Below are 246,508 nucleotides of genomic sequence, written 5' to 3' on the forward strand. Positions count from 1 at the left end.
TGCCATAATGCAAGTGTTTAAAGTGACAATTTAAATGGAGAAAGCAAATATGGAAGGTCAAATGAGTGTTCAGACATGGATGGGTGGTGTGGGAAGGGGGACAGACTGGAAGGGGGTGGGAGGGCATCAGACCAGGAAGTTAGGAGTGGGGGGGGGGATCGGACCGAAAGTGGGGGGGGGGGGGGTGTTCAGAGTCATATATGGGACAGTGGGTTCACAGTCAGGTTTAGGGTGGGGTGTCCGGGGAAGGGTCAGGTCAGGACATGCCCGGAGTGGAGGGGGATTCCCTATTGTATCTTTGGGTTAACCCCTGCCCCCAACGTGCCACTGGGGAACCGAGGAGTTATGGGCCATCTTGCCCACCAAACATCTGTTGGTATGAGGAAAGAACTCATACCAATGTGCCAATGTGTATGGATTATGAAATACTGCTGAGAATGGCTATAAATTTAACAGATTCCCGAGGTCAAGAAGAAACTGTGTTGTGTAAGGCACTGGTAAGTATAAATCAGTATTTAAATATTAAAATAATGCCGTGGTAGATGATGTGGTACTGTTGAATAAATGCAACGTCATGGTCCAATATATGCAATTCAGAATGATGTTGTTAGGCAGCTATTGTCTGGCTACGCATTTGGCTACCAACCGTCTTGCCTGAGGAAGTTGTCTGGCTCATGGCAACTTGGGGGAAAATGAATGTGTGTACACATAAAACAGACTCATATTGAAACAAAACCTAATAATTTGTCCCTTAGTACCTCCTCTATTGTGACCTATTTCCTTTGTTTTGGAGAATGATGACAATTTAGCGCATATCATTAGTTTTTTAATATATTTGCTTTGAAATCAGCCCCAAGAACTGACCAGTCGGTTGGTTGTGTTAAATTGATCTAAAATAAATACACGGAACTTTGGAAAAACAATGCTGAAGCTTCACCTCTTGCACAGAGACATCTATGAATACGGAAACATATCTGTTGCATGACTGTGACTGCAGTAGTTAATATGGACAAGCTGTAACCCATTATTCAAGCTTAATTTATCACTCTAATCCTCTGGAAAAAACCTATTTGATTTAAAATTATTTGCTTGAAGTGTGGGCATGGGAGAGGGATGTTTCATTGAATTTTGTACTGAATTTAAAATGGAGCTTCTGATGGCTAACTTCTTCCAAAAATCATAAGTCTTGCAAAAATTCAGCAATGTATCCAATTACTCAAGGGGCAGCACGGTAGCATAGTGATTAGCACAATTGCTTCACAGCTCCAGGATCCCAGGTTCGATTCCCGGCTTGGGTCACTGTCTTGCGGAGTCTGCACGTTCTTCCCGTGTGTGTGTGTGGGTTTCCTCCGGGTGCTCCGGTTTCCTCCCACAGTCCAAAGATGTTCAGGTTAGGTCGATTGGCCAAAATTGCCCTTAGTGTTGGGTGGGGTTACTGGGTTTTGAGGATAGGGTGGAGGTGTGCGGTTGGGAAGGGTGCTCTTTCCAAGAGCCGGTGCGGACTCGATGGGCCGAATGGCCTCCTTCTGCACTGTAAATTCTATGAAATTCTATGAAATTCTATATGGCTGATCCGGAGTCTCTCCTGATCTTACAGCCTGCCTTTGGCGTGTTGGGAGGATTTACAGGTTGACCGTCAATCTGCCATATTCATGAATGCACCTTCCTGTTCAAGTTTTGGGGTGGGGCTTGAACCCGGAGCTGCTGGCTCAGAGGCAGGGACATTACCCACTGAGTCACAAGGCGGCCTCCTCTCTTTTGTCCACAGACAAAAATATACTCTTTCACAGTGACACTTTTTCAAGTATTTGTACTTTTTATTTTGATATATCATGGCTGAAATGAGGTTTTTCACTTCAAAGAAAATGACAGTCACAGGTTAGGTGGGGTTACTGGGTCACGGGTATAGGTTGGAAGTGTGGGCTAAAATGGGGAGCTCTTTACAAGGGCCAGTGCAGACTTGATGGGCCAAATAGCCTCCTCCTGCACTGTAAATTCTATGATTCTATGAAATATTGGGGCGGGATTCTCCGAGCCTCCGCTCTGTAATCGTGCTCGGATCGGGTCCGACGCCGCTCCCGCGATTCTCCATGACTTGCCGCAAATCGGGCGCGCGTCATCAATGCGGTGCCAGTCGGGGGCCATTGAAAAAGGCCCCCGCGGCAATTCTACAAAGTCAACTGGCCGAGTTCCCGCCAGTGTGGCTCTCTCATGGTTCCACCCGGCGGGCATTCGGCATGGCGGTTGCGGACACAGTCTGCGCCCGCCCTGGTGGGAGGCGGGGGGGGGATCCGTCACCAGGGGGGGATCCAGGATGGCCAGGGTTCCGATCGGAGGCCACCGATCAGTGGGCGCGCGTGATCTGGGGGGGGCATATGTTGTCGGTGCCGGCCCGCGGTGTGGGTCGGCCATGTCGCGCGGGGCGGCCGACATAGGCCGTTGCCGTGCGCATGCGCAGACCCCCGACCGGAAGTGCAGGGCCCCGTATCGGCAGCCGGAGCTGCGAGGATCACTCCAGGGCCCTGCGAGCCCCCTGCAAATCGCAGAATCACCCTGGACTTACTCCAGGTAAGTCCAGAATGATTTGCACGCGTTTATTCGCGGGCATGGAAACATAGCCCCATTACTGGAGAATTCCGCCCCATGTGCTAATCAGTGATTTTTTTTCCTATGTGAATCTCTTCAATTCATAGAAGTAAATATTTATTTCTCAGGTGATGAGATGTTTTTTCATGAGGAATCTAAGAATTATATAATAAATATATTTTCCCAAAGGTAGAGGAGTCTAAAACTAGAGGGCATAGGTATAAGGTGAGAGGGGAGTGATAAAAGAGACCAGAGGGGAAATCTCTTCGCACAGAGGGTGGTGAGCATCTGGAACGAGCTGCCAGAGGCAGTGGTAGAGGCTGGTACAATTTTTTCCTTTAAAAAACAGTAGGACAGTAACATGGGCAGGGTGGGGAAAGAGGGATATGGGCCAAATGCAGGCAAGTAGGACTAGCTTAGTGATAGAAACTGGGCGGAATGGACCAGCTGGATCAAAGGGCCTGTTTCCCTTAGTGTCCAAAATTGCCCTTAGTGTTGGGTGGGGTTACTGGGTTATGGGGATGGGGTGGGAGTGTGGGCTTGGGTAGGGTGCTCTTTCCAAGAGCTGGTGCAGACTCAATGGGCCGAATGGCCTACTTCTGCACTGTAAATTCTATGATATGAATGGGACCTCCCTGCTTCCCCAACAACATTGGGGCCTGAGGTAAACTGACCACCAGGTGTCAGGTGAGATGGTGTTTCAGCCTTGAAAAGATCACAAGGTCCAAAGGAAGGAAGTGACTTATTTTCTGCAATAACCTTTGATGTGGCACTTTATCAAATCCTTTCTGGAAATCTAAGTAAATTACATCCACCAGTTCCCCTTCATCTACAGCACATGTTACATCTTCAAAGATTCAAAGAACTCCAATAACTTGATTTCCCTTCAACAAAACCATGGGAGGTGCACCAAACACAATGGGAGAGGGGCGTGGGAAGGGATGGGGGTAGAATCATGCCCAATGTTTCTGTGCACTGTGATGATACCATGTAAAAATATGACACGGAGTTAGTGTGCACAGCTGCTCTGGTCTATATTTCCTTGGTCGGTTTAAACCGCAGATAATTTGGTTACAGATAAAAATAACTTGTGTGATTTACTGAGAGTATATCACTGTAGGGGGCAGTGTTTGATTTTATTCATGACAGTCAATGACTGCCAGCATAATAACATGGCAGGAAGCAGAGACTGCTCGAAATATACAACAGATCAAAGAGTAGCTAAAAAGTGAAGACCGGTTGATGTGCTGAACCTGCTGGCATACCGTCATTTAAAGAAATGTCATTGTATGCCCACTAGCAAACCTAGGGCAAGTGAGATTTCAGTTTGCCACCCACTCTGGGACACTACTTGTTAATTTCTGTGCAGTATTTTTCCCTCTGAATCACACAGCCTTCAGAAAAACACTTCAGTTCCATCAATCTGGGCAGGAATGGAATCTGGATTTCAGAATCAAAGGGTGCTAATGCAGTCTGCCACCTGATCCTCCTCAGCTGAATGGATTGTACATTAAATCAATTTACAGATTGTTTCTTAATGAAAAGAACCTGCCTGTGCAAAATATGATTCAGGTATAATGATTCATCACAAAGTAGTAATGTCCTTGTTAAGGACACAACTGCTGGTGAACATTCTTACATGTGCAAGTATTTTGAACTACTGCACGGTACGCTCGTGTAACACAAAACAATGGCTCAGACCTAGCTGTGATAGGACCATCTGCCATGAGGTAAACTTGGCCTTGAATATTTACATAGCGTGTTGGTGCAAGTGTGAACTGATAACGACACGGTGAAGGAATCCTGATTGAACAGGCCAACCAATTCTGCATCTGCTCAAATCAATCAGATTAAAGGACGATGACACGGACAGCACAAGGACTGAGAAGGAAGTGTCAGTTAGAGTCGGTGAATTCAATGTAATTTTTAAAATATCTGTTCATGGGATGTGGGCAACAGGAGCATGGAAGCAATTATTGTCCTTCTCTAATTGTCCGTGAAGATGGTGGTGATGCTGAGCTGCCTTCTTCAACCACTGCAATCCATGTGGTGTATGAAGTGTTGGGTACTCTGACACACAGACGAACCAACATGGTTGCGTATGGGACAACGCAGTTTTATTTCATTGAGCTATAAACATAGTAAACTCTGGTATTCAGCACATGGTGAAACTAATGAGGTCTGTGCCCTGAGTTCTCTCCTGCTCGAGTGCCCAGGAAGTGTTGTGTTCCATGCTTTGTACTGTGTATGCTCTTGTCCGTGATTGGCAGTCGTGTTGTGTGTGTTGATTGGTCCGTTGATCTGTCCATCATTATGTGTGTATGTATGTGCTGTGATGTTCACATGAATATCATGACATCCCTCCTTTTTTTACAGGATTATGTGCCTACGTGGTTATAAATAGAGATGTGTACTGAGTGCAGCTGAATGTGTGTGTATGCAATATTTACAGCATGTACATGGGGTTGAACTATATACAAGGGGCGATGTTGGGTGTGATATAACAACGGGGTTGTACCATGAACAAAGAACGGGGAAACGTTGAACGATAAAGCGAATTCCTGTAACGATAAGAACATAAACATATTAACAAAGTGGTTGCATGAGTTCAATGTATAAACAGTCTCGTAAGTCCAGTCTAGTAGGTGGCCGACGAATTCGGGTTGACCGCCTCAAGGGTGGGTCTGGAACCACCGGCTGAGGAACGGGCCTGGCCACGGGCAACGACGGAAGCGGCATGGTAGCAGGCAGCTCCACAAAGTCGAATTCAGGAACATACGACATGCTTGCCTTCATTGGCCGGGGCATTGAGTATAAGAATTGGCAAGTCATGTTGCAGCTGTAGAGAACCTTAGTTAGGCCACACCAGAGTATAGTGTTCAATTCTGGTCGCCATACTACCAGAAGGATGTGGAGGCTTTAGGAAGGGTGCAGAAGAGATTTACCAGAATGTTGCCTGGTATGGAGGGCATTAGCTATGAGGAGCAGTTGAATAAACTCGGTTTGTTCTCACTGGAACGAAGGAGGTTGAGGGGCGACCTGATAGAGGTCTACAAAATTATGAGGGGCATAGACAGAGTGGATAGTCAGAGGCTTTTTCCCGGGGCAGAGGGGTCAATTACTAGGGGGCATAGGTTTAAGGTGAGAGGGGCAAGGTTTAGAGTAGATGTACAAGGCAAGTTTTTTACACAAAGAGTAGTGGGTATCTGGAACTCGCTACCAGAGGAGGTGGTGGAAGCAGGGACGATAGTAACATTTAAGGGGCATCTTGACAAATACATGAATAGGATGGGAATAGAGGGATACGGCCCCAGGAAATGTAGAAGATTGTAGTTTAGTCAGGCAGCATGGTCGGCACGGGCTTGGAGGGCCGAAGGGCCTGCTCCTGTGCTGTACATTTCTTTGTTCTTTGTCAACAGGAGGGCACGGTGTCGGTGTAAGGTCTCGTAGCGAGCGTGGAAGCAGGCGAAGAGCCCGGCGACTACGCCGACGAACGGATCCATCAGGCATGCGAACCAGGAACGGGCGGGGAGCCACGCGTCGGAGAACTTCGGCAGGTGCTGACCAGCCACCTTCTGATAGGTGGATGCAGACTTCGTCTCCAGGGGCCAGGGCGGGAAGATCAGTTGCCCGTGTATCATATGACCTCTTCTGGCGACCGCACTGCAGTTGCATCCTGTTCAGTACCGGAGCATGGTCGATCGTGGCGCCAGGATGGAAGGTACAGTAGTCCTGAGGGTGCGACCCATCAGCAGCTGGGCTGGTGAGAGACCAGTGGCTAGTGGGGCCGAGCGATAGGCCAGCAAGGCGAGGCAGAAATCCGATCCGGCAGCAGCAGCCTCACAGAGGAGCCGCTTGACAATGTGAACGCCCTTCTCCGCCTTTCCGTTGGACTGGGGGTGCAGAGGGCTAGACGTCACGTGTGTGAAGCCATATGAGGCAGCAAATGATGACCATTCCTGGCTGGCGAAACAGGGCCCACTGTCTGACATGACCGTCATCGGAATGCCGTGGTGAGCGAAAGGTGTCTCTGCAGGCCCTTATGACAGCGGACAACGTCAAACGTGGAGGCGTATGACCTCTGGGTAGTTGGAGAAGTAGTCATCGACGATGACATAGTCCCTGCCGAGCGCGTGAAAGAGGTCCATACCCACCTTCGTCCATGGGGACGTCACCAGCTCATGGGGCAGAAGCGTTTCAGGAGGTTGCGCCGGCTGAAACCTTTGCCAGGTTGGGCAGTTGAGCACCACATTGGCAATATCGTCACTGATGCCCGGCCCTCCTTCTGCACTTCTCAACCCCCAGGTGGCCTTCGTGTAGTTGGTCGAGAACCAGCTTGTGCATGCTGTGCGGAATCACAATCCGGTCCAGCTTCAGAAGGACACCATCAATGACGGCCAAGTCGTCTCGGACATTGTAGAACTGCGGGCACTGCCCTTTGAGCCACCCTCCCGTCATGTGGCGCATCACACGTTGTAGAAGGGGGTCGGCCGCAGTCTCTCGGCGGCTACGGGCCAGACTGGAGTCGTCAGCTGGCAGATTTGCCGATGTGAAGGCCACCTGTGCCTCGACCTGACATACGAACCCCTCCGAGTCTGGCGGCGTCCTCACTGCTCTCGATAGGGCATCCACAATGATAAGGTCCTTCCCTAGGGTGTAGACCAATTGGAAGTCATACCTCCTGAGTTTAAGTAGGATGCGCTGGAGGCGAGGGGTCATCTTGTTCAGGTCCTTGTTTATGATGCTGACCAGGGGGCGGTGGTCAGTTTCAACAGTGAACCGGGGAAGACCATACACATAATCATGGAACTTGTCTAAACCGGTGAGCAAGCCCAGGCACTCCTTTTCGATCTGCGCGTACCGCTGCTCTGTGGGGGTCATGGCCCGCGAGGCATAGGTGACCGGGGCCCATGACGCAGTGTCATCCCGCTGCAGGAGCACTGCCCCAATGCCGGACTGGCTGGCATCAGTCGAGATTTTAGTGGCACGAGACGTGTCGAAAAACGCCAATACCGGTGCAGTGGTGAGCTTGAGTTTGAGCTCCTCCCATTCCTGCTGGTGTATGTGCTGCCACTGGAACTCCGTGGACTTTTTGATGAGGTGGTGCAGAGCTGTCGTGTGGGAGGCAAGGTTGGGAATGAACTTCCCCAGGAAGTTGACCATGCCTAGGAAGCATAGTACTGCTTTCTTGTCTGCCGGCTGCAGCATGGCTGTGATGGCGCTCACCTTGTCTGCATCCGGACGGACCCCTGACCGGGAAATGTGGTCCCCCAGGAACTTCAGCTCGGTTTGACCGAAAGAACACTTGGCTCGGTTGAGGCGCAGGCCGTTTTCACGTCTGCGTGCAAAGACGCATTGGAGACGATAGATGTGCTCCTGTGGTGTGGTGGACCAGATGATGACGTCGTCCACGTAGACGCACACCCCTTCGATGCCTTCCATCATCTGCTCCATGATCCTATGAAAGACGTTGGATGCCGAGATGATGCCAAATGGCATTCGGTTGTAGCAGAACCTGCCGAAAGGGGTGTTGAAAGTGCACAGCTTTCGGCTGGACGGGTCTAGTTGGATCTGCCAAAAGCCTTTAGAGGCATCCAGTTTGGTAAATATTTTCGCCTGGGCCATTTCACTCGTGATCTTTTCCCGTTTGGGTATGGGGTAATGTTCCCTCATAATATTGTTATTGAGGTCTTTTGGGTCAATACAGATCCGGAGCTCGCCGGAGGGCTTCTTCACACACACCATGGAGCTGACCCACGGCGTGACCCTGGATAGGACCCCTTGGTTCTGGAGATCCTGCAGCTGCTGCTTGAGGCGGTCTTTGAGTGGTGCAGGGACTCTGCGAGGTGCGTGAATGACCGGGGTGGCATCTGGTTTGAGCCGAATTCTATAGGTGTATGGCAGTGTTCCCATGCCCTCAAATGCCTCCTGGTTGTGGGCGAGGAGCGATTGGAGCTGTGCGTTAAACTCTGCATCCGGGAAGTCAGATGTTCCGTCTGGAGAGAGAGAGTGGACTCGTTGCACGAGGTGGAGAGCCTTGCATGCCTGTGCGCCTAGCAGGGAATCTTTCGATGAGCCAACTATCTCGAATGAGAGTGTGGCCGTGTGTGTTTTGTGTGTCACCTGGAGCTGGCAGGATCCCATAGCCGGGATAACGTTCCCGTTGTAGTCGACCATCCTGCACCGGGACGGCCGAATTGGTGGTCTGACCTTCATGGCGTAGAAGGCTGACCATTCTATGAGGTTGGCGGAGGCGCCAGTGTCCAGGCGGAAAGTTATCGGCGATCGGTTGACCGTCAGGGTGGCACACCATTCATCACCCGGATTGATCGTGTTAACTCGGTTCCCATCAATGACCGCAACACGGAAGGCGTCTCGGTCATCTGTGTCACCCGTCTGGATGTCGTCTGGGCAAGATTTGTAATGGGGAGGCTGAATTGTCGGAATTGTGGAAGATTGACAGGTTGAGCTGCTCGACAGTAAGCAGCGTAGTGGCCCACCTTGCCACAGCGTAGGCATTGTCGGGTTCTTGCGGGACATTGCCGCTTTAAATGTGCAGCTCCACAGTTGCCGCACATCGTGACGTCATGACGTTCATTGCGCCACTGTGCATGCGCAGTTCGATCTTGCGTCGGGCGCGCCTGCGCATCACGTCCCTCAGTGTTGCCGTAGGTTTTGGCGCGCACAAGCGCGGGAGGCCCCGAAAAGCGTGCAAAATGGCCGACGTCGTCCGGGCCGCGGGCCGGGAGGAACTCGATAGCCTGGACCCGTTCGGCCTCGTGGGGCACCTGGCTCGCCGATCCGGCCGCGTAGGCACCCCGCCGCGCCGATTCGGTTGCCTGAAATTGTGCATAGCGGCTAGTCGCGTTTTCGTACAGGACACAGGCTTCGATTGCGGAGGCTAAGGTGAGGCCTTTTATTTTTAAGAGCTGCTGGCGTAGGGTGCCCGAGGCGACCTCAAAAACGATCTGGTCCCGAATCATGGAGTCTGAGGTGGTGTCGTAACCGCAGGACTGCGCGAGGATGCGCAGATGGGTAAGGAATGAATGAAAGAGCTCATCCTTACCTTGCAGGCGCTGCTGGAAGACATATCTCTCGAAGCTTTCGTTGACCTCGACGTTAAAGTGTTGGTCGAGCTTGAGAAGGACCATCTCGTATTTGGATTTGTCCTCGCCTCCCGCGAACACCAGGGAGTTGTAAATATGGATGGCGTGCTGCCCTGCGGTGGTGAGGAGGATGGCTATCTTTCTGGTGTCCGAGGCGCTCCCTCTTTCGTTGGCTTCCAGAAAGAGCTGAGGTTCCCAGCGACTTGCAGCGGCTGCGGTGTGTTGACGGTGTCCATGGCGCAGGATGGCAGATTTGTGGGTAGGTGTCAATTCAGCTCTGGTACCATGAAGTGTTAGGTACTCTGACACACAGATGAACCAACACGGTTGCGTATGGTACAACGCAGTTTTATTTCATTGAACTATAAACATAGTAAACTCTGGTATTCATGGTGAACTTCTGAGTGGCTGGCAATGAGGTCTGTGCCCCGAGTTCTCTCCTGCTCGAGTGCCCAGGAAGTGTTGTGTTCCCTGCTTTGTACTGTGCATGCTCTTGTCCGTGATTGGCTGTCGTGTTGTGTGTGTTGATTGGTCCGTTGATCTGTCCATCATTATGTGTGTGTATGTGCTGTGATGTTCACATGAATAGCATGACAGTGTAGGTATACCCATAATGCTGTTAGAAAGAGAGTTCCAGGTTTCCTCCCATAAGTCCCGAAAGACCTGCTATGAGGCAAATTGGATATGCCGAATTCTCCCTCCGTGCACCTGAACAGGCACCGGAATGTGGCGACTAGGGACTTTTCGCCGTAACTTCATTGCAGTGTTAATGTAAGCCTACTTGTGGCAATAAAGATTATTATTATATTATTACATGGAGGAGTTATCCAGCAGAAAGACAAAGCAGATCAGTGACCTGATGCAGAACCTTTGTCGAGTAAAAGAGGCTCTGCTATTTTGTCCAATACAGCACCTACACTTGCAGGGACATCCGTGAAAGCCAACTGATGAATTGGTGGGGCTTTCCTGTGGTGTGCTGCATATGAAAGACAATTGGGAGCAGATGGCTGTGGCTTCTTATTGCCTTTCCCTCTTACCTGGTTGCTGTGGGCAGAGAGGAAGACAGCTACCAAAGAGATTTTAGGATTGCTAGCCCTTCAGGAGAGTCCTTCAGTCCCCAGGAATTAAAGATTCATCTCGCGGCCACTTGCTGTGAGCATTCCAAGAGAAAAATCAAAATGTTTATAAGTCGCGTTTTCATTAAAAAAAAAATTTTTTGTAAATTGGTTATATTAATCTTAGAGATGGGGAAAAAAATAGTGTTCGGCAGAATGGGGTAGTTAGAAACAGAAGGTCATGGGATGAAAGCTCCATATGCCCAACCAAAGTCGACAACTCTAATTAGCAGTAATTAACAGCTGTCATGTCGTTAAGGGTATTTGCTGTTGAACTGACAAGACTTAAATTTCTGCAATGAGTTTAACTCTGACCTGTGGTGCTAATATAGTACCTTCTCGCTAATCAATGAGTCCCAATGCTGAGGCAGTTGGTACAATACTATGATTGCAAAGTTAACAATCGAGCGATGCAACTTAAGACGGCAGATTTTGATATTTGCACTTACCTACCGGATGTTGCTATGAAATTGCTGCACAATTAGCGGTGAGCGCCATCAACCTCATTGTGATTTTGACAATAAATTCTGCCCCAGTGAATGAGTTTCTGCGCTGAATGAACTTACTTCAGCAGTGAGGGCCTGAGTCTCCCTTAGCTCGAGCAGAATACAATCAGTGAGGATACTCCCTTATTGATATCCTACGGTTCTGCTGGAAACCAATAAAATGTCCATGAGGGCACACTTGGTAATAGACCACAGCATTTCTTTTGGGTGAGGAAGAGAAATGTTTGGGTGGAAAATGTAAAGAAAATAACCAATAGCCTGGTATACCAGAGAATTGTTAAATTTGCAACGGACTTTCTGTCAGAAAATACAGGTCAAGCATCCTTTATCGGTAAATATAAAAAGCGTACACATTCAAAAAGTGCACTTTTTTTTAACCTAATTAACCTATGCTGTGGGAGGTCATGTGTTTGCTTACACTTATTATTTTAATGGTGAACATGTGTTGCTATATTTATTTGGCTCTGAATATGGCGGTCAACATGGTCGCCTTCCTTAATTCTAATTACGTTTGCTCTAGAGTCGCCAGGTATCTCTTGATACCGCCACAAAGTTCAAAACCGAATACTGATCAAAGACTTGATACATCAGTTAGTTAATTCAAAGTCAATGCTTATTTATTTACACACAGTTAAATATACTCATGCACAAATACTACAGACTAAACTATCACTACTGCTAAAGTCTATACTTAGCTTCGGGTGCCCACTCAGTCAGAGGAACAATGGCCGTTGTTCTGATCTGAGGCTGCTGGGGTCAAACTGGTGAAAGGGAACAGCTAAGGTCGTCTGTCTGGTAGCGAGCGTTGACCTTGGACTTACTTGCTTCTGGTGCAGCTGGTGGACAGGTCTCTCCGCTGTGAGAGCCGGGTCCAAGAGAACAATGCTCTCTTGGGGGCTTCTTCTTATACCCAAAGGGGCTTTGCGCTCTTTTGGGCGGGCCTTGAACTTGGCCCCAATTAATTAAGCCGTTTCTTGATCATTCATATTGATCTCGTCCAATAAAGGGGTGGGTGCCCTGATGGCTGGGCGTGTCCTAGGTGGCCGTTGGCCTGCTTTGTTCCGGTCTCCTCTGGCGCCGGGGTGTCTGCCTTAGTATCGGTTACTCAAATGTTACTCTTTTGTTCCCGGAGATGTCGCACAGCTGCTGCGAGCTGCCTTTATATTCTCAATAAGCTGCTGTACAGCATTTTCATGCGTGAGGGCGGTGACTGCGGGGCTGGCCAAATCCAGTCCTAGTAAATACTCTGTCCCTTTCATGGGGCATCCGGTCATGAGGGTGTGGGGGGTGTGTCCTGTGGACGTGGGTACTGTGTTTCGTAAGAATATTAAAGCAAATGGGAGACCTGAATCCCAGGTGCTGTTGTTCTGTTGCACCATTTTCTTGAGAGTGACTTTTAGAGTTCTGTTCATCCTCTCTACAATGCTGCTTGACTGGGGGTGGTATGCAATGTGAAACTTCTGCCTAATTCAGAAAATTGTGAGGACGTTTTTCATTACTCATCCTGTAAAATGGCAGCCTTGATCGGACTCTATACTGCGTGGGAGGCCCCATCTTGTAAAGATGTGCTGTGTTAGGACTTTAGTTGTTTTGGCCGTATTCGTTCTGGATGGAAAAGCTTCCACCCTTTTCGCGAAGGTGTCGATAACCACCAACACATACTTAAAACCATTTCTGCAGGGGGGTAGGGGTCCTATGTAATCTATCTGCAAATTCGTCCAGGGGCCATTAACGGGGCGGGTGTGACTAAGCTGAGCCTTTCTTGCATATCTATCCGGATTGTTCTGGGCACAGATCAAGCAATTTTCAATGTAATGGGCTACATCGGCTTTTAAATCAGGCCACCAGCAGAGAGGTCTGAGGTGGGTTAGGGTGGGTTCAATGCCTTGGTGTCCATGATTGTCATGGACTGACAAATAATCTGGTTCCTGTCCTGGCTGGGAACTACATAAATGCCTTCTTTCAAAATCACACCGGCATTTGTGGTTATTGCATTCTTAAACTTATCGTACGGGGCTGGGAAGGTTCCTTTTAAAACTTCCCTGAGTTTTTCATCTTCCTTTTGGGCCTTTGCTAGATCCTGAATGTTGGTCTGTGAGACCTGAACCGCATGTACTGGGGTGCTCTCGGGGGGTGGGGGGTTCCAAAAGTAACCATGTCTGAAACCTGCCTTCGCTAGGGCGTCTGCTTTAACGTTACCAGGGGAGAAAGAACGGTGATGACTGTGAACCTTAATTATGCCGTATTTCCGATCTTTAGCTATCTCTAGGATATGCCAGAGTAATGGGGCTGAGGGTAGGGGCTTTCCGTCTGCGGAAACGAATCCTCTAGTTTCCCACAGGGATAGGAATTCCATTAAACTATTACAGACATATAAACTGTCCGAATATATGTCCGCTGGGGTTAGAAATGAGTCAGGGTGGTCTACAATACACGCTATGGCTGCCAGTTCTGCTGCCTGCGAGCCTAGATGTCCTGGCAACTTTAATGAAAACTTATCAAGGGACATGCAGGGACGTGCAGGGACGTGCAGGGCGCGTCCCTGCACGTCCTCTACATAAATGCCACAACTGGTGATTCTGTTTCCATTCAAAACTGTGCAGTAGCCATCAACATAAATTTTCACGGGTGCACACGTGTCTGTGGGCTGGGGTCTCTGGGGTGTATTACCTGCTTTCCTGAGAGCTGACTTGGGTATAAATGGGCCTGGATTATGGGTTGCGGTGATGATCTCACACTCATGTGGAGTACCTGCATATTGCAAATTGTCGGCTAGTAAAATGTGGGTCTTGGTTCTTTTAACTGTAATGTCCCGTCCCTGTAAAAGAAGGGTCCAACGGGCTGCACGGATTTGGCTGACTATGCCATCTTTAAGTCGAACGTCTAATAGTAGCTGTGTTGGGGTGTGTTCAGTGAGAATGGTGATGGGATTGAGTCCTGTAATGTAGGCGAAGTACTGTACTGCCCAAAAAACTGCGAACGGGTGCCTTTCGCAGGCAGAAAATCCTTGCTCGACAGGATCTAACACCCGTGATGCGTATGCCATGGGGCGTAATTGGTCATGGCGTTCCTGGAGGAGCACGGCCGAAAGAGTTCGGTCGGTGCTTGCTACTTCGATTGCGTACGGGGAAAGTGGACCTGGGACCTGTAATGCGGGGGCTGTGCTGAGGGCTCTCTTTAAAGCATCCACGGAATCCGTGTGCTGTGGAAGCCATTCCCAAGGAGTCTGTTTCTTGAGAAGGTCGGATAGGGGCGCTGCTTTTGTGGCAAAACCTTCGATATGGTTTTGGCAGTAGCCAACCAGTCCTAGAAATGACTGGAGGACTGTTACGTTATGGGGAAGGGGCAATTTGACGATCGAGTCAATTCTCTTTTGCTCGATCTCGGGTTAACCATGAGGGACTACTGTACCCAAGTAAATCACTTTGTCCTGCAAAATCAGGGCCGCCTTGGGGTTGACTTTACATCCAATCTGTTTTAGGAGTCCTAGGAGTTCGGCAAGAAGCGAAATGTGCTCTCCCTTTGTGTCTGTCTGTAGTAGCAAGTCATCTACATACTGGACCAGACAATTGGGTTGGGAAAATTTTGCTAGTCAATTTGCCAGCTGTCGGTGGAAAATGGGGGGGGGAGTTGTGGAAGCCTTGTGGAAGGCACGTCCACGTATATTGTTGTCCCTGGAATGTAACGGCGAATTTGTACTGGCACACTTTATCCAATGGAATGGACCAAAAGCCGTTGCTAATGTCCAAAACTGGAAAAATGTTTGACTGGAGTCCCTGTTTGAGCATGGTCTCGGGACTCGTGGCTACGGTGGGAGCTGCTACTGTGGTTACTTTGTTCAGTTCCCGGTAATCAATGGTCAGTCGCCATGATCCATCCGGTTTCCTGACGGGCCAAATTGGTGCGTTGTTCGTGGAGGCTACTGATCTGAGCACGCCTTGATCAAGCAGAGTTTCTATTACTTTTGCAATTTCTCCCTCTGCTTCTTGGGGAAAACCGTACTGCTTTTGGGGTCTGGGGTCGGGACCTGTAATGTTCACTAAGCCAGCTATCTTGCCACAGTCGTGCTTGTGCAAATGCTGCTTTGTGTTGCTGCAGGACTTCCCTAACGTCTTTATTCTGACTAATGGCTCAGGGGTCGAACCAGACGTCTTCTACTGCGCTAATTCTGTTTTCATACTCTCCAACTGTGAACGTGGCGGGGGCTCGTGCTGCCTTTGCCATTCTCCATACACAGTTATTAACCGGATCAAAAGAGAGGTTGTGGGAGCTCATAAAATCGATTCCTAGGATGTGTTCAGCTGTCTGGGGTAGATCGACCAAAACTACGGGGTGTTTAGTCGTAATGTTCCCTATTTGTATCGCTACAGCGGCTGTGGTGGGTCCTTGTTGTAAATTACCTGTAAAGCCGCTGAGTGTGATGGTGTCTGTTGTGGGCCACATGTCTCGTTGAAACATCATGGAGGTATTGAGCGTGGTGCGGGACCCTCCTGTGTCCCAACGAAATTCTACGGGTTGTCCCCGGACTTTGCCTGCTACTACCGGTCTACCGGACGTGTCCCAAAGGGTATCGCAGACCCAAGTTGGGGAGCCCGAACACCGTCAGTCGGTGCCGTTCATGTCTGCGTTCTCTGAACGGGCGCTAATACTATGGATTGGCTTTGCCCTATTCTTATTTAGGGTGCCTGTCTGTTGGGGTTTCTGCTGCTTTTGAGGAACGTTGCACTCTCGTGCATAGTGTCCTAATTGTCCACAGTTGTAGCATTCCTGGGATTTAGGCTGCGGTGGGATGTTTCTGCCCTCATTTACCCATGCGGGGTTCTGGTGCGTCCTAACTGGATGCATATCTGCCTTACAAATGCGGTTTTGCCTTGGACTGATTGCTCCCAAGTGCGGGACAATCTTTTCAAAACCCATTTCTCGTTGTGGGCCTCTTCTGAGGGGTCGTAATTTGCGCAAACTCTCTGTCCTGTTTCTGTCGCATGAGAGACTAGGATTCGAGTCCATTTGGCCATATTATCCGCGGAAAAATGGGCACGGGCTATCTCTCCAAATACTGCTGTGAAATGTATCCACAAGCGTCCAGCAAACGCTGTGGGGTGCTCTGTTTTCTTTTGCCTACACTTGTTTAGGCCTTCTACGGGGTCTCCTCTGTTATAGCCGATCGCATCCAGGATCGCTGTGTGCATTTCTTGGAGTGTGCCTTCTCCTACATTCTGTGGGTCGGGTAGGGCTGCCACGACTGAAGGGTTGAGGCTTAAAACTGTGAGCTTCACTTGCTCCTTTTCGTCCAGGCCGTACATGGTAGCCTGCTGTTTAACTCTAGCGAAAAACTGGTGGGGGTCTGATGTGGGAAGGAACGGTGTAATTTTTCCACATGCATCCCGTAATTGGGTCATGGTTAACGGGGTTGTATATAGGACATCTGCGTTTCCTTCTGCTGCGGCCCTGCGGTGTGTGGTTACAGGGTTCATGGGGGTGTGTTCTGCCTGTTCGGTCAGGAGTTGGGGTGCTTTTCTCTTCTGGGGTTTTTCTTGCGTGCATGTCCCATATATGTATCTGTGGGCAGTTTCATTTAACTCCTGCCAATCGGGGCCGTTTTCCTGGTCCAATTGGGGACCAAACGTACTTTGAAACCCATTCTGGACAGAAAGCAAAGATTGCAACTCTGCAATTTGCTTTCGGCACTTTGCGTAATCTACAGAGCTCTGCCTTTGTTCCGTTGTGGAAGTGTGGAGTGCTCGTAGGGCTGCTTTTAAATCATTGCATTGTTTCTGCTATTTCTCTACCTGTTGCTCGGTTTCTTGTCTTACCAAGACCGCGCGTTGCGTGTCCTGGTAGGCCTTATCGTACTGGGTCTGAAAACTACTCAGATGGGCGAGACAAGACTGGTGTGCCCTCTTGGCATCATCCACCTCTCTGTCCCTCGCAGCTACTGTTCTCTTAACTCCTTATTCTCCTTTTCAAATTTGCTCACATCTCCCTCACTATTTCTGTCTCTCTCCTCAATCTCTCTACGGAGCGTCCTAACGACCTCCTTTGTGCCTCGCAATTGTGCCAAGCAGGACACGATTGCCATCAGCTTGCGAGGTTTTCCCAAGCCCCTCTTGTGGATCTCTGACAGGTTCTCCCACCAAGTATGCCCTATACTCCTGGGACCTGTTTTGTCATTGGCGCAGAATTCACTCCAAAGGGGCCATCCTTTCCCTTTGAGATATTTTCTGATCTCTTCTTCCCATACAGGATACTGTCGTACTCTACTGTTCGCTGCGACCTCGAATTCCTGGGGGTTCATAAGGCATTCCATTGCCTTCATTACCATTTTCTCTCTATCTCTGGGTTCTCTACTGAATTTGGAATGGGGGTGATAAAGTGGTGATGTAAACATGGGTACGGCTTACGCTATTTTCCGGCCTACAAAACTCCTGACAGTTTTACGCAACAGAATCTCTCAGATTTACCTTATATCTCTGTTAATATGCATTAACACACTTCCGAATCTCGGAGGTTTGATCAGTATCATTCTTACACTTGTGGTTTTTCTGTTTCCAATTTGATTCCAATTCCAATTTGGGTTCTCTCGGAGTGACTAGGCCACTTCTAGGTCGAGTCCCGCCAGAGGTCGCCAGTAAATGTTACTTTATTTATTTGGTTCTGAATATGGCGGTCAATATGGTCACCTTCCTTAATTCTAATTACGTTTTCTCTAGAGTCGCCAGGTATCTTTCGATACCGCCACAAGGTTCAAAACCGAATACTGATCAAAGACTCGATACACCAGTTAGTTAGTTCAAAGTCAATGCTTATTTATTTACACACAGTTAAATATACTCATGCACGAAACTCTACAAACTAAACTATCACTGCTGCTAAACCCTATACTTAGCTTCGGGCGCCCATTCAGTCAGAGGAACAATGTACGATGTTCGTTTCTGAGGCTGCTGGGGTTGAACAGGCAAAGGGGATCAGCTAAGGTCGTCTGTCTGGTAGCGTGCGTTGACCTTGGACTTACTTGCTTCTGGTGCCGCTGGTGGACAGGTCTCTCCTCGGTGAGAGCCGGGTCCAAGAGAAGGATTCTCTCTTGGGGGCTCCTTGAACTTGGCCCCAATTAATTAAGCCGTTTCTTGATCATTCATATTGACCTCGTCCAATAAAGGGGTGGGTGCCCTGATGGCTGGGCGTGTCCTAGGTGGCCGTTGGCCTGCTTTGTTCCGGTCTCCTCTGGTGCTGGGGTGTATGCCTTAGTATCGGTTACTCAAATGTTACTCTTTTGTTTCCGGAGATGGGCCATTAGTATGCTAATGGGCCTACAGTTGGAGGAAGGGTTCGCCAGTCTGGAGGAGCTAAGGGAGAAGGTAGAGCTGCCGAGGGGGAGTGAGTTCAGGTATCTACAGGTTAGGGACTTTGCACGAAAGATCTGGAAGGGCTTCGCTAGATTGCTGGGATACACCTGCTGGAGCGACTGCTGTTTCCGGATGTGGAAGGGGAGGGAAGAATTGGGGATATATATAAGTGACAGGGGGAGCAGGGAGGCGAGCGGATGGTGAAGATCAAGGAGAAATGGGAAGCGGAGTTGGGAATGGAGATCAATTGGGGAGTAAAGGAGAGAAGCACTGCGAAGAGTAAACGGGACCTCCTCTTGTGCAAGGATGAGCCTGATACAGTTTAAGGTGGTGCACAGGGTGCATATGACTCGGGCGAGAATGAGTGGGTTCTTTCAGGGGGTAACAGATGAGTGTGAGAGGTGTGGGCGGGGGCCAGTGAATCATGCGCACATGTTTTGGGGTTGTGAAAAATTGGGAAGATTCTGGGCGGGAGTGTTCGCGGTCTTAGCCAGGATAGTGGAGAAGGGAGTGGACCCGGACCCTTTGGTGGCGATATTTGGGGTTTCAGAGAAGCCGGAGCTCATGGAGAGGAGGAAGGCCGATGTCATGGCCTTCGCCTCTCTGATTGCACGGCGACAAATTTTGCTGGAGTGGCGGTCGGCATCGCCACCGGCGGTAGCAGCACGGTTGGGTGACCTGTACGACTTCCTGCGGTTAGAGAAGATAAATTATGAGTTCAGGGGCTCAGCAGGGGAGTTTGAGAAAAGGTGGGGGATGTTTGTGACCGTGTTTGAGGAGCTGTTTGTCGCAGGGGTTTGGGGGGTTGGTGAAAAAGGAGAAAATCTGTACAAACTGTAGTTGATTGTTGGGAAGAATGTTTCCCGGGGGGTTTATTTGCTGTAACCTACTTTGATACAAGTTTGAATAAAATGCGTTTTTAAAAATACAAATCCCTCACCTTGACCAGCCCCACTTCCCTCCACATCCTGTATACACTATCCACGCACCCCCCCCCCCCCTTCCCGGCTCAAACCCATGATTCTCGCTCAGCAGCGTTAGCACCGACATCCCTTCCAGCCTAAAATGCCTCCTCAGCTGATTCCATATCTTCACAGTGGACTGCACCACCTGTGACTCCTAGGTGCGATACTAGAAATCATAGAATCCCTACAGTGCAGAAGGAGGCCATTTGGCTCATCGAATCTTCACCGACCCTCCAAAAGAGCACTCTACACAGGTCCACTTTCCCATCCACCCTGCCCTATACTCATAACTTAACATGTACATCACTGGACACTAAGGGGCAATTTTAGCATGGCCAATCCACCTAACCTGCACATTTTTCAACTGTGGGAGGAAACCGAAGCACCCGGGGGAAACCCACGCAGACACAGGGAGAAAGTACAAACTCTACACAGACAGTCACTCAAGGCTGGAATTGACTCCAGGTCCCTGGCACTCTGTGGCAGCAGTGTTAACCACAGTCCCACCATGCCGCCCCAGGCCATCAATGTTTATGGCAGAGTAACTATTTTTTAGTGCGCAAACAGCAGCGGCGACAGCGGGCACCCCTGCCTCGTACCCCTGTGTAAGTTAAATCTTCATGAGCTCATATCATTCGTCCTCACCCTCGCTCTTGGCGCCACATATAGCAACCGCACCCATGCCACAAATCTCAGCCCAAACCCAAACCTTCCCAAAACTTCGAACGAGTACCGCCACTCCACCCGATCAAATGCTTTCTCCGCGTACATGGACACCACCGCCTCTGGTACCAGAACTCTCGACGGATTCATCACCACATTCAACAGCTGTCTTAACATAGAATTTACAGTGCAGAAGGAGGCCATTCGGCCTGTCGAGACTGCACCGGCTCTTGGAAAGAGCACCCTCCCCAAGGTCTCAACACTTCCACCCAATCCCCATAACACAGTAACCCCACCCAACACTAAGGGCAATTTAGCTTGGCCAATCCACCTAACCTGCACATCTTTGGACTGTGGGAGGAAACGGGAGCACCCGGAGGAAACCCACGCACACACGGGGAGGATGTGCAGACTCCGCACAGACAGTGACCCAAGCCGGAATCGAACCTGGGACCCTGGAGCTGTGAAGCAATTGTGCTATCCACAATGCTACCGTGCTGCCCCAAGATGTTTCTTCCTATCTACTCCCCCCATAATTTTGTAAGGTAGGTAAGGTGCCAGGAGTGCGGACTGGTGGTGAGTTAACCTGAGAATCACCACACCTCAGGCAAGGGACAACATGAGTAACAAGGGACAATTCATGAATAACCTCAGCCAGTACGGGAATTGAACCCTCGCTGCTGGCCTCGCTTTGCATCACAAACCAGCTGTCTAGCCAAGTGAGCTAAACTGACCGCCTCTTATATTACTCTTGAACTGCCTGCCCTTCACGAAGCCTGTTTGATCTTCTGCAACCAGCCCCGGGCCACAATCCTTCACCCTCCCTGCCAACAACTTAGCCAATACTTTCACATCCGTGTTCAATAGTGATATGGGTCTATACGACCCACATTCCACCGGATCCTTCCCTTTTTGGGGGATTAGTGTGATTAATGCCTGCTTCATCATCTCCGGCAACTCCCCCTTCTCTAGTGCTTCATCAAACGCCCCCAACAGATGTTGTGCCAGGTCCGCTGCAAATCCCTTATAAAATTCTGCCGCGTACCCATCCAGCCCAGGGTCCTTCCCCGACTTCATACCCCTGATCCTATCCAGCACCTCCAATGCCTGCCTCTTTGCTTCCTCCACCTGGGGAAATTCCAGCTCGTCCAGAAACCGCCCCATGTCCCCCTCCACTCCTCCTGGGTCTGCCTCATAAAGTCCCTGGTAATACTCTCTAATTGCCTCATTTATCTTCCCTGGCTCTGACACCACATCCCCAGCCCCAGTCCGGATCTTCAATATTTCCCTGGACGCAGCCTACCTCCACAGCTGGTGCACCAGCATGCGGCTCGCCTTCTCCCCATACGTGCATTGCAACTCTCTTGCCCTACGCAGTTGCCCTACCACCCTCCCGTTGTCAGCCTGTCAAATTGCCCCTGCAACTTTTTCCTCCTCGCCAATCCCTCCAAGGTGGGCACCCTAGAATATTCCCTGTCCACCTCCACTATCTCGCTCACTAGACAGTCATGTTCCACCCTCCTTTCCTTATTCGCACGAACCGTAAATGAGATAATTTCTCCCTGGATCACTGCCTTCAGTGCTTCCCAAAAAATGCCCGCCGACACCTCCCCATTCTGATTGAACTCCACATAATCCCTAATCGCCAATCGCACCTTATCACAAAAACCTCCATCCGCCAACAACCCTGAGTCAAACCTCCATCCCGGCCTCTGCTCTCGTCCCATACTGAACCAAATATCCAGCCAGTGGGGTGCATGGTCCGAGATAACTATCCCCGCAAACTCTGCCCCCTCCACCCCAACCAAAATCTCCGGACTCACTACAAAGTAATCGATCCTCGAATATACCTTATAGACGTGTGAAAAGAAGGAAATGAAATGAAATGAAAATCGCTTATTGTCACAAGTAGGCATCAAATTAAGTTACTGTGAAAAACCCCTAGTCGCCACATTCCGGCGCCTGTTCGGGGAGGCTGTTACGGGAATTGAACCGTGCTGCTGGCCTGCCTTGGTCTGCTTTCAAAGCCAGCGATTTAGCCCTGTGCTAAACAGCCCCTTCCCCCTGGGTTCTGAAAGCGCCATGGATCCCCCATATGCATCCTCTCCATAAACCCCTCCAGCTCCCTTGCCATTCGTACCCTACCCATCGACCTGGGGCTCGATCTATCCACCCTCGGCTTCAGGACACAGTTGAGGGGTGTCATTCTCCGACCCCCCGCCAGGTCGGAGAATCGCCGGGGGCTGCCGTGAATCCCGCCCCCGCCGGTTGCCGAAGTCTCCGGTACCGGATATTCGGCGGGGGCGGGAATCGGGCCATGCCGGTTTGCGGGCCCCCCCGCTCAATTCTCCGGCCCGGATGGGCCGAAGTCCTGCCGATAAATTGCCTGTCCCGCCGGCGTAAATTAAAGTACCTATTTACCGGCGGGACAAGACGGCGTGGGCGGGCTCCGGGGTCCTGGGGGGGGGGGGCGCGGGGCGATTTGACCCTGGGGGGTGCCCCCGCGGTGGCCTGGCCCGCGATCGGGGCCCATCGATCCGCGGGCGGGCCTGTGCTGTGGGGGCACTCATTCCCTTCCGCCTCCACCATGGCGGAGGCGGAAGAGACTCTCTCCACTGCGCATGCGCGGGAAACTGTCAGCGGCCGCTGACGCTCCCGAGCATGCGCCGCCCCGACATGTCATTTCCATGCCAGCTGGCGGGGCAACAAAGGCCGTTTCCGCCAGCTGGCGGGGCGGAAATCCCTCCGTCGCCGGCCTAGCCCCTCAATGTTGGGACTCGGCCCCCAAAGATGCGGAGCATTCCGCACCTTTGGGGCGGCGCGATGCCTGTCTGATTGGCGCCGTTTTGGGCGCCAGTCGGCGGACACCGCGCCGTTTGGGGAGAATTTCGCCCCAGCTCTCCTCCCATGATCAACTGGTATGTGGCCAAATCCGGGATTGCTGCCAGCAACCCCCTCATAAAACCCCCATCATCCCAATTTGAGGCATACACATTTACCAACACGACCAGTGCCCCTTCCAATACCCCACTCACAATCACATATCTCCCACCTGAATCCCTCACTTCCTTCGCACTCTCGAATCCCATTTTTTTGCTCATTAAAATCGCCGCACCCCTCGATTTCAAATAAAACCCGAATGAAAAACCTGCCCGACCCACCCCTTTCTTAACTTAACCTGGTCTTTCACATGGAGGTGTGTCTGCTGGAAAAAGACAACCCCTGCTTTCAAGCTCCTGAGGTGTGTGAACACCCGCAACCCTTTAATCGGCCCATTCAGTCCCTGAACGTTCCACATTACCAACCTTACCGGAGGCTTGAGCCTCCATTCCCCTCTACCATCCGTCATCGTCCCCACTTAACTCCTGCCCCTTTAATTCCACTCTGTACCTAGCCCATCCCGGATTGCCCCTTTCTTCGCCCTTGACCATGTCATCTCTCACTCCCTGCCGCGTCGCAGAAACCCCGCCACCGCTATTCCCCTTCCCCTTCTTCCCCCCCACTTCACCCTTTCCCCCCTCCCCCCCGGCCACCCCTCTTGGCCTTCTCCCTCACCACCTCAATTCCGTTCACCAGCATAACCTGCTAGCGCGGCTGCCCCTGCCCAAAGGCACGCCCTAATGACTTCACTGAAACATCTTACAGAACACTTTACTCTTGATCAAAATTGCAATTAAAGAAGTAAGTATTTCATTTTCCCTAAATATATAGTTCAAATAATGCCATCTCCTAATACTCACAACTATTGCCTGACAATCAAAAACAAATTTGAAATAAATTCGATGAAAACGGCGGATGGGATTCTCTGTGAATCGGTGCGATGGCCCGAGCCCGGTGCAATCACTCCGGCAATGGGCCCCCCGAAACGTCACAAATTCTACGGCTGGGAATGGGCTAGTAGCGGCGTGATGTCATTCGCGACGGTGTCACCCGTCACGGATGCGCACTCCATCACTGCACAAATGATGCCCCCCCCCCCCCACCGGACCTGGCAAAATGGCCGACCGCCGCACAATGCCAAGTGAGACCCCCCACTCCATACCCCCTTTCCCCCTTCCCCCATATCCCCCCATCCACCATATCCCCCCTTCCCCCATATCCCCCATACCGCCCCTTCCCCCATATCCCCCATACCCCCTTCCTCATATCCCCCATACCCCCTTCCTCATATCCCCATTCCCCCATATCCCCTTCCCCCATATCCCCTTTCCCCCATATCCCCCCATATGCCCCTTCCCCATATCCCCCTTCCCCCATGTCCCCCTTCCCCATAACCCCCCATATCCCCTTCCCCCATATCCACCCTTCCCCATATCCCCCCTCCCCCCCCATATCCCCCTTCCCCCCATATCCCCCTTATCCCATACCCCCTTTTCCCTATCCCTCCTTCCCCCAAATCCCCCCTACCTAGGGGGGATATGGGGGAGGGGGTGGGGTGATATGGGGAAGGGGGATATGGGGGATATGGGAGGAAGGGGGATATGGGGAGGGGGATATGGGGGAAGGGGATATGTGGAGGGGGATATGGGGGATATGGGAGGATGGGGGATATGGGGGAAGGGCTGAAGGGGTTATGGGGAAGGGGATATGGGTGCGAATATGGGGGAAGGGGGATTTGGGGGATGGGGATATGGGGGGATATGGGGAAGGGGATATGGGGAAGGGGATATGGGGGGGATATGGAGGAAGGGGGGATATGGGGGAAGGGGGATATGGGGGGAAGGGGATATGGCGGGAAGGGTGGATATGGGGGAAACATGGGAAGGGGGGATATGGGGGCAGGGGGGATATGGGGGAATGGAGGATATGGGGGACATGGGGAGGGGGACATGGGGAGGGGGATATGGGGAAAGGGGGATATAAAGGAAGGGGGGATATGGGGAAAGGGCGGATATGGGGGAAGGGGGATATGGGAGGAAGGGGATATGGGGGAAGGGCGGAAGGGGTTATGGGGAAGGGGATATGGGTGCGAATATGGGGGAAGGAGGATTTGGGGACGGGGATATGGGGGGATATGGGGAAGGGGATATGGGGGGATATGGGGGAAGGGGGGATATGGGGGAAGGGGGATATGGGGGAAGGGGATATGGCGGGAAGGGTGGATATGGGGGAAACGTGGGTAGGGGGGATATGGGGGCAGGGGGGTTATGGGGGAATGGAGGATATGGGGACATGGGGAGGGGGATATGGGGAAAGGGGGATATGCAGGAAGGGGGGATATGGGGGAAGGGGGGATATGGGGAAAGGGCGGATATGGGGGAAGGGGGATATGGGAGGAAGGGGGATATGGGGGAAGGGAACATGGGGGATATAGGTGAAGGGGATATGGGGGAAAGGGGATATGGGGAAGGGGGGATATGGGAGGAATGGGGATATGTGGGAAGGGGATATGGGGGGATATTAAGGGGGAAAATGGGGAAGGGGGAAAATGAGGGAAGGTGAAAATGGGGAAGGGGGTATATGGGGAGGGGGGTATATGGGGGAAGGGGTATATAGGGAATGGGGATATGGGGGAAAGGGGGAATATGGGGATATGGGGGAAGGGGTGATATGGGGGAAGGAGGATATGGGGGAAGGGTGAGTGGTGATTTGGGGGGAGGGGGATATGGGGGAAGGGGGGACAGACCCAGTCCATCAGGAATACAACACCCCCAGGATGTTACAGGGCGGCCATGGGCCAGGGACAGACCCGGCGCACCAGACAGACGCTGCCCAGGTACGACCTCCGCAAAGCCATCCGGAATGCCAAGAGAGAATATCAAACCAAGCTAGAGTCACAGACAGATTCTCGGCGATTGTGGCAAGGACGAAACAACATAACGGACTACAAAGCGAAGCCGAACAGTATCTCTGGCAGCAGCGCACCCCTCCCCGATGAACTCAATGCATTCTATGCTTGGTTCGAGCAGGTAACCAACAATCCGCTGGCGAGTGTCCCAGCAGCCCATAATTCACCCATACCCACCATCACAGCTTCCGAAGTCAGATTGGCCTTCCTGAAAGTGAACCCTCGGAAGGCAACGGGCCCAGACGGGATCCCTGGTCGTGCACTCAGAGCCTGCGCGGACCAGCTGGCAGAGGTATTCACGGACATCTTTAACCTGTCCCTACTCCACTCCGAGGTCCCCACCTGCTTCAAGAAGACCACCATCATACCGGTACCAAAGAAGAACCAGGCAACGTGCCTCAATGACTACCGACCAGTGGCCCTGACTTCAGTCGTAATGAAGTGCTTCAAGAGGTTGATCATGTAGCGCATCACCTCCATACTCCCAGAACGCCTTGATCCACTGCAATTCGCATACCGCTGCAACCGGTCCACATCAGACACCATTTCCCTGGCCCTACACTCATCCCTAGAGCATCTCGAAAACAAGGACTCCTACATTAAACTCCTATTTATTGACTACAGCTCCGCCTTCAACACCATAATCCCAGCCAAGCTCATATCAAAGCTCCAAAACCTAGGACCCGTGGTCACGTCAGTGGGACTTCGGCCCATCCGGCCCAGAGAATTGGGACGGCCCCAGGGCCCATAGCGTCGCGCCGGTCCTTGACATTCTCCGAGGAGGGCGGCGCGATTCCCGTAGACGGGATTTTTGGGGGGCCGGAAAATATCGCGGGGCGGCCAGGCGAGGTTTACACCGCCCCCCGACGATTCTCCGACCCGCCGGGGGGGTCAGAGAATCCTGCCCGACATGTTTACAGAAGCATTTACTTTGTCACCTGTGGTGAAATGATTTGACCTTCTTCATTTTACACCATTACTGTTCCTTGTTCCCTTGAAATCAATTGGTGAAGTTTACTTTCAATAGAGTAAATAGCACAGCAGAATAGAATGCGAAAGAATAATGCCGCTCATCCCACAAAAATGAAAAACAATTGAATGAATCCAACAAACCGTTCCATTCTCGAATCACGCTCGCCAATCGTGACTTTCCCAAATGACCTCTAATCCACAAATTAACCAATAATGAATAACCCAGATGATTTAATTTTAGGGTAGGAAATGAAGTGGTAAGATGCAAAATGCTACATTTCCAAATATTGCCTGTAAGGCTAAATGTTGTCAATGGGCTGGGTTTTGCTGTAGAAATATGGTGCTAATGGTGCTCACCATTATCAACTTGTAAATCAGAAAGCTACCTCAGTGACTGTACAAGTACAATGGGCAGCCTGAAGTTCTGTATGAGTTGCCTTACTCCTCTAGAGGCTGCACTATATCGGTATTTTGCTCAAACATTTGGCATTCAAATACATGGAATATGATACTTACGTGATAGATGCCAATTAAAGCCATTAAAAAAATGGACTAATCTATACCAGTGCAAGTAAATTTTTAACTGCACAATAAATCTCTCTTACTGCAAAGCTTACTCTCTCTGGCACTGAAAAATAACCCTTTCAGATTTTAATTAATGTTGGGGATCTAAAATAATTAAAGAGGTCAATAATTTTAAACCTTTTTCTCTCTCTTTGTTTCTCTCTCTCTTTCTGTACCCGATTTGACAATGAATTAAATATTTTACTGATTCCTGGTTCAGACATTGATGTTTCTTTAATTTGATTGATTAAGGTGATGCACAATTGCTTGTCATGTTCACATAGGTCTCAGATGTGGAGGTTGCTCTCACTTGCAGGAAAAGCCAGATTTTCCCATGGGAGGTGGGTGTCGAGAGACGGGACCTATCCTGGCTCACATTCCCATATCCATTGCCAGCTCGCCAGGAGGCAGGATTTTCACGAGGCTGGAGTCTTAATTACCTTAGAGATGGTCTGCTGCTCAATTAACGGCCAGAGGGCAGGAACGGAGGCAGGAAACCAGTGAAGCAGGCCACGTTGTGGACTGAATTGGCAGCCATTGCTGGGCTGCTATCTGTGCGTGGTCTGACAAAAATTTGAGACTTGGAATACCAGGATCCTTTGCAATAGCTATAGCTTGTAATAAAACTGGATCCTTTACTCCAAGAATCTTTGTCTGGTTTCGAATGAGTGGATGAGTGAAGTACACTCAGGTCCATTAGTTGAATTGTCCTCCCAACAGTGAGCTCTAACTGAGCTTCCTAATGACATCATCACAGCCAGATAACGAGATGGTCAACTTCACTTTCCCGCCTGTGCCCTGCTCTCTTCTCATGTTTGGGAAAGTTAGGAAAGACAGCAAAGTTGGAAATGGAAGTGGCAGTGCGGGCATGCAGGTCACCATTGACGGCCAGCATGTGCGTATAAGAGACAGGCAAGTATGTTCAGAAAAAGTGCTGAGTGGATGATCCTAATTGGCCTCCTCCCGGGGTCCCTACCCTCATGGATTCCAGTGACTCGTTCACTCCACATTACATGAAGAAGTGGCTGAGTACACTGATACATCAATGATTATTGGCTCTGACAACGCTCTGTGAACCAGAATTAGCTGATCTCTTAGCTGAGCTGTTCTATCGCAGCTATGACCCTGGAATTGACTGTAATAACCTGGAAGATTGCCCACTTACTTCCAATTGACAGAAAACAGGACCAGCCAATTTCCACTCCATCAGTCTTCTCCCAATCATTAGTAAATGGTACCATGATGCTACACCTATTTACCAGTAACCTGCTTGTCAATGTTCAGTTTGGTTCTGCCAGAACTAATCAGTTCTCGACCTTATCATAGCCTTGATCCAGACGTAGATGCAGAAGCTGAATGTCAGAGGAGAAATGGAAATAATTGCTGTCAACGTCAAGGCACTATTCAAGAGAGAATGTTAGTGAGGACCCCGAGTAAATGAATGAAATGAAAATTGCTTATTGTCACAAGTAGGCTTCAAGTGAAGTTACTGTGAAAAGCCCCAAGTCGCCACATTCCGGCGCCTGTTCGGGGAGGCTGGTACGGGAATTGAACCCGCGCTGCTGGCCTGCCTTGGTCTGCTTTAAAAGCCAGCTATTTAGCCCTGAGGTTAGTCATGAGGAACAGTGAGAATCCAGCAGTGACTCAAGTCCTCCCCAATACAATGGAATACAATAGCACTGGACAACTTGCAAGCTTGGCTAATAATATGGCTGGTATCATTTTATACCAGGCAAGTGTCAAGAAATCATCATCTTAATCAAGGGAAAGTCTAATTATTATCCTTTTGGCTTACAAATGTGCCACCCGTGCCGAGTCACCCATCATTTAAATCCTGGAGGTCATCAGGTTCTGAACTGGATTAGGTACACAAGCTGGGCAGATCCCCATTCTCTGTGTTGAGCGGCTCACTGCTCAACCTCTCACAGTCTCTCCACCATTTAATGACTAATGACTAATATCAAAAGCCTGGTGAAGTATTCGCCATTCATCTGGATGCGTGCAGCTGTTACAGCACTCAAAATGTTGCACAATCTGGGAAAGAGTATTTCAGTGATCGAACTATTAAACTCAATACACCTTCACTGTACCAGCAACATTGTGCCTGTAGAATGCATGATATACAGGACGTAGACTGGCAACTCACCAAAGTTACTTATCATCTGTCTCACCATATACCTCTACCACCAAAGTGGACAAGAGTAGTAATGTGATAAGAACAAAATCAAGCTATCTTACAAATTCCACACCATTTCCCTTTCTGTTCCATTCTTATTTCCCTTCCTTTCCTAAGCTTCCTCCTTTGCTGCTCATGTAAAAAAAATCAAGGCTAACACTCTAGTGCAGTACTGACGGGGCACTGCATTGTTGGAGGTGCTGTCTTTTGGATGAGATGTTAAACTGAGGCCCCAGCTCAGGTGGATGTAACAGATCGCAGGGAAATATTCTGAAGAAGAACAGTAAAGTTATCCCCAATGTCCTGGCCAATATTTACATCTCAAGCAACATCACAAAAAACACCTGGCCGTGACTTCTGAGCTCCAGGATGTTGTACTGGGCTGTACCCCAATGATGCACTGGGGAATCCCTTTTGGATGTTCCCAGGTAAGGTTTGTACAGCAATTGTCCAAAAGTGTAAACTTGCCCTGGATAATTGCTCTGCACTGGAAGCCATCTGAAAATTTGATTTAGATTGCAAACTTCGGACGGTTCCCACTGGGTTAAACATAGCTACCGAGAAAGTGTTAGAAGAATTAAAGCCTCTTCAAACTTTTGGGTAACTATCGTACAGGCCCATGGGTCTCCCTTGACTACCACGCAGTGAAACTCACCATAGCCGGATGGGACTTGCACACCCCTACAGGAGTTCCCTAATCCACAGGTTTCCCTCAACCCAGCGGAACTCTTCCCCATCTCCCCTCCCCCCATCCCTCTCCAAACTGGCATGCATCTCACCCACAACTCTCATTCCCACCTGACCTGACAGCCCCCCCTCCCACCACCGTGCCCCCCTCCCCCAGAGGACTGACAATCCCCCTGAGACCCGACAACCCTCCCCTGGGCTCTTCCCCTTCCCGAGACCTGACACCCCAGGTCCAAGGCACAACCTCTCCCTCGGAACTCTCTGCTGACACCCCAATCTCTGACAAGAGATCCCATTGACAAGCGGCGGGAAGAGAGAATCCCATCACCAGCGAATGGTGAACACTCAGCCTGGCCACCGGCAGCTCCGTCACCCTGTCCCACCTGTCCATACTCTCTTCCCCCCCCCCTTCCAAGTGCTGCCCACGTCCCCATAGCCACTCACATCCTCCCCTGTTCCTCCTCCCTCAGTCCATCCCAGTACCCCAACTCCCCCTTCCCTCTCCGAGGGTCCTACCAGCATCGCCACAGGACGTTGGCCCTGGGCAGGCAGTATCAGGGGGTCTTGTCCATGGGATAGAGGATGATGCCAACTCGCTGTGAGATGAGCTCTGGTGCACCTCATTGTTTGACAAAGTCTGAGTCCTGCCTTCACGATCGCATTCCACTGTCCGACCTGATGACCCCTGCATGTGTCCTGCTCATTCCATCTCATGGGCCCATATATTCTTTGGGGTAGTGGGGGTTTGGGTGCGGTGGATATGGAGATGGTGAGCGGTGATGGGTCACTTACTTGGGTAAGCAGTGCTCCAAGGCAGCCTCACACTTCAGCTTCTGAAGGTGGAGCATTTAGTTGTCCTGGGGCCCTGTCCTGTGCCATCCTCTGACACCTACGTCACCAACCTCCTCCCCCCGCCCCCCCAAAACCCAGCACAACCTCTGCACATAGCCCATCCCTCACACCCTGAAGACAGGGGATTGAGGCAGGTCAGAATGTTGGTGAAAAGCTTTTGAGTTGTGACTATTTACAATTGCTGTGCGCTGACCCCTACCTCTAACCTATGTTTTAAACCCGTGCTAACTTGACAGTTGTCTAACTTCCTTAATTTAAATGGGCTACTGCTCCTTCTAGCTGTAATCCCAGACAGCACATCAGATGTTGTTGTGCTTTCTTTTACTTTGTCTTTTCTGTGGCTCTGTTCCAATTATGGCAATCAGTGAATTTGCCCTTCTTACTGTGTTATCTATGTCTCAATGCTTAGAGTCGCCAGATATCAAATGATACCACCACAAGTTTCAACCGGTTATCGATCAAAGAGCCAAACACCAGTTAGTTAGTTCAAGGTCAAGGGTACTTTACTTTATTTACACACAATTAGTCATGCAACATAAACACTACTAGTTAACTACACCTATTGACTTAGACAACCTGTACGTAACTTCGGGCACCCGGCTTAGGTCAGAAAATGGTGGCCGCTGTTCGTTTCTGGATCCATCGGGTTCGAAGGAGTAACTGCTGCTCAGCTGGGCTCATTTGTCTGGTAACGAGCGTTGAACTTGGACTTGCTTCTGGTGTTGCTGCACTTGGCGATGGCTGTGACCGGGGTACCAGGGCCAAGAGAGAGCGAACATATGACAAACTCTTCTTCTTATACTCGGGGTTTTTTCACGCTCTTTTGGGCGGTCCTTCGATTTGGGCCTTACTAATTGGGTGATCCCTGATCACTCCATTCGATTCCTAACCAATAAGTGGGCGGGGATCTGGATGGCTGGGCGTGTCCCAAGCGGTCACTGACCCCGTTGTTTGCGTTTCCCTTGAACAGGGAGTGGCGCCGAAATGTCTGGGACTGTCCCGGTTGCTTGAGTACCAGTCCTTTGTTTTGGGAAGATGGGCCATCAAATGCTAATCGGCTCCATTACAATGCGAAGTGGATGGAGTTTCGATACCGTCTGGACTTCTTACTGATAAATATGCATTTCAGGCTCTGAGCCTACCTGAGTCTTGGCTTCTCTATTTTACCTGCTAGGCTTTGCGAGTTTCTCCGAGTTTCTCCCAGATGGCTACAATGTGGTGGCGGCCTGCTGCGTCTCTCGCTCTGTGACCTGCGATGCCTTCGGCGGCCGTACTCGGGAAGCCCTGGATCTGGATGGGCCTGGCCAATTTTGGGATGTCACAGGTGATGAGGTGCCATCTTGTTCTGCCGCTGCCCATCAGATGCGCCAGTGTCAATGGGGGGTTTAGAAATGTGGGAGGCACTGGCATGGGCTCCATACTTCCCCCTCCTTTGGAGTGCTCAATGGCCCTGGCCTACTCCATGGGACGGATGTGAGGCTGGAGTGAGCTCCAGAGACTCCACCGTCACCTGGCTCTGTCAGTACTGGAGGCCCACCCTCATCTCAACCAGGGTCTATGCCCTCAACCATGAAGCACTGAAACTGGGTCACGTTCGGGAGTTAGTCATGTGCTTCTGTGACTGGCCCGTGTCAGTCAGAACCTGGCCAATGCTCTCAACGCCCTCAGCCATGACCCTTTGTGACTGGGCCAAGCTCTGGAGCATGGCAGCAATGTCCATGTTGGCCCGGTATATGGCTGCCTGTGACTGGGCTCCCCTGTCTTCAGCCTGAGCCATCGACTGCACAGTGTGCCCCAAACTTTGGGTGTCTTGACTCATGGCTCTGACCTTTTGACCCAAGGTTTCCACTGCGGACGCCACCCGTTCAGTGTTGGTCTGGGTACGACGCATTTTTGGTACCATCTCCTGCATCTGAAGGTGGTTGGACTCCTCCAGCTACACTTGCTTGTGCTGGCAAGATGCTGAACACCCTGTCCTATAGATCCTGGCTCTGTGTCTTCACCAGTGATAGAATTGTACTTTCCAAAAGCGTAATACCCATCTGGACTACAGTGGTTTCCTGAGACCAGGCAACCCTCCAACTGTCTGCCCCCTCGGGACTGTTAACCTCCACCTGATGTCCTGCAGCATGTGTGACGTGTGCAACAGAAGCTTCTTCACTAAAATGCCCAACGAGGTGATAGTATCTGCGGTGGTGGAGGGTTCAGGTGAATGCAGTGCTTGTAGGTCGGTGTCATCCCCGGACTTGTCCTCTTGGGTATTCTGGCGCTGTGACTGGGGGAGAGGTCTGATGGTGATCCTGCAAGCCAAAAGACAAGACACACGGTGAGAATTTGGGAAGGAGTGGGCTGGGGGAGAGGGGTCACTCACTTGCTATAGGGACATAATTTTGCAATCGGGGCTCACTTGGTTTTCGTATGTCAATCTTCACCACGGAGGGAGCCCTCTCCTGAACCTCCCCAGATAATTCCATCGCCCTCTGCTTGGTGGGGTGAGAACCCTGAGGTCTAGGTCACCTCCTCCGGTCGTCGCTCGTTCTCTTCTGTTGTGGGCCGTCATCTCCTAGGGGATGGTAGCACAGTGGTTAGCACAATTGCTTCACAGCTTCAGGGTCCCAGGTTCGATTCCGGCTTGGGTCACTGTCTGCGCGGAGTCTGCACATCCTCCCCGTGTGTGCGTGGGTTTCCTCCGGGTGTTCCGGTTTCCTCCTACAGTCCAAAGATGTGCAGGTTAGGTGGATTGGCCATGATAAATTGCCCTTAGTGTCCAAAATTGCCTTTAGTGTTGGGTGGGGTTACTGGGTTATGGGGATAGGGTTGAGGTGTTGACCTTGGGCAGGGTGCTTTTTCCAAGAGCCGGTGCAGACTCGATGGGCTGAATGGCCTCCTTCTGCACTGTAAATTCTATGATAATCTATGACCTGGTGAGGCACATGGAGGCGAGTTACATAGGGGGGGGGGGGGTCTGTAGCTTATGGTATAGGTGCAAGGCACCTGGCCAAAATGGACAATACAGGTGTTGGGGTTTGGTGCAGGGTGGGATGTGAGGGAGATGCGGGCAGGTGGGTTTTGATTGGCCTCTATGGGAGTGGGGGTGTGATGCAAGGGGAACAGAGGTGGTGGTTCACCCGAGCTGCCCTAAGGAGATTGTTCATCGTCTTGCGAAACTGTGTGTCAGTCCGCCTGGTAAGGCTCATTGCACTGACTGCCTCGGCCACCTCCATCAAGGCCTGATTGGCGACCGTGGACAGGAGCCTCCTGCACCCCCGGGGGAAGGGGGTTCCTGCCTCTCCCCCACCGCATCCAACATGGTATCGAGCTCTGAGTCAGTGAAGCATGGTTCTGCTTTTCTTTGGGCCATCTTCTTGGCTGGAATGAGTGTGTGGGGAGTGAAGTGTTTATAAGGAGCTCCATCTTGTCGAGCTCACCAGTGCCAATTTGGCCCTAGTGAATCCAATGCTGGTGGGAATGAGAATTGCTCGAGATTCATGGGGGCAGTGCTGGCCCAATAGCATGTCTTGGCTTGCTCCACAAATAGCACCCCCAAAAGGAACACAAATACACACAATTCAGTCCCAATGCCAACACTTGGTCTCCCAAATGGAAAATCTCGCCCATTAGCTCACCTATTTGGGAAGTGATAAAGAGCTTTTATTAATATTCACACCCTATTCACTTCAAGGGCTATGTAGGTTTTGAAGTTTTAATGGTATATTGACTATAGTAAAGACATGTATATAGTGGAGTTCTCCAGGTGTTGGTATTGGGACCTTTGCTTTTCCATAGAATCCCATATACAGTGCAGGAGGTAATTCGACCCATCGGGTCTTCACCGACCCTCCGAAAGAGCACTCTAGCTAGGCCCACGCCCTATCCCCATACCACCTAACTTGCACATCTTTGGACTGTGGGATGAAACCGGAGCACCCAGAGGAAACCCATGCAGACACGGAGCGAACGCGTAGACAAACAGTCACCCAAGGCTGGAATTGAACCGTAGTATGTATTAATGATTTAGATCTTGGTGTATGGGGACAAATTCAAAATTTGTGGATGTACAAAACTTGGAAGCATTGAAAAATGTGAGGAGAGTGTAAAACTTCAAAAGTACATAGACAAGTGGTGGAATGGGAGGACATGTGGCAGATGAAATTCAATGCAAAGAAATGTGAGATGATACATTTTGGAAGAAGAACATGGAGAAACAATATAAAATAGAGGTTGCTACTCTAAAGCAGGTGCAGGAGCAGAGGGACCTGGGTGTATATGTGCATACATATTTGAAGGTGGCAAGAGCCGTTAATAAAACATATAGTATTCTGGGTTTTATTCATAGGGCCACAGAGTACAAAGCCAAGGAGGTTATGTTAGATCTCAGCTGGAGTATTGCATACAGTTCAGGGTGCTGATTTTATTCAGAGAGTGCAGAAGAGGTTTACAAGAATGCTTCCAGGGAGGAGGAACTTTTTTATAATGGTAATTTAATAATCATTATTGTCACAAGTAGGCTTACATTAACACTGCAATAAAGTTACTGCATAAAGCCCCTAGTCACCACATTCCAGCACCTGTTCGGGTACACAGTGGGAGAATTCAGATTGTCCAAATTACCCAACAGCATGGGTGGCGTCTCCGAGCTGTGCTGGGTTGGAGAATCGCCGGGGGCGCGGGAAATTCCCTCCATGCCGCTCCGACGCCGGCCCGCAGATTCTCTGGCGACCAGAGAATCGGCACCCACGCGGTCGCAGCGGCGCTGGTCTGGGGCCGCTGAAATATAGGCCCCCGCAGCAATTCTCCGCGGGGGACGGGTCGAACTCCCGCAGAGTTCCGCCGACGTGGTTCTAACCTGGTACCACCCGGCGGGAGCTCGGATCCACGGCCACTGTGGACGTCCTGGTTGGGGGGGGGTGGCCGGGGATTCTACTCTGGGGGGTGGCGTCCATGGGTCCAGGCCCGCGAACAGGGCCATCCGATCGGCGGGCGGCCGGGATATGGAGGGGGCCTACCTTGTTCAGCGCGGCCTGTAAAGTCCCCGACATGTTGCTCCGCGCGCAACTCTCCGGCACCGTGCTAGCTCCCTGAACAGCGGTGAATTTCTGGGCTACGAGGCCTGTTGACGTCGGCGTGCACCACTCCGGTGTTTACGCCAGCGTCAACAACTGGCTGGGATTTCGGAGAATCCCGGCCCATGTGGGAGGAAACCAGAGCACCTGGAGGAATCCCACGCAGACACAGGGAGAAGGTGCAAACTCCGCACAGACAGTGCCTCAAGCCGGGAATCTAACCCGGGATCCTGCCACTGTTAAGCAACAGTGCTAACCCCTGTGCTACTGTGCCACCTGCTTCGGTTATGAAAACTGATTGGAGAAGTTGGGACTCTTTTCCTTGGGGAAGAGGAGGCTGAGAAGAGATTTGATAGAAGTGTTCAAAATCATGAGGGGTGGACGGAGTAGACAGGGGGAAACTGTTCCTATTGACGGAATGTTCGACAACCAGAGGTCACTGATTTTAAGTAATTGTTAAAAGAAGCGAAAGCGCGATGAGAAAAAGCACCGAGTGGTTTATGTCTGGAATGCACTGGCTGCGTGTGCGGTGGGGTGGGGGGGGGGTGGGGGGGTGGGGGGTGGGGGGGGGATCCATAAGAGGAAATTAGATGGATTATTTGAAAAGCAGCAGTGTGCAGGATTATGGGGAGAGGCAGGAAAATGGCACCAGATAAAATGCTCATTCGGAAACCGGGGGGCTGAATGGCCTTTTTTGGCAGTGTAAAAGCCCTGTGTCAATGGCGGCGGAATCACAAGTGTTTCTTCTAAGCTGGGGTTTACACTTTAGCTTTACCCTTTATATGAACGTGAAACCAAAATATGAATCAATCATGTAATAAGCATTTGCAACCCTCTAATAAAGGCAGCATCTTAGCTCCGTCAAAAGGTCATCAACCCCATTCACTTTAAGGGCTCTGTAGGTTTTGGAAATGTTTGAGATGCAAAGGTTTGCTCTTTCTCTCCTTGTGTGATGCTGCTAGACCTGTGAGTATGTCCAGCATTCTTTCTCTTTATTGCTGCATCTTCGCTGATTGGGTAAAGATTAAGCAAAAGGATTAACCTCTCAAGAAAAATTGAAGGAATGGAGCTTCCTGCATACCCATCCTCCACAGGTTCCTATTCAAATTTTATGTCAGAAACATGGAATTGCTCTAACTTTATGTGCATTGCCGGCAACAAGATATTATGGCCAGGCTGGATTGTCACAACATAGCAAAATGTCTCATTAATCATGGGGCAAGCACATCTGTATTCAGTCACTCAAATCTCTCCAACTGAGTAATTCCTAATCGATCCAATTCCCTTCAAATAAATTCAGAAATCACTTCAGTGCCTGTCTTTGTATAACAATGCCTTTGGTTACAAATGTCAATGTAAATTTTAAAGAATTGTACCCTTCACCTGATTGACATTTCCACTCTAGTGGTATACTTCTGCGTCTTTAGGCCTGCAAACAGTGAGTGCTTCTAAACCAAAAATAACAAAGCGCTTGATAACTGTCATAAATCTGCATTAAGGCAATCATTGTGGGTTGATGAAGCTGATAATTATAACTGTGGTAGCGATTTCATGTGACTACTGAAGTTTGATAAGACAAATGAGATTCCATGTTAAACATCTCCACATCTCTGAGCCCTAGTGATGCTCTAGATGTTTCTGAGTTGAGACCACCTTGCAGCATAGTTGTAACTCAGCACTTTACATCTATAGCGTATGGCAGAGAATGTGCTCATATTTGTGTTTTATGATTATGTGGTGGCGCTGCAGGAACCAACATCTTATGAAAACACAGCACCCAATTAAATGAATGCCCTTTTCAATAATTTGTGCAAAATAACGAGAGAAATAGTGACAACGTTTGGGTTATTCCCTCCTCCCACCCCGGGCACTTTTCCAAAATTTCAATGAATTTAAATAATGTTGTTCATTAGAAATAATTGCTTGTCTACAGTAGCAGATCAGTAGCGATGCTTTTATACAAGAACCAAAAAAGCTGTATGATGAAAGGTCATCGACCCAAAACGTTAACTTTGTTTATCGTCACAGACGTTGCCCGATCTGAATGTTTCTGGCTATTTTGTTCTTCTAATTTCGGATTTCCAACATCCATAGTATTTTATTTTGGTTGTAGCAATGTTTTTAGTTTATTTTTCAATTTCCTAACATTTAGAATTATAGGGCGCTGATAGAAATTGACTTTTCTAATCTGCTATAGCCATGACAGGAAGGGAAGATGATAGAGGTTTAATTGAGAACTCATTAAGAATAATTTACTATAATCATATTAAGCATTCCTTCAGTGTAACAATAGCTGGGAATCCACTAAGGGTTAATCCGGATAAGTCTCTTTAATTTTTAGGTTTCACATTTTGCAAGTTGTTTGAGACTGCAAGGCCAGTGACGTCAACTATCTAAAAAGGACCCATTGTATGGTAAAAACTGGACAGCTGTCTAGTACGAGTAGTCCCGTTTCTATAGTAACAACCAGTCTAGGACTGATAATTTCTTAACAAAAACTGTGTTTTTCTAATTAAATTGGCAAGCGATGGAATGGGAAATTGGGACAAATATATTTAAATACATATATCTCTTAAATTAACTGACAGACAGTTTGGCTGAATTGAGTGGATTATAAATTAGTTAAAGCCAATCAGAATTAAAAAGGCCAGAATTTAAGGTAATAATCTCCTTAAGAATCACTTACCGCGATGGAAAAACTCATTCCGGAATCACCCTACCCATATTTCTGAAACCTATTTCTTTGCTGCTTGCTAATCGCCATCTTTTGTTTAAATCACTTAGTTATGTTATCCTGTGTATTATGATTTGAAGAATTACCATGATCTGTAATTGAATGAAAACTCAACTACTGTATTCGCCAGAGACAATCAATCTGACTAGCTAGCTGCATGGCTAGTCGGAACTTCCTAAATTTTGTATTGAAAACAAGCTTACCAGTGGCACAGCTGACAAATAAAGTACAAGTGGACTTTTCCAAAAAGCACACACTTGACCTCTGTTATTTGGGAACTGAGAAGGGATAACGGATATCCAATAGACACATCGATTCATCAGCGCGATACATCAGCCTTGGTGCGCCAGAAAAGCAGCTCACCACAGCGCTGCTTGGTCGATGAAAGACGGGAGACCCCGCTCCCAGGATATACCCGGCTCACAACGCCTCGCGAGATCCAAAGCGACCTCGCGAGACATTGCAATGTGAATCCGCCCACATTGATCCTGATCTCTTGCTACAATGGGGTATTCCAGCAAGGGGAGCTCCCCACTGTACAAAACGGGGCCATGTGCGGCAGCGGCCTCGACCGCGTGTTCCCTGTTCAGGTCCCTTATTCAACACGAGTTGCATTGGATCGCAAGGTGTTTCTTGGCACTGTAAGGTGTTGACGCTGGCGCAATATTCATAGAGTTCCACAACAGCAAAACCGGCACCACACCTCCACCAATTCCGTGACTGTTAAGGGGCTAGCACCGGCACCACGTGGAACACAATCGATTCTAATGAGAAACGGTGCCAGATTCGCTGGTTTTGTGACTGACACTCAGGAGGCTAACAAGTGGCAGCCGCATAAACACACTTCACTCCCCACACACACCATCCCAGCGAACAAGATGGCAGCAAGACGTGCGGCCCCGCACGTCGCGGTCGCCGAGCTGGAGACCCTCCTGTTGCTGTGGAGAAGAGGCGGATGACACTATGGCCCGGGAAGGAGGCTGCCAGCAGCCAATCGTCGTGCCTGGTGCATGTGGAAGGCGCCATGAGTGCCGAGGGCAACACCACCCAGACCAGCCAGCAGTGCCGGAAAAAACTGCATGACCTCCTCAGGGCAGCCTGGGTGAAGAGGCAGCACTGTTCCCCTAGCACCAACTCCCCTCCCACCAACCCGGATGGCTGTGGAACCTGCACCCTGCACCACGTGCCGGCACCCATACTGGCTGCCATGGCCAGGTGCCCTGGCCACTGAAGCCATCAGCTTCCTACCCCCTGTGCTGCATGCATCGGACAGTCTAATACTGTCGTTTTCTGTTTCCCCCCATACCTCCCTCCCCACCATGAGAAGGCCACACATAACCACCGGGAACGGGAGAAGGCAGGAGGGGGACCGCTGGACCTGCGGCCCCTCACCATGGCACAGCATAGGGCCCTGGATGCTGTCGGTGGGCCGGAGGAAAAGGAGGTTGCCGGGGTGGATATCGTCCGCGGGCAAGAAAGGAGATCCCGCTTGGTTGCGGTTCCCCATGACACGTGTCGGCCACTGCCACACCACACTCACCCCCACCCTCACTCCCACACCACCCTCACCCTACACCATCTGCACCCCCACCCACACACTGAACCCGACCAACCCTCAGACGCTGTCTAATCATGCATCTTGTCTTGCAGGACCTTCTGGAGATGGGACAGGTCCATCTGTTGTCCCTCACCCCCAGCCAGTGCCACAGCCAGAAACACCTCGTGAGCCGAACAATAACGAAGAGAGCAGCTTGAGGCAGCCGTTCACCCAAGACACAGGACACCCTGGAGCTCGAGTCCGGGGATGAAACTGACTTTCCGTCACAGCTGTCTCCAACACCCTTCCACCATTCTAGAGACACTCACCTCGGTTGTGCACTTTCGTGAAGAAGCTTCTGGGACACTATCTGGTGTGCACCACACAGCTACTCTGGTCCAGCAGGAGGAGGTAGAAACACACTCCAGGAACCAGCTGCCATCCAGATGGGTTTCGGGTTTCTGAAACGGACAGTTCCACATCGACGCTACCACCAAGAAAGCACAACAGCGCCTATACTTCTTCAGGAAACTAAGGAAATTCGGCATGTCCACATTAACTCTTACCAACTTTTACAGGTGCACCATAGAAAGCATCCTATCTGGCTGCATCACAGCCTGGTACGGCAACTGCTCGGCCCAAGACCGCAAGAAACCTCAGAGTGTCATGAACACACCCAGCCCATCACACGAACCTGCCTCCCATCCACTGACTCTATCTACATCTCCCGCTGCCTGGGGAAAGTGGGCAGCATAATCAAAGACCCCTCCCACATGGCTTACTCACTCTTCCAACTTCTCCCATTGGGCAGGAGATACAGAAGTCTGAGGAAACGCACGAACAGACTCAAAAACAGCTTCTTCCCCGCTGTTACCAGACTCCTAAATGACCCTCTTATGGACTGACCTCATTAACACTACACCCCTGTGTGCTTCACCCGTTGCTGGTGTTATGTAATTACATTGTGTACCTTATGTTGCCCTATTATGTATTTTCTTTTATTTCCTTTTCTTTTCATGTACTTAATGATCTGTTGAGCTGCTCGCAGAAAAATACTTTTCACTGTATCTTGGTACACGTGACAATAAACAAATCCAATCGTGCAGATGCAATTGCAGAGCCAGAGACTATCGAAGGGGTTGTCGGTTGTCGGCATCCAGTACCTGCAGGCGCAGTTGGAGAATTCCAACCGCATGCAGTAGCAGGAGGTGGTGCCGACCATGCATGCACACAGGCCAATACCGCAAAGATGGCATCCGTGGTGGAGGCACTGGGGGAGATGGTTTTGGCTATGCATCAGCATGCCCAAGGCCTGGGGCATTCGATGCAGTCACTGGCCGTGGCCCAAGGCAAGGTTGCAGACTAACAGGCGACGATGTGCCAGAGCCACCTGGAAATTGCAGCGGCGCTTCTGAGCGTGAGCTAGTCACAGCGGGCCATGGCTAGAACGTCGCTGGCATTGCCCAGGCACTGGCCGACGTGGCACAGATGCAGAGGGAGGTGGCCCAGTCCCAGACGGAGTTGACACAGTCACTGGCTGATGTGACACACACCCAGAAGGTTGTGGCACAGTCCCGGATGGCGATGGTCTGCTCCCTGTGCTCCATGGCCGTGAGCATGCAGACCCTGCTTGAGACCAAAGTTGGCCACCTGGAGGAGGTTGAAATCTTGAGCTTGTCTATAAAATGGAAATAAGCTACTTTGTTGCGGTACTGGGGTGGAGTAAACATTATCATTTTGTTTAAATTAGTTCTCAGATATTAGGTTAGACAGGAGCAAGAGATATTAATTTGGTCCTTTCAAGCTTTTTCTACCATTGTATTAGCTAGGGCATCTTGATCTTTTTAATCTTAACTCTGCTATTTCTGCCTGTCCACTAATATTTTACTTTTTAATTAAGTACCTCAATTGATGATGCAAAAATTACTTTTCATATTTCCACAGCTTTTTGTTTGAAGGCGACACGGTGGCACAGTGGTTAGCACTGCTGCCTAGGGACCTAGTTATAAGAGTCCCTCCTGTGTATTTCCTTTGTTCCCATTTCTTTTCTTTTTATTATTTTTGGTCCGCGGATCCATAATCGGAGTGTACCTTGACTCATGCTGGTACCTTCACTCAAGCTGAAGCAGCCTGCTTGTCAGAACTATGTGTGCCCAGGTTTTATGTTTGGAGAGGAGAGGCCCAAATGGATCTTAGGAACTAACTTTGGAGGGACTGGGTTCAATTGGTTAACTGGCAACCGATGTGTTGGCCAGGGGCAGTGTTCTGCCTGACAACAGTCAGTGATTGGTTGCTGTGTGATGCTCTCTGGGAGAATTTAGCAGAAATGGTTCGAACTTTAGACCTTGGATGTGAAAGGATCGGTCTCACGTTCTTTTCCTGTTGAAGGAAAGAATTGCTTTAACATTTTGGGTGATTGTCCGTGTGCAATTTGCACGTTCTCCCCGTGTCTACTCCAGTTTCTTTCCACAGTCCAAAGATGCGTTGGTTAGGTGGATTGGCCACACTAAATTGCCCCTTGTGTCCAAAGATGTGAAGGTTAGGTTACAGAGTTATGGGGATAGGGCAGGGGAGTGGACCTAGATAGAATGATCTTTTGGTGGGCCAATTCAGACCCGATGGGCCAAATTGCTTCCTTCTGCACTGTAGGGATTCTGGGAAGATTTGTTTTTTTCTTGGGTTTATGTTGAATGAAATTAATTTGAATTCCCTCACTGAAGAACTGTTCCCTTCTATCTTCTTGATTGCCTTCATTGTTTTGATATATCGGTTATATATCCTTTAATCTTCTTATTTACTTGTATTAGAATCCCAGTTTACTCAGTCTCTCATTGTAGCTCAATCCCTCGTTCCATGTAAATCATTGTTGATCTAGCTCCATTTTTTGTATATCTTTGTAAACAGCAATACCAAGACCTGAAAGTAATATTCCAAATGAGGATTGACCAGGAGTCTGTATCCCATGCTTCTCATGTTCCTGCATCCAATTATTTTTTCAAAGCTCACTTTGTGCCTGCAAGGTAAGCTTTAATGTCTTGCACACTTGAAACTCAAATCTGTTGGTTTGCCTATCTTTAAACCCCACTATCTCATTCCAGTGTTTCCACATTTAGACTGCCGTTTCAATTGCTGTCCTTGCATTCAAAATTCATTGCTTCACACTTTGTTAAATTGAGAATTGACTATTTTTCCTTCTGTTTCGATCTCAGTTGACGTTAAAACTGGACGGGAAGATGCCAGAATGGAACTCTGGCTCAAAAGACTGTAACTTTTATTTTTTTAATAAAATGTCGGGGAAGAGAGTCACAGGACTCCTAATTAATTTTAACAACAAGAAAAAAAATCATTTATCAAATATGAAAAGTTGGATTATGATATAATATCCCTTTACTCCCCGTAGTTTAACAATAACACATAATATTTTAAGATTAACACAGATTAGAAAGTGCATCTTAAAGCAACAATTGTCTCACTAACACACAAAGTCCCTTTTAAGCACACAAAATGGCTGTGGTAAGACACACTCCTTTCTGAACCCAAGTGGGAATGTGTGTGAATTTCTCCTCAAAATCCCCCAGATGATTCTTATTCCGTGGGCCACCTTGTTTCACTGAACTCCAGCTTCCACATGAGTGATTTCAAATTCCGCTTTCAAAAGTCACACTTTCAAATTCCTTTAAATAATGCTTTTCCTCTGCCGTTTCCATCGAGGTTTCACTTTCAAGTTTTACACCTCTCCCTTCAGGTTTCCTTTTTCTTAAAGGGTTTTACACAAACTCTGAGGTCCAGCCACCGATTTCCACAATTATTTCAAATAATGTCTCCCAAACCTCAGTAATTTCTCACGAACTTTAGCACTACTGCAAATAGTTTTCTGGCCTCTCACGGTCCAGTGCCTCTTCAAGTCTCTTTGACATGACTGAACAGTAATCTGCTCTAGTTCCCAGTTTTGTCTGTTCCATTCCTCCAGACTTCTTGGAAACCTTTATTCATTTCTCTAGTTTCCTTAATGAGCTGGACTTTAGATTTCTGTTTTCTTAACCTTTAGTCCATGGTATGTTTTTTTTAGTCCATGGTGTGGTTTTTCTTCTCGCAAGACCGAGAGAAATGTTCCATCTTTAGTTTTCTAAAACCAACTCGATCTTGCAGGGTGCCATTTGCTGAGCAACCACTGATAGTTTATTACTCTTCACACTGTAACTCTCTTTAAGCACAATTGAATCACAGTTGGAATTGGAACTAATCCCCACATATACAAATATCTTTATCCAGCATGAATCTAACTACATGTTTTACCTTTCCAGGCACAGAAACATTATATTAAACCCACTTAAAACACTACCCAATAACACGCAAGAGAAAATGCTGGAAAATCTCAGCAGGTCTGACAGCATCTGTAGGGAGAGAAGAGAGTTAACGTTTTGAGTCCAATGACTCTTTGTCAAAGCACTACCTTGTAGGCGGGAGAATACGGCGAGAAGCCCAGAAATCGGTTTCACATCAGCGTAAATCTACAGTGGGATCTTGCGCTGGTGTATGCAATGGTGGGTCCATAAATCCACCAGAGGCTAATATAAGCCTCATTAAAGGGCTCCAGATGAAGGTGCCAACCCCACATCAGATTCTCTGTGATTTCAGCAGGAAAACACGCCGGTGAGAAACATGTTCAGAACAACGAGGCGTGCAGATGGCTGGACCAACCTGAACAATGTCTGGGGCTGCCTCCAGAGTTCAGAGTAGAGGCCACCCACAATCTTGAACCCCCGCAGCAGTGGGTCAGGGGGGCATCTGCAGGTGGAACTTCCAGATTCAGAGGTCCTGAAGGGAGCCAGTCTTCCAGCCTCAGAATGTTCCAGGAGATTCATCTTCATTCTCAGGTTCATCTTCTTTGGTGGGTTAGTGATGTTGGGTGGCTTTTCAGTATAGTGACCAGACATGATGAGGGACTACACACCATCCAGGCCTGCCCCACCACTGAATACTCTGTGAAGCACCCGGGTGCCTAATTAATTAAGTCAGGGCCAGAAGATTTGGTGAGTTTTCCCGTTGGCCACTGCGCGGGAAGCACCCCCCCCCCCCCCCCACACGGCACTTAGGGATGGATTCTTCCATTCCGCCAGCCACAAGAAAGCCACGGGTGAGACACCGACAATGGAAAATTCCATTGACCTCGGGCGGAATTCTCTGGTTGCGGGTGAACGCGGCCAGGGAATCCCGCCCTTAGTCTCAAAATGGGAGAAATCCATCCACTGTTTCCTATTGTGCTTTTCTGCACTCAACCTCACAATTCACTATACTTTCTAGCTTAGGATCCCCTATCTACTGTTGCAGATGGTACTTCCTCTTAAATCTAGATTACTTATATGTGGAATACATTGCGTCTCCAGCATTGATCCCATCATTGGCCATCAATCTGAAAATGTTCCTTTTATTGTAACCTTCTGCCTCTTGTCTTTCAACTATTTTGTTTTATCCCTGCTCTAAGGTTGCCTTCAATTCCATGCATCTGTATTTTGTGTGGAACCTTATCAAAAGCCTTTGAATAATCACGCACATATTGATTTTCCTTTCTCCATCACCCTAGTCATTCTATCAAAGAACTCTACTGAGCTTGTTATTTCTGACCTACCTTTCCAAAATCATGCTGGTTCTCTTTAATTAGCTGATGATTTTCAAAGTGCTCATTTGTTCTTCCCCTGACAATGGATGTGAGCAATTGTTCCACTGTAATTACTTGGTTTGTAGTCTCCACCTTGATTGAGTTTCAGTTGCCTTCATTTTCACATCAATTTTGCTGCAGCTCAGGGCAGCACGGATTTGCAGTGGTTAGCACTGCAGTTTCACGGAGCCGAGGTCCCAGGTTCGATCCAGGCTCTGCGTCTTTGTCCGTGTGGAGTTTGCACATTCTCCCCGTGTTTGTGTGGGTTTCGCCCCACAACCCAAAGATGTGCAGGGTAGGTGGATTGAACATGCTAAATTGCCCCTTAATTGGAAAAAATTAATTGGGTACTCTAAATTTACGTTAAAAGATTTTTGCTGCTGCTCGAATCGTTTGCAGTGAAGCATCACGGGCTGGATTCCCCGTTGGCGGCAAACTCCGGTTTGCCGGCAACACACTCACGCTCGCGGAATTCCCGACAGCATTGGGGTGCCCACAATGGTAAACCACATTGGCTGACTGTCGGGACGGAGAATCCCGCTGCCGGCGGGGGTGCACCACACCAGAAAACCGGATGGCGCGGGACAGAGAATCCCGCCCCACGTAATTTGAGCACAACCAAATATAAAATCCTAATTTCGGAAATCTAAAGACGTTTTACATTTTTAAATGAAGTTACAGCAATTCACAATTTCCTTTTCTTCTTGTTCCCAGTTTCAAACACAGCAATGAATGTTTCATTTAAGTTTAAAATCCAACTGTCCTTTTTATTACTTGAAGACATAGCTACGTTCTCAAGCCTATTTTCCGAATTCAAATGTGATAAATCCTCATTTCGATTTAGCAAAGTCAAAATAGTATTCTTGTGCATTGATATTTCATTTCTTCTCTGATCAAAATATGGGGTTAGCACTGTTGCCTCACAGGGCCAGGGTCCCAGGTTTGATTCCCGGCTTGGGTCGCTCTCTGTGCGGAGTCTGCACATTCTCCCCGTGTCTGCGTGGGTTTCCTCAGGGTCCTGTGGTGTCCTCCAACAAGTCCCGAAAGACGTGCTGTTAGGTTGATTGGGCATTCTGCATTGTCCCTCTGTGTACCTGAACAGGTGCCGGAGTGTGGCGAATAGGGGCTTTTCACAGTAACTTCATTGCAGTGTTAATATAAGCCTAATTGTGACAATAATAAAGATTATTCTTTTTTTTTAACCTGTTTCAAGGCTGTCAATGAGATGTTTTGCACTTTCATTCAAAATGGTTCCATATTCTTGCTTGGTTTATTCGTTGCCTGTATTCATTCCAACTGGTCCATTTGTGCACTGTCACTGATGAGCATTTTAAAATCAGTGTCTCTAGTCATTGACCTGGAAAGATAATTTTGCAATTTCAATATTTGCTTTCCTGTTGTTCATGACTAAGGCAGTGGCGTAGTGGTATTGTCGCTTGACTAGTAATCCAAACGCCCAGAGTCATGCACTGGGGACCTGATTCGAATCCCGCCATGGCAGATGTTGGAATTTGAAATCAATAAAAAAAACGCCTGGAATCAAAAGTCTAATGAGCACTGTGAAATCATTATTGATTGTCGTTAAAACCCATCTGGTTCACTAATGACCTTAAGGGTAGGAAATCTGTCGTCCTTACCTGGTTTGGCCTACATGTGACCCAAGGTCCACAGCAATATAGTTGACTCTTAAATGTCCTGAGGGATGGGCAATAAATGCTGGGCCAGCCAGCGACACCCACAAATTAAAACAAAACTTTGATAAATCAGTAATATTACTTGGATCAGTTTGATGCTCAAATACATCACAATTTAACAAGGAGATTTTATTCACAGGAAGAACTGTGACACTCTTTAATTTTTCTCCAGTTTGCTTCCAAGTTCAAGAATCTCATTGTACTTGTCACGACAAAGTTCTAGCAGTTCATTTTTAAAAAAAAATATTTTTATTCTCTTCCGTTTTCTCATTTTCATCAAAATTTACAACAGATAATCAACAATAATAACAAGTACAATGGCAATCCCCTAGCCAATAGTCCCCTGACCCCGCACACCCTCAAACTGCTCCCAACATTTTGAATACAAAACACCAATGAAAAAGAATCATTAATAACTTATATATTCCAAGCCCCCCTTAATGTTCAATGTCATCTAATTCGCTAGAGAGGATTAAGGCAAAGTGGGAGGATATTGAGGAGGAGGGTCATGGTAAATGCATGATGAACAAGGCCCATGAGTTGTAAAATCTTTCCATCCTCCCTCCGCCCCCCCCACCCCCCCCCCCCCCCCCCCCCACCCCCCGCAACTCAAACTTTGACTTTCTCGAGCACTAAGAACTCCAGCAGATGCCCGTGCCATGCCGAGGCACAGGGTGGAGAAGCTGACCTTCACCCCAACACAATCCACCTTCGGATGGTTAGCAAGGCGAAGGCTATGACATCTGCCTCCGCACGCGCTTCCAACCCCAGCCGATCCGACACCCCGAAAATAGCTTCTAGGAGACCCGGTTCAAGTCTCAAATGCACCACCTTTGAGATTACAAAGAACAAAGAAAAGTACAGCACAGGAACAGGCCCTTCGGTCCTCCAAGCCTGCGCCGACCATGCTGCCCATCTTCCGGGGTCCGTATCCCTCTATTCCCATCCTATTCATGTATGCCCCTTAAACTACCTCCCTCCAATACCCCTCCAGTTTTGGACAGGACCCACACCGTTCACAAACATCATCCACCCTCTTAAAAAGTCAGCTCATCCTCACCCTTGTGAGGTGCGCCCTATACACCACCTTCAACTGTATCAGCCCCAACCTCGCGCACATAGTTGACGCATTCATCCTCTGGAGCACCTCATACCATGACCTCCTCCTCAATATCCTCCCACTTCGCCTTAATCCTCTCTAGCAATACCTTATCTTCCCCCAGAATCACCCCATAAATCGGCAACACCCCTTCCTCCACTATTTCCCCTGTCGTCAATATCTCTTCCAACAGTGTGGGAGCCGGCACCATCGGAAAGCTTTGTACCTGCTTCCTGGCAAAATTTCAGACTTGTATATTCCTAAACATCTCCCCCATATTTATCCCCCAGCTCCTCCATCTCCGCAAACCGGCTTCCCAGAAACAAATACTTTAGTACCCTAACTCCCACCTCCGAAAATGCTCATCTCACCTTCCTGGCCCGAATCTTTGATTTCCTTGAATTGGCATTTACCTTGACCCTGCTCACAATCATCGGAATTCCTGAATATTTCCCCGGGGCGATGGGGAGAGGTACTGTTGCCAATGCCCTTACCCCAACTCCCTGTCTAGACTCTCTTCCAATTTAACCCACTGGGAGTCCCCTCCTCAAACTCAGTCCCTCACCTTCTCAGCATTTGCCGCCCAGTAATGATCGGCGTTAGCTGGGCTAATGGTGGAAATGGGAGGAGTGGACCCTTGGAGGTTTTTGCACCACGGGGAGCGGGAGTATTCTTTTTTCTCTTCGGTTCATAAGGCCTATTCGCATAGATTTATTTGTGGTGGGGAAGTCGCTGTTGGCCAGGGTCAAAGGGTCGGAATATCCGGCAATTGCGATATGGGACCATGCGCCACACTGGGTGGATATGGTGTTGGAGAAGGGAATAGTCCAGAGGCCGGGATGGAGATTAGATGTGAGGCTGTTGGGGGACGGAGGGTTTTGTGAAAAGATTGGAAAAGTGATTGAGGAATATGTGCAGTTTAATTGTATGGGTGAGGTCTCACAGGTAGTGGTATGGGAAGCTTTGAAGGCAATGGTGAGGGGATGGTGATATTGTTTAAAACAAAGGTGGATAAGGAGGAGAGGGTGGAGCGGCAAAGGTTAATAAATGAGATGTTAGAAGTGGACACGGGGTATGCAGAGGATGTGAATCCAGCACTGTTGGGAAAGAGAAAGGAGTTGCAGGTGAGTTTTGACCGGCTATCCACAAGGAAGGCGGTGCACCAATTGAAGTGAGCGAGGGGAGCGGTCTACGAGTTTGGAGAGAAGGCTGGGCGCATGCTGGCAGGCCAACTTTGGAGGGAGGCAGCGGCGAGATAAATTGTTCAGGTTCAGGATGGGGCAGGGAAGTTGGTGATGGCTCTGGCTGAGATTAATAGGGTTTTTGAGGCGTTCTATGAGAGGTTGTACAGGTCAGAACCACTGGGGGAGGATCGGGGAATGCAGGAGTTCCTGGATAGTTTGGAATATGCGAGGTTGGAGGAGGAGGATAGGACCACATTGGAGGGGGTAATAGGGGAGCAGGAAATAAAAGGCGCGATTGGGAAGATGCAGTCAGGGAAGGCAGCAGGGCCAGATGGGTTTCCGGTGGAGTACGACAAACAATTTAGGGATACGTTGGCACCGTTGATGGTGAGGGATGTTTGAGGAGGCGATAGGGGAGGGGGTGTTGCCACAGACATTGAGGCAGACATCGATATCCTTGTTGCTCAAGAAGGATAAGGATCCGACAGAGTGTGGGTCGTATAGGCCCATATCAATCTTGAATGTGGATGCAAAGGTGCTGGCGAAGGTGTCAGCAGGTAGGTGAGAGAAGTGTCTCCTGAAAGTGATAGGGAACGATCAGACGGGGTTTGTAAGAGGGAGGTAGCTTTTTTCAAACATTAGGAGGATTCTGAATGTAGCAAGAAGGCAGAGAGGTGACTTGATAGAGGGGTACAAGATGATGAGAGGCATGGATAGAGTGGATAGCCAGAGACCTTTCCCCAGGGTGGAAATGGCTGTCACGAGGGGACATAATTTTAAGGTGATTGAAGGAAGGTATAGGGGAGATGTCAGAAGTTGGTTCTTTACACAGAGAGTGGTGTGTGTGTGGAATGCACTGCCAGCAGAGGTGGTGAAGTCAGAGTCATTAGGGATATTTAAGCAACTCTTCGACAGGCACATGGACAGCAGTAAATTGAAGGGGTGTAGGTTAGGTTGATCTTAGATTAGGATAAATGGTCGGCACAACATCGTGGGCTGAAGGGCCTGTACTGTGCTGTGCTGTTCTATGTTCTATGGCACAGGCGGAGGGGAGGGAGACAGAATTTCTAGCAGTTCATGAGTTTTGTTTTTAAATTCTAAATTTAACCAATTATTCTGATTTACCAGCAATTCCTCCTCCTGTTAAAAGCATTTCCCATGCTACTTCTATAACTATGTGAAAAGAAAAAGGATTAGTGAAGACAAATGTGGATCCCTTAATGTCCGAATTTCGGAATTGATTAAAGAGAACGAGGAAATGGCGGTGACATTAAACAACAATTTTAGTTCTGCCTTTGTGGAGGAAGGCACAAATAGCTTCCCAGAAATGATAGGGGAGCAAGGATCGAGTGAGAAAGAGGACTTGAAGGAAATTAGTATTGGTAAAAAAAATAGAGCTGGAGAAATGAATGTACTGAAAGCCGATAAATCCTCAGCACCTGATATTTTTTATCTTAGGGAACTAAAGGAGATATCCATGGAAATAGTGATTTCTTTGGTTGCCATATTTCAACATTCTGTAGATTCCGGAGAAGTCCCGGCAGATTGGAGAGTGGCAAATGTAATCCCACTATTTAAAAAAGGAGGGAGAGAGAAAACAGGGAATAACAGACCAAAAAGAAAATGCTGGAAAATCGACCAGTTAGCCCAACCTCAGTAGTAGGGGAAATGCTGAAGTCTATTTTAAAGGATGTGATAAGAGGACACTAAGAAAATATCAAAGGGATTAGACAAAGTCAACATGGATTTGTGAAAGGGAAAGCATGTTTGACAAACCTACTGGAGTTTTTTCGGGATGCAACTAACAGAATAGAGAAGGTGGAAACCACCTGTGATTGACAGGTCCTCACCACATCAAAAGAAGTTAAGTGTTTTCTGTTGAGAAAAAGAGGAAATGAAAGCACTTATCTCATAGATGTTTATAAATTTTGTGGTTAGCTTCACAGCAGGGTTCTAAGATGAATTCATGCTTGAAGGGAAATGAAAATAAACAATCCAAGCACCTAGCTGTCTTGAAGCTCGTACCATGTCAGTTACAGGCTAATAAAAGCTATTTCTCTTTGAAAGGGCAGAAGCCTCACAGATCATAGATAATAGAATCATAGATCATTGAATTTACAGCGCAGAAGGAGGCCATTCGGCCTATCGAGTCTGCATCAGCTCTTGGAAAGAGCACCCCACTTAAACCCACACCTCCATCCTATCCCCATAAACCAGTAACCCCACTTAACCAAAGGGCAATTTAGCATGGCCAATCCACCTAACCTGCACATCTTTGGACTGTGGGAGGAAACTGGAGGATACCCACTCAGACATGAGGAGAACGTGCAGACTCCGCACAGACAGTGACCCAAGCCGAGAATCGGCTCAGATCAAAGGATCTGAGGGGGTTTAAAGCCTTGTGATGTGTTTTAGCTTTCTATGAAGTAACAGCTGCTGCTTTCAACACTTCTGTCTGAGGCAGTAGCTGTAATGGGCTGGTAAGTGAAAAAGCAATGATTTTTTACTGGTTCTGCCTGGACTGCTCTTTAGTTTCCAGGCTGAGGTGACTGATGGGTGAGTCCTTGATATGGGGGGCTCTAATAGGGTATCTCGCTGATATGTGGATCTCTGATAGGGAGTATTATGGGGGAAGGTTCGCTGATGGGCGTATCTGATATGGGGGTCTCTGATATAGGGTTCCCTGCGGGGTGTGGCATTGAGATAGAGGATCAGCCATGCTGACATTGAATAGTGAAGCAGGTTCAATGGGCCAAATGGCCTCCTCCTGCCCCTATTTTCTAAGTTTTTTGTCTGTCTCCTGTAACCCTTGAGTTCCTTGCCCATCAACAATCTTCCAAACTCGGCCTTAAATAAATTCAATGACCCTGTCTCCACTGCTCTCTGTGAAGGAGAATTCCACATACTAATGAGCCTCAGAGAGAAAAAACATACTCCTCACCTCCATTTTAAAAGGAAGACCTCTTAGGCTGGATTCTCCATTTTGGAGACTAAGTCCCCGTGCCGGCGTTTAAGCGGTGGTCTGTTACGCCAGGAAAACTGGCGTCAAAAAGCCACCAATTCCCCGTTATGCTGGGGGCTAGCAGGGAGGCAGCGTTGAGCTCGTAGCTCTAGTTGCCGATACGACCCCCAGCACTTCCGGTTCAGAGGCTGCAAATGCGCACAGCGGCGGCCTGCAGCGGCCGTGCCGTGCTCCATGGCGGTCTCAGCCCACGGACCTGGACTGCCAAAGTAGTGCCCCTCATCGGCCGCTCGCGCGTTCCGTACTGCCCACCCACAGTTCCCCCAGCCCCGAAAGGAGCCCCCCTGCCCGCCAATCGGCCCTCCCCCAACTGTGGCGGCCCCGGACTGAGTCCGCAGCCGCCACGCCGCGTTCACGAATGTTGTGAGCACACGTAACCCACGCCGCCGGGAATTCAGCCAGTCGTGGATGGAGCATCATGGGGCCGGCCTCAGGCAATGGCCTGAGGCGGTGAATAATCGATGTGGTGTAATCCTAGAGTATGCCACTTTTCAGGGGCGGAGAATTCAGAAACCATCGCCGCTCCCAGTTTTGGCGCCAAAATGGATGCGCCACCCCGTCGCCGAACACGATTTTGGCGTCGGGGAGCGGAGAATCCAGCCCCTTATTTTAAAAAAGTGTCCCATTGTTCTAGTCTCCCCCACAAGAGAAACATCCTCCTTGTATCCACTCTGACAGGCCCCCTCAGGATCTTATATGTTTCAAGAAGTTCATCTCTCATTCTTCTAAACTCGAATGGATACAGGCCCAGCCTGCTCAACCTTTATAGGCTGAGCCCCTAATCCCAGGAAAAAGTCAAGTAAACCTTTTCTATACTGCTTGTAATGGAATTATATAATTTTTCAAATAAGGACAGTATTCCAGGTCTGGTCTCACCAAGGCCCTGCATAGCTGTAGTAAAACTTTCCGACTTATATTCCATTCCCATGCAATAAAAACCAATATTCCACTTACCTACCTAGTCACTTGCTGTATCTGCAGAAAAACCTTTTGTGTTTCATGCACTAGGACACTCAGATCCCTCTGTACCACTGAGTTTTACAATTTCTTTCCATGTAAATAATATGCTGCTTTCCCATTCTTCCTGCCAAAATGGTCAACCACATTTTCACATTAAATTCCATCTGCTTATCTTTTGCCCACTCACTTAACCTATCTATCTACCTTTGTAGACTCTTTACCTCCTCTTGCCAACTTACTTTCTTACCTATCCTGGTCCTATTGGTAAATTTGGCTACCATACACATTCAGTCCCTTCAGCCAAATCATTGATATAATTTGTACTTAGTTGATGCCCTAGCACTGATTCCAATGACACGCCACTAGTACCAATCCATTATCCTTGCTAATATGTTACCCTCCACATCATGAGCTCTTATTTTGTGTAAAAATATTTGACATAGCACCTTGTCAAATGCCTTCTGGAAATCCAAGTACACCACATCTACAGAGTCCCCTTTATCCACCTTGCTTATTAATTCCTGAAAGAACACTAATAAATAAACTAAACATTATTTCACTTTCATAAAACCATGTTGACACTGACTGATCCCATTATGATCTCCTAAGTATACCGCTATGCTTAGGTTTTCTTAATAATGGATTCCAGCAATTTCCCTGTGACATTTGTTAGGCTAACTGGCCTATAGTTTCCTGCTTTTCGTCTCCCTCCTATTGTTTGCTGAAATCAAAGTCTGGCCTCTCTCAAATCTGGGATCGATTGATTACCTTAGTCTCAGCATGCTCTGTGGCCTTTACCAGGACTTCAAACAGCTCACACCAGCTCCCAACTGGCAGGAGTCCAATTGAGGCCTTATACTGGTGCACTAGATGGAATTTCTTGATGGAACATCCCCAGATAGCATATTGTCATTACTGACAGAAGATTCACTCATTCTGCCCAAATACAATTTGCTGAGCACTTTTTTACAGGCTGGTATCTGAGGGACCAGAATATGTCCCAAATTCTGGGTCCCGTCAGGTCACATCCACCCCTGTACTCAACCGTTGTATTTGAAGAATGAGCTGAAACTGAGTTCCGCAGGTGTTTATAGCATAATATATCAAATGGGCTTAGTAGCATATTATGCGAGATTAATATAAACACGGGAATGTCATCTCATATGCATAAAGAAAGAATATATAATCACATTAGATTAATAATTAATCTTGTTTGATTTTTATAACTCTAAAGACTATGCACAAAGTGCACATTGCAATCGATGTAAAAGATTCAGGTTGTAAATCTCGGTCTCGATCAGAACCATTTGTTTTTGATTATTTGGAAATCTGATAAGGTATAAATGCTGGCATCCATTTCTAAGCATCTCAATGCAATGCACTGGTTGCCAAATTCAACCAACACAATTAAGTATCTTTTTGTGGTAAATGAAGGTTTGGAAAATTCAAATATACTGAGCGGAAAAGTGACGAGAAAAGCCTGTTTATTCAATGTACTTTTATGCATTCCTCATTCTATGTATTGAAGGTTTCCAGTAACGTTTAAGCATTTTCAGTTATCCATTTACATTGGAAAATTAATGACTGTTGCATTTCGCCTCCGAGATCTTGCAATTATGTTGGAAATGTCAAATTCATTTCATAATTCCCATGGAGAAGAGATGTTAGTTTTCATTTTCTGGTTAATTTAAACCGTGCTGCCCAAAATAAATAGAAAGATTTACATAGTTTTGCTTTAATTTTCCCTTTAAGGCTGGTTGCTGTTGTGCACCTCACTAATGCCATCATTACATTATACAATCAGACACACATTAATGATTCTAATGCCAATAGTTGGACAGCATCACTTTTTAGTGCCCTTGGAGTGAAATACTCTATTTCTGAATATAACATTTCAGCAACTAACTAATATAATCGTGGTAACACTTCTCCACAGTTCAGCTGACTCTAATGCAGTGTGCTAACTGGCAGACCATTACTGGTAATTAATATTATCATTCAAACTTTTCCAAGCAATGATGATTGACAGATCAAAGCATTTGCTATGACTTATATCTGGCTGCAGATCATATTCAAACTAACTTCTTCGTCCCTCCAACAAATGCCAACAGATGGATGACACTACTCATTAACGTATAAAAGTCAAAACCTACAGTATTTGCCCTGTGGAAATGACTGTGTGGATTTTCCTCTGCTGCTAATTGTAGCCTGCAGAATGAAATTTAATATATTTTGACACAGCCCAAATCCCTTGGTAACAGATGCTCTTTTAATGATAGCAAGTTGCCATCTGCAAGTTCAGTGCTTGTGATGGTTTTCTTGTCAGTCCTGACCCACTATTTGATCTCATGCTGTGAGGCAACACTGGGGAGCATCTGTCAGTGTGTGGAATCTTACGAGATATCCCTGAGACTAGCTGACTTTCTGTAACTGAAATGTTTTGCTATCTAATGTCTACTTGTGCAAACACTTAAGCTCCAATGTAGCCCTTATGAATATGATATTATGATCTATGTATAATTATATACAAAACTGATGTGAGACAGAAAGGAAAGGGGGCACGATCTCCAAATTAAAAACAAATTCCCAACTATTCCGGTTAGAAACAAGGATGGGAAAGATAAGAGTCTAACACAGCACTGACGGACCATTGTTGGGTGTTGCCGTGCATAGATTCCACAATATTGCTTGGCAAAATAGTTCAAGGCTTAAAATGATCCAATATCCCAGTGCACTTGCACTATAAGTCTGGGAGTATTGTGGTGGATGGGCCCAGAATACGAGGCCCAAACCTGAATATGCTAGGTGCCTGTGATACCCTGGGTTTCAAAGGTCTGTGTGTGGTATCTCTCTCCCTCTCGTTGTGTAGCGTTTCCATTGTCTAAAGAGTTGCTAATCATGATTTATTAAGGTGATATCACTATGAGGCAAGGCGAGGGGCCAGACCCAAAAAACCACCTCAGCCAGTACAGAAATTGAATTTGCGCTGTTTTTGTTATTCTGCACCACATTCTAGCCATCCAGCCAATTGAGCTAACAGCCTCTAGCTATCTCAAAGAAAGGCCACTCATGCAAAGACTTACTGGCCTAGGAGCAGATTTGAATGGAACATTAGGTATGACGCAACATGTAAGCCTGCTGATTTATGGAGCCATGGCTCTTCTCAGGGGAATCATGATTGGGAGTTTAGATTTTTGAAAAATATTTTGGTCACTTTGGGATAAGGCTGGCCATTGTGGTTCTATTTCTGAGGGGGGATGTCCCAGGAGCATCCCCTGGGCATTGTTCACCCCTGGGATTCCTGACTCTCTTTGGTATGTGAGCACCTGGGATGTTCCTCTAGTCGTGTAAACTCTGCCTTGGACCATTTAAATGAGATGTTTCCCAATGGCCCTGCAGGCTCTCGCAAGATCAGTGGTGGATCTGACTTTGAACTAATTGTCTTGATTGTGGCCAAACGATTTTCAGTCAAGTTGTGTTTATCAAAGTTCAAGTTGAGATGTTGTGCCAGCATAACCATTAGTATTAACTTCTATTTCACACCTGTAACTGTTGTGTAGAGCTTTTTGTTAAGCTGGAGGGGGAGGAGCTAATTCCTGGCAATGTCATTAATTAATTCTGTAGTTCCCCCTATGTGTGCGATAAATCTCAACTTCAGTAAGCATTAAGTATATTGTTTATGCAAGTGCATGCTTCATTTTGGCAAAAAGATTGATGATTGAAAAGAGCAGCTTAACGGAGAACATACAGATGCATAACTTCACACTCACCGGTGTGAATCTTTAGTAATATATTTGCTCCTGGTGAGCACCTTTACTAAGCATTTGATGTCAACAGCAATGCCAGATTGCACAGGATGGATTCTTAATATTCATTTAATTGTACTGCTGACATATTTTTCCATAGTTTTTAGTATTTTCTACTCAGTGGTTACGTTTTCAAATAATTATGGAAAAGAAGACAACTATCAAAAGGGTTAATGAGATAAAATTTACATTGTTTTTTCTTTCAAAAAGAGTAACTGGGTGTCTGTTTGGAGCAGAGAAATAAAATCAAACAATTCTGACTGTTGCAGCTTTTATTTTGTGCTCGATAAGCTGGAGAAGAAGTATTAAGTTGCTCAAGTCAGTGAGAAAAAACATCTGGAAGCACTTGGTGTGAGAACAAGAAAGTGTAGTTTTATTTAACGTTACTACAGTTTTCAAAATATAGACCCAATGAATTATGAATCCAACTAATGATCTCACCTGTGTTTTGCTAGAAGACATCAAATGTGAGAAACTGGGGGCACCTTTGTGCACAACTGGCAGGTGCCTCTTTCACTTCCTTCCGCAATGCACGCCAACCTCCGAACCTTTGGCCCATCTCTCATAGAATAATAGAATCATAGAATTTACAGTGCAGAAGCGGGCCATTCGGTCCATCGAGTCTACACTGGCCCTTGAAAGAACACCCTACTTGAGCATAGTAGCCCCACCTAACCTATGGGCACGAAGGGGCAATTTAGCCTGGCCAATCCACCTAACCTGCACATCTTTGGACTGTGGGAGGAAACCGGAGCCCGGAGGAAACCCACGCAGGAAGAAAGTGCACACTCCACACAGACAGTCACCCAAGGCCGGAATTGAACCTGGGTCTCTGGAGCTGTGAGGCAGCAGTGCTAACCACTGTGCCATCCTGCCGCCCAAGGCATCCCCCCCATTCCCCGTGGCGCTCATCCACCCTCCAGTCATGGACATGTCCCTGGGACTGTGTCCCATCCCCCGGGTGCTCGGATGTGTGGTGTTGCATCCCGCAGTGTTGAAGCACAATGTCCAGGTATCATGGTGTCATTGGGATGCTAAGCAAAGACTCCCATTTGCTACATGACCCGCCCACCCGTGGGAATCCACTTGGGTTGTGTGAAGTGCTCACTTAACCACGATTGCTAATTCTTTATTAGCAATAGCCTTCAGCCGCATGACCTGAGACCTTGGAAATTGATGGGGGTTATAGTGGTCAGTGGGGAAAATGAACAGGGATGGGAGATGGCCCCGGAGCGGGTACACACGATCCAGGGGTTGGGATGGTGGTCCTGTGCATGGTTGTTACCCGGCTGCCCCCCAGCACCATCCTACCCTCTCATGGCAGCCCACCCCTGTGGAGGGTCCCCCACCCCAGCTGAGCACTGGGGTGGCAAGCCCAGTGCCTCTGGGTTCTCTGCCTGTGAACAAAGATGGCTACTCCTCCTCGGTTCCCCACAGAAGTCCATTCGCCTGGTTCACATTTTTAAAAACGAATACTAATTGGCACCAACATGATCACTTGTTGGGGAGGTCGTTGAATCACGGGAGGCCGGTGGATACGGGGTGTCTCTCATTAATTGTATGGAAAGAGGGCTTAAGTGGTTATAATTGGTTTCTCGCCACACTATGGCGAGATCCCAATTTCGCCAACGGGAGTGGGCCGGTTGCATCGCAAACTGTTTGGCGCCTGCCTCAGTTCTCCTTTGCTGCTTTTCCCACTATTCACCGGCCTTGTTTTGCTTGAGCGAGAGCGTAACAATGCCGGAGACTCGTGCCCACAGACTTCGATGTCTAACTTCCAGGAGTTAGATTTTATGATGCTATACCAATGTGTTTGAAGGCTGGGTGGGCTCATAAAATGCAACGAATGGCCTGCCTACTGCCCTCCCGCTCACACAACATGTCTCCCATTTTTCGGAAGGGGGTAGAGGCATTGGGTGAACCTCTCACCCTTGGGCTTATTGAGGCCCTTAAGTCACCAGTTAAATGTCACTTGTCTCAACCCGCCTCACTGCTATTTTACCCAAAGCAGGAGGAGGGTTAGGCTAAGTGGATAGCACGGCAGGTTTTAACAGGGGAAGACATCCTTTGGGAGTCCCCATGTCCATCAGAGGCATCTACTCCACCAAAGTTATACCATGCCTGCTCCTTAAAGCTTTTCTCCCCTTCAACCTCTCAAACCTTGTAACCCACCTCCCTGACCCCTGTCATTGGGGTCTGAAGCCAGCCCCCCTTAATATTCTGGACTTATCTTCAGTTTGGCTTCCATAGCCTCCTTTGCTTCAGGTCCCGGCTGTAGTTCCAGCAGTGGCCATCACTCAAACCTGAGGCTGCTGGGACAATAGAGCAAGGTGTTACTTCCTCCCCACATGGAGGATGAAGTCTTGCTCTGAGCCAATTAATGCCCTCTGAGCTTAAAATGGCTGTGGGGCAGTCAGTTTTCATGTTACTATATTTCCCGATTGCCTTTTTAGTCAGAGAGGTGGGTGGAGAATATGGCATCCCATAAAATCACTCCTGGCATGTATAAAATCAAGCCCCGTGAGATAGGAAGAAACAGTGGGAAAAAATTATTTCTTATCTAATTTTGATTTCAGATCTTCAAAGAAAAATGACTAGTGAAATCAAGCAGGCACCTTTGCGGGAAAGATAGGAAGAGAAGGTTGGAAAGAGATGGAGGAGGGAAGCTGGTTGAGAGTAAGAGCGCTGTCCAAACTGAGGAAGCCAGTGGGAAGGAAGAGTGAATGCAGAATTCATGGGAAACAGCAGAGAAAGGGATAGGGGAGGATGCAGGCATTGGGTAGGTCATTCAAAAATGGAGCAATGTGTGTGGTAATCGAGGTATGTTGGTGTTAGAAAGAGGACTGGGTACTGGGGAGGCGAGGAGGTACAGGACATGACGGGAGTGAAGGGTTAGCAGCATGACTGATTTGGAACAGAATGGCAAGGAAACTGCTGAAAGCTTGTATTTTCCTGCAACATCTACCCCAAATACAATGTAAAAGCTGTTTATAGATTTGTTTCTGACCACATGCCCGAGACCACATCCCACCTGAAAAGAAAGAAGAAAAAGATGGACATAAGTGACAAAAAAAGACGACTTATATTCATAGAGTGGCTGGAATTTTCCAGCTGTTCATGCCGGCGGAATCCTCCAGTCCTACCGACAGCGCATCCCCGCTGTCGGCTTCTCGGCAGCGAGGGGGACATTCAATGGGAAATCCCGCCGAAAAAGGTGGGACCAGAAAATCCCGCTGATGGGCAATGGCGGGTTGCCTCGCTGTGGGTTAAATGCTGCCCGGTGTCTTAAATGACCTGAGGATATCTGAAATCTCTTTCCGTCTATTCAGCACATTTGAAGCATCATCACTGTTGTAACACAGGAAGTACGCAGCCAATTTGTGAATACAAGGTGTCACAAACTGCAATGTGATAAATACCAGATAATCTGCTTTTCGTGATGTTGTTGCGGGATAAATATTGTCCAGCACACGAGAGAGAAACCCCCCCCCCACTCCTCTAGATATAGGGCCATGGTATCCTTACACCCAACTGAGAGGGCAGACAACTCCACGGTTTAATGTCAACATTTCCCAAGTTTGCTTGGAAGATATGGGGATTTTTCTTTGGGAAGAGCATTTATAATTAGTTGCACTTTGGACGTTGCCTTAATTGCTTTTCCTATAGACGGCACTATTTTTGCATATTAACTTTGTGGATTAGGTACATTTCCTTTGAATATTGTTGATGGTTGATGCAAAGAACAAAGAACAAAGAACAAAGAAATGTACAGCACAGGAACAGGCCCTTCGGCCCTCCAAGCCCGCGCCGACCATACTGCCCGACTAAACTACAATCTTCTACACTTCCTGGGTCCGTATCCTTCTATTCCCATCCTATTCATATATTTGTCAAGATGCCCCTTAAATGTCCCTATCGTCCCTGCTTCCACTACCTCCTCCGGTAGCGAGTTCCAGGCACCCACTACCCTCTGCGTAAAAAACTTGCCTCGTACATCTACTCTAAACCTTGCCCCTCTCACCTTAAACCTATGCCCCCTAGTAATTGACCCCTCTACCCTGGGGAAAAGCCTCTGACTATCCACTCTGTCTATGCCCCTCATAATTTTGTAGACCTCTATCAGGTCGCCCCTCAACCTCCTTCGTTCCAGAGAGAACAAACCGAGTTTATTCAATCGCTCCTCATAGCTTATGCCCTCCATACCAGGCAACATTCTGGTAAATCTCTTCTGCACCCTCTCTAAAGCCTCCACATCCTTCTGGTAGTGTGGCGACCAGAATTGAACACTATACTCCAAGTGTGGCCGAACTAAGGTTCTATACAGCTGCAACATGACTTGCCAATTCTTATGTGCAGCAAGCCAAATGCTCAGCATGGGAGCTCCTCTGTGGTTCTTTGTTGTTCTGTGATTTACAGGAGACAAGTTCATGAAAGCACTGCAATTGCAGGTAAAATAATATCTGAGGTGTTGGGAAGATTTTCCTCGGTCTGTGCTCTGGTGATCTAAATCCACCTGGGTGTAGACCTAAGAAATCTCTATTATGTCTGTGTCCGGGCCTGCATTTAGAGACCCAGTTACTTCTATCTGCCCAACACCGAAGAGAGCTTTCTTCATCACGTTCTTTTCAATAGAGAGGCAGTCAACAATGTTATGCTTTCTGCTCCAGGCTATTACAATCAACTTACTGAACAGAGCTGTGACTTTCTCTAACTGTGAAGATTACTACAGCGTTACATTTTTAAACCAATGAAACCATACAGGCCATCAATTGCCTGATAAGACAATCTTTAAAATTGGACTGTGATAGATTCTTAAATGAAAACAGGAAATGTTTTTTTCCTAGTCACTGGAGAACGGAGTAGGAGTGGACCCGAAGGAGCGGCGCAGCAGAGATGTTGTGAGTATAAAAAACTTATCTCGTGGAATTATGGCATAGTCACCGGGGAGTGGAGCTGGAGCAGACCCGGAAAGCAGAGCATCGGAGCTGTGAGTATAAAAAACTTACCTCAGGGATTTGCGGCCTAGTCACCAGGTAGTGGATTCACAGCCAAGTCACTGGGGAGTGGAGCTGGAGCAGACCCGGAAAGCAGGGCATCGGAGCTGTGAGTATAAAAAACTTACCTCAGGGATTTGTGGCCTAGTCACCAGGTAGCGGAGCTGGAGCAGAAGCAAAGGGGTGGAGCATCGGAGCTATGAGTATAAATAACTTACCTCAGGGATTCATGGCCAAGTCACTGGGGAGTGGAGCTGGAGCCGACCCGGAGGAGCAGAGCATCAGAGCTCTGAGTATGAAAAAGTTACCTCGGGGATTTGCAGCTAGTCACCAGGGAGCGAGATGGGGCAGACCCAGAGGGATGGGGCATCAGGGCTGTGAGTATAAAAAAACGATGTCGGGGATTCGCGGTCTAGTCACCAGGGAGCGGACCCAGAGGGATGTAGCATCGGGGCTGCGAGCAAAAAGACATGCCTCGGGGATTTGCGGCCTAGTCACCAGAGAGTGGAGTTGGGGGAGGGACCCGGAGGAGCATAGCACGGGGCTGTGAGTATAAAAAAATTACCTCGGAAATTCACGGCCTAGTCACCGGGAAGCGGAGCAGGAGCGGACCTGGAGGGGCGGAGCATCGGGATGTGACTTTAAAAAACTTACCTCGGGGTTTCACGGAGGTAGAGCGGACTGTAGGGGCAGAACATCAGAACTGTGAGTTCTTACTCTGGGATTCATGAGGTAGGCCTCAGTGAAGTCAACACAGTTCCAAAAACAAGTAGCAGAGCAGATAGTAAAGAAATAGTCATGCCCCAATTTCTGGAACTACAGCTATGGCAAAACTACATGAAGTATACTGGTTAAACCAAAAGAGAAAAATAATAGCAAGCAAATAAAGCATCAGTACTGTGGGACAGGTCAGGGGATATAGCCGAATTAAGAGTTCTATATACTAATGTACGGAGTGTAAGGAATAAACTAGATGAGCTCCAGGCGCAAATGCAAATTGAAGATGATGTAGTAGTATGTACAGAGACATGGCTGCAGGGTGGACAACACGAGAAATTAAATAAAGCTGGTTATAAAGTTTACAGGTAGGACAGGGAACATGGCAGAGGGGGTGAAGTAGCCTTACTGATTAGACACACCTCAATGGTGAGGAAGGATATAATGAGGGGAAAGCATCCAGTATATGGGGTGAACTGAGGAGTAAAAAAATCCAAAACTAATGGGTGTTGTGTATAGACCCCCTGGTAGCAGTTCAGAGATGCTAAATTATATAAATGCAGAAATTAGGCAAGTGTTTGGCAGGGTAGTATGAATGGGGGATTTTAACTTACATAGATTGGGAGAGGCAGACAAGCACCTGTCAGAAAGGTAGAGAATTTCTGGTATGTGTCCAGGATAGTTTCCTGTAATAATATGTTCCAGATGTAACAAGGGGGCAGGCAGTATTAGATTTAGTTATGAGTAATGAGCCAAATTGAATTAGTAGCCTAATTGTGCGTGAACATTTATTAAATAATGATCACAACACGATTGAATTCGGTGTGGCATTTGAAACTGAAAAGCACGATTCAGATACTAGAATTTTAGACTTGGGTAAGGCTGACATTAATAAGATGTAGAGATGCCGGCGTTGGACTGGGGTGAGCACAGTAAGAAGTCTTACACCACCAGGTTAAAGTCCAACAGGATTGTTTCAAATCACTAGCATTCAGTGCGCTGCTCCTTCCTCAGGTGAATGTGACGAATGTGATATAAAATAGTTACTTTAGAGATACTAGTTAATGTAATGTAGAAATAAGCCACTTTGATTCTGGCAGTTAGGGACAAAGGGGTTTGAGACCGCATGGAAAAAGCAGGAAGAGGTGTGTCTATGAAAGTGATGCTGCATTGATAGGGGCCAGAGAAAGGGATTGGAAGTGAGCCAATCAGAATAGATCAAACAGGTCAGGAGGGACATAGGCTGACCTATGTCCGTCGAGTATGTGAAACTTGATACCATTTGAATTGATTTTACAGAGATCCCTTTGTCTCTTTGTTCAGTCGTTTTTCTGGAGCTTAAGAGGCTGGATGTCTCTTATGTTTCTGTAAGATAACTTAAGCTTGCAAGCTAAATAAATAACTTCTTTTTACGTGCGAATCCATCTCAACTTTTATTGAGGTCAGACTGACAGAGAAAGAAATTTGGGAATCAACATTTGGTGCCGAAAACCGGGATTTCTCAGGGCGATCCTGATCCAACTGCGAAATCAGAATTAGACTGATTATGAACAGGAGGATGGGGAACAAAGGGCCCTCAATGTAGAACTGGAAAATGACCGCGCATTGATTGTTCCCCTCTTCTTATCGTCTGATTAGTCTGGTCACTCGCGGTTGGCACAGAAAGACCGCCTCGACAAAATCACAGGTCAGTCTGGGGATTAGCAATTTAATTGATGGGATTTCATATTGTTGTTTAGGCTTGGGTTAGGGTTTTGGGTTGATGGGACATCTCAAATGATGATTCAATTCCAAGTATAAGGGTTCAGAGGCTGATGTGACTTCAGTAATGAAGGTTCAGTCTATTATATGGGTTCAGGGGCTGATGTGACTTCAGTAATGAAGGTTCAGTCTATTATATGGGTTCAGGGGCTGATGTGACTTCAGTAATGAAGGTTCAGTCTATTATATGGGTTCAGGGGCTGATGTGACTTCAGTAATGAAGGTTCAGTCCAGTATAACTGTTTTTAAATCTGAAGATGGTTCAACTCTATGTGTGAGTGTTTTAAATTTATAGTTGATTAAGCTAAAATTGTCTCCTTGGACTGTATTGGCGAAAAACGCAGTTCCGAGGTCACGTTGAGATTGTGAGGAATGCTGCATATTGGTTGAAGCAGAAGTCTCTCAAAGGGTTAACAGCAGCAGGCGAAGTTGAAAACAGACCATGCTTCTCACTCAGGCTTTGAGATAACAGCACCAGTCGCTAGTGTAATCGGATACCTTTCCTTTGAGTCAGTGAACACCAGCAAAGTTACGTTTTGAATTAATTAAAGGAAACCAGTGGGTTTCTCCACCTCTTTGATAAAAGTTATTATTTTCGAAAGCAATTGATTGAAATTGCCAGAATCTTAAGTTTTACTTACTTGAAATAAGGTTTATCTCATTTTATCTGGAGATTAATAGAAACTTAAAGAAGATCATGGACACCATTTTAAAAAGTGTCAATCTGGAGATGATAGTTGATTTTGCTAATACTTATGTGTATGTAAAAGAAAAAAAACTTGTTAAAAGAAAAATTGTTAAGATAAAGAAATAATTAAGTTGTAAATGTTATACAAGTTTGTGTTAAGCAAATTGTAAATTTAGTTCTGAGTTGAGATCAGAGCTAAGCTTGCAAGTTGCAGTAATTCAATTTGAATTTTCAAACATTTTTAAGTTTAAAAAAAAAAAAAAGAGCAAATAGAGAAAAGAAGGACACAGATCTTGAATGCGTTGAATAGCACATTTCAAAGGCCCATAAATCTTTCTGTTATCTTAGACCTAAAACCTAGGAAGACTGAAGAGCCAGAGGAATTTCTGGAGCGTTTTAATGAAATCTACCGGGGGCAGTCAGGCGATTTGCTGTATCAAAATGGTCAGAATTCCCCTCAATACTGTGCTATGTTAATGCATTGCCTACCACCTTCTGTGGTTACTGCTGTGAAATGTAATAACATGAATTGGACAGAGAACGACCCTTCCCAGATGGCAAGGGCAGTCAGATTTTACTGGCAGGAGGGTGTAGGCCAAGAAGGAGGCTCAGTTACAAAGGTTAAGACTGAGTATGTAATGAAAAAGGATGATCTGCGAACCCAACAAGCGGCAGAAATGGTAGTTTACCAGCAGGAGCCCCAATATAGTGACTTTGGGTGGGTGGATCAGCGAAGAGGAGGATGAGACAACAGTGCTATATTTCTATCACCCCCCAGTGGTGGACGTTCGACGTTGAACAGTCACTGCATCACGTTACCCTGGCCTATGACAGAACTGGACGAAACAGGGAGTTGGAGGACAAATACCGGCCATTACTTGAGACCGAATGGCCAGTCAAGGTTACAGCCACAGTCACGGGAAAAGAAGGTACAGCCGATTTTGTTACAATATCACCACATTTATGGCCACAGTCAGCTTCGGTAAGCCCTCATATTACACGTCAGGTCCATGAAGAGTACCATGCCAGGGATATGGGGCGAATGGTCAGCATCTTACCGCAGCTCGTCAGAATAGGTATGAGATATACCTTTTGAACAATCCACGTCGGACATTTAAATACTGTACCACTATCAATCCAGCCTGTTTTCTTAGCGGTCCCCCTGTCCATGAGGACGCGCCTGGTCAAGAATGTTTAGCCTTGATTCAGGAAACTACCACAATAAGGGGCGATTTGAGTGACATTTCATCAGAACAACCTGACATGATTATGTGTGGTCAAATATCCCACCGGGGTTTAGTTAATGGCCTACTGCAGGCCCTCCTTCTGCCAGCGCAGATTTCCGTTATTAAATGCGCTGCCCACACGAATGGTACAACCCCAGTTGACGTTGGTAATGAACGAGCAGATCGTGCAGCGCGCACAGCCGCACAAATTCAGCAAGTGATGGTGCCTAAGATGTTAAGTCAGACTAAACGATCTACTATAAATATGTCTGCTTCTGACAAGTCAATGCCAACCATCCAAGACGTCATAAGGTTACAGGAGGACGCTCCTGAGAGTGATAAACAAATGTGGAAACGGTTAGGTTGTACATATGATTCTGTTTCCTCTTTATGGACCACGCCTGCACATCAGACTTGTATGTCTGATGTGCTGGCTTTATGGGTCATTGAATGTGTACACTTTGCAACTCATTGTGGGGCTCGAGGGACTAGTGATTTGTTGCTGGACACTTGGTGGCACCCTAAAATGCAGGGGTTGGCCCAAAGTATCAGTAATCGGTGTTTGATTTGTCAGCAATATAACACCGGAAAAGGTATCCCTTGTGGGAAGGGGCAAACCCCGTTGCCCAGTGGTCCCTTTGAGACGCTCCAAATGGATTACATTGAGTTGGAAAGGTGTCAATGTTATAAATATGTTTTGGTCATTGTGGATGTGTTCAGCAGATGGGTCGAGGCGTATCCGACTATCGATAATAAAGCTGCTACTGTGGTTAAAGTCTTGATGAGGGAAATCATTCCCCGGTACGGTATACCAGCTCAGTTAAGTTCTGATAATGGGCCTCATTTTATTGGACAAATTAACAAGGAGTTTTTCTCCCAGTTGGGCATACGCCAGCAGTTACACTGTGCTTACAGACCGCAGGCGGCCGGGTTGGTTGAGAGACACAATCAGACCCTCAAAACTAAATTGGCTAAATTAAGAGCAGACACGGGACTGACATGGCTTAAGTTGCTCCCCGTTGCCCTCTTCCAGCTGCGGGTTACACCTGCGGGACCGGCCCGGCTCTCTCCCGCCGAGATTCTTTATGGCAGGCCTCTTAGAACTCCCTGGAGCCTGCAGGTTCCCAGACTGGTTCAGTTTCATCAGATGACTGAAGAAATGACCGCCTATGTTCTAGCCCTCATGCAAGGGCTCAAGGAACTCCATGGCCAGGTCCGCGCGGCTCACCAGCCATTGCCCCCAGTACCTAGCTCACTTTCAGTCCAGCCCAGTAGTTATGTCATGGTCAAAACTCGGACTAGGAAGGGGTCGGAGCCGCGATGGGACGGGCCCTTCCAAGTTCTCCTTACCACCCCCACAGCAGTTAAAGTGGAGGGGCGAAGTGCTTGGGTCCACCTACATCACTGTAAATTGAGTCCATCTCCACTACTGTAAAAGGTCGGATACTAACCTGCCTCCCTTCTCCAGTGCTATTTTACAGGTGTGGAGCATGATGGAGTGGCTACGCATCGTCTGTCTGATATTTGGCCTCACTTCGCTTGGCGTGTTATTGGCGATGGACATGGAAAAGGGGAATATTATGTATCTGTGTAGCCCCAACCAATCTACAAGGATACATCACCTATGCAAAGGTGATGTTCTTCGCTGCCCCCATATACGAGGACATGGTATCAACTCTTGGAAGGTCATCAAAGTTAAGGAGAATGCAGGAGTCATGAAGCAGTTGCACCGGTCCCGGCGATGGGAAGGGAACATTATATGGACATTGCCTTGTTTTTGGAATACATGTAAATTTGATTTTGGATGTGTTAAGAGTGGTGCAATAAAGGTAAAATCAGGCTGTCAGAAGAGTGTAGGAAGAGGCTATGAGAAAGAGAAAGGGACTAGAGAGAGGACGGGGCGTATGAGAAGGGAAGTACAGCTAGAACGTAGGTTACCGGGAGATACACTTAAGTTAATTAAAGGCCAAACTGAGGAAAACCCGGGTAGTATGAATCTCTTCTACCAGATTTACCACCGCTTGTATGGCCAGGGACGGGTTGTCTGCTACCCAAACCCCGCAGCGGTGTCTAGGTTATTTTCTGTTTCACCGCTTTGGGGCACTCCCCAAACGGTGGTTCATTGTCAGCATTCCGAACCACTGCCCGATCAGGTCACTCTTCCTTACGATCCGGGTTCAGCACCACCGGCTATTTGCCTTCCCCTTCCTCGGGATAATTCCCATTCACAGTACGATAGGCTGCGACGGTGGAGGGCGCATATACCTAGCCACTTCACTCCCAATAGGGATTCCCGGTCGTACGAGAATTGCTTCAGCAGTGAAGGATATGGCTGTTTGCTGGTAGAGGTGGACACAAATATGACATGTCTGTTTCCCACCTGTACGGACAGGAGGTGCCATATCACCCAGGCGTCTGGCCAATGCGTTTGTTACAACACCACTTGCGTTCCATTGAACGCCGGCCTCCAGCTCCTCTGTGGCTGGGCGAATGTCTCTCATATCACTTATCACTGTTGGGACTAGGGCTTTCCGCATTGCTGGGCGGCCCGAATGGGCATTTAAAAGTTGGATAAACTGGGCTACTGGGAGGTCCTTACGCAACCGATATGCTGATTGTGATGCTAGTCTCCACACGGAACAAGGATACTACTTTTTATTTAATGGTACAGCGACCAACGTTTTGTCACCCCCATTTCCCCGCCGAATTGCTATAGGGACTCTAGTCCCTACCACAGTCCCCTGCCCTTCGGCGTGGAACCTGCATAATCAGTTAGCACGCCGGGCAGTCTCTGCTGAATTTTGCGAGAACTGGAAAAAAACCTCAGGTTCTTGCACCCAACCGGGGCCACTCAGCCGGGTGGGGCATTCTGAGCGTATTGACACTGGGAGGTGTGGGGGGTTCCTTGGCTGTCAGTGATCGGAATTATTTTATTTGCGGCCTTACCATCTTGGGAAATGAAACCTTGGGAGCCCTCGGGGCAATAACTAAGGAGTTGTCTCAGCTACGGTTGTTTGCAATGCAGAACCGGTAGGCTCTTGACTATCTTCTGGCCCGTGAGGGTGGGGTATGCGCCATAGTACAGGGCAAGTGTATCATGGGAGTTCAGGACTTGACCGCTAACATCACTAAATTTATGGATCGCATACGGGATCACTTGGACGGGATGCAGGATCCTGGCTCTTGGGGTAACTGGGGATTTGGAGGATGGAAGGACTGGTTGATAAATATGGCCATGTATCTAGTGGTAGTTATCGGCTGCATCTTTGTGGGCCTGGCCATCCTTAAATGTGTGATGGGTAGAATGTGGGGTGCACTGGATCAGATCACCGCCCCAATCACCGAGAAAAAAAATTTAACTGTTAAAATCCATGAGGGTGAGGCAGATGAAGGGGGGCTAAGACAGGAATTGGAAATGCAGCGACAGATCTTTTTAGATGAGGAACCGTAGCTATGGATTGGATAGTTCGGTTATCATGGAATGATAAAAGGAGGGAATGACGAATGTGATATAAAATAGTTACTTTAGAGATACTAGTTAATGTAATGTAGAAATAAGCCACTTTGATTCTGGCAGTTAGGGACAAAGGGGTTTGAGACCGCATGGAAAAAGCAGGAAGAGGTGTGTCTATGAGAGTGATGCTGCATTGATAGGGGCCAGAGAAAGGGATTGGAAGTGAGCCAATCAGAATAGATCAAACAGGTCAGGAGGGACATAGGCTGACCTATGTCCGTCGAGTATGTGAAACTTGATACCATTTGAATTGATTTTACAGAGATCCCTTTGTCTCTTTGTTCAGTCGTTTTTCTGGAGCTTAAGAGGCTGGATGTCTCTTATGTTTCTGTAAGATGACTTAAGCTTGCAAGCTAAATAAATAACTTCTTTTTACGTGCGAATCCATCTCAACTTTTATTGAGGCCAGACTGACAGAGAAAGAAATTTGGGAATCAACAAATGAAGAGGTGGGTTCCACAAACACATATATAGACAAAGTCAATGATGCAAGATGATACTTTGAATGCAAGTCTTTGCAGGTAATTAAGTCTTTACAGGTCCAGATGGTGCGACTGGAGAGAGGGATAATCACAGGTCAAAGAGGTGTGAATTGTCTCAAGCCAGGACATTTGCATTTCGCAAGCTCAGGCCAGATGGTGGGGGGGGTGAATGTAATGAGACATGATTCCAAGGTCCCGGTTGAGGCTGTGCTCATGCGTGCGGAACTTGGCTATCAGTTTCTGCTCGGCGATTTTACGTTGTCGCGCGCCCTGAAGGCTGCCTTGGAGAACGCTTACCCGAAGATCAGAGACTGAATGCCCTTGACTGCTGAAGTGTTCACCAACTGCAAGGGACCATTCCTGCCTGGTGATTTTCATGCGATGTCCATTCATCCTTTGTCGCAGCGTCTGCATGGTCTTGGCAATGTTCCATGCCTGGGGAAGTACTCTAATTGGCAGAAGATGACTAGTGGTGTACCACAGGGATCTGTGTTGGGGCCTCAATTATTCACATTATTCATGAATGACTTGGATGATGGCATAGAAAGTCATACATCCAAATTTGCTAATGATACAAAGTTCGGCAGCATTGTAGACAGCCTAGCTGCTGCCTAAAATTGCAAGGAGATATTGACAGACTAGGTGAATGGGCAAAATTGTCGCAGATGGAATTCAATGTAAACTAGTGCGAGGTTATCCATTTTGGACCAGAAAAGGATAGAGCAGAGTACTTTCTAAATGTACAGAGGTTATGTACAGTGGATGCCCAAAGAGACATGGGGGTTCAGGTGCATAGATATTTAAAATGCCCGTAACTTGTGCAGAAAATAATCAAAAAGTCTAATGGACTGCTAGCTTTTAAATCAAGAGGTTTGGCGTATAAAGACACAGAAGTTACGCTACAGCTCTACAAAAGCTTGGTTAGACCCCACTTGGAGTACAGGACACCACACATTAGGAAGGATATTTTGGCTTTGGAGGGAGAGCAACATCGGGTTACTAAAGTAATACTTGGACTATAGGGGTTAAGTTACGAGGTGAGATTACACAAATTCGGTCTGTTTTCGCTAGAATTTAGAAGGATAATGGTTGATCTGATGGAAGTATTCAAGATATTAACAGGGAAAGACAGGGTAGATAAAGATAAACTATTTTGACTGATTGAAGATTCCAAACCTAGGGGGCTTGGTCTACAAATTAGGGCTAGACTGCTCAGGGGAGATGTTAGGAAGAAGCCCTTCTTCACTCAAGGGGTAGTAGAGGTTTGGAATTCTCTCACACAAGCAGTAGTTGAAGCTAGAACAGTTGTTAATTTTAAATCTGAGATCGATAGACTTTTGTTAAGCAAAGATATTAAGGGACATGGACCAAAGGCAGGCGTTAGGTCACAGATCAGCCATGATCTCATTAAATGGTGAGAGAGGTTCGAGGGGCTGAATGGCCTACCCGTTCTTATATAAGTATTGGAAACCGTTAGCAGGCCAGGCAACACCTATGGAGAGAGAAAAACAAAGTTGCTGACCCAGAATTTGGCTGATACTAAATTTGTTTTTCTTCCCCTTTACCCTTGAGCTCCAAATAATTTGCGTGGCAAAAGTTTGATTGCAATCCACAGGACAGCAGGGACCTTGGTGAATGTGAGGACGAGTAGGCGCTAAGCTACCTAACCAATGAAAATTTAAGGGTGGAGGAAGAAACAGTGGAAATGTCAAAGATAGAAATTAGTCAAATTAGCTACAGAAAGAGAAATAAAGAGAGGGAAAGAAATAATGAATTGAGGGAGATAAAATATAAACGAGACAGAAGGGACAGGTGAAACAAAACCGGAGCTAGGGACAAAAATAACAAAAATCACAAAAAAGATGTTTAGGGAGGGGATTCCAGATCCTCAGGTCTTGTCAGCTGAAGGTAAGGTTGCTTATGGTGGTGCGATTAAAATTAGGGTGCTCGAAAAGCCAGAATTGTAAGAGGGTAGGTTTCTTGGAGAGTTGCCAGGCTGTGGAGATTACATAGGCATGGAGGGGAAAGACCACGGAGGGATTTGAAATCAAAGATGCGAATATTAAAACAATTTACTAACTTTGTGAATGAGCCTCTGCAAGTACCAATTGTTTCAAGCCTCCAAGTTTGAGAGACATGCCTGGACTATTGACCATCCATTAACAGGGTTGTTTACACTCTGAACTAGCATTCTGAAATCTCAGTTGCATGTTTCATTTTTACTTAATGTCAATTCAGCAGTTTCTTGAAACTTGTGATGAATTTGGTGATGAGCTCCCAATTTTGCAAGGCTGTTGATGGAGCCGTGCAACGCATCCAGCAACTCATGACATACCTTTTCCTCACCAAAGTCTCTGGAAAGTTTACACACTAATAATAGCATGCACCTTGAATTAAACTTTTTTTTTGGCAAATTGTGAGACACTTTGACTTAATAATTAACAATCTTTATTAGTGTCACAAGTAGGCTTACGTTAACACTGCAATGAAGTTACTATGAAAATCCCCTCGTCGCCACACTCCAGTACCTGTTCGGGTACACAGAGGGGGAATTCAGAATGTCCAATTCACTTCACAAGCATGCCTTTCGGGACTTGTGGGAGGAAACCGGTGCACCCGGAGGAAACCCATGCAGGCACGGGGAGAACGTATAGACTCTGTGCAGACGAGGGATGAGAAAATATCAGCCATGATTGAATGGCGGAGCAGACACGATGGGCCGAGTGGCCTAATTCTACTCCTCTGTCTTATGGTCCTTTGGTCCCTGGCGCTATGAAGCAACAGTGTTAAGCACTCCCTCATTGTTGACCTGCCAAAATGGGTTTCCTCCGGGTGCTCCGGTTTCCTTCCAAAATTAGCATTAGTGCTTTACAGAGTACACTGCATCTGTACTAAATTCTCACTTGTAAAAATATGTTTCAATAGTTTCTCTGAACCAATCAAGTTAACAACTCACTATTCTCCAGCTGCTGGAGTTAAGCAGTGTGATATCAGCCTCAAATTATCTTTACAACCCAATATTGTTCTAATGTTGTAAAGCATCAGATTATTTTTCTAAAAGCGTACTTTTTTGAATTTTTATATATTTAGAGGGAGCTCCCAAGATAATTGCATAAAAATGGGAGAGATTTGTTATGTATTGATTTGAAAATTCCAATCTTTTAATTCATAAAAGGGTTTACATTGTGTTAGGAAATAGAGATTGTTTAAGTAACTGATATTTATATTGTGTGTAATAAGGATAAGATTAAGTATGCTTAATTTGTGTTTCTGTATTTGTGTGCTAAGAAAGAGTTAACACTTTTATTTAATTTCATGTTAAACAGAAGTACTTACAAGATTTTAGGCTTAGTTTCACTTTAGGTTTTGCCTGCATTGTAATGAAGATTTTACAGTGTAAAAACAATTGCAGTGTTTAAAAAAACTAAGCTGCTGCTTTGCAACCAGACACCCACGCTAATGAGAAGAAGCACTTGAGTTTCAGTTTGGAACCAGGAACTCAAAAGGCAAGAAGCATCTCACAGAAACCGCTAGAACAGGCAGGACAGTGCACAGGGACAGAAAACCAGTCCTAATCTAAAGAACAGAAAGTTATAGAAACTAGCAAATGGGACAGAGGAAAGTCCCTGTTCGACTGTGAATTCAAAGGCAGTTAAATACAGGGTCAGAGAGAGGCTCCCAGTTAAAGACAGGGCTGCAAGGTGCCAACCTGGAGACGTCGGCTAGTGAGAAGCCGGATAGCCAAAGTAATCTAAAGTTTGGTGACACCACTGTGAAGCAGTGGTGTTCTGTTGGCATGGCTGGGTACCTGAGAGATTTTGTGGAAGCTTGAAGGTACATGATGATCCAAGGCAGAAGAATACAGAAAGAAGAGATTGAAATCCTGGAAGTGAATACTTGGCGAAGACATCCAAGAAAACGCATTGCTTGGAGGAAGACCAAAAGGTGTGTTCTTCAAAACCCTCATGTGAAAATCTGGTCAGTCCAGTTGGTGCAGAGTGGGTGTAAGCATCTGGGCTGATTTTATAAGAAATCCAAAAGGTTGTTCTGCGTAATACTTGTCACTCGGTTTCAATGTGATGTGTCTGACCACATTTCACCTATAGGTTTGCATGGACTATGTGCTTACTTCGTGCATAAAATATATTTTATGGAACTTGAATTATCCTTACAAAGCTGTGTATATCTGTAAATGCACAGCTGGGGTGAAGGAGTAGTGCATTATAGTTAATCTTTCCTCATTTATAAATGTTTTGTTCTTTTGTTAAGAAACAATTGGTAGTCCTGTTAGTCTGTTCATCCACATCTCTAAATAAAAAATAAAATCTATCAAGCTGGGTTCCATTCAGGAATCTGATTTATCCAGCAGTAACATCAGCTGGGATCATAACAAAAGAGTAAATAAAAAACATTTCCAGTGGCTGAAGGGTTGATAACTAAAGGCCACAGATTTAAAGTAATTGACAAACAAATCTGAGGCGGCAAAATGATTTTGTAAAAGTTCAGTAGTCATTTTGGCTTTGAAATGCACTGCCTGATAGTGTAATAGAATCAGATTCAATAGTAGCCTTCAAAATTGAATAAAGATTTGAAGAAGAAAAAATTGTAACAACCGAGGAAAGCGTGGAGGAATGGGACGGACCGCTCTTCAAAAAGAGAGGGGAATACTCGAAGGGCCAAATGGCCTCCTCTTATGTTATAGTATTATCATATTTTGATTCTATCTTTTTGTCACGATGCGAAGAACATTTGCTGAAAGAATCAGTGCTCTATGGCTTGCCTCCCCTCTCACTAATTATCTTCCTGAGCCCTGTGGCTCAACTGCTGAATCAGGTTCAACAGTGGGTTCAATACTAATGATTGCAAATGCAAAAATTGCGTGCAGGCAATGATCATTTCCAACAAAGGAAGAGTCTAAACACCCCCTGCTTCATATTTGTCACTGAATCCTCCACCATTAGAAATCTGGAGATTGCGATTGACCCCAGAAACTGAATTGGCCCAGTCACATAAATACTGGAGCAGGAAGATCTAAAAGGCGGTAAGGACCCTTTCTGACTTGAGAGTTTCACTCACTTGAAAAGGTTGTGGAAGATCATCCCATCAATAATTTTAAAAGGGGGTTGGACAGATAATTGAGGATGAGGAACTTACAAGGTCTGTGAAATGAGGCGTGACTGCATTTCTGAAGAGCTAAGACAAGCAGTGTACTGAAAAGCCTCCTTCTGTGATGAAAGTTCCTTTGGTTTCTTTTAGACTTCTAAATATAGTTGAGTCTTGTGGGATTAGCAAACTAATTTTAGTTTGGATGAATTATTGGTTGCATTCTCAAAGACAGAAGGCGGTTATTCATGGCAGTGCATCTGTCTTGACTCTGCTGTTAGGTCCATACCAATATCGTGGTCATAAATTGAAGCAATCCAAGTCAGTAGGTTGCAGTAACTGTGACTTTATTCAGAAATGTACTTGGGAGATATAACCTTGCTCCTACAGAGTGTCTGCCTGATACCAAGGCTATGTTTATATCTTTAGGTTATAGGAAAATGGGAGGTTGCACACTGAAAGGGTTAAAAGCCAACAGGCTCACACAGGCTGCTGCTTGCTTGCTGGTAAATTCTTAAAGACAGAAAACTAGTTTTGAGAAACCAATTGTTTCAGCTCAGAAAATCTACAAATCTATGGACCCTTGATATATTAATTACACAAAAATTCAATTTATTTTGCAGTGGCAGCTTGTGCGCCTTACAGAAACACTGGACAATGGAAGGCGGGTACGGTACATCACAGCTCAGGCATATCTTTAGCTTACTCATGTTATTGTTATTTACAGCACAGAAGGAGGCCATTTAGCCCATAGTGTCTGCACCAGCTCCCAAAAGAGCTATCCAGCTAGTCCTATTCTCCAGTCCTACCTTTGTAGCCCTGCAAATGAATGACTTTCAAATGCGTATCCAGCTCCCTTTTGAAACCTCCTATGGAATCCGCCTCCACCACTCTCCCAGGCAGTGCATTCCAAATCCCAACAACTCTCTGAGTAAAGAAGTTTCTCCTCATCTCGCTCCTAGCTCTCTTGCCGAACATCTTAAAATTGTAACCCCCCGAGTCACTGACATATCAACTAGTGGAACAGAATATCCTTCTTTACCCTGTCAAAATTGTTCATAATTTTGAACACCTCTGCTCCAAGGAGAATGAGCCCAATTTCTCCAATCTTTCATTGTATCTAAAATTCTTAACTCCTGGTACCATTCTGGTAAATCTCCTCTGCACTCTTTCCAGGGCAATTAACATCCTTCCTTAAATGAGTTGCCCAGAACTGAACACAATACTCCAATGTGGTATAACCAATGATTTGTAGAGGTGTAGCATCACTTCCTTGCTTTTATACATTATGCCTCTATTTATAAACCCAAGGATAGTATAAGCCTTCTTAACAACCGTTTCAACTTGCCTGGCCACCTTCAGAGAATTATGCACTTGAACCCCGAGGTCACTCTGCTCCTGTACTCCCCTCAAAGTTGTACCATTGAGCCTATATTGCTCACCCATGTTTCTTCTACCAAAATGCATTACCTCACATTTCGCTACATTGAAATTCATCTGCCAGGTGTCTGCCCATTTGGCCAAATTGTCAATGTCGCACTGAAGTTGCTCAGCATCATCCTCACACAAGCCCCCCCCCCCCACACCCCACCTCACACAGGCAGGACACTGCTGGGCCGTGCTCAGGTGGTACTAGCAGTGCCAGGGTACCACCCTGTCTGGAGGCCAACCACCCGGGGGCCTCCGCTCACATGGGAGTTCTACCCCAAGGTACCGTTCTGCCTGGTCCTCATTTGAATGGTGCTCAGCTGGGGTCTCCTCAGCGAGGCCGATAGATCCGGCGCGAACACAGCTAAGTGGGTTTTGAAACTCAGTTAACTGTGCGAGACTGGGACCCACCCATTGTGGGCAGGACCCAAATTTCAGTATCTCACAAGACCTAGTTAGATCTCGTGACGTGTAATGCCCGTCGGAATCCCAGGGGAGGCCTCGCCCAGGATCTACCAGTTGCATCCAACCAGAACTGGGGCGCGATGTGGCTGGTAGGTCATTGCCGAAGTGTTGACTGGTCAGTTGTGGATTGAGAAACACTAGTCAAATAGACGTGAAACTCCCGCAACACACACGTACATCAATAAATTAGTTACAGAGAAAAAAATGTCATCCACAGTTGGTCTTTTATCTCTGCAGGGACTGGTTTAGCACAGTGGGCTAAACAGCTGTCTTGTAATGCAGAACAAGGCCAGCAGAACGGGTTCAATTCCCATACCGGCCTCCCCGAACAGGTGCTGGTATGTGGTGACTAGGGGCTTTTCACAGTAACTTAATTGAAGCCTACTTGTGACAATAAGCAATTATTATTATTATTAGTTATTTTATCTCTGGCCTTCTTGACATACAGCTCAATGACTCCCTCTCTGCTTTACCATCTTAATGCCTTGTTTTGGCTAGCTTTTCCATCATGCCTGAATGGCTCCCATAGCTGACTTTAAAACTGAAGTCGGTTGAATTAACTTTCAAACGAAATCCACCTATTTCTAAAGTCATACATTTTAATATGAGTTTCAATATCGAATTATTTCAATTAGCCCAATTCATCATCATAAGAAATAGGAGCAGGAACAGGTAATTCAAACTTCCAAACCTACTCTGTCATTCAATGTGATCATGACTGATCTTCTACATCAATTCCACCTTTCTACACTATTTCTGTACTGCCTTTAGGGTCCAAAACGACCCTCGCTGTTCATTGCCTTTTATTAATCACAAAATTGTTATATTGCAGAAGGGGGTCTTTGGACCCAACGTATCTGCATTGACTCTCTGAATGAGCCTTTCATCTAATGCCATTCTGTTGTCTTCTCCCTATAACCCTGGACATTGTGATTGAGCTGCCTCTGCCGCACTCTCAGGTAGTTCATTCCAGACCCTAAAAACTCGCTATGTGGAACCGTCTCTCCTCATGTCTCTGTTGCTTCTTTTACCAATTACCTTCAATCTGTGCCCTCATTCTCGATCCTTCTGCCAGTGGGAACAGCTTTGCCCTATTTACCCTGCCCAGGCACTTCACGATGTTGAATGTTTCTGTCAAATCCCTTCTCCTCCTCCTTTCCTCCAAGGAGAATAGTTCCAACTTTTCTAATCTATCGTAATGATCTGGATGAGGACGTCAGGACAACTGCTTGTGAATATATAAAGATATGGCTGGATGTAAGAATCTTAGATGGGGATAAAAACAGGTCTGGATGTGATGAGAAAAATTGAAGCACATTGGAGAGTTGTCTTTCAATGCAGATAAATATAACACGTGGATTGGGAAACTCCAATCATGTGCATATCATGTAAGGTTGTTTGCTGAAGGATGCTGAGTGAGAAGACCTGAATGTAACACTATGAATTTCGCAAGGTCGACAATTAGTGCTCTGAGGTGACTTGAAAACAATTCTGCCAGCGTGATTAAAACTGAAAAAAAGTAACCCAATGCTGTCATTATACAGGGCATTGATTAGGCCTCATTTAGAAGACTTATCTAAAATTAAAATAATAACTTTAAATTTTAGCTTATTCACTTGTGGTATAAGGGCCCTAGGAAAATTTTGGATAAAAGCCCACCAGATTGATAGCTAATTTAAAGGCCTTCTTACCATGTCAGCGTGAGAGAGCTGGAGTTTCATATTCTTGGAAAGTGTAGCCTTTGAGGAGAATTGATTGAGGTCTTTGAAATAATTAAAGGATTAAATTTGTTTTAAGTGTAAAGACTATTTCAGTCAGATGGCTTAGTGAAGGCCAAGGAGGAAAACTACAAGATACCTAATCATTGAGTTCAGTTTCATGGACAATTTTAAGGTGTTACCTTTTATTGCCACGGTCAAATGATGTGTAAATTATTTTTACTTTCGGGGTAACTTAAATAACCAAGCAGCAAGCTTTTCAATTTACAAATGAAGAAGGTTGGTTTATTTCTCAGACATTTGCCCCAAAGTTCAACAAACACATTGGGCTGGATTTTCCGCCCAGCGACACCAGAATCAGGAAACATGATCAGGCAGAGAATCGTGCGTCCGCCGAAAATCGAGGTCAGCACCCAACAGAATGCCATGCTCCCGTGCCTCAACAGTGGCGTGAATGTGTTCAATGCCGCATGCCGCCGTGGGCATGCAAATTGTACAGTAATTGCTCAGCATCATCCTCACAATTCACTATTCTCCCCAGCTTAATACCATCTGCAAATTTAGAAATTTTGCCCTCAACACCCACCTCTAAATCATTTATATAAACCAGAAAAAGCAAGGGTCCCAATACTGAGCCCTGGGGAAAACCACTTTCAACTCATCTCCAGTCTGAAAAATGCCTATCTTTCCTATGCTCTGTTTCCTATCCCTTAGCCAACTTCTAATCTATGCTGCCAAGGACCCATCAATCCCACACATTTTTAATTTGCTAAACAGCCTGCCATGTGGCACAGTGTCAAATGTTTTCTGAAAGTCCAAACACACAACAGCCAACACACCACTGTGATAAATGGTTACTGTACCCTAAACACCATGTAGGTGATGCCCCATTAAGACTGGGTTTGGAACCCTGGGGGATTCCGCCTCCGGCTCCGCCCAACAGGGAGCTGTATATAAGGTGACGCCCTGTCGGCGGCACTCAGTAAACACACGTCTCTGTAGCTGGCTAGTTCTCTGCTTATTAAAGCCTTCATTTACCATTCCACACTCTCATGTCGTTATTGAGGGTACTACAACCACCTTCATCCACTTCCTGTGTCACCTCGTCAAAGAACTCAATTAAATTTGTCCGACATGACCTGCCCTTGACAAAGCCATGTTGGCTGTCTAGTATTAACTTATTTTTCTCTGAATGTATATTTATCTCATCCCATGTTATGGCTTCCATCAGTTTTCCCACTGTTGATGTCAAGCTGACAGATCTGTAGTTTCCTGGGTTATCCTTTGCCCCTTTCTTAAACAACGGCATCACATTTGAAATCCTCCAGTCCCCCGGGACTAATCCTGTGTTCAGGGAGGCCTGGAAATTTTCTGTCAACAGCTCTGCAATATGCTCCCTTACCTCCCTCAGCAATCTAGGTTGCATCCCATCTGGCCATGGCGACTTCTCTACCTGGAATGCAGCCAGCCTTTTTAGCACCTTTTCTTTATCTATCACTATACTGTTCATTTGCTCAACGCCCATATTTTTAAATAGGCCATTGTAACCACCTTCGAATTAGGTAAAATCAGAAGCAAAGTACTCATTTAGTATCACTGCTATACCCTCCACATTAGTGAGCAGATTACCCTGCTTGTCCCTTATGGGCCCCACTCTATCCTGAATCGTATTATATTATGATCGCTATTTCTCATCTGTTTCCCTCACTCTGGCATTCTCCACCTGCCCTGCCTCATTTCCTAGGACCAGATCCAGCACAGCTTGCTCTCTGGTAGGACTGGAAATGTACTATTCCAGACAGTCCCCCTGCACACATTGCAGGAATTTCTCCCGTTCTGTACCCCACACTCCACCTTTTCCTAATGTACTTTAGGGTAATTGAAATCCCTAACTATCACAGCCCTGCTTGCCCTGCAGGTTTCCATAAACTGCCTATAAATGCTCTCTTCCACTTCCTCCCCACTATTTGGAGGTCTATAATAAATACCAAATAAGGTCACCGCTCCCTTCCTGTTTCTCACCTCCAACTATATAGATTCTAATTCAGGATTGCTACCCTCTGTCCCTTCTTGCAAATATAAGTAAAGTAAATAATCTTTATTGTCACAAGTAGGCTTACATTAACACTGCAATGAGGTTACTGTGAAAAGCCCAAAGTCTCCACATTCATGCACCTATTCGGGTACACTGAGGGAGAATTCAGAATGTCCAAATTACCTGACAGCACGTCTTTTGGGACTTGTGGGAGGAAACCGGAGCACCCGGAGCAAACGCACGCAGACAAGGGGAGAACGTGCAGACTCCACACAGACAGTGATGACTGTCCTGGGAGTCTTATAGATCCAAAACCTCCCATATTTTCCCACATTACAAGCTTTCCCATAGTCCCTGCCATATTTAGTGATTCAGATGATGCACACTGCTGAGTTGTTACTAAGCCACAAACAATTATCTAACAGCCTCTCCCTCTCTCTCTCTTTGGTTTGAGGAGGAGGGAAGGATGGAAACACTGCAGCAATGTTATGTTTGTGGCTTTACCATCCTTTGTCACTGGGCCTCGGCGATCCCCTTCTCAGTTGTGGTGAACGAGCCGACTTCTCCCTGAATCCTCCTCAGTCACTTCTCACTATCGCGCTCTGCTGAGTGGAGAAGTAGAGACAAATATGTGCTGGCCGATATAGTAATTAAACGTACATATGTTATACCTTATGTAATCCTATTATTTGTTGTGAATGGACATAGATAACTTCTAAACAAATGTATTATTTTGTTTGGTGTATGTTCGTTACTTGAAAGATAAGCAAATATATGATTATTCTGTATTTTCTATGATTGGGGATCTGGCAAGCCACCTGGTGTATGCTTAGCTCCCCTGCTACAGCTGAAATAAAATTCTTGAACTGAAGCTCTAATGACGCGACATAACTAAAAATAAACAGAATCCCTCGGGCAGAGTTCCTCTGAGCAGGAAGAGGTCGGAGTACCATTTAAAAATGTGTCCCGGACTCCCCCAGTGCCCTAATTCACCTATAAGGGGGTCATCAAGCCCCCCCCCCCCCCACACCCCACCTCACACAGGCAGGACACTGCTGGGCCGTGCTCAGGTGGTACTAGCAGTGCCAGGGTACCACCCTGTCTGGAGGCCAACCACCCGGGGGCCTCCGCTCACATGGGAGTTCTACCCCAAGGTACCGTTCTGCCTGGTCCTCATTTGAATGGTGCTCAGCTGGGGTCTCCTCAGCGAGGCCGATAGATCCGGCGCGAACACAGCTAAGTGGGTTTTGAAACTCAGTTAACTGTGCGAGACTGGGACCCACCCATTGTGGGCAGGACCCAAATTTCAGTATCTCACAAGACCTAGTTAGATCTCGTGAGGTGTAATGCCCGTCGGAATCCCAGGGGAGGCCTCGCCCAGGATCTACCAGTTGCATCCAACCAGAACTGGGGCGCGATGTGGCTGGTAGGTCATTGCCGAAGTGTTGACTGGTCAGTTGTGGATTGAGAAACACTAGTCAAATAGACGTGAAACTCCCGCAACACACACGTACATCAATAAATTAGTTACAGAGAAAAAAATGTCATCCACAGTTGGTCTTTTATCGCTGCAGGGACTGGTTTAGCACAGTGGGCTAAACAGCTGTCTTGTAATGCAGAACAAGGCCAGCAGAACGGGTTCAATTCCCATACCGGCCTCCCCGAACAGGTGCTGGTATGTGGTGACTAGGGGCTTTTCACAGTAACTTAATTGAAGCCTACTTGTGACAATAAGCAATTATTATTATTATTAGTTATTTTATCTCTGGCCTTCTTGACATACAGCTCAATGACTCCCTCTCTGCTTTACCATCTTAATGCCTTGTTTTGGCTAGCTTTTCCATCATGCCTGAATGGCTCCCATAGCTGACTTTAAAACTGAAGTCGGTTGAATTAACTTTCAAACGAAATCCACCTATTTCTAAAGTCATACATTTTAATATGAGTTTCAATATCGAATTATTTCAATTAGCCCAATTCATCATCATAAGAAATAGGAGCAGGAACAGGTAATTCAAACTTCCAAACCTACTCTGTCATTCAATGTGATCATGACTGATCTTCTACATCAATTCCACCTTTCTACACTATTTCTGTACTGCCTTTAGGGTCCAAAACGACCCTCGCTGTTCATTGCCTTTTATTAATCACAAAATTGTTATATTGCAGAAGGGGGTCTTTGGACCCAACGTATCTGCATTGACTCTCTGAATGAGCCTTTCATCTAATGCCATTCTGTTGTCTTCTCCCTATAACCCTGGACATTGTGATTGAGCTGCCTCTGCCGCACTCTCAGGTAGTTCATTCCAGACCCTAAAAACTCGCTATGTGGAACCGTCTCTCCTCATGTCTCTGTTGCTTCTTTTACCAATTACCTTCAATCTGTGCCCTCATTCTCGATCCTTCTGCCAGTGGGAACAGCTTTGCCCTATTTACCCTGCCCAGGCACTTCACGATGTTGAATGTTTCTGTCAAATCCCTTCTCCTCCTCCTTTCCTCCAAGGAGAATAGTTCCAACTTTTCTAATCTATCGTAATGATCTGGATGAGGACGTCAGGACAACTGCTTGTGAATATATAAAGATATGGCTGGATGTAAGAATCTTAGATGGGGATAAAAACAGGTCTGGATGTGATGAGAAAAATTGAAGCACATTGGAGAGTTGTCTTTCAATGCAGATAAATATAACACGTGGATTGGGAAACTCCAATCATGTGCATATCATGTAAGGTTGTTTGCTGAAGGATGCTGAGTGAGAAGACCTGAATGTAACACTATGAATTTCGCAAGGTCGACAATTAGTGCTCTGAGGTGACTTGAAAACAATTCTGCCAGCGTGATTAAAACTGAAAAAAAGTAACCCAATGCTGTCATTATACAGGGCATTGATTAGGCCTCATTTAGAAGACTTATCTAAAATTAAAATAATAACTTTAAATTTTAGCTTATTCACTTGTGGTATAAGGGCCCTAGGAAAATTTTGGATAAAAGCCCACCAGATTGATAGCTAATTTAAAGGCCTTCTTACCATGTCAGCGTGAGAGAGCTGGAGTTTCATATTCTTGGAAAGTGTAGCCTTTGAGGAGAATTGATTGAGGTCTTTGAAATAATTAAAGGATTAAATTTGTTTTAAGTGTAAAGACTATTTCAGTCAGATGGCTTAGTGAAGGCCAAGGAGGAAAACTACAAGATACCTAATCATTGAGTTCAGTTTCATGGACAATTTTAAGGTGTTACCTTTTATTGCCACGGTCAAATGATGTGTAAATTATTTTTACTTTCGGGGTAACTTAAATAACCAAGCAGCAAGCTTTTCAATTTACAAATGAAGAAGGTTGGTTTATTTCTCAGACATTTGCCCCAAAGTTCAACAAACACATTGGGCTGGATTTTCCGCCCAGCGACACCAGAATCAGGAAACATGATCAGGCAGAGAATCGTGCGTCCGCCGAAAATCGAGGTCAGCACCCAACAGAATGCCATGCTCCCGTGCCTCAACAGTGGCGTGAATGTGTTCAATGCCGCATGCCGCCGTGGGCATGCAAATTGTACAGTAATCGCCATCGGCATATCATTTCCGGGCACCCCGCAATGCTCCCCCTCGGTCAGGAGAAATTACTCATGGCGAGATTCACTTGTGGTATTTAAAATCAGGAAACAGGCGCCTTGGCTGCGAAGGGAGAGGAAAGGAGTATGAAAAATGTCCAACATCGCTATAGTGTGGTGTTAACGGTTGTGCTGTTGGCTGGGGAGTTTCTGCCAGGGCCAGGGAGAGTAGCGGGGGTTGGCCAGGAGGTGGACAGTGGGGTCGAAGTGGACGGGTATTGACTACCGTTGCCGCAGTCTGCAAAGCAGCCATGCGGCTGTGCATGCCGCTGACTGTCCACTGGGAACTTTGCACCATGGGTCATATGGGTGCCTCCCTAGGCCACCCCCTAGATACCCGCTGGCCCCAGCCGACCCATCAATCAGATCAGCATGCTCCAACGCAATCAGTGCCATCTTCTTAGCTGAGATGAGGGTGTGTGGGGAGTAGAGTTCCTATATGCAGCTCCTTCATGTCAGGCTCTCCAGTGCCGATCCTGACCCTGGCGAATCACATGCAAGCATTCGTTGGAATTGCATTAGTTCCACCTGGTGACTGTGCTAGCCCAATAGGATGTCCTGAATCATTCCGGGACCGGCGGCACTTTCGGGATCGTAGCACTCACGCGATTCAATCCCAATGTCAGCACTTGATCTCTGAAATGGAGAATCGAATAATAATAATAATCATTATTAGTGTCACAAGTAGGCTTACATTCACACTGCAATGATGTTACTGTGAAAAGCCCCTAGTCGCCACATTCCGGCGCCTTTTCGAGTACATAAAGGGAGAATTCAGAATGTCCAATTCACCTAACAAGCACGTCTTTCGGAACTTGTGGGAGGAAACCGGAGCACCCGGAGGAAACCCACGTAGACACGAGGAGAACATGCAGACTCCGCACAGACAATGACCAAAGCCGGGAATCAAATCTGGGTCCCTGGCACTGTGAGGCAGCAGTGCTACCCACTGTGCAGTCGCATGACTCACCCACACTATCAAACACACACACACAAACTTGATACAGTTGATGGCAAAACAGTAATTATAAAAATGGAATTTAACTCGATCTCTATTGTGGTGCACCACTGATGTTTTATCATCAAGTTGTTATTTAGCTGAAATGAAGGTCACGGAAATGCTGAGTAGTGGTTATGGTTCCTAGAGTTGATCTGCCCAGAAGTAATTCTCAGAGGTCTGCTTGAAGATGGAACAGATTAGTGCAGAGAGAGAGAGACTTAGCCTCGGATTTTCAGGCCATTCTCACTGGCGGGATCTTTTGAGGTGCATAAAACCAGAAACCCTGTTGTTGACAACAGTGGGACCACTGATTCTGCCACCGGCCAATAGGGGGGGGGTGCACTGCCACTGTGAAACATGCGACGGGCGGGTGACAAGAAAAATCCCACCCAAAGTTTGTCTTTTGAGATATAGTCGGTAGTTACCATGCTGCTTAACTAGCTGCGGCAGTCGATGGCTTTACCTCTTTCTCTCTCTCTCTCAAATTGAATTCTTTCTACATCTCTGAAGATGTCTCTGAAAAATAGTTTACATTTTCTGCTACATCTTTATCAGGGAACCAACATGGCCGCTGTATCATGTAACCTCACATCAGTGTCAAGTCATGGTCCCAAATAAGGGATTAAGTTGACAGTCTGAAGTTTTCTCCCATCTGTGGATTTTATTTTAGGCCTTTAGATTTGACAAGGTAAGTTTGCATTTTTACAGAGAAGGAATTGAGGTAACTTTGCTATCTCCTAGCCAAATCACAGCGAGTCAATGACAGAAAAGATATCTTTGTTCTCTGGAGAGATAAGATGCTTTGTATGGTATAAGGGCTGAACAAGAATTAATGTGTAACTCAGGAAATGGCACTGCCCCCCATGGTGATGTAGAGAGCCACGTTATAGTGGAGTGGGTGGAAGATTCTGGAAGCAGTCAACATGGAGATAGCACCAAAGCAAGACTATACCTTGGGGTTGTATTTAGTTATGAGTTGTTAGTTAACACTTAATGTTCAATCATATCAGCCTCCAGACCGCTCTGGAGACACCAAATAATTTGTACAACATGGTGACAGTGAATGATAAAATCCAGAATTTCAAAAACATGAAAAAGGGGAGAAAGTGCAGTCAGATCTGTGAGAAGTACATCTAAATGGAAGACACAGGGTGAGATTGCCTCAAAAGTTTCATTGCCAGACCCGATCAGTGACAGAGGCAGAGTCAAGGGACCTAGCCTGATCAAAAAAAAAAGCTGAACAAAATTCAAAGACAAGAAAAGGCTGACAGACAAAAGAGAAATCCACAGGACAGTTGAGGACGCCAGGGAGGTCTGTTGTGAACACTCGCAGCTTGTTGAGTCAAAGGACTTACAGGGATGAGCAAAATACAGTAGAATGGCAGAAATGACCTTTTGGAATAAGCAGTGATGAGGATCAGCTCTTGGATTTCAGAATGCAGCTGGAAGAAAGCTTCATAATGCACAATGGCCGAGCTCAAATTAATGCATTAAAAAAGTTTTAAGACTGAAGGAAGAGCTTAAAAAAATCAACTTCCTCAAATTTAAAAGTTCAATCGATGGCTCAAACAATTTTTTTTATATGTTTGTTGCAGAGAAAATAAGGTTTAAAAAATGGCTCTGTCATAGCAATGTGAGTCCACTGAAACTATCAAACATGGGAAGAAAAAAAAGAGAGGACAAAAAAGTTACAGAACAGCCATTTTTAAAAGGGCAACAGCATTTTAGCCATGCTCCCAGTGTGGAAAAACAGACAGAGGTAGCAAAATAACATTACTGGAGCAATTTAGGTTAAGGCATGAGCCAAATCACACACAAAACTTGGTGTCAGGGAGAAGAATATTTTTAGATAACAGCAGTACATCAGGATTAAGTATGAAATCAGAAGTACTAGTTAATATGTTTTCATACTTGGTGTATTTGTGGATGAGGTCACCCTAAAATAGGGATGGATGAATCCTCAACCACATTAGGTGAGATATTAATTGTGCAAGCATAGACCTTAAATAAAAGGCCCAGAACATCCCCATATAGCACCAAAAAGACAGGGAGACCCATGGATGAGGGAGACAATACCTAAGCTAACAACAAGATGGTTGCCGACAATGTCAATGCAATGAAGTAGACAAGCTGAAAGGTTTAGTGCAGAAGAAAGAAGCCAAGAAGCAGCTTTAAAAAAAAAAAAAAATTGTTCATTGGCCGTGGGTATTGCAGGCTGTGCCAGCACTTATTGCCCATCCTTATTTGCCCTTGAGGGGGCAGTAAAGAGTCAACCATGTTGCTGTTGGTCTGGAGTCACATGTAGGCCAAATCAGATAAGGATGGCAGATTTTTTTTCCATAACGGACATTAGTGAACCAGATGGGTCTTTACAAAAATCGACAATGGTTTCATGGTCATCACTAGACTTTTAATTGCAGATTTCTTTTATTGAATTCAAATTTCACCATCTGAAGTGGTGGGATTTGGACCTGGGACCCATCTGGGTCTCGAGATTATGAGTCCAATGACAATACCCCTATGCCACCGCGTCCCCTTGAAAGACTTAAAAATAAAACTTTCTGAATATACCAACACAGTACCCAAACTGCAAAGCAGGTGGGAGAGAAGAGCAAGCAGATCGATGGCTGTGGATACAAGCTATCTGATGATAGCTATCTGATGATATCCTTCTCGATTGACAGTCTCTTTGAACAAAATTTCTGCCCGATCCATCCATTCCTCTACTCCTCGGCAATTCTCTTCAGAATCAGATAATTTAGTTCAATCTGACCACAGAGACCCTTGCAATTCTCCAATACAGGAACATTGGTGATCACAGCTTTCAGGCAGTCAAATGCCTGTTGAAAGTCCGCTGTCCATTGGAATTTTTTAGGTTTCTTTAGCAAGCCCTTCAGTGAAGTAATCACGCCACAAAACTTTTGACCAAAGGTTTGATCAAATTCATTCATGTTAAGAGATCGCAATGCCTCCCTTCGTCTTGAGGATATCGGAAACTCCTCAAGGAAAGTGATTCGGGCTTCTCCAAATTCACTTTTGGCTAGGTTCATCACCAAACCCGCCACCTGAAGTCAATCGAAGAACTCCATACGATGGTTTAAATGTTCTTTCCATGTCTGGAAGTTGGAAATAAAAGCAGATTGTCCCACTTTCTCCATGCAATCCTTCAATGGTGGGACAGGATAAGAGTCGGTTCTTGTAACTGCATTAACCTTTCTATAGTCCACACACAACCGTTGGGTATCATCTGGTCTAGGTACCATCACTATGGGTGAGCTTCATTGGCTGCAACCCACTTCAATTATGCCATTCTTCAGCACATCTACATCATGTATAGCCGTTTTAGTACTTCCCAATTTATCTCCACAAACTTGACCACGTGACATCAATAACTCTTTCAGGTCAGTTCGTTTTTCCTCTGGAAGGTAACTTCGCAATTTATCCCAATTTTTAAGAACATCCTCATTTTCCAATTTAATTTGAGGTATGTCAAATTCACAGTCATCTGGATTTGGTTTGTCACTTTGAGTTAGAATCATTAAAACCTCCATTTTCTCTCCTTCCCTTTCAAAATACCTTTTAAACATATTCACATGAAACACTCGGTGAATCTTCCTTCTATCTGGTGTTTTTACCACATACTTCACCTCACTTAATTTCCTTTCAATCTGATACGGTCCACAAAACCTAGCTTTTAAAGGCTCACCTACCACTGGTAACAACGCTAAAACTTTATCCCCACTGGCAAAACTACGAACTTTGGATCTCTTGTCCGCTACCCGTTTCATCACATTTGGTGCAACTTTCAAATGTTGTCTAGCCAATTCACCTGCTCTATTTAATCGTTCCCTAAAATTTGACACGTAATCCAATAGTGTAATTTCCGATTTCTCACCCACCAATTTTTCCTTAATCAATTTAAGTGGTCCTCTTACCTCATGACCAAAAATTAGTTCAAAAGGACTAAATTTGGTAGACTCATTAGGTGCATCCCTAATTGCAAACAATATGAATGGGATTCCTTTATCCCAATCCTCTGGATAATCTTGACAATACGCCCTCAACATTGTCTTTAATGTCTGATGCCACCTTTCTAACGCTCCCTGCGATTCTGGATGGTACAAAGTTGATTTAAGTTGTTTTATTCCGAAGCTATCCATAACTTCTTTAAATAACTTTGAAGTAAAATTTGTTTCTTGATGCGATTGAATTTCTGTGGGTAGTCCATATCTAGTAAAGAATTTAAGTAACTCCTCCACAATCCTTTTAGCTGTAACTTTACGTACTGGAATGGCCTCTGGAAACCCAGTAGACACATCCATTACAGTCAAAAGATATTGATTCCCACTTTTTGTTTTCGTAAGTGGTCCTACACAATTGATTATGACCCTCGTAAAAGGTTCCTCAAATGCTGGAATGGGTATTAAGGGTGCTGGTTTTATCACTGCTTGAGGTTTCCCTATCACTTGACATGTGTGACATGATTGACAACATTTAGCGTCATCTTTACGTAGTCCAGGCCAATAAAAATGTTTCTGGATTTTAGCTTGAGTTTTCCTTATTCCCAAATGACCTCCCACTGGTACCTCATGTGCAACTCGCAACACCTCCTTTCTATACCCTACCAACAATACTACTTGATGAACTTCTGCCCACTTTTCATCCGCCTGCATATGTACAGGTCTCCATTTTCTCATCAAGACATCATTTTTACATAATTCATAATCATCTACCATTTCCGCTGCTAATCTCGCAGTTTTAACCCTCTGCTCTTCCACGAGTTCTCACTACATCAGGAATTTAATTTTTAAACTCCTCCAAAAGTATAATTTCTCTGAGAGCTTCATACGTTTGGTCGAAATGCCCTTATCCACCTATCAAACTTACTCTGTTTGAGCCTTTCAAACTCCATGTATGTTTGACCAAATTCTTTCCTTAAATTTCTAAACCTTTGTCTGTAAGATTCAGGCACTAGCTCATATGCACTTAAGATGGATTTCTTCACCTCCTCATACGTTCCAGATACCTCCTCCGGTAGTGATGCAAACACTTCACTAGCTCTACCTACCAGTTTTATTTGAATCAGTAACACCCACATGTCCTGTGGCCATTTCATTTGTTCAGCTACCTTCTCAAATGAAATGAAAAAGGCTTCCACTTCCTTCTCGTCAAACCTTGGCAATGCTTGGACATATTTAAATAGATTCCCACCAAGCCTACGACTCTCTTTCTCACTATCCTCATCACTACCATCCAACTGTACGTTTCCCTTTACGTCTGCCAATTTTAACTGATTTCATGTTTCATGGCCATTTTCTGAAGTTCAAACTCCCTCTCTTGCTAAACTGCAAAAATGGCTGACCTGACCTATGCTCCACCCATTCTCTAACATCACTGTTTTCTTAAAGGTACATTGCTTAAACATCCATGTCTTAAAGGTACTCTCACATGACACACTTAACAGCTTCTTTGGTCTGTCTTCTTCAATAACCTTTTGCAAACTGTGCTGACGAAAGTCCAAGTTCCAGTTAACATTACATTTCCCAATTTAATAAAACAGTTAAACCACAAAATGAAATGCAGCAAAAGTTTTCCTTGCAAATTGCTGAATAAACATTGCATAAAACATTTTCCTCCTACAAAGGTTTCCACGTGTTTTGGGCAGGTATGATAGCTGGCTAGTTTGAGACTTGGGATGGAATTCTCCTATTTCCCCCACTGACAGGATCAATGACAGCAGTGGTGGGGGCCTTGAATTCAATGAATGGCCGCAAAATCAGATTTATGCTGGCATTTAATGACAGCGGGATCTTCCAATGCTGCCCGCCATGTCAGATTGCGAATCCCGCTGGAGAAACAGATTTGCATCCAGCTAATGGATGCAGATGAAGACCCAACTGTAATCCTCCCCCCACTTCGGATTCTCCACGACGCCAGCAGAAAAACACGCCGGGCCAGAACACGCCTGACCCAATGTTGTATGCAAATGTTGAGGCTTATCCATAGAAGGTCTGGGACTGCCTTCGGAGTTCAGGATGGAAGCGGCCAATGACCCTAGACCATGAAGCACCATAGCAGTGAATGGGGTGGGGAAGCATCTATCAGGTGGATATTCCAGCTTCCTTGTCTTCGAGAAGATCCATCTTCCAGCCTCAGAATATTACTGGAGGTCCATCTTCTCCTGCAATGTTGGGTCAGTGATTTTGGATGCCTCTTCAATATGGAATCTGGTTAGAAGAGTTGGATGCATGCAATGAATCACGCCCCTCCACGGAAGATGGTGCAAAACACAGAGCTGCATAATTAATTACTCTGGGGAACAGAAGATATGGCATGTGTTCTTACTGACCTCCTCTGTGGGAAACATAACACTTCCTTACCCCCATCACAGATTGGAAAATTCCACCCTTGGTCAAATTGTATCAGGGAGGTCATAGCTGATCAATGACCCAAATTTGTTTCTCAATTTTCAATGGCCTAGCATATCAATTTCCAACATGAATATGGTAGGAATGTAAATAATCTCTGGTCTGTTATATTAGAAATAATTGTGGAAGCAGAATTCATAATCACTTTTAAAAGAGAAACAAATAAATATTTGAAAGAGAAATATTTGGACAGAAATGGTGAAAGTGCTTGGTTATGGTGTTGGATATTAGAAATATGGGATAGATTTAAGTGGGTTCAGTTTAGTATTTCTGTGTAAGGGTTAAATCTCGAGTTTGAGTCATGTTAAACAAAGATGTTTGCATGTATGGGGGTTTCTGGATTCAGTTCAAAATGTGTCGGCATTGTGCGGAAAGAGTTTACAACATGAAAAGTAAACATGAGCTTGGAGAAAGAATGAAATGTTGCTTCGCAACCAGGGGCCACTTTAGGAAAGACAGGCCTTGTGATTGTGTTTAACTGAACTCATTGGCGTTGGAGCGAGAAAGCCAAAGAGTGAACAGCTCTCAGCCCTGTGAGAAGCGGGAAAGCCATACAATAGAGTAATGGACAAGAATGCTGGTGGGACTGAAGGAGTATTGTATTATAGTCACACTTTCCATGTTTAATTAACTTTATTTTTGTTGGGCAAAGTTAATTGGCATTCCTGTGACTTTATTCATCCATGTTTTCTGGAAAAAAAAGGTAAAAGTTAAAGGGCAGGATTCTCTGCCCCTCTGCGCCCGTTTTCTGGTGCGGCGTGCTCCCACCGACAGCGGGATGCTCCATCCTGGCAGCTGGCCAATGGGGTTTCCCATTGTGGGCACCCTCACGCTGTCGGGAAATCTGCGGGCATGAGTGCGCTGCCGGTGAAGTGGAGAATTCCGCCGACGGAGAATCCAGTGACAGTCATTTGAGTCAAGGTTCCATTCTGGGACCTTCACGTCCCGTAGTAGCATCTACTGGGATTGTAACAAAAGGGATTAAGATAGGTAAATACATATTTAGTAAAAGTGACACGGGCAGAAGGGACTCAGAAGCTTCCTTTTGTGCTGTGTATGTGCATCACCAGTTCAACTTTGGATTGCCTTGTAAAAAGTCCTTCTTCGGATAATCAGTTAAATGGATAAAGCTACTACTCTTTATGATTTAATGTAGTATTCTATGATTTAACATAAGCCTGGATCACGATTATCAAATTCAAATCTGCCCTAAATTGTCAGAATACAATGTTAAATGGAATTTGTTTTGGACTTTTTTCCAATATAGACTATAACACCTGGATAACCAAGGGACCCAAAGCAATCTTTCTTGTGGCTGATGCGTCTCTTGATAATCCGCTTGGTTAGTACAGTGTAATATGATTCATGTTTTCAGCTGACTAGCAACCCTACTTGCCTGTCTGATTAGATTCTATGTGGAGTCCCACTGGTCAATAGAAACAAAAATTGGAAATTAGTTAGGAGCAGTGGGAGCAATTTCAGATAAGCAATTTTCTGACGGTTCATAACTCATTAGTCATCTTCTACATTGTTTGAAATTAATGGGTATATATCAAAGAATCTTTGACTGATTTCTCATTCATTTTTGATGGGTATGAAACACTATTACCCAGTACAAAAATGACCAGATATCTATCATTTACTGATTTTCAATTAATTTCTGAAGTTCCCATTGCCCTACTGAATCAGAGCAGCATCGGGATTCCTGAAAAGAAATGCTTACTGGAGAGAGAATGGTAAATTAGCCAGTAAATTATAGGAAAAGCTTTACTTAAGCAGACATTCTCGGAGCTTTTCACTGTTGAAACACAGCTGATGAGTGAAATCTGAGAAAAAAAATGTTCTATTTGCTGAGAAATTGATTTTGCTTCAGAGTCTGTTTTGATCCGTGTATATGTGTGTCTGTGTATGTTTATATATATATAACATACATATATACACACATGTAATATATTATGTAATAAATCTTATTTATATATTCTGTACTTTATAAATTATATATTCAATACAACATACTGTATATTATAGAAAATAATTTTTATTCCAATTTTGTTGTCTTAAAAAGGAAACCACACACACCATTTGAAAATGGCTGACGGCCCTCTTCGCGTTAGGTCCTGCTGCCTCTTCGGTCTTCCTCGGGTTAGGTCCTGCTGCCTCCTCGGTCTTCCTTGGGTTAGGCCACAGGTCAGCCATGATCTCATTAAATGGCGGGAAAGGCTCGAAGCGTTGATTGGCCTACTCTTGTTCCTATGTTCCAATGGCTGTGCCTCTACCTGTCCTGAAAGAGGGAGGGAATTGTAACAGAGAGTTTGGCGCAACTTGTTTGGTTGATGTGGCGCCGTGGTTGTTTTGCTGGCCATGTGCAAGCTGCGAGATGTGTTGTGCGACATGCGGCAGCGGTAACTGTGTGAGGTTTGTCATGATATTCAGGTAAACATCATAGCACATACACACATACATACTGATGGACAGATGAATGGACCAATCAACACACACAACACGACAGCCAATCACAGGCAAGAGCATACACAGTACAAAACAGGGAACACGACACTTCCTGGGCACTCGAGCAGGAGGCGGCTCAGGGCACAGAGCTCATTGCAGGCCACTCAGACATCCACCATGTGCTGAGTGCCACTACAAGACAGAATTAGGAATAGGTCCACAGAATCAAGGGTCATGATCGAACCTCAGTAAACAGTTTACCAGTGTAAATAGATGTTTGAAATAAAACTGCATTGTACCATTCACAACCGTGTTGGTTCATCTATGTGGCAGAGTACCCAACACTTCAAGGTTGAGGTGACGTTTTGGATGTTGGGTATGAAAATGAAATGAAATGAAAATGAAATTAAATGAAATGAAAATCGCTTATTATCACAAGTAGGCTTCAAATTAAGTTACTGTGAAAAGCCCCTAGTCGCCACATTCCAGCGCCTGTTCGGGGAGGCTGGTACAGGAATTGAACCGTGCTGCTGGCCTACCTTGGTCTGCTTTCAAAGCCAGCGATTTAGCCCTGTGCTAAACAGCCCCTACGAATGGGTATGAATGGGCATTGTGCAGCGTGTGAGGCTAGTGCTGCAACTGATGGGATATAACATTTGGAAATACATTTAGTGATCTTGATCCCTTATGGTAATGACCTTTTTGCAACACTGCTTCAATGCTAGGCACCAGGCACTGATCATCACAGCTGTCCCATGGCTTTCTGAACTTTTTTCTGGTGGCCCTCCTGGGACCTTGTGAATAGATCACAACGCTCCTCTTCTCCATCTTTTGCTCCAAGGCTTTCAGTGCACCATCAGAAAATCTCGAAGGCTGCTCTCTCCCATTGTCAGGCATTATTGAGTGTTCCGTCCTTTAAACTTACTTTTAAAATGTCTTCCAACATGTGCTACACTCACAGGACACCTTTCTTTAAGAAGTGCAGCTGAACTTTAAGTAGTGCAGGTTATTTTAACTCATCTGGCCTCTCACGATTTTGCACCTCTGACCATAAGACCAGAAGAAACAGGAACAGAAGTAGGCCCCTTGGCCCCTCCAGCCTGCTCCACCATTCAATAGGATCATGGCTGATCCGACATTCCTCACGTCCATTCTCCTGCCCTTGCCCTGTAACTCTTGATTCCCTTACTGTTACAGAATCTGTCTATCTCAGCCTTAAATATACATGAGAACCCTGCCTCCACAGCTCTCTGTGGCAATGAGTTCCAAAGACTCTCAGCCCCCTGAGAGAAGAAATTTCTCCTCATATGTTTTAAATTGCCATCCTTTTATTCTGAGACTAGGCCCTCTGGTCCTAGGCTGTCTCATGAGGGGCAACATTCTCTCAGCATTTACCCTGTCAAGCCCCTTAAGAATTGCATATGTTTTATTGAGATCATCTCTTAATAATAATAATCGCTTATTGTCACAAGTAGGCTTCAATGAAGTTACTGTGAAAAGTCCCTAGTCGCCACATTCCGGTGCCTGTTCGGGGAGGCCGGTACGGGAATTGAACCCGCGCTGCTGGCCTGGTTCTGTATTACAAGCCAGCTGTTTAGCCCACTGTGCTGAACCAGCACCTAAACCTTCTAAATTCCAAAGAGTCCCAACCTGTTTAAACGTTTCTCAAAAGACTCTCCCTCAATACTGGGGATCATCCTAGTGAATCTTGTCTGAACCACCTCCAATTAAATAATGTATTTCCTTAAATAAGGGGACCAAAACTGCTCATAGTTCTCCAGATGTGGCCTCGCCAGTACTTTGTACAGTTGCAGCAAGATGTCTCTACACTTAAACTCCAACCCCCTTGAAGTAAGAGCCTTCATTCCATTAGCCTTCCTCATTATCTGTTGCATCTGTGTGCCAGCTTTCTGTGTTTCATGCACAAGTACCCCCAAGTCCCTTTGTGTTGCAGCTTTCTGCAGTTTTTCTCATTTAAATGATACTCTACTCTCTTGTTCTCCCTTCCAAAAAAAGCGACTTCACATTTTACCACATTATACTCCATTTGCTAACATTTTGTCCAAATACTTAACCTATCAATATCTCTTTGCAAACTCTTTGTGTCCCTCTTGCAACTTGTCTTTCCACCTATTTTTGTGTCATCTGCAAATCTGGCTACAGTACATTCACTTAGTTCATCTAAGTGATTAATATATTTTGCAAATAGTTGCGGTCCCAGCGCTGATCCCTGTGGAACCCCACTGATTACAGTTCGCCAACCTGAAAGAACCCCTCTTCCCACTCACTGTTTCCTACCCATTAGCCAATTCTCTATCCATGCCAATATACTACCTCCAACAGCATGGGCTCTTATCTTATGACAAAACGTTTTATATGAGGTATCTTGTCAAATGCCTTCTGGAAATCGAAATACTGGTCCAGTTATTGGTTCCCCCTTTATCCACTCTGGTTGAGACTTCCTCAAAAAATCTAATAAGTTAGTCAGACGCGATTTCCCTTTCATGAAGCCATGCAGACTTTGCTTGATTACATTATGTTCTTCCAAATGTACTGCTATTACTTCCTTAACAATTGATTCCAACATTTGTCTAACAATAAATGTTAGGCTAATCAACCTATAGTTACCCTCATTTTGCCTCTTTCCCTTTTTGAATAGGGGTGTCACATTGGCAGTTTACAATCCTCCAGCACTTCTCCAGAATCCAATGTTTTTTTGAAAATTACAACCACTGCATCCACCATCTCTGTAACAACTTTTTTAAGGATCCTAGGATGCAAACCACCAGAGCCAGGTGTCCTACCTTCCTTTAGCCCTATTAGTTTGTCCAATACTACTTCAGTGGACTCATTGGTAGAAATTTTTCATAACTCACTGAATTCCTGGAGGGTACCGGTTAGTTTAACATCTATTATTGGCAAGACGCTGGAGTTAATAATCAAAGAGGAAATAGCTCATCATTCAGGAAAGCTGAATATAATCTGACCTAGTCAACATGGTTTTATGAAAGGTAAATCATGTTTGACAAATTTGATCAAATTCTTTGAGGATGTAACAGGGAGAGTAGCTAGAGGGGGACCTGTTGATGTAGTGCATTTAGATTTCCAAAAGGCATTCGACAAGGTGCCGCATAAGAGGCTGGTGCATAAAGTAAAAGCCCATGGAATTGGAGGAAGTGTGTTAGCATGGATTGAAAACTTGCTGTCACATAGAAAACAGAGTTGGAAAAAATGGGTCCTTTGCAGAGTGGAAAGATACAAATAGTGGAGTACCGCAGGGATCAGTACTTGGCCCACAATTGTTCACTACTTACATTAATGACCTGGAGGAAGAAACAGAATGTAAGGTTTCAAATTTGCCACTGATATGAAAATAGGTGGAAAAGCATGTTGTGATGAGGATATTGTGATCTTGCATGGGATTTAGATAGATCGATGACTGGGTGAAAACCTGGCACATGGAGTTTAATGTGGGGAAGTGTGAGGTCATGCACTTCGGTAGGAGGAATCAAAAGGCAGATTATTACCTAAATGGAGAGAGGCTGCAGGAGAGTGAAGTTCAGAGGGATCTCGGTGCTCTAGTACATGAATTCCAAAAAACTAACAGGCAGGTGCAACAGGTAGTTAAGGCAATTATGACCTTTATTACAATGGGGTTGAAGTTTAAAAATAGGGAGATTTTGTTGCAATTGTACAGGGTGTTGCTGAGGCCTCACCTGGAATACTGCGTACAGTTTTGGTCCCCTTGCCTAAAAAAGGATATAGTAACATTGGAGGCAGTACAAAGGAGATTCATCAGGCTACTTCCTGGGATAAGAGGGTTGTTATATCAAGAGAAACTAAATGGTCTGGGTCTGTATTCGTTGGAGTTTAGAGGAGTGAGAGGTGACCTTATTCAAACATATAAGATCCTGAGGGAGCTTGACAGGGTAGATGGTGAGATGTTTTCATTAGTGGGAGAGTCTTGAACAAGGCGACATAACTACAAGATAAAGGGACGGTTATTTATAACTGAGATGTGCAGAAATTTCCTTTCGCAGAGCATGATGAATCTCTGGAACTCTCTGCCCCCGAGGGTCGTAGTGGCTAGATTATTAGAAGTATTTGAAATGGAGGTTGATAAATATTTGATAGATCAACGAACAGAGGGATTTGGGGAAATAGCACAGAAAAAAGGTTGAGGCTGGCATAGATCAGCCATTAATAATATTGAATGGCGGGGCAGGCTGGAAAGGCCTGGTGACCTACCCCTGCTTCAATATCTTGTGTTGTGTTCTCGTGCTGTGTGATAGTATTTAATTCCACCCCTGTATTCTTAAATATTAATGGGATGTTCAAAGTATCTTCCACCGTAAAGACTATAGTAAAATATCTGTTTAACTCCTCTCCCATTTCCTTGTTCCTCAAAAACTATCTCCCCAGATTCATTTCTAAGGGGCCCATGTTCACTTTGACCTCTCTCTCTTCCTTTTTATAGATTTAAAGAAGCTCTTATGTCATTTTTAATTCCTCGCTCGTTTGCCCTCATAGTTTATTTTCTCCCACTTAATTATCTTTTTAGTCCTCCTTTGCTGGACATTGAATTTATCCCAGTCTTTGGGGCTATCACTGACTTTTGCCTCCTTAAATGCTTTCTCTTTCAACTTAATACTCTATTCATGCTCAGGCACGCTGCCACTCAGAACCCACTTAGTGTTGGCTGTTCGCTATGTTCAGAGAAATTAACAGGCAGGCTGAAGGCATGCTGGAAGTAACAGGCACAGGTTAATTCCACCTAACACTCCTTGTACCCAGTAACAAGCCCTGTCCAGATTTGACTGCTCTCATTCTAACCTCCATTGTAATCACGGGATCTAGGGATCATGAATAAAACATCAGCATGTAAAATGCAAGATTAAAGATTGGATTTACTTTCTTACAGTAAATTATGGAATAGACTCATGTCACAACAAAAAAAAGTGATGTTGATTAATTCCTCCATCAAAGCTGGGCCCATTTCTAACCACAAAAAGGATTGAAAGTTATCCAGATATATGCAGAAATTGATGATCTACACCCTTGCAACACTGGATCCTGTCATGGGATTGCCATTTATTAAAAGCAGTTGGGCAGAGAGATTGGAAAAATAGATTAATATCGTGGGGTTTTTGCTCAATTAACTACAGCATCCGAAAATAAATTTCAGAGTGTGCTCTGCTTGAAGATTTACTTGTGGTTATTCACTGACTTCAGGAGAGTAAGTCAACAAGAGTTTCTGGCATTGCGAATAGAATATGTCCCATTGAAAAATGCTTTTTTCATTGCTTATTTTTCAGCTTGGCGTGATGATATTTCTTGCTTGACTAAATGTGCCCAGGATGGCTTTTGGGCTTCAACGAGGATGCATACCTTCAATACATCTAAATGGTGCCTTTTGCAAGCCTCCAATGCAAGACCATTGACACACTGTCAATGTGTCACTGGGGCTGGTTTAGCACAGGGCTAAATCGCTGGCTTTGAAAGCAGACCAAGGCAGGCCAGCAGCACGGTTCAATTCCCGTATCAGCCTCCCCAAACAGGTGCCGGAATGTGGCGACTGGGGGCTTTTCACAGTAACTTCATTTGAAGCCTACTTGTGACAATAAGCGATTTTCATTTTCATTTTTCCTTTGGAAACTACGTGACTCTTACACATTTTGGCGTATGAATCTACCTCATTTATATCTAAAACATTCCATTATGAGCTCACTGGGGAGTACCATGTTATTTTATGGTAAGAGGTAAAAAATACAGCCTAGTGGAACTTTCAGAGTTGCAGATTAATTGTCAATGAAATTTCGAATGGAAAGTTCTGACCATAATCCCAGTGTATAATTTCTGACTGAATGACCAATGGGGAATATAGCAGAAGTTTCCAATAGCCTACAGGTAAACATATTTTGCCTCTACATATCTATTTCCTCTCCACTCAGAATCCCACAGATTTTATACTCGTGGTATTATATTCAAAATTTAGTCAGAACAGTTTGGTCGTGGGGAATGCCTGACGGGAACGGAACACATCAATCAGTTCAAGTTATAGCCATTTACCTCTCTGAATATTAACAGCTTCTATTTATGTAATGCCTTTAATGTAGCAACATGTCTGAAAGTGCGATACGCCATTAAAATACTATGCCAGGCAACAAGGTTGCGAGGAGGGTGACGAAAAGCTGGTCAAGTGAGTTGGTGTTGAGGAGGATTTTAAAGGAGGAAAATGAGGTTGGGTGTGAGATGAAGTGGAGGTTGCAGAGATAGGGAGAGGTGAGATGTTAGCATGCTGGGAGTCACGATGTAGCGAGGGAGGAGTGATGAATAAGCAGGATTTGGTGTGGGACAGAATATGGACTTACAGAGCTTTCTTATATTTATGGAAGGTAGAGGATAGAAGTATTAGAGCATTGAAATAATAGAGTCTGGTGTATGGCTAAGCGTTTCAGTGGCAGATGAATTGAGGGTACCGAGGGGAAACCAGGTGATGTTACATAGATAGGTAGTGCTATCTAGGCATTGTTTATGATACAGATGATACGGGTCAGAAGCTCTGTTTTAGGTAAGGTTGTGAACAGTCTAACTTGGTTTGGGAGTATGGCTGGGGAGGAGGATGGAATCGATGGGCGGACGTCTCCCTCCATGGCAGTGGCGGGTTGGTGGCGGGTAGGCCCGGTGAATCTGCCGGGAACCAAAAAGTCAGAAAATTACATTACAATCCTCCTAACGGCGGGTTAATTGCATCGGTCATCCCGCTGACAGGTGGCGCGAATTCCATTTGTGTTTATTTACATCCCATGAACGCTCATTAAGACAGCTGCTCACCGGTGCTCCGTCAGGCTTTCCAATCTTGCGTCACATCAATTGGAAATCACGTCTGCTCAAACCCAATTGAGACAGCCTTCAGTTCACCAGAGTATCTGATGTGAGTGCAACACTGCCATAATGATGCGCCGCTCCTGATGCACTGATCACCACACTGCCAGGGTCAACCGCTTCCTGCTCTTCATCTCCATTCCGAGCCGGTCTTCAGAGACAGCACCGTGATGCTGGGCCCGTGGACCCGCCTGTGTCATCGAGTCAGATCAGTACTGCGCCTGGGGTTGGGGAGTCTCTTTCCGCTCCAGTATCACACAAGAGTGTCTTTCTGGATAGCACTGCACTGTGGGGACTCATACAGCCACTGCAACTAAGGTCCGATGTTTGACCTGGGTGGAGTGCGAGGAGAGGAGAGTGTGGCTGGGTCCAGCTCATAAACAAGGGAGTCAAAGGGATACCACATTGTTTACTGTAAGAGGATGCACAAAGACTCCAGATGCAATGGGCAGAAGTACAAGTTGGACATGGGCGCCTCATGGGTGATAGGTACGGGAGGGGTGGGCACAGGGGGAGGTGGGTGGTTGGATTTGAATTTGGATTTGTTTATTGTCACGTGTACCGAGGTACAGTGAAAAGTATTTTTCTGCAAACAGCTCAAACTGATCATTAAGTACATGAAAATAAAATAATTTTAAAAAAAAACACAAGGTACATAATGTAAACACAGACACGGCATTGGGTGAAGCATACAGGAGTGTAGTATTAATCAGGGGTCAGTCCATAAGAGGGTCGTTTAGGAGTCTGGTAACAGCGGGGAAGAAGCTGATTTTGAATCTGTTCGTCAATTGAGGAACAGACTTTTTCTTGAGGCTGTTAGCCTTTTTCCTCTCAGTTGCTGACTTTCTGCATGATCCAGTGATGACTGGTGGGCTGGAGAGAGTGAAAAGAGTGTGCTGGACTGGTATGTAAATATGGTGCTGGGACCTTTAAAACCGTCAGCTGAGAGGAGGCGGATGAATCAGCTGCCTGCCTGCCAGCCAGCCAGGAGAGTCAGAGGGGAATGCACCTGTACTTAATTAATGAGGTCCCAAATGCTGAATCAGGTGCGGGCCCCTACCATTCTGGTCAGCGGGACAGGTGCTGTCAGAACTGCTCACCCTCGCACTTCGTCTCAAAATGGGAAAATTCCACCTGGTGAGTATGTGCAAAGCATTCCTTCTAAAACTAGTTTCTCAGCTTTGTTTCCCCATTGAATGTTAATTTGTTTGTGACTATCTTAGCTTTTTCTCTACTTTTAGTTTAACTTCCTGAAACTACTTCAAAGGTCATAAAACCTCATTAAATTGCAGGTATACAAACAGCTCCAGACATGCTGTCTCCTCAGTTAAAATGAAACTAGACCCAGGTTTCACAATTCTAACTCACAAATACAACTTAACTATCTCTATTGCCGAACATGTCCTATGTAAAAATAAATTGTTGTTGAATAAAGAGAGCAAATAGGAAGGAATAGAGAGGATGAAAGAGAAAAAAGGAAAGATAATTAAAAGCTTTCAATTTTAAAATATTAATTCAAATTATTTTGTGGTTCAGAAATAATCTGATAGTAACAATGGGCGCGATTCTCCGCTCCGGCGCCGGTTGGGAGAATCCCCTGGTGCGCCATTTTCCCCCGCGACGCCGGCCTGGCGCTCTCCCGCGATTCACCCAAGCGGCGAGAACGGCCCCGTTGAGTTCTGCGCGGCGCAGGCCGGAGAATCGCCCGGGACACCCAAAATGGCGATTCTCCGCTACACCCGCTATTCTCCGGCCCGGATGGGCCGAGCGGCCTCCCCAAAACGACGGCTTCCCACCGGCGCCATCCACACCTGGTCACTGCCGGCAGGAACAGCGCTGGAACGCTGGGGGGGGCGGCCTGTGGGGGGGAGAGGGGGGGTTTTCACCAAGGTAGGACTCAAAAGGGGTCTGGCCCGCGATCGGTGCCCACAGATTGGCGGGCCGGCCTCTCTGAAGGAGGACCTCCTTTGCTCCACGCCCCGCAAGATCCATCCGACATCTTCTTGCGGGGTGGCCTTGGGGAGGACGGCAACCACGCATGCGCGGGTGACGCCAGTTACGCCAGTTATGTGGCGCCGGCCGTGTCATTGAAGCAGCGCCGCTTTTACGCGGCGCCAATGCCCGGCGCGCGCTTACGACGATGCTTTCGCGACACGCCCCCCCCGAGATTCTCGCGGCCCCGATCCTAGCCCATTTCCGGGCCCTGAATCGGTCGAGATCGGGGCCGTTTCGCACCGTCGTGAACCTCAACGGCGTTCACGAAGGCATGGGCACTTAGTCGCGGGAGCGGAGAATCGAGCCCAAAGGCAGTTCTCGATTCATTACTGCAATGTTAGTATTTGTGACAAAATTAGGATGCGCAGGCTACAGGTTCCAATGTTGGCTGGACCGAGGAGGTTCATTTAAAGGAACTTATCAGAAAGACAAATGTTAGGCCTGCCTGTTATTTATTTCTAATATGGTTATACATTAATAACTATTTTAATTGTAGTACTTGCACTCACATTTTGATGTACTGATGAAAATAAGTAAATGATATCTCATAGGTGACAAATATTGATGGTCCTTCAAAAGCATAAAGAATAATACCTCACAAATGCCGCAGGTAAAGTTGAGTTATTAAACTCTCCCACCTAACCAAATAAATTCCTGGAGGTTACCGACTTTAGCCCTATTTGCATTACATCCAAATCACCAATATACTGAATTATTTTACCAGCGTAATATCAGCCTTCCGCTCGTAAAACTTAGCAATGGACTAGACAATTATTAGAGGTATCAGTATTGCCCCATTAAAGATTATAGAGGTAAAGACCTGCCATAAGTAACTGCTAATTTTCTATCCAATATTGTTTTACAACACGAGTGCCCAGTCTCGTTAATAATTTAGGTAATATATGAAGCAGGTTGGCGGTTCCACCACATTCCACTTTGTCATCACCATTACTCACAACATGTTTATAACTTTCTTTCCACTTCAAGAATTCCACCATGATAAACAGTCATTGCAAAAATGCAGTGTTTTTATTGAATTATTGCCGTTGGAAAAAAGTTACTAAGCTTTTATGAGGTGATTAGTTAGCTGTGTGAATATATTCTGTTTGTTCAATGGGAGTGGATGACTGTGAAATTTTAGTACTGACATTAATTTTGGGATAATGTGAACAGCTATCAACTGCTAAATGCTAATTTGCATGTGCGTATTGTCATTTTTATTTTTCATGTGGATAAATTATCTCCGCGTAATGAAAATAACATGTCCCCGTAAAATAATCTATTGTTTTTCCCGGTGAAATAAAATGCATGGTTGGCAGTTTGAATCTCAGCAGTAGTTGATGTGAAGACATGAATGCCAATTTGTTTGATGAGCTTTGTCAGTTCTGGATGGGGGCAATTAGATGAGGCATCACCGTGTACAAAAATGAAAGATCTCAAATGTTAGTATGCTCCTCATGAACAATATGCTGATGTTCAGAAATGAGGTGGATTCTGCAGATAATTTAACTGCATTCAACACGAAAAGGTGAAACACGGCGTGGCTCAAATGAAACTATTGTAACACTTGTGGGGACATATCTGATTTTTGATCCTTGGATCGAATATAAGAGTCCCAGTCAGATGCCGAACTTCTGGACAGGCTATTCCAGAGCTGATGCAGACGCTAGACACGACCGTGAGATTCAGGAGGGCATGTCAGCGGCATTCCATCGAGTGCCTAGCCAATTGGAGGAGTCCCAAAGATTATGGGTGCAGAACATGATGCTGATAATGCGTGGCACCGAGGCCAACACTGCAAGGGTGGCGATTGCAGTGGAGAGCCTGAAGCACAACGTCAGTGTCTTGCGTGGTAGTGTCCAAGGCATGGTTCAGTCTGTGGTGACTATGGATGAGGGCCTCGGCTTCATGTCCCAGTCGATGAGGGACATGTCCCAGACAGTATCTGTAGCTGGGAGGAATGGAAATATCAAATGTTCACAATTAAACATGTTCCACCTCATACATGTGAAGCTTCTTCGCGTTAATCTTCACAGCTGGCCTGCCTGCACTTGCATTTCCTGGTGCCCTCCGCTCCCCACACCGCCCGGGCACAGTGGTCCAAGATCAAACTCCCCCAATGCAGACCCCGTTCATCAGAGTATGGGCGTGAGAGTGTTAACAGCAGAAGGACAGGAGACAGACTTTGGCATAAACTGAGGAGCACCGGAGCTAACCTCATCACGAGTTATCATCATACTTCTGCCTTGCACATTGACCCGCTGACAGTGCCGACACAGGCCCATCACCCTGGGGTGAGGTTACACAGACCCTTGAAGGGTGGAACAGGCTAGTCGGGGGATGGAGGGGAGGGAATCTTGGTCTCGGGGGGTCAGGGAATGGGGGGTTTGAGGGAAATGGGTAGAAATGAGGGGAATGGGAGAGTGGGAAGGAGAATGGGGGATGGGGAATTGGGGAAAGGGAAGGAGGGATTGGAGGGGCTGCAGGGATTGGGGGTAGAGGAGATTGGGAGAGGGGAGGAATGGGGAAGGCGGCGGGTGGGGGAAGGGGTGAGCTTTAATCTTTCGTAATATTTGTTGTCACAAGTAGGCTTACATTAACACTGCAATGAAGTTACTGCAAAAAGCCCCTAGTCGCCACATTCCAGTGCCTGTTCGGGTACACAGAGGGAGAATTCAGAATGTCAAAATTACCTAACAGCACGTCTTTCGGGACTTGTGGGAGGAAACCGGAGCACCCGGAGGAAACCCAGGCAGACACTGGGAGAACGTGCAGACTCCGCACAGAGTGGCCCAAGCCAGAATCGAACCTGGGACCCTGGCGCTGTGAAGCAACAGTGCTAACCACTGTGCTACCTTGCTGCCCACGCATGGACAAGCCTCATCCTATGAGAATCAGGTGAGGGTAAAGACCTCCGTGGTCCTCCGGGCATCTGGAACTTTGCCTCTGCCTGTTCTCCATCCTCTGGCACCTCCTATGGTTCTGCCCCAGGTTCATCCTCCAGCCCTTCCAGGTCTGGCTCCTCCTCCTGCTCAGACAAGGCCGCATGTCCATTCTCCTCGTCCATCATGTCGCATCGCTGCTGTACCAGGTTGCGGAGGGCACAGCAGACCACCACAAAGTGGGAGACCCTCTGGAGGGTGTACTGCAGTGCACCACTAGAGTGATCCAAGCATTGGAACTGCATTTTGAGCAGAGTAATGCACTGCTCAATAACAGCACGGGTGGAAAGACGGGCCTCATTGTATCAGGTCTCTGGCCTCCGTACTGGCATCATCAACCAGTACCTCATCAGGTACTCCTTATTCCCCAAGAGCCAGCCCATCATTCTGGGGTGGTCCTCGAAGACAGCGGTGATCTCTGAGTGTCTGTCATGCATGCTCCCTGGGCAGTGTGCACACATGTGCAAGATCCAGAGGTGGTGGTCGCACATGAACATTCAGGGAATGGAACCATTTCCTGTTAATGAAGGACAGTTCCTGATGCCTCAATGTGCGCATGGCGGCCTGCGGCCATCTACTGCCTCGTGCAGCTGGGCATACAGCCAATGTTGAAGAATCCGGCAGCCTGTGCATATTGGCGGCCCTAGTCCAGCTCAAAGATTATATAGTCTGATGCCCTCATTGATGCACTTGAGGGCTGTAGCTTGTGAAATGCCGCTCAAGCCCTGGAATGAACCAGTTGCTTCGAAGTTCCTGGCCATCGTAACGGGTGTCAGTACACGAGGATGTTGCCCAGGTGCCACACTGTCTCTTTGTTGTCACGCAGTGTCTTGTGGCACATGCTGTCCATCATCTCCTCGAAAGACCAACGATGCCTGTGCACCTTGGGCAAAACTCTCAGCTGCAGCAGTCTCCAAGCATTTGCAAGTCACCAACAGGAACAAGCAGCCAACTTAAACTCTCACAACAAACAAGGTCAATTCATCATTAACCATAGCCTTCTGCTGTGAAGCTAGAGGTTGCTAACAGTCAATGGGAGTTAAAGTGACCTTCAGCATAGAACCAAGAGCAAGGCTCTGTCCTGAAAGTGTTTGTTAGGACAGACAGGCAGCAGCTGCAGTTGCTCCTGTTAGAGGTATCTACAATATTTAAAGATGGCTTGATGGTCTCACAGACGAAAACCCCCTCAACCCTCCTCATGGCTCAGGGGTGACCCCCAACCTCGAACGCTTCAGCCCCTGATTAAACCTAACCCCCTGAGGAGTGCCCCTCCCAAGCACTGGGGCAGCAGCTCAGTGCCCTTGAGCTGCATGCCGGACGGAACATGGAAATGGCTATTCACCTCCTCAGTTCCCATCAGCAGCCATTGCACCAACTTCACATTTTGAAAAAGGAGTAATAAATGTCTCCCGCATGATTTCTCACTAGGAAACCGGTTCATTCCTGGGAGGCCATTGCATTCGACTTCAATCTCGCTAATGAGATGGAAATGAATGTTAATGAAATGTTCGCCATATTTGGGCGGGATGCTGAACTTTCCATCGGGTACGGGCGATTAGATAGCAAACTGATTCGTGCCTGAAGCGTATCTTGATTTTGGCCTTTCTTGCTATTTAACCAGCATGCCCAGATCTGTGCCTGGTACAACACGGTGGTTAAATCGCAGACCTAGAATCCCAGAATTGTTATAGTGCAGAAGGGGGGCATTCCACCCATTGTATCGGCGCCAGAAGCCAAATTCCTACTGCCACATGGGGAGGCGGTGGATTAGGGTATTGTCACTGGACCAGTAATCCAGAGACCCAGGGTAATGCTCTGGGGCCTCGGGTTCGAATCTCACCACGACAGATGGTAATATTTGAATTCAATAAAAATCTGGAATTAAAAGTCCAGCGATGACCGTGAAACCATTCCCAATTGTCATAAAAACCCATCTGGGTCACTAATAGTATCCTTCAGGGAAGGAAATCTGCCGTCCTTATCCGGCCTGGCCTACATGTGACTCCATACCTTCGCAGCTTGACTCTTAACTGCTTCACTGAAATAGCCTAACAAGCCATTCAGCGCAAGGACAATTAGGGATGGGCAACAAATGCTGGCCCAGTCATCGATGCCGACATCCCAAGAAAAATTCCCCTGCCTTCTCCCTATAACCTTATATATTCTTCCTTTTCAGATAAAGCAAAATAAATAAATCCTTCTAAATTCCTATAATACTGTTCCGTATACGTACTCAATACGCATGTTACAACCTCTTGACATCTCTCACACCTCAAGCCCTGGAGCCCATTACCTTTCCATTATTTTGTAATCTTCACAATTTCAAAACCATATCACCTTTTTAAAAAAATTCAGAGTAACCAATTTTTTTTTTTTCCCCCAATTAAGGGGAAATTTAGCGTGGTCAATCCACCTAACCACATCTTTTGGGTTGTGGGGGTGAAACCCATGCAGACACGGGGAAAATGTGCAAACTCCACATGGTCAGTGACCCAGGGCCGGCATTCGAAACCGAGTCCTCAGCGCCATAGTCCCAGTGCTTACCACTGCGCCACATGCCGCCCAAAACCATATCACCTAATCACTGGATCCGGATTTCCTTCTCAATACTCTATTCCAATTTATCTCATCTTCGCTTTCATTCTTTCCACTCTTCCTGATGTGCTGTACGATAGGTCAGAACTTTTTGCTTTGGTTTCTCATTAAAGTGAACAAATAAATACAGACGGTCGATGAAAAAAATGAAGAAATGAAACAACAAATACAAAGTGCAATAGAATAGGGAATCCCGTTTCATGTCCAATGAGACATAACAGGGATGTTTTGACATCTTGGAGCTCTGTCAGTTCAACTGAGGTTTTAGCCAAAAACAGTGTCGCTTCTGAGCTGTAAAGTCACCCACAAAATTAAACTAATCCACAGACAGCATATTTCCTCATTAAGCCAATTAGACAGAACACAGGGGATGTTGTGATAAGCGGTACAAGTCAGGTAAAAATGCTTTAACTTAATAGAAAATTAGACTAGAATTAATATATTGCTTCTTTGGTCCTGCTTTAGTGAAGCTGAAATATCTTGCATACTAAATTGTTCAGAAAATTACTTCCTAATTCAATTAATACTTCTGCATGTTATATCTTGGCCGTCATTCTCCGATTGGGAGATGTTCTCACGCCGGAGATGAACCGCCTCTGATTTGCGCTCGCTCTGGGAGCGCAGATCAGAGGCGATTCACTACCCTTGCCATGCAAATTTATGCTTCGTGGTGACGGCACGGGATTCCATCGTGAATCTTGTTATTGGGCCTCCAATTTGTATGGGTGGCTCAATAACAACGTTCGCCGGCTGGGTCCCATCCCCCTACCACCTGTAACGGAATTCTGCCCCCCCACCATGGGATTTTCTGAGTCACCACCTCTCACAGTATGAGGGTGACCTGATGCCCACACAACCCACCACCAGAGACACCCATGACAGATACCCCCTATTATGGATGCTCCCATGAGACAAAGTCCCCCATAAGAGAGACCCCCACCAGAACCCCCCCTCTAAGAGAGACCCCCACCAGAAACCCCCTCTATAAGAGAGATCTCCACCAGAAACCCCCCTATAAGAGAGATCTCCACCAGAAACCCCCTCTATAAGAGAGATCTCCACCAGAAACCCCCCTATAAGAGAGATCTCCACCAGAAGCACCCCCTAGAAGAGAGACCTCCACCAGAAACCCCCACTTCAGTGACCCGCACCAGAAACTCCCATAAAAACGACCCACCACAGACACCCCAAAGAAGAGACGAAGGAGGGTGAAAGAGAGTGAAACGAGATGCAGGAGGGTGAAAGAGAGATGCAACTGGAGACCCCCATAAGAGAGACCCCAATTAGAGACTCCCCGATAAGATATACCCCACCAGAGACCGCCCATAAGAGAGACCCCAATCAGAGATCTCCCATAAGAGGTACCCCCACCAGAGACCCTGATAAGAGAGACCCCAATTAGAGACTCCCCCATAAGAAAAACCCTCACCAGAGACCCCCATAAAAGAGGCTCCCACCAGAAACCCCCATAAGAGAAACCCCCACCAGAATCCCCACATTACAGACACCCCCCCACCAGAAACACCCCCATAGGAGAGCCCTCCACCAGAGACCTCCATGAGAGAGACATCTGCCTCAAAGCCTGCCATGAGAGAGACACCTACCTGGGGGCTGGAGAGCTATCCAGACAGAGAAGGTGAAAGAAATCACTGCTTTAAAACTCACCTGTGCAGTGCACCTGCTGGCTCACACTCTGTAAAGTCATAAAAATGGAAAACCCCATAAGGTGGGTTTAAAGCTCAGATCTTCGATCTGCAATGCTTTCATTCATATCAATGTGAAATTGATTTTACTCGGCTGTGATTGACAGATTGCACACAGAGCCAATTGTCTGCACTGTTTAATATAATTTCCCTTCACTCTTGAGTGGATTTCAAGTAGCCAGCTGTGAAACTAGCCACAATGTTTATGAACATCTAGCTATAATTGACATCTTTTGGACCACAATAAAGGCAGTTAAGTGCTTTCTGCAGAGAGGGCACTTAACTGCCTTTGATGTGGTCCAAGTGCTGTTAATCATAGCTAGATGAAATGGGGGGCTTCCAAGTAGTGCTCTCTGTAATGGGGGTGCTTCCAGGCAGGAGTCTCTCTTCTGGGGTGGGTCTCTGGTGGGGGTCACTGGTGGGGGTCTCTCTTATGGGAGTCACTGATGGGTGTTTCTCTTATGGGGGTCACCTTCGGAGGGAATGGGGGTGGGCAGGGTGGCTCTCTGACCAGCTTTGGAGGCAACACTCTTTACCCCCTTAGGCCACCATGAGGCCTACCATGCCAGGGCCATGCTGGCAAATATCTGCACTAATTCTCACCTACATGAATCCTGGCCCAGAGGACTGGAGAATCACAAATGCACGGGGAATCTGGGGCGGGATTCTCTGACCCCACGATGGGTCGGATAATCACCGGGGGGGGAAGGCGCGATTCACACGACGCCGCTCCGACACCGGTCCGCCGATTCTCCGGTGACCCCCCGCCACGAACCCCACCCCCCTCTGTCGATTCTCCTCACACGATGGGCTGAGTGCCGCCGAGTTAAGCCGAGTCCCGCCGGCGCCGTTCTTGCATGGTCCTACCCAGCAGACCTCGGCATTCATGTTGCAGGGGGCGGCCTGGTGCGGGGAGGGGGGATCCGACCCGGGGGGGGGGCGGCCCTCCACGGTGGCCTAGCCCGCGATCAGAGCCTACCGATCGGCAGGCGGGCTTATCCTGCTGGGGGCCTATGTTCCTCCGTGCCGGGCCCCCGTAGCTCTCCGCCATGTTGCATCGGGGCCGACGCAGAGAAGGCAACCCACGCGTATGTGCGAACATGGCCCGGCGGTAGCGCGCAAGCGGAACTCGCGCTGGCCGTCGGGCTCATGCGCGAACACGCGCCGGCCATAGCGCACATGCGCAGACCCGCGGCACCCGTTCTGACGCCCGGATCAGCAGCGTGAGGCTCTCCAGTGCTGTGCTGGCCCCCTGTGCGGCGCAGGATCGCTGATCCTAGGGGCCAGATGACGCCGAGGTAAAACGTTCCGGCATTTTCGCCGGCATCAAGACTTAGCCCAGTGTCAGAGAATCCCTCCCCACCTGATGCTGGATTCTCCGCCGCATTCGGAACTCCGTTACTGGTGGCAGGTGGTGGAGAATCCAGCCTTTAATCTCTGCATAAATACAATGACCATATTACTCACTAATTAATTATCTGTTGATATCAGTTTGTATTATTAATGTTTACAACACATGGATTTCAGCAATCAAGAACTAAGTGTCTGTTAATAATGACACAAATCTGAAAAATCTCTGGCGAAGCATTCACCGTTGTAAATGATTTCTTCCATGTAGCAAAGTCAACAATTTGTTAAACACAGTGGAAAGAGAAAATACGCACCAGTGTGTAAATCAAAATAGTATGTGCTTTGGAGGGAATCTGATGCTATTGTTTCTTTGTAGAATTCAAAAATAAACTTAACAAGGTTAATTCATGATTTCATAGTACCATCTGAACCTCACCATTAAAATACTGTATTTTAGTAACTGCCAGGAATCTCTGTGTATTCAGACAACGCCACAAAATATCTATGGAAAAGTTATGTATTCAAGTAACACTATTGGCTGGTGAAAGGCCATGTGATGCATAGTGGAGTGTTTCACAGGCTTTGTGGAGTTCGCCATCTTACCCTGGAGAAGCATCATCTCTTAATAAACTCTGTTTTTACGAACTTAAAGTGTGGCGCCTCGACTTCTTTAACAAATAGAAAACAGAAAAGAAAATCATCAACGAGGATTGAGGCATTAATAAAACTATCGGCGAGGACCTGCGGCATAAATAACCATCAACGAAGATTTGAAGGTCTGAAGAAAACCACCGCTGACACTCGGGTTGAAAATCATCGAGTTTGTGACAAGTAAAAAAAGAAAACCGTTCAGATCGTAGAGAAGCTTTGACGGGTCAATTGATTGTGCGAAGTAAGGATTTTCAACATTAATCGGGGCTCAACTGTGAGTTACTGGAGCATATCTTTCAAACATAAGAATCAAAGTTCCGGAAGTCAAACAAAAATCTGATTAATTTCATAAATATCTTGTATCTTGAAAACATACCGATAACTTCATCAAATACAAAGGTAGAAAAGAACTGGTCCTGCGATGGGGAAGGCTATGGATATGATCCAAAAGGCACTTTAATAAATGTGCACCAAGAAAATCCAGACCTTAAGCCCTACATCACCAGGCATCTTGAGTTGACAGTTCAGAGTGGAGTTGTGCTGTGGGGTATTCGAGTGATAATTATCTATGAAACAGATTCCTTAAGCAGCTACATCCTGATGCTGTTACAGTGAAGAAGTTGACACAAAGCTACTTCTGGTGACTGGGATTAGGTCCCCATACTGAATAGAAGGTGGGGTCATGCCAATTCTGCTACATTAAGGAATACTCCACCCCTTCAACTTTTGCATCCATGGGAATGGCTTGCACAGCCATAGCAGAGAATTCATATTGATTCTGCTGGTCCAATTGAGAGCCATATATTCCTACTGATGGTTCACGCACACTCAAAATAGCCAGAGGTCACAATCACGAAGTCAATGACACCCGAACAGACAACAGAGTGACTACATGTGGTATTTGCAAAGGTCAGAAGGACAGAGAAACTTGTGAGGGATAATGGGATTCAGTTTATATTAACAGAGTCCAAAGATTACTTGAAGGGGATTGATATCTGTAATAGCCTACACAGGGCCTACAGGATGGAATTAATTATCTTTCCGGTGTTCCTTGCAGAGAATGAGCTCCTCCGCTAGGGGTGGGGATCTCGAATAACCTCTGAATTAAAGGGCGGCTCCGTATTAAAAGTAAGGCACTGACCAGAACAGGAACCTGATAGAGATATATCTGGCAGTGTATATATTGTGTGTAAATAAAACTATGTTTCTTTATCTTACTCGGTGTGGATTCCCATGTCCTTATTCAAGTATCCTCCATATTAAATCTGCTCTGTGTCACCCAGCAACCAGTGCGTTGGCTGAAAGCTTTGTACAAACGCTCAAACACGCAGTAAAGGCATCAAAAGATCAAGGTTCTTTATCCAGGTGCATTAACAACTTTCTAATGTAGTGTAGAAATTCCGCATATTGAACAATACAATGCTTACCAGTGATGCTACTCTTCAAGAGTAAATGGATCTCGACGCCACCTACAACTTCAGAAATTGTCCGGTAACAGCATCAAACACAAATGGTTAGAAGAGAGTAAAATTCAAAGAGTAGAGTCTATAACCGTGGAGAATATGTTCTAGCTATAAATTATACCATGAGTGAAACAAGGACTCCAGCCATCATTTTAGCCAAGACAGGACCGATATCTTATACAGTTCACACAGACGATGAACAAGTTTAGAGTCGGCACACTGCCAATTATTAGCTTCACGAAGTGAATGTACAGAGTCTTCACCAGAAATATTCACGTCAGAGTGTAAGGACAGTGATATGACAGAACCGAGATCTACTACTGCAGAAATTACTGAATCTGTCACTACAGAATTGTCAGTACCAACAGAGACAGATACTGAGTTAGCTTCACAAGAAGTGCCACTGACAAGTGAACAGAAAGACACTTCCATGATCTCAAAGTACCAAATTCCTGAATGTCAAATATTACCTAAATGAGACAGATGTCCACCGAACAGACTGTCTCACTGATGTATATAGGTATAAATTACATAATGATGTAATGTAATGAACATTGTGTTGGACCGTGGCTGACTTGGGTCACTGTCTGTGCAGAGTCTGCATGTTCTCCCTGTGTCTGCGAAGGTTTCCTCTGGGTGCTCCGGTTTCCTCTCATAAGTCCCAAAAGACGTGCTTTTAGGTAATTTGGACATTCTGAATTCTCCCTCCATGGAGCCGAACAGGCGCCGGAATGTGGCGAATTGTGGTGTGCTGCCCTTCACAGTAACTTCATTGCAGTGTTAATGTAAGCATACTTGTGACACTAAGGATTTTTATTATCATTATTATTAATTCGTCCTTCACCTGTCATGTGACGGGCAGCACGGTAGCACAGTGGTTAGCACAGTTGTTTCTCAGTGGCTTGGGTCACCGTCTGTGCAGATTCTGCATGTTCTCCCCGTGTCTGCGTGGGTTTCCTCCGGGTGCTCCGGTTTCCTCCCACAGTCCAAGGATGTGCAGGTTAGGTCGATTGGCCATGCTAAATTGCCCTCGGTGTCCTAAAAAGGTTGGATGGGGTTGCTGGGTTACGGGGATATGGTGGAGGTGTGGGCTTAAGTGGGGTGCTCTTTCCAAGGGCCGGTGCGGACTCGATGGGCTGAATGGACTCCTTCTGCACTGTAAATTCTATGGTTCCAAGTCAATAAATTGTTCCCAACTTTCTTCATAGAACATCAACTCTTGGTCTTATAATCTCACCTGTTCACCCCTTACCACAAATCTTCCCTGTGTTCTTTTCCTCACCCTTCTCCCTTTCATAAACATATTACACCTCTAATTATTTTCCAGTTCTGATGAAAGGTCATCAACCTGAAATGTCAAGTCTGTTTCTCGCTCCACTGATGCTGCCAGACCTGCTGAGCATCTCCAACTTTTTCTGTTTTCATTCTCAGGAGGCATGTGTGGGACTGAATCAGCCTCCTGTGGTTTTATGTGCTGGTTTCATCGTTTTTTTTCAAGCAGTTGATCAATTTACTTCCTCATTGTCAAAGTCATGATTCATTCTAGGTCAACCACAATCTCACATATTTGTCTGTACCGAAATGTCCCACATGCACCTTTTTTGAAATACATCTTAACAGAATTACATTATTACCCTATTCTATCCATCGCTGTTAACTTAGTGCTCTTGAATTTCTGAACTTTGTTTGACTTGTGACCATCGCTTTATTGTTCCTTTGGACATGGTAAAGATTGCATCTTTTTTTTTGTCCCAGGCCTGGTGAGATGCACTTTCTGGTTGGATAGTGACACAACCATAACAGCTTTATAAGAAGGGATATTTTCACCAGGTTCTCATTGGCTTTTTATTTTCTGATCTACTGTCCTTGATGGTCTATTTGCAATGTACATATACTCTGTGTGTATAAAACCTTCAGACCAGCCATTTGATGATGGTTTTACGAATATAGCAGTTGAGAATTTGGTCCATTTGAATATTAATGTTATGGCCACGCACAAACTGATTGAACCAAGCACACTTAATATTTCGCAGATCCTTTTCAAGTGGTGTTTATTTTGCATCTGTCAGTCAATGAATGTGAAGTATACACAAGGGGTTGAGGCTGATCCCAACACTTTTCCAGCAGTGTGGCCCCCTAATCCTCTGTGAAGCAGCTGATAAATGTTTACTGGTCTTTCGGGATCTTGGAACTGCAGAATGGATTTGCTTTGAAAAATCTTTTAAACTATTCCCATGCTTTGCTCTATTCGCGATTCCAGCTTCATACAATCATCTTTTCTAACAAGAGATGAATTTGTTTCCAAAGATGGTGGTCTGAATTTATGCACAGAATTGGTCATTCGTATACATCTCTGTGGGTTTTTTGAGTACGATGAACGTGTAGCTGAAATGTTTACATAATTAGGAGGCCTGTGATCACTGGACCTGTGGGATCCAAAGCATTAAGCAACTGTAGTGACCAGGGTGAATTCATAGAATTTAGTGTAGAAGGAGGCCATTCGGCCTATCGGGTCTGCACCGGCCCCTGGAAAGAGCACCCTACTTAAGCCCACGGCTCCACCCTGTAAGCCAGTAACCCACTTAACCTTTTTGACACTAAGGGACAATTTAGCATGGCCAATCCACCTAATCCGCACATCTTTGGACTGTGGGAGGAAACCGGAGCACCCGGAGGAAACCCACGCAGACACGTTGAGAATTGTTGCAACATTTTGGATCCCAGGGATGAAATTTCTGAACTATTGTACTTTGTGGTTTTCATTGGCAGTGGTTGGTTGAATCATCATGTGCCACATATGTGGGTTCATATGTTTCCATGTACAAAGTGGAAGCATGTTTGCATTTGGACTTGGTATCTAGTTTTGGGTATAAATTATGCTGTCCCTGCATTTGTGGGCATATAATCTGGTTGATGGGAAAGACCTCTGTTGGTAACACTGCCAATATATTCTTTGATGTACACCATGTTGAATGTCTGCTCACTTTTTATATTGACAATATCATCTGACCATATAGCTTGGCTAGGCATTTTATGGATCTTCTTTGGATAATGTCTTTTATGTGTTCTTGCTTGGTTGGAATGCTGCACCTCTCAGGCCTTTGGTTCTGGCTTCTTGTGATGTTGAACCACTTGTTCCAGTTTTTGCTTTCTGCATTGGCATTTTCAGTGTCCTCTGGTGCTACATGACTTGCACACATTGCAAATTAAGGGTACATGTATGCAACTATACTGCCCATATTGCTGACTTAACTTGTTTGTATTGGCTATCGTAATGGTGGATGAATTATGAACAGCCTGTACACTCGGTCTGCACACCTGTATGGGGTCAGACTTTGATCTGCATTGTAATGCTATTTCTATGTTTTAACGTTTGGGTTGGTCTAAGATGTCTTTTACAACTGCCAGACATAGAGTGGCATAGTGGTGCAGTGGTTAGCACTGCTGTCTTATGGCACTGAGGACCCGAATTCGATCCTAGCCCCGGGTCACTGACATGTGGAGTTTGCACATTCTTCCCATGTCTGCATGGGTCTCATCCCCACAGACCCAAAGATGTGCAGGGTAGGTAGATTGGCCATGTTACATTTCCCCTTAATTGGAAGATTGGGTACTCTAAATTAAATAAAACAAATGCCAGACTTACCTTCTTATTTCGGGTGGAGGTCGTGAAGTCCAAGTCCCAACAGACCTGAGTTCCTCCACTTGCACAGCCTGGAAGTGTAGTGATATCATGGTTACGTTGTAATTCATTGACTGAACATGAGGAGTTTCACGAGTATATAAATGAATGTTAAAGTCAGCTGACATCAGATTGGCTGGAGGAAATTGAAGAGTGAGGCTGCTTGTGCATGTTTTTACTGTTATTCGTCTGTTGTCTTGTATATAGTTTACCCACAGTTAATGTTAAATCGTTTATAGCTTTAGCTACAATTGTTCTTGTGATAAATCAGGCCAGCCGACAAGAATATTACACGGTACCAGGGTTGGATGATATCAAACACTGAGAAAGCCTACCACAGAGATTTGAAGATATTGCAGACTGCATAATTAACAACATGGTAATGTGGACACAACTGGCAAGTGCTTAAACAACAATTTAATCTGTTTCTCACTGCAGTGAATTTAGAAGATCGACCAGATTTACGTATGGTAGCGGTGCTCCTAACAGCAGCAGGGCCTGAAGCAATTGCTGTGTTTAATATGTTTAAATTTGCAAACAATGAAGATAATATAAATTTTATCAAAGTTATTCGAATATTTGATGCCCATTGTAGCCCAGAAAGAATTACATTTATGAACGCTATGTGTTTAGATCACATTTACAGAAGACAGGAGAGTCCATAAATCGGTTCAACACTGTTTTAAAGTTAAAAGTCAAAACCTGTAATTTTTCTGCGTTGGAATCTTCCATGATTTGGGAACAGATTGTGTTTGGTGTGAATGAAAATAAGGTGAGAGAAAGGTTGCTGAGGGATAGGAGCTGTCTTTGGAACAGACAATTAAGATTTGTCAGGCTCACGAGCTAGCAGCACAGCATTCTGAAATGTTTCTCAGTAATGGCGTCTTCTTGGAGGAGAAAACTCCGGTTGCCGCCCTTTTTCCAAAAAGACAGGAAACTTAAAAAAGAAGGCAGGAAAGTTCCTGCAGCTCCTTGCACACCAACAAGTTAAACATCAGGATGAAATATTTCCGTGTAAAAGATGTGGTCAAAGGGACAAATTAAGGCAGTGTCCAACGTTTGGCAAGTTTCGTTCCAGGTGCAAAGGGAAAAAAAATCGCTTTGCTCTGAATTGTTACTCTAAGCTCAACCCCAGATCAGTCAGCACAGTGGAAGACAGTCGCCAGTGAAGAAACATCATTGTTTGTTGGAGTAATAACCGAGAAGAAGAATTTTTTGTAGACATCAAAAAGTTCTCCAGCACGAAAAAAAAAATGCAAACTGATACTCCATTTAAAATAAATGCGGTTGATGAGGACAAATGGCTGGTACCACTTGAAGTAAATGGTACAGTGGTCCGATTGAAGTTAGACACTGGTGCCAAAGCCAATTTAATCAGCATGACTGATTTCAAAGAAATCTAAAAATGCAGCTGGTTAGAAGAAATCACGAAATATTCTGAAGCGATTATAATGGTTCAAACATGGGCGGCATGGTAGCACAGTGGGTAGCACTGTTGCTTCACAGCAGCAGGGACCCAACTTTGATTCCCGGCTTCAGTCACTGTCTGTGCGCAATGTGCACAGTTTTCTCCATGTCTGCATGGGTTTCCTCCGGGCAGTCCGGATTCCTCCTGCAAATGCCAAAAGACTTGCTTGTTCAGTGAATTGGATGTTCTGAATTCTCCTTCAGTGTACCTGAACACCCGAAGGGTGATGACTCGTTTTTTTTTACATAACTTCTTTGAAGTGTCAATGAAAGCCTACTTGTGACACTAATAAAGATTATTATTATAAATGTTATGGTGCTTGTGATCCGAGTGTGGTGGTGAAGAACACATTTATTCCGCCCCATTCTATATTGTATCCGAGAGCTTGGATTCATTGTTTTTTAAAAAATATATATTTTTATTCAAATTTTTCGGACAAACAGGACAATACAAAGGTTTTCCCTTTTCACAACAATAAAACAATATAAATAACAGTGACCGTTTTAACAAGTAAATAAATAATATATAAACTAAATGGCAACTGCCATAACAAAAATAATAACTCTCCAGATAATAAAATCAAACAATCCAATATACATAACCAAGTACAAATATCTATACAAAAACCGCCCCTGAGGACCCCCCCTCCCCCCTGGGTTGCTGCTGTCACCTTCCCATTTCCTTTATCGTTCTGCGAGGTAGTCAATGAACGGTTGCCACCGCCTGGTGAACCCTTGAGCCGAACCCCTTAGCGCGAACTTTATCCGTTCTAATTTTATAAACCCTGCCATGTCATTTATCCAGGTCTCCACGCCCGGGGGTTTGGCTTCCTTCCACATAAGCAATATCCTTCGCCGGGCTACTAGGGACGCAAAGGCCAAAACATCAGCCTCTCTTGCCTCCTGCACTCCCGGCTCTTCTGCAACCCCAAATATAGCCAAGCCCCAGCCTGGCTCGACCCGGACCCCCACCACCTTCGAAAGCACCTTTGCCACCCCCACCCAGAACCCCTGCAGTGCCGGGCATGACCAAAAAATGTGGGTGTGGTTTGCTGGGCTTCTCGAGCATCTCCCACACCTATCCTCTATCCCAAAAAATTTACTGAGCCTTGCTCCGGTCATATGCGCCCTGTGCAAAACCTTGAATTGTATCAGACTTAGCCTGGCACACGAGGACGATGAGTTTACCCTACGTAGGGCATCAGCCCACAGCCCCTCCTCAATCTCTTCCCCCAGCTCTTCTTCCCATTTTCCCTTCAGCTCATCCACCATGATCTCCCCCTCGTCCCTCATTTCTCTGTATATATCCGACACCCTACCATCCCCCACCCATGTCCCTGAGATCACTCTATCCTGAATCTCCTGCATCGGGAGCTGCAGAAATTCCCTCACCTGTTGCCTCGCAAAAGCCCTCAGTTGCATGTACCGAAATGCATTCCCTTGGGGCAACCCATATTTTTCCGTCAGCGCTCCCAGACTCGCAAACGTCCCGTCTAAGAACAGATCTCTCAGTTGCACAATCCCAGCTCTCTGCCATGCCCCAAATCCCCCATCTATTCTCCCCAGGACAAACCTATGATTATTTCTTATCGGGGACCGCACCGAGGCTCCCGTCCTTCCCCTATGCCGTCTCCACTGCCCCCAAATTTTCAGTGTTGCCACCACCACTGGACTTGTGGTGTATTTCTTCGGGGAGAACGGCAACGGCGCCGTCGCCAGTGCTTGTAGGCTGGTTCCTTTGCAGGACGCCATCTCCAATCTCTTCCACGCCGCTCTCTCCCCTTCTCCCATCCACTTACACACCATTGAGATATTGGCGGCCCAGTAGTATTCACTTAGGCTCGGTAGTGTCAGTCCCCCCCTATCCCTGCTACGCTGCAAGAACTCCCTCCTCACTCTCGGGGTCTTCCCAGCCCACACAAAACTCATGACACTTTTCTCGATTTTCTTGAAAAAAGCCTTCGTGACCATCACCGGAAGGCACTGAAACACAAAAATGAATCTCGGGAGGACTACCATTTTTACCATTTTGACCGCCTGCACCCTACCCACCAGTGACAGGGGCACCATGTCCCATCTCTTAAAATCCTCCTCCATCTGTTCCACCAATCGTGTTAAATTAAGCCTATGTAATGTTCCCCAACTCCTGGCTATCTGAATCCCTAAGTACCGGAAATCTCTTGTTACCTTCCTCAGCGGTAAATCAACTATTCCCCTGCTCTGCTCCCCCGGATGCACCACAAACAACTCACTCTTCCCCATATTCAATTTGTACCCCGAGAATTCCCCAAACTCCCTGAGTGTCTGCATTATCTCAGGCATCCCCTCCACTGGGTCCGCAACATACAGCAATAAATCATCTGCATACAATGATACCCGGTGTTCTTCTCCTCTCCTGAGTACTCCCCTCCACTTCCTGGAGCCCCTCAGTGCTATGGCCAGGGGCTCAATCGCCAATGCAAACAGTAACGGAGACAGGGGACACCCCTGCCCCGTCCCTCCATAAAGACGGAAGTAGTCAGACCTCTGCCTGTTCGTGACCACACACGCCACCGGGGCCCTATACAGCAGCTGTACCCATCCAATAAACCCTTCTTCAAAACCAAATCTCCTCAGCACTTCCCACAGATAGTCCCACTCCACTCTGTCGAATGCTTTCTCGGCGTCCATCGCCACCACCATCTCCGCCTCCCCCTCTGGTGGGGGCATGATCATCACCCCTAGCAGCCTCCGTATGTTCGTGTTCAGCTGTCTCCCCTTAACGAACCCAGTTTGATCCTCGTGGACCACCCCCGGGACACAGTCCTCTATCCTCGTCGCCATCACCTTGGCCAGGAGCTTAGCATCTACGTTTAAAAGGGAAATGGGCCTGTAGGACCCACACTGCAGCGGGTCTTTTTCCTTCTTCAAAAGGAGAGATATCATCGCCTCTGACATAGTCGGGGGCAACTTCCCCCTTTCCCTGGCCTCATCAAAGGTTCTCGTCAAAAGCAGGGCCAGTAGGTCCATATATTTCCTATAAAATTCCACCGGGAATCCGTCCGGTCCCGGGGCCTTCCCCGCCTGCATGCTCCCAATCCCCTTTACCACCTCCTCCATCTCAATCTGTGCTCCCAGTCCCGCTCTCTCCTGCTCCTCCACCTTCGGGAATTCCAGCTGATCCAGGAAACACATCATTCCCTCCTTCCCTTCCGAGGGCTGAGCCTTATATAACCTCTCATAGAATGCCTTGAACACACCGTTCACTCTCTCCGCTCCCCGTTCCATCTCTCCCTCCTCATCTCTCACCCCACCTATCTCCCTCGCTGCTCCCCTCTTCCTCAGTTGGTGGGCCATTAGCCGACTCGCCTTCTCTCCATATTCATACTGTACTCCCTGTGCCCTCCTCCACTGTGCCTCTGCCTTACCCGTGGTCAGCAGGTCAAATTCCACATGTAGCCTTTGTCTTTCCCTGTACAGTTCCTCCTCCGGTACTTCTGCATATTGCCTGTCCACCCTCAGAAGTTCTTTCAACAATCGCTCCCTTTCTTTACCCTCTTGCTTCCCTTTATGTGCCCTTATGGATATCAGTTCCCCTATGACCACCGCCTTCAACACCTCTCAGACCACTCCCACCTGAACCTCTCCGAACCTCTCCGTTGTCATTAAGCTCCAAGTACCTTTCGATACACCCCCTCACCCTTAGACATACCCCCTCATCCGCCAGTAAGCCCATATCCATTCTCCAGAGTGGGTACTGTTCTTTTTCCTCTCCTACCTCCAGGTCTACCCAATATGGAGCGTGGTCCGAAATGGCTATGGCCGTATACTCCGTCCCTGTCACCTTCGGAATCAGTGCCCTACCCAAGACAAAAAAGTCTATCCGTGAGTATACTTTGTGAACATGGGAGAAAAATGAGAACTCATAACTCCTAGGCCTACTAAATCTCCAGGGATCTACTCCTCCCATCTGCTCCATGAAGTCCTTGAGCACCCTGGCCGCTGCCGGCCTCCTCCCGGTCTTGGACCTCGACCGGTCCAGCCCTGGATCAAGCACTCTATTGAAGTCTCCCCCCATTACCAACTTTCCCGCCTCCAGGTCCGGGATACGTCCCAACATATGCCTCATAAAATTTGCATCATCACAATTCGGGGCGTATACGTTCACCAGAACCACCGTCTCCACTTGCAATCTGCCACTCACCATCACATATCTACCCCCACTATCCGCCACTATGGTCTTTGCCTCAAACAGTACCCGTTTCCCCACTAAGATAGCCACCCCCCTATTCTTCGCATCTAAACCCGAATGAAACACCTGCCCCACCCATCCTTTACGTAGTCTGACCTGGTCTATCAGTTTCAGGTGCGTCTCCTGCAACATAACCACATCTGCCCTTAATTTTTTCAGGTGTGCGAGTACCCGTGCCCTTTTAATCGGCCCATTCAGCCCTCTCACGTTCCACGTGATCAGCCGGGTTGGGGGGCTCTTTACCCCCCCCCCTTGTCGACTAGCCATCCCCTTTTTTAAACCCAGCTCCTCTCCCGGTTCCGACGTACCCGTATATCCCACCGACGGTGCCCTCCCGCCTCGACCACCCCATCCCATAACAGCTCCCCCTTCTCCTTAGCAGCAGCAACCCAGTTAACCCTCCCCCCTCTCTCCGCTAGGTCCCCCTCTAGCGTAGTTGCACCCAGAAGTCAGCGAACTCTGGCTGACCTCGGCTTCCCCCCCTTATCCTCGGCCCCCACTGTGCGAGGCCCCCTCCTTCCTGTGTCCCCGTTCCCGCCACAATTACCATAGCGCGGGAACAAAGCCCGCGTTTCCCACTCGGCCCCGCCCCTAATGGCACATTTCCCTTCTCCTTCCCCTTTCCGTCCCACTGACGCCCACAGTTCCTCATACTCCCCTCCCCCCCCCCCCCCCCCCCAAACATGGGGAAGAGAGAAAAGTTACAGGATCACAGAATTAACAAATTGAAAAATCCTCCACCCCCCGCCCTTTCCCCTTCCTCGCCCCACATAATCACCCCACCACTTTGTCCCAGAAGCTCTTTCTCTCGCCAGACTATCCCAGCTTCTCGTCCACAATGAATGTCCACGCCTCTTCTGCCGTCTCAAAGTAGTGGTGCTTCCCTTGGTGTGTGACCCACAGTCTCGCCGGTTGCAACATTCCGAATTGAACCTTCTTTTTGTGAAGCACCGCCTTAGCCCGATTGAAACTTGCCCTCCTTCTTGCCACCTCCGCACTCCAATCCTGGTATACGCGGATCATCGCGTTCTCCCACCTACAGCTCTGAGTTTTCTTCGCCCATCTGAGGACCGTCTCTCTGTCATTGTAGCGGAGAAACCTCACCACTATAGCTCGAGGTATTTCTCCAGCCTTTGGTCTTCGCGCCAGAACTCGATAGGCTCCCTCCACCTCCAAAGGGCCCGTCGGGGCCTCCGATCCCATTAGCGAGTGAAGCATCGTGCTCACATATGTCCCGACGTCTGCCCCTTCTACGCCTTCGGGAAGACCCAGAATTCTTAAATTCTTCCTCCTCGAGTTATTCTCCAGTGCTTCCAACCTCTCCACACACCTTTTGTGCTGCGCCTCATGCGTTTCTGCCTTCACCACCAGGCCCTGTATTTCATCCTCGTTTTCAGCAGTCTTTGCCTTCACGACCCGAAGTTCCAGCTCTTGGGTCCTCTGCTCCTCCTTTAGCCCTTCAATCACCTGTAATATCGGGGCCAACACCTCCTTCAACTCCTTCTTCAGCTCTTCCACACAGCGCCGCAGGAACTCTTGTTGCTCCGGGCCCCATAACAAACGGCCATCTTCCGACGCCATCTTGCTTTGAGCTTCCCTTCCTTGCCGCTGCTCCAGAGGATCCTCCCTAATCCGGCCGCTATCCTCTCCCTTTTCCATGCGTGTCTGGGGGGATTCCCTTCTGGTTTACCGCACAGTGTTTTTAGCCGTTTAAATTGCCGTTGGGGCTCCTATTAAGAGCCCAAAAGTCCGTTCCAACGGGAGATGCCGAAACGTGCGACTCAGCTGGTCATTGCCGCACCCGGAAGTCTGGATTCATTGTTAGGTGGTCAGTCCTGTGAAGAATTAGGTCTAGTGCAGTTGGTATATAGCATCCACAACGGATTGGGTCAACACTCCAACGATTCTGAGAACATTATCAGCAAATTCAGCGATGTGTTCACAGGTTTTGATACATTACCATTCACCTACAAGAATCACCTACAAGAATCAACTCAAAGAGGATGCAAAACCTGTGATACCAGCACCAAGAAGAGTACCTGCAGCTCTTCAGGATTACCTCAAAAAGGAGCTAGACAGAATGACAAACTTAAAAGTAATCAGAAAGATAGAAGAACCTACCGACTGGGCAAACTCCATGGTTTGTGTAAAGAAAGAGAATGGTGATATTCGCATATGCATGGATCCTAAAGATCGTAACGAGAGTATCAAAAGAGAACATTACCAAAGTCCAAAGCATAAGGAAATCACATCTGAGATGGCTGGTGCACAATTCTTTAAGAAAATCGATGCATCTCAGCGTTTCTGGCAACTAAAGCTAGAGGAACAATGTACAAAATACTGCATTTATAATATGCCATTTGGACGGTAATGCTTTCTGAGAATGCCGTTTGGCATAATTTCGGCAACAGAAATATTTCACCATGCCATGATGCACACAATCGAACGCATTAAAAGTGTACATGTATACATGAATGATGTCATCGTTTGGGGCTCAACCACAGAATAGCACAATACGAGATAGCTTAAAGTTCTAACGAGCATCAGGAGAAATGGGCTGATGCTCAACAAGCAAAAGTTCCAATTTGGAGTACCTGAGGTCACATTCCTAGGTGACAAGTTCTCATCACATGAAATTGAACCGGACAAGGACAAAAACCAAGCAATTCTCAACATGCCAAAACCACACGATAAGAAAGCCATCATTTCTTTTTATAAATTCAGAGTACCCAATTCATTTTTTCCAATTAAGGGGCAATTTAGTGTGGGCAATCCACCTACCCTGCACATTTTTGGGTTGTGGGGCAAAACCCACGTAAACATGGGGAGAATGTGCAAACTTCACACGGACAGTGACCCAGATCTGAGATCAAACCTGGGACCTCAGCGCCATGAGGCAGCAATGCTAACCACTGTGCCACCGTGCTGCCCCAGAAAGCCAACTTAAGACTGATGGGTATGATCATGATCAATTTTATAGGGAAATTCATTCCGAACTTGACAGCAAAAATAACACATCTAAGTGATCTCCTGCACAAAACGGATTGGACTGAGCAACATGAGCGAGTGGAAGAAGCTCAAGACTTCACGAACCACCACATCAGTTCTCACATTTTTTGACCCATCGAAGCAGATTAAAGTGTCAACAGACGTGTCACTTTGGGAGCAGTTCTCCTGCAACTCGAGGATAATGATTGGAAACCAGTCGCGTATGCATCACGATCCATGACAAAAAGCAGAGCAGAGGTATGCTCAAATCAAAAAGAATGCCTGAGTTTAGTTGTAGGCTTGGAGAAATTCCATGACTACATCTATGGGCTTCCAACTTTCACAGTTGAGACAGATCACCAAAGTAGTGGTGGGGAGATTGCTGAGGGTGCAGATCTGTATGTCACTCTTACTTCCACACTATTAGATATGAAACTACGTGAGGTCCAAGAAGAGATCAGGAAGGATCAAACTCTTCAAGAGGTGATGAGGAACATTGACTCACACTGTCCAGAGGTCAATGTATGGAGTACTACAATATAAGATCTGAACTTAGTATCATTAATGGAATGGTACTTCATTTCAACATTGTAGTCATACCGCAATCTCTTTGCAAGGATATACGAAAGAGGATACATGAAGGACATCTTGGGATTGAAAACTGTAAATGGGGAGCTCATGATTCTGTTTCCTGGCCAGGTATAAACCAGGAGATTGAAAGGATGGTCAGTTGTTGGGACACATGACAGACGCATTGTTGAAAGCAAACAAGAGAACCTATGCAAATATCTGATTTACTTACAACACTGTGGCAGAAAGTAGCTATTGATTTCTTTCACCTACATGGGAAAGATTATTTAATGATCATAGACTATTTTTCAAAATATCCCGAAATGGCTCTCCTGTCAAGCATAACGGCAAGCAGTGTAACATTGCTTCCAAGTCAATTTTTGCTAGACACGGAATTCCACAAGTCGTCGTGAGTGACAATGGTCCTTGTTTTAGCTGTAAAGCGTGGCAACACTTCGTAGTCATGTATGATCATGCATATTGAGTCCACTGTACCTACAAGCCAATGGAAGCACCGAAAAAGGTACATATATTAAGCAATTGTTGAAGAAAGCAATGGACAGCCAATCTGATCCATATTTCGCACTATTGAGTTACAGAACGTCACCATTGTCACATGGCAGGTCGCCAACAGAGTTACTCATGAATAGAAGGTCGTGTACCACACTTCCATACTTGCCAAAGAAGGAGGAGAATGCAGTGGTTCTGCAGGAAATGCAAAATATTAAAGAGAAACAAAAGCAGTTCTATGATAGAGTGTCTAGAACTTTACCACCCGTGAATAGTGATGACATTGAGAGAGTAGAAGAATCAGGCAATTGTTTGAAAAAAGTCATTGATCTTGAAGAAGAAGAAGCACCTCGTTCCTAAAATGTACAGACAGAGGATGGGTTGGTTTTAAGAAGAAATTGTTGCGTAATCTTGCAAACCAGAGAAGACTTTCACAACAATGTGATGGATGATGAATCTACATCAGGGGCGAGATTCTCCGATCCCCCGCCGGGTCGGAGAATCGCCGGGGGCTGGCGTGAATCCCGCCGCCGCCGGTTGCCGAAGTCTCCGGCACCAGAGATTCGGCGGGGGCGGGAATCGCGCCGCGCCGGTTGGCGGGCCCCCCCCCCGCTCGATTCTCCGGCCCGAATGGGCCGAAGTCCCGCCGCTAAAATGCCTGTCCCGCTGGCGTAAATTAAACCACCTACCTTACCGGCAGGACAAGGTGGCGCGGGCGGGGGGGGGCGCGGGGCGATCTGACCCCGGGGGGTGCCCCCACGGTGGCCTGGCCCGCGATCGGGGCCCACCGATCCGCGGGTGGGCCTGTGCCGTGGGGGCACTCTTTCCCTTCCGCCTTCGCCACGGTCTCCACCATGGCGGAGGCAGAAGAGACTCCCTCCACTGCGCATGCGTGGGAAGCTGTCAGCGGCCGCTGACGCTCCCGCGCATGCGCCGCCCGGAGATGTCATTTCCGCGCCAGCTGGCGGGCACCAAAGGCCTTTTCCGCCAGCTGGCGGGGCGGAAATTCGTCCAGCGCGACCTAGCCCCTCAATGTTGGGGCTCGGCCCCCAAAGATGCGGAGCATTCCGCACCTTTGGGGCGGCGCGATGCCCGTCTGATTTGCACCGTTTTGGGCGCGAGTCGGCGGACATCGCGCCGATTCCGGAGAATTTTGCCCCAGAATCAATGCAAGCTGCAGTGTCAGATAGTTCAGCAGTCCCTGAGCATGAGAATGCCATGGAGAACATTGAATCTATAAGTTCTGAGCAGCAACGTCAAACATTGAGAAGATCGACCAGCGTCAGAGGAAAACCTGATCGACTCAATTTGTAAAGTTGGACTATTTGTACATAATATGCTTGCTGTTCTTGTGCGTGTGTGTATATATGAAAACATTTGTTATACCAGTTTTAAAATTTTAAAAAAAGTTAATACTGTTAGACTCATAGGCTCATGATATCACATGTAAATATACTGGTGATAATGTATTAATTTATTCTTTCAAAGGAAAGGAGATGTAGTGATATCATTGTGTTGTAATTCACTGACTGAACACTAGGAGTCTCATTTTTATATAAGTGAATGTTAAAGTCAGCTGACCTCTGTTATGGACCAGGGTTTAGAGAACCCCAAAGTGTATCATGGAGTTCACCTGACCCACAACTTTTACTAGATTGTGGTATGGGGAGCACACTGCCCCACTCTACAGGTGTGGTAGAGCAGAAATGGAAAAGTATTTTTTAAAAGCAAAACAATGTTTTTCTATGAACTCGAGTTAACCTTTTTAAAACATACAGTGAACATCTTAGCAACCATTAATTCAAATACAACCCCCAAAGAATACAACACTAAGTAATCCTTTAAGCTTCCCAAACAACATCCAGAAGACAGAAGAAACACCTTTCAACAGAAGCACATTAGGTTTACATTCACTACTGAGAACATTTATAATTCTGAATTCACCAAATGATCAAGAGATAGTCTTTTGATGGCAGAGAGAACAGCAGTACACCTGCTTGGTCTGGCTTCAGCTCCAACACTGAAAACAAAACTAAAACACACCCTGCAGCCTTCTCAAAAACGAAAGTAAAAAGCTGACCGACAGCCCAGCTCCACCCACTCTGACATCACTGCAGTAGTAAACACCCATTTCTTAAAGGTACTCTCACTACAGATATTTATATACACACCCATTTATAAACACCCATTTCATCAAGGTACTCTCACATGACACCTCAGACTGTCTAAAGGAACTTGAAGAGAGAGGTTGCTTGTGCATGATTTTACTGTTATTCATCTGTTGCCTTGTATATAGTTTACCTACTGTTAATGTTAATAAATCATTTCTAGCTTTAGCTACAAGTGTTCTTGTAATAAATCAGGTCATCTGACAAGAGCATTGCAGGGAGCAGGTTGCATGTGACTGGGAATGGAATGCAATTGCAGTCAAATGACCGAGGCAGGGTGCAACAAGAGGTCCCAAAGGAAGGGTCCTGGACTGGAAGAGGTCCCAGTTAAAAAGTCGGTAAAGCGCTATGGCTAGCAGACTTTTACTTGAAGAAGGCTCAGGGGAAGCCCAGATTACATAAGAACTAAGAACTAGGAGCTGAAGTAGGCAATTTGACTTCCCAAGCCTGCTACGCAATTCAATACAAACATGGCTGATCCCATCTCGGCCTCTTCTCCACCTTCCTGCCCTTTCTCTAGAATCCGTCATCCTGCTACTAATTAAAAACCAATCTATCTCCTCAAATTTACTTTGTTTTCCTACGTTACTGTCCTCTGGGATAGATAATTCCACCATTATATGGCCCTTTGAATGAAGTAATTCCTCCTGGATTTGGATTTGGATCTGGATTTTGTTTATTGTCACGTGTACGAAGGTACAGTGAAAAGTATTTTTCAGCAAGCAGCAGTCCTCACTTCAGTTTAAAATCTGCCACTCCTTAGCCTAAAACTATGGCCTCTCATTCTAGAATGTTCAACAAGGCGAAACATCTGCTCTACGTCTACACTGTCAATCCCCTTTAGCATCTGATATACTTCAATGAGATCTCCTCCCATTCTCCTAACTCCTGTGAGTACTTGCCCTACATGTGACTGCAGATCCACAGCAATATGGTTGACTCTCTGAAATGGGGGGCAGTTAGAGATGGGTAATAAATGCCCACATCCCGTAAGTGAATAAAAGAAAAGAACGGTCGTTGGACGCAGACACCCCATTGATGCTTCGCACTGCCAAGGAGCTGAACTTATGCTTGTGACCTGTTGCTTGGGAATCCAGGGAATCGATTCTCGGCAATGAGATTGAAACCCTGCGAGGTGGGCCAACAATGATGCCAGCTGAATTTGGGGCAACTTTTGGAGAGAATTCCGAAGTGAGATCTTTGAATGTGAATATGGGAATCCCTTGTGTGAGAGAGATGCAGACAGTCTCAGTGGGGATTGGTTGACTCCCAGCGTTTGCTGACATCTTGGGGGGGGGGGGCGGTGGGGGGTTGAGAAATCTGTGCATTGGTCACATCTGCAGTGTGGTGTGTTTGACTATAGTTTTCCTGTTAATTCACATGCACTTCACATTAACTCTGAATGTCAGAGTATAAGGTCGGTAAGGAAAAGAGTGTACGATAGATCATGGAAGTTATTTTATTTCTCTGACCTTGTATCATAAAGTTTATTTTGGTTTGTTCAAAACCCATGGAATTTTGTGGCCTTATTTACTGAGTAACTGTCTTGAATTTTAAACCTTGCCTTCTTTATATAAAATATTATCGGTCCCTAACTGAATCTTACCAAAACTTGAGGGTCTAGTCCGGGGTCATACACATCTTTTTGGAATGCTTCTACTGGGGGCGATGTTATCACAAGCTCAGTTAATCTGTCAGCTAGCTCTGACACCGTAAAGTAGTAATGACATCCCTTGTCTCTGCATCTGCCTGTAAATTAATCAATGGTCTCTGTCATTTGTTGCCTAAAGGATACGAATTCTAGATGATGTATTCAGACGTTGAGATTCACCCGTAATTGATCTTCAAGTGTTTACTATATATTATTTGGATTTCAAGGTTATCATCCAATAAACCTAAAGTGTTCAGTCTATTGAGGCCTTAATTGCCTATAGTAATTTTAATATTAATGGCTTGTTTATCTGGTTCGAAAATATTGAGGTTTAGGAAACACAGCTCTATGCATTGTCGGTCACGTCAGTGATCTCATTAGAGTAGCAAGATGGATATTGCTCTTCATTTATTCCCTTGCCTGAAGAACACTAGGTACCTGTCTTTCAGCATCCCATGCCCAACAGTAGTTTCAACAATTTCCTTTCCTTCAACATGAAGGAAGGGTGGCACTGCTACCTCACAGCGCCAGACCCGGGTTCAATTCCGGCCTCGGATGACTGTGCGAAGTTTGCATCTTCTCCCCATGTCTGCTTGGGCTTTCTCCGGGTGCTCTGGTTTTCTCCCACAGTCCGAAGATCTGCAGGTTAGGTGGATTGGCCATGCTAAATTTCCCTTAGTGTCCAAAAAGGTTAGGTGGGGTTACTGGGTTATGGGCATAGGGTAGAGGTGTGGGCTTAAATAGGGTGCTCCTTCCAAGGGCTGGAGCTGAATGGTCTCCTTCTGCACGGTAAATTCTATTTGAATCACACGCCATTAACTCTTATATTCATTATAAACACTTGCTCTTTTCACACCGCAGTTGCTCACAGCATCTACAGTGTGTTAAGGCCAGGTGAGAAGTGGTACATAGAACATAGAACAATACAGCGCAGTACAGGCCCTTCGGCCCATGATGTTGCACCGAAACAAAAGCCATCTAACCTACACTATGCCATTATCATCCATATGTTTATCCAATAAACTTTTAAATGCCCTCAATGTTGGCGAGTTCACTACTGTAGCAGATAGGGCATTCCACGGCCTCACTACTCTTTGCGTAAAGAACCTACCTCTGACCTCTGTCCTATATCTATTACCCCTCAGTTTAAAGTTATGTCCCCTCGTGCCAGCCATATCCATCCGTGGGAGAAGGCTCTCACTGTCCACCCTATCCAACCCCCTGATCATTTTGTATGCCTCTATTAAGTCTCCTCTTAACCTTCTTCTCTCCAACGAAAACAACCTCAAGTCCATCAGCCTTTCCTCACAAGATTTTCCCTCCATACCAGGCAACATCCTGGTAAATCTCCTCTGCACCCGCTCCAAAGCCTCCACGTCCTTCCTATAATGCGGTGACCAGAACTGTACGCAATACTCCAAATGCGGCCGTACCAGAGTTCTGTACAGCTGCAACATGACCTCCCGACTCCGGAACTCAATCCCTCTACCAATAAAGGCCAACACTCCATAGGCCTTCTTCACAACCCTATCAACCTGGGTGGCAACTTTCAGGGATCTATGTACATGGACACCTAGATCCCTCTGCTCATCCACACTTTCAAGAACTTTACCATTAGCCAAATATTCCGCATTCCTGTTATTCCTGAACTGGTGAACTGGTTCCCCTCTATTCAGCCTCCCCTCAGTTCCTCACAACAAAGGTATAAGTTTATTTTTCAGGATAGAAACATAGAACATAGAAAATAGGAGCAGGCGGAGGCCATTTGGCCCTTCGAGCCTGCTCTGCCATTCATTATGATCATGGCTGACCATCCAACTCAGTAATTTGTTCCCACTTTCCCCCCATATCCTTCGATCCCTTTAGCTCCAAGAGTTATATCTAACTCCTTTTTGAAAACATACAATGTTTTGGCCTCAACTGCTCATCTCAGTCCAAAACGGTTCACCCCGCATCCCTAGATTGTGACCCCCCTGGTTCTGGACCTGCCCCGCCATTGGGAACATCTTTCCTGCATCTACCCTGTCTAGTCCTGTTAGTATTTTTGTAGGTTTCTATGCGATCCCCCTCATTCTTCTCAACTCCAGTGAATATAATCCTAACCATTGCAATCTCTCCTCGTACGTCAGTCCCGCCATCCCAGGAATCTATCTGGTAAACCTCCGCTGCACACCCTTCATAGCAAAAGCACCCTTCCTCAGATAAGGAGACTAAAACTGCATACAATATTAGAGGTGTGGTCTTAGCATGACCCTGTATAACATTAGCATGACATCCCTGCTCCTGTTTGCCCATTTTGTCTGGGCATTCATATGCCGATCAATGACTGCAATTTACCTTAAAACATACGAATGCTGTGCTCAGTGATATTTCTGGTATTTCCATGGCTAATGTGCCTGTGCTCTACAGGCATGGTGGGGTGACGTTATATAATCCCATATCCCCTAACAGCCATCTTCTGACCTTCATGGAATGGTAGGTTTAGAAGGGTATTAATGAATTTCTCAGAACAAAGCATCATGGCAGCTGCCAGCAAAACTGGCACAGACTTACATGATCCTCCAGCAATCAGCATGCACCAGTTGGACAGGGAAGCAATGATAGCTCTAGCTGCTGAGAAAAGCACTGGCTCAGCTTCTGGTGCTCTTATAACCATATGCTTGCAGACAAAAGCTGCTATGTTCACAAGCGAAGCCAGTCGTTGCTAAAAATTAAGGCATTCTTTCGTACTGTTTGTTGACATCCATTGAGAAACAAATGTACTGATTCCCTCTGGTTAAGGAAGCATTGGTACCTGCTCAGTACTGCTGTGCTTGGCGGGCTGGGAGATGCGAGTGATTTGTCCCAAAGCAGCCTGGAATGAGCCTGAAGAGAAAATAATTCATGGCATTGCTAACTTCGACTGTGCCATAATATCTACTCATGTATATACTGAAGTGCAGACAGGCAGTGATTGACATACAGGATGACCAATAAGCACACAACACAGTGCAGCCAATCACCAGACAGGACACTACCACCATAAAGCCAGAGGGCACTAGGTTTCCCGCTCTCTCTGGACCCAGCCATTGAGACAGTCAGAGTCCACGAGCTAGCCAGTGCAAACACCATGCGGTAGCTAGTAAGTCTGGTCAGGCTAATACAAGGTCTCCAGTCAGTTCTGTATTGTGTCGACCCACAGCTGAATATTCTATCGTTGAATAAAACAGTGTTGGATTTTCTCCAGTGTTAGACGTTTGCTTCTAGCTTCCCTGCATCAAGTGCAGTCCACATCGAACCACTCAGCCTAACACATCAGACTGGAAAAGCATAAATCCCAGGCACAACAGGCCATGCTTCAGGAGGCTGCAGAAACCAGCAATAATAATGGCCATGATAAACTGAAAAAGCCTATTCTGGATGTGTAAATCAAACAAATCGAAAATAAGCCACTTTGAAGCTCTGAAATGCCCTGGCAATCCACCAATTCGAAAACCAGAGATCACAAAATCCAAGTGACTGGAGGTGAATGCCTTTTATAATAGCTCTTCTATTTAAGTCATTTATCTGCTCATCTGAAGCCAAAGAGGTTTAACTATGCCAATTGGTCAGGGATAAGGACTTCATTCCCATCCATTGAAAATAGCAGCACAGTCCCAATGCCGTATGGGACTCTGATTTGGATATATCCAAATACTCACTGGTGTTTGGCATGTGTATTTCTAACCCTAGCTCGTGGCAATGTTAAATTCACAAATGTAGAGTTAGGATCAAGGTGTCAATGGGAAGATAAGTGGACTTGGATAATGAGCCTGATTCTGCCAAGTAGACATCAGCCCTATGGTTCCCAATAATCCCATTGAAAATAATGTTCCCCTTGACTCGTAGATAAGTATAATCAATGGTAAATAAATATAAATTAGAACATCATGTAAGTTTTTCTTTTACTTGTGAAAAATCTGGAATAGTGATTATGTCATCATTTGTAATGCAAACTGTATTGGAGCTAACATAAAACAATTCTTTCATGGATACCTTTTGACATTAAAATAACTGGGCCGGATTCTCCATTTCTGCGACTAAGTGTTGACACCAACAGAGAATCCGTGGGCTTCTACGACAGGAAAATTAGCGGTGCACCTGTGCCGATTCTGCTATCACTGAGCAACTAGCAATGGCACCGCGTGGAACACCATTGAATCCCTTGAAAAATGGTGCGGGAATCGCCGTGTCCATGATGGACGCTCGCAGGGCTGACAAGCTGCAGCCGCGCATAAACAATGCAGTCCCTACACCCACACTGATTGAGGCAGAAAAGATGGGACAGGTTGAGCTGGAGCGCCCATACAGCTGATGGGCCAGCTGGGGCCAGAGGGCACCCAGGGAGGTGCCCTGAGGGGGTCACCTATACGACCCAGGGCACCAGGTTTAAAGTAGGCTGTCAGCGGCATGGCTGCCTTGCCGGCTGTGGTAATGGTGTTGCGTACCCGTCTATCTTGACCCCACAGCCCACCTCCTGGCCACCCCCCACTACTCCCCCCTGCCCTGGCAGAAGCCCCCCAGCCAACAGCACGACTATCAGTGATGTATGGCAGTGCTGGGCACTGTCTGCATGCCCTCTTTCTGAGTATCCACCATGCCAGGTTCATGATGTTTGAGAGCACACGTGGACCACGCCTTCGGGAACTCGGCCCACTGGAGGCGGAGCATCGTGGTTGGGCCTGCTATTGATATGCAAACGGTGATTATAGGACGCGTGGTGTGCATCACATTGACGCTGCTTTCGAGGTGACGGAACACCGCGTTTTGGCGTCAAACCGCCGCCTGCCGCGATTCTGGCGTCGGAAGCTTTTCTCCACCAGATCGCACACCCTGATTTTGCTGTCGGCTAACAGAGAATCCTGACCACTATAAGAACAAATGGAAAAGTTGAGTCAGACTTAGCAGTTTTATAATGAATGTAAAATATCGTAATACAATGACAACACTGTTTTTCAGCCTATATATTCAGTCAGTCATTATGCATGCAGTGGTTTCTGTACAGTAGCTGTGAAATGCCATCATGATCAGTTGGCTCATGATCTACTAAATCCAGGAGTCAATGGTTCTGGGCATGCAATATTCCCAATTTGCATGAGGCGCAGGACAAAACTCTCAAATTGTGGATTGATGAATTAATCATGAGTCGTTTAGATGTCAGGTCTTCCACTGAATGTGTATCTTTACATATAATTGCTGAATTGCATTTGATTAAAGAGTGCAGAGCATGGGTAAAACTAATTTCTATACCTAAGTCAATTCTGAGGGATTTCAATTCATGTTTATTGGATTCGCAGGATAGTTAACTATATTTTTTACAAATGGATGACCTTTTTCAGAAGATTCTGTCTATTCATTGAAAAGAATGTAAAACCCGTGCCTTCTGTTTAAGCCTCGGCTCCATCATAACACGAAGCAAATGAGGCAGAGCATGAAATTGCTTATATTATATCCTTTCATTAATGCCAACTTCAAACTGGATGGTGGTGATTGATCTTAAAGACATCTGAGATCCAGAAGGGAAAAATCACTTGTTTCGTGGATTGGACTAACTATTACTGTTCTCAGCATTTTTGATTTAATAAGCAAGTGCTGTGTGACGAGATAAGAGGATTTACAGCATCATGTTAACACCAATTATGCCCTGACAGTGCGAATGATGTTCTCCTTCCATGCCAGCAGCACATTTTCGACACCTGGCAGAGCAATTCTTAGCATTTGTTAGTCAGTGCTGCCCAATGTCATTTGTCAGTCATTGTTGCTTTGCTTCTGAGCATGTACCAGCTCTCCAAATCCTGACAGTGCCAAAGGAGAATGAAGAAAAAACAGTTTCTTCGGAATTTCTGGCTCCTCTGTTGTGTTTGCAACCATCATCTGTATACATATATCTATCTTTGCACCCGCAATGGGTGCACATGTTAATATTCACAAGGAAATTTCTGTTTTATGGAAGTGCAGCTGGTATTCAATGTCAGAAACATCATCATGGGTGTGTGCATGCTAGATGTACTGGCAACACCTCGAGCTCACTTCAATTGCTCATTTTAAACTCAATAAAGAGAACTGATTGCCAATTAAGATGTTACCATATGGATTTTGGAGTCTTATGCATTGTTAATTGACTCATGTTCCATTCATGTCGCTATCTTTAGGGGCAGTGAGAAAGTGTTGAGTCATGCTTCATGACCTCAAAACCAAATTGCCCCAAAACATGTTTCACATTATTTCAATGGGGCTCACTCAGCCAGTATAGAGATAACCCCACAATGTAAGGTTGGGATCTTATAAAAGACAATTTTGAAATCATGTAAAGAGCTCATAGTGAAGCAGCTTTGCGACCATACCTTTGTCTTTTGCATCCTGCACAACTGGCAAAGCTATGTGTTATTACAGACAATCCAGTAGAGAGAAATGACGTTAACTATGAGTGAAACCTCATCAAGGGATGCATTAATAGAACATGCTGTTGACAAGGACACTGACGATATCACCATTCTTAATTAGTTTTCCTAAATGGAATTAGATACTAATCTCACAAGTCTACATTTTCCACATTGTGACTGTTTTAAAAAAATGTTGTTGTGCATATGTGCAGTTTTAAATTTGTAGCTTGTTTCCAGGCATTCCAGAATAGTTGAGTTATGCCACATTCACAGAATCCATAGCCATAGAATCCCTTCAGTGCATAAGGAGGTCTTTCGGCCCATCAAGTCTAAACCGATCCTTGGAACGAGCACTTTACCTAGGCCCACTTGCCCGCCCTTTCCCTGTAACCCAGCGCATAGATCACGGCCAATCCACCTAACCTACACATTTTTGGACACTAAGGGGCAATTTAGCACAGCCAATTCACCTACTCTGCACATCTTTGGACTGTTATTAGGAAACAGGAGCACTCTGAGGAAACCCTCACAGACACGGAGAGAACGTGAAACATCCACATGGGCAGTCTCCCAAGGCCGGAATTGAACCCAGGTCCCTGGCATTGTTAGGCAGCGGTGTTAACCATTGCGCCATCCATAATATTTGATTAGAGTTTCTACAAACCTGAATGGAATAATGATGAGGCATCACCCATGAAAACCAAGTGGATTAACCCTGCTGTGATTAATGGACTCAGCAGAATGTTATTTGTACAGGTAAGCTGCTGGCAGCATTACTGTCTCTGATTGGAAGCTTGCAATTCACGGATAGGGATTTGTGGTCCGCTGCAGGATATAACGTGCTGCAAAAATCTGGCTCATGGTTTATATTTTCGAACATACTTTTTAGGTTGAGGTGTGAAATGTAAAATAAATGGAAAAGCCTAATTGAGAAAATAAGAATAACCCCGATGTCATACATACTTCATACTAGCTTGAAGTTGATTACACTAAAAAAAGGTGACATATGCTCATCTTCATAGATAACCTTAATGTTGGGGGTGCCATAAATAATAGCGATCTTCTTAGCATGTAGAGCCAGAAGGCCTGCCCTTAAATCAATGGAATGTTTAAATTATGTATGAGGCTTTCAGATGAAAGGAAACTGAAAGCCGCTTTGTGAAAGTAGGGTGTCTTCATGAATCCAAGGAGTCTGGAGAAAGGGTCATAACACACCATTAGCAATACAAATTATTCATGTGGGTTAATGAATCAAAGAGTAGTATTGGATATAAAATAATTAAGTTAAATTTCTATTTGATAGCATCCAAAAGCACTCCAGGCTGATGGAGTGATGCGTTTATTGAGCAGAAGTTTCCTTTGTTTAAATTATCTGGGTATTTTATGGCAAAAACAGCTATTTGCAGAGTTCTGTGGTGTCAATGCATCTTCGATGTAGTGAGCACGCAGCAGATGATTGTCAGCCATGTCAACAGTTTAATCAGAGAATATGCGTGTTCACCATGTGGAGTATGGGTGGGATCTATTTCAGTTTGTATTTCATGAGGAAAAAGCAGCTGGAAGATTTTCCCTAGTTTTCAGCTTATGGAATAAATCTATAATGGTCCTCACAAAGTCTTGTTAACAGAGTTAACTTGGAAACCTGTGGGAAGGCAATTGGGTATCTACCATCAGCCCAAACAAAGAGCTGCAGCATCCACAATCATAAGGTATGTAAAGAAAATGTGGAAGATTGTGTAGCCAAGAAACTAAAAGAGAAACATCCCACAAACTCCTGGAGGATTACTGGAACATGAAGAAGAATTAAAGAGAATTCCAGAGGGCTGTGGCACACCTTTAGATTTATGTCCCGAGACATAAATACATTTTCAAGATTGTTGTAATGCCTAAGGTAGTTCCTGGGGTGGGGGGTGCTAAAAAGTTAAACTAAGTTCATAATATTTGTACACTGCAAATTATGGTGCTAAGTTAATAGTGCTTACATTGATATTGCTGAGGCAAGTGACATGTTACCCAATCGTTTCACCTTACATTCATCAGGACAAACACAAAACATTCAAACTTCTCTGATGGTGGGTTTGAAGGCTGAGGGTTCCTGAAATCCAGTTCATGACCTTTCACTGTCTACCTTGTACCCATAACTGGGGGGAGGGGGAGGTGTTTGAGGGAGCAATGGGTGGCCTCCTGTCCTTGGACCTATAGAGGCCCTTAAGCAAACCAATTAATGGCCACTTAAGAGTCGCATCCCACCTTCACCGCAAAGGGAGGACCTCCTGGCAATTTTAGTTGTGTAGGCTGGTGTCAGGCAAGGCTGGGAGTAAAACTCCTTTGTGGGTCGCCTGTTCCCATCAGAAGCATCCTGTATCCAAGATCACAATTTCACCTTTTCTCTCCCCTCCTGCCCTCTTAAATCCAGCCTCCCACTTCACTCACTCCCCAACCTGCTAGGGCCTGCCAGCCTGACCCTGGCAAAATCACCACCCCACTTACCTTGACACATGTCTGCAGTGATGATCTCCATTGTAATCTCAGCAGTAGTCACCACTCACGTCTGATGCTGTTGGGACTACAGAGCTACTGACCACCCAATTGGCCAGAGGATTCTGAGACAGAATCTCGTGTCCCTGAGGGGCAGATATGCCCCCTTATAGTGCCCCCCCCCCCCAGACTATGCCACCCCCTTATAGTGCCAAAGCCAGCTAGTAGGACATATCCCTATATGTCCTACTAGCTGGCTTTGGCACTATAAGGGGGGCACATGACTCAGGGTCGCATCACAATCGAGGAGTTGTTATATTATATGACCTCACATTGGAAACCATGACAACACAAAAAACATAGGGGTGGACATAACACAGCAAAGTAGTGCAAACTGTGCACTTGCACCTGCAATCATGACAAGGCCAGAGTTTAAGGGCAAGTGCATTCAGCAAGTTGTTCAACTTTTGCCACATTACCAAAGAACAGAATCACACTGCACATAGCATTGTCTATTATTGAAGCGAAAGTCAGATAGCTGAGTCAATCAAGTGGATATCGGACTTCAGCTGAGTAAGTAAAGCAAAACGTTCTTCAACACTTATGGAAATTAATTAGTTCATGCCTTTCTTCGCATGAAAGAGCAATAGGATATAGGAAATCTAGTGAAAAGGAGGGAACAATATTTAATTCAGACATTAAGAGGGTCTGTTGGGCGAGTGAATGAGTGGGGGATGGGGTTTGGGAAGAGGTGTGTGTGTGGTGAAGGAGGGGATGTGGGGAGAGAGAGGTTGATTACAACCTGTGTGTGTGTATGAGAAAATGGTTCGGAGAGGAACTTCAATCAGGGAATATGGAGAACTTGGCTACAACCCACACAAAAAAGGCGGTGGGGAATTACAACGGGGTCACATTGGGAAATAGTTATTGCAGCTCTACCTTTGCTTTACCACACATGTACTTTACTCCAGCAAGGCCATGTATTGTGGATCTCATCTCCTATGCACTAAATGCTTTGAAAGCTGAAGTACTAAGGTCACTTTGGTGATTGGAAACAAATGTATTGGTTCACAACCTTGATGGTAATAGAAGATAAACGAAGATAAAACTGGGGCTGGATTCCCCGTAGACCCGCCCCGGGCGGAGAATCCAATTTTACGCTGAAATCGGGCCCGGCACCGGTCCGGCGATTCTCCGGCCGCAGAGTATGCCGCGCGGTTGGGGGCCCATTGACAGAGGCCAGCCCAGCGATCCTCCGAACCCGACTGCCTGAGTTCACGACGGCTTGGAATTAACCAATTAAGTTGGTCAGGATGTTGGCGTGGCAGCTGCTGTCTCAGTCTGCGGCCGCCCTGATTGGGGGGGGGGGGGCGGGGGGATCGGACACCGTGGAGTGTGGGGTGGCCTTATAAGCGGGCGGGGTTAAGATCCGCGCGGTCAGATCCTCGGGTGCGCGGCCGATCGGGGGGGGGGGTTTCTAATTTTTCAGTCTGCCTCCGCGGTCCGAGTCCGCCATAGCGCTCGGCGCGGCCGCTGGACGCGGACCCAAAACCGGAAGTGCGGGTGCCCGTATCCGCAGCTAAATCTGCGTGAGTTACTCCGGATCCCTGCTAGTCCCCTTCAGGGCATTGAGTTAGCTGTACGCTTTTGCAGGAATCTCTGGAGTAAAACTCCAGCGTTTTTATGCCGGTGTGGGAACATAGTCCCATTTTGGGAGAATCCAACCCCTGGTGTTTCTATCCCAGGAAGTCTAAAGATTCCTAAAGATTTTGAAGAGGCCGAGAAGCATCGCATTTCACAACAGATTAGAAATTTGCTTCAGTTACATAATTCCTTGCCACAAAAATATTTTCAGACCTTTTTGTCAAATTCACCAGATTATTTATAAGGAAATGAGAAAAAAATCTCAGTTTAACATCAATTTCGGAAAAATAACTGCAATCTTTCATCAGGGACAGTGTGACTAAACAATTGGCTAATAAAAGTTTGTGAAAGGAGGTGATGTCTGACGAATCAAGTTGAATTTCTTGAAGACGTCTCTGGCATGGTAGAGAGGTGATGTCTAACATAGAACATACAGTGCAGAAGGAGGTCATTCGACTCATCGAGTCTGTACCGACCCACTTAAGCCCTCACTTTCACCCTGTCCCCATAAGCCAATAACCCCTCCTAACCTTTTGGTCACTAAGGGCAATTTATCATGGACAATCCACCTAACCTGCACGTCTTTGGACTGTGGGAGAAAACCGGAGCACCCGGAGGAAACCCACGCAGACACGGGAAGAACATGCAGACTCTGCACAGACAGAGACCCAGCAGGGAATCGAACCTGGGATCCTGGCGCTGTGAAGCCACAGTGCTATCCACTTGTGCTACCGTGCTGCCCCTTGTGCTATCGTGCTGCCCTTGACTCTGCATGTTACGTACAGGGACTTTCAGAAGATATTCAATAAGATTCTGTACAAAAGATGATCAAAAATGAAAGTACATGGAATTGAACATAGCCTTGTGTCAGGAGTTGGGAGGTAGGAGACATTACCAAATCATGCAGCCTTCATTGTCTGGCAGAACAGCACAATGATATTCTCCATGTTATTCGGCAGTACCCTGTGGTAGAATCTAATAATAACCGTTAGTAGTGTCACAAGTAGGCTTACATGAACACTGCAATAAAGTTGCTGTGAAAATCCCCTAGTCGCCACACTCCCGCGCCTGTTTAGGTACACAGAGGGAGAATTCAGAATGTCCGATTCACCTAACAAGCACGTCTTTTGGGACTTGTGGGAGGAAACCGGAGCACCCGGAGGAAACCCACGCAGACACGAGGAGAATGTGAAGACTCCACATAGACAGTGACCCAAGCCAGGAATCGAACCCAGGTCCCTGGTGCTGTGAAGCAACATTGCTAACCACTGTGCTACCGTGCCGCTACGGGTGATGGGTGAGTTTCAGCAAGGAAGCAAAAGGATTAAAAACAACAAAGCTTGCAGCCCCAATGATATCCAGCTTCAGGTCTTCAAAGCTGGTGGGCTAATTCAAACTCTCTCTCTTTACCTTTTTCCCTGATCTGTATCTCCCTTTCTCTTTCTTCTTTATCTCTTTCGTAGTCAAGCTGCTTTAATTCTTTCTCAGGTTCCATTTGTTGAATTTTTTAACTGAATTTTTGCCATTTCCAATGAGTCAAACTGTAACTCAGGCAACTTTAAATGCTTAGCCACCACCATATTAACCTCATCTTTTCGCATTTTGTCAGGTAATGTTAACTGCAATGCTTTTGCCAAATCTAACAGTCTGCTTTTAGTCTCTAGCAGTAAAGTACTGCGAGTGACCGTCTTCACCCGCAAAAACTTCAGAGCCTCTGAAAGAGCCATTGTCCACAACACAATCCCTACTTAAACTAAAATACCACACCTGAAAAGCAACCACAATATGCTCACCCCTCACTGTCTTTATGTTCACTTAGCCAATCCAATAGATAGACTTTTATCCCCTCGAGCCTTCAATTTGTTTATCCCCTCGAGCCTTCAATTTGTTATGGGCCAGGGTTTAGAGAACCCCAAAGTTTATCATGGAGTTCACCTGACCCATAACGTTTAATAGATTGTGGTATGGGGTGCACATGGCCCACTCAACAGGAGTGGTACAGCAGAAATGGAAAAGTATTTTTTAAAGGAAAACAATGTTTATTCTATTAATGCAAGTTAACCTTTTTAAAACATACAGTGAACATCTTAGCAACCATTAATTCAAATACAACCCCCAAAGATTACAACACTAAGTAATCCATAAGCTGTCCTTTTAACATCCAGAAAACTTTTTTATAAAACTTTAAAAGAAGCACATCAGGTTAAAGTCGCTACTGAGAGCAGTTCTTAGTTTTAAATCACCAAAGGATCGATTTACAGTTTTTAGATTACAGAGAGAGAGAGAGACTCATACACCTTTTGGCTGTGACTGTAGCTATCCAGCTCTGAAAACGAAACTAAAACACACCCTGCAACAAACAGCCTGAAACGAAAGTAAAAAGCTGACAGACAGCCCAGCTCCACACACACTCTGACATCACTGATAAACACCCATTTCTGAAAGGTACATTTCTTAAACACCCATTTTTAAAGGTACTCTCACATGACACTGGGGCGAAGGGGATCAAAGGATATGGGGTTAAGGTCGGATCAGGCTATTGAGTAGGATGATCAGCGCTGATCATGATGAATAGTGGAGCAGGCTCGAAAGGCCAAATGGCCTCCTCCTGCTTCTATTTTCTATGTTTCTATGCATAGGTTTAATCGTCGTTTTCCCTTTGATCTTCCCTTATCTGAGCTGACCTCTGCAGAAATCAAACTTAATTACCTTCATTTCTTGAGTTTAGCTTTCAGAGAGTAAATGACAAGTACACTCGCTTTATGGCTCGTTCTTTGCACCTTTTCTCTTCCTTTGAACCCCTTCATATTCTGCTCCCATTGTTGCCAAAACATCCATTTGCAGTGTTGCTAAGCTCATTAAATAACACAGAAAGTAGTCCCATTAACATAGCCAAGCTATCCCTCCCCTCCCTTAGTAACTTCCCTTTACAATAGTTTATTTTTGTAACCAGCAGAAAATATTCCAATTTCTTGGATTTCCCTGATATTTTCAGGTCACCAATGTTTTCCTGACAGCAGTAATTTCTATTTCTTTACTTTGCAGGATTTGGCCATCTCTGGCTAGGGACAAATTTATTGCCCAAACCAAATTGTCTTTTAGAAGGTGGTTATGAACTACCTTCTTGAACCACTGCAGTCTATGTGGTGTAGGTAGACCCACAGTCGTTAGAGAGAGAGTTCTAGGATTTTTAAACAACAGCAGTGAAGGAACGGCGATATTGTTCCAAGTTGGCATGGTGTTTGGCTTGGCTTGGTGGGGAACTTGCAGCTGGTGGTGTTCCCATGCATCTGCTGCCCTTGTACTTTCAGGTGGGGGCTGGTTTAGCTCAATTGGTGGGACAGCTGTGGCGGGATTCTCTCAGCATGGGGCCGGGCCAGAGAATCGCCGCGACCGGCACGAATCGTGCCTCGCCACCCCAACGCCGGTACGCGATTCTCCACAGAGCGGAGAATTGGTGCCATTGGCGCCAGCGTGGTTGGCGCGGCGGCAGTCGGGGGCCGCTCTACGCTGTCGGCCTGCCAATTCTCGGCCCCGGATGGGCCGAGCAGCCGTCGTAAAAATGCCGCGTCCCGCCTGCGGCGTCCACACTTGCTCTCAGCCGACAGGAACACGCCGTGCAAGGGTCGGGCGCGGTCTGTGGGGGGGGGGGGAGAAGAGGTGGGTTTGACCCCGGGGAGGCCTCCAATGTGGCCTGGCCCGCGATCGGGTCCACCGATCGTTGGGCCGGCCTCTCTGGCTGGCGGCCTTCTTTCTTCCGCGCCAGCCCCTGTAGTCCTGCGCCATGTTGCGGCGGGGCCGGGGTGTTGAAGGAAGCCACTGCGCATGCGCACGTTGGCACCGATGCTACTGCGCATGTGCGTGTTGGCGCCGGTGCCGCTGCGCATGCGCGGTTCCGGCGGTGCCCATTTTACGCCGGGATCAGCAGCAGGAGTGGCGTGAACCGCTCCAGTCCCGTGCTGGTCCCTTGTAGGGGCCAGAATTGCTGATCCTGAGGCCATGTTGACGCCGTCGAGAAACGCGATGACGTTTCTGGCGGTGTCAATACTTAGCCTCAGGATCACAGAATCCCGCTCTTGGTTTGTGATGCAGAACAAGGCCAACAGCATAGGTTCAATTCCCATACCGACCTAGGTTATTCATGAAGACCCACGTTCTCCCTTGCCGGAGGTGTGGTGATCCTCAGGTTAAATCACCACCATGTCAGCTTTCCCCCTAAAAGGGGAAAGTAGCCTATGATTTTGTGGCACTATGGTGACCTTTCTTTTCTTCCAGTTGGTAGAGCTTGCTGACTTTCAAGGTGCTGTCAGAAGGAGCCTTGTTGAGTTATGAGTGTTAGATATTAGCTTACAGTTTATGAGCATTACACAAGATGTTCTTGTGGATTGCTCTTCAGAAGAGTCATTGCAGACTTTGGTTAAAATGGCCTCCTGATGTGCTCTTCTATGTTGTATATGAGTGTTGAAAACTTGAGTAAAGGTCATTGGAAAACAATGGTGCAGTAAATTTCTATGTTTCTTAACCTAATATTCAAGTCAAACTCCACACAGACTGAAGAAATGAAATTATTTGCTGACTTTTAAATGCCTCAACCAACTTAAGAATAGAAATGGTAAAAGAAGGAATGGAAAAAGGTACAGTTCATTCAGGGATAGCTTTCAAAATTGGGCTCACAAGATACTCAGCATTCCACTTGACCTGCACCATGAGGGTTGCCTCTAGATGGAAAGCAGACACATGTAGAACATGGATAGTCTCATAAAAAGCTGACTGTACAGGCGAGTAGACCGCAGATGTGAACAGATGGTGCTGGTGTTGGCAACGTGTCGTTCCTGCTTTGGGAAGTTGCCAGAAAGCAACTTGCATCAATGAAATGAGATGTGAACCACTGCAGGTATGGCAGCATGTACTGACTGAATTAAAAGATGGCCAAGTATGGTGTCATGGAGAGCAGGCAATTTCTAATTAAAAATAACAGATCAAGCTGGTACAGCAGCTAAACTAGAGTAATGTTCTCCTGTGCCTTGTGAAATTCAAATACGTCAACTATAAGGTTCAGAAAACATAGGGTTGGATGGAATAAACAGCATTGCATGTAAGTCACTATGTCTTCTGATTGTTATGAAGTGACAATTGTTTCTGTAAATCACCAATTAATAGCTATTTGGCACCATTAAATATTTCATTCTTCCCAAAGAGTGGCTGGGGAAGAGGAGAAAGGTGATTAATATGTTTGCCTTGTTCTCATTGCTTTGCCTTTCATCCTTGAAGATGGAACTAATTATGTCATTGATTTAAACACATAGGTTGCATGATGCTACTGAACTCAAACGAGTGTTTCTGTTTTGGTATAGTCTAAAGCAAAGCTTTATGTTTGGGGCTGAATGGAAGTTTATTTGTATAGATTTTGATCTGTGTTCGAATCTATTGGTTTGGAGTTAATTTTAAAAAGAATCTGTAAACTGGAACTGGAGAATATTCACATTCAGCCCATGATCCCGAGGGATTAATCAGTTGTAAGGCTTGAAGTAGGATCAATCAGAGGGAATTACAGATTTACAGACCTGAATGTTCGTGTATATGTCTGACTCTTTTGCAATCTAACTCCTGTAGCCACCTAGGTTGGCCAACTCCCTATTTAAATTGGAGAACAGCAAAGGCTGAAGGGAGGTTCAGCCAACACAGGCAGAAACCAGCAGGTGCAGGTTTACTGTGTACTTAACTCTGCAAAAGCCCAGACAACATTGATACCAGCGACCATCAGCATAATAATGTAGCAGTCATCTACATACTAATGAGCAATCCCCGGGAACAATTGCAACATTTAGGACAAACAAAGCTAAGCCAGACTCCCCGGCGCCAGCAGGAGCGAACACAAGAGGTTAACGAACACCTCAGGACCACCCATCAATCAGGGAACCGCTCCAGTATTGGAGAAATCGAACCAAGCGATTGGAATGAAGTCCAATCACCTAGAACCAGGTACAGGGTCCGCCCCGAAAGGCGGGAAGCCCCTGGGGACTATAAAAGTTAAGCCCCAAGTTCAAATCGTTCTCCTTGACCGGGTCACTCAGCAACACGAAGCAACCCCTGAGAGTGAACGGTCCAAGCTGCCGCATCTCTGAAGTAAGTCTCAAGTCAACGCTCGCTACGAGATAGGCGCTCCTAGCTACCAGTCCATACCGGCTTTGAATCCCGCAGTTTCAGATTCCGAACGAAAGGCCATTTGTTCCCCTGACCTGGTGAGCCAGTCCGAAGTTTAAGTATAGGCCTGTTAGTTGTAGGAGTAGCTTAGACGTAGAATTTGTGCATGAGTAGCGATTACGGTGTATAATAAATGTGCTTTGATTTGAATCTTACTAATTGGTGTGTTGAGTTATTGATCATTACTTGAACTTGAACCTCGTGGCAGTATCATAAAGATACCTGGCGACTCGAGAGCAAAGGTTATAAAACAGAGCCAATTGAACAAACCAAAAGTTAGCAACATTCCATATACCTGCCTTTGTCCCTTATCCTTTATGTGCTTTTAGTTAATAAAATCCTTCAAAGTCAGATTTAAAATTAACAACTGATCTGGCATTAATTGTCATTTGTGGAAGACAGTTCCAAATTTCTATGTGTGGAAGTGTTTCCTGATTTCAATCTTGAAAATGCTGGCTCTAATAATCATCCAAGTCTCCTAGTCCCAGACTTTCTAACCACCGGAAATAGTATTTCTCTATCTCCCCTCTCTGTTTTCCTTAATATCTTGAAAACTTTGATCAGATCTTTCTTTCCTTCATTCAAGGGTTGTGGACTTTGATGGCTTGGCCAACATTCATTGTCCATCTCGAATTATCTTTTAGAAGGTCGTGGTGAGCAGCCTTCTTGAACTGCTGCTGTCCATATGGTGTACATACAACCACAGTGCCATTAGGGAGGGAGTCCCAGCATTTTGACCCAGCGACAGTGAAGGAGCAGCGATATATATGGGCGTGGGTTTGGAAGGTGCTGCCAAAACAACCTTGGTGAGTTCCTACAGTACCTCTTGCAGATGGTACATACTACAGCCACTGTTTGTTGGTGGCTTTATTCCAGGGATTAAAACCCTCCTTTTGTAATATCTTGTAATTTAATTGTTGAGGTCCAGGTATCATTCTGATAAACTACACTACACTCCCTCCAAGGCCAATAAATCTTGCTAACATGAGGTACGCAGAACTACTCAGAGCTCCAGGCACATCAAACCGCTCTGCTATACCTGCAGCATGTCTTCATTCTAGTCCCTTTTATTATAATTGGCTAGATGAAAAGGCTTGCACTCCATTCGACTTTTTGATTATTTCCTGTACTTGCTCATGACTCTTTGATGGTCTATGTACATGAACCCCCAAGTCTCTTTGGACCGCCAAAGGTTCAAGATTCTCATCATATAGAATGTACTCTGTTCTATAGCTTTTAGGTCCAAAGTGGATGACCTTACACATGTCTGCAGTGAGATCTATTTCCCTCAATTTTGCCCTTCACTTAATCTATCAATATTTCTTTGTAATGTTATGCTTCCATCTATATTGTTTACCATGTCACTATCTTTTGTCAATGGCAATGGACATGTAGCTTCCTATACCATCATCATGTTAATGAATAGAGCTGAGGCCCCAACTCAGATACTTGTGTGTCGCCAGTAGTTCGATCCTGTTAACTGGAGTACCTGTCCATTATCCATAATCTTTGTCTCCTGTCATTCAACCAATTTCCATAATCTCAACTTCAGCGAGCCGTTTTGTATGAAGAATTTTATTGAATGCTATGGAATCCCATATAAATAACACCCATAAACTTTCCCCTGCCCACTCCTATAGTTAGAACTTCAAAAAAGCAAGCAAGGGCAGCACAGCGGCACAGTGGTTAGCACTACTGCCTACGGCGCTGAGAACCCGGGTTCGATCCCGGACCTCAACAGTTAAATTACATGAAGATATTACATAAAGGAGGGTTTTAGTCACTGGAATAAAGCCACCAACAAACAGTGGCTGTAGTGTGTACCATCTACAAGAGGTACTGTAGGAACTCACCAAGGCTGTTTTGGCAGCACCTTCCAAACCCACGCCCATATATATTGCTGCTCCTTCACTGTCGCTAGGTCAAAATGCAGGGACTCCCTCCCTAATGGCACTGTGGTTGTATGTACACCATATGGACAGCAGCAGTTCCAAGAAGGCTGCTCACCACCACCTTCTAAAAAGGTAATTAGAGATAGACAATGAATGTTGGCCAAGCCATCAAAGATCCCGGTCCCGGGTCACTGGCTGTGTGGAGTTTGCACATTCTCCCTGTGTCTGCATGGGTTTCACCCCCACAACCCAAAGATGTGCAGGGAGGTGGATTGGCCACGCTAAATTGCCCCTTAATTGGAAAAAAATAATTGGGCAGGGCACTCTAAATTTTTTTTTTTTCCAAATCAAGCAGATTCATCAGTCAATATCTTCTCTATAAAAATACAAGACCGTGCGAGACCATGCAGACGCTGCAACAACGGATGAATGGACATTGTGCGACAATCGCCAGGCAGGAATGTTCCCTTCCAGTCGGGGAACACTTCAGCAGTCAAGGGCATTCAGCCTCTGATCTTCGGGTAAACATTCTCCAAGGCGGCCTTCAGGACAGGCGACAACACAGAATCACATAGCCAAGTTCCGCACACATGTGTACGGCCTCAACCGGGACCTTGGATTCATGTCACATTACATTCAGCACCCACCATCTGGCCTGAGCTTGCGTAATCCTACCAACTGTCCTGGCTTGAGACAATTCACACCTCTTTAACCTGGGATTACCCCTCTCTCTGGAGCTGTAAAGACTTAATTACCTGCAAATGCTCACAAAGTATCATCCTGCATCTTTGGCTTGGTCTATATACATGTTTTTGGAACCTATCTCTTCATTCACCTGAGGAAGGGCAGTGCTCCGAAAGCTATTTGAAACAAACCTGTTGGACTTTAACCTGGTGTTGTAAGACTTTTTACTACAAAAATATATGCTGGCTCACTATGGTCAGGTGAACATTTTCAGTGTTAAGTCATCTAGTCCTTTACAGTAGATCCCAGTAATTTTCTGACTACAGGTGTTAGGTTAACTGGTCTATCGTTTCCTAAATAGTTGAGTGATGTACAATTTTCCAAACTAGGAAATAGATGCATTGTTACAGTTTGAGTCCTAACCCAAACGTTACACCTGGGTGCAGCCCTGCCAGCAACAGCAGAGGTGGAGGCAGCCTGCTGACTGCTATATACTGATGTTGGCGATGAACTTGGCAAACATTCTCTGGTGCCCCAAGACTTGGAGGCTTGATAGCATCTCCTGCTCAGTGGCAGAAGCACCCTCAAGTGGCCTGAGTAGCTGGAGTGCATGGGGTCACAGGCAGAAGGGAATCAGAGTGGCTGCATATCCTTGGAGCCTCCTGAGAAGCGACTTCCATGGAGTGTCCAGCCGGCACTCATCCTCCCTGTGGGTGCCGGAGAGCCCCGCCCTGACTCCTGCAGGAGATGGTGCACCTGGAGGGAGGTCAACGTGCTTCGTCTGCATGTTGCCCATATCTTGGTTGAGTCTATTAAGGTGTGTGGCCATGGAGGACAGAACCGAGTGCAAATCCAGCAGGAGCTGCTGGACCAAGATCTCCATAGTGGGTGTGCACTTCCTGTGGTGACCTCAAGGCACTCAGGTGTCTGAAAATGAAATGAAATGAAAATCGCTTATTGTCACGAGTAGGCTTCAATGAAGTTACTGTGAAAAGCCCCTAGTCGCCACATCGCCTGTTTGGGGAGGCTGGTACGGGAATTGAACCGTGCTGCTGGCCTGCCTTGGTCTGCTTTAAAAGCCAACGATTTAGCCCATGATATCAGACAGAATAGGGGCAGACTCCTCCATCATTCGCTCTATTCTGCTGAGCGACTAGCAAATCTCTGCCTGATGCTTCACTGACTGTCATTGCTTCTCCAGCATTGAGTTGGCGGCCACTTCCAGAAGTTCATCATCTGACTTGGACTAAGTGGATGGCTTGTCTCCAGCAGCTCTCCGAGTGCATGGGCTGTCCCTGCCTCCAACTGCGGCAGGGACGTGACCTTGAGGTGTCTCTCAGAAAGTGAGCTCAAGCCTAACCTGAAGCTGTGCCCCACCGAGGTGTGGCTCTGCGTTGGTTTAGGGCAAGTGTGGGCGCTGTGACAGTTCTACCAGAGCTTTCTCTTTGGACATGGTTTGAGGGCTCAGGCTGCTGCCTGGCTTCAGTGTGGGCCTCAAAATGCTGGTGCCTAGAAAATAGAGAACAGAGATTCAGTTGATGAGCTGTATTTTACTGCATCTGTAGAGATTAACCAGGCTGCACTATAAATCTATATAAAGTGGATGTGGGAGAGACTTCTCCAATTAAACAGAATTTCTAGCGCCTGGGTCTACAAAACTGACACAGGTCCGAGAGGAGATCAAATATATGCTGGAGCACCAGCTGATCTTACCCAGTAACAGCGGCTGGAGCTCCCCACTTGTGTTTGTACCTAAGCCGGATGGCTCCACAAGGCCAGCATTAATTAAAAGATTAAGGCAGTAACCAAAGCTAACTTCTATCCGATTCCCCACCTAGAAGATTGCATAGACAGAGTAAGTAATACAGCCTGCTTCACTGAGATAGACTTTTAAAGGGATACTGGCAAGTGCCTTTGATCACCAAAGCAAGGGAGATCTCGGTCTTTGTAACGTCAAATGATTATTCCAGTGTCGAGCTATGCCATTTGGATCCAGCTGCCTTCCAAAGGCTGATGAATCAGGTAGTGATGGGCTTACCCAACCGTGTAGTGTACCTAGATGACCAATATTGTACAGTGGCATCTGAGAATCCACCAAGAGCACCTGGAAATCCCCTTCCAAAGGTTACAGTTGTAATGATATGTATATTGTCAGTATAGTGAAGGGTTAATAATTGAAACTATGTGTAATTCAAACACTAGAGGGCGTTACTAATTCACTGTACATAAGACAGCCTCTCAACAAATTCTGGGAGAAGGATGAAGAGAACATGGAGAGAGCAGAGTGAAAGTTGAAAAGAGATATATATCACAATGTCAAGTCATAGTGTGGTTTAGTAGTTAGATACAATACTGAATACTGTAGTACAGATTCAATATCATTTGTTTATCTGTAACTCAAGTGTGCGAATTTCATTTTAGTTAGTAGTGTAATAATAAATTAGTTTTGATTCAATCTTCTTTGTCAACACTACATCTGACTATCCTGGAGGAAAAGGCAAAGAATACAACATATCACCAATAGTGGTAATATAACAATAGTCAGCTGACCTAGTAGTCTGGTTTAGCACACTGGGCTAAATAGCTGGCTTGTAATGCAGAACAAGGCAGCAGTGTGGGTTCAATTCCCGCACCAGCCTCCCCGAACAGGTGGTGACTAGGGGCTTTTCATAGTAACTTCATTGAAGCCTACTTGTGACATAAGCAATTTTATGTTCAATCTCACCAAGGCTCAGTCGGCATACGTAGAACACCTGGTGGGCCAAGTACACAAACTGCCCAGAGTTGTGAAGGTACAGCCAGTAGCGAATTTTCCTAACCCCCACAAGAAAATGAGAAATAATGAGATTCTGAGGGACCTGCATTTTGCATCATAGGTTTGTCCCTTACTTCAGTACTATAGCTGCCCTACCAACAGCCCTACTACAGAAAAAAGAAAAGGTAGTGTGGAGAGAGAAAGAGATGTCCAACAGCTTTTTAAAAGCTAAAATTCTTTTTAACAAACAAACGGCTGTTAGAAGCTCCAGGCTTTAATAAAGCATTTAAAATATCCATGGATACTATTAACCTTGGACAGGGGTTTTCCTAATCCAGGAGGATGAATCAAGAATAGGGAAATCGCCACCAGAAATGCTATTCCACCATAGAGTAAAGAAAATTTGGAATGATTACTAGCTCTCAAGATACATGTCTGAAATGGCTACACAGCGACTGTAGTCTTTGCAGAGCACAATCCCTTGACTTTTGTAGAAAGATTGAAAACCAAAAATGCAAGACTGGAATTTGTTCCTCCAACTATGTCACATAGAAAAACTATGCCATTTCGGATGCTTTGTCCATAGTCTAAAATCCACATAGGAATGACAGCCCAAACTTCAACAAAATAAATCCAAAGATTGAAAAGGAAGATATGAGATTGCATATTAATGTATATGTTTTTTTAAATTATTTATGCTTTTTTCCGATCTTGTAATGGAAGAGGATTCATCTCATACAGAAATGTAACAAGAATGTTCTATTTTAAAATAAAAATGTATTATTTCCAACTGTTTTTCTGGCTGAATTTTTAAAAAAATCAATACACTATCACTCTATTAAGACAGTGGAGGACTACCAGTCAGCTACAATATATAAACTTTCATTTAACCCAAGATAGATGAAAAGGAACAGGCACTCAAACCTTCTGTGAAGCCTGAAAGACAGCGTTTACACTATCCTGAAGTAACAACACGTTAAGGAATTTGGAGTGGACAGGCAGGTTGAGGATGGGTAAAGGGTGGAGGGGGTGTGATTTGCACAGGCAGAAGAGGGGTTGGTGTATTTTTTCATGGTTGGAGGGAAGGGTAATCACCATAGTTTTGAAAGGTACTTGAGCAGGGAGAATCATTCACAATGTCAGCCAGCAGGAAGGAAGTCAAATGTTCAGTGGTTTAGTGAGAATGCAGTCACGGGAGGAAGAGGTGTGTCTCATGGACAAAGATGAACCTGGGGAGGTCATGAGGAAACCGGTTAGGGTCGGGGTGTGATGACATGGAGGTAATTTAGCTTGATGGGTGAGCAGTTTAACCTGTGATACATTATCTGTTTCCTCCGTCCAGCACACCATCTGTTTCCTCCGTCCAGCACACCAATGTGTTCCCCAAGCATGTAAACATACGCTGTGTACACATGAAATCAGCTGCTCCCAACATCTTAAGAACATAAGAACTAGGAGTAGGCCATCTGGCCCCTTGAGCCTGCTCCACCATTCAATGAGATCATGGCTGATCTTTTGTGGACTCAGCTCCATTTTCCGGCCCGAACACCATAACCCTTAATCCCTTATTCTTTATTCTTCAAAAAACTATATCTTTATCTTAAAAACATTTCATGAAGGAGCCTCTACTGCTTCACTGGGCAAGGAATTCCATAAATTCACAACCCTTTGGGTGAAGAAGTTCATCTTAGTTGGCAAATGCATACTAGAAATATATGTGGACCGTGATAACAAATCACCTGTTATCTCAGAACGTTGATAACAACTTTGACGGCTTCATTAACTTTTGAGAGGAGCTTGTTAATAAACTTATTCCTTTTTCCCAAGGTTTCACCCTATCCTTTTATATGAATTTAACCCTTTCTGAAGCTCAAATTATTTTATAGGAACATGCTCATATAAATTATCTTCTTCCAAGATCTTTCGGACAGAATAGTCAACAGTTCCAATACACAACAGCTACATCTTGGGTTAGTTGCATCATGTCAAAATATTAACAGTAGCTAAAGGAAAAGGTTATGCACAATAAGAAAGACTTGCATTTATATAGCATTTTTACATGATTGCAGGACTTCCAAAGCCTTTGCCAACCAATAAAGTGCTTTGAAGGGAAATAATGCTGGAAGAGGATCAATTATTATACTGCATGAAGCAAATCACATCAGTATTGGCGGTTCAGAATTCTTGACACAAGATTGACATCCAATTAATGATATAGCAGAATGGGTTTGACAGCAATAATTATAAATTATGCTGTAAGAATATAATAAAAGCCATGATCAATGCTTTATTTATGTATTATAATTACTTAAGCAGCTAATGTGTATAATATCACCCTGAGGTGATTTCTTTTTCCCTGAATATTATTTTGGTATTGGTTATAACAATCAAGGTCACAGTAATCAGGACAATTAGATTCCAGGTAACCTCCTCTGAATATGAGTTCCCCCAGTAATGAGGAGGCGTGGTTTCCCCCTTAACTTGGGGAATCAGACGTCTATTATAAAAACCACGAGGTGGGAGCAGGACAGGGAGAGAGAGACCCTTCAGGGAGTGGAGAGTATAATATAGTAAATAAAAATAATCTTATGTTTTCTACTACCTGCACTGGCATCGGCTGATAAAGTGATAGCCACACTCCATTTCATGGACTCTTGTCAATTATGGCCTCCCGCATCCACGGTTGGACTCAAACGGACCCTCAGTTGTCCCAGGTGTGACACATAATCCAATATGGGGCCCAACACCATGCCTTGCCAGGGAACGTGATGGCGTTCATCAGTAAAGTTCCTAAGTTGAGCACGGGGACGGTGTCATATTGTGGGGAACGTGTGTATGGTGGTTCCCGAACGCGTAAGAGCACAAGACCGCCACAATAGACATCCAGGAGTGTCAAAAATTAAGATGTGGTCTGCAGCTGCATAAGGTGGCCAGCAATTGACGTGGATACTGAGAAGGTGGCCCAACATTGTGCTCCATGCCAGGAGAACTCCACCCATGAGAATGGCTGGGCTGTCCTTGGTTCCGTCTCCACATCGATTTTGCGGGATCATTCCAGGGGGTGATGTTCTTCATCGCCGTAGATGCGCACTCCAAATGGATGTAAGTCTACAACATAGAGCACCACCATGGCTCGAGCCACCATCGACAGATTGCGGCAGTCGTCAGCGTGCACGGGATACCGGAGGTGCTGGTCTCGGATAATGGGACAGCATTTACAAGTGCGGAGTTTGGGACATTCATGACCGACAACGGGATGCGATATGTATTTACCACCACGTACCACCCAGCGGCGAATGGATTGGCGGAATGCGCCGTCTCGACTTTAAAAATAGAAAGAAGAAGTAGACCTTGGGAACTTTGGAGACATGGCTGGCACGATTCCTTCCTCTGAATATGAGCTCCCCCATTAATGAGGGGATAGGGTTTGTCATAATATACACACAGGTATATGATGGTGCACAGACAGGCAGTGATTGACACCAGAACACAGCAGCCAATCACCAGACAGGACACAAAGCCAGAGGGCACTAGTTTTCCCGCTCTCTTGGGATCCAGCCTCTGAGACAGTCAGAGCCCGTGAGCAGCAACTAGAACATACACCATGTGGTAGTAAGATAGACTGGTCAGGTTAGCCTCAGGTCTCAAAGTCAAGTCAGCATAGGTGTCAACCCACAGTTAAAGTATGTACAATAGTTAAGAGTTAAATAAAATCGAGTTGCATTTCTTCAAGTGTTGGAAGCCTGTCTCTCTCACTGCCGCAGTGAACGCAGTCCTCGCAGACCCGGCATACCCAACACATCATGGTACCAGTGAGTCATGCTCGAGTTTGACGGACCTACCTTGAGATAGTCTGCCTTTGACCAGCGATCAGCCATCCGGTAACATGGACAGCGCCCGCCCTCCCCCGCAGCTCCGCATCGCCGGCAACCTCGGTGCTAACTGGAAGATTCTCAGCAGAAGTTCCAGCTGTATCCTGAAGCCACCGACCTCGAAACCGCATCGGATGCCAGGAAGATCACTCTCTTCCTCTCTACAGCTGGGGACCACGCTATCCACATTTTCAACTCCCTCACCTTTGAAGGCGAGGACAAGACAAAGTTTAAAACAGTCCTGCTGAAGTTCGACAGCCACTGTGACATCGAAGTCAACGAGAGCTTTGAACACTATGTGTTCCAGCAGAGGCTTCAGGGAAATTTCAGTCCTTCTTAACCCATCTCCGTATCCTCGCACAGTCCTGCAATTACGGCTCCACTTCCGACTCCATGATCCACGACCTGATAGTTTTCGGGGTCCACTCCGATCCCCTTCGCCAACAGCTCCTTAAAGTTAAGCAGCTCACCCTTACCATCACCATCGAAACCTGCGTCGTCCATGAGCACGCCAAAAACCAGTACTCCCATATCAAGGCAGCAGAGATGGCGTGGCAAGGCCCCCACGATGCGGAGCGGGTGCAGGCCATAAAACAGCCCCAGGGCCTGAGTCTGGATGAGGACGGCCATTTCGCGCACTTTTCCCGGCCTCCTGCGCATGCGCGCCACGACCAAGGGGACGGCGAGGCCGATGACCGAACTGCGCAGGGGCGCACGTCGTTCGACCGCACCACGCATGCATGGTGGCGCCCGGAGCGTCTTGACGTCGGCGCCATGACATGCAACAACTGTGGCTCCGCCCAGTTAAAGCGGCAATGTCCCGCAAAATCTCGCGCTGTCTCCAGTGTGGCAAGCTTGACCACTACGCAGCCCTGTGCAGATCTGCTCAACTGCCCAATACACAGCGATCCCAGTCGCAGTGCAGGAACGTCCGGTCAGTAAAGCAACCTGTTGCAGACTCCGACATGGTTCCAGGTTCCGACACTGAGGGCCTCACATCCCCATTCCTGGTGGGCATCATCACCAAGCATACAATGTTTTCAGTGAAGAAGGTGAAACAACTCCCAGTGATGAGCATTGATCTGGACGACGAGTGGTGTGCCACCCTTACGGTCAACAAGGCTCGCATACGCTTCAGGCTGGACACCGGCGCTTCAGCGAACCTCATTTCAAAGTCTGACCTTGACACCATCCGCGTCAAGCCAAGCATTCTTCCACCGGCCTGCCAGCACCTCGACTACAATGGCAATGCCATTGCTGCCAGTGGCTCATGCCAGCTTGCGGTATCCCATCGTTCTTCAAAAGCAACCCTGCGTTTTGAAATTGTAGGAACCAACAGAGCTTCCCTGCTCGGGCCTGCAAAATCCTGAATCTTGTGCAGCGGGTTCACACCATTTCGTCCACAGAGGCAACGGCCTCGCCAGATGTCAACTTCCAAGCCCAATTAGATGACATCATAGCACAATACCACAGCATCTTCGAAGGTATGGGTACACTACCTTACCGATACAAGATATCGCTGAAGCCGAATGCCACACCGGTGGTTCATGCACCGCGTCGCGTGCTGGCACCCCTTAAGGACCGCCTCAAGCAGCAGCTGCAAGACCTCCAGGACCAGGGTGTCATTTCTAAGGTCACTGAACCCACGGACTGGGTTAGCTCCATGGTCTGTGTCAAAGGTCAGGAGAACTTCGCATTTGTATCGACCCCAAAGATTTAAACTGTAACATCATGAGGGAACACGACCCTATACCTAAGCGAGAAGAGCCCACCAGCAAAATGGCTCACGCCAAGTTTTTCATGAAGCTGGATGCCTCCAAGGGGCTTTGGCAAATACAGCTGGACACGTCCAGTCGAAAGTTATGTACATTTAACACCCCGTTCAGTCGCTACTGTTAGAACCGGATGTCCTTTGGCATCATCTCCGCCTCGGAGGTGTTCCACCGCATAATGGAGCAAATGATGGAGGGCATCGAGGGGGTGCGAGTGTACGTCAATGATATTATTATCTGGTCCACCACTCCTCAGGAGCACATCGATCGCCTCAAGCGAGTGTTCCACAGGATCCACGAGCATAGCCTCCGAATCAATAGAGCCAAATGCTTGTTCGGTCAACCAGAATTTGTTGCCTGCCACAGAGACTAAATTTATAGACTGAATGTTGCATTGCCTTGTGATCCGTTTACACATCTGTACATATTGTTTCTTCCTAATTTGTTATCCGCCCTCTATCTGCACTAGACACTTTCCCATGTAAATACGTTAACATACTTTGTATATAGTCAGGCTCCTGTATACACACACACTATTTATTGAAATACACACATTTTTAAAAATAAGTTTTTAAACAAGGGGGGGGGGTGGGGGAGATGTCATAATATACACACAGGTATATGATGGTGCACAGACAGGCAGTGATTGACACACAGGATGACCAGTGAACACACAGAACACAGCAGCCAATCACCAGGCAGGACACGACCACTATAAAGCCAGAGGGCACTAGTTTTCCCACTCTCTTGGGATCCAGCCTCTGAGACAGTCAGAGCCCGTGAACAGCAACTAGAACATACACCATGTGGTAGTAAGATAGACTGGTCAGGTTAGCCTCAGGTCTCCAGTCAAGTCAGCATAGTGTCAACCCACAGTTAAAGTATGTATGATAGTTAAGAGTTAGATAAAATTGAGTTGCATTTCTTCAAGTGTTGGAAGCCTGTCTCTCTCACTACTGCAGTAAACGCAGTCCTCGCAGACCCGGCATACCCAACACATCAGGGTTTACCTCTTTAACTTGGGGAATAAGACCTCTCATATAAACTCTGACCTGGGAACAGATCATGGAGAGTGACCCTTCGGGGAATGGAAAGTGTATTATCGTAAATAAATATAATCTTAGTGTTGTATTTGCCTGGTCAATACGTGCTGCTTTAGCGGATTCAACAGTATTCCTCAAAAATTCAATCTGTGGAATAACATCAATACATTTACAAATCTCAGGGATTATGTGAGACGGTAAAAAAAACAGCTGCAAACAGAGCAATATCACACAATTTATAGTATTTAGAAACCATTGATTGGCTTGGACTCAACATTTATTGTTTAAGCAATCTCGAGTTTCAAAACCCTGTGCATTGTTTGGCCTTTCCTGTAAAGGTATTGTTGTTGGCGAAGAATTCCTCAGGGTAAGGCGTTTTGATATAATGGCTTTTTAATATTCTGTCCTCTATTGCCCAGGAGCAGAACAGAGCACCGGAAATAGCCACTGCCCAATGTACGGCTATTGATTAAAGCAGGTATGAACTTACAAACATGTGAATTTGATGGGCTGCAAAGGACAACCAGCTACCAGCTGGTCCATCCTATCTACTCCACACCTCACCTCATGATGCAGGGTGCATCAGGACTGTTTCGACAGGCAAAGCAGCAGAGAAATAGAAAAGACCAATATAGAAAATTCTCCTTCAAACCATTCAGGAGGGAATATTCTTGGGACGAGCTGAAACAAAGAATCAATTAACGTTTCTAAGATTAGGAAAGTAAAGAACCGGGGATTGTACATAAATACTCAAGGTGGATGAAGTACACTGTCCTTCAGCACGCGCTAAAATATCCGCGTGATTAGCTTTAGCCACTCTTGATGCATATGGTGCAGGAAGTCAAATAATGGGCTATCATGTGATGCCACTTTGCGAGGCAGAGGCTGATTAATTAGCAGGCGGCCTGATCCCAACACCTAATTAAGTTTTACGAGGAGCAAGAATGGGATAGCCCCACCTGCGCCTGCTCAATTAGATTTCATGGAGAACCAAACCCGATTGCATGATTTGCATTTTGAAATAAAAGAACAGTCGTTGTGTACTGTAAACTCAGCGTTGTAAAACAGTTGGATTTTTGCCCAATATTTTGTAGATTTTAATTACCACAATAAGCAATGTGTGAATTTCAAATGAGCGCGAACATTCCCACACGGGGATGAAAGAGTTTCTCGCCTCAGACCTTTCACCCCAACACCCCCACCCACCCGCTTGTGGAACATTCAAACAACGCAACCAGTGGAGAGAAAATCTTAAAATTGAAGGAACACGTGCGAGTCAAACTTCATTATTTACAATTCATTGTGCCTGACAAACCATTGACGTTTAAACTCCCTTACTGATTATAAATGATGGCTGCATATGGAACAAGAGTTTTTTTTTTTTGGGGGGGGGTGTACTATTAGAGATTATATTGTGATTACACTGTAAATAGCTCAGTGAGTTTAATCCGTGAGGAACAAAATCAAGCAGGTAAGGGGAAATAGCAAATAAAAAAAGAAAGTGCCGGAAAAACACAGCAGGTTTGTCAGCACCTGTGGAGAGAAATCGGGTTGACTCATACTCACACAGGCTCGAAACTTTGGCTCTATTTCTCTCTCCACCGAGGCTGGCAGACCAGCTGAGTTTTTCCATCTTCTATTTTTCGCTTCAGATTTCCAGCATCTGCAGCATTTTGCTGTTATTTTAGCGGATTTATAGCCTGTGTTGAGTTAGCCAATCATAGTTGGGTTACTGTTGCTGCGGTCTGGATTTTCATCCTGCAGGCGGGTAGTGGGAGTCTTGAGAATTCCTGGCTTGACCCTCCCCATCCCAAGTGAACACCCGCGAGAACGAGATTTTTATCGGGTGGGGGTGTGCGCGTTTGGGCTGCATTCAGGCTGAGTGACCAGAGAAAGAGAAGAGAGGAGGGGAGTTTGGAGGCAATCCCAGTTAAACAATAAACAGGCCCTCCACCTCTCAGCCAGCCCCCCCCCCCCCCCTTGCTCCATGCATTCCACCACATGCCCTCAACCCACCCCCTGTGGCCCGCCACACCCTCCTTGCCACTTCATGCCTCCCTCCCACCTGGCTTCTCATGTGCTCCATGTCAAGGTATATCCCCAAACAATACCTTTGTTCCCCAGTGCCCTCTATGACAAGGTATGCCCGCCCACCAAACAATTCCTATAGCTCCTATGCCAAGCTATGGCATTTCCATCTCCATTCACAAGCTAATGGATTTTTGGGCTCCCAGACAAACCTCGTTATGTATTCTTGGCTGAGATCCAAGACATCCTTTTGAGCATTAAGACACCTGAGCCCAAGAGAACACATTGCTTGATTGACAACTCTGTCTCTCTGATCACTTCTGTTAATTTCACAATGATTATTTATAAGGGCCCTCCGGTCCTAAACTCTCCCACAAGGGGAAAAAAACTCTCAGCACCTGCCCTGTCAAACCTCGTGAGAATCCCATATGTCTCAATAAGTTTGCCTCTCATTCTTCTAAACTCCAATGAGTGCTCAACCTCTCCTCATAAGAAAATCCTCCACAGCCAGAAACAACCTAGTGAACCTTCTCTGGTCTGCCTCCAATGTCAGTACCTTTCCAGGGATAAGGTGACCAAAATTGTGCACAGTATTCCAAGTGTGGTCTAACTAGTGCTTTGTATGGTTTTAGCAGGATTTCTCTGCTCCTTTATACGCCATTCCCTATGAAGGCCAATGCCTACTATTGATAGTCCCACTGATTTGCACCCCCTTGTAAGTGTTACTACGGCATTAATTGCCTGAGGCTTGATGCTGCAGGCAAGGAATCAATGCACGTCATTCACACCTTTACCACCAGGATGGTAATCTAGTGGAGCAGATAGATCACCCACACTTTGCAGAAGCTGCCCAAATTCACTTCATCGATATCTACAGATCAGGACCCAGTCTGTCAGATTTCTGACCAGGAGAAAATTAGCTACATTCTTTTTCAGAAGCCCTAATAGATAACGTTATGTCTTCAAACAAGTGAAAAGGATGATGTGGGGTTATTTAGTTATTACATGGGCAAATCAAGTTCCTGGGCTAACTAAATTTTGCTGTGACATAAAACTTGAGATGCAGCAAAAGCAGCACAACCTGCTTAAAAAGAAGACAGTGATTCTAAGAGTGAGCTGTGGAAGCATGCTGTGCAAAAATGTTTGCCTGTTGAAATTTTCTGGGCCATTTTTGAATATTTTCTTGGTGCTCACTGTCCAAAGGGTTATTCCTGTAAGTGAGCCCTTAGTTCTTACGAACCAGTGTGATTTATATGCACAATATCTGGTAATGTATTCTTGCCTGAGGTTGAACAGAAATCCTTGTTACTGTAATTAGCTTGCTGAAGTTACATGGGCCCTCTCATGTTCTTTTTGCCTTCAGCTAGCAGAAGAATGAACATTCTATCAGGCCATGTGATTTAGGCTATAAACTATAAAACAGATTTAGTAGCCAGAAGTGAAAAATCAATGCTGCAGATTTCACTCAAACAGGAGAGCCCTGGAATTCGGATGGATTTGTAGGCACCAATGTGGTGGATCAATTCTTGGGTGAAAGAAGAAAGAATGCAGCAGTTTGCACTCTATTTACGTTCTCGCTCAAAACTGAAGGATGGTGTAAGGTTGTGCCTGCCCTAGATAGAGTGCAACCACTCAAATGAGTTAGGATAGGATGAGATAATTAGCCTGCTAATTCATGATTTCCGTACTGAGAACTGCCCAATTAAGTTAGAGCATCTTGAAATGTGGTTTAAATTGGAACAGCGACTAAGGAAAACTGATGTTGCAAACTTGTTTCATTGTGCTGTTCGCTACATACTCATATCTTTGGGTTAGTCATCTGCTCTTTTTGAAACCCTGAAGTGTATCTCGAGACTTTTGTTCTTGTTTGGAAAAGTTCCATAAAATATACTACTGGTCTGCAGTGAGTTTCACATGGGCATTCTCCTTTTTATGATAAATATGTTGATATATATTGTAGAATCACTACAGTGCAGAAGGAGGCCATTCAGCCCATCGAGTCTGCACCGATCCTCTGTAAGAGCTCCCATGCCCCCACCCCTATCCCCATAACCCAGTGACCCCACCTAACCTTTTTGGACACTAGGGGAACTAGGCCAATCCACCTAACCTGCGCATCTTTGAACTGTGGGAGAAAACCGGAGCACCCGGAGGAAACCCACGCAGGGGAGAAAGTGAAAACTCCACACAGACAGTGACTTAATGCTGGAATTGAACCTGGGACCCTGGCGCTAACCACTGTGCCACCATGCCGCCCTTAGTATATAAAATATATAATGTGGAGGGAGTATATAAAATATATAATGTGGAGGGGAAAAAGAAGGGAGAGCAGCAAGAAAGCTGGGACCCTGATATCACAAATCAGGAAACATTCTTCAGCATGCATGGATGCAGAAAATTTCATTTGAATATACCCCTGGGAGTTATGCATAATAATGTTGCAGTTGATCTGAGAAGCGCTGGAAGTGCTTTGAACCATCCTACAGGGAGATCTGCAAATGTCTTCAAGAAGCAGGACTGCACTTAACTGTTTCTCAGATAGTCACAATCCGACTTAATTTCCTGGACACCAGATCATTCCAAGGGGGAGCAGTCAGCTTCTTTCAGGACCATTAATTTATTGTCCATTCTTCCGCAAGGCGAATATTTAATGCCCAGTTTGTCAGGGCAGTCCACTTTATTAGACTTGTGGAGTGTATCATTAATATTTAACAGATTGCAGAGCTTCGTGAGTGCTTGAAGCTATAGATTGTGCTCATGTGGCTATACAAGTCGTGACAGTCAACCCAAACAATTATGTGAACAGAAAGAGATCGTAGTCCCTTAATGTCCAATTAATGTGTGACTACAGGCACAGCTTTATGCAAGTCACTGACAAGAATACAGAGAGCTGCCACAATGCCTTCCGACCCGACATCAACAGAAGAACTGCCCATGAAGTGGAGAAATAACCATGAAGCTCATATCCACACTCAATATAAAAATTGAAACAGCCATTGTAAAGCTAAAGCAAAGATTCAAATGGTAAGTTATATCCGAAAACTCCATCGTCTTTAGCAGGGGATTTGAAGGGTAAAAATTGAATATGAGAAAATACTAGCAGACAATGGAAAGGCAATTGCGAGGTTTTTTTATAAGCACAGAAAAGAGATTGTGAGAAAGGGGAGGCTCACTCAGCAACGAAACAGAGTGTCAAATTGTCGAGAACGAAGACATCGTGGAGATGTGAAATAATTATTTGACATCTGGGGGCGCGATTCTCCGACCCCCCCACCGGGTCGGAGAATTGCCGGGGGCCGGCGTGAATCCCGCCCCCGCCGTGTCCCAAATTCTCCGCCACCTGAGATTCGGCGGGGGCGGGAATCGCGGCGGTCGGCGGAAATCGCGCCAGTCGGTGGGCCCACCCCCGGCGATTCTCCGGTCCGCGATGAACCGAAGTCCCGCCTCTGTCAACCCACGCCAGCCGGCGTGGATTGAACCACCTTTCAAACGGCGGGACAAGGCGGCGCGGGCGGGCTCCGGGGTGTCCTGGGGGGGGGGGGGGGCGCTGGGCGATCTGGCCCCGGGGGGTGCTCCCACGATGGCCTGGCCCGCGATCGGGGCCCACCGATCCGTGGGCGGGCCTGTGCCGTGGGGGCACTCTTTTCCTTCTGCCTACGCCATGGTCTTCACTATGGCAGGGATGGAAGAGACCCCCTCCACTGCGCATGCGCGGGGATGCCGTGAGCGGCCGCTGACGCTCCCGCGCATGCGTCGCCCGGCGAAGTCCTTTCCGCGCCAGCCGGCGGGGCGGAAATCAGTCCGGCTCAGGCCTAGCCCCTCAAGGTGAGGGCTCGGCCCCTCAAGATGCGGAGAATTACGCACCTTTGGGGCGGCGCGATGCCGGACTGGTTCGCGCCGTTTTTGGCGCCGATCGGCGGACATCGCGCCGATTGTGGAGAATCCCGCCCCTGCTTTTTTAAAAATGCCAACAGAGGTGAGAATGAACATGAACTAGAAGCAGGATATCAACCAGCTTTTAAATGCAATTGTAGATAACAAATGGAATTTGAAAATATTCGCAGAACTCGCTGTGAATTTGTCACAAGTCCCTGATTTGAAAGCATATTTTTGGGTGGAATGTCGCGGTCACCCTTGACAAGCGGGAGCGGAGAATCTGGCGGCAGGCAAAAAAGTCAGAAAAGCACTGGCGTAAAAAAACGTTTTCAGTTCTCCCGATGGTGGATTCATGTTGGGTTGGTTACCCTGCTGACTAGTGGGTACCATTTGGATTCATTAACATTTCATGAATGCTCATTAAAACAGCTGCTCACTGGAATCTCTCACTGTTCAATCCAGCTGGGACAGGTCTGTCTGAAACACGTTTAAAAATGAGTGGCATGCACAAGTCAGACCTCGGGACACTTGTGGATGCAACATACAAAGCCTATCTGTCATAGCGCTGCGCCAGTCTTGTTGCAATGAATGCCACACTGCTGGAGCTGAAGGGTTGGTCTGCTTCTGCTCTTTGTCTGTGTTGTCCACAAGGACACCACTGTGCTGTGGGGAACACATCCCTGCCGACTCCAAACACCACACAGACATTTCACTTGAATGACCATTAGTTTTCTGCAAGTGGGACATTCACCCCTCACACAGTCTTAGAGAGCTGTTGACTAATCTAATTGAGCGCTCTCCAGCACAGACAGGAGCTTTAGTGGACTGATGAAAAATTTCAGGAAGATGCCTGAGCACAAGTCCTGGGAACAGAGGACAAAGTAAGTTTAAGGGGAGGGGGAAGAGGGTAGTGAAGGCCTTGGGGGGAGGGGTGCAAAGGTGTGGTAAGGGTGTCAGGAGAAAGGTTGGTAATGGGGCAGCCAAGTCCAGCAGTGAGCGCACTTTAAGGGGTGGGGGGATGGCATCTGCAGTCAGAGCGGGGCTTCTGATGGAGGCCGCCAGACTTTTCTGCCTGAAATCTAGGCCTGGTCATTTGCAGGCTTATCTCATGCCAAGTAAACTCTCCAACTAGCCTGAGCATTGAGGCTGGGTAGGAAATGGCCCTCAATTGGGGCAACGGTAGGGCTTCCCGTTCCTTCAATTTCACATTACCCCAGCCTAAAATCGTGCCAGATTGTAACAATATGACCTCTGTGCATGCCAATCATAGAATCCCAGGGACTGTATCAGCCCCTGAAAGAGTACCCTGCCTAGGGTCAGGCCCCCATCCTATCCCTGTAACCCAGTAACAACATCTAACCTTATGGACACTAAGGGGCAATTTAGTATGGCCAAATCCACCTAACCTGCACATTTTTGGACTGTGGGAGGAAACCTGAGCACCTGGAGGAAACCCACGCAGACACGGGGAGAAAGTGAAAACTCCACAAGGCCGGAATTGAACCCGGGTCACTGGCACTGAGGCAGCATTGCTGACCACTGTGCCACCATGCCTATATGTGTCTGTATTATGTATACTATTGCATAAATAAAATTAAGAATTAAATGTGAACAAAATATTGCTTAAGCTCAAAAGTTAAGAGTGCTTGTGCAAATGTGCTTTAAGAGCATATGATGTCAATTGATACCAGATGGGAATTATGGAGGGATATACTAGCATTGGCGATGGTTCAGAAAGGATTCATTCAGTTGATTCCTTGGATGAACAGATAGTCTTATGAGAAAATGTTGAGCAGGTTGTGCTTGTTGTGTTGTTATAATGTTATAAAATCACTAATCACACATCAGGTAAACAATTGGGTTATTTTATTAATTCCAAGCACATGAGAACATTTGTACATGGGTGGAAAGCTTGAAACATCAGCAGCAAAGCTGTGTGTGCTCAGCTCAAACACAATTGAAACTAAAACTATTTTGCGCGACACACTTCCCTTCTAGTGATGTCATGCTGCTAACCCATATTACAACATCCTCCTTTCTTTTTAAAAATACTAGCCCAATTTCAAAAAAGTCTAATTATCTACAACTATTAATTGTTCATGTTTAGTTACCATTACATATGTGTACAGAACTTATGAATATGTGAGATCTAAACTGGAGTGGTAATCTTTTGGTACACCCAGATCTTGTAATGATAACCTTGCCTGGAAATTTATTTAATTGCTCACAGTGATCTGCAGGGTTGTCATTCTTGGGTATTGTTCCTGGTTGCATTTGTGATCTTGTCTTCAAGGCTAAGAAATGCACTCTGGTTGTGGAGCTGGAATGGATCTGATTTGTTCTTGGTTATGCGTCAGTGTTGTGCTTTTGTATGTAATGATTTCATAGGACCTTGGTTTGAAACAAATCCTTGTCAACTCGGCTGATAACCTGTTGACTTCTGTGGGATCTTGGATGCAAACTTGTTGGCAATTTTGTACCTGTATTTTTAGCTTGCATGTTGGTCATTTCCTCTTGCAGTTTTAAACATTGCTTTCTAATTTCTGAGAGAATAGAAAGGGTAAGAGTACAGGTAGATTAGTGTGTACTGGGCTGCCAAACATGAGCTCTGCCAGGGATGGAATAGCTGCATTCAAAGGTGTCACTATCAGATGTGGCACTGAAATCTGTAGATTTTGCTTTGTCTGGCTACATTTGAGAATTAGGGATCTATGGTAATGATGGAAAGAAGTAGTGTGATTGATATTCCACTTCTCACGCATATCCTGAAATGGCTTACAAAAAATTTGAGATCATTATCCATAATGATCATCCCTGTTGACACATTAAATAAACTGAAAATACCACTCTAAGTGTGCTTGACTTATTTTTCAATTGCCAAATAATGCAATACTTGGTAAAGTAGTCAATTATAATGATGAACACAGTGCTATGGAAATAAAAGAGGTCAGAGGTGATTTTAGACTAAAGATGGGTAGAACTTCATATGGAATCACTGGTGATTTGTGCTGACTTGGCATAAGCTCTTGACATTCCTCGTGCTTTTTGACGACAACTCCAATGTCACTGATCAACCCTGCACAATAGACTCTCTCTCTTGAATCTTCTCATCCGAACTGTACCCATATTTGAGTGTTGAAGTTGTTGAAGAATGTCAGGTCACCTATTTCAGTCGGAGGACCTGGCTGCCTTTAATGGTGACCCCCCAGGAGATGGCAACCTTGCCCCCATATAGCCTAAATGGTCAGATGTGTCTATCCTCCGATGTGTTTGTAGGCATGCTGTATTGAATTAGGCCATCCTTCAATGATGGTTTTCCACAATTTCAGTAGTGTAGAATCTTTTGCCATTTCCTCTTGTAGCTGTTGGCACCTTGTTGCACGAAATATACCAGATCAATTGATGGACTTGCATTCTCCTGCTTTCCTAAAACTGCCGAATTTGTTGAAATGTTCTGAACATTCTGATGTTAGGTAACAGGAATAGTTTCTGAGGTTGATCTGCCATGTGAGGTCTGATGGATTCCATGGATTTTCAGTCGTGCGAGCTTTATGATCGCTGGATCTTTCGCACTTATACTCCATGGCTATGGATCCTGCACATAGAATCAATGAACCATTGTACACTGGAAGTTTTTGCAGTGGTGGGTTTTGACATGGATTCCATGTTTATGGATGCATGTCTTTTAGACTTTGCAGGGGCAGTATGTATTAAACTTGGACAATCATGAGCAGTTATCAACTTTCTTGAGGCAGATAATTTGAATCTTGACAAAAACCTTGGATGGTGTGATGGCATTTATGTTTTCCGTAAGATTGATGGTGTGAAACATGTGTTCACTGTCTTAGTCTCGCTTTGCACACAATCATCATTTTCTGGTGTTCCAACCACGTCATGTATATCTTTCTGATGGAATACTGGGTGATTATACCCATTGCTTTTAGCTACCAATTGTGTACAGTCTGGATCAGTGCATGGCTCTTTGTAGCCGCATCAGCCTTTGCTCTTACTGCCAAATGCCCTTACTGCCATTGGCCTTGCAAAACTGCTTGAAAACTGGGTAGTCCCTTGATGTATGCAGAAGACTACACTTTCCACATGTCTTGCTAGGTTTGGGAGTTCCTGTGAATGCATCAGAAATTGGGAATGTACTTAGGATATGTAAGCTTTTTCGACGGCGAGGATAACATCATACCGACATCCATCCTTAAGTAGCTTTGCAACGCTATACTTTTTGGACTTGTGTGTGTCACTGTTGCCACTTTTGTGCACTTTTCCATCGCTTTGCCCATTATACTCTAAACCTTCTATGGTCTGATTTTCATTACTTTTTTTTGCTTGACTCTCTTTCGCTCGCTATCAATCCAGCCCACATGCTAGTCATTTTTCTGTCCCAACTGAGCTAAGCTGGTACTAGTCCTCTTGATGTGCTGTCTCACTCTCTCTGATTGATAGGTTATGCATTGGAATTACACTACAAGGGATCCATCTGCTTACCAATCTGTAGTTGAGCACTATCCTGGCATTGTGTCTTCAAAGTTTTTCTGCACAGTCATTATGCTGTGGTTTCAACACTCTCCACCACTGGGACTCTGTTGCTGCCTGACCAGAACATTGAAGGTTGTCTCATGCTGTGTAGCATGGTCTGAGATTGTTCAGCTTGTCAACCTTCTACTTAATGTTGTTGCCAGACTATCTGACCACCACTGAGGCCCATGTTGTGCTGTTATAATGATAAAAGCCCCAATCATTCATAGGAGATTAGATAAACATGTTGTGAGGGCAGCACGGTGGCGGAGTGGTTCTCACTGGTGTCTCACGGCACCGAGGTCCCAGGTTCGATTCCGGCTCCGGGTCACTGTCCGTGTGGAGTTTGCACATTCTCCCTATGTTTGCGTGGGTTTCGTCCCCACAACCCAAATGATGTGCCGGGTAGTGAATTGGCCCTTAAATGGAAAAAATGAATAGGGTACTCTAAATTTTTTTAAATGGTAAACGTGTTGTGGGTTAATTTACTGAGACAAGGCATATTAAAACATTTATGCATAGGCAGAAAGTTGGAAAATATCATCAGTAGAGCTTTGTGTGTTTGATCTGCTCAAAGGCAACAATGAAACTAAGACTAGATCACATGACACACTTTCCTTCTAGTGATGTCTTGCTGTTATCATGTAAAGGCATATAATAACGGTGTCTGCACTCGTTGGCATTTAGCAGAATGAGAAGCAGTTTTTTGAAGTATGCAGGGCCGGATCTCCAAGGAGAAGCAATCACCATCTGGATAGCCATTCCACTCCTATTTACTTTCCTTGCGTTGGAGCTCCACATTTTTCTCCTGAGCTTCCAAATTGAACCTCCTCAGAAATATGGACCATGTAGTTCTCCTTCATCGTTCAGGAGCATTGTGAGAAACATAAGTAAAACTCCCGCCCCCACCCCACACACTTTTATGGCACTAATTGCAATATTTCAGTCAGTTTAAAAGTCCCAAGGCCACTGTGACAAGCTACGGAGAGTAGACAATCGTGTAAGGTAAGTGGATGAGAGAGATAGGATGACAAGGGGGTTGAGTTGTATCATCAGTGAGGTCGTTGTGGGGTAGAGAAGTAGTCAGTCGGTGGTCAGGGGGAGTGCGGTAGCTGAGAGTTAAGTGGGGAAAGTTGGGAGGCTGGAGGAGTGGTCAGGGGGCCAGGAATGAGGCTGGGTTGGATAGTAAGAGTGGGGTGGTGATTTTAGTCAAGTGGAGGTGGTCGGGGTGTGTAGCCGGGTGAGGGTATTTGGGTGTAATCTCATTGGGGAGGGTGGGTTGTTTAGTCAGGTGGGGGTGGTCGGGGTGTAGTTGGGTCGGCTAGGCAGAGTATTGGGTGGTGCAATGGGGTAATTGGGTGGTCAGGGATAGTATTTGGAGCGGGGTGGGGAATGGGCGTCCAATGAGGAGTTGAGGTGTTAGCAGTAGTTACCTGGGAGGAACTTGTTTTAGTCCTTCTAACTTTTCCTGAGTGAGGTAAGTGAGTTACAACGTCCCATGTCTCTGACTTTACTTTTGGAGGGCTCCAGACACACGGCCATTCAGCCCAGCAGAAATCCAAACGTCCCAGGCAATTCCCGTGGAGCATCCAAGGGATCCATCAGCACTTCTTGGAGGATACCCCCGGGTGTGACCATATGGAGAATCAATTTTCTGGGCCATTAGAATCTGAGGGAGCTTGAGAGAATAGATGCTGAGAGACGATTTTCCTCTTGGGAGAATCTAAAACTAGGGAGCGCAGTTTCAAAATAAAGAGATGGAGAGGAATTTCTTCTCTCAGTGGGTCATTCGTGTTTGGAATTCTGTACCCCAGCAATTAATGCAGGCTGGGTCATTGGATATATTCAATGCTGAGTTAGGATTTTGATCTACAAAGGAGTCAATGGTTACTGGGAACAGGCAGGAAAGTAGAGCTAAGGCCACAATCAGATCTTATTTCATGGCCAAACAGGCTGAAAGTGCCAAATGGTCTCTCCTCTTATTTATATCCTCATGAGAAACTTGAATCATGAGTGGAGCTTTTGAGTTGCTCTGACTTTTTTCACTGGAACAAAGAAGGGACACGAAAGGCTGAAATTTAATAACCAACATTATGACAGGTTTTGATTGGGGAAAGACTATTTCCTCTGGTTGAGAAATAATAACAATCATCAATTTACAATTGTTGCTGAGAGTGGAGTGAACTTAGAAGACATTTCTTTTCACAGAATATTGTTTGATCATGAGATGTTTTGCCGGAGGGAGTGGATGAGGGTAAAGAACATTTTGGGCAGGATTCACCGTCGGCTGATGCCGAAATCTCAAAATGCGATTGGGCGGAGAATAGCCTCCGACGCCAAAACTGTCGTAAGCGCTGGTTTGATGCCAAATCAGGATCCTCCAGCACCCTGAAAATGGAGTAAATTCTCCGGGGCCTCTGTGATTCACTGCCGTCGATGGGCCGAGTTAGCGACGGCGCAGTTCCCTTGTGGTGGCAGAGGTCGGGAACCCGGCGTGGCAGCTGCGGACTGTGTCCAGCGCTCCCACAGTCGGCTGGGAACCATGCTGCTGGCTGAGGGGGCTTCAGGGAGGGCTGGGGGGACTGGTGGGAGGGAGCCGGGAGGGTAGTATTTGGGACGTCGGATCGGCGCATGGTCGGCACCATGTTTTACGGACTGGGCCATTCTCCAGGCGTTTATATTGTGGGAGACGGGAGTTTTACTCGGCGAGGCACAGACAAGTTGGGTTTAATGGCTACTTTCTATGTGGTAATTGCCTATCATTTTAGGTGCTTTATGCACTGAAGACAAAAATGTAGAGGCACAATTTCAGCTTACTGAGGAACTACATACAAAGCTGAAAGGCGGAAAAAATAGATGGGTAAGTTGGTAAAAGTTTTATGTTCACTGAAGGGGAATATGGGAAAGAGAAGAAATGCTTTGTTGCAGCTTGTGGTGCTATTTTTTTTAGCAATCTGATAAACACTCCAGAGGAGAAAAGATAAATGACATGATGTGAAGTGGATAGTGTAATGTCCATTTGTAATTCAGGTTAATGCCCATTTGTAGATCACATTGATGCTGAAAGGGAAGCCCTGACAAGGGCACAGAAGTGGCCTGGTTGGTAATGGAACAGGTTATGCAAAGAGGAAATTGGATGTTGGCTGTGAAGGCAGTCTAATCAGCACTGGAGTAATGAAAAAGGGTGGCCTGTCCAGAGTAATAAAAACATGTTTGAAAAGTGCACCAGTCAGAAACGGCAGAAGGGAGGTGCAGATGCAAAATGCTGAAGCTGATGTCTTGAAATTGAGTATGGGAAGAAAATCTGCCTAAAATAGTGATAAAGAGCAGACAGGAGCAGGATAAGAAAAGTTGGAAGATCTTGTCATGTCTTTGGCAGCCTGGCTCTGATAACTGAACTTGACTATTAACTATGAACCACCTTCATTAAAGAACTTGAGAAAGTTATGTTTTCAGGTTTATCTTTAAGTCCTCAGTGTGATGGTGTAAAACTCTTTTGAAAATTTATCATCACATCATTTAAAATAAACACAACTGTCATATTTTTCAAACAATTAAATGTTTAAACTCTCTTCCTGGACACTGAGCCTCTCTAAGTGAATACATCTGAAGGCTACTCCATTTTAATGTGCACAGCAGAAGCTTGGAAAGTTAATGGTGCAGCAGGCAAATGTATTTTGAGTAATCCATTTCTTTCTTAGTCCCAGAGTAACTGATTTACAGTGATTTTCAGAGGTGGTAGGATGTTTCAGTGAGAACTGTATTGGTCATGTTCCAAAATAGGGGTTGTATGGGGACATTTGCCTCCCTTCATGCCCATTATGGAACACTATTGAAATATTGTCAGTGATAAATTTCTGGCAATGTAATCATTTTTTACAAAAAAAACATTTTTATCACTTGTGAGAACAGTGAATGCATAGGGCTGCTTTATGTTTTTGTGTATCTCTACAGTAGCATACACAGTTATAAAATGCATTACTTTATATTTTATGTCTTTTTACTTTTGCCTTAGAAGCATTTGTAATTTCAATATATACACTATTACCGAGCGAAACAGAGACGTCAATGAGTTTTTTTATTTTAGCAAATACATCCATTTTCTTTGCCTTCAAATAAATAGACCATTGCCTATGTCTCAATTATTTTTGTTTATAATAATGCAATGTGCCAGAAGGTGTGGGGGATACCTATATGTCGGCATGCACACTTCCTTTTCAGTTATTTGAATTTTGAGATTATAATAGCAAAGCTTCTCTTGAGCATTTTCAGGAAAATCAACTCATCTCTGCCTTTGGAACAGTTCTTCAGAACCTCTGGGACTAGTAGGTATCTATCTTGTTAATGACAACATGTCCTCTTTGAACACTTTCATCAGAGAGTCAATTTGGATATACCCTGAATAATGTTGTGACTCTATTTCCGAGAGGAACTAGTTTGTTTCAACTCGTGAGGTGCAATGAATAACTAATAATGCTCGCCAAGTGCAATAATCAATCATGCATGTTATTGAATGAGCTGAGTTGCAATGGCCCCTCATGCAAGGCAAATAAATGCATTTTTGATGTGCCACACTTATACCTTTAAAATTGTGTTAAAGACAGGATAGTGCAAAGGCAATAGTCTAAATCTAAATCATTATAAAACTAGTATCCTCCAACCTGCAAGTACTTTCAGTTACGTACCTGCCCATTCCTAGTTTTGGAGTGGTACGTTATTGGGTATTACAACTTATAATGTCTTGTATTTAGTGTTCAATGTTAATTTTAATAGTAAATCAGTGGGCTAATCCCACGCACATTTTACAGATACTCTTTTCTATCTTCATGCTGCATGACACTTGTAAGGATTACTAAACTTTGCATAAATTCAACTGATTTTTGAACTCCAGTTGACAATTCAGTTAAAATAAAATGAATAAATAGAAGTTATTTTTTCAGACTGGATGGAAGTATATAGCGATGTACCCCCAGGATTTGATAGTAGGACCATTGCATTTTTTGTTATATATTAATGACTTAGACATGGGGTGGTATACGGGGCAAAATTTCAAAGCCTACAGATGATGGGGGAGGGTCCAAAATTCTGCCCTTTATGTCTTCGAGGAATACATTTTTATTTTTTGTTTTCTCCATCTCATATTTGAAAATTTTAGCTCTCTTAGAACCCTTGATTTTGCCATTGGATTTTGTCTTCTCCTAATACAGAGCATGTATGCTAATCAAGAGCGGATTTATTTTTTTGTTTCTGTGACCTGGGCAATGGATGCAAGGAAATTGACCAGAGCATATCCGTGGCTGGGTCACCCAATTATCCATCCGTTAATACAAATGGACCGAAGACCTGAGAGAGCTCTGTTGGGGACATGCACTCATCTTGGCCTGATGTTCCAGAAATTGCTGGGTCCACACAACCAATAGCTACAGAGACCGGGAAATCTACCCAATTATCAACCCCTTTACTGTCCATCAAAGATGAAACATGAGGAACCAAATCCAATACCAACGAGGTAGTCAGTTACAACCCGTGGGGGTGCACAATTCTTTTTCCAGCAAATTGCCATAGAGTTTTACAGCATAAATAGAGGTCCTTCAGCCCATCATGTCTGTGCTGGCCATCAAGCACTTATCCCATTTTCCAGCTCTTGGTCTGTAGCCTTGCGTGCGGCGGCATTTTTTTTTTAAATTTAGAGTACCCAGTTCATTTTCTTTCCAATTAAGGGGCAATTTCATAGAATTTACAGTGCAGCAGGAGGCCATTTGGCCCATCGAGTCTGCACCGACTCTTGGAAAGAGCACCCTACTTAAGCCCACACTTCCACCCTATCCCTGTAACGTCATAACCCCGTAACTCAGCAACCCTACCTAACCAAAGGGCAATTTTTGCATGGCCAATCCACCTAACCTGTACATCTTTGAGCTGTGGGAGGAAACCGGAGCACCCGGAGGAAATCCAGGCAGGCACCGGGAGAACATGCAGACTCCGCACGGACTGTGTCCCAAGCCGGCAATGGAACCTGGGACCCTGGACCCTGGAGATCTTTAATGTGTCCAAGGAGATTAAAGTGAAGCAATTGTGCTAACCACTGTGCTACCGTGCCACCATTTGGCCCATCAATCAACCTACCTTGCACATCTTTGTGTTGTGGGGGCAAAACACACGCAAACACGGGGACAATGTGCAAACTCCACACGGACAGTGACCCAGAGCTGGGATCGAACCTGGGACCTCGGCGCCGTGAGACTGCAGTCCTAACCACTGAGCCACCATTCTGCTTTGTGCTCATCTAAATGCTTCTTGAATGTCATGAGGGTTCCCACCTCTATCACCATGTCGGGCAGTGAGTTCCAGATTCCCACCGCTCCTCAAATCCCCTCTAAATCTCCCGCCCCTTACCTTCAATATATGCCCCCTAGTTATTGATTCCTCTATTAATCTGAATCTGGATCGGCGGAGGCTTGGTGAGCCGAAGGACCTGTTCCTGTGCTGTAATGTTCTTTGTATTATTGACCCTATCTATGTCCTTCATAATTTTATACACCTCAATCAGGTCCCCCCATCAGCCTTCTCTGCTGTAAGGTATTGATATCATGAATGTAATGTGTATACAACTGAACAATGTCAGCATGTTGAAGTGAGACGGATAATCATTATCATTCTGATCCTGACTACCCGACTTGTCTAATGCCACTGGAATAGATGTGGAGGATTGAATTAGAAATAGTTAATGGGAAAATAATTAAAAATGTGGAGTGTTCTGTTTATACAAAGGTGTCTTCCTTTTAGTTTTCTACTCTGATCAGCTAGGTTGCTGCTGGATTTAAAATAACAAAGAAGGAGCATTATTTATGTGTCACAGCTGTAACATAACAAATATGATGGTATCCCTGTTGAATTATCTTTATTGGAAAATATTTGCCATGACAGATAATCTATGCTTTCTCAGTGATATCACACACTCTCATAATTGGTTACTCGCTGTCACATATATTAAGAATTTGCTTCTCTACTTTTCCCTTTCTTTCACGTCTCCAGAGATTGGTCTCCAGAGATTGGTTGCCCCTGATTTGTACTGTAATTGTGCTGAAGGTGATGTCATTGCCTCATTAGCCAATTTATTCCCCAATTTTCATTGATCATTCTGAAGTTCACAATTCTGACAGGTTTCAGCTAAAAATACCACAATTTTAACTTTCACATCCTGAAAATGACATTCCAAAATCTGTTTGTCACAAGTTCCTAGTTTTCTGTCATGGCTCAAAGCTCTAAGCTGTGCAAGGACGAAGCTTCCTTCATCCCATCTGTAGGACTCTTGTTTCAAACTGTGAGGTGGATGATACATTTTTTGGGTGTTGCTTTTTAATTTGGAATATTTTTGGCTTCAGTGTTTCACACTTACTCCCTTTGTTCCTATCTCACATGCTCTGAGAACAAGGTAAAATTAATAGTATTCCTAGGAAATGGAATTTTTTTAATAGTTTTTTTTGACAGCCATAGAAGAGGTCAATAACATAACTGGGGGTGACATTCAGCTTGTCTGCCATAGTTAAAATTGCCCAGGGTCTACTCACTGATGTCCCACTTCCTTCCAGCAGTGTTTGACCAGGAGGAATGAAAAACAAGTAGACACTTGTCGTGTTGGGTGTTCTGATGTACAAACGATCCAACACGGCTGGAGATGGTGTAACTCAATTTTATTAACTACTCAACTGTAACAGCACACTGCTAACTTGGGTAGGTGCATTACCAGCTAATCTGTGGCCCCTGTCCTCTCACTATCAGGGTGAGGCACTCAGCACATGGTGAATGTCTGAGTGGCAGGCTCTGATCTCGGTGCTCTGAGCTGGCTGCTGCTGGAATGAGCGGGAACTGTAGTGTCCCCTGTTTTTATAGTGCGTGTGCTCTCACTGGTGATTGGCTGCAATGTTGTGTGTGTGTTGGTTGGTCCTACTGCATGTCCATCAGTGTGTGTGTGATTGCACCATGATATGCTGATGTGGATATCATGACAACACTGACGATTCAAATTGGCTATCGATGATCCCATCAGGACCCAACTGCTATTTTAATCACGGGTCTAAAATAGAGAGTGGAGGTCTTGTGGCATAGTGGATAGCACCCCTGCCCCTGAGCCATGAGCTCTGGATTTGAGTCCCACCCCAGGACATATTGGCCAAGAATGGTGCATTCGTAAAGCGGCCAAACAGGTTGTGTGTGTCAACCTGCAAATCCTTCCAAGTACACAGATGGCTGGCGGTAAGAATGGGGGAGATTCCTGGTCAACCATGTTTGATGTGGAGTGGTGACCTTCTAGCTATTAGCCTCTGGCGATAGACTAGCAACTTGTCCGTGAATTATTAGCTAAGGGAACATAAAAGTGTGTGTCTTACTGCAACTAGGTGTGGGAAGAAATTGGAATTTGAACTAAAAGAGAGAAGCCATTGTGACAGGGAAAATCACTAGGGAAGAGAAAAATGGGATTTAATAATTTCCATGTCCTGCCCACATTCATCCCTGAACCAACTCCACTAAAACAAATTAGCCCAGATCGTCAGAAACCAGATATGACCCCAAAGATATACAACAGGATCCCTCAAAAGTCCCGATATGCTGACTCAATGGGCATTGCCCAGAACGTCTGATCGCCTGATGCTCAAATCTCCTGCATCCCAGCATCCTCCAAAATCTGATCCGGCTTTGAGCTAGAGTCCGAGACTTCAGGCAGTTCCGACTTCTTTCGTTACCCAGGAAATGTTAGAAAGGGAAAGGCCATGTCTAGCTCCTGGGTAACTGTACAAGTTAAATCCCAAATTACTCACAGTACCTCCCACTCAACCCCAGACAACTCTGTCACCCACCTTACCTGGCTGACCTGATCTCACATACTGATTCCCCTCTTGACCCCCCAAACTCCTACCCAACCACCCAATTCTCTCCCGACTGGGCCTGGCATGATCTCACCACTCTCTCCAACTGACAACGTACCACCCTACACCATTACCCAGTTACTACCCTAACCCTTTATCCTTTCACCTGACCCAACCTACAGATCTACCAATTCACTCACCCATTGGCCGGGATTTCTACGATATTGGCAAAAGTCGATGTCAGGCGGGATAAGCGCCATCAATGACAATGGCAGCTTTATTTGCCACATCATGTGGCACTTAGAAAAAAAACTTGAAGGCACGGATTCCATAGCGTATCATTGGCAGGCGGCCACCGATTCACCCACCCCCACTGTAGTGATCTGCATATCTGTGTATATATGCAAGGGGTTAATGTAAATACACCACAACTAAGTAACCACTAGAGGAAGCACCAGAGATGTATATAATAGACAAAATAGGAAATCAAGGGGCACTCTTCACAGGAACGGCAGCTGGTGAGCAGGACACAGACAGACAGCTCAGATATAACGTAGTATAATGGCTGAAGAGAGAACAAACTCATACAAATAAAGCATCTACTTCAACTGTAAGACTACGAGCTTTATTCAGACACAAGGAATCGTATATGGTACCAAGAGGCTTGCTAGAAGATTACACAAGATGCACACAAAGAAAGATCAAAATGACAAGAAAACTCGTACTGGACATTCGACGTGGGGAGACTTCTCTGACTCAATGAAACTCGTTGGAACTCCATCGCAGCTGAAATCAACCGGTAATTTAAGTCATAGATGGAAAAGTTTTAAACAAATGTTTGAAATATATATCATGGCTAATGATTTGAGAATGACTTCAGTAGAAACAAAAATAGCACTGCTCCTAGCAGGACATGAAGCTAGAGAAATCTATAACGGCTTTAAATACTTGAAAGGTGATACAACACCAAATTAGAAGTAATGTTCAAAAAATGTGAAGATCACTGTAACACCAGTAACAATGCTGCTTTAAGACATTCAATGCTTGGAGACCAAATTGCACAGGGAATGAGTGATGCAAGACTCAAACAATCATTACCAGAACAGAAATGTTTAATGCTGGAAATCGCGATTGAAAAGTGCAGATCGAAAGAAAAAAGTAACATGTAACTTTTTACCAAGAAGAAATGCCAAAATCCACATTAAAATGGCGTCTCAGCACATTTTAAGTACCTCGGCGAACAAAAGGCGCAAATCTGGGTCTGCGCATGTGCAGGAAACCACAGCCGTGCATGCGCAATTGAAAAAAGGTTTTGGGCGCAGATCGTTCTGCATATGTGCAAGGCACGCATGCACAGTTGAACAAAAAGAACGCACAGTTCGATGATGGAACTGCACATGCGCAGTTGGACACAGAGTGCACAGTTCGAAGATGGATCTGCGCATGCGCAAGTCGCGCATGAGCAGTTTACGAAAAAACGCACAGTAAAGGACAATTGATTTGCGCATGCGCAAACTACTCGTACGCTTTATGTCATGAGCGTCATGACGTCAGAAGACTCAGACCATGCCCACTTAAAGGGGAAATGCCCGAAAAATACAAACAAGAGTCTTAAAGGCACAAAACAAAGAAATTCAACCTCAAAAGGCACAACATTGCCTAAACTTCTACCAGCAGTTGAAAATAACTTTCGCAGCAGCCTGGAACAAGCAGTTTGTACCACTCAAAATGAAGAGCACAATAACAAATCCGAAACAACATAAGATGATTTTTTTCTGAAAAATATGATTCAGACATGGCTGAGTTATTCGGATATGCTAATCATATTATCAGCGACATGGTTGAAAAGCTCAACATGACTCTACTCATGGTAGATGAATCCAATACCATGATGCAATGGCAGATCGCCGATACATTGGATGACAGCAACCTGTCAAATACCCAAGAAGAAAATGACGCCATACAGCGAGTACTAACCAACTCCGTTGAAAGAGCACAGATCGACTCCACAGAGAGAACACTGCATGACTCCACACACAACAATGAAAGACTCCACAGAGGGAACAACGCAAACCTCCACAGAGAGCTCATGACAGACTGCAAAATGGAAGCAATTAAAGACTCCATAGCGAACGCCATGCATGAACAAGACCATGAAGGTCGACCCACCGTATCTGAGCAACGTGAAGACAATGTGTCTACCCACTGTATGTGAGCACAGTGACAATGTGATCACAATCAACATACAAGATGTGCAAGATCACAGCGAGACTGACAGATCTCAGTTCATCTGTACAGAAACACTCAACAATCAAAGTAAAACTATTCATGAGTCCAGTGAGACCACGTCAATTGAAACCTCATCCACTCTAAACTACCCACAAGAAAATTAAATTTTGATGATTTTGACTCCAGAAGAGGAGCACCAAGAAACCAAAGATGATTCAAATGAACCAGAAATGACTCCAGAAGAGGAGCCCCAAGGAAGCAAAGAAGAGGAATCAAATCCACCACAAATGACTCCTGTCACCAAGATCAGTGCAACGTCAGATCATTCTCACAATCCTCAAGATGAAACGCTCAATGAAACATCAGATACCACAAAGGACACTGACACCAATAACTTTGAGAATGACTCACATTATCCACACACAAGTCATTGAGCGCAACAAGAACAACAAAAGCAACAACAAAAACTACAAAAACAACAAAAAGCATAACAAAGACAGTAACAGCAACAACAAGCGCGACAAAAACAACAAGAACAACAGCGAAAACAGAAAAAACAAGCACGCCAAAACAAACAACAAGAACGACAACGAAAACAACAAAAACAGAAACAACAGCCGACAACGAAAACAACAAAAACAGAAACAACAGCAATGAAACAAGGACCTGTACAACTCTGCACATGAAGGACAATGCAACCGCACACTCCAAAACAATGACAAGAGTACAAACATACCATGGCATGACAACGAATCTCACATTCACATTTGCTCCAGAACAAACAAGCACACCCACCTTCAAGGCAGATGACACACTAAATCGCTACCACAAGCACAGAAAAAAGTCCACGTCCGTCAACATCAGGTTCGAACATTCGAACACCTCGTGCTGACTTGTTGGTTACTTAAACACAAGAACACTGACGACATTCACAAAATAAATTACAATATCAACATCACCACGTCAACAACAGAAGAAAAAAAAACCTTAAACGAATAAACTCATAAAGTTGGACTCATAAATTTTTTAAATTAAGATTGGACTCATAAATATTAATTGGCTTTGTATAATAGCCAATATCATCGCCACTTGACCACTAGAGGGAGCACCAGAGATGTATATAATAGAGGCAGCACGGTAGCATTGTGGATAGCACAATTGCTTCACTGCTCCAGGGTCCCAGGTTCGATTCCGGCTTGGGTCACTGTCTGTGCGGAGTCTGCACATCCTCCCCGTGTGTGCGTGGGTTTCCTCCAGGTGCTCCTGTTTCCTCCCACAGTCCAAAGATGTGCAGGTTAGGTGGATTGGCCATGATAAATTGCCCTTAGTGCCCAAAATTGCCCTTCATGTTGGGTGGGGTTACTGGGTTATGGGGATAGGGTGGCGGTGTTGACCTTGGGTAGGGTGCTCTTTCCAAGAGCCGGTGCAGACTCGATGGGCCGAATGGCCTCCTTCTTCACTGTAAATTTTAGGATAATCTATGAAAAAACAGGAAGTCAAGGGGCTCTCTTCACAGGAACAGCAGCTGGTGAGCAGGACACAGACAGGCAACTCAGATGTAACATAGTATAAGCGCTGGAGAGAGAGCAAACTCACACAAATAAAGCATCTACTTCAACTGTAAGACTACAAGCTTTTTTCAGACACAAGGAATAAAACACCACCATTAAATAAGACACCCGATGATCCGGGTGCCATTTTTTAAGGCTGCCCCAGTACACAGCTGGAAAACCAGGAATAAATATTCAACCGTGTCCACTCCCAGCATCCCCCTGGCATCAAGCTGGCTCTACCCGAGCACTACCTTGACAGTACCCTTGCGTCAAGCTGGCACTGCCCTGGCATTACCTGGGCATTACGCTCTCCTACCGGAATGTTGCACCGACTTCCGAGCTCCCCTGGGAGTACTGTTTCCAGCTGCATGTCTTCTGAGACCAGTCACGCTTCATGACATCATGCCGCTGTGGATGGAATTTTTGACATGGGATGATTCCAGAACATGGGCCTGATAATTCTATTCTAATTTATTATGATAAGGCTCTCGATGCAGCCTGTCACAGATAGGGGGAGGAGTCAATCGCTTCCCGGTTTCACGCCATTGTGAAATGCGACATTGGCCTTCACGCGATATATTCCACTCCCATCGCCTGACGCCAACGGGAAACGCCAGCCATTAACTCAGACACTCCTACACAAACTAACATGCTGAAAAGCTGTTTCAATATCCCAGCTTTTCACTGAGTTTGTGAACACTAATCAAAAAGTGGTAGCTGGCGCTGTAAAAAGGGAGAATACAGTGGGCGGGATTTTTCGATCCAGCGCCCGGAGGGGGGGGGGCACGAATCCCGCCATGCCGCTCCAGCGCCGGGCCGCCGATTAACCACGCTCGATGGGCCGAGTTCCGCCGGCGTCGATCGCGTGTGGTCCTACCCGGCAGGACCTCAGCGTTCTGGCTGCGTGGCCCGCCCTCGTGGGGGGGGGGCTCCACAGTGGCCAGGCCCGCGATCAGGGGCTATCGATTGGCGGGCGGGCTAATTCCAGGGGGGGCCTATGTTCCTCTGCACCGGGCCCCTGTAGGTCTCTGCCATTTTGTGTGGGGGCTGGTGCGAAGACGCGCCGGCTGTGACGCGCATGCGCGTGTCCGCACCGCCCGTGCTGGGGCCCCTTTTGGCAGCTGGAGGTACGTGAAGCACTCCAGTGCTGTTCTGGCCCCCTGTGGGTTGGGGGATCACTGCTCCTAGTGGCCAGATGACGCCGTCGTAAAACGCTCCGGCATTTACGACGGCGTCAATACTTAGCCCCATTATTGGAGAATCCCACCCCATGTCTTCCTCCAATTAGCCAGCGCTACCTGGAAGCAGTCTGGTCAGAGGTACGCACAGAAATGTGGAGCTCCACATCATGGTGTAAAGTAGGAAAGGAGTGTAAATCTGATGGTGATTGCCATTCCTTGGAAGATTCAAGCCCTTATCTTCTTGGGCACGATCTAACGGAAATGTTTCTGCGTGTCATCTGTGGCGGATTTTGCTGGGTAGTCTCACTGGATCTGTTGGGAGCTTCCCCTTTACTATCTAATGACACTTGGGGTGGGATTTTCTGTACAACCTGCCGCATGTTTTTCAGCGGTGGAGGCGCTAGTCAAGTAATGACCAGGTGCCCGTGTTCCAGCAGGAGGGCTAGGGGGCCATCCTGCCCTATCCCTGACCAGCATGGTAGCACACGTGGCTAGCACTGTGGCTTCACTGCATCAGGGTCCCAGGTTCGAGTCCCCGCTGGGTCACTGTCTGTGCGGAGTCTGCACGTTCTCCCTATGTCTGCGTGGATTTCCTCCGGGTGCTCTGGTTTCCTCCCACAGTCCAAAGACGTGCAAGATTACGTGGATTGGCCATGATAAATTGCCTTAAGTGTCCAAAAAGGTAAGAAGGGGTTAGTGGGTTATGGGGATAGGGTGGAAGTGAGGGCTTAAGTGGGTTGGTGCAGACTCATGGGTCGAATGGCCTCCTTCTGCACTGTATGTTCTATGTATCTATGTACCCATGGGCTTCCGGTAGCCTGGGAGACCACCCTGGGTGCCTTTCCGCCTGGGCCATATTTGTGTGGACCAGTACTGAATGGCGCCCGGCTGAGGCCTCCCTGGGGAGGCCGGTAGATGTTGGGGGGCTGATAGAAACCAAGAAAATACGCTTAAGTAGGTTTCAAATCTACTTCAGCACGCGACCTGGCCCTCCCCTTGTGGGCAGGATTCTGGTTGCCCTATCTCGTGGGACTTGGGAAGATCCCGCGAGGCATACTGGTTGCCAGGAAGCCTGCGGGCGACTTCACCCGGCATCTACCGACCATGTTGCGCTCCCAGTCGGGTTAAACGTAGCCAGCAGATTGCATCCCTTAACTCATGGCTATCTGTGGAACATTGTTCTATTTCCCTACATAATGACCACACTCAAAAGTACTTGAATGGCTGTAAAATTTTGTGAAAATGTGCAATTTAACCAACTTCTTATCTACTCACCACACTTATTAATTTAAATTTGTCCTTCCAGAGTCTAACCATTGACTGGACTGTAGTTAGCTGATTTATCATTTTCACCCGTTTTAATCAAAGTTACATTAGTTGCCTCTGCATTGCCAACAAGTCTTTCTTTATAGCTTCCTATTTTTTATTTCCCTTGTTATTCAGTTTCATTTGCTTTGTATTACTAACCCTATTTTTTTTATATGCCTGTTAAGATATCCTTTTAATTTTAATTTATCTATGCAACCAAGGAACTAAAACCTTTTAAATACCGTCTTTAAACCTCATGGAAATATGTCTAGTCTGAACCTTAAAGTTCTCTTTGTCGACTATTGCCAATCTTTTTTTTCAGTTCACTTGTTTTCACTTGATTATTTATTACATTTAATTGGCTTTTAGTCCTTTTCTGCAACACACAGCTTCCCGATTTTTATGACCATTTTCCTTCTGTTCTGATCATTGCTTTTTGCATGCTGCCCATCCCTCACATTATCTAATTCTCCGACAGCATTTCCCAGAACTAGATCTAAAACGTTGGGCAGGATTGTCCGGCCTCGGAGAAGCACAGTGGCTCAGTGGGTTAGCCCTGCAGCCTCACGGCGCCGAGGTCCCAGGTTCGATCCCGGCTCTGGGTCACTGTCCGTGTGGATTTGCACATTCTCCCCGTGTCTGCGTGGGTTTCACCCCACAACCCAAAGATGTGCAGGGTAGGTGGATCGGCCACGCTAAATTGCCCCTTAATTGGAAAAAATGAATTGGGTACTCTAAATTTATTTTTTTTAAAAGGATTGTCCGGCCTCCCAGCCTTGTGTTTTTCGGTGGCGGGAAGCGCCGCACTGTTCGCTGGCCCGGGATTCTCTACTTCCGCTGCTTGGCATTGAGATTTCCCATTGATGCCACCCCATGAGGTGATGAGTAGGGTTTCAAAGTTGCAGGAGTGTACTGGCAGGCAGGAAGGTGGTTTAAAGTGTGTCTTCTTCAATGCCAGGAGCATCCGGAATAAGGTGGGTGAACTTGCGGCATGGGTTGGTACCTGGGACTTCGATGTTGTGGCCATTTCAGAGACATGGATAGAGCAGGGACAGGAATGGTTGTTGCAGGTGCTGGGATTTAGATATTTCAGTAAGCTCAGGGAAGGTGGTAAAAGAGGGGGAGGGTGGCATTGTTAGTCAAGGACAGTATTACGGTGGCAGAAAGGACGTTTGATGAGGACTCGTCTACTGAGGTAGTATGGGCTGAGGTCAGAAACAGGAAAGGAGAGGTCACCCTGTTAGGGGTTTTCTATAGGCCTCCAAAAAGTTCCAGAGATGTAGAGGAGAGGATTGCAAATATGATTCTGGATAGGAGCAAAAGCAACAGGGTAGTTGTTATGGGGGATTTTGACTTTACAAATATTGACTGGAAACGCTATCGTTCGAGTACATTAGATGGGTCAGTTTTTGTCCAATGTGTGCAGGAGGGTTTCCTGACACAGTATGTAGATAGGCCATATTGGATTTGGTACTGGGTAATGAACCAGGACAGGTGTTAGATTTGGAGGTAGGTGAGCACTTTGGTGATAGTGACCACAATTCAATTACGTTTACTTTAGTGTTGGAAAGGGATAGGTATATACAGCAGGGCAAGGGTTATATCTGGGGGAAAGGCAATTATGATGCGATGAGGCAAGACATAGGATACATCGGATGGAGAGGAAAACTGCAGGGGATGGGCACAATGGAAATGTGGAGCTTGTTCAAGGAACAGCTACTGTGTGTCCTTGATAAGTATGTACCTGTCCGGCAGGGAGAAAGTGGTCGAGTGAGGGAACCGTGGTTTACTAAAGCAGTCAAAACACTTGTCAAGAGGAAGAAGGAGACTTATGTAAAGATGAGACATGAAGGTTCAGTTAGGGCGCTCGAGAGTTACAAGTTAGCTAGGAAGGACCTAAAGAGAGAGCCAAGAGGGCACATGAGAAGTCTTTGGCAGGTAGGATCAAGGATAACCCCAAAGCTTTCTATAGATATGTCAGGAATAAAAGAATGACTAGGGTAAGAGTAGGGCCAGTCAAGGACAGTAGTGGGGAGTTGTGCTTGGAGTCCGAAGAGATAGGAGAGGTGCTAAATTAATATTTTTCGTCAGTATTCACACAGGAAAAAGACAATGTTGTCGAGGAGAATACTGAGATTCAGGCTACTAGACTAGAAGGGCTTGAGGTTCATAAGGAGGAGGTGTTAGCAATTCTGGAAAGTGTGAAAATAGATAAGTCCCCTGGGCCGGATCGGATTTATCCTAGGATTCTCTGGGAAGCGAGGGAGGAGATTGCTGAGCCTTTGGCTTTAAGTCATCTTTGTCTACAGGAATAGTGCCAGAAGACTGGAGGATAGCAAATGTTGTCCCCTTGTTCAAGAAGGGGAGTAGAGTTAACCCCAGTACCTATAGGCCAGTGAGCCTTACTTCTGTTGTGGAAAAATCTTGGAAAGGTTTATAAGAGATAGGATGTATAATCATCTGGAAAGGAATAATTTGATTCGAGATAGTCAACACGGTTTTGTGAAGGGTAGGTCGTGCCTCATAAACCTTTAGAGTTCTTTGAGAAGGTGACCAAACAGGTGGATGAGGGTAAAGCAGTTGATGTGGTGCATGTGAATTTCAGTAAAGCATTTGATAATGGTAGGCTACTGCAGAAAATACGGGGGCATGGGATTCAGGGTGATTTAGCAGTTTGGATCAGAAATTGGCTAGCTGGAAGAAGACAAAGGGTGGTGGTTGATGGGAAATGTTCAGACTGGAGTCCAGTTACTAGCGGTGTACTACAAGGATCTGTTTTGGGGCCACTGCTGTTTGTCATTTTTATAAATGACCTGGAGGAGGGCGTAGAAGGATGGGTGAGTAAATTTGCAGATGACACTAAAGTCGGTGGAGTTGTGGACAGTGCGGAAGGATGTTACAAGTTACAGAGGGACATAGATAAGCTGCAGCGCTGGGCTGAGAGGTGGCAAATGGAGTTTAATGCAGAAAAGTGTGAGATGATTCATTTTGGAAGGAATAACAGGAAGACTGAGTACTGGGCTAATGGTAAGATTCTTGGCAGTGTGGATGAGCAGAGAGATCTCGGTGTCCATGTACATAGATCCCTGAAAGTTGCCACCCAGGTTGAGAGGGTTGTTAAGAAGGCGTACGGTGTGTTAGCTTTTATTGGTAGAGGGATTGAGTTTCGGAGCCATGAGGTCATGTTGCAGCTGTACAAAACTCGGGTGCGACCGCATTTGGAGTATTGCGTGCAATTCTGGTCGACGCATTATAGAAAGGATGTGGAAGCATTGGAAAGGGTGCAGAGAAGATTTACCAGAATGTTGCCTGGTATGGAGGGAAGATCTTTTGAGGAAAGGCTGAGGGGCTTGAGGCTGAGACTTAATTGAGGCATACAAGATGATCAGAGGATTGGATAGGGTGGACAGTGAGAGCCTTTTTCTCGGATGGTGATGTCTAGCACGAGGGGACACACCTTTAAATTGAGGGGAGATAGATATAAGACAGATGTCAGAGGTAGGTTCTTTACTCAGAGAGTAGTAAGGGTGTGGAATGCCCTGCCTGCAACAGTAGTGGACTCGCCAACACTAAGGGCATTCAAATGGTCATTGGATAGACAAATGGACGATAAGGGAATAGTGTAGATGGGCTTTAGAGTGGTTTCACAGGTCGGCGCAACATCGAGGGCCGAAGGGCCTGTACTGCGCTATTATGTTCTATGCCGCCGGCAAACTCACGGGTAGGGGTGCGGTGCGAGCGGGACCAGGTAACTAGTACAGGTGGAAATGTGATGGTGCATGGGTTCCAAGGGTATTCGGATAGGCAGTGCGGTGTTGGACCTTCATTTTCTTATCTCTTGTTCTCTTCCCTTCAGTTGTCAGTCACAACCTGAGGGGGCCATAAGCTGTTGTTACATTTTCAGATCCCCCTATTGCTGACATGAATTGGCTGGGTCCAAGCAACATGAATACAGTCAGATATGAAGGGTTAAAAATCATGAAAAGCTGCAACAACATTTCCTCCACGTAGATCCTGTAATTAAATATGACGGACTGAATGAATTGCTAGATTCAGACTGTTTAGCCAAATGGTACCCGGGGGCATCCTGGAATACGAGTATTAGGCTGCTACATTATTTTTTGTGAATACTTCTATACATTTCAGCTAAATTGGAAAACTCCCAGTGGTCCTTTGTAGCTTGACTTCTTACAACAAATGCTGATCCATTTATGATGTTTGACAGGATAAAGTATTGATGTATATTGGAAATTGAAGAAGTCATTTCAATGTAATGTAAACAATCAAATGCGCAGACCAGAAATTTATGACCTCTAGGGGGAATAAAATGAGCCATGGCAAAGTACGCTGTTTACAAAAAGCTCGATACATATATCTTTGATATATATATATATATATAATGAGTATCCAAGGAGGCTACATGGAGGAAGGGTTGGTACAAGTACATTCCCCAAAATTCCTTGGGTTTGCAAAGTCAACCGTGTCTCCCTTGAGCTCACCACACAGGCTGCATGAGGCGTCATTTGGACAGTTCCTTTGGGTCAGACATGCAGAGTACATTTTCCACATGCATTTCTGGTACCCACCAGTCCATGCCTGCCAAAAAACAACAATAAGCCCTTGAGAGTTATTGATGGAACCCCACCCCGCCAAGGAATTTTGAAGCTATTTCCGCTCACAAGCCATTACACTACTATTCCATTAATATAACAGGAATATTAAATTTTTAGGAGTACCTTTATAGTGTCAATATTGACTTCATAAGATTACAAAAGTAACTAATAACATTTAGTTTCTCGGCCATCTTAAAAGATTGGAGTGTTTTGTGAGGGCCACGAAGAATCCAGCACGCATTTGTAGAGTCCAACAGAAAGTAATTTTATTTACAAAAATATGTACACAGGAACACTAGTTCACTACTGGTTCCCCTCCAGCCGGTGCCACACTGACCAGCTCTATTTATATAGCTGCACTGCTAATGATTGCGCCCCCCCACCCCCATATTGCGGGTGCTCATAGTAAGATGGGGTAACCAAATGTCCCCAGCCAACGGATTCCGGCAGGTTATAACAGAGTGATTGCAATTATAGTTCTGCCACTTCTTCAGAACCCAGAGATAATGCTAGACTCTGGGCAGGATTCTCCGTTGGCTAATGCTGAAATCGGGAAACGCAATTAGGCGGAGAATAGGCTCCGAAACCAAAATTGTGGCAGGCGCCAATTTGACGCCAAATTACAATTCTCCGTCGCCTCAATAGTGGCGTCAAGATATCAGAGCCTTGGCCAACAGACTACCTGATAGTCATAAGCTGAGACTAGTCTTCCCTTGGAACTGTGTCAAAAACATTCCTCTCATTACTGAATTAACCCAGTGTAGTTATCCATCAACGTTGAATGCAAACAATCTTGATCATCTAAGATGCATGTCAATTACTGTAGTCATTTTAACAATTGGCTCTGGAGGCTTCACATTATTTCTGTACGAACTGAAATGTACATTAGTAATCATAATTGATGCTGGAATGTAGACCAATTGTGATGCCATTTCTGGAATGCAAAGTAACACTTTAAATTATTATTGCAATTGGCCTGGTTTTGGCACTGCTGGATTAGTGATGTATTTAAATAGTGAAGCTGATTTGTTTTTCAATGACCTGCTCTTCAGCTTGTGAAAAATAATGAACAACGCAATTTTTACTATTAGTGGGTGTAGTCCCACTTTCAGACGAGTCACTAAATGTAACATCCCTCTCATTTCAGTATCCTGAATAGACGGCCCCCTCCGCTAAGCTCTAGACCACGTTTTAAACACGTTTCCCTTCCCCGTCACATGAGACAAAATGCTGAATTTGACATTACAGAAATATCATAGCTGTTAATAAGCCAGTTCAGGTCATACAGACAAAGACCAGAGCACCAACAGGAAATTGTTACACATATAATTATTATATAGCCCACTTTGTTTCGTGAAGAGCCACTTCTTAAAGTGCCCATAAATCAGTACTGTAACTTAAATGATTCAGTGCCCGTAAATCAGTACTGTAACTTAAATTATTCAATTTTGCATACCTTTATTGGCCTTGAAAGACCATGACATGGCACCATATATCTGCATCTCCATTGCTGTCTTATTGCAATTCTCCATCCCTGCTATTCCATCATTCAACATTCTGTAAGCAACCATCAACCTGGCAAAGCATTTGATAGCACATTGGCATTCCCCATGCAAAACAAAGTAATAAGCAGTGAATAGTGTCATGAAAATAACAAATACATTTTGTGAAAAAATATTTTTTACACAAGCTGAGATTTGGGGCACAGAGGTCTGGATTCTCCGCTTTTGCAGCTATGTCCGGAGGAAGTGTCTGGTCTTATGACCAAAACGTTGGCACCGCCCCCGCACCGATGCTTCGCCTGGTAGGGGGGCATGCAGCCGCACCACATAAAGCCCCCGGCTTTACTTGCAGATACAGACCCAGAATGGCCGGCACCGCGGCATGGGGCCAGCCGTGCGCGGACCTGGCCTGCCAGATAGTAACCCCTTATAACCCACCCCCCACCAGTTCCCCCAGCCCCCTCCGAAGCCTCCCGCCAGCGGAACCGCTACCCTCATGACTGTAGTGGCACTGGTCACATTCCGCAGCCGCCACGCGAGGTTGAGGGGACACGTGACCGACGCCGTCGGGAAGTTGGCCCATCGGGGGCGGAACATTGCTCAGCAGATCAGGCAGCATTTGTGTTGAGAGAAAGAAAGTTGAGGGTTCATGTCAAGGACCTTTCATCAGAATTTGAAAAAGTTAGGGATGCAACATGTTTGAAGGAAGAACCGAGGAGAGGAAAACAAAACTGGACGGTCTGAGCTACGATGGAAGGCAGTGGAGATTAAGGCTGGGATTTTCTGGTCATGCTGTAAGTGAATGGGCTTTTGGCTGCCTCTCCAAACTTTCAGGAAAATCCCAGCCCAAATGACAAAAAGGATGATGCTCTAGGATGAAAGGAGACGATAATGGGATATGTAAAGAAGCAAAGGATAGGCCTTCAAGATTAAATGAGAGTAACAGAATCATTATCAACAGCTGCTGTACGGAAGTAAAATGGGAACGTGTTGAATGGGAAATTGTTGAACTCAATGTTGAATGAGGAAGGCGCTGAAATGTCAGCATGAAAGATGAGGTGCTGATCCACAAGTTCATGTTCGGCTTCATTGGACCAGTGCAGGAGGCTGAACAATAAGGTCGAAATTGGAATTGGGGCAGAGAATTATGATGTCCAGACATAGCGGCTTGCGGTCAGATTTTGAGACTGATCAGGGCTATTTTGAAAAACAATGACCCAATCTGCATTTGGTCTCACCAGTGTAGAGGAGACTGCATCATAAACTGTAAATTCAGTATACTAAATCAAAAGAAATATTAGTAAACAAATGAAGAGGGTACTCAGTGCCTACCTCTTGGCACTCAATGTTATTACAATTATGCAACTCTTCCTTGAGGCTTTTCCATGCCAAGTTGATAATCTGTAATTCAGAAGATGTAAAACAAAACCTTTTTATTAATAGCTGCCAAGCTTCAGACCAATCCATACCTAACCACCTGCTCTGAAAACTCTGCTCACATTTGATAGTTGCGAAAAAATTGCCCACAATAGCTGAGACACTCCATAAATTCTAAAACAATCGACAACTTGCTCACTCAAACATTCCACATTGTTATTCGAGGACAGTCAATTTGCTCTATCACCCAACCTTATTGAATGGATCCTTTAAAGAATTCCAGGATCCGGATCTAGATCTGCATTTTTCCCAAAAACTGATCAGTTCTTCTGTGAGACATAACCCCATCTGTGTACCAGGTTTCATTTGAAATCTGTCCATTAGGTTTTGGAGATATCTTGGGCGGAATTTTGCAATTTTGTCGGCTGTACTACGAAATTTTCCGACTGCACTTTTAAACAATGACTCCCAAAAATGAAAGAAGCAGGTCTGGTGGAGTCTGCTCCCCAACAATTTAGGTTTTAAGGGTGCCCCAATGTAAATGAATAAAAACTAAATTCCTCCCCCCCCCCCCCCCCATGGAATACGAAACATCATCCCCCCCCCTCGAGAACTCCACCCCGGCACTTCCTTCAATGAACTCCACCACCACCACAGAACCTCATCCCCACCCCTTGATACTACCCCTGACACTGCCCCTGCTGCCATTCTCGCTCCCGCTGAAAATGGGAGCAGAACCGCCCCCCCCCCCCCCCATTCATTACAGACTTACAGGGGTGTAAACATTCCACTCAGTGGCAGGGGTAATCACTATTTCGCTTTGAAGATGTATTTGTGACCCTGGGCATTGGGAAGGGTGAAGGTGTAAGAGCAGGTGTCAGCTTTTCAGAATAATGTGTCTTGGGGAAGGGCAATTAAAAATAGTGGACTAGAGGGTAGCGGAGGGGGACCGGCGATTCCGAATACTGAAATGAGAGGAATGATACATTTGGTGATTGGTCTGAAAGTGGAACTACACCAACTAGTAGTAAAATCGTATCTTTCATTATTTTTCACAAGCTGAGGACAGGTCATTGAAAAATAAATCCGCGTCATTATTTGAATACATCGCAAATTAATATTTTTCAGTTCGAATTCCATTGATGGGATCACATGAGACATCTCCGTAGATTTTATATAAAACAAACGTTCTATTATACTGTTAACTTACTTCATATTTCTTTATGAGTAACTTATGACAATATGCATTCAGAGACCACTTTTACTGCTGCATTGCAGTCAGTTACCAAGCAACTATGTATCAGTCCACCAGCCACTGGTGATGAGTGTAATTCAGTGAATTACACTCACTGAAGCTCCAGAAGTCTAAACGGGTGTTTATTTAGAAAATTTCTGAATTAAATGACACAACGCGGTGGCAGCGGGGGTTTGTGGGTAAAACTTCAAATATTTACAATGTACTTAATGATGAATTAGCCTGAGAACATCAACCTGAATTACTGTTGTAGCGGTAGAGAGAGAGCGAGACAGACAGACAGACTAAAGCCTATAGTGAATATGAAGGCTGATGACTTCATCGGCACTAGTTAAGAGGAAAGGGTCAGCATCATCCTTTTGTAGGTAGGGGTAGGTAGGGGCGAAAGGGTTACATTTAATAGCCAGGAGATGAGTGAGAACAACAGTAAAAACCCAGACACGTTTTTATGAAAAAAATCAGCACCTATCTCGATCCAATGTCAAATCCATAGGGGGAATCTACAGAATCTCTGCAGTGCAAAGGGAGGTCATTTAGTCCATCAAGTCTGCACCAACCCTCTGAAAGTGCACCCTGCCACTCCCCCACTCAATCCATGTTCTCCCACCTAACCTGCACATCCCTGGACACTAAGGGGAAAATTATCATGGCCAATCTACCTAACCTGCATATTCGTGGACTGTGGGAAGAAACAGGAGCAACCAGAGGAAACCCACGCAGACACGGGGAGAATGTACAAACTCTACACAGTCACCCAAGGCCAAAATTAAACCCATGTCTCTGACACTGTGAGACAGCAGTGCTAACCACTGTGCCAGCGTGCCGCCCACTGATACCATATCCACTGATACGAATTTCAAACTTTGAAGCTGTAACCATGTGAGAATGCTGACAATTTCTTAACAAGATCGTAAAATGTATCGGGAAAATGTAAATTCAAGGAATCCGATGAAGGGATGCTAGATCAGGTCATTTGGGGTTCTGCACACTGAGAAGTCTACAAAAAGATTTGATTGAAAAGGACAGCTCCCAATATTGCAAAAACACGAAACTAAGAGTATACATATGATGCAAATGTCTAGCTTTCAATGAAGTCAAGGGAAAGGCAGAAGGGTTGGTGCAGTGAAACAGTAACAAAAGAATGCACACCAGTCACAGAGAAAGGATGTGAAAGTGCTGAGAATGACCACTTGAGCTCACGGACAGAAGGAAATGTCCCACATATGGATGTAATTTCAGAACTTGTGGAAATCTATACCACTGGGGAAAGATGTGCAGACAAAGAAAGGAGATGGTAAATGAATTTTCAGAAACAGGAACAGGGCAAATGGGAAGGAAAATAAATGAAAATATCCATAACGAGGAAGAAGACTGATTTTGAAGACACATGATAGGCAGGATCATACAACTAACTGCATGAAATGGCTGGATGAAACCGGCCATTCGGGTTAGGAAGAGGGTGAGAAATCAGACCACGACCATGAATCGGAAATTGAAACTTTATACTGGAACACAGAGTAACATTATCCAGCTCAGGCTATGTTAAAAGTTTTTTTCCTGAAAACCTGAAAGAAAATGGTTGCTCTAAAATTGAGCAATGTCATGCGAATGGCATACAGAAGAACTGAGGTTAACCAGGTAGGAACAACCCAATTCAGAGGAATACAGAAAGGAAAAGATGTTAGACTGTCTGTTCTGTGACTCTGAAACAGATGGTCCAGCTATTCTGGATTGAGCAGTTGTGAAGAACTGCAGATTTGCGGTTGAAGGTAGCACACCCATTGAAAAGTCCGTTTTTTGGGGTGGCACGGTGGCGCAATGATTAGCACTGCTGCCTCATGGCACCGAGGACGCAGGTTCGATCCCATCCCCGGTTCACTGTCCGTGTACAGTTTTCATATTCTCCCCGTGTCGGCATGGTTCTCATTTGCCCCTTAATTGGAATAATTTTAAAAAGCCTTTGAAGAGGTTGGATATTTATTTTTTATAAATTTAATGTTTTCCAATTAATGGGCAATTTAGCATGGCCAATCCACCTACCCTGCACTTTGGGTTGTGGGGGCGAAACCCACGCAAACTCAGGGAGAATGTGCAAACTCCATACGGACAGTGACCCAGAGCCGGGATCGAACCTGGGACCCCGGCGCCGTGAGGCAGCAATGCTAACCACAAAGAGGCTGGATATTTTGTGGAATTGTAATATGTGACAATGGAAGCCAATTCACCTCGAGAGGTTTTAGGGAATTCACTGAACCAGATTTGGCAACGTGACCTAATCACACTACCCAGGGGGACACTTTATGGAAAGACATGCCCAGATAGTCAAGAAACCCCTCACAAAATGCCAAGAGGCAAAAAAAGATCAAACTTTGCTTTTTGTCATTCTAACCTACACATTTCAAGACTAACATGAAATCCCCTGCACCCTGGTCTGAACTAGTCTTGTATACCTAAAACTGAACTCCGGCTCAGACCAGTACCAATCATTTCCAAGTTTTACTGTGTTTTTCTTCTGGGCTAGTTGAGTGAAAGGAAATGTAATCTGCCAGGCAAAATACTTCTGCCCAGTTATGAGGAGGAAGAAAGATTACTCACTGACGCACAGGTTGAAGGTCAACAATTCGACAGGCATGCAGAATCCCTGGCTGATATGTTGTTGACAAGCTGTACAAGTATAGGATCCAATTGTGAAAACCTGAATGCTACCAAAAGTTGAAAAATTAGAAATATAAACTCCAAGTCCGATACGTTGTGTACTGAATAGTATAGTCTGTATAGTCATTGGAAGATTGGTGTCTACATGCAATGAATGCCAGACATATGGACATACAGAACTGAAAGACGGGGCATTGTGAGCTGCATGCATTGTTCATTGCGGGGGGATGTGGGGGTGTTTGCATGGGATGGAGTCGGGGCGAATGCTAGGGGAATGAGGAATATGGTGGGATGGGGAGAAAGGGGTGGGGAGTATGGGGGGTTGGGGAGTGTGGAGGGAATGGGGAGTATGGAGAATGGGGGTGTTGGGGAGAATGGGGGGGATAGGGGTGAGGAGAATGGGGGGTATGGGGTGGGGTGGCATGGGCGGTACTGCTGGACATGGGTGGGGCGGGGCATGGAACGGTACTAGGCGGGGATGGTGCCAGGCGCATTCCCTGAGGGGGGAGTTGGGGTTACAATGCCAACCCACCCTTGCAGCCCGGTGGAGGTCGTTGATCTTCTTACGGCACTGGGTGCCAGTCGTCCAGGTGATGCTCACCGAGCTGCCTCCCGCTGTCACTTCCTCCCAGGCAGCACTGGTTGCCTTGAGCTCACCCTCTGAGACTCTCGGGGAACAGGGCATCCCAGCTGGCCTCTACCACGACCAACAATCTGCCCAGACCAACATCCCCAATCCGTGTGGCTAGTCTCCTGAGTGGCATGGCTGTGAGCTGACTGGGGTTGGCTGTGTAGGAGCGGTTTAAGTGCTGCTCTCCCTTGTTAGTAGGGGTCTGTCGAGCACGGTCCCGGTGAATCAGCCGGTGGGACCATCATTTGCGACGTGAAGCCCGTGGGACCTCGTTAAGTGGACCAATTAACATTTCATAGCTGTGATGGCTTAGTCGGTCTGAGTGTCGGGAACCTCATGGCAATGCCCGCTCACTACCACGTTTAGAAACCTTTCCGTTAAATCGTGCCCAGGGTGACGATACTGCTTCAGAGATGGGGGGGGGGGGCTGAATTCTCCAGCCCGCCACGCCACCTTTCTGCCCCAACCCACCGGCGGGATTCTCCATTACGCCGGCCTGTGAATGGGGTTTCCCATTGTGGGGCAGCCCCACGCTGTCAGGAAACACCAGGGTGCCGGCAAAATGGAGAATCCCGCCGGCGGAGAATCCCGCCCGGGATTTTCCAGCCCCACTCGCCACTGGGATCATACAGTCCTGCCGAAAGTCAATGTAAGATCCCAGTCACAGAAATTATAAAGTGCAAACAAAGGCCTTTTCTTAAATATTCTGCCCTGATAATAGCAAATATTCTTAAGCTAAGAAGCACAAGCAAAGTTGAAATAAAAGTGCAATTTTATTAGTCCATACAAGCAATACTTAACCAAATTTAGCCATAAATTTCACTCAACTGAGCCATAGAAGCAAATAAATTCTTCTAGTTTCTTTGGAGCTGCATTTCAGATTGTGAATTATTCTTGCACATGACTTGTCTTTTAGATTATGCATCGTATTTTTAAAATAATACATAAATATTGTCGAAGCGCACATTGGAAAGTTCAATTCTTTTGTTGGAAGGAGTACCTTAAATGGAGCAGTTCAGAATTGTATGACCATCTTAAAATGGTTGCAGAGTTCATTTTGGCTTGCAGCTATGGTGGAAGTCAAAAGCTGAAGAATATTAAACGTAAATAGGTGTCATGATATCCACATCAGCATATCATGGTGCAATCACACACACACTGATGGACAGGTTGGACCAACCAACACACACACAACATCGCAGCCAATCACCAGAGAGCACACACGCACTAGAACAGGGAACACCACAGTTTTCGCTCATTCTACCAGGAGATCGCTCAGAGCACAGATCTCACAGCGTGCCACTTAGACTTAGACTATGTGCTGAGTGCCTCACCAAGATAGTGATAGGGCTGGGTCCACAGGTTAGCTGGTGAAGCACAAACCTCAGCCAGCAGTTAGACGTTGTTATTGTTTAAGACAATAAAACAGAGTTGTACCATCTACAGCCATGTTGGATCATTTGTGCATCGGAACACCCAACATGACAATAGGATCATTAAATTACAGCCAAATCTGTAACATTGGTTGCTTTTTAATTTTTCTTGCGTGAAGTAGATTTATCTAGCACACTCTGCGATGTGATCTGCTCACTCACACAAAGGATTCTGCTGACCGAAAAAGATGAGGAAATTTATTGGCACTTTGATTCCCGCTGCAAAAGAAACTGTGTGTAAAGAATTACAATAAAGTGTAATAAAATTTGCATATATGCAGTACAGGTTAGTAACAGTAGGGGGGAATAACAACCCGTCCCCTCCCTTAAACTAACTGCCCTGAAGATAGCATAAACCGTACACTGGAGCATGGGCAAACTTGAAATAAAAGTGCAATTTTATTAGTCTGTACAAGCAATACATTAACCAAATTTGGTCGTGAACTTCACTCAACTTAATCCATTTTAATATTATAAAAAACGAAAAAGATTACAGCTTGGGCCACAAGTTAGCATCTCCCTTTAAGCACTTATTTTAATTGAATTTTCTAGCCTGTGCTCTTCACAAGCTTGTAAACCTTTACTTTTAGTCTCAGCTTTATGACCAACTTTATCTGTATTACAAGAATGCCCGTATATATTTTGACCTCTGATATTAGACATATAATGCAATAAACTCTCATTTCCCATTCATTCCCCTTTTAGAGCTACAGTGTGCCCCTCCCCCTACTTCAATATCTGCTTTCCACATGCATCTCAAAGGCAATTATAAAGGGCATCTGCTGTACTGTAATTTATAACTGTTTACCCTCAGCTGCTTGTGCCCCCTGATTATTAGCTATCTGCTTCACCACACAGATTTCAGGCAGGCTTTGAGCCCTGTGATTCCAGAAAGTAACGCAGTGTCAAATCATTTTAATGCTCCATGTATAAAACCTAGACAGGAGTGTAATCAGTGAGAATGAAGCAGATTGAGTTATTTTCCTCAGGGGCTGGAACCAGCACTAAGCGTGGCTGCTGAGGGGCTATTTAATGAATATTGTCATATGTTGGAACTCACTTGTGTCTTCACTGAGGAAAAGTGCAATAGAGATTACATTTTAGTGTTTGCGATTTTAAATTTTGCGTGTTTGAGATTACATTGTAAAGATATTGTACTGACTTCCCAAAGGAGACTTTTCAAACCAGAAATTGAACATTTTCACATGATTCAACAGAAAGGTGTCAATTTACTTGTCGCACACAAATGTTCAACATTTTATACCAGGAAACCCAGGACATAAACTCATCAAATGCAATTTATAGCTAACTGCTCCTGACGTTCTGTTTAGTAATGGTATCCAAAAGTTGAGGACAACATCACTCAATTGGAATAATGTCAAACTATCTTCTCATTTATATAAATCAATGGAGAGTACAGTTTTTTCAAGAATTCTTCAGTCTACCACTTGAATTTCAGAAGATTATCACAAAACCTGAAAAATGTGTAAATGGTATGTATGGTCTTTCTATGATGTTACCATTCTTTTATTGATTTTTTTCTTCATTTGTTCACAGGATGACAGTGTCGCTGGTCAGGCCAGCATTTGTTGCCCATCCCTGAGGGCATTTAAGAGTCAACCACATTGCTGTGGGTCTAGAGTTACATAAAGGATGATAGATTTCCTTCCCTGAAGGAGATTAGTGAACCAGATGGGTTTTAATCAACAATGGTTTCATGATTGCCATTAGACTTTTAATTCCAGATTTTTTTTATTATTGAAATCAAATTCCACCATCTGCCCTGGTGGGATTCGAACCCATGTCCCCCAAAGCATTACGCCCCGAGTCTCTGGATTACAAGTCCAGTGACAATACCACTACCCCACTGCCTGCCCTCCTGTTATGCTGGATAATCTGGAGAGAACACATGCAAATTAATCCAAACCACTTTTGAATGAAATGACTCCTGTATTTTCTGTGCAATGGCTGCTTAATTGCTATACTTATTTCGAGGTACTTCGATACATATTGGTTAAGTGTGTGATGGCATTATGATCCTCTCTTTGAAGTTGCTTATCTTGCTCAATCAGAGCTACCCTGAAGAACAACTGGTTCAACAGTTGTTGCCTCAAGAGACTTTGCCTGATTTACAACCTGCTGATAATGATCTCCTCCAGGATTAGAACTTCCACTAACAGCATGGCCAGATGTTTTTCTGAAAGCATCCAGTCAGCCAGCCAAGGTTAATCTGCAACAGTTATGGCACCATTATTAATTACTGTTATGGAGAACTATGGTTTTCACTTGTATAAATCCCAATACTGCTTCTGGCTTAATCTTGGGCTGCACAGTTGGAAATTAGGTATCTATTGGCAGGTCTCCATTACATCCCTGCTGGCAACAAAATAAAAGTATTTAAATAAATAGGGAAAATTAGGAAATTGTCATACGTCCTATGTATTGTGCGGAATGACAAACTCAAGTGGTGTGGTCCAAGACAATTTCAGGTTGAGGTAAAATTGATAATTCTGAGCTTTGTTCTTGTTATTTATAATAGTGCCACACCATGTAATACACTTCAAATTAAATGTCATGGCTAAAACATCATCTTCACAGAACGTTTTGTCAAACATACAAGCTAATATTTTGTTGGAAATTCATTATTGCATGTTTATTTTCTCTATTATTCTGCATTCCTATCCATTTAACTACATTCCTTTACAGAATAATATATAACTTGGTGGCATCAATAGAAGTACATTTTGGCAACGTCCCACCTCATGAGATCATGGTTTGTGCCATGTTGATCAACTCTGTGTTAAGCATTGCCTGCTGTGGTTCAGGAGCCCCACTCTGGCATGAATATAGTTATGTGATATTAATAAACAGTTATTGCTCCAAAATGCAAACTTCTAGACCTCTTCATGGGACAACATACAATCATACAATATGGTGGCAGAAGATGAAGGACCCCACAATTCCGAAGAATGAAAATGTAAAGAAACTGCTGTCTGAGAGAACTAGAACTAGTCCTATCTTCAAGACTTCAAATATGCCGCTGGAGATCACCTAAGAAGCTCCATTACATGCGTGGAGTCTGAAGGTCAGAAGAAAGATCCACTGTGTAGTGTAAGAAGACTCCACCAGAGCACATGGAGGACTGATGTGAGACCCGATTGAAAGCAGAATCAAAGGACCTTGCCAGATTGCAAAAGGGTGAGCAAACTCAACAAAAAAAAAAGGCTGTATCAGTAGAGTCAGAGGAGAATTCCCCTGTCCATAATTATTGATGTTCCAAGCACACAATCGGGAGCAGGATCCCACCATTCTCGTCAGCAGTACAGTGCCATGGCACTTAGTCTAAAAATGGGAGAATTCTGCCCATTGTTTTAATGGACACAATTTGAAGAACACTGCAGTCCAGATCCGGAGTTGGCACGATAACAATTGGCGACTGCACGCAAATGGAACAAAATTTTAAGTGGAGTCAGAGCAAAAAAATCAGGTTCAATTCGATTCTTCAAGTTTAGAAAAGCATCCAGCTGGTGAAAATGAATCATTCAAAAGATTTTTTGTGGAATCGGTGAAGGTTAAAAACACTCCATTACCATGAAAGATGTCGACTAAATCCCGACAAACACGGGTGTAAAAGAAAACAATTGCAGCAGCACCATTGAAAATAAATTATGCTGTGCTCCCCTACGCAGAAAACACCCACTGATGGTAAATCAATGCCACCGGACCAATTAAAGTAGATGGAATACCTGGATCAGGTGCAAAATTGATGTCATGGGAGCATCAGGCTTGAATAAGAACATAGGGGCTAATATGTAAGTACACTATTATATTCAGCAGGTCCACTAGCTGAAGACATAATTGCCAGACAAAGAATAAATGGATCTTCTGATAACTATGAAAAGGTCCTGAAGTCCTTTAACATCTACTTTAACCTAAGAAACAATCAAATTTTGGAGCTAGCAAAATTTAACAGGAGAGTCCTAAAGCCTGTGGATCTCATTTAGACTCTTTCATAAATGAGTTGTACAGATTGACTGAATCTGTGACTATGGCCGTCTTAAGTCAAAGCTCGTAAGAGATCGAACAATAGTGGGAAATGCTGGTGATACTCTTTTGGATGCACTCCAATCTAAAGAAGATTTGATTTTGGAAAAAGCTATCAAAATCATCAGACAATCAGAAGTCCACCAACAAAATAGATCTATTTTATGTTGTGAAGTAAAACTGTGGTACAGAGAAACTCTAATAGTCCAGCTCCTAAAGCAACAAAGGAGCAAGGAGACTCCAGAGCAAGGAAAGCAATACCTAAGCAATGCAGAAAATGTTGGCAGACCATGCCAGCCAGTGCTGCTGCACCAAAGATTTCAAAGGCAGTGTTTTCACTGCAACTGCCAGATACACTTTGGACAGATGCGTATGTCCAAATTGTTGAGGCACGTGGAGAATCTCAAATAGGTCCCTGGGATAGATGAGCAACACCAAAAAGACCAACAATGCTTCTTGGGAGAAATTAAGAATTCCAGATTTGCATTGTGTCCTATCTCTAAAAAATTATGTCATGAATTTCAAATTAGATACAGGAATCAGTGTGTTCGGCCTGTCAAATCAGGAACCACGACTAAAAGACTCGGGTTAAAGACAACGGGCACACCGCTGTATGGCCCCAAAGGAATCCAACTACCAGTCATGGGCATGATTCAAGAGCCGCTTCTGTATGGCAACAAGGAAATAATCAAAATTCTGTATGTCATCCACAATCAACCCTTTTCCTTGCTGAACAGAGATGCCTATGATGCCCTCAACCTCTTCAAAATACATAGAATACAAGACCAGGTATGTACTTCTGAGGCTGTATAAGGCTCTGGTCAGACCCCATTTGGAGTATTGTGAGCAGTTTTGACCCCACCAGAAAAGAAAACTAGACTCCACTCTATGGATGAACGAAGCAAACACTTCTCCTGCAAGGAATGACCAAGGAAGACAAATTGCCGACAAAGAAAAATACAACACTCAGGAGCGCAAGGCGTGAACCAGATGTTGCCATTTGAGTATTTGACACACCAAGTACAACTTCAACTACAGACCAATAATATCAGCCCAAAGCAGTTGAGATTATCACTCCACCAAACTTAAAAATAGAGGTCTGGAAGAGTCATTAAGCCTCCAGACCATCTGAATCTGTGAATTCAGATGCTTGGGGGAGAAGGGACAGCGCATAAATATTGTAAATATATTTTGATAAAGTCTTGGTCGGAGGTGTGGTATTAGGGTGTTCGAAACTGCAAGGGCTAATGTGGGACTGGGGAAACCACACAAATTATAATATAGAGTACATGGGAGTAGTAGAGTGTAGTATAGTGAGTGAAGTAGTGAGTCTGGTAGAAGACAGCATGAAGATAGAATCAGGCCTCCATCCTGACTAGGTGCTATGTCTTTAGTTATGTGTTATAAATAAACAGCTATTGTTCAGCATAAAAACCTCTAGATCTCTTCATGTGAGGGAACATATAACTTTACAATATGGTAGCAACAGGTGAAGGAGCCCCAAATCCCTCACAATGAATAAGTAAAGAAACCGGAGTCTGATATCTTCATGAGGAAGCATACAACTATACCAATTTTGATGTGTAGCAGGCCATGATTACAGTTTACTGCAAAGGATTATGAAAATGGCCGAACCAGCACAGGCATGAAAGCTAAATACTGCAGATGCTGGAAACTGAAATAAAGACAGAAAAACAGAGCTAACATTTGAGTCTGCATTTTTGGCTTGGTGATGAGTGTATGCTCATTGAATTAGCATGTTCCAGGAGCTCGGAGTTGATGATTTTGTCCTACCATGAGATATCAAGGATATATCTGATAGAGCAATGGGGTGGACACTTTTTTTTCTCCTGCCTAGGATCAGGTCTCCTGACTGTGGGGGAGTGCACTAAGGATGAAGGGTTGGTCAACTCGGTTTGGAGTTCTCATTCAAGTTGCTGCTCCACACTCTTTTACTCCGTTTGAACATCAGAGCTGCAGATTTTGCAATGCTCATGTTGATTTCAGCATCAAGTGACTGATTGCTGGTGATTGTAAAGCCCAGGTATGTTAAGCTATCAACAACCTCCAGCATTACCTTGATAGACGGTGGGATCGTAACATCCTGGACCAAGGCTGAGGGACTTGAGGCTGTTTTCGTTAGAGAGAAGAAGGTTAAGAGGTGACTTAATTGAGGCATACAAGATGATCAGAGAGGATTGGATAGGGTGGACAGTGAGAGCCTTTTTCCTCGGATGGTGATGTCTAGCATGAGGGGACATAGCTTTAAATTGAGGGGAGATAGACAGATGTCAGAGGTAGGTTCTTTACTCAGAGAGTAGTAAGGGCGTGGAATGCCCTGCCGCAACAGTAGTGGACTCGCCAACACTAAGGGCATTCAAATGGTCATTGGATAGACATATGGATGATAAGGGAATAGTGTAGATGGGCTTTAGAGTGGTTTCACAGGTGGGTGCAACATCGAGGGCTGAAGGGCCTGTACTGCGCTGTAATGTTCTATGGACCATGACATTTGTCCTCCTGGTATCGATGGTCAATCCAAATTCTTTATAGGCATGAGGGAGACTGTCAAATTTTTCCTAAAGATTTTCCTTGGCATAGAGGAACGCTTTGATGAGAACTTGACATTCTTTTTCCTTGGGCCTGAGGTGGATAAGGCTGACCAGATTTCTATCAGTTCTTATCTAAGTAGCCACTATAGATGAATTGAAGGCATGTGATAGCAGCAAGGAGAAGAAAACACCAAAGAATATCAGAGCCAGTATGCAACCCTGTTTGGCCCTATTGAGGATCTCAAAGTGTTCCGATGTTTCCCCATTATAGCTGACCTTATCCATCATGTCGTAATAGAGAGAGAACATCTTATTGAGCAGCTTCAGTAGGCAGCCAATTTTCTCCAACAGCTTAAATAGATGGCATCTACTCACATGCTCGAATGTCATGACAATATCGATGAAGGCAATATTCAATGGTCTCCCTTGTTCACAGCATTTCTCTTGCAGCTGCCGGGCTGAGAAAGGCTATGCTAATTGTAGGTCTTCCAGTCCTGAAATCATACTGGGATTTGGGATACAAGCATTCAGTCAGGATCTGCAGTCTGACAAGATCAACACTGGCAAATATTTTTCCAGCAATGTTCAGCATGGTGATACGTCAGCAGTTGTGATAGCTGCGGTCACCTTTGTTCTTGTGCAGGGCCGCAACATTTGTATTGTACATATCCTGAGCCACTGACCCCTCCCTCCAGCAGAGACTGAAGAGTTTGTGCAGACGCTGTAGCTTTACCGGTTTTCGTTGTGAGATGAGTTTGTGCAGTATAGCATCAGCACCTGGAATTTATCAATGGCAAGTGAATCAAAAGCTTTGCTAAACTTCTCCACCATGGGTTCAATATCCAACTCTACCATGAAAGTCAAGCTCTCGATGGTGTCTAGAGCCCGCTCGGTGATGGTGTTCAGTATGACTCCAGGTAATGATCCAGTCATCTCTCCAATTGATTATTACAGTTGATAATAACAACCTCCTACTTTTATTTTCAGTAGAGCAGGATTTATTTCTTTTTAAATCCCGCCATACATGCTTCTAGTATTCCTAGTGCAGGAAGACAGCTGGATATTCTGGCAAAATTATAACCAGTACTCATTCACTAAATGTGTGGCAGTGTTTTGGACTTTACTTTGAAAAATTGGCGCATTCATAGTCTTTTTATTCAGATCTCGTTTGTAATTAATGAGAGCAGATTGCTTGACTTCACTAATAGGCTCCAATCCAACGATGTAAAACACAAACCAGCCAGCGATTTCCTGCTCTTGCTTTCGATTTGTTGAGGGTGCAGTATTTTAAACAAGTGTCCTGAAGTATTTTCCATTTTGCATCAACAATCTGTGCGGGAATTCTGGAGAAGGCCTAGTGAATTAAATTTAGGGCTGAGTCAACTGAGTGAAATAATGGTCGGTTCTTACGCATAGGCGGTAGTACGGCTGACGTTGGTAGCTTTGAATAATAAAAACCTCAAGGGTTGTGTCCTAGCCCAGGGAGTGGTTTGTATCACAATCCGCGATGTGGTAGCTGTTTCTGTTGAGAAAGTTGATCAGTTTTGGTGATAATCGAGTCCAGCTAGTGCCAATGCCTTGATTGTGGATGTCTCCAGGACGCCTTGTGGCATGGTCTATTCTGAAAGTGTTTGTTACAGAAAGCCTGTGGCAAAGCTCAAGTAGCCTGTCCGTTCCCTTTTACCTTTCCCAAGCCCTGATGTCTGAGGCAGGAAGACCATGCCTCATGTTCCGCACGCACTCTGACATTGAAATCCTTCTGTAGGTAACAATGTTCTGATTAAAGTCAGCGTAGGCAGTTATATTCTCACAATGCATAATTGGGTGACATAAATGTCTGTATATCCATGAACATAACCTCCTGTGAGTATTTTCTACTTATTGAAGAAGCTGACTGGAAAGTCAGTGGTAAGAGATGCTATGGAATCAGATGTAATTTTCCTGCACTAAACAGTGTGCCTCACGGCATCACTTAACCTGTAGCTAGCACCAAACACTTGTGAAATGGCCATTTAAATGTATTCTTTATGTTGATATCAATAAACTCAGTTTAGCACCTGCAATATTCAACCTTTTGAGTGCGACACTGCGTAAATCTTAGTATGCCCTGATGTTGAAAAAGCAGCTTGTTGTTTTTCAAGCAATGGTGTTCAATTGAACAGCTGATAGCTACAAAACCGATGCTCAGCAATTCTCCAGCTGAACTCGTCTCCATTAATGAAATTGCCAGGGTGCGTTGCCGCTGTAACAGCTGATTAATGGTCTGATTTGCCAACCACAACTCCCCCACATACCCAACCACGGTTCCAGCTGTTAGTTATGAGCGAGGCAGCCAGAAAAACAGCTCAATGGTAACCTCAAGCACAACCACAGGAGCGAGCACTCCTGATGTCTATGGAGTTGTTGACTTTCAAATCAGCATTGAATCTGGTGGTCAGCTCTGCTTCTGAGCTTGGAATGGGGCTCAGGTTTCAGATAGGATAACTGGAAGTGAAGGGATATTGCCCGTTTAATCTGGGTCTCATCCAAATAGAAAGAAAGAAAAACTTGCATTTATATTATTATGGGCCAGGGTTCAGAGAACAACAAAGTATATCATGGAGTTCACCTGACCCACAACTTTTAATAAATTTTGGTTATGGGGAGCACAAGGGCCCACTTTACAGGTGTGATGCAACAGAGATCTAAAGTATTTTAAAACAAAAACAATGTTTATTCTATGAATCCAGTTGACAGTTTACAAACACACAGTAAACAGCTTATCAACTACCAACACTGATACCCCACCAAAGATACAGTACTCTATAGGTAACCCTTAGTAACTTTCCTAACAACATCCATGAGTCAAATACCCTTTTTAACAAAGACAGTAGGTTTGCATTCCTTACAGAAACCGGTATTACTTTGAAATCATCAAGTGATATGGAGACATCCTTTGGCATGCAGAGAGACACCAAAAAACACGGGCGTCATTCTCCGACCCCCCCAGAGGGTCGGAGAATGGCCGTTGGTCGCCGTGAATCCCGCCCCCGCCGAAGTCTCCGAAGGGAGAAAAGTCGGCGGGGCGTTAATGGTGCCGCTGCCGCGGAGAATGTCACGGGTCTGCGCAAGGCAGACGATTTTCGGCCTGCCGATATTCTCCCTTCCGGATGGGCCGAAGTCCCGTCGACGTGATGACCGTTCACGTCGACGTGAAACAAACCTCCTTTTCATCGGCGTGACCCGGTGCTCCAGGCTCACGCCGACCAGCGTGGAGGTGAGTGACGGCCTGGGGGGTTGGCTCTGGGCAGGCAATGGTGTGGCCGCAGTCTGATTGCGTGAGGAGAGGTGTGTCTCGGGTTGTGTGTGTGTGTGTGTGCGCGGAGGGGGTGGTTAGAGTAGGCTGGGCTCCGGGGGAGTGCCGGGAGGGGGTCCGTGCCGGGGTGGAGGTTGGGGGGGGTCCGTGCCGGGGTGGAGGTTGGGGGTTGGGGGGGGTCCGTGCTGGGGTGGAGGTTGGGGGGGGTCCGTGCTGGGGTGGAGGTTGGGGGTTGGGGGGGTGTCCGTGCTGGGGTGGAGGTTGGGGGGGGTCCGTGCTGGGGTGGAGGTTTGGGGGGGGGGTCCGTGCTGTGCCGGGGTGGAGGTTGGTGGTTGGGGGGAGGTCCGTGCCGTGCCGGGGTGGAGATTGGTGGTTGGGGGGGTCCGTGCCGGGGTGGAGGTTGGGGGGGGTTCCGTGCTGGGGTGGAGGTTGGGGGGGGTCCGTGCCGGGGTGGAGGTTGGGGGGGGTCTGTGCTGGGGTGGAGGTTGGGGGGGGTCCGTGCCGGGGTGGAGGTTGGGGGGGGGTCCGTGCCGGGGTGGAGGTTGGGGGGGGGGTCCGTGCCGTGCCGGGGTGGAGGTTGGGGGGGGTCCGTGCTGGGGTGGAGGTTGGGGGGGTCCGTGCCGGGGTGGAGGTTGGGGGGGGGGAGGTCTGTGCTGGGGTGGAGGTTGGGGGGGGGGGGTCTGTGCCGGGGTGGAGGTTGGGGGGGGTCCGTGCTGGGGTGGAGGTTGGGGGGGTCCGTGCCGGGGTGGAGGTTGGGGGGGGGGAGGTCTGTGCTGGGGTGGAGGTTGGGGGGGGGGAGGTCTGTGCTGGGGTGGAGGTTGGGGGGGGGGGTCTGTGCTGGGGTGGAGGTTGGGGGGGGGGTCTGTGTTGGGGTGGAGGTTGGGGGGGGTCCGTGCTGGGGTGGAGGTTGGGGGGGGTCCATGCTGGGGTGGGGGTTGGGGGGGGTCCGTGCTGGGGTGGAGGTTGCGGGGGGGTCCGTGCTGGGGTGGAGGTGGGGGGGGTCCGTGCTGGGGTGGAGGTTGGGGGGGGGTCCGTGCTGGGGTGGAGGTTGGGGGTTGGGGGGGGGTCCGTGCTGGGGTAGAGGTTGGGGGGGGGGTCCGTGCCGAGGAGGGGGATGGGAGGGCAAGTGAGTTGGTCCACCTGGCCAGGTGCCAGCCTCCAACAGTTGGACCCATGCGGTCCATGCCACCTGGCTGGGGGAGGAGGGGATATGGGCAATAATGACATGTCGTCGTTCCCCCCCCCCCCCCCCCCCCAGGCCGCCATGTTTTCAGATCATCCAGCGATGTTGGCCGCCGTGGTGGCAGCCGCTCATGTCTATGTTGCCCTGGATGAGGAGGAGGAGCGTGCCAGAGAGGCGGCGCAGGCTGCCGCAGAGGGGCAGGTGGCAGCCGCCCAGGCTGGAGGGACACCTGACCGACAGGACGAGGAGGGGGAGGAGGACGTCGCGGCCCCACGGCAACGGAGGCACCCGAGGGCGCCCCGTGTGTACCGGCCCCGGCAGTCATACCAGGACCTCACGGACCGGGAATGCAGGAGGAGACTCCGGATGAGCCGGGAAACCGTGGCACACATCTGCCACCTGCTGGCACACCTGTCACCGCGTGGCACTGGCGGGGGACACCCTCTCCCTGTGTCCGTCAAGGTTACAGTGGCCCTGAACTTTTATGCAACGGGGTCATTCCAGGCACCGAGTGGGGACCTGTCCGGCATATCGCAGACATCGGTGCACCGGTGCATCCGGGCAGTGACAGATGCCCTATATGCCATGGCGCACCGCTACATCCGCTTCCCCGTGGACCGGGCCAGCCAAGATGCCCGGGCTGTGGGCTTCTCTGCCGTTGCCGGGTTCCCCATGGTCCAGGGCACGATCGATGGGATGCACGTCGCCGTGCGGCCACCTGCAGATAACAGGGCCGTGTTCACTAATAGGAAGGGGACTAATTCGATGAACGTACAGGTGGTCTGCGACCACCGCATGATGATCCTGCACGTCTGCGCCCGTCACCCAGGCAGTGTACACGACTCATTCGTGTTGTCACGGTCATCCATCCCCGGCATGTACGAGGGACGCCATCCCCGGCTGAGGGGCTGGTTGCTGGGCGACAGGGGCTACCCATTGCGATCGTGGCTGATGACGCCTATACGGAGGCCACGCAATGAGGCGGAGAACCGCTACAATGATGCCCATGTAGTGACAAGGGGAGTGATCGAGAGGTGCTTTGGTGTGCTGAAGATGCGTTTCAGGTGCCTGGACCTCGATGGGGGCGCCCTCCAGTATCGGTCAGATAGGGTCAGCCGCATCATTGTGGTGTGCTGTGTCCTGCACAACATAGCCCAGCAGAGGGGCGATGTGCCGCAGGCAGAGGAGGGCGGAGTGGAGGAGCAGCAGGAAGAGGCCCAGTCCTCCCCAGATGAGGGGGATGGGGGCAATGGTCAGGGCAGACGGGGTAGACACAGGCGGGTGGCTGTCCACCGTTACCGGCTGGCCCAGCGGGCACGGGACAGACTGATAGACGCCCGCTTCACTGACTAGATGGGCGTGGGAATCGGGTAGTATGGCCACAGACCGCACACCATGGCAACAGCCGACCACCCACACCCCCCACCCATCCACCCACCCAGCACCCTCACCCCCCTCCCCAACCCCACCCACCCCACCCGCATGCACACCTCCCCCCCCCCCCCACATTGCCGATCCACCTGCGGCACAACGGGCCGGGCTCACACAGTTGCGGGTGGACGCGTGTCTATCGCAGGCCATGGAGGATGATGACAACCCGCCCTGCGATGAGCTCCTGGCTCTACATCGTTGGACTAGGTCTGACCCATGGCCACAGTACCACCATCCACCCGGACCATCCCTGCATGCGGCTGTGACACTGCAGCGCACGGTCCCGTCCTCTGCCCGGGGGATGTTGATGGCGGCCCAGGGGGAAGGGGGCAGACTCACCTGGGGCTGAGGTAAGACCACCCCTCACACACACAGTTGCGCTCAACGTACATGACACCCCCGCACACTTTGGACAGAGCATAAAGGCAGCTTCGGTAGGTGTAACATTGACTTTAATAACCAAAGGAGTTCATGCACGTGCCCTAGCCCCTAAAACTCATCTGTGCCCTGCACCCGTGCCAACTTACACAGTGTCTAATTGTTTGGCCTTACGGGCCCTTTGACTACGTCTACGTGGTTCCCCAGACGGTACAGCAGAACTGGAGGTGGACTCCTGTGATTCCTGCCCTCTGACACAGGATCCCTTTGGCGGCCGTTTCCTGTGGCGTCCTGGCCTAGATGGGCCAGGCTGCGGCCCGGGCGACTGGGATGGCGAGCTGCCAGCCTGTCCTGCCCGTTGCCCACCCGATGCACCTGGGACGGAAGGGGGGAGTCCGAGGTGTCGCGGTGTACCGGGACCTCCCCTACAGAGGGAGCCGGGACGGACCACACCACCTCCTCCTCCCTCAGGGTGCCCGATGGCCCCCAGGCCTCGACATGGGTGGGGGATGCGAACGGACTGGCCATCCGACGCCCCCCCGACATCTGGCGCTGCCAGTCCTGGAGGCCCGTGCTGGTATCGACAGGGGTCTGCAGGTTTGCAGCCATGGAGCCCAGGGGGTTGGCAAACCCTGTCTGTGACAGTGCGACGCTGGCTCGCACATGGCCACTGGCGCCGATGCCCTCAGCGATGGCCTGCAGAGACTGGGCCATGGCCTGCTGACACTGGGCCATGGCCTGCAGAGACTGGGCTATGGCGTTGAGCGCCTCTGCCATCTGGCGCTGGCACTGGCTCATGGCCTCCTGTGAGAGGGCAGCCATGTCCTGGGCCACAGACGCCGCCTGCACGGAAGGCCCCAGGCCTCGCAAACCGTTCCCCATGTCTGACACCGTCGCACCCATTGCCTCCACCGCGGACGCCACCCGTGCGGTGTCAGCCTGGGTGGCACGCATGACCGGCACCACTCCCAGCTCCTGGACGCGGGTGGACTCCTCCACCTGCGACCGCAGCCGCCGCAAGCCGCCCGTCACCCTCTTCGCTCGTCTCCGGGTCGGTGGTTGCATCGGATCTATGTGTGGGTGTGGTAACTGCAGGAACCCGGGATCCATCTGGGCGGCAGATGTTCGCTTGGGCTGGGCTGCCCTCCGACCGCCCGGTCCCTCTGCTGCTCCTACCTCCACCTGCTGTACCGGGACGGCTGTGTTGTGCGCACCAGTGAGTGTACCAGACGCCTCATCACTAAAGTGCCCAACCGTGGTGAGTGTTTCTGCAATGGTGGAGGGTGTTGGTGACAGCAGTGCCGTTGTGTCGTGCTCTTCGTCCCACTCTGAGTCCATGGCACTTTGGGGTGGGGGTTCGTCTCCACCCATCCACTCTGAGTCACTGTCCGGTATTTTGTCTTCCTGGGTAGGGGTGTCCCGGGTAGGGGTGTCCCGGGTAGTGGTGTCCTGGCTCGGATGTGACGGGGGCCTGTGGCTGCCCCCCTCGTCGCTGGGTGGTCGCTCCCGCACGTGACGGGGGGTGTCGTCTCCCTGTTGCTCCAAGTCTCTCCATCTCCCGTGGTGTGCGAGGGGCATCCTGCGGGCGTCGCATGCTGGAGGGTCCGGGTCTCTCCATCTCCCGTGGTCTCCAAGGGGCATCCTGCGGGCGTCGCATGCTGGAGGGTCCGGGTCTCTCCGTCTCCCGTGGTCTCCGAGGGGCATCCTGCGGGCGTCGCATGCTGGAGGGTGCGGGTCTCTCCGTCTCCTGTGGTCTCCGAGGGGCATCCTGCGGGCGTCGCATGCTGGAGGGTCCGGGTCTCTCCGTCTCCCGTGGTCTCCGAGGGGCATCCTGCGGGCGTCGCATGCTGGAGGGTGCGGGTCTCTCCGTCTCCTGTGGTCTCCCGAGGGGCATCCTGCAGGCGTCGCATGCTGGAGGGTCCCGGTCTCTCCATCTCCCGTGGTCTCCGAGGGGCATCCTGCGGGCGTCGCATGCTGGAGGGTCCGGGTCTCTCCGTCTCCCGTGGTCTCCGAGGGGCATCCTGCGGGCGTCGCATGCTGGAGGGTGCGGGTCTCTCCGTCTCCTGTGGTCTCCGAGGGGCATCCTGCGGGCGTCGCATGCTGGAGTGTGCGGGTCTCTCCGTCTCCTGTGGTCTCCGAGGGGCATCCTGCGGGGGCGGTCTGCATCTGCGGGGATGGGTGCCTGGACGTTTGGTCCTGCGATACACAATGAAGCATGCATGGTTAGACATCAGGCAGTGATCAGGTGATACGGGGAGGGGGGATATAGGGGAGGGGGGGATATGGGGACGGGCTGTCGGTGGCTCACTCGCTAGTACGCCCCCGACCTCTGCATCAGCAACCTCCCGGTCCTCAGGTCCGCCAGCCAGTTCCAGGGCCCTTTCCTCGTGTACGGTCAGTGGCCTCTCATCAGCGGGCCCTCCTCCAGTCCTCACATGCTCCCTATTGTTGTGTGCGTGCTTCTCCTGTGGGGGGGGGGGGGCAGGGGTAAAAGGCAACAGTGTTAGGCAGGTATATGAATGCACGCCATCGGTTGCGCGTGCATTGCAGAGGTTAAGGTTAGGGCTGGATTCACTTGGGGATAGGGGAGGATATGGGGGAGGGGGGATATGGGGGAGGGGGGGAGGTGGGGAGGGGGGATATGGGGGAGGGGGGGGATATGGGGGGGATATGGGGGGGGATATGGGGGGAGGGGGGAATATGGGGGGAGGGGGGGAATATGGGGGGGGAGGGGGGAAATATGGGGGGGGAGGGGGGGAAATATGGGGGGGGAGGGGGGGATATGGGGGATCGGGGGATTGGGGGACATGGGGAGGGGGGATATGGGGAGGATATGGGGGATATGGGGGAGGGGGGATATGGGGGACATGGTGGAGGGGGGATATGGGGAGGATATGGGGGAGGGGGGATATGGGGAAGGGGGGGATATGGGGGAGGGCGGACATGGGGGAGGGGGGATATTTGGGATATGGGGGAGGGGGGGATATGGGGGAGGGGGGATATGGGGGATATGGGGAGGATATGGGGGAGGGGGGGATATGGGGGAGGGGGATATGGGGAGGATATGGCGGAGGGGGGGATATGGGGGAGGGGGATATGGGGAGGATATGGGGGAGGATATCGGGGAGGGTGGATATGGGGGAGGGGGGATGTGGGGGGGGGGGATATGGGGGAGGGGGGATATGGGGGAGGGGGAGGGGGATATGGGGGAGGGGGGATATGGGGGAGGGGGATATGGGGAGGATATGGGGGAGGATATGGGGGAGGGTGGATATGGGGGAGGGGGGATGTGGGGGGGATGTGGGGGGGATGTGGGGGGGAGGGGGGATATGGGGGAGGGGGATATGGGAGGGGGGATATGGGGTATATGGGGGAGGGGGGATATGGGGGAGGGGGATATGGGGGAGGGGGGATATGGGGGAGGGGGATATGGGGGAGGGGGATATGGGGGAGGGGGGGAAATATGGGGGGGGATATGGGGGAGGGGGGATATGGGGGAGGGGGGATATGGGGGGAGGGGGGATATGGGGAGGGGGGATATGGGGGGAGGGGGATATGGGGGAGGGGGGATATGGGGTATATGGGGGAGGGGGGATATGGGGGAGGGGGAGGGGGGATATGGGGGAGGGGGGGGAAATATGGGGGAGGGGGGGAAATATGGGGGGGGACATGTGGGAGGGTTGATATGGGGACATGGGGAGGGGGGATTTGGGGATATGGGGACATGGGGAGGGGGGATATGGGGGAGGGGGGATATGGGGGAGGGGGGATATGGGGGAGGGGGGATATGGGGGAGGGGGGATATGGGGGAGGGGGGATATGGGGAGGATATGGGGGAGGGGGGATATGGGGGAGGGGGGATATGGTGAGGATATGGGGGAGGGGGGGATATGGGGGAGGGGGATATGGGGGAGGGGGGATATGGGGGACATGGGGATATGGGGGAGGGGGGATATGGGGGAGGGGGGATATGGGGGAGGGGGGATATGGGGAAGGGGGGATATGGGGAAGGGGGGATATGGGGGACATGGGGGAGGGGGACATGGAGGAGGGGGGATATTTGGGACATGGGGAGGGGGATATGGGGAAGGGGGGGGAAGGGGGGTTATGGGGAAGGGGGGGATATGGGGGAGGGGGGATATGGGGAAGGGGGGATATGGGGAAGGGGGGATATGGGGGAGGGGGGATATGGGGGAGGGGGGATATGGGGGACATGGGGAGGGGGGACATGGGGGGGATATTTGGGACATGGGAGGGGGATATGGGGAATGGGGGGATATGGGGGAGGGGGGATATGGGGAAGGGGGATATGGGGGAGGGGGGATATGGGGGACATGGGGGAGGGGGACATGGGGAGGGGAGAGGGGGGATATGGGGGAGGGGGGATATGGGGAGGGGGGAATATGGGGAGGATATGGGGGAGTGGGGATATGGGGGATATGGGGGAGGATATGGGGGAGGGGGGATATGGGGGACATGGGGAGGGGGACATGGGGGAGGGGGGATATGGGGAAGGGGGGGGATATGGGGAGGGGGGGATATGGGGAGGATATGGGGGAGTGGGGATATGGGGGATATGGGGGAGGATATGGGGGAGGGGGGATATGGGGGACATGGGGGAGGGGGAATGGGGGAGGGGGGCTATTTGGGACATGGGGGAGGGGGGATATGGGGGAGGGGGTATATGGGGAAGGGGGGGATATGGGGGAGGGGGGATATGGGGGACATGGGGGAGGGGGGACATGGGGGAGGGGGGATATGGGGGAGGGGGGATATGGGGAGGGGGGATATGGGGAGGATATGGGGGAGTGGGGATATGGGGGATATGGGGGAGAGGGGATATGGGGGGGGGATATGGGGGAGGGGGATATGGGGGAGGATATGGGGGGGAGGGGGGATATGGGGGAGGGGGGATATGGGGGAGGGGGTTATGGGGGAGGATATGGGGGGGAGGGGGGATATGGGGGAGGGGGGATATGGGGGAGGGGGATATGGGGGGAGGATATGGGGGGGAGGGGGGATATGGGGGAGGGGGATATGGGGGAGGGGGGATATGGGGAGGGGGGATTTGGGGGAGGGGGATATGGGGGCTATGGGGAGGGGGGGATATGGGGGAGGGGGAGGGGGAATATGGGGGAGGGGGGCAATGGGGAGGGTGGGGGAGGGGGGCAATGGGGAGGGGGGATATGGGGAGGGGGAATAGGGGGAGGGGGGCATAGGGGGGAGGGGGGATTTGGGGGAGGGGGATATGGGGGCTATGGGGAGGGGGGATATGGGGAGGGGGAATAGGGGGTGGGGGGCATAGAGGGGAGGGGGGGATTTGGGGGAGGGGGATATGGGGGCTATGGGGAGGGGGGATATGGGTGATATGGGGGAGGGGGAATATGGGGAGGGGGGAGGGGGGATATGGGGAGGGGGGAGGGGGGCAATGGGGAGGGGGGATATGGGGGATATGGGGGAGGGGGGATATGGGGAGGGGGAATATGGGGGAGGGGGGATATGGGGGATATGGGGGAGGGGGGATATGGGGAGGGGGAATATGGGGGAGGGGGGATATGGGGAGGGGGAATATGGGGGAGGGGGAGGGGGGGATATGGGGAGGGGGAATATGGGGGAGGGGGAGGGGGATATGGGGGGAGGGGGAGGGGGAATATGGGGGGGGAGGGGGAATATGGGGGGAGGGGGAGGGGGAATATGGGGGAGGGGGAGGGGGAATATGGGGGAGGGGAGGGGGAATATGGGGGGAGGGGGAATATGGGGGAATATGGGGGAGGGGGAGGGGGAGGGGGAATATGGGGTAGGGGAGGGGAGGGGGAATATGGGGGAGGGGGAGGGGGAATATGGGGTAGGGGAGGGGAGGGGGGAATATGGGGGAGGGGGAATATGGGGGAATATGGGGGGAGGGGGAGGGGGAATATGGGGGAGGGGTGGGGGAATATGGGGGAGGGGGGATATGGGGGATGGGGGATATGGGGTGGGGGGACATGGGGGATGGGGGAAGGGGGGATATGGGGGAAGGGGGGATATGGGGGAGGGGGGGTATGGGGGAGGGGGGATATGGGGAGGGGGGATATGGGGGACGGGGATTATGGGGGGGGATTATGGGGGAGGGGGGCTATGGGGGAGGGGGCTATGGGGAGGGGGATTATGGGGGGGGATTATGGGGGAGGGGGGCTATGGGGGAGGGGGCTATGGGGGAGGGGGGCTATGGGGGAGGGGGATATGGGGGCTATGGGGGAGGGGGGCTATGGGGGAGGGGGATATGGGGGCTATGGGGGAGGGGGCTATGGGGGAGGGGGATATGGGGGCTATGGGGAGGGGGGATATGGGGAGGGGGGGAGGGGGGATATGGGGGAGGGGGGAGGGGGGATATGGGGGAGGGGGAGGGGGGCAATGGGGAGGGGGGATATGGGGGATATGGGGAGGGGGGATATGGGGAGGGGGATATGGGGGAGGGGGGATATGGGGGAGCGGGGATATGGGGGATATGGGGGAGGGGGGATATGGGGAGGGGGGATATGGGGGAGGGGAGATATGGGGAGGGGAGGAGCGGGGATATGGGGGAGGGGAGATATGGGGGATATGGGGGAGGGGAGATATGGGGAGGTGGGATTATGGGAGGGGGATATGGGGGATTATGGGGAGGGGGATATGGCGGATATGGGGGCTATGGGGGAGGGGGGATATGGGGGCTATGGGGATGGGGGAGGGGGATATGGGGAGGGGGATATGGGGGCTATGGGGGAGGGGGGCTATGGGGGAGGGGGGATATGGGGGCTATGGGGAGGGGGGATATGGGGGATATGGGGGAGGGTGAATATGGGGGAGGGGGAGGGGGAGGGGGGGGGAGGGGGAATATGGGGGAGGGGGGATATTGGGGAGGGGCAATGGGGAGGGGGGATATGGGGGGATATGGGGGAGGGGGGATATGGGGGATATGGGGAGGGGGAATATGGGGGATATGGGGGAGGGGGAATATGGGGGAGGGGAGGGGGGATATGGGGGTGGGGGGATATGGGGGAGGGGGGATATGGGGAGGGGGAATATGGGGGAGGGGAGGGGGATATGGGGGAGGGGGGATATGGGGGAGGGGAGATATGGGGGAGGGGGGATTTTGGGAGGGGGATATGGGGGCTATGGGGGAGGGGGGATAGGGGGGCTATGGGGGAGGGGGGAGGGGGGATATGGGGGCTATGGGGGAGGGGGGCTATGGGGGAGTGGGGCTATGGGGGAGGGGGGCTATGGGGGAGGGGGGCTATGGGGGAGGGGGGCTATGGGGGAGGGGCGATATGGGGGAGGGGCGATATGGGGGAGGGGCGATATGGGGGAGGGGCGATATGGGGGAGGGGCGATATGGGGGAGGGGCGATATGGGGGAGGGGCGATATGGGGGAGGGGGGATATGGGGGCTATGGGGAGGGGGAATATGGGGGAGGGGGGATATGGGGGTGGGGGGATATGGGGGTGGGGGGATATGGGGGCTATGGGGGAGGGGGGATATGGGGGAAGGTGGGATATGGGGGAGGGGGGATATGGGGAGGGGGATATGGGGGAAGGTGGGATATGGGGGCTATGGGGGAGGGGGGATATGGGGGAAGGTGGGATATGGGGGAGGGGGGATATGGGGGAGGGGGGATATGGGGGAAGGTGGGATATGGGGGAGGGGGATATGCGGGAGGGGGATATGGGGAGGATATGGGGGAAGGTGGGATATGGGGGAGGGGGATATGCGGGAGGGGGATATGGGGAGGATATGGGGGGAGGGGGGATATGGGGGAGGGGGATATGGGGGAGGATATGGGGGGGAAGGGGCATATGGGGGGGAGGGGGGATATGGGGGAGGGGGGATATGGGGGAGGGGGGATATGGGGAGGGGGATATGGGGGAGGGGGATATGGGGGAGGGGGGATATGGGGACATGAGGATATGGGGGACATGGGGATATGGGGGAGGGGGATATGGTTGTGGGGGATATGGGGGAGGGGGATATGGGGGATATGGGGAGGGGGAGGGGGGAGGGGGGATATGGGGAGGGGGATATGGGGAGGGGGATATGGGGAGGGGGATATGGGGAGGGGGATTATGGGGAGGGGGGCTTATGGGGGAGGGGGGATTATGGGGGAGGGGGCCTTATGGGGGAGGGGGGCTATGGGGGAGGGGGGGATTTGGGGGAGGGGGATAAATGGGGAGGGGGGATATGGGGAGGGGGAATATGGGGGAGGGGGGCAATGGGGAGGGTGGGGAGGGGGGCAATGGGGGAGGGGGATATGGGGGATATGGGGAGGGGGGATATGGGGGAGGGGGGATATGGGGAGGGGGAATATGGGGGAGGGGGAGGGGGAATAGGGGGGAGGGGGGCATAGGGGGAGGGGGGATTTGGGGGAGGGGGATATGGGGGCTATGGGGAGGGGGGATATGGGGGATATGGGGGAGGGGGAATATGGGGGAGGGGGGAGGGGAGAGGGGGGGTATGGGGAGGGGGAATAGGGGGGAGGGGGGCATAGGGGGAGGGGGGATTTGGGGGAGGGGGATATGGGGGCTATGGGGAGGGGGGATATGGGGGATATGGGGGAGGGGGAATATGGGGAGGGGGAGGGGGGATATGGGGGAGGGGGAGGGGGGGATATGGGGGAGGGGGAGGGGGGCAATGGGGAGGGGGGGATATGGGGGATATGGGGGAGGGGGGATATGGGGAGGGGGGAATATGGGGGAGGGGGAGGGGGAATATGGGGGAGGGGGAGGGGGAATATGGGGGAGGAGGAATATGGGGGAGGGGACGGGGAATATGGGGGAGGGGAGGCGGGATATGGGGAGGGGGGATATGGGGGAGGGGGGATATGGGGGAGGGGGGATATGGGGGAGGGGGGATATGGGGGAGGGGGGATATGGGGGAGGGGGATTATGGGGGGATTATGGGGAGGGGAGCTATGGGGGAGGGGAGCTATGGGGGAGGGGGGCTATGGGGGAGGGGGGCTATGGGGAGGGGGATATGGGGGCTATGGGGAGGGGGATATGGGGGCTATGGGGAGGGGGGATATGGGGGAGGGGGGATATGGGGGAGGGGGGAGGGGGGATATGGGGAGGGGGGAGGGGGGCAATGGGGAGGGGGGATATGGGGGAGGGGGAATATGGGGGAGGGGGAATATGGGGGAGGGGGAGGGGGGATATGGGGGAGGGGGGATATGGGGGAGGGGGGATATGGGGGAGGGGGATATGGGGAGGGGGGATATGGGGAGGGGAGATATGGGGGATATGGGGGAGGGGAGGAGGGGGGATATGGGGGAGGGGAGATATGGGGAGGGGGGATTATGGGGAGGGGGATATGGGGGATTATGGGGAGGGGGATATGGGGGATATGGGGGCTATGGGGGAGGGGGGATATGGGGGCTATGGGGGAGGGGGATATGGGGGCTATGGGGATGGGGGAGGGGGGATATGGGGGAGGGGGATATGGGGGCTATGGGGGAGGGGGGCTATGGGGAGGGGGGATTTGGGGGAGGGGGATATGGGGGCTATGGGGAGGGGGGATATGGGGGAGGGTGAATATGGGGGAGGGGGAGGGGGAATATGGGGGAGGGGGGATATGGGGGAGGGGGAGGGGGAATATGGGGGAGGGGGGATATGGGGGAGGGGGGAGGGGGAATATGGGGGAGGGGGGATATTGGGGAGGGGGGCAATGGGGAATATGGGGGAGGGGGGATATTGGGGAGGGGGGCAATGGGGAGGGGGGATATGGGGGATATGGGGGAGGGGGGATATGGGGGATATGGGGAGGGGGAATATGGGGGATATGGGGAGGGGGAATATGGGGGAGGGGAGGGGGGATATGGGGGAGGGGAGGGGGGATATGGGGGAGGGGGGATATGGGGGAGGGGGGATATGGGGGAGGGGGGATATGGGGGAGGGGAGATATGGGGGAGGGGGGATTATGGGGAGGGGGATATGGGGGCTATGGGGGAGGGGGGATAGGGGGGCTATGGGGGAGGGGGGAGGGGGGATATGGGGAGGGGGATATGGGGGAGGGGCGATATGGGGGAGGGGGGATTTGGGTGAGGGGATATGGGGGCTATGGGGAGGGGGAATATGGGGGAGAGGGGATATGGGGGTGGGGGGATATGGGGGCTATGGGGGAAGGTGGGATATGGGGGAGGGGGGGATATGGGGGAGGGGGGATATGGGGGAGGGGGGATATGGGGGAGGGGGGATATGGGGAGGCTCACCCTGCCTGCTCTGACGAGGTCGTTCACCTTCTTGTGGCACTGGGTGCCTGTCCGTGGTGTCAGGGCCACAGCGGTGACGGCCTCTGCCACTTCCCTCCACAGACGCCGGCTGTGGCGTGGGGCAACTCTGCGGCCGTGCCCCGAATACAGGGCGTCCCTCCTCTGCTCCACCGCGTCCAGGAGCGCCTCCACATCGCGTGACTCGAACCTCGGGGCTGAGCGACGGCCAGCCATCCAGTCGGATGTTGCGGTCGGGTGTTCCGGTCGGGTGTGGGGGAGCAGCGCGGCCTCATGAGCCGTCACGCCGTGTAGCGCGTATGACGCTGCACGGCGTGAACCACTGCGCAAGCGCGGATCCCGTTACGTCGCTGCTAGCCCATTTCGGGACGGAGACTATCGACCCGATTTTCCGACGTGGCGCAAGTCGGATTTCCGCCGATAACGGAGAATTTCGCCCCACCTCTTTGGTTTGAATGCAGCTCTCCAACTGAAAACGAAACTAAAACTCAGAGCCAAAAACAGCTTCCAGCTCAAAATGGAAGTAAAAAGCAGAACCAGAGCCCAGCTCCACCCACCCAATAACATTAGACACATAGATACATAGAACATACAGTGCAGAAGGAGGCCATTCGGCCCATCGAGTCTGCACTGACCCACTTAAGCCCTCACTTCCACCCTAGCCCCGTAACCCAATAACCCCTCCTCCCCTTTTTGGTCACTAAGGGCAATTTACCATGGCCAATCCACCTAACTTGCACGTCTTTGGACTGTGGGAGGAAACTGGAGCACCCGGAGGAAACCTACGCAGACACGGGGAAAACATGCAGACTCCACACAGACAGTGACCCAGCGGGGAATCGAACCTGGGACCCTGGCGCTGTGAAGACACAGTGCTATCCACTTGTGCTACCGTGCTGCCCATTACTGCAGCCATTTGAGAAGACAAACATTTCTTAAAGTGACATTCCCATGATAATATGGATTCAGGATATCCCAAAGTGCTTTAAGGCCATGAAACACTTCTGGGATGTAGCCACTATTATATACTGGGAGGTCAGTTGACCTGAAGAGGACCGCCATTCCAGAGAAGATGCCCCAAGGAGCAGGACACAGAGAGGGGAACAGGGAGAAGTTCCAAACCAAGAAGAAGGTCCCAAACAAGGGAGCGGGGCAGAAAGATATCCAAGAAGACAATGTTAAGTAAAGGACAAGGATGGAGGCCAGAAACAGATCCCATTAAACAAAGTTGAGAGAAAAGAGCAGAGTAATTGACTGTGAATTAATGTGGGAGAGTTGCAAGGAACCAACTTGAAGCAAAGTGGGCTTGAGCGAAGTGCCAGCAATTCAAGAGAGCAGCTGAATGTTGGTGACTCCACTCTGCAAGCTGTGCAGGCTACGTTTGGAGTACTACTACTTGGCACAGTTGATCTGAAAGTGTACTTGGAAGGCGAAGTTTGAGTCTATGCAGAGGTCCAAAGGAAATAAATCTCAGAAGGCCAAGATTGAAACCCTGGTGATGGATTCTTGTTGAAACTGTCTGGGTGGGAGTGACTTCTGGAGTTCAAGGCGAGTTTCACAAATGTGGAGATTGTAAACTCGTGAGAAAGACATGGGACTGGATTCTCCGATTTTGCGGCTAAGTGTTGCAGCCGGGTGGGAATTCTGGCATTTTACGATGCCAAAAACAGCTGGAGAATGGCCGGGTCCATGGCTGCACATGCACACGCCGACGACCTGCAGCGGTCACACCATACAACGTTGCGCCGCCCGTGCCTGGACCCAACCTGTCAAGTACTGTCCCCCCTGGCCACCCCCCACCAGTTCCCCCAGCTGTTGCAGAAACCCCCTGGCCAGCAGCATGGTTCCCAGCCGACAGTGCGCGCAGGACACAATCCGCGGGCCGCCACGCCGGGTTCCCGACTGCTGAGACCACATGTCCCATGCGCGGTTGGGAACTCAGCCCATCGGGGGCGGAGCATCAGGGGAGGGCTTTCCGACATTCCAACGGTGTGCGGTGTGCAACGCGATGATGTCATTTCGGAGGTCGCGGAGAATAGAAAACCGCCGCCGTCCCCGATTTGGTCGTCGGAAGGGATTCCCCCCCCCCCCCCCCCGCCCCCATCGCCGATTACAATATTGTTGTTGGGCAATGGAGAAACCCGCCCAGTGTTTCAGTGAGACTGGTTACCTTATAGTGTGAAGAGCATCTGGACGGGTTGAGAAGAGACACATGGAATCTGTTTCAGTGGCATCTGTCACTTTTGGGATTAAGGTGTCCGACCGGGTATGTATCCTGAATATTAGAGTATAGGAGAGATATTGTAAATTGTGGGCACGATCCAGGGTCCAGGCTGGCAGTGCTAAGGTACCTGAGTGCCAGAGGGAGAGCCAAGGTGCCACCCTGCCCTGTCACGACCACTTGGGGTCTCCTATGCCTTGGGAGACCTTCTCAGGTGATGTTCCGTCTAATCGGTGCTTGTGCGGACCAGTACTAAACAGCGCCCTGACGAGACCTCCCAGCTGTGGCCATTGAGTCGCGGACACCGGGTGAATCTGGCGAATGCGTGAGGCTTATTTAAATATGCTGATCTGGATCATGCCCAGTGAGGGCGAGATCCGGATCATCATGTCTTGCGAGATTGAACACCATGGACAGAACGGTAGCATAGTGGCTAGCACAGTTGCTTCACAGCTCCAGGGTCCCAGGTTCGATTCCTGGCTGGGTCACTGTCTGTGCGGTGTCTGCACCTTCTCCCCGTGTCTGCGTGGGTTTCCGCCGAGTGCTCCGGTTTCCTCCCACAGTTCAAAGGTGTGCGGGTTAGGTTGATTGGCCATGCTAAATTGCCCTTTGTGTCCAAAAAATGTTAAGTGGGGGTTACTGTGTTACGGAGATAGGGTAGATACGTGGGCTTCAGTGGGGTGCTCTTTGTAAGGGCGGGTGCAGACTCGATGGGCCGAATGGCCTCCTTCTGCACTGAGAATTCTATGATTCTAAATCGGGCGCGACGAGGACGTTGAATCGCCACCCGCGTTCTCTTTCTGAAATGGTATGTGTCTGTAAAGATACAGCTGGGTGAAGGAATAGTGAATATTTGAATCATTTTCTTGTGTTTGAATTGAGATCTGTCCAGCCTTTTTTTCTGGTTTAATGTAGCTCATTTCACTTGTTTAATACATGTTTTATTCATTGTGTTAGAATTTCATCAGCAAACACCTGTGAATTTGCTCAGTAACTTGCTTCCATGGTCTTTAGAAAAATAAAAGTTAAGAATCTATCAAGCCAGGTTTCACTCTGGGACCTGACTTGCACAGTATTAACATCAGCTGGATCTTAACAGCAGTAAGTTTACATAGGTATTTGTTGCCTGGGGTGGTTTGCTGCAGAATGAACAGTAGGTTTGTCACCGGAAGTAGTGTGGGATGCGGCTGTATACTCCTCCAAATGGATTCATAGTTCAGAAGCACCACTGTTAAATTATTATAACATCTACATTTTAATGGAGCAGAAATAAAACAGCAGACGTACCCATGTGTTTGCGTTTAGCATCTATTGGTAATTTTACAGGAACATCTCTGGACTTCTTATGGAGTTTCATCTCACCTTAGTGACATATTTGTGCAGTTTGATCCCATGATTTAGGAGCATGGTTAAATCCAGCGCTAATGGCCAACTTTGGCCTTGTCTATATCACCTCCTTTTCCATGAACAAATTATAATTGAATTACAGAAAGCTGGGTGTCCTGTAGATCCAAAGACTTAACTCACATTCTGCAGACTCTCATGGTCCTGGCATCACGTTATAGCTTTCATCCAACAAAATTCTATCATTCACATTCAATTCAATATAACTTGGGTTCATCAGAGAAAAAAGTATTGCCCTTCAAGAGGTGCACTTCTAAATTCATTATAGTTCAAGCGTTACTAGAGTCTCAGACATGTTTGCTGAACCCGTCTCTAAAATGCAAATAAATCACAAAACTCTTCAAGACACTAGCCAATTGTAGCTATATTGTCACAATACTAATCATAATAACAATACAAGTAGAGTTATTGTTAGACATCTATATTGCCTGTGGTATAGTATGGACCTAGAAAATAACCCTGTAATGTAAAATCTTTTACAAATTGAAACAGGCAGATCCTTGATATATTCTTCAGCTTCTGTAGTTGGTGATATTGCAGATCTCTGCCAAAGTTACTGCAGGTAACAAAATTAACCTGACATGCCTTATTTGATGTGAAAAATGCAATTGGTCCTTAAGTTATGGCGCGACCCTCCAGTATTGGCAATTTCATTAAATTAAAATCTAAAGAAATTCAACCAAGGTGAAATATATTTTTCAATATTTCCCCAATATCATTGTGTGTTAGGAGACCGGACCACAGGGTGACACAGTGACGTTGTTGTTAGCACTGCTGCCTCACGGCGCTGAGGTCTCCAGTTCGATCATGGCCCCGGGTGGAGTTTGCACATTCTCCCCATGTCTGCATGAGCCTCGCTGCCACAAACCAAACACTTGCAGGATAGGTAGATTGGCCATGCTAAATTGCCCATTGATTGGGGGAAAAAAATGTTTTTTAAAGGATACCGGACCAGCTCTCAACATTTTTTAGGACACTGGGCTAGAACCCCAAACATTTTTTTAAATTTGTAAAACTATGAGGAAAGGATACTTCACAAGATTCTTTTATGTTAAAACAAACTTTAATTTAAACACGGAATTAACCACATTAATGTTAAATCCTCAGTTTCTTTACTTGTCAGTCTGGCCTCAATAAAAGTCGAGATGGATTTGCAGGTACAGCATTAGTTATTTTATTAGACTTGCAAGTCTTTCTCAGTTCACAGTAGTACAGATCACCTCTGCTCTCTGTACCTCCGGAATCAAGTGAGGCTATCAGACAAAGAGCTCTGTACTGATACATTCAAATGGCATCAAGTTTCACATACTCGAGGCCCATAGGTCATCCTATGTCCCTCCTGACCTGTTTGATCTATTCTGATTGGCTCACTTCCAATCCCTTCCTCTGGCCCCTGTTACTCAGCATCACTTTGGTGGACACACCTCTTCCTGCTTTTCCATGCGGTCTGAAATCCTTTGTCTGTGAACTAACCAGAATTAAACTGGCCTATCTTCTACATTACATTAACTAATATCTCTAAAGTAACTATTTTATATTACATTCGTCATTAACATCAAAGAAATAGCCTTACAATTATAAGTTAAATAGTTCTTAAATAAAAGGAAAAGCCTGAACTTACTATCTACACCTGCTACTAATTCCAGTTAAGCAATCCAATACAATTTAAATGCCATTTATGAATAAAGTTAACAAACCGGTTACTTGCCTAGCTGTGGTGAAACTATTTGAGAAAAATCCTTTCAGAAGTAGATCCAATACAGTTCTGTCGTATCAGACTCAAATTCAATGGCAAACTGCAAAACTACAGACATACTTGGCTCCTCCCATTAATTACATAATATGCATCCCACTGAGTTCCATGACCTGCTAAGCTGGGACTAAATACAACCCCTTCTACTCCAGGGATTCTCCCAAATGTTAAACCATGTTCTATTAGCCCTTTATCTGTAATCAAGAAAGTGGTTGAAATGAATGATTACCACAACTTTTACGACTCTTTAATTATAGCTTTAGCAGTCATACTGCCTGCATGTATTTTAAACCAAGCTTTTTAATATTCCACAAATATAAAGTATAATACATAACCATGTCCACACTCATTGCATGTGGTATACTGTGAAACAGGCTTATGTGTGTGAGGATGGGTGTGAATTACATAATTAAATGGGAGACAGTAGACTGCAAGGTTCAGAACATCAAAAAAGGAAAGGTATGAAAGCAAATAGTTTGAGCAGAGCCAAGATGGAGTATCAGTAGGTCGCATTAATAGAAATTTACATTAGGAAGGTAAGGGAAGTGGCTTGAAGTTAACTATTGTATTTCAAAAGGAACATGTACAATTGTCATAGATTGTAAAAGGATGGAACATAGTAGTCAGTTTACTTTTACCCATAAAATAGAGGCTGTAACATAGCATGAAAGACCTTGGGCGGATTGCTCCATCCCGCTGCAGATCTCTGGTGCGGCATGCCATCGGGATTCTCTGTTTCACCCACTGGTCAATGGAGTTTCCCATTTCATAGAATTTACAGTGCAGAAGGAGGCCATTCGGCCCATCGAGTCTGCACCGGCTCTTGGAAAGAGCACCCTACCCAAGGTCAACACCTCCACCCTATCCCCATAACCCAGTAACCCCACCCAACACTAAGGGCAATTTTGGACACTTAGGGGCAATTTATCATGGCCAATCCACCTAACCTGCACATCTTTGGACTGTGAGAGGAAACCGGAGCACCCGGAGGAAACCCATGCACACATGGGGAGGATGTGCAGACTCCGCACAGACAGTGACCCAAGCCGGAATCGAACCTGGGACCCTGGAGCTGTGAAGCAATTGTGCTATCCACAATGCTACCGTGCTGCCCCGTGCTGCATTGTGGGGCAGCCCAACGCCGCCAGGAAACCACTGGGCTGCCGGCAAAATGGAGATTCCCGACGGCAAAGAATTCAGCCCCTTGTTTTCAAATTCCTTCATGGACTTTCCCTTCCCATCAATATAATCTTCTCCAGCCCTGCAATCCTCTAAGATACCTGAACTCTTGCAACTCTGGCCTCTTAAGTACCCTCAATTTGAATCGCTCTGGAATTCCCTCCCTGCAACTAACTTCCCAGGTGGGATTCTCCGTTCCTTTCTTTAAAAAAAAATTTAGAGTGCACAATTCATTTTTTCCAATTAAGGGGCAATTTAGAGTGGCCAATCCACCTACTCTGCACATCTTTGGGTTGTGGGGCAAAACTCACGCAAACACGGGGAGAATGTGCAAACTCCACACGGACAGTGACCAGGAGCCGGGATCGAACCTGGGACCTCGGTGCCGTGAGGCAGCAGTGCTAACCACTGCACCACCGTGCTGCCCCTGGATTCTCCATTCCTGCAGCTAAGTGCCGGCTCGAACGGAGATCCACGGGAGTTCTACGGAAACAAAATCGGTGCGAACCCCTCACTGATTCCGATACCGGTGAGGGGCTAGCACCGGCACCAATCAAAACTCCCGTCGCCTGTGCCGAAAATGGCCAGAGAATAGCCGGGTCCAAGGCCATGCATGCACACGGCTGATGACTCGCAGCGCTCGTGCCGTGCAACATGGAGCCGGAGGTGCGCTGACCCGAACCGCAAACTGCGACCCCACAGCCCATCCCCTGGCCACCCCTCATCTGTCCCCCCAGCCCTCGCTGAAGCCTCCCCTGGCCAGCTGCATGGATCCCGGCTGAGTGAGGCGATGCTGGACACAGTCTGCAGCCACCACATTGGTTTCACGATTTCTGTGAGAATACGTGCCCGTGTCATTGGGAACTCAGCCCATCGGGGGCAGAGCATTGCGAGTGGGCCGGCCGATGGGGTGCCAACTGCATTGCGACTGCGCACGGCGCGTGTCACGATGACGGCGGTTTGGAGGGGGGCAGAGACTCCCAAACCGATGCCAAACCGGCGCTGGCCCCAATTCCGGCGTCGGAATCGATTCTCTGCCCGATCGCCGATTACATTATCGGCGTCCGGCAACGGAGAATCCCGTCCCCTTTCTCCTTCTTGACACCCTTTGACCAAGCTTTTGGTTATCTGACCTAACATCCCATCATGTATCAATGTGTCACGTCTTGCTTCATTTTGCTCCTGTGGAGTAATTTTGAATGTTTCATGACATTACAGATGCTATAAGTTGTTGATAATTTTAGGTCTATGAAACAAGGCTGCTTTTTAATAGTTAATATTGTACTGGCAGGATATAATGGGAACCTGGCACGGAGATTAGCAACCTGTGGATATATTTGTGGCTTATTAATTTCAACTCGAAGAAACATGTTTGAAACAGAAGTATCCAGTGAACACTGGCAGCACCAGTTCACTGTGGTAACAGTGGGTACAATGTGGATGTACTGCAGCAATTTTGCCAAGGTTCCTTTGTCAACACTCTCCGAGAACTAGAAGAAGCTGAATGGTAACACCACTACCTGCAAGTTTCCCTCGAAGCCACGTACTATCCTGATTTGGAACTACCTTGTCGCTGGGTCAGAATCCTGGAATTCCCTTCCTAGCAGCACTCTGGATGTACCTACACCAAATGGACTGAGGCAGTTCAAGAAGGCGCTCACCACCACCTTCTCAAGGCCAGTTAGGGATACACAGTGAATACTGGCCCAGCCAGTTCTGCTCACACCCCAGGAACCAATAATGAAAATGCAAACTATCAAGCTTATTTATGTTCAGAGTACTCTGATTGTTTTGATATGCCCTAAGTCGTACAGACTGATAACTTAATTTCATGATTCCATCAGCTGCTTGTGTTTCCACTCGACCCTTCACAATGCCATTCAAGCAGAATAACTCAAGGGAGGAGCACATATCAAGGTCAGCTTCTGATTAGATACAAGATTCCTTTGGGAGGCGAAAACTGATCTATTGTGATTGATTTTCCATTTTCAATGCCCGAGTGATAATCTGGTGCCACACAGCACCAACCATTGATTGAAGGCCCCTGATGTTTTGGGGAGGTCCTCCAGCAGGTGGGCATTGCACATGTGGGAGGGGATTAATCATCCACCCTGTCTACTTTCATCTCGGAGTCCAGGATATGAATTAACCCACAGAAATGACTGTCTGCATTCTGATGATTGATGAAATGCATATATGCAATCTGAGTCTGATCCTAGTGGATGCAAGTCTCCGGCATAAAATTATCTTTAAATTGGTGTTAATTGGGCAATTTCAGAGTAATCAGTCAAAGTGCTGTGCTGGTAGGTAGTTTGGGAGTACTTTTCTCTGTATAATGAGAGTACACTTCTGTGCAATGCAGTGGGATATAGAAGTGCTGTGGAGGTCCCCACTCTCCAGCTATGAGCTTCAGCAGTGGGTCAGTGTAAACTCCCCAAAGGTAGTGAATTGTGCTCTTTAACCAGGCTTTCCCTGATCTCCGCCAAAGAGCAGGAGAATTGGGGAACTTTGCGTAAATTACTGATGAGCTATGTCTCAGCTTGTAAAACTAATGCAAAAGATTGGAATAACGTTGGACACCAGGCCATAGACTAATCATTAAATATTTTTTTGTAAATTTGGGAACAAATTTCCTGGAGGCTGTGATGCCGCCTCATCACTGTGATGGCAGCGCCATGTATCACACTTACCAACTTGGGAGTCAGCAAACTAAAGGCAAGCCATTGCTAAAACATTAAAATGGGAAAACCTGCAGTCTAAAACCAACATTTGCAGAATGCTCATGGGTTTTATGCAGCGGAAGCAAGTCACCATTCATTTGTCAAATCTAAACAAAAAGCCTGTGTAACTTTGCATAAATGAAATGTCACAACTTATATTTACATATTGGATAATCGAAGACGTTTTGCAGAGGAATAAAAAAGTGGCAGGCAATTTAGTGTATCAATTTATTTGAGAAGTCATGGACGCGATCTAATGGAAATGTTTCTAAGTGTGGTAGCGAGTGGGAAATGCTGGGTGTTCCCCGTCGAGGCTGTCACCAGTATCTAACGTTAATTACAGCACTTAATGATGCCCCAAGGTCTTTATGCTGCAAATGACTGTCCTGCCAGCTGATTTGCCAGGACCGCACCCAGCAGCTCCGCGCTAACAAGAGGAGCAGCATTTAAGCAGAACCCGTAGAGCAAACCCCAGACAGTGCACAGCCGTGCCATCGCGCAGACCAGCTCCACGATTCGGGGCTGCCGGCCTGGCCAGACTGATGGACGCGGATGAGTCCAAACGGGATACCCTGTTCCCCCGAGGGACTCGGAGGGTTGGCCACAGGGCAGACAGTGTCGCCTGGGAGGCAGTGGCAGCAGCCGTCAGTGCGGGGAGTGTGACAAGGAGGAATGTCACCCAGCCTGGCAAGATGCTTAACGACCTACACCGAGCCGCACAGGTGAGTTGGCATTAGCACCTAGCACCGGTCCCTCCTGCTACCCCGAGAGTCCCCCCACCCCGATAACCCTGCGCCTGGCACCCCCCCAGCACAATTCCGCGACCTGCCCTGGCACACCTGGCATCCACTTGCACACCCTACCTATGCCCAGTATTGGTGCACCTACCTAACCCCAGCATGAATTGTTCGGCTCACATTCTGTGTCTCTGGAGAAGAGGTTGGCCCACAAAAACTGGGAGAGGGGTCAGACAGGTGGCGTGGTGCCAGGCCTCAGGGTCCTCATCCCCTATGAGGAAACGGCCCCTGGAGGCCGCAGGTGTGGCCGAGGCCAGAGCTCACCAACGTCGAGATTGGCCTACACCGCGGAGTTAAGTATCGACCAGCCACCACCCAGATGACCTGTCACATGTGAGTTGTTCATGCCAGGATGATAATCCTTTCTTCGCACTGACCACATGTTCATTCTTCTGCAGGATCTTTATCCAATGGCGCGGGCCCATGCGGGGTCCCCCCCCCCCCCCCCCCCCCACCGGCCATGAAAACTTCTCGGAGGAGAGATGCGAGAACGCCACCATCGATACGTCATGCCAGTCATCCCCATCCTCCACCAGTGCAGAGCCACACACCTCGGTGGCTGAAAGTAGTGGACAGGCTTCTGGGGCACAATCTGGAGAGAACCACACATTTCCAGATGCACATCAGAAGGAGGCAAGAACGTCCAGAGGAGACAGAGGTCGGAAGTCTGCTGGATCCCGGGATCTAGCTGAGTCCCAATCAGATGTTGAGCCTTTGGACCAGGCTAACTCAGAGCTGATGCTCATAGGTGCATCCGTGAGATTCAGAGGAAGATGTCAGTGACACTCCAGTGGGTCCATAGCCGAATGAAGGAGTCCCAAAAGCTATGGGCACAGGAGATTGCACCTGCAATGCATTGCACCGAGGCCAACACTGCTATTGTGGTGACCTTAGTAGAGAGCCTGGAGCACGATGTCAGCACCACGAGTGGAGCTGTCCAAGGTGTTGCTCAGTCACTGGATGCCATGGCTGAGCGCATCGACTACTTGTCTGAGTCGCTGGAGAATGTGTCCCTGACGTCGGTGGACCCTTCTGAGATGCTGCAGAGCATGTCCCAGTCGCAGTTGGGCATTGCTGAGGCGCTGTGGAGCTTGTCCTGGTTGCCGGGGGTGGGGGGTGGGGGAAATCGCAGTCTCAGAGTGATCTTGCCGAGTCACTAAGGACTGTGTCCCAGATGGAGGTGGTCATTGACGAGACACTGCAGAGCCTGGCCCGCTCACAGAAGGACATCTGAGGACATTGACACCATGATGTCGACATTGGGGACTCGCCAGGGCTGGCAGAGCAACAAGACGGAGGGGCATCCGGAGCGCAATTCAGCTGCCCCTCTATCCTGAGGTGACCCCCAGGGCCCCACTTGAGGGAGTGCTGGAGGCCAACCTGGAGCCTCCCTACTGGATGATGAGGGCAATCACCACCTCTCCCGAGTCCACCAACTCGGTGAAAGGCGCATCTTGGTTAGCGTGCAAAACTAGGTGGCATGGCCAGGCATGTGCCGCTGCCAAGTCAGACGGGGCCCTTCAGAGAATTCCTGCCAGGGGCATCAAAGGCCACGGGATGCGGTAAACAGCAGGCTGCCCCAATCTCTGAGGAGCATACTGGGGAAACTACGAGACGTATCTGTAGAGCACGGAGTGCAAAGCAGATAGAGGATCACTGATAGGGCACTGGGGGGGGGGGGGGGGGGCAGCACCATCAGGTGCTTGGGAGAATTGGGGTCATGATTGTACCTCATTAAAACACGTTATGCTCAATCCAAGTGAATCCTCCGTCATGTTATTCCGCACTGTGGGCTGAACTGCACCTTCCTCCACAGATGCCCTCCCCTGACCTCAGCCCCCTGGGATTCCCACCTACTACCTCATATGCCCCCTCCCAAGGCATGCCACGTGCAGGTGATGGGCATGAGCGCGCACTCAGCAGACAGACAGGAGTTAGACTATGTCATTGATTAAGGAGCACTTGCGCTCAGCTCACAGTGGGTTATCATTACCCTCCTGTCATATATTAACCCACAGACAGTGCCAACACAGGTCCATCACCCTGGAGTGATGTAACACGGATCCTGAGAGGGTGGAACAGGGCCTGAGGGGGCGGGGCGGTGTGCAAGCCACATTTTCAGCAGTCCGATGCACTACTCAATGACACCCCAGGTGGCCGCATGGGCCTCGTTGTATTGGGTCTCTGCATCAGTCTCCGGCCTCCATATTACATCATTAGCTTGATCCTAAGCAAGTACCCCTTATTCCCCAAGAGCCACTCGGTCACCCTGGAGCATCCCTCGAAGATACTGGAGATCTTCAGCTTCCCCAGCATGTAGCCGCCGTGCACACTCCAGGGGAAGCATGCAGACAATAGTATGATCTTCAGCTGGTAGTTGCACATGAGTTGGATGTTTAGGGTTTGGAACCCCATCTTGTTAATGAAAGGCACTGCCGGACTGCAAGGTGCAGACAAGGCGACATGCATAACATCTATTACCCCCTGGACCTGGGCCATCCCAGAAATGGTGGTGAATCCTGCTGCCCGGGCATCTTGATGGGCTTGGTCCAGGTCAAAGTTTATGTAGTCAGCTGCTCGGGCAAACAGGACATCCATGACTTCACAGATGCACTTGTGGGCTGTTGGTTTGGATGTGCCACACAAGTCCCGCTCGAGCCCTGGAATGATCCTGAAGTACAAATGTCCAGGGCTCTGATTACCTTGATGGCCACCCAGAGCAGTTGTCCTCCTACTCCACATGATGCCAAGTCCGCAAGGCCTCCTTGTTGAAGCAGAGCATCTTGCAGACAGGCTATCCATCATCTCTATGAAGGACCAGTGACACCTGTACACCTTGGGGTATCACCGGCCTCCCCTTCTGTGCCCCTCCCCAGCCTGATGGGCGGCTGGGTCCTCCAGATGCGGGGCAGGGGCCTGCACATGGGGCACTGCCTCGAGCCTCTGATGATGCTGCTGTTCCCTTCTCCGGCACCTGGCCTATTAACGCCACCACGAGGGCAGCTTCCACAGGGTCCATGATATCATCTATAATGTAATATCTTTAAAGAATTGGAGAGGGTGTGAGACTGACAAACAGCTACAGCTTCTACCTCGGATCCACTAAGCATTCCCCACCCTCACATCCCCTGCCATCCCTCAGGGTGCCATCCAACATGCCCTGCACACGCACCCCCCTGGCTGCATCAGTGGTCCTGGGCAATGGCCCCAAGACTGTACCCCAGACACCCAGTGGAAACAGACCTGGACTGGGAGCTGATTCCCTCCCCGATCCACACACACACCCTCTGGTTGCAGAGTGTCCCCAGTGTTGAGGCCCATCTCTTGGGTGTTTGAATGGTGGCTGCTGCCTCTGTGGTGTTGATGCCTTTCAGGACAACTGTTGATGCCTTTAGAGTTCAGGATGGGGCTCTGTCACCGGGGTTCTTGGGACAGCTAGGTTATGGGTATACACAATCCGGGGGGATGGCATCCCGGACCCATGGCGGCTGAGCCCCCTCGCCCTCCCCAGCCCAGGGGTGACCCTGCCCCCCAACATTGGCGGCGCACCTCCCCCCCCCCCCCCCCCCCCCGCGCCTCCAAGCACTGAAACAGCGGCCCGGTGCCCCCAGGCTGACTTCCCGATCTCAAAGATGGCTACCCACCTCCTCGGATCCCCACGTAGCCATTGCACTAGCTTCACGTTTTTACATGGGTGCACTAAACGGCTCCCGCATGATCGCTCACTGGGGAGGCGGTTGGGTAGATCACAGGAGGATGATCGATAGGGGCTCCTCCCCATGAATGGGATGGAGATTATTTTTAATTGGTGATTATTGGTTTCTTGCCTCGCCGAGGAGGGATCCAGACCTCACCAATGGGAGCAGACCAGTTCGCGTAAATCTAGCATGGTTCCGGATTTGAGATCTCCCATTTACTGATTGGCCAGCTTGTTTTCATTCCCGGCACAATGCGGCCGGTAGACCGCGTCCAAGGTATGTATTAATTAAATTACATATTAATCTGAAATTTGAGGCTGTGTGCATGAAAATATGACTCAATATATTAATTCAATGAACAAGGTTATGATTAACAAAAATGAATATAATTAGCAAGATCAGTTCAATTGGTTTATAATCATTAAAATCATCTTTTACGTAATGATTTGGCTTCTGTAAACTTCTCTGGTGGTTGACCTACATTGTAGGCCAAATGATCGAGAATTCACTGCCTGAAATGGTGGTGGAGGTAGACTCCGCAGTAACTTACAGAAGAGAACTGAATATGAAGTTGAAAAGGAAAAATTGCAGGGTTATGCTGAAAAAGTGGGTCGGTGGGATTAATTGGGTCGGGTCTCTGAAAGTATCGCACAAGGATGAAGAAGTAAATGGCCCCCTTCTGCTGTCTGGGTTTATGATGAGGTTTGACACAATATCTACAGCAATGGTACCAGCTGCAAGCTCCATTAAGCCAACATTTAATTTATAAAAACCTGGTCCTTTATAGTCCCAAATTGCTTTAAAATCGTATTAACATTATAGTTTTTAATTGTTTCCAGCAAGCTCTAGGTTGCATCAATTCAATTCACAGGATTAAAGATATTTATCAGTTGTTAACAAGTGGAACAAAATTTATCAGAAAAATTATTTGATTAATTGCTATAACACTGAAAATATTGATAATATTGAAGCTAATTAAATAAATTAAGAACATTCTCTGCATTTCCTTGAAACACCTGATAATCATCAATGAAGCTAATTAACAATAGTTATTTTCCTGTTGAAACAATTTTCAGATAAATTCCTGTAAGTAAAGGGAATAAATAAACTATTTCTCCAATGGAGCATGATAATTACCAGCATGCTGGTGACATAATGCTCTAACTAAAAACTGAAGCCTAGTTGGACACAGTAAGAGAAATCACATTAGTGGAGAATGGTGTCTCCTGGATATTCTCTCCTGGACATTTTCCTTGCCTTCGGGGTCATTGGCTGTTTTGACCAGCAGACCTTGAATCCCCAGTGAACTAGATTGTGGATTCACCTACTCTGGAGTCATTGTAGAGAACCCTTGCCCCTAGGTTAATGGGATATATCACACTCTACCATGTGGCATCAAAGTCTTCAGTAGATGAAAGAATATAAATTTCATCAGGCTAAGATTCAGGCTACAAGCAAGTAGATGTCTATTTAACATTAACCGGTATAAAACGTATGTGATAGGATTAAATGAAGAAGAATGGGAGGAAAACAATTGATGGACGAGTTGGATCATAGAATCCTCATGAAATCCCTGCAGTGCAGAATGAGGCCATTCAGCCCATCGAGTCTGAACCGACTCTCCAAAAGAACAATCTATCGGGGATTTTCGAGTCCTGCTGATGGCGACATCCCATGGCGCATTGCCTGGTGTTGGGCATGTGAAATTCCGTAGATATCGGTGGGATCAGAAGATCCAATCGTGGGCTGCCTACCAGAAAATATGCTGTGCAGAAGCCATAAGTTCCACCCAGGCTTTCTACCCTATCTGTTCAGGAAGTCCTACCTCAGAACAGCCAAACATCCAGCCAATCAAATAATTGTCAACTTTCCCAACCCAGTAGTGTGCCATCAAGAGCAGTGGTCACTGCTGGAACTGCAACTAGCCTGGGAGAAGGCATTCCGGAATGTTGCCCAAACTTTAAGCTAAGCCTGGGATCTGGCTGGGTCCAGGCCTGAAGATGGCTGGGGTGGATAGTGAAGGAGGCAGGGAAAACATCAGGGGAGTGGAAATACTTTTGGGAAGCCTCTGATGGGAACAGGGAACCCATAAAGGATGCTTCCACACCTCCTCCATCCACCCATCTGCCCTCCCCAACTTTGAATGCTGGCCAGCTTGAGCAGTGTAACCTGCACACTTGGTATGGGTCTGTTCAGCCACAGGTTAAATCCCAGGTGTTGGTGGGAGGAGGCTCTTAAGCGGCCATTAATTGGCCATTTAAAGGCCACAACTGACCCACGGGTAGGCAGTCATACCTCCTTGCATGGTGCCCAATTTAGCCTTTTATCTGTTGGCTTCAGATTGATGACTGAATCATGTCAGCCTTATATTTTGTTTGAAATCCTTTGGAGAAACATTGAAACAAAAGAGGTTCAAAACTATTCTCTCAACCACAAATGATTAACAGCCATAAATTAGTTGTCAATTCCATAGGATATTGCTCCGAACCCTTTTGAATGGTCACTGATTGCAGGAAATTATTATTTTGTCAAGTCATCTTCTGGAAATCATGACATCAATGGATGCAATCACCAGGCATGGGCACATTAAAAACTGCTTTTGATTGATACAAATCAAGCACAGATTCATTCTTCTGTTTTCAATAGAACCCCTGAAGCTTGAAAAAGTACAGCACGCTTTGACACTCTTTAACCTTGTGTGTGCTGACTATCAAAAATATCCAATTAACCAACAAAAGAAAAAAATATGTATTTATTGTCGCAAGCAGTATTAGGAAATTGCAGGCAACACCTGTTCCCCCAAAAGATAACTGGACATGTTGGCCAAAATCTAACTGAATTGCGACAGAGTCCTGAGCGGATTTAGCCAGGTATTTCCCGGCACTCGCACGCCGAGAAAGACCACGTTATCGAACAGGACTCTGTTGCAATCTGGGGCTTTGGGGGGTGGGGGGGGGGGGGGGGGGGGGGAAATGCCGCGCCGAGGCCACACTTCGTTCCATTTCCTGAACTGGGGAGACCATTTTTAAATGGTGCTCCGATCTCTCGACTCACCCGCCCCCCCTCCCACCCTCGACAAGACCGCAGGACCCTCTAAAGCCCCAACTCACCTATAAGGGGTTCCTCAGGGCCCTCCCTCACCCCACCTGATGCGGGCAGGGCACCCCGGGGCCCAATCCTTGGCCTGGGCACAATGCCAGTACAAAGGTCCCTGGGCCGAGATGGAAACCACCTGGAGTGCCCCCCCCCCCTCCCCCCAGTGCTGTTCCACCAGATCCACGTGAGTGTGGACCAGTACTGAATGGTGCTCGCCTAAGGTCTCCTAGGCAAAGGAGTTAGATCCCAACACCTCGATAGATCAGGCGAGCTGAGTAGCTAGTATCACTCTAATATGCAGATTTGCCAAAAACTGATCTCGCAAGGCGCAGCAAACCAGGTAGATCCCGGAAGAGGCCTTGCCCAGCATCTACAGGCTGCGTCTGGCCCCTGTTCATCCGAAGGTAGAAGGCGCCTGTTGAGTGAGTGCATTACAGCAGATGGGATAAGAAGGTGATGGCGGAACAGTATTGTCACAGCAATGTGGTTGACTCTTAAATGCCCTCTGAAATGGCCTCAGACAATTAGGCATGGGCAACCAATGCTGGTCGAGCCAGCGCCGACACCCAGATCCTCTGAACAAATGGACGAAAGGTGTGGCTGTAGTGAACACAAATGAAGCTGCTGTCTCTCCAGGTGAGACCATATCTGATCCATCTTAGCCGCATGTTTCAATAAATCAATAGATGCACTGGAAAGGACAGTTACGTAAGTAAAAGCAGGGAAGCGTCATGACTTGGCACAGCAAAGTGGAGATCCATCTCACAAGAGGCTCCTGGAAACACCCTGAAATTTGCGTCCTCATTTATTTCACTTCCATTCTCTTTTACTGCAAACAGAAGAGGTCCTGATGTAGATTCTACAAGGCACACATCAAGGAGAAGAAATAAGTTGAATAGCCCAAATCGCAGGCCACAAATTCACTGATTCCTTTTTGGAAAATGAACTTGGCTGAACTTTTATTCAGGGACTTCCTTTCAACTGATACAATTAGGTATCTAAATTCCAATAGATTACCATTAAAAAGGTGCTTTCTGAATGAGAAGACTATGACCGAGATATCAGCGAAATACATGTTTGGATCCGACTGCAGATTGAAATGAATGAACATGCTTCAGACCTCGTTAGAAATTATGTGGTGCATAATTGGAGAGAATGTACTGCTAAACATTTCCCAGCTTGCACAGTCAATGGACCGGATTCTCCGTTCCCCTACGCCGATATCCTAATCGGCAATCAGGCAGAGAATCCCTTTTGACACCAAAATCAGGGGCGGTGCCTGTTTTTGGATGCTCCGCCCCTCCAAAATGCGTCATCGGTGAATGCTCCGTACATCGTTGGGACGGCCTCAGGGCGTCACCTGAAGGCCCTCCCCCGATGCTCCTCCTCCGGTGGGCTGAGTTCCCGATGGCGGCGGACACGTGTGCTCTAAGATGTTGTCAACCTTGCGTGGCAGCTGCGGACTGTGTCCAGCAGCACCACAGTCGGAAGGGGGGAGCCGTTCCTCTGGCCGGGGGGGGGCTACGGTGGGGGCTCCGGGGACTGGTGGGGACGGCAAGGGGGATACAGGGGGGCAATATCTGGCAGGCCGGGTCCGCGCACGGCTGGCGCCATGTTGTACGGCGCGACCGGTGCAGGTTGTCGCCATACGCATATGCAACCACGGACCCAGCATTTCTCCAGCTGTTTATGTCGGGAATGCCGGGAGTTTTACTTGCTGCGGCTGCTAGCCCCCCACCGGGCAGAGCACCGGTGCGGGGGTGGTACCAACATTTTCATCGTAAAACTAGGCACTTCCTCCGCAAAATCGGAGTATCCAGCCCAATGTCGGTCATGGTGTGGGAGGGCCAAGGCACTTCATCGGAGCTGATCCACATAAAGATATATTGGGACAGGTGGTCAAAAGTTTGGACAAAGAGATAGTTTATAAGGAGTCTCTTAAAAGACAGAAGAGAGGCGGCGATGTTGTATCCAGGGCTTTTAAAGTCTTGGCTCCCAACATTGGAGCAATTCAAATGAGGAATTCTCAAGCGGCTAGAATTTGAGGTGTGCCAATATCTCGGAGAGTTGGAGGCGATAATAAAGATAGGGAGGGACGAGACCAAAGAGGCATTTGGAAATAAGGATGGGAATTTTCAAATCAAGCTATTGCTTGTTCGGGAGCCAGTGTCGGTCAGTGAGCACAAGTGATTGGTGGATGGAAGTTGGTGTGAGTTAGGATAAGGACAGAAGAGTTTTGGATCACATCAGTATTGTACCTAAGGAAAATGTTTGATTCGGACGTTGGATTAATTAATTGAGAAAGTCTTTCATTTCCGATGACTAACATCTCTCATCTTGACAAGTACAAAAAGTTACTAAATAAAACCTTTGTTTACCAAAACAATAAAGTGTTTTTTGAAAGTCTCTCTTGTGATGTTGTTAACTTATCTTTTCCAGGTAGACAAACACTGTTCATCCAAAGAAGGCAGAATTTCCTTCTTAACCTGACAAAACATGGTCAACAAACTTTCAACACCAAGTGTTTCTCATCTGGAAAACAAGAGCCTGAGTGTTGAAAACTGAGCGAAGAACACACTTAAGCTGCCTCTCTTCACGTCCATGGCTAATCTGATGCAATTTTCACATGGATCTGATAATGGGTGCACACCACAACTGCATGTTTTGTGTAGAAAGGATATGAAATATGTACTTTTGGTCCTAAAATGGGAATTTCCAAGTGCACATTGGCAGGATTTCTACCATCAATGTTATATACATTTGTAATCCAAAGAAGTGCAGGTTAAATGGATAGGCCATGCTAAATTGCTCCTTAGTATCCAAAGTTACAGGTTAGATGGGGTTATAGAGATCGGGGGGGGGGGGGAAGTAGGCCAAGGTAGGGTGCTCTTTCAAAGGGGTGGTGCAGACTCAATGGGCCGAATGGCCTCCTGCACTGTAGGGGAATTCTGTCATAACGTGTGTTTAGTGGCACTTCTTAATAATGTTTATGGAAAAAATTCTTGGGAGAATTTAAATAAAGCTTTGAGCCACTGCCACTGCATGATTGACCATGACTGTTATTGGCTCCACCTCCCCCACACTCCCAATGCTCCACAATCCCCCCCCCCCCCCCCCCCCGCCCCCTCCGCCCCCAGGCCTTACTTGCTGGCTGAGCACATAATTAGAGCTGGCCAATATCCCACCTTCCCAAAACTGTCAAACTGTTGTAGGATCCCTTAATCGCTGATAGGATCATTGCTGATAGTAGCATTTAAATGAGGCAAGAGTCGCAAATGGTTTTGGTGCCCTCATACTAGCTTCAGGTTAGGCAGCACAATAGCACAGTGGGTGGCATTGTTGCTTCATAGCTCCAGGGTCCCAGCTTCAATTCCCGGCTTGGGTCACTGTCTGTGTGGAGTCTGCATGTTGTCCCTGTGTCTGCGTGAGTTTCCTCCAGTTTTCTCCCTCAAGTCCTGAAACGCGTTGTTAGGTAATTTGGACATTCTGAATTCTCCTCCTGGGTACCTGAACAGGCGCCGGAATGTGGCGACTAGGGGCTTTTCACAGTAACTTCATTGCAGTGTTAATGTAAGCCTACTTGTGACAATAAAGATTACTTTACTTACTTTAGGTTGGAAGGTGTGACCACTCTTTCAACTGCATGGCTATTTTGTCTGTAAGTGGAAAATTGCCTTGCCTTCATGTTGTCAGTGTGACCAGGTCAGTCTCACCTCTCTGGCATTTAATTTGTGGTAAAGACATCCTTTGACGTGGCTGTTCGACCAATTAATTATTTCAAAGGCAAAGACTACCACACAACTTGGTTTTGGTTGTCTTGTTTATGATTTCCTGAGTTTGTCTTCAGCACTACGATACAAGAACATAGTCAATTTCACTTAGACAAGTGACTCGCCCGCTTAAGGGAATGAAACCTCAGTGCACGAGTTCTATTCTTATGATTTCCCAACCTTTTCCAGATTATTTAAATTAATTAGACAGTGTCTAAGCAAATTACATTACTCAGCTATCACCAGCCATTAGCAGCCTATTTGAAATTGTAAAAATGTGTTTCAGTAGCTGCAGCAGCATCATTAATGTTGATAAGTTGCTCCTTGTCTGTGACTCTCCTAACATGTTGTTACTTCTTACAGCCACTTTGAACACCAGGCTGGCAGAACATCATAGCTGACTGAACAACTGAGGTATAATTGAAGCAACAGTTTACGTCAAGACACTGATTCAGTCAGCTGTGATGTTCCATTTGCATCAAGTTCATTCCAGTAGGGGCTATGGGATTTCAGACTGGTGCATTGTTTTTCATTTGAAGCCCTGGGTGAGTGTTTAACTGTCAATGATAATATTCTTTGAGGAGGATGTTTTCCTTGCGGCGGCTCAATGTGTGCTATCAAGGGAAGCCACTCGAGCTGTGTTCATCTCAATGTTCCAGAAATAATCCGAATGACTTCTCGGAGGTTGATATGTACCATGTTTGTGTGGCGGCTCCTGAGCCAGGGTGAGCAGCAGGACTCTGCTGTTGGGTAGGCTAGCATGAGTGAAGTTGTGCAAAGTGTCCAAGCTCTAATGTCCCAGATGATACCTGTATCGGTACGAGATTCACTCTTGTCTTGACCTTGGTCTGATGTTCTGGAGGTGTTAAGGGTAGGTTAGTGTACAGTCAAGAGTGATGTCAAGGTATTTTGAGGTTGAGTAATCGACCACAGAGCTGGACGTAGTTCACCGTGGTACAGGTTAGGGGGAAATAGCCCAATTAAGACAATTAAGAGTTCTGTACACTAGTGCACAGAGTGTAAGGAATAAACTAGATGAGGTACAGGTGCAAATGCAAATTGAAGATTATGGTGTAGTAGCTAATACAGAGACATGGCTGTCGGGACAGGGAACTAAATATACCTGGTTATCAAGCTTACAGGAGGAACAGAGAATATGGCAGAGGGTGATTAGAAATACTGTCACTTCAATGGTGAGAAAGAATATAATGAGGGGAAAGCATCCAGTAGAGACCATATGGAGGGAACTGACAATATAAAATATCAAAAACTGCAATGGATGTTGTGTATCGATCCCCTGGTAGTAGTTCTGAGGTATTTAGATTGTATAAAGGCAGAAATTAGGCATATGTGCAGCAAAGGCAGAGTAGTATTAGTGGTGAATTTCAACTTACACATAGATTGGGAGAGGCAGACAAGCACCTATCAGAAAGGAAGTGAATTTCTGAAATGTGTCTGGGATAGTTTCCTGCAGTTATATGTTCCAGTTGCAACAAAGGGACAGGCAATATTAGATTTAGTTATGAGTAATGAGCCCAATTTAATTAGTAGCCTAACTTTGCCCGAACATTTATCAAATAGTGGTCACGACATGACTGAATTCAGTGTAGAGTTTGAAAGTGAAAATATGTTTCAGATCTTAGAATTTTCGACTTGGGTAAGGCTGCCTGTCACAGGATGAGACAGATAATATCCACAGTCAACAGGGAGCATCTATTAATGGGTCAATCTACTGAAGATCAGTGGAGAATATTTAAAGTGTAGCCATCTGGGATAGCCACTTACAACAAGAAACATGGACATTCGCAAAGCCTGAAGGGAAATATGGACAATGTAAGATTCAGGCAGGCATGGAGCCTGCATGTATGTTCGTGAGCAGAGAATCCAGGCAGCATCGAAACCCTCAAGCGATTAGCATTTTAATGGCCCATCTCCGTAAGACAAAGGACTGATACTCAGGTAACCGATACAAGTCCAGACATTTCGGCGCCACTCCCTTTACTCAGGAAGCATCAACAACAGGGTCAATGACCGCTTAGACCACGCCCAGCCATCAAGGCACCCGCCCCTTTATTGGCTCACATCAAAGGCAGTGATCGAGAACTGCCAAATTAATTGGGTCCAAACCTAAGGACTGCCCAAAAGAGCGCGAAACCCCTAAGGATAAAGAGAAACATTACCATGTGTTCGATCTCTTTTGGACCTGGCTTTCTGGCAATGTGCACCTCCAACTGCAGCACCACGACCAGAAGCAAGTCCAAGTTCAATGCTCGCTACCAGACGGATGAGCCTAACTGAACCGCAGTTACTTCTCCAGACCCAGTCGATCCAGATTCAAACAAAGGCCACTGTTCCTCTGACCTAAGCTGGGTGCCTGAAGTTAAGTACAGGTTGTCATAGTTGTTAGGTGTAGTTTAGCTAGTAG

The 246,508-nt window shown here is 47.1% G+C and overlaps 2 long non-coding RNA genes across 2 annotated transcripts; one reads left to right on the forward strand and one right to left on the reverse strand.

Moving 5' to 3' along the window:
* Nucleotides 1–85,523: 85,523 nt before the first annotated feature.
* On the reverse strand, nucleotides 85,524–141,602 carry LOC140393525 (uncharacterized). Its single transcript, XR_011935646.1, has 3 exons — nucleotides 141,437–141,602; nucleotides 95,326–95,527; nucleotides 85,524–86,454 (listed from the first exon to the last, which is right to left on the reverse strand). It is a non-coding gene; the product is annotated as an uncharacterized lncRNA (long non-coding RNA).
* A 272-nt stretch (nucleotides 141,603–141,874) lies between these two features.
* On the forward strand, nucleotides 141,875–243,122 carry LOC140393526 (uncharacterized). The gene is made up of 3 exons (XR_011935647.1): nucleotides 141,875–141,997; nucleotides 166,170–166,342; nucleotides 242,753–243,122. It is a non-coding gene; the product is annotated as an uncharacterized lncRNA (long non-coding RNA).
* Nucleotides 243,123–246,508: the final 3,386 nt, after the last annotated feature.

The sequence above is a fragment of the Scyliorhinus torazame genome, chromosome 17 (assembly GCF_047496885.1).
Source record: "Scyliorhinus torazame isolate Kashiwa2021f chromosome 17, sScyTor2.1, whole genome shotgun sequence".
Lineage (NCBI taxonomy): Eukaryota > Metazoa > Chordata > Chondrichthyes > Carcharhiniformes > Scyliorhinidae > Scyliorhinus > Scyliorhinus torazame.